Raw genomic sequence first — 269,987 nt, forward strand, 5'->3', positions numbered from 1 at the left:
CAGGTGTTATGAATTATTTAATACTTACAACCACCCTATGAAAGAGCTTCTGTTATTCCCATCATACACATGCAGCATAGGCTAAGAGCTTAAGAAATGTGTCTCATCTCGCATGGCCAGGATGCAGGGGACTCAGGCATCCATATTTTTTAAACTTACACTCCCGGTGATTCCCGTATGCAGCCATGATTGAGAATAACTGTGTGGCTTGTGAGGTCTTTTAGGACAAGGGGGCCATCCATGCTTCTGGACCTAGCACAGTGACTGAGACGCAGTAGGTGTTTGTGGAATGAATGGAGGTTTTATTTGATCCTCTACACCAGTGTAGGAGGCAGGGCCATTCAGAAATCGTAACTGCCTTGTTTTTAGATGTGCAAAGAGATCCAGAAAGTCGAGTGACTTTACAGTTCATAAATGGCAGTGCATGTTCCAGACTAGGAACATCTGACTCCCCTGGGCTCTTTTCACCATCGTAGCTTTTTCTGGGACAGCCTCCCAAAGAAAGATTTCCTTTTGATTCTTCCTAGAAAACTTTGGTGATAAGAGATTCATTTTCACCTCTGATCAGATTTAGAGCATCTGTAGTGCCAGAGTACAAAGGGACAGGGTAGGTTCTGCTGCCAGAAAGACAGAGAGGTTGCAACCTGAGCAATGTCGTTCTTTGATGTTTATCCTTAAAAGGAATTGCTTCAGTTACTGGAGTTCTCTCGAGATCATTCCAGGTCATCTGGAATATTATTCCAGGTGGTTCTGCTAAGCCTCTAGGTTGAAGGATTTTTAAGTGAAAGAGTAACATCAGAATTGGATTTACTGAACACACACACATACGCACACACACACACACACGCACACCACCAGCAACAGTGCAGGGGATGGGTTGTCAAGGGACAAAAGCAAACACAGGAAATGATGTCCATAGCAGGGTTGTTAATAACAACAAAAGGCTGGAAACAACCACCATGTCTAATGGCAAACAGAATGGTTCAATTGTGATGTTCACACAATAAATATTATACGTAAGTGGAAATGAATGAGTTATACCTTGTGTAAAACATGAGTAAATCTTGGAAGTATTACAGAATTACAGTCGTGTGAAGAAACAGCCAAAGAACGTAGGAAGAAAGCAGCCACCAAAAATGTAGGAATAAAAGATATTAGAGAGCATTCAGGCTCCTTATTTGTTAAACAAAAATGTGATATCCATGTATACACTTGCATACAATATATGCAATCTATTTCACAGATATTTGGATGTTTATAACTCACAATGCCGCTACAAGCACATGTATATGCATGCTATATAAGCACATTATACAACTGGTATACAATGGACTGTGAAACATGATTGATGGCACAAATGTTATTACTATGGAGGTGATTGCATCTTTAAAATAGAGTTTAGCAGTATGGAGCTTCCTCAAAAAATTAAAAACAGAACTACCACGTGATCCAGAAATCCCACTTCTGGGTATATAGCCAAAGGAAATGAAATTATTATCTCAAAGAGATATCTGCACCCCCCCCATGTTAATTGCAGTATTATTCACAATAGCCAAGATATGGAAACAGCGTAAGTGCCCATCAACGGATGGATAAAGCAAATATGGTACCTATATACCAGGGGATCTTATTCAGGCACCAAAAAGAAGGAAATCCTGCCATTTGTGACAACATGGATGAAACTGGCGGACATTATGCTAAGTGAAATAAGACAGAGGAAGAAAGATAAAAACTGTATGATCTCACTTATTACATGTGGAATCTAAAAAAGTCAAACTCAGACAGTCGAGTGGTGGTTTCCAGGAGCTGGGGAGGAGGTGGGAATGGGGAGAGGTTGGTCAAAGGGTACAAACTTTCATTTATGAGATGAATAAGTTCTGGGGATCTCACATACAGCATGGTGGTTCTACTTAATAATATTGTGTTGTATACTTGAAATTTGCTAAGAGAGTAGATCTTTACCGTTCTCACCACACCAAAAACAAAGAAAGAAAAAGATAACTATGTGAGGTGATGGATGTATGAGCAAATTTGTGGTAATCATTTCACAGTGTGTATATCAAACTATCATGTTGTACACCTTAAATATATACAATTTTTATTTGTTAATTATACTTTAATAAGTCTGGGGAAAATAGAATTTAAAATAAAAAATAAAATAGAGTTTAAAGATAAAATAGATCAAAAAGTGATGAGAATGACTAAGACTTAGTTAAATGAAATGGCCCCTTCTTTTTTCTAGCAATATTTCAATGATTTCTGTCAAACGAGTAAAAAAATAGCATTTCTTAGATTTGGGGGGAAAAAAACTGACATTAGGTAAAATAGTAAGTAAAATAGGGAGAAGTAAATAGGAAGTGAGCAGATGATATAACCTTATGTCTTTTGACATTTTCCAGCTGCTCCTTAGTGACAAAAGTTAAAATCTATATTTGTAACTGTAACAATATATACTATGCCAAAAAGCCTGAGTCATATGAAAAGTCCCCAAATAAAATTTCATTTGTAATATAAGACATTTTAACCATTCTTCTAAATGAAAAGAAACTTGATTTAATTAGAGATCAACTAATTAATATATTTGTTATCTAACTCCTAGGTAATTTCTAGGAGAAATTACCTAGGAGAAATTACCTAGGAGAAATTACGTAGGAGAATTACTCCTAGGTAATTTCTCTTACAAGTAAGAGAGAATTATTTTTCTCAAAATTCAAGGAAAATTGTGTCTCTCTTAACTTTCCTCTCAAATAACAAGAATTATGAAAAGGGTGACCCAGAGGGTAGCTTCTTTTAAAGTTTTGACTGAAATGAATGTTAAGTTTATAGATAAGCCATTATCTGAGTTTTGGTATTGCCAATATCCAGCACATTAAAGTTATTTATTATAAGCCTTCATGTTTCCAAAATAAAATGTCTGGCTTTTGCACACCACAGCAGGCATCCACACTGAGTGAAAAAAATAATAATAATAATGTTTCTCAGGCTGAAAAGCTCTGTTTATGAAGTTGGAAGCTGATATTTCTGTTTTATGTTCAGTGGAGCCACTTTGCCTACATTGCCTGTCTGCAGTTTTCTGGTTGAGGACCTCTTTCATGTAAAAAATTAATTCAAGGCAACACCCCTAACGATTTCAAAGCTTGCTGTGAAATATGGCATATATAGAACTACTTTCAAGATTTTCAATGAATCACCCATTACCTATCTGTGATAATGGAAAACTCTCTTACCAGGTGATTATGACATTTGGCTTCAGAAGCTGAATACATTTTATTGGTACCAATTAATTCTAACAATTAGGTTACAGTTTTCATAGCTTAGCTAGTATTGGCAGAATTGTCATCATGCTCCACATTTCCTTCCGTAGGATCATATAGATCCTTGTATACTGGGTCGCATATCATGCATTAAAAACAACTGAGATAGGCAGAGAAAATTATTCAGGGACGGCCAGTCAGCATTCCTAACAATGTATACATCAAGCGATTAGAATCAGTGGCAATCATGTAAAGCAGAAGTGTTACCTTGACCTCATGATTAAAATAAAGCCCCAAACTCTTAAGCATGTCATGGTAGCCATGAGAATGGGGCTTGAAGAACTCCATCTACAGGGAACCTAGACCGGAGCCCCAGCAGCTGCACTCTGAATTCTATCGCTGCATTTGTGCCGTGGATTCACACTTCCCTGGGCAACTTTGACACAAGGACTTCCCATTTGTCCAGCTGAACCTTTCTTAGACAGCACGGCAGTTGGGATGCTTTCACCCCACCTTACTTCCCTTTCTGCTTCACTGGAGTCAGACTTACACTGCAGTCTGATGGATCTCCCAGCCTCTCCTGCCTCCTTCCCAGTTTTCTTTCATAGCACTTCCTTATTCACATCCTTGTATGTTTAATTCCAACTTGTCATCTATTTCTTGGAAGACCTGGACATATGTCTAGAAATATCTGTTGGGTATTCAATTAAAAGTGTAATAGTGAAGAACATTTGTATTCTATTACAAGTTAATCACTAAAGGGATGTTGCCTATATGCTTAAATTACACATCGTGACCCATATCTGGGAACCCTGCCTCCCAGGTAATGAGCATTAAGCTAAAATACCTTTGTTTAGCTCACAGGAAACATCGTGACCAGGCCCACCTGTGAATGACTGCAGGGAGGAAGAACTAAACACATCACATGTGGAGGCTGCTGGGAACCAGGAAATGTTTGACTTTACGCCCTCCCCTTTTGGTATAAAAGATGCCCGAATTCTAACGCAGGCAAGATGGTTCTTTGAGACGTGACTGGGTCTGCTAGCTGTCTGATGAAAGTTGCTATATTCCTTTGCCTCAAAAAGGAATAATGTCGGGCTTCCCTGGTGGCGCAGTGGTTGAGACTCCGCCTGCCGATGCAGGGGACACGGTTTCGTGCCCCGGTCCGGGAGGATCCCACATGCCGCGGAGCAGCTGGGCCCGTGAGCCATGGCTGCTGGACCTGCGCGTCCGGAGCCTGTGCTCCGCAACGGGAGAGGCCACAACAGTGAGAGGCCCGCGTACCGCAAAAAAAAAAAAAAAAAGGAATAATGTCAACTCGTCTCTCAATTTATTGGCCTGTCCTGTGGCAAGCAGTACCAGCTTGGACTTGGTAACAAATGTTGGTAAAGCCAGCTAGAAGCCTTGCTACTCAGGGCCAGACAGCCCCAGTTAGGGAATTTTGGGGTAAGGCCCAAGCAGCTCCCAGGACCACTTGTCCTGTGGTTCTTCCCTTCAAAATTCCCCAAAGTGCCACCGGCTGCCCCAGCACTTGGCAGTGGGAGCAAAGAGTTGTCATCTGGGAGCTGACGAGTTCCATACAGTAGGGTAAGTTACTCCAGTGTGTACAACCAGAAACTTTGTGTCCTCTCCATTTGGGTTTTTTTCTCCAGAATAAGCCAATTTTTCCCTAATTTCAGCAGGTTACCCTGTTACAGAGAGGAAATAGTTGCTGGACTTTTACCCAGTTTGTGTACCAGTTTGTTTGTTTCTTTGGATGCTAGCATTTGTGTGTGCCTTTTTGTTTGTTCGTTTGTCCTGTATTTGTGTCTTTAAAAAATGGGGAATGTTTCAACTATCCCTGAAGAAAGTCCTTTGAGGCCCATTTTGGATAAGTGATCTGATTACAGCTACGAACTGATGAGTGAGAGGAAGATGATGTTTTATTGTAAGATTGTGTGGCCACAGTACTTGTTAGGGTCTCCACAAGAGGTTTAGGCAGGGTTATCTGGGGACCCTGTGCACCGTGTACCGTCAGCCTTGCTGTGTTAATTACGTCATCTGTGGCTTCCTGTGTCGTTTGTATATGTAAAACCCCAAGACCAAACTTGAGGATTTATTTAGGGTTTCCTGTTTGTCCTTTGGGTATTTTGTTCCATTTTGTTTTGGACCATTTCTCCAGTTACAGCCAAGTCAGTTTTATGATGTTTAAAACTTCTACTGATGTCAAATGGAGGAAAGGAACAGGGCAAAAACAAAAAACAAAAAAACAACCCAAAAAACCTGTCCTTGTTTGTTTCTTTTCCCAGGGAGAAAAGAAAGATTCCGCTAGGCTCCTAAGATCAATAAAAGCCCCATCCCAGAATTCAGCCCGGTTTGTTGATGGCAAGGCAAAAAGGCACACTTCGAATAGTTAGAGATGACCAGTTGCTATTTGTGGTTTTCCAGTGGCTTTTGAATGGCTCTATAGCTATTCTGTGAAGAGGTGGAGAAGAATGATGAAATCCTTTATGTGCGAGCTTTTGTGCCGTTACATCAGGGAAAATAAGAAAGGGAAGGGAATGAGAGTGAGGATATATTGCTTCAGACCTTAACTCCTCCAGCCGAGCTGACTGTCTCAGCTGCTCTGGCCGCTGTGCCAATATATCTACCCCTTGCACCACCTCCCCTTCCTATCCAGCCCCAATTCCTGATACTGGGGCTCAGGACTCCACTCTCCTTCTAGGGAACAATTAGAAAAGCCTGTGTTAATTTCTGGGGCACAGGGACCTGATCTGGTATTGCCACCATCTAAGATCCAACAGGACACCCAGTTTAGGCCAGGAGCCACTCCCAAAGCAGGCCAATTTCCCTTACACTGTTATCTCCTAGGGGGCTTAATGTAAATGGGCAGCTGGCTGGTTTTCTCAGGCTTCTTTAATTGGGAGAGTTGCAACACTCCTTATAGACAGGATCCTCTACACCTGAAGCTCACTTGGCAGTACACACAGCTGAACCAAATTGGGACCTCAGGGAGGGAACAATGCCCTTATTAGAGCCTTACTTGTTAGTTGGCAGGGCTTTGAAAGGGGGAACCAAAGCAAAAGAGTTTGAAAAAAATTCAAGGAATTCAGCAAAAAAAAATGAAAACCCCTCTGAATTTTTGGAAAAGATCTATCATGTCTAGACATTATACTAGTGCAGATCCTGAGGCCCCTGAACATACTAAAATGGTAAATTTGACCTTTTTGGAGGGCAAAGCGCCTCAGATATCAGGAAAAAGTTGCAACAATTAGATGCTGCTTTTGGAATGAACCCTTATCAGTTGGTAGATGCTGCTTTTAAAGTGTTCAACAGAGAACAACAACAGAATAAAGAAGATGTCAAATGAAAGGACACTTTTCTGGCAGCATCATTGGATTCCTGGAAGGCAAGTAACCCATTGGGGAGGGAACACTGTAAGGAAGAAGGGAATTGGAAAAAAGATCTCCCTAGGCTAAAACATAAGAAGAAACAAAAAGAGAAAGACAAGAGCCTCTCATTCTGATGAATGAACAGACCCAGGGGCTTCCTTGGGCTTGAGGTGCCCAATTTCAATTTCCCCACAGGAGCCCCCAGTAAAATTGACAGTGGGGAATGAGATGATTAACTTTCTGATAGACATCACCCTGAAACATAGTTTCTCCTTTTTTTTTTTTTTTTTTTTTGCGGTACGCGGGCCTCTCACTGTTGTGGCCTCTCCCGTTGTGGAGCGCAGGCTCAGCGGCCATGGCTCACGGGCCCAGCAGCTCCGCGGCATGTGGGATCTTCCCGGACCGGGGCACGAACCCGTGTCCCCTGCATCGGCAGGTGGACTCTCAACCACTGCGCCACCCGGGAAGCCCTGTCCAGTTTTTTTTGTTGTTGTTTTGGGTTGTTTTTTTTTGCGGTACGCGGGCCTCTCACTGTTGTGGCCTCTCGCGTTGCGGAGCACAGGCTCCGGACGCGCAGGCTCAGCGGCCATGGTTCACGGGCCCAGCCGCTCCGCGGCATGTGGGATCTTCCCGGACCGGGGCATGAACCCGCGTCCCCTGCATCGGCAGGAGGACTCTCAACCACTGCGCCACCAGGGAAGCCCCATAGTTTCTTATATATGCCAGAATGTCCAATCCCTCTTTTGGGCCAAGATCTCCTTTGTAAATTAAATGCTCAAGTAACTGAATGCTCAAGTAATAGAATACACAGGTTCTTCCCTATTACAGTTCCCCACTGTCAGTGATCCACTCCACAAGTCTGTGGGAAGGGGGATGAAGGCCCTACTCTGGCTACTTCCTGTTGAAAGGGGGCAACAAATATTCCTTAGAATCTTTAGTCAATAGTACAATCCTTTTTCTTTTTTTATCTACAACTACTTTAACCTGATGAAATCCCTGAGCATTTTGTTGTCTAGTTTCTAATCTCGGGGTTTGGGTTCCAGTTCCCAATACATATACTAAATTCCTGTGCTATTTATTTGGACAAAATTAAATAGGTCGACCCTTCTCCAGCTACAGTGAAATTACCATCTCAGTATGTTTAAGAGCAACCTTAAGTCTTAATAGGTTCACAAGCCCATTTTTCCCCAGGCCTCTCGGGAGTTGAGTCATTTTCTGATGATGGTGGTGCTGCTTTAGTCCATGGCTTCAACCCAGCTAACTTGACAGATGAGAGCATGGTAAGTAATACCACATGTGGTCCTGTCCACCTCGCAGTCAGCTGATGTTCAGGCCCTTTTTCTCTCCCGGTTTTCAGGAGGACTCAGTCTCCAGGTCGGAAAGGATGTAAGGCTGCTTCAGTTGGATAGGCAGATCTGCTGGAGGCAAACTCATGAACAGAGATTGGTATAGTGTCCAGAGTTTTAACATAATTGGCAACTGCTAGGTCTTTTGAAGACTTTATAGATTCTCCTGCCCAGGCAGACACCTGGAATGGCCTACCATACAATATTTCAAAGAGGCTTAATTTAAGCCTGCTTCTGGGAGCCACTCTGATCCATAGCAGGGCAACTGGCAAGGCCTTATCCCAAGTTAAATTAGTCTCTTGACATATTTTAGCAATGCTCCTTTTTATTTTTATATAAAGTTATTTATTTTTGGCTGTGTTGGGTCTTCGTTGCTGGGCGTGGGCTTTGTCTAGTTGCAGCGAGCGGGGGCTATTCTTCGTCGCAGTGCATGGACTTCTCATTGCGGTGACGTCTTATTGCGGAGCATGGGCTCTAGGCACGTGGGCTTCAGTAGTTGTGGCATGCAGGCTCAGTAGTTGTGGCACATGGGCTTAGTTGCTCCGCGGCATGTGGGATCTTCCCAGACCAGGGATCAAACCCATGTACCCTGCATTGGCAGGTGGGCTCTCAACCACTGCACCACCAGGGAAGTCCAGCAATGCTCCTGTTTAATGTATGATTCATTTTCTCAGTTTTTCCTGTGGAATGCGGTCTCCAGGATGAATGTAGTTTCAATGCCTTAATGCAAATCAGGGGATAATTTCCTTAAGGAAGAGCTTTAGCCTCTTCAGAGACTTTCTGTCTGGTGGCATATGCTTCCACCCATCCTGAAAAAGTGTCCCTATATCAGGCATTTGAGTAAAGTCTATTTGCCAGTCGTTGGTGGGGCAGGTTGCTTTGTGTTGAGTCCCCCTCTGGGGAGGTCTGATGGCAGTCTTTGGGTTATTTTAGCCCTAGAGTTTGAATTTATCACCAGTTGTTCTTTCATGAACATACAATTTGAAATGTTTCTTTAAATCTGGCAGTCCCCAAACCAGGGCCCAGGCTAATTTTGTTTTTATTGTTTCAAAAGGTGTTTGGTGTTCTTTAGCTCAAGTAAGGGACTCAAGATCATGTCCCTTTTAAAGCCTTATAGAGGGGCTTTACCATGAGCCCATATTTCAGGATCCAAATCCGACAGAATCCTGCCATTCCCAGAAACCCGCTCAGTTGTCTGTGGGTCTTGGGTGTTCCCAAGCCCGCAATCTCCTTTTTTCTGTCAGGCAAAATATCCCACTGTCCCTGGCACAGGACAAAGCCCAGATATGTGACTTGTTGCTTATGTATCTGGATCCTTTTCTGGGAGACCTTATATTCATGATAGTTCAGGGTTCTGATGGTATTTTGTAGACATTTATCATATGTAGGACTCAGAATCCTTCATTCAATATGAAATTTCTAAGGTCCCTAGCCAACACTTCCCAAACACGGTAGGGGAATTCTTAAATCCTTGAGGCAGGACTGTCCAACAATACTGTTGGGCTACCAGTGTTTCTGGGTCCTGCCATGCAAAAGCAAACAGCTGCTGGGATTCTTCTGCAGTAGGAATGCAGAAAAAAACATCTTTCAAGTCCAGAACTGAGAACCAGCTGCACTCTCCTGTAATAGTTGTGAGCACAGTATACAGATTAGGTACCACAGGTGCAAGTCTTGGACGACTTCATTAATAACCCTCAAGTCTTGGACAAAATGATACTCTACTGAGTTTGGCTTTTTGTGTTGCACAGGGACCTCCATTGTTTAATCAGTCCTGTTTTCAAAAACTTTAAGAATTGGCTGAATTCCCTTTTGGGCCTCTTGCCTCGGAGGCTGTTGTTTTAGATCAGGTGTCCCAGTGTCCCTTTATTTATCTATCTATCTATGTATTTATTTATTTTTGCGGTACGCAGGCCTCTCATCGTTATGGCCTCTCCCATTGCGGAGCACAGGCTCCGGACGCGCAGGCTCAGTGGCCATGGCTCACGGGCCCAGCCACTCCACGGCATGTGGGATCTTCCCGGACTGGGGCACTAACCCACATCGCCTGCATTGGCAGGCGGACTCCCAACCACTGTGCCACCAGGGAAGCCCCCAGTGTCCCTTTTTAAATGCGATCCGTGTTGGCCTTCCTTGGAGTGCTGTCACCACACACTTCTGGACTTAACATTTCCTAGGCCTTGGGGTTGGAGGGGGGGGAAGATATGTATATATCTGTCTCCTTTTCTGGGGATTTCATGGGCACCATCTGTAGGCTTACCTCATGCTCTAGTGGACTCTGATGTCAAGCTGTACTGGTGAGCAGTACCAGCTTGGATTTGGTAACAAGAGTAAAGTGATTGGGCTTCCCTGGTGGCGCAGTGGTTGAGAATCCGCCTGCCGATGCAGGGGACACGGGTTCGTGCCCCGGTCCGGGAAGATCCCACATGCCGCAGAGCAGCGGGCCCGTGAGCCATGGCCGCTGAGCCTGCGCGTCCGCAGCCTGTGCTCCGCAACGGGAGAGGCCACAACAGTGAGAGGCCCGCGTACCGCAAAAAAAAAAAAAAAAAAAAAGAGAGAGAGAGAGTAAAGTGATCTATGCCAGACTGGTGAAGTTTGTTAAATCCTAGTTATCAGAAAATGATTATGGGTAGTCCAAAAAGGTCTTTGTGGTGGTCTGTATACTGGCCTTTTATAATAAGACCCAACCTTAGGCAGAATTGCCTTTAGAACCAATATTATAAATCATATATGGAAATCACTCATTAATCCAGTCAATTCATTTGGTGGGGGGGGTGCAAATTACTTAATATCTGGGTGTTTAGTTTCTCCTAATTTAACATAGGAATAATAATTGTACCTACCTCACAGCTGTGCATTCTAAATGAACTAATATATATATAAATAATGTATATTGACCCAAGGGTTTAATCGCCACATGTTAACCATCATTATTAATAGCAGCATGAGCTTGGCACTTGAGAACATGTAGTTTGCAAAGACAGCTAGGATAGAAAATTTACACTTAAGTGAACAAAGAGTCAGAAAAGAAATGGTCAGAGTGTTTAGAAAAGCTAAAATTGTTTATTCAATGGCATATCTGAAAAGGGGGAGGAGAAACTTGTTCCATTTGCTCCAAGTTTTACACTATTTTTATGTAGCAAACTTTATTGTAGCTTGGTGTCCAGTGAAATAACTAATATCGCTTATTTTGTAAAACAATATGGCTACTCTGACCACTATGAGAACTTATTAGCATTCAATTGGTTCCTTAATAGTAGTAAGAGAAATATATTCCAGATGATCTTTCAAGTGGTCTTAGTAAGTGAGGGGACTGGTTAAGGTTAAAGAGGAAATAGGTTGCCATGGGGATTAGCAAAATTAGTGACTCATCTGAAAAAACAAAACTGGGGCCTCAGAGTCTTTAGGATACAGCTGTAACCAGGAGCAAAGTGGGCATTTATGTTCATTATTTCTCTGGGATAAATATGGCCTCCATGGTTTAATAGGGGTGCCCTTATATTATGAGAACACCAGAAAGTTTGATGAAATTATTTGTTTCACAAGTCTTTGGGTGTGGGAGTTTCAGCTGAGTATATGAAGTCCTTTTCATATGACTTTTAAGATTTTGCTTAAAGATTTCACATTAAGTGAAGTTACAGGTTAACTTTTAGATTTTGTCCAGTAGAGTTAAATATCATTTCTGTTCAATGGAAAACAGAACTACAAAGTTGTGGTATTGCTCTGTTAAACATTAACCAGTTTTGTATCTAACCCAGCAATTTTATTTTCCTGTGAGTGGGCCATATTTTCTTACTTTTCATGCCTCAATTTTTGTTGAAAATTGGACATTTTGAATATTCTAATCTAGTAACTGGAAATCAGATTCTTCCCCCCAGCTCCCGGGGTTTTTTGTTTCTGTTTGTTGAATGTCATAGTTGTTTGTTTAGTTAGTTTTTTAAACTATTTTTGTAAAGACTGTATTCTTTGTCATGTGTGGCCACCGAAATCTCCGTTCCATTAATTTAGGGGTCAGCTATTGATCTGACAGATTTTCTTAAACAATTAGGGCCCTCACTCTCCCCCACAAGATGTACCTCCCAGATTAGCTTTGTGTTGGGACATGGACTCATGATTTAGGCAGCCTGTTCACAATTCTGCCATAGCCTTTACTTTCTGTTGTGAGGAGCCTAAAGGTCAGACACAGGTGAAAGTTTAGCATCTTCTCAGGTCCTCTCTGAGCATGCGTGTGGCCCTGGCATGCATATTGCCTCCTAGACCATCTAGTATACATAGAAGTTTTTCAAAGCCTTTATTCTCCCATGTATTATCTTCCTTCCAAGCTTTTCAGTCTGCCTGCTGCTTACCCCATCTGTTCTGCCTTGCTTCAGGCAGCTGTGGTTAGTACATTTTTCTTTAAATCCTTTTGACAAACGCCACCCAGGGGGCCACTTCAGCCCTGCGAAAGTTCAGAGGTAGCTGAAACAAAGGCAAGCCCCTGACCTGATCCTTCCAGGAGCCACTAGACCAGTCAAAACACACAACTGCAATTTTTTTAGACACCACATTACAGGGGCCCTCTCAGTGAGCCCTGAGGGAACTCAGGATGGAAACAAAGAATGCCTGCCATCTAGCAGTCAACTGCTGCAGCCACCCCAGATGGCGTATCCTGAGGTGACTCAGGATGAGAAAACACATGATACTGGCCCCAGATAGCTGAGATGCATGTAGAAGGAATGATTTCAGTGAGGCCAGACTCTTGCATCTTCTGATGCATAAGATATCTGGTTTTGTTTTACTAACAGTAATCTTTTGATGTTCCGACTACCTGGTCTTTTGTTGCAAAAACTCCTATATATCCAGGCTCCCCCCTTGTCTCTTCCGAGCAGTCTCTCAGAGTTATCTGAGATGCAGTGTCCAGGGCTTAAGTCCTCAATTTTGTCCACTGAATAACACATAACTTAACTTTTAGGTTGTGCATTTTTTTTTGGTCAAAGGTTTTGGTGACTAATTATGAAGGGACTCAGAGAGGACTTCTCCCCTTTGCCTGAACTCTATGGGGATCTGGAGCCTTGGTACCAGCAGAGGCCTCTTGTGCCCATCCACCTCCTTAGAGGTGAGTTCGTGTGAGTTTGTCCTGGTTCTAGCATCTCCCATTATTGGTTGGTAATCCTAAGTTTTATTTGGTGGTGTTAAACTCCTCTCTGGAGGAGTAGGTTATCCTTGAAACTTAGTTTCAAGAAGAGGTACCTGGGTTATCCTCAGTGAAAGGCACTGGGAAGATTTCACTCAGTTTAGACACTGAGTGGTTTATCCTCAGTTGAAGGACTGGGAACACTTTGCTCAGTTAAACACTGAGTAGGGTTGGACTGAGTTATTAGAGGGAAGACGGGCCTCTTCTTTTTCCTTGAATTGACTACACTAGCGATTTTATTTTGACAAACCAACCTCTGAATGGGGAATAAAACTTTCAAAACAAAAGAAAAAGGAGCGACATATTGCCAGCCTCCAATTAATACCCCAGCCAAATTTATGTATGTACAAAACCTTCGAGTACTGGGCTTCCCTGGTGGTGCAGTGGTTGAGAGTTCGCCTGCCGATGGAGGGGACACGGGTTCATGCCCCGGTCCGGGAGGATCCCACATGCCGCGGAGCGGCTGGGCCCGTGAGCCATGGCTGCTGAGCCTGCGCATCCGGAGCCTGTGCTCCACAACGGGAGAGGCCACAACAGTGAGAGGCCCGCGTACCGCAAAAAACAAAAAACACCCAAACTTTCGAGTACTTACTTAATTGGAAATTAAAGGAAATCTCACTCTGAAAATAAGGGAGCTCTTTTATTGCATATACAGTTAAATTTAGAAAGCCAGCTTGATAAAAATATCTTTTCACATTTCTGACCTTAAACAAAAGCCTTGTAGGGGGACCTTGCCTTTCTCCTCCTGTGTCTTTGAGATGTAAATGTTCTACCTGATCTTGTGTGCGCGCGTGCGCGTGTGTGTGTGTGTATTGAAACCTCGACCTCTGCCATATTATTTTTGGGAGTAAACTTTCTGGGTCTTATTTAGGTGGTATCCTCCCCACTGTCTTATGGGGAAGCCTCTTGCATCCTATTGGTTTGAATCACTATGAATATATGTCTCATTAATAGCCAAATGATGGATCCTTTAAATTGGAGAAACTTATAAATTTGTAAATTTTTAAAGTGCTCTCATTATAAACAGCAGCTTTATTGGTACCTATAAAAAATCAAATTAAAGGTGGAAAAAAGAAATCTAATGGTTAACCTAAGAATTTCCTTAGTTTAACACAAATTTAAAAAAACTGGTTTGGGAAGCTTTACTTGCAGTCTTTGCTTTCCCTCAATGGGTATTACAGATGCTAATAAAAACATTAAAATAATTAATGTTAACAGGAAAAAAAAAAGTAAGGAGGGCTTCCCTGGTGGCGCAGTGGTTGAGAGTCCGCCTGCCGATGCAGGGGACACGGGTTCGTGCCCCGGTCTGGGAAGATCCCACATGCCGCAAAGCGGCTGGGCCTGTGAGCCATGGCCGCTGAGCCTGCGCGTCCGGAGCCTGTGCTCCGCAACGGGAGAGGCCACAACAGTGAGAGGCCTGCGTACCGCAAAAAAAAAAAAAAAAAAAGTAAGGAAAGCCTAGATATTTTTTTCCCAACAATGTAGAAATTTTAAAAAGATTTATCCCAAACAGATAAAGAAATCTTTAGATGGTTATTTGAAATGGGATAAATAAAATGAACATTTATGGGATTAAAAAACCAAGGTTTTGATACTACAGCACCTAAGGGTAAATGAGCCAAAAGGGATCCCCTACTGGTCCCCAACATTAAAGGCCAAACAAGTCTGCTCTATTTACCCCAGTTTAATATATAAAATTCTTATAAGTAAATTAAATGCAAATAAGAAGAGCTTTTGGGTGAACTCTTTCAAAATAATTATGTTTTAAAAATGTCTACTTAAAATGATCTCTCCAGATACTTGGTAACTTAAAATTCTAGAGTTACACTAATTTAAGTTAAATGATGGAAGTTTATTGAACAGCTAGATCATTTCCCCAAAATATAAAATACTGAGACATCAGTTACTAAACAGAGAAACTAAAGGTATTTCAGACTACTAATGAATATGTTTGGTGCTATACTGAGGTGTTCTCTATAAGAAAGCAAATGTTTTTAGAAATTGTCACTGGTATTATGTTCACAATCTACAGAATGCTAACGTAAAAGAGTTAATAATTGCTTGCTTCTTAGTTTTCACTAGAAATTAAGGTTTGTAAGAGTTGAAGATTCTAATTTAAACATGTAATTAAAGCTAATAGAAATAATAAGGAAACATTTCAGTACACAGTAGGAAAGTAGGATGTGTGTCTTCAGTATAGAAGGTATGAGGAACAGAATTGCATTTTATTAAGGGAAAAGAAAGTAAGTTTAGACCTGTTTGTTTTTGAATGGAAAAATAAGGGACAAACTAATGGTTACAGAAAATGATGGAAGGTTGTGGAAAGGGACCCTGAGAAAGTTTTAAGCATGGTCAGGATTAGCTAAATTTAGATTGAATTTAAATTAGTAAATGGATCTTGTTAAAGGTAAGCTAGTAAAAGACTGGTATTTGATTTCTCTCTTGTTTAGGAGAACAAAGTTTCTTGAGTGTTCCTATTTGATAACAGATTGAGCTTCCATGCCCTTAAGTGATTTGTATTTGATTTTTGAAATCTTTTTATTATTTTGGTTAAATGAATAAGTATTGTTTCACAGTGTCCTATGATCCTATTGTGTTTTAAAACTTTTTAAACAAAACTTCCCAAATATCAAATTCTAACTAAAGTTCTTTTAGCCTCCAACTTAACTCTAGGATGCTTTGAAGGAACCCTGAGACATCTCAGAGAGGAATGTTAAATTAAATAGGCTTATTTGATATGTTAAATTACTTGAAAAACATTGCCAAGTGATTGGAGGTGAATCTTAGTTTATAGTGTATGGATAAATGTCATTAATATAGATATTCCAAAATTTATATGGAACTCCTAAAATCTCATATATCTTGAAATAATGTAATCTTAAAATGTTGTATGTCACAGAAATAGCCAAGTTTCTTGCCAATTTTATTGTAGTCAAATCTTTAACTATGCCATTTTAAGGTTTGACCTTTATAGACAATCATTATTTTACACTGATGCTTTAAAAAATGAAGATCTTCAAGAAGACTCATAAAAGCGCTTTTAAACAAATATAAGTTTCTGATAGCCTTTAGATAATACCACTGAACTAAATAACAAATGACAAAACTCTAAGGGAAAACCTGATGACTTCATTCAGATACATAGGAATTAATTACATGGGACTAAATGAACTGATAAATATGATTTGTAACTTTGTGACTCTTGAGAAATACACTAGTTTTTAATCTCTGATTTTCAGAAAAAACTTTCTTCTTCTGCTATGACCTACAACAAGTTGATAAAGTATACCTTTGTAAACAAAGATGGAACGTTTATCTTTTTCTCTCTACCTGATCCTTCCAGAATTTGGATTCTCCAGCTGGCTCTCCTGTGGGCTTCATGGCTTATTGCAACTGGATTACAACTAGTTATATTAATCATTGTTTTAATTTTTTCTTTGTTTTCAAATTGTTTATGCTTTGTGTCTCCCAGCCTCACTATGATTTTATTTAATGTTACTAGCGGTATTACTTATATCTTATTTTATAAGGTTATCTCTTACATTACACAATGTGTAAATAGGCCTCCAACAAAATTAATGATGGCTAAACATCTTGAGGAAATAGATCATATGTATGACTCATAAAATAATCATAATAGTGTGATTCTAGGTATGGGAAGAAGCGACAGGGGAAAATATTTCCTGGATAACAATATACTAGTAAGACAGGAACCAGAGAATTTTTTTTATTGGAGTATAGTTGATTTACAATGTTGTTAGTTTCTGCTGTGCAGTAAAGTGAGTCAGTTATACATACACATATATCCACTTTTTTTTAGATTCTATTCCTATATAGGTCATTACAGAGTATTGAATAGAGTTCCCTGTGCTATTCAGTAGGTTCTTTTAATTATCTATTCTATATATAGTACTGTGTATATGTCAATCCCAATCTCCCAATTTATCCTTCCCTCCTCCTTCCCCCCGCCCTGTAACCATAAGTTTGTTTTCTAGGTCTGTGACACAATTTCTATTTTGTAAATAGGTTCATTTGTACAATTTCTTTCAATCTCTAGGTCCATCCATGTCACTGCAAATGACATGATTTCATTCTTTTTATGGCTGAGTAATAGTCCATTGTATATATGTATCACATTTTCTTTATCCATTCCTCTGTTGATGGACATTTAGGTTGCTTTCAAGTCCTGGCTATTGTAAATAGTGCTGCAGTGAACATTGGGGTGCATGTATCTTTTTGAAATTATGGTTTTCTCCAGATACATGCCCAAGAATGGGATTGCTGGATCATATGGCAGCTCTATTTTTAGTTTTAAAAGGAATCTCCATACTGTTCTCCATAATGGCTGTACCAGTTTACATTCCCACCACTGTCCAGGAGAGTTCCCTTTTCTCTACATCTTCTCTGGCATTTATTGTTTGTAGACTTTTTGATGATGGCCATTCTAACTGGTTGAGGTGATACTGCATTGTAGTTTTGATTTGTATTTCTCTAATTATTAGTGATGTTGAGCATGTTTTCATGTGCCTCTTGGCCATCTGTATGTCTTCTTTGGAGAAATGTTTATTTAGAACTTCTGCCCATTTTTTGATTGGGTTATTTTTTCTTTTGATATTGAGCTGCATGAGCTGTTTGAATATTTTGGAGATTAATCCCTTGTCGGTCGCTTCATTCGCAAATATTTTCTCCCATTCTGTGGATTTTCTTTTCATTTTGTTGATGGTTTCCTTTGCTATGCAAAAGCTACTAAGTTTAATTAGATCCCGTTTGTTTATTTTTGTTTTATTTTCATTACTCTAGGAGGTGGATCAAAAAAGATCTCACTGTGATTTTTATCAGAGAGTGTTCTGCTTATGTTTTCCTCTAAGAGTTTTATAGTATCCAGTCTTACATTTAGGTCTTTAACCCATTCTGAGCTTATTTTTGTGTATGGTGTTAGAGAATGTTCTAATTCATTCTTTTACATGTAGCTGTTCAGTTTTCCCAGCACCACTTATTGAAGAAACTGTCTTTTACCCATTGTATATTCTTGCCTCCTTTGTCATAGACTAGGTAATCATAGGTGCATGGGTTTATCTCTGGGCTTTCTATCCTGTTCCATTGATCTATACTTCTGTTTTTGTGCCAGTACCATACTGTTTTGACTACTGTAGCTTTGTAATATAGTCTGAAATCAGGGAGCCTGATTCCTCCAGCTCCATTTTTCTTAAGATTGCCTTGGGTATTCAGGGTCCTTTGTATTTCCATACAAATTGTAAATTTTTTTTGTTCTAGTTCTGTGAAAAATGCTATTGGTAATTTGATAGGGATTGCATTGTATCTGTAGATTACTCTAGGTAGTATAATCATTTTCACAATATTGATTCTTCCAATCCAAGAACACGGTATATCTCTCCAACTGTTGTGTCATCTTTTATTTCTTTCACCACCATCTTATAGCTTTCTGAGTATAGGTCTTTTGCATCCTTAGGTAGATTTATTCCTAGGTATTTTATTCTTTTTATTGTGGTGGTAAATAGGATTGTTTCCTTAATTTCTATTTCTGATCTTTCATTGTTAGTGTATAGGAATGCAAGATATTTTTGTGTACTGATTTTGTATCCTGCAACTTTACTGAATTCATTGATGAGCTCTAGTCGTTTTCTGGTAGCATCTTTAGGGTTTTCTATGTATAGTATCATGTCATCTGCAAACAGTGACGGTTTTACTTCTTCTTTTCCAATTTGGATTCCTTTTATTTGTTTTTCTTCTCTACTATGTTGAATAAAAGACGAGAGGGTGGATATCCTTGTTGTTCCTGATCTTAGAGGAAATGCTTTCCGTTTTTCACCATTGAGAATGATGTTTGCTGTGGGTTTGTCATATATGGCCTTTATTATGTTGAGGTGTGTTCCCTCTATGCCCACTTTCTGGAGAATTTTTATCATAAATGGATGTTGAATTTTGTCAAAAGCTTTTTCTGCATCTAATTGAGATGATCATGTGGTTTTTATTCTTCAGTTTGTTAATGTGGTGTATCATATTGATTGATTTATGTATGTTGAAGAATTCTTGCATCCCTGGGATAAATCCCACTTGATCATGGTGTATGATCCTTTTAATGTGCTGTTGGATTCAGTTTGCTAGTATTTTGTTGAGGATTTTTGCATCTATGTTCATCAGTGATATTGTCCTGTACTTTTCTTTTTTTGAGATATATTTGTCTGGTTTTGGCATCAGGGTTATGGTAGCCTCATAGAATGAGCTTGAGAGTGTTCCTTCCTCTGTAATTTTTTGGAATTTTTTGAGAAGGATGGGTGTTAGCTCTTCTCTAAATGTTTGGTAGAATTATGTGAAGCCATCTGGGCCTGGGCTTTTGTTTGCTGGCAGTTTTTTTAATCACAGTTTCAATAGCAGTACTTCTGATTTGACTCTCCATATTTTCTATTTCTTCCTGAAATAGAAAAGAAACCCTCCTGAAACGTTGAACCTTTCTAAGAATTTGTCCATTTCTTTCAGGTTGTCCATTTTATTGGCATGTAGTTGCTTGTAGTAGTCTCTTATGATCCTTTGTATTTCTGTGGTGTCAATTGTAACTTCTCCTTTTTCATTTCTAATTTTATTGATTTGAGTCCTCTCCCTTTTTTTCTTGATGAGTCTGGATAAAGGTTTATCAATTTTGTTGATCTTCTCAAAGAACCAGCTTTTAGTTTCATTAGTCTTTGCTATTGTTTTCTTTGTCTCTATTTCAATTTATTTCTGCTCTGATATTTATGATTTCTTTCCTTCTACTAACTTTAGGTTTTGTTTGTTCTTCTTTCTCTAGTTGCTTTAGGTGTAAGGTTAGGTTGTTTATTTGATATTTTTCTTGTTTTCTGAGGTAAAATGGTATTGCTATAAAATTCCCTCTTAGAACTGATTTTGCTGCATCACATACGTTTTGGGTTGTCGTGTTTTTGTTGTCATTTGTCTCTAGATATTTTTTGATTTCCTCTTTGATTTCTTCAGTGATCCATTGGTTGTTTAATAACATATTGTTTAGCTTCCATGTGTTTGTGGTTTTTTACAGTTTTTTTCCCCTGTAATTGATTTCTAATCTCATAGCATTGTGGTTGGAAAAGATGCTTGATATGATTTCAATTTTCTTAAATTTACCAAGGCTTGATTTTTGGCCCAAGATGTGATCTATCCTGGAGAATATTCCATGTGCACTTGATAAGAAAGTGTACTCTGCTGCTTTTGGATGGAATGTCCTATAAATATCAATTAAGTCTATCTGGTCTAATATGTCATTTAAGGCTTGTGTTTCCTTATGAATTTTCTGTCTGGATGATCTGTCCATTGGTGCAAGTGCTGTAAAGTCCCCCACTCTTATTGTGTTACTGTCGATTTCCCTTTTTATGGCTGTTAGCGTTTGCCTTATATATTGAGATGCTCCTATGTTGGGAGCATATATATTTATAATTGTTATATCTTCCTTTTGGATTGATCCCTTGATCATTACATAGTGTCCTTCCTTGTTCTTGTAACTGTCTTTATTTTAAAGTCTATTTTGTCTGATATGAGAATTGCTACTCCAGCTTTCTTTTGATTTCCATTTGCATGGAATATATTTTTCCATCCCCTCACTTTCAGTATGTATGTGTTCCTAGATCTGAAGTGGGTCTCTTTTAGACAGCATATATATGGGTCGTCTTTTTGTATCCATTCAGTGAGTCTATGTCTTTTGGTGGGAGCATTTAATCCATTTACATTTAAGGTAATTATCGATATGTATGTTTCTATTGCCATTTTCTTAATCGTTTTGGGTTTGTTTTTGTAAGTCATTTTTCTTCCCTTCCTCTTTTGTTCTCTTTTCTTGTGGTTTGATGACCATTTTTAGTGTTGTGTTTGTGTTGCTTTTACTTTTTTGTGTGTATCTATTGTAGTTTTTGGGTTTGCTGTTCCCAAGAGGTTTTGATTTAGCAGTCTATATGTATACAGAAGTGTTTTAAGTTGCTGGTCTCTTTCCCACCTAGAGAAGTTTCTTTAGCATTTGTTGTGAAGTTGGTTTGGTGGTGCTGAATTCTGTTAGCTTTTGGTTGTCTGTAAAGTTTTTGATTTCTCCACCAAATCTGAATAAGAGCCTTGCTGGGTATTCTTGGTTGTAGGTTTTCCCCTTTCATCACTTGAAATATATTGTGACATTCCCTTCTCACCTGCAGAGTTTCTGCTGAAAACTCAGTTGATAACATTATGGAGATTTCCTTGGATGTTATTTGTTGCTTTTCCCTTGTTGCTTTTATATTTTAAATTTATTTATTATTTATTTGGCTGCACCACATGGTATGTGGCATCTTAGTTCTCCAACCAGGGATTGAACTCATGCAGTGGAAGCACAGAGTCCCAACAACTGGACCACCAGGGAAGTCCCCCCTTGTTGCTTTTACTATTTTTTCTTTGTCTTTAATTTTGGTCAGTTTGATTAATATGTATATTGACATGTTCTTCCTTGGGTTCATGCTGTGTGGGATTCTCTGCTCTTTCTGGACTTGAGTGTTTCCTTTCTCATGTTAGGGACGTTTTCTTTATTATATCTTCAAATATTTTCTCAGGACTTTTCTCTTTCTCTTCTCCTTCTGGGATCTCTATAATGCAAATGTTGATGCGTTTAATATTGTCTGAGAGGTCTCTGAGACTGTTTCCATTTCTTTTCATTCTTTTTTCTTTATTCTGTTGTGTGGCAGTGATTTCCATCACTCTGTCTTCCAGTTCACTTATTCGTTCTTCTGCCTCAGTTATTCTGCTGTTGATTCTTTCCAGTGTATTTCATTTCATTTATTGTATTGTTCATCTCTGTTCTCTAAATCTTCTAGCTCCTTGTTAAACATTTCTTGTACTTTCTCGATCTGTGCCTCCACTCTTTTTCCGAGACTTTGGATCATCTTTATTATCATTACTCTGAATTCTTTTTCAGGTAGATTGCCTATCTCCTCTTCATTTAGTTGTTCTTGTGAGTTTTTATCTTTTTCCTTCATTTGTAACATATTTCTTTTTGTCTCACTTTCTGCGTTTGTGGTCTCCTTTCCACAGGCTGCAGGCTTGTAGTTCTTGCTTCTGGTGTCTGCTCCCTGGTGGGCAAGGTTGGTCCAGGGGCTTGTGTAGGCTTCCTGGTGGGAGGGACAGGTGCCTGCCCTCTCGTGGGTTAAGCTGGGTCTTGTCCCTCTAATGGGCAGGGCCTTGTCAAGGGGTGTGTTTTGAGATGGCTGTGAGCTCAGTATGACTTTAGGCAGCCTGTCTTCTGATACTTGGGGTTTGCAGCGAGAAGAGGTACAGGAAGAAGCCCAGCACCCAGACACTGTGCAGACAGTAGGTCCTCATGTCTCCACTACCCAGAGAATTTTAAATTATCAACCGGGCCTAATCCAGAAATTAGCCCCTGGAATGGCATATCAACAAAATCTTCGGGGACCTCCCCAGCGGTCCAGTGGTTAAGATTCCACCTTCCAATGCAGGGGGCCTGGGTTCGATCCTTGGTTGGGGAACTAAGATCCCACATGGATCTAAGATCCCATGTGCCGCATAGTGCGGAAAAAAAAAATCTTTGCCTGATCTGGGATGAATTTCTCAGTGCCATGGGACAAAAATTGTTCATGAAATGCCTCCCAAACATTGGTTGATTTTATGATCATGAGGGAGCACTGTGAACTAAGAATGCCACCTGCCATATCAGTAAACAAAGGCAGCCATTAAGCCACCACATTACAGCTGCCCTGGCAGTGAGCCCTGAGGGAACTCAGGATGGAGGCAGCATGCCCCCCCATCTAGCAGTCGACTGCTGCAGCCACCCCGATGGTGTACCCTGAGGAGACTCAGGGTGAGAAAGCACAGGATCCTGGCCCCAGATAGCTGAGATGCATATCAAAGGAATGATTTCAGAGAGCCCAGACTCTTGCATCTTCCCATACGTAGAAAAGCACTAAATTCTGAAACTTGCGATGTCTGGTTTTCTTTAATCTTTTGATGCTCTGACTACCTGGTTTTTGTTGCAAAAACTCCTATATATTCTGGCTCCTCCCTTACCTCTTCTGAGCAGTTTCTCAGCTGAGATCCTGTGTCCTAGGCTTAAGTCCTCAGTTTTGTCCACTGAACAGAACACCGTTCTCAACTTTTAGGTTGTGCTTTTTATTTTTTTTCAGTTGACAGCGTTTATGTTTGACTTGTTACTGACTAAAGTTGTAGAAATGAAGCTATAAGATCTGTGTTTCTGTCTGTAACCAACCAAAGCCTCTACTCTCTTAAGTATGAAATAGTTTCCTACTACCAGAAAGTATTAATAAATTGAACTGAAGCATCTCTTAAAGGACTTCAAAGGAGCTCTCTTCTGATTGGTTTATAAAGATAAATGTGTTTTTATAAACAATATTTCCCAAATTCACAGAAAATAGAGAAACTAAATTTCTAGTATTTTAAGTAAGAGACATTAAAAAGTCTTACAGAAGCAACAAGCTCACAAATATTTTAAGAATTTCAATTATATAATTAAGATGAATCTTTGGACAAATTAAACTTATTTAATAACTTTGGTTTTAAAAAAATGGCTGTCTTTTCTATATAAATATGGAGTATAATGCAAGAATATTTTGCTTTTTTTTTTTTTTTTCCAGTATGCAGGCCTCTCACTGTTGTGGCCTCTCCCGTTGCAGAGCACAGGCTCCGGACGCGCAGGCTCAGCGGCCATGGCTCACGGGCCCAGCCGCTCTGTGGCATGTGGGATCTTCCCGGACTGGGGCACGAACCCGTGTCCCCGCATCGGCAGGCGGACTCTCAACCACTGCGCCACCAGGGAAGCCCTATTTTGCTTTTTTTAAAAATGAAAACTGGGTCTGCTATCTCAAGAAGAGACAAGTTAATCTGAAGCCCCTGAATTTCTCATGCTGGTCTACTGACTAGATAAGCTAACACTACTCTTACATAATATTTGGAAGAGCTAAAAACATAAAATATGTGTTCAAATTAATTGAATCATAATTCTGACAAATGTTTTTGTAACAGTAATTATGTTCTGTAGTATGTCAGCTTGAACGTAATTTCCAAGATCTTCAGGTAACTTAAAACTTTGGACTAATATTAAACGGAATTAATGGTTAATCATTGGGTACCTATTTAATTATAAAATTCAATACTGAAATATTGCTAAGCATAATTTCAAGTTTATATACTTCTGCTTATATTTATATACTATGGAGTGGCTATATTTGGGTCATGTATTTAATGAACATGTTTATTTTTGCAATTTTAATATTTAGAAGTTATGTGTATTCATGAGTTTGTTATTCTACAAAAATGCTTGCACCTGACAGTTTTCAAATTACTTCCCTTCCAATTTTCTCTGAAATCGAATTTAGTTACTTTGGTTGAAATTTGTAATTCATGTAGGTAGTTGAGACCAAGAACAAATAGTGACAGAGAAATAAAACTGAATATCAGGATAATGGAATGAGTTTTTCTAGGACAAAGAGTTTTGTCCTGAAGTGTCTATTTGTTCCAAAATATGAAAAACAAGTATGTACAAGTAGCAGAGAGAATTAAGAGCCTGAAAAGAAACTATAAAGTGCGTTAAAAATTTGACAGTTACCCTCCCTTTGATGCACTTATTCAGGTGAAGAGGGGGAGGGAAGAGCTTGTAAAACCTTTATTTCTAAGTATTATGTCAATACCAAAGTAGAATTTGGTTTTCTGTTACAATAATCTTGTTTTCAAAGAGCTTGAAAGAAGACTGAGTTGCTCTTTAACTTCTAAATAATCTGCTCAGATTCCCCATATCTCATCAGAGTAATTTGCTTTGCTTTGACTTTATGTCCTTTTTATTAAAACAAAGGCCAAAACAAGGAACAAACGTTTTCCACTTGCCAAAGATCTAAGTTTTCTTAAAATAGTTCTGCCTTCTATATTTAAATATTTTATTTCATTTTTAATTAAATGGGAAACCAACTATTATTCTCAGGCACCCATGATTAAATTTTCTCAAACTCTTTTGGCTTTGCTTTCCCAAGACTGGACCTTAAATAAAAATTTCAGGATGTGTTTTACACTAAAACTATCCTTGAGATTCTTTAGAGGGCCCTTGGGAAAATCACAAACTTTAGTACTTTTTATTACCAGTAAACAAATATTTCAACTCAACTCACAATTTATAGTGTGTTGCAACAGCACAGTTGTAACTAAGGGTTCAGAAGATCTCATAACTACAATCAGGTCATGGCCACAAGGCACAGGTTGCCTGAAAGCTACACATTAAATGGTATATTTTCTTTAGGGACTAAATAGAAAAGCCAAGATTGAGTCATGAGTGAAGACAATATACACATGAGAAATAATCATAAATCATTTGAATTGAATTGGACATTGCAGATTAATCAATTTTTTTTAACTTTACAGATGAGGAAAGTGAAACTCAGAGATGAAATGACAACTCCACAACCCCAGTTCATCCCGTTACACTGTGTTGTCAACATGTCTAATATATTAGACAGAAAGGTACTAAATCTTTTCCACTATTTTTTCCCCAAACAAAACCAAAAAGAATAATCTATATATGGTAAAACATGTTAAATGCAAAAAGATTACAAATACAAGGTATTCTATTGCAAAAACAGACATTTTGAGCTTTGGCTTTTAATCTTATTGTTCTCAAATAATGGAAACGCTTAGCCTAGAAGATAAAGTTGATGTTATTACAAAAGAGAAACTAGTAAAAAGTGGTTGCTAAAAATAATTTTTTTCTTTGCTGGTTCTCCTAAGTATAAACTAGGTATTAGTATCAGCATACTTTAGAAAGAAAAAAGGTACCTGGGAATGCTTACCTGCTTTCCTCAACTTAGAAATTTATTTTATACAAAGTCATTTAAACAAATTTCTTAAGGAGAAATGATCACTAATAGCTACAAATTCACAAATTATCTCATGTGCTTAATTGGAGTTTTCATTTATCGTAGCCTTATGCACTCTTTATACTAAAATTGAGATTCTCAGGATGTCAATAAAAATGTATACCAATCTGAACAAATTTCTAGAAAAACAGCAATAGCCTTATGAATCTCATTTTGTGTAACTGCGTAACAAATGAAACGTTTTCATCGTTCTTCCATTTAATTTTCCCAGAAATTTCACTTCACACTTTTGAGAAAATACTTATGTAAACTGTTTCTTTGAAATATATCTTAGAGAAGTCTGAATATTGAAGTATTATACCCAGTACAGTAACTTATGCATAGCAGCAAATCAATATAGTTTTAAGTGTACACATTGAAAAGCAAATGACATTTTTAACCTTTGGTTATTTTGGAATTAAGTTACATTAGGGTACCCACAATCCTTTAATTAGCTAATGTATTTCAACATTTTGCCAAGTAGACACTAATGTACCACCATTTACATAATACCTCTTGAAATTATGTACTTAGTGCTTTATGTGTTACCAAAAAACATAAAGAAATCATGAGGCTCTACAAAATAGCTTAGAAAAACAAGTTTTCTATTTATTTAAAAATAAGTTTGTAGTTACTACATTGCAGGGACAGGAATTCTTACACATACATTCTAGTTTGTATAAAAGGATTCAAAGAATTATGCTTCAAAACTAACATAGAAAGTGTCCACCTAACAGTAAAGAAAGGTCCAATCAATATGTACAAAAACAAAGGGCACTGCTATTCTGGTGTGAGACTGCCGTTTATAACATGATACTCCAGGTTTCCAGAAAGAAAAAAACCAAAAACCTCAATAAAGCTAAATAATTAATTTGTTTTTAAACTCTGTTACTTATTACATACAACAGATTTGCTTGTGTTTAACATTGTTTTCTGTACAAAATAAGCATTTTAATTTGCAAATGTGTCAGTTTCAACATTAACTCTCTAGGTCAGTTACTTTTTAAAATTGAGCTACATTCTACACGTCTAAATATCGTGTGACAGGATTTAACAGTTTTCTAAAAGATCTTTAAATAAGACCCCATCTTCTTGCAGTTTTAATATGGTCCAAAAATGTAACTTTGTATTTTGTCGCAATTTGTAGCCTTTCAATCAACACGCACAATCTTAACGGTAACAAGCGTGTGTGCATCTGCCTCATAGGTGTGTGTACTATATATCGTCTCAAACCTATTTTCTTAGCTCCTTAAATGTAGAAACTCATAGCCACCCACTATTATGTATTTGGTTTGTGCCATATAAGGTTAATTTCCTGATGATTTTATCTGCATTAAAAAAGTATTTCAACACAGAGCTATCAAAACTAAAAATAATATATATTTATAGCTCATAATATTTTCTAATTGTTTTATTACAGTGTGTACAAGGTTTCTATCTGGAGCGTCAAAAGCGGTACTTACAGTCTTCTGACTCAATGTGACCTCTTCTTGGGTATTGTACATAGTACAAAATGACCTTCCATCTGGAGTCCTTAGCTCAGTATAATTAAGAACAAAAATAGCTTCTTAGTAAATGTAATATTTAGTTCAAATCACTTGGAAATTTGGGAAATGAGGGGAACTGCAAGGAGGGAAGTGAGGAAAAGGTATATTTTCCGACTTTAGTAGGAAAATAAATTGTCGCCTAAGTTTAACTAAACCACTTCTCAACCTGTTTAAAAACAAAACCAAAAAAAACAACTAAATACGGGTGTAATTCACAGAACATAAAAGTACTTCCCCTATTATGACTTTTAAAATCATATGTTTCCTGCATATGAGAACAATTATAGCCCTTTTAAACACTCAAGTATCTTGGTCCTTTCAACCTACTCAACAGTAAATTTCAGGTGGACAAAAACATTCAGAATAACAATTTGTTTTCATTAGGTAGAAAACAGTCAAAATTGCTTCCAGTTGACATCTGAGAGAGAGGTATGTTTGCATGTATAAAATGGAATGCTAGAATTAAACGCTATAAACTGGAGAAACTAATTTATATTACAAATCATATTTCAAAACATGTAAATGTTGCTAATATATAAGGTAAAAATGTTATTTGAATACTTTTGTTAAAATGTCTGATTAATCTACTGCACTGCAGATAAGGGACAGTTCTAGATGTTAACATACATGCTGCACAAGGATCTTTTTGCTGATCAGTGTATATTACATCATTTCCAAGTGATACTAGATTCAACCAAACTTCGTGTCTCAGATGTGACCTAAACATGCTCACAAATATTCTATACAATTATTCTACTTAAGGAGGAAGATCGTTGTTACAATGCTACCAAATAGTCTTCAAATTTGTGACGTTGTACAATAATAAAAACAATGAAAGCAAGGCCAAATCTTTAGTTCATGAATATATGCAGAGAACAGTCCAATGCCAAAATAGCAGATTGCAAAGAATAAAATTTTTAAGAAGTATGTCTACTGCCCAGAGTTACGAGATTGTAATTAGACTGACTGTTTAATCTGCTGATTTGCAACATTTTGTAATTTTATAAGATTTGATTGGGACTTGAGAATGTTGGGGTGGAGGGAGAGAATATTAGGGTTAGGTACTTAAAAATACATAAACTGATTTACATTTTCTACGAATGTAATAAGTTATATTTCTGAAACTTTCAGGAAACTTAAATTCTTTTATTGCTCACCTAAAACAACTGCCAACATTTCCTTTTGACCTATAAACAGTATATATATGGTGTTACTGTCTCAAAGAAGGTATTTTCCAAGTGGTAGAACAAAACTATGTTGATGACTTAAATTTCTCAATGCAACTTTTGCAACGTATAGAAGCTAAATTATAAAAAAATAAAATCTAGATATATCTGGTTATTACTAATACATTTTTAAGTGTTTCAATTATAAAGAATCTGATCCAAGTCATTTCTGCCTTACTAAGTAACCAGTGTCTAATAATATCCAAATAAGGTCATAAATATATAGTGTCTTTAGAACAGGAACAATACATTTACTTGTTGCAGGTAAGATGGTAAATACTCATTTTTTTGCTCATGAGTTAGAATTAATACACCCTACTAGCGGTATATTTCACTCTTAAGACTGTGTACGCTCTTCCTTTTCCTGTACACACCTTAAAACTGTACACATACTTTTTTTTTTTACAAAAATGGATTTTATAGTCTTATTTTCTAACACAATGCAGATAACATCAGGAAATTACATGTTTCAAATAGACTGCCTTCAAAAGCAACATATTAATGACTTAAATTTCAAACATACACACTATTATTTTCAATACTGGTGTAGCTGAGAGACTCATTTTACTATACAACCAAGCCATCCATTTCTGCATTATGAAGAGTTTAACTACTGAATTTTAATTATATAGTTAAATATATTTGTTAGAAAAAAATAAATATACAAAAAACCTGAAAAATTTGAAATTATTTTCAACTGCAAAATCACAGCAATCCAGTTAAGATCTGGAAAATGGTTTACTTAATTCCATAGGAGGATTTCTGTACAAATTTAGTTACAAACAATCTAAAAAGCCCAAATGCATCACTTTCCATCCTTTTTCAAGACAATCAGATGACAGCTAACATTTATCCCTACCAGAAATATTATAGAAATAATTATGTAATGTATTTTGCCAAGGTTCAATTAAAGACTTTATTTTTCTATATCAGGGTCATGCTGATACATATATTCCCCAGCCTCGCTTTTTAAAAATGTAGTATCCGAAAATTTTGGCTACATTTTTGTACCATACCAGTCCTCACAAAATACTACATTCTTTAAACTTTAAAAAAAAATGGACAATAATCTTTAAACAATAGAAATGGTATTTATGTTGGTTTTTAAGGTATAAAATAACTAACTGTACCATAAACAAATAAATAACTGCTTTCCTTTTCCACAGCAGTACATATAGCAATACATTCTCCTAAGTCATATAGTTATCATTTACAATAGACAACTTAATTTTACTAATGATGCAAAAAATAATAGAATACAAGGCACAATCATTAAATGGAATTTTCCTTTAGGGTGTATACTGACATACCAGCGTGATAAGGATACCGTAAAAAGTGCAGAAAAAACACAATGTGCAATGAGACCACTGTATAAAACATGATTGCATAAAAAGTGATTTGGCCTATTTTTAAACCTTTAATAATTGAAAATAACCAATCTTCCCCTTAAAATTAAACTATAAAGTATGACATTTTAAAATTATTTTTATTCTACCACTATCTAAAAAATCCTGAAAAAAGAATTTATACCTGGGTAATAGTATATAAGTATGTGTTTGTATATATATTTAATTATACCCATTTATCAATATATACACATACACACACAGACACATTTCTTTGTAAGTCATTTTAGCCTATTAGATATGTCTAAAGTTTAGAAATGACATTAATCCGGATTAACAAGTAAACATCAAATCCCATACCTTTTTCCTGTATTTTCCTTGAATCCTTTAACCACTTAAACATTTTCTCTAAAACATCTCTGTCAAAGGACCCACCAGTGCATTATTTTCTACTATTAGTACCAAAAAAAGATACACCTCAGCATAACTCTTTAATAACTTGCTCTTTAGAATAATATATAGCCTTTCCAATATTGAAAAAGTGTATGCTGTCCTGACAGTCAAAAACAGGCTTTCCACTGCACTGATTCTCAGTCTTTGGCACAATAAACAGAGATTGAGTGATTGACATAAGAATCAAGGTCTGAAAAATTAGACAGTCAAATGTTTTCCAATGTGGATATGTTTCCTTTGCATCAGTACATTTTCTCTTAAGTTTGGCAGAAATGGAATACAGCAAAAGCCTCCTCTAGATTCTTTGTAGATGAACATTCTATAATTAAAATTAAACTTTTCAGGGTATCAAATGGTGGGAATTTTATATTTACCTTTAGAGGAAACACATTTCTTAATTTACTGCTACTCTGGTAACATCTGTTCTCCTAGGGACAAGACTTCTGTATCAACAGAAATGTACCTGGCTTGGTCAAAAATAATTCATTTTAACATAAAATGCTCTATCACTAGGAATATTATGCTCCTTAAGAGTATAGCAGAACTGTCTTCTTCAGAAATAAATTGGGAATTCATTATAGAGCCTCAATTTCCTTTGTTTTGAACAGTAAATGAAATGAATGTTGAAATGCATAACCTATCTAAGGGCAATAAATAGCAAACATTTAAAATATATATGTATATATTTATATATATATATATATTCATTTAAAGAAGTGAAGTGTCTTGTAAGTTTGTTTATTTTTTTTGCAAATCAAATCATAACATTCCCTAATCCGTCATAGCAGCAAGGAAGCAGAAGCCATAGTTCTACATACTCCTTAACTGTACCTGCTTTATAGATTTTGAAGTAAAATATTTTGGTGCAAGTTACCAACCAATTAAGTTAGCTTTTGCTTTTTCAGTCAACTTTCGGACTCGTCCTCTACTAGAAGTTCCAAAAGTCAAAGAAGTGTCTTCAAACAACAGCTGCCTTTGCTCCTCTTCAGAGTCATCCTCGTTATAGAAGGCTGTCCTTCGACCTTGGTTTCTAGTTCTCATGTGAGGTTCAGAGCCTTTAAGTTCCTCAAACTCTTCTTCCTCATCCAGGGGATCGTCTGTCTTTTTTCGGTTACTTCTCCTTAGCATTTTAACACTTGTAGGAACTATGAGATCTGAGTCTAGTTTTTGTGTCTTCATCTTCCTTTTGGGTTTTCTGCCTCCACGACTCTTTTTCTGTAACAAATCCTCCTTTACAATATTAGTTTCAGAAAGAAAATTGCAGGTTGAAGAAGGAACTACTTCATCTCTGATGGGATGCATGCTATTTTGCTCCGAATCTTCGGGCTTTGCATACTGTAGCTTTTTGGGCTTCCTACCCCTCTTCTTGTGTGTAACTTCACCACTGCTGGTATTAACATCCACCTTAGGTTTCCTTCCAGGTCCTCTCTTCACAAGCTTGGACGGCTGCCCTCCGTGGCCATTTACTTGAATGCTTCCGGGTACAAGAGCATTGTTTTTACAATCTGCTGAAAGGGAACAACAGTGCACTTAATATATGGAACTGCTTTTTTATTTGACCCTCAAACCAATCAATAAGTCCACTGCTATACTTATACGTAATGACATAATCCTAATTTTTTTTTTTTTTTTTTTTTTGGCGGTATGCTGGCCTCTCACTGCCGTGGCCTCCCCCGCCGCGGAGCACAGGCTCCGGACGCGCAGGCCCAGCAGACATGGCTCACAGGCCCAGTTGCTTTGCGGCATGTGGGATCCTCCCGGACCGGGGCATGAACCCGTGTCCCCTGCATCGGCAGGCGGACTCCCAACCACTGCGCCACCAAGGAAGCCCATAATCCTAATTGTTTTTTAACTAATATGAGAAAAAGAACTGACAAAAGGCTAACGGTTTAATGATATTATTTATCTTCTATTTAAAACTCACAGAGGAGAAGCATCCTTAATGAAGTCACTGATGACTTGACAGGAGGGAAATGAAACTCAGAGCAAATAAATTACTTGTCTAAGTTAATACCGTAAATTATGACAGAGCTGGGATTAGCCAAGGTTTCTTATTCCTACTACCTTTACTACACATTCTAATGTACGAGCATTGTTTTCATTACACAAAATGACCCTGTTTACTCGTATGGAACTTCACCACCACAAAGCACTTTGTTTCCCTCATTAACACAGAATTTTTCTGTCTTCCTACCTTCAAGCAGCTCCATCATGGAAAATAATCTTAGCATAAAATCCATGACCTTTAAACTTGGTAATCGGAATAAATAAGCATTATCATCCCCCTCTACTTTCCTCTAATCATTTTTTTCTATTACAGATGGAGGAAATAGGGACTATCAAGACTGGAATGATTCTAACTCTTATTTAATCCTCTCTTGGATGTGATGATGATCATGACCTTTCTGATATCAGAGAAGAATTTATAGTCTAAATATTTCCTTATGTTCCTCAGAAGTAAAAAGGATCTCCTTTCCTACTAACTCCTATGCAAGGGGTTTGGAAGTACATCTACTGGAATAATTTATAACAGTTGTTCTCCATAAACACTACCATGGCTTTGATATTCTTCATCTATCATTTTTACAAGAGTAGAAATAAATAAGTTACTCTTGGTCACAGAATTTTTAAAAAAGGGTTAAAATAAAAAAGCAACTAAATGGCAGTTTTCTTCACAGGCTCTTTTTGGAACAGTCCTATCTCCTTATGTAACTGAATGGCAAATGACTGATTTATAATCATAAGCAATACTGACTGCACATATCAATCAAATCCACTATGTGTGCAACTATTATCAGGATTAAAATCCCATTATAACAAACTCCACGATAAAGACCATTATGCTTTATTAAAAAATAAAAAAATTCTGAAGATTAAATTCCAAATCTGTACAATCTGGACATCATGATGAACTGCCTTTCTATGGTTTAAAAAAAAAAAAAGCCATTACCCTTTCAGATGACGAAAAAGATGACAAACACGCATTACCACTAACTTTTTTTTTTTTTTTTTTTTTGCGGTGCACGGGCCTCTCACTGCTGTGGCCTCCCCTGTTGCAGAGCACAGGCTCTGGACGCACAGGCTCAGCGGCCATGGCTCACGGGTCTAGCCGCTCCGCGGCACGTGGGATCTTCCCGGACCGGGGCATGAACCTGTGTCCCCTGCATCGGCAGGCGGACTCTCAATCACTGCGCCACCAGGGAAGCCCACCACTAACTTTTTCCTCCAAAATTCTGAAGTTTTTTGTTTTGGTTGTGATGGGAGATCTGCAATGCAGTATTTTACAGGAAATCCATAAAGAGATGGAAAGTGCTGTTAAAGAGAATGCTTCTCAGAGAAGGAGTCTCTGAGCCAATAGCAGAGGAAGAAGGCAAAGCCCTCATTTCCTGACCCCACAGTACAAATGACTTTCTTCAGATTAGTGGTTTTGAATAATGACGAGGGGAGGGGTGCAGGGGAGAAACATGTCTGTGCATAAAGTAGTAAAAGTATTTTCTAACAAACAAGTACCCTTAACCTGCCTGAGGATTCTGTAAGATTCTGTATATCTTTTAATTTGTTTTACATTAAGACTACTGGCAAATAAACATCCAGTTCATATACCCTACAAAAGTTCCACAGACTGGCTTCAAGGACTCCAGGAGCTCCTTGAAATGGTCCAAAGTTTGTGTGGATATGCCTACGTGCATTTTTTTAGGGGAAAAAAACTACAGGGTTGGCCAACTTTACAAAGCAATATATAACCTAAAAAGGTTCAGAACTAATGCAGTTCTTTTAAAAAGGAATTCGAGTTAAAAAGAAGTTTTAAAAATCACTCATCTGGACCTGTACTATCCAATGAGGCCACTACTAACCACATGACCACTGAGCACCTGAAATGTAACTAAGCGATTGAGGAATTCAAGTTTTAATTAAGTTTAAATTTGAATATGAAGCAGTGTACATTTTGAAACACTGATGACACACTGAAATAATATTTTGGATATAAAGGAGTAAATAAAATACAGTATTAAAACTGATAATTTCACCTGTTTGCTGTTACGACATGTAGCTACTAGAACATATGTCACTTGTATTATATTTCAATTGCACAGCACTGCTCGTTTCTGATAGTTAATTCAAGTGCCAATATTTATATGATAAGTCATCATTAATGGGTTACATAGTAGCTTATTATATTTCTATACTGTACTGGTATTCCTATGTATTTGTAATACTCAAAAACTATGAATCAAATTGGCTATTGGACCTCCCCTATCATAATGCCAGAACCAATTCTCTATATACATTTGATTTCTCTAGGATTCAGGACTAACAGAAGCAAGGCCAATATATCATTCAAAACTTTGAATTCAGTTCAGAAAGGAAGCAAATGTAAAACACTCACATACAAAATTATTTACTTATTTATTCAAACACTGATTGTCCACTATATACTAAGTATAGGCAATTAAAAAATGAGCATGGGCAAGCACAAGAGCTCAGATTCTACTGGAGATAGACAACATAAAAAAAGAATAGTTCTATCAACATTATAAGGGCCACAAAAGGCAATGAACAGGAAACTATTAAACTAGTAGGAAAAAAGAAATTCCAAAGAAGGAAGAAAGGACAACAATATTTAGGGACTTCCAAGTGGTTCAGGATGGCTGGGACATCAAAGGGAGACAGAAAAGTAAGGACAGCTGAATGTTAGACAACAGCCAAGCAATGAAGAGTCTTGTATAACAGGCAAAAACATTCAACTCTGATTCCACGTATGATTCAAAGGCAGGGAAGGATCTTAATTCTCTCTGTGTGTTTGTCTGTGTGCACGTGATCAGAAAGGTCACTTTGACTTAAATGTGGAAGATGGACTGAATAAAGTAGAGTTGAGAACTGAGGCAGGGAGACCAGTTAGGAGAGTGCGACAGTCCATGGAAGTGAGAATGGAGAGGAGGAAATGGATCTCAGAGATGTTAAGGAGGCAGAAAGAAATAAGTAGATTTGGATGATGATTTTAAACTTATAGAGGTGGGAAGATCCCAATATCATTAATCAAAATGAGGTCATTTCAGTAGAAAAATTAAATTGTGAGAGGTTTCTGGGGGGAATACTGAAAAGGAAATGGTCTAGACACTCTGGAAGTCATGACGAAAAATGCTTATTCTTGAGCTGTCTGCTGTCAAGAAGCCATAATTATTTTAACATGTCGTAGGGTGTATTTCATCAGTTACTTGCTTCATCTTTCAAACAGAAAACTTTTACAATGAAAATGTGAAGACAAAAGAACTTTGGAAGCATAACTCTAAGGGGTCAAAAGTTGTATGCTAGAATAGATATCTGGCTATAGACAATCCTAATTATTATTTAAAGGTCAGTGTGTTGAATTTTGTGATATAAAAACAACTCAAAAATTTTTCTAAAGAAGTGCTATACTGCGTTAAAACTAAATTCAACTTTATTTAAACTTCTTGGATATACTTTTCTAGGTTTTGTAATACTGAAGTTAAAAACTACTAAATTTATATCATAAAAGCCTCTGATTTTAGAATATGCTTTTATTTTTCATAGGACAGAAAATGCTTTTATTTTTCATAGGGCAAGTTTTTCTTGGCTTCTAAAATTTAGTAACAATACAGTTTGCTTTTGGCACAAAGCTGCGTATCAAAAGATGTCTCAGTAAATATATCAACTAATACAGAATGTGTGACTTTTAAATGAGCAACCTAAAAAGTGGATATAAATATTATTTCCAATAGAACCACCATTTGTTAAGATCTACGGTACCTTGCTCGATGACAGCTGATGACTTTGAGAGAGCGGATGTCTTTGAGAGCACAGACGATTTCATTTTACGTTTGGCTGGCTTTTCCTTTTCCATGTTTTCTTTTGTAGAATTATTCCTAGTGGCATGACTAAAATTGGACTGACCAGGACTTGAAAGAGTACTCAAGGTTTTGGAATGTTTCATGGAATTCTCTAGAACTAAAACACACATACGAAAGATTAAAAGCTAGGAGTTAAATTATTTAACCTTAAAACAAGCAAGAAGGTTGGGATTACTTCTAAAGTGAATTGTTTGAATTAGCCAACAGGATAAAACCTGGGGCGATGCTTAAAGCTTCCGTAAGAAATCTACTTTCAAAAAGGAAAAAGGCGTACATAATAGTTTCAGACCTTTCAGAAGCTGTCCAGTCACTGCAAGATTATGAAGGGAAGTGCTGGCAAACTGCTAGCAAGTCTGGGTTCTACGATTTAAATTTAGGCAGTTTGGATCAGAGTTGCCATTTTTGAGCATTATCCTATACTGACATTCCTAAACCTCAATATTCTTTTCCTTATCAAAAAAAATTAAAAGAAAAACGGGCAAAAACAATAAAGAAAAGCAAAACCAACAGTGTCTGATGGAATTTACTAAATCTAATATATTCCATTTGGCAAAGTAAATGCTTAAATTACAAAAGTCATTATATATATTTCAATTTAGAAACTGTAGCTGATTCTTACTTGTTTTCCCTGGCACTGCAGATGTGTTAGCTTTCGAAATAAAAGTCTTCGCTGCTGAAGAAGTGGATGGTTGCTCACTGGTAACTAGATCCACAGCCACTCGATTGCTTCTGGTTCGAACTACAGAACTGGATTCCGTTTTACCATTTATCTGAGCAGCACTGTGCCTTGGTGGTATTGATCGTGTAGGTGCAGAGAATGGAGAGGTAGCAATATCTGACTTTAACTGGGGTTTTAAGATCCTTTTTTTCCGTTCAGGGCTGAAAATAAAATAGTATCATTAGTCATTCTTTTAGCTCTATGTGGATGAATAAAACAGTCTTATAATACTGTTGGATTCAATATTTGTACTGTTATGAAATATGTTAAAATATGAGATTTGTAGTGGATTTCATATGGTTGTGAGCCTTTGAAAAGTGAATATTTAGTGAAGGATCGCTGTAAATGCTATAGTTATATGACAGAAAGCATGATGCCATCACTATCCTAAAAATGCTGTTTTACTGTACAGATTTAGCAGTTTGAATTTAAGCACTTACACTAGTATAGCTTTAGTTAAAAGATTAAAAATCCTCCACATCATAGGAACTTGCATGTCAAATATATCATTCTGCAATATAGGGAATAGTAAAGGAAGTATTAAAAAACACCAAGTTCTATCATTTAGATGACAAACTTATAGATCAGTTGATGATATTTAAAAGAAATCAAATACCTTGATGCAGCACTACTGGAAACAGAGCTGCTTCTATTTCTTTTCCTCCTCCGTTTGGTTATTGTACTTCTTTTATGAAAACGAAGGGCAGATTTATAATCTGATAAAACTGAACTAATGTGTTCTTCAAAGAAAGCGGACAAGCGCAAACTCATGCTGTAAATCTATGGAAAGAAAAAAAACTGTTCAAAGATTCCTGAAAGGAAATGCCTGTTCCTTTGAGATAATAATTTAAATATTTTTCTAACAAAAAGTTTTTAGAATTTAAAACATTGCTTTTTCTCAATCTCTTTTGACAAAGACTAAAACTGAAATATTATTACAATTAAATTATTTTTGTATTTCTTGGACAAAGAAAGGTAAATGATATTTATAGTTTTACTCATTTTTATGACTCGTATGAGCATTATATGGAAAAAAATGCTCCTTTCCACTAATGCAGAAAACAGCTGGAAAAGTTAAGCACACGTACCTCTAACACATATCAGGACAATGTGTACGTGATGTCTATTCAACTACACTACCTTCAAGAAAAGTAACCATTCCTAAACATTAGTGACATTAGTGTTTTTTCATAGAAGGAATAAAACAGAAAGATGTGAATTCCTTTTTCCACTAGAATACCATTAAGAACCTAATAGAAAGTTTATCAATTTTGTTTTAAATTTTAAGTAAAAGCAGCATTTAGTTACTCGACATACTTTTCTACTAATTTCATTTCATTTAAACAGAAAAGAAAGCAATTCAATTATATACCCTTGATCTTTTGCTTGGTGTATATGCTTTGGAATTACTAAAAATAAGTCTGACATCTTTACATAATTCCATTGGTGACTCATAATTCCCAGCCTCTAAAGTCTCTCTAACGGTAGCAAAATCCATTGGAGTGTCAATGATGTCTCTGTAGTCCTAAGAGAGGGAAAACAGGTCATATTAATAATATAATAATAATAGTGCATTACTTCTCATAACAGGGATTCACATTCAATTTCTGTGATGACTGCAAGTCCTAGAACTATTAATAATCATTCCTCGTTTCCCTCATCAAGGCTCCCTTTATTCCCGAAGTCATTTTTATTATTTTCATGTCCTCTACCTTTTACTGCAATCAACACAGGATTTCTCTCATTCAGGAACCTATAAATTCTGCTTTTTTTTCCTTCAGAAAGAGGTAAAGGGTAGAGTTGTGTTTGAAAAAGGAGATTAAAAGAATATCGAAAAAACTCAGTTCCACAACTACAAGTTTGATATAAAAAACCCAAAACTTTATACTACCCATGAACTCTAAAGGCTGCTAATTCATTGAAACATAATTGTACCTTTAAAATTAAGAGATAAAAACAATAAAAATATGTTAACATCCCATGTACGTGAAGGTCTGAATTCTAGTAACCTCAACTGCAGTACTACAATTACTATAATTGGGAACTTTGTAGTAATCAAGAATTATGAATGTAAGTATCTGTCACAAAGCCTTTGCAGTTCATTCCACGGAGGAAAAGTGCAGTCACCCAAAGTCTCCACCTAATCAATTGTATATTGTATATACAATTGTATAAGATAAAGCAATAAAAACAGGCAAATGAAAGGAGAAAAAAGCAACAGAATAGGATAAAATGATCCAAATATGGTATCTTTAAAGGAGTAAATAATACTATACCTTTTCCATAGCCCCAGAGTATGTAACTGTATTTTTCGAAATACAATAACTTGACTTTGCCCCATCAAGTTTAAATTATGATCAAATATGTTTGACCATAAAGCAAACAGTATTACTGCCTTTGACAAATAGGGACAGTTTTATTTCTTCCATAACAATCTGCAATGCCCTTTATTTCCTTTTCTTGTCTTGCTGCACTGGCTAGAATTTGCAGTACTATGTTAAATAGCAGCTGTGAGGATGGACATTTTTGCTCCACTCCCAATCTTAGGGGGAAAGCATTCAGTTTTTCATGATTAAGCATGATGTTAGCTATAGGTTTTTAAACAGATGTTCTTTATCAAGTTACAGAAGATCCCCTTTATTCCTAGTTTTCTTAAGTCTGTTTTTATTATTAGTGGTGTTCTGTTTTCTTAGATTATGTATTTGTCTTTTTGGCATCCACTCAGCACAGGGCCAACTATATTAATTTTCTTATTTTTGTATTCTTGATACTGTGGCATTTTGGGGACCAAACAGACCTAAGGAGAGACTGCCCCCTTCCAAGGGCTTAGGCAATTCTTAGAGATGGCAAAGGGTTGTACTGGGAATACAGCTTTCATATGTAAACCAACCATGCCCTTAAGCAACCCTCACACACCAAGCCAGTATTTCCTCTGCCATGAATCATCCCAGGGTCAGGTATCAGACAACCAGAGACCACCCCTATGCCCCAAAACCAACTGGAGTAATTCAAAGTAGCCAGTCTTAAGCTGTTGACTATGCCCTGCCTTGCCTTTCTCATGGAAACCTCAGTAAAGGCTCTGGCCCAAGCTTGTCCTTTGCCCCTGTGTTTTTTGGCTGTGTTGGGTCTTCGTTGCTGTGCGAGGGTTTTCTCTAGTTGTGGTGAGCGGGGGCTACTCTTCGTTGCGGTGCGCGGGCTTCACTGTGGTGGCTTCTCTTGTCGTGAAGCACGGGCTCTAGATGCGCGGGCTTCAGTAGTTGTGGCTTGCGAGCTCTAGAGTGCAGGCTCAGTAGCTGCGGCACACAGGCTAGTTGCTCCGCGGCATGTGGGATCTTCCCGGACCAGGGATCAGACCTGTGTCCCCTGCTTTGGTATGCTGATTCTTAACCACTGCGCCACCAGGGAAGCCCCCGCCCCTGTCTTCTGCAACGTAACTAAGACCCTGTGCTTTCCCCTGTGGCCCTAAGTGGTATTTGGTGAACCCCTCTCTGGGACCTTAAGTGTAATACATTTCTTTCTTCCAAGACTCATTCTCGTTTCCTCCTGTGGCCACAATGATTACCACACCATACCCAACATGTACATTCTTTAAAGAAATGAGTACTGAATTCTGTCAAATGCCTTTTCTGCACTGATATGATCATGTGATTTTTCTTCTTTAGTAATGAATTATTGACATATTGACTGATTTCTGAATACTGAACCAGCCTTATATCCCTGGGAAAAAACCCACTTGGTCAGGGTACAAAATCATTTTCATATATTGCTGAATTCTATTTGCTGATATTAAGAATTTTTGCACTTTCTTCTTTTGTACTGTTTTGTCTGGTTTTGACATCAGGGTAACACTGGCTTCATAGAATCAGTGTAGAAGCATTCTTTATCTTGAGGAAGAGACTGTGTAGAATTTGTGTTAGTTCTTTAAACATCTGGTAGAAGTTTCCAGTGAAGACTCCTGGGCTTAGAGATTAAAAAATACATACTTGGGCTTGCAAGAAACAAAAGGAAATCCACACGTTTCAAAAACAAAGAGAAATGAAAACCAGAGCACTTTAGCATTAGCTCAGTTCTTGTAAGAGGTTTTTTGGATGGTAGGGTTTGAATTAGTCCTGTTTATCACACTGCTGGAATTAAACATTTATCTTCTACATTTAAGATTACATGTTTCTTGATTTTTAAAATGACAAGTCATTTATGATATTGATCTATTGATGAAATTTCTCTATTTTCATCATTGCAAATTAGAACACATACATAAAAAAACAGATAATAAAAACTTTGGTGATACCACATCCAGGTCATGATCTCTTATAAAACGTTTAATTTTAATTTCAAACCATGAATGTTATCTGATATACAATCTTTAGTAACTGAAAAAAGGAATAAAAAAAAATCACTTGAAGTGAAATTTAGATTGCTAAGACTGCACGCAAAAATAAATACTTGTAACATGTTTACTCAAACTTTTTACCACGAATTCCATAAAGATCATAAATTGGCATAACCTACATATATAGTAGTGCCACCTTACATTTATATATAGTGCTTCAGTGTAAAAACTATTTTAATGTTGAATAAATAACTAGTAATATTCTCATTCCACTTCTATAACCCTGTAAGGAAGGTTAGAGACAGGTATAATTATTCTTGCTTCCCAAATAATTTCCATAGTAAATTCACTGAATTAGTGTGGAAAAGAAAATAGTAAATATATACTCAGATATAAAAACTAAATAACTTGCTCGAAACTGCAGAACTGGTAAGAGGCAGAGCTGGGACAATAACCCAATTCTTTGGAGTCTTAGTTCAGGGTTACTTCTTTTTTACCACACTGTTCAATTTAGATGCTCTATGTAGCCAAATGGATAATGAGAAGGTGTATGAAATAAAAAGAAATAAACTATAATCATAAAAATAAATAGTAAACTGTCATGTATAAGAGATGTATATGTATTTATATATATATATCAAAATCAAACTGACAAATAAAGTATTTTCAAAAATACTTACTGGGGGACTTCCCTGGTGGCACAGTGGTTAAGAATGCGCCTGCCAATGCAGGGGACATGGGTTCTCGAGCCCTGGACTGGGAAGATCCCACACGCTGAGGAGCAACTAAGCCCGTGTGCCACAACTACTGAGCCTGCGCTCTAGAGCCTGTGCGCCACAACTACTGAGCCTGCGCTCTAGAGCCTGTACTCCACAACCAGTGAGCCTGCACTCTAGAGCCCGTGAGCCACAACTACTGAGACTGCGCTCTAGAGCCCGTGAGCCACAACTACTGAGCCTGCGCTCTAGAGCCCGTGAGCCACAACTACTGAGCCCGCACACCTAGAGCTGGTGCTTCACAACAAGCGAATGAGAAACCTGCACCTTGCAACGAAGAGTAGTCCCTGCCTGCCGCAACTAGAGAAAGCCTGCACGCAGCAACGAAGACCCAACGTAGCCAAAAATAAATAAATAAATTTTAAAAAAAATCTATGTGCAAACACATTAAAAAAAAAATACTTACTGGATATTCAAGAAGATCTACTGGCTGGCGGAAAGGCTCAGAATCTTCACACTGAAATATGAGATTTAACAATTCTTGACACTGTTTCTTCCATGCTTGAATATCATAAGACTGTGCTCTGTTACGTAATCTTCTTCTAGGCTGATGGTCCTAAAATTAAAATGTTCAAATAATATTAATAATACATATAATAAAATTTTTATTTTTAATCTTGGATAATTAGGTAATATACAGTGATTCAAATAAAAGAAAACATCATTCACCTAGTTCTGAAAACCATGCATTGTTGTGATGGAAACTGATTTGGAAGTTAATACTTAATCTGTCTTTAAAAATAGTAAGAGCAAAAAAAAATGCTCAATACATTTTAATTCATATAAGGCACTTCTGTTAAAACAAAGAACTTAGTACCTTCCTCTTCCGGGTAGAAGTTCCTGGCACATCAGTGTCTTCTTTTTCTTCTTCCTTTGAAGAAAGAATTTATCAGATTCATAAAATATTCTAGGTTTCACTATATTCTATAGTTTTTTAATACCAATTATCTCCTTTACATTTTGGAAAACCCATAGTATATATGATGCTGGAACACTTTACTGACTCATTAAAAAGTCTCCCTCCACCCACCGTTTAAAAAAAATTATAACAATTCTGAATCATTTTTTTTTAAAAAGTTAGCAACAGCATTAGGCAAAAATAATTTTCATAACAGCATTCACCTGAAAACTACTGTGTGTAAATTTCTTTTTATATATGGAACATAACCAATGTAGTAATAATCATAATGAAATATTAAATACCTCAGAGTCAGACAAAACTTTCTTCTTCATTGAATTGTAGAGTGGAATTATGTTATAACAAGTCTGATCCCTAAATAACAAAGAAATGTTAGTATACAAGACTGGAGTCATGAGATTTTTGTCCTTTAAACCTGTTAGTAAAACAAGATTTTAAGATAAAACTTGAAGCTGAAGGCTTCTTCATCAGTTGACTCCAAAACCCTATGGCACACACATCTGCCCCTGCCCCGCCACTCTATGTGAAGCCTCCACTCTGGCCTATTTCATTACACCAAGCCCAATTCCCATCTCCCAGGTTTTGCTCAGTTCACTACTGGGCCTGGAATGCCTTCCTTCATTCTTCAGTCTACAAGGAATAGCCAGTATACCTCCTGTCTTCTAATTCCTTCTTCCTTTTATTCTTAAATGTAGGCATTCCCTAAAATTTTGTCTTTAGCCATCTTCTATACCTTTTGACCAGATAATCTTATATATCTGCAGTTTATCTGTGTTAGTGAACTCCAAATTCCTATAATTTGGTCTGACTCTTCTCCTGAGATTCCTGACACCATCTAAAATTCTGCATGTCTAAACCTAACTGTTGTTTTCCACTTTCTCCCTTTTCTTTTTAACTTTTTTTTTCAACCATTCTTACAGTAATGCATGGTTTTTCACTATTCCTTCCCTTGCCTCCTCCTTATAAACCCAATCATTGGACAAGTTCTGTGATTCTACCTTCAAAATCTCTTGGCATCTGCCTCTTTCTCACTTCCATAAAGTAAGCCTCCATCACCTCTTACTTGGTCAGCTGTAGAAGTCAATCTGCAGTCAGTTTAATATTTTTAGGGCAATTTGCATCATGTTATTCTCATGTTAAAAACATTTCAACAGTCCCTTGCCTTTTGTCTCCTCCCTATCTGTTAACATTAGACACTGCAGTCAAATTAATATTTTTAAGGCATAGCAAGCACCATGCTATTCTCAGGTACAAATATTTTCAATAGCTCCTTGCTCCCTGTGCTCATATTTTAAGTATAGTTCCTCAGATCAGCATTCGAGGTCCTCCACGATATGGTCCAAACTCGAGTTTAGCACACTGTATCCCTATTACTTCAGCTCATGTACTCTCTACTTCACCTGATTTCAGTTACTCGATTCCCTTAACAAATATTTACCTTCCTCCATCATGCCATTCCTCATCCCTGAACTGCTTTCCTTTCATCTAACTTCTGAATCAGTATCTACCTTGTCCAGAACATCTTAACATACTTCTCCCTGTACCTGAAATCCCACCCTTATAGCCAGAAGTGACCCTATCCCTCATCTAAGCATTCATACAAACTCCTTTTACTTTTTTCTTATATTATAGTTACAGATTTATCTACCCTACAAAACTGTATTAAGAGGATAATTATGCATTTCTTTCTATCTCCAAGTATCTATTACAACACTTTGAATATAACTATTGCTTGAAATTTGGCCAAATAACTCAATTAAAAAGTACCATTACCAAAATTTCAAGATATACTAGACATCTTGAAAAGTAACACTAGCTAAAAATGGTCCTTAACAAATTGTATACCTCTAAAAAATGCCAGGGATTTACTTTTAGATATATACAATGTAAATGTTTTATTATTTTAATCGGTTCTTATAAGGCATTTCAAAGTAACTATTTGAAAGAAATACAATTTCACAGATTATTCCAAATGTAAAAATAATTGTTTCATCTAAATTATTTCACTAAAATATGAATTTACTCTATCATGTGATTCTATTGATTCCTATCTCTTTGGAAAAACAGATGTACATAACATATATAAAACACAAAATTACAGATTAAAAACTTTATAGTTAAGATACTATAAACTTTTACAACCAAGTATATAAATAGTTTTCTGAGGATAACTAATTTTTATTATCTTATTAATTCTTGATTATCAATTTTACTGAAAAGCAGCAAAAGCTTAGCAATAACAGCCCCGAAACCAGTTGGAAGGCAACAGTTTTCTTTAGAGAAATAAGGTCGAGGAAGGGCATAAAGTTGATCTTACGAATTTTCTTTGGTTGTTTATTTATATTGCAATTACCTGCATTCCTTAGCAAAACAAACAAACAAAAACAAACTCACCTAATACCAAGAAAGGGGACCCTATGATTATGCTGAGTAATGAGAATGAAGCTGGAGGTGTTTAAAAAAAAAAGCCTCAATAATCCCTTCATGTAAAAATGAAAGCTGAAAATAGGTGAATACTTAAATTATAAAATACCCAATTCTCTTAATGAGAAAAAATTATCCAATATAAATAAACTTCGTATGAATTCAGAGCTGTATTTCGTAGAAAATATACGTATGATTCATTCCTCTGGCTTCAATTTAGAAGACTCAATTCATTCTATGAATGCATAAAATCCTAAGACAAGGAAGTAAAAGTCCTGCTGTCTTAAGAAGTTGTAGTTATCATCACTCTTGGTATGGGATTAATGAATGAGGAAGTAAACTTGACTTTGAAGAAGAAAAACCTTGAAAGTTAAATTCATTTTCCTGCTGATGTATTTGAATACTTGTTCCAAAACTTGATAGGGGCAATACAATGTTAAGATGAAAGGTTCTCAAATCAAATGGCAGACACTCATTTACTGTGAAAATTAAACAAGTTAACCTCTAAAAGATTCAATTTCCTTAACTGTAAATTCCAGATAATGATCTCTCCCACCTGTAAGATTTTTATCTGACTTAGAAGAGCTAATTTAGGTAAAACATTATACATTCAGTAAAAGCTTGCTATTATTATTATTATCGAACATTGGATTTAGAGAAAGATCCCTATTTTCTTACTTGAATTGCAGAACACAACTGTAACACAATCTCTTTGACTCTGTAATTATTATCAGCCAGTGAACTAAACGCTGCTTCTTTAGACAGACATACGCTTCCTATTTTGAGTGGAACTATGCTTATAGCACAGCACGTGACATGATGTATAATAAAAAATGATTGTACTCTACGTTTTGGCATTTTACATTTTAAAATACTGCCATTAATTATTACAGTAATATAATTAAGTGTGGAAAAATACTCACTTTATAAAATGTAGAAGAAGATCAGTCACAAATTTAGCAGATTTCACAATAGGGCTTCCAGGCTCATTAAACGTTCGTGTATTATGCTCTATATACCGAACTTCCCACATTAAGGAAGAAACCCGCCTTTAAACAAACAAAATGCATAAGTCTTATTAATCTCTTTATACTTAGAAACACACACACACATTTTAAAACCAAGACATTTTTAATTGCAGTCTTAAATCAATTACAAAACTCACACCTTAAAAAGCTGTTTTCAAAAAAACAGAACGTCATTTGTGTTGGGCGGGTGGAAAAGAGTAGTAACATTATGTACTGGCATAGAAAATGTCTGGATTTGACACATTAGTCTATCAACAGGGCCTTCTTTTAGGGAGAAAGACTATAAGGAGAGTAGCAGGAGGAGAGAAACAGTGGAGTTTTAGCTTTACATAGTCCTTTCATGTATGGTGTAATTTTTTGGTAATAAGCATATCTGACTTTTACTTAAAAAAGGAAACCAAGCAATTTCAATCTAATTCTATTACTGGTAATCAAATGACATTTAAAAATGAAAAGCTAACAGCTTGCTTATGAGATACAAAAATATACAAATATGGTGAACATGTTAGTTTACTAAGAAACCTAACGAAATGAAAATTAATTTTTTTTTTACACTAAATAGACAATGCAGTTGATCCTTGAACAATGGGGGAGTTAGGGGCACTGGCCCTCCTTGAAGTCTAAAATCCGAATACAACTTTAGAGTTGGCTCTCCGTATCCAAGGTTCCGCATCCATGGATTTAATCAACCATGGATCATGTAGTACTACAGGTACGTATTTATTGAAAAAACAATCCGTGTATAAGTGGACCCGTGCAGTTCAAACCCATGCTGTTCAAGAGTCAACTGTACTAAAATTCTGGTGTTTTATTATTTTATTTCAGTAACTAAAGAAAAATCCAAAGGCAGATTCTAGAATATCATCCAACTTAAAATGATAAGGAAGAAAATACTCAGGAAATGTTACTGATTTTTGAACAGAAAACAATTATATGGAATTTTTAAAGAATTATATATAATTGTGGATACAGAAGCATACAGAAAAGCTTCTGTGCATTTCCAATAGCATTCACAAGGCTCATTCTAATAAAAGAATCACAGGCCATTTTCAGAGTACCCTATAGAAACTGTGTGTAAGATAAGGCATGAGGATTTAATATCAGTAGGGCAAACTGACAGTGGTTTAAGACTGAACTACAAGTATCAAAGAGGAAAACTACAAACTGTAAGAAGCCTGAAGCCAATGAGCAGAGGAGAAGCAAAAAAGCTCGAAACAGTGAAATAGCACATGCAGGCATCATTATTATGAAATAAGAACATAACTCAGGTCTACAACTACATTATTTAGTTAAAAATCAGGCAGTTTCTAATTTATAAGGAGTCTGTTCCAAAAGATTTTTTTCCTAAGTTGGTTAAGTTGGCTAAGCTAGGCTAATGCCAAAAAGCCTAATTAAGCTGTAATGTATATTGAAATACAGTACACCTTAGCAATTCTCATGTTGAGCAGTATTTCTATGAGAAAGTATATTTTTAACAATGGTGAGAGATGGCAGAAGTTTATCTTTCTAGATGTAGTCCAACTATTAGTGTGTAGAAAACAGTTCTTTCTCTCCCTTTTACTCTCCCACGTCTTGTTCCATCTCTGAAGCCCGGGGTGTAACTCCTAAGGTTTAACAACTTAGGAGCTTAGAGAGAAATAAGGATATAGTTAAGAATTTCTTCTCCATTTCCTGTCTTAAAACCTTTAACGTTGAAAATGATTTACTTAAAGAAGTGTGCTTCGAGAGGAAGATGGCTGGGAGGCACAAATCACAGGTGATTTCCTCCTCATCTCAATGCTTTTGACAAATATTAATGAAGCAGCAGCAGAAATACCTAACGAGATCAGAACGTAAAGTCCAATGCCTTAGTTTTCTTTATTCCAAGTGTTTCTCGGTGAAGTGACTCCGCCCAGCAGGAGACATTTGGCAGTGTCTAGAGACATTTTTGGTTTTTACAACTAGGGGCTGCTATTGGCACTTAAGGGTAGAGGCAAAGGATAGCCCCTCATAATGAAGAATTTTCCAGCCCTAAATGTCCGTAATGCTTTTGTTGAGAAACACTACCTTAGTCAGTAAGGAATAACAAATGGTGTTTTCAGCACCAGGCACACACAGTATCAAATTAGAATTACAATCTAAGTATTAAAAAGAACTAAAGGCACATTTTACACAGAAAAATATGAATACAAAATATGATTAAAAACTTCCCTAAGGGGCTTCCCTGGTGGCGCAGTGGTTAAGAGTCTGCCTGCCGATGCAGGGGACACGGGTTCGTGCCCCGGTCCGGGAAGGTCCCACATGCTGCGGAGCGGCTGGGCCTGTGAGCCATGGCCGCTGAGCCTGCGCGTCCGGAGCCTGTGCTCCGCAACGGGAGAGGCCACAACAGTGAGAGGCCCGTGTACCGCAAACAAACAAACAAACAAACAAAACCTTCCCTAAGTTAAAATAAATAGTAATGTAAAGAACTGCAGTACTATAAAACTGATCACAAAAATAAAGTTTTAATGCAATTATTATTTAAGTTAAAATGTTGTTGGCCTGCTAATAAGCAAAAGTCATAAGAAATGTGAAAGCTAAAAGTCTGATTTCATTACGTGAAAACAATGGACTTAACCTCACTTTTTGATAAGACATTTTAGGCAATAAACCTACAAAGCCTGCCCAACATTAGAACTCAATGTTTACAAAAATTGTTAACCAGCATACGCAAATTAACTGAAATTGCATCTTTTTAAAACTCTAGTTATATTTCAAACTAAGCTACAACTATAAAAAGTACCCAAAATTTTCTTAATTTCATTCTTCAGAAGTATTCATAAGCTAAATAAATAAGAGAACACACAATTTTTAATATTATTCTATGAAAAAATCCATGAACAAATATTTCAATGGGATATCTAGGAGAAAATAAAATATGTTGGATTGTTTCATAAAATATAATACAAAGACAGTGACCATCAATTCGTATTTGTCTCTAAGTGTGGTCTATAGACCAGCAGCACCAGCATCACTGGGAACTTGTGAGAAACGCAATCTCAGGTCCTACTCTAAACCTACTACCAGATTCTACATTTTAACAAGATGCCCAAGGTGATTTGCATGCACACTGAAGTTTGAGAAACACGGCTAGAGAGGATCAGTAAAAGGGTGAAAGAATCACTTAGCTTTCTTTTGTTAGTAGCTACAGCAAATGGTTCTAACCTGTAAAACCTGTTTTCCAGTCTTTGTTTAATTGTACTTAAATCCGTTGGATATGCCACTACAGTGCAATACATGGGATAGGCTTGCAGATCCACAGGAGCCACAAATGCTGAAGCAATATCTGAGATAAACAAACAAATACGTTTATAAATTTATTTTTGTATTGCTTAAAATATTTCAAAATTCTGCTTGAATTAAGCCTTAAGTTCTAATCCACATAACCATTAGTCTACCACTATCTTCTGATAGAAAATACATACAGTTTAGCTAACACATAGTCTCACTTTTTATTATGTCTACATTTATACTGCAAAATTCTAGGAGTATTTATTTATGGACTCCTTAGAAGAAAAGAGATGACAGACAATATATAAAACTGACTTATTAAAGAACATCTACATGTATTTCTATAATTAAAACCAGGCCATTCCTGAATCTATGTTATGTGTTTGACAGTAATTGTTTTGACATAATTACTAAAATTACCTAAGATAGTATCTGAGACAATAATTAAGTGTTGCCCATATTTTAAAAGACTTCAGATGAAAATATCATCCAACATGTGTCTCCAATATCTTCAGCTCTTATTCATGTTAATTTCTCCCTTAGACTCTTTAAATCTCATTCCTTACTGAAAGTCTAGGTTAATACAAACCACCACACTAGTTTAGAGTTATTTTGGGCACCAAAAGTTCAGATAATCATGCTTTGTGGTCATTGTTCTTTTTCTGTTTTTTTTAAATAAAGCAAAGCAGTTCATATACCTTCTCCCTTCCCTTTACAAATATTCTATTGTGTATACGTATATCAAGTTAAGAGGAAAACTGGTACAGTTACCCATATAATTCAGCTTTCAGCCCTCCTCTTTCAAGTCGCATCATGTCAGCGTGAGTATGTGAAGGATTTTAAAATTAGGTTCTGGAGGATCTAGGTTTTTCAACGGTACCCCTGGTGTTTCTGGGGTCCCTTACTCTGAAATTCAGCTAGAGCAACCTCATTTATAACTGTTTTAGATATTTAAGCCCTGCGTAAAATCGCATTGAAAAAAAAAATACCAGTTAAAAATGTTTGAAAACAATGACATGGTATTATGGAAAAAAGTTTTGCTTGAATAATAGTATTTTTCCTTTGCTTTCTGGCAACATCTTCTATCTATATTCATGTGTTACTATTATTTACCTAGTGTCATCAACTGGTTTATTCCTGTAACAATTCTTTCACATTCTTCATCCCTGGGATTGGAACCCCATTCACCATCAAGAGGCTTATAAATCAATGATCTGCATTCAACATCAGTTAAAGGAACACTGGTACCTAGTTCTTCAGGAAATACAGCTGAAATACAAAGAAAGAAAGCAGATTTAGTGAAAATATGTGGTAATTTACTAATATTTAGGTTACCTTTAGAAATCAGAGTTAATATTGTTATAAAGTATAATTTTGTAAATGGTAAGTATATTCTTTATTTTCATTAAAGGAAAGTATGTTTCAAGGGTCAATAAAATTTATTCTTTAAAACATTAATTTCATAATTCTCTAGATAAGCATATAATTACTTCTCCAAAATTATACCTGACAACTTGCTCTATTATCAGTTACAGGTGAAGGAGAAAGTATTCCTATAAAATGATGCAAATTTAAAAGTTTTCTGAATCATTTCATAATGTATAATCTCCATGTTTACTTTGATAAAACACACAGGTGAAACTGAGCAAAAGTGGTATTCTTTCAGAAATGCTTCAATCAAAGGCTCAGTTTTTTAAAATGTGGGAACAGAGAGAATTATGAATACTGACAGATGATTCTTACACTTTTTGCTCTTAAATGATGAAGGTATGCTTTCTGCATGCCTGAATCTTTAACAGAATCATTAGGGGGTCGTGGTGACATAAAATCTACAAATCTGCCAAGCAATTTTTTCTTTGAACTAGACTTCATGAGAGAAACATTTTGAAATATGCTATTATTTGTTTACAAAATTTCTCCTCCTCCCAAAATGTAATTAAACTCTATAAGTGCCTATGTACGTGTATCCAAATAGAACAAAAACAACAAAAATCACCCCCTCCACATAGCAATATATTCAGGTAGGAGACAAGTAGTATATTACTGTCACTAATTCATTTCAAGAAATACCCCAGGCATTACAACATCGATTAGCTTCATTTCTCTCATATTCACAATAGTCTGATGTGACTTCAAATTCAAACCTTCACAAAGGAGAGAACTAAAACCAGACGAAAAGCCATGTAACACATTTACAAGTTGATTAAGATATTTTAAACAGCTCTAATTTAGCAATGAGATGAAAAAGACATTATTGGTATTGGTATCTCAAAGTGATAATTTCTAGAAAGTACTAGTTTTGAACAAAATCAGCATGACCATTTTCTCATTTCTAAGATTTACCAGACTGGGCTTAGTTTTCCCACATTGTCTTTTCTCTGCTTTTTTAGAATACAATAACTAGTGAGGAACTCCATTTATAAATGACTATTTCTACTATGTTACAAGTCAGGCTTTTTTTCTTTTTGTTTTTTAAAATCTTTATTCTTACATGATAGTAAAAGTAACATACTATTAAAAAAATCAAACAATACAGAATAATGTAAAAGATAATTTGTGGAAGTCCTCATATCCCCACGCTTTATAAATGACCACTATTAATAATCTGGTATATATCCTTTTAAACCTTTTTAGGCATATACAATTGTGTGTGTTGTATTTTTTTAAAACTGAAACAAACATGGACAATGAAATAGAAAGAAAATGCAATCTCCAGGCTTCAGCCACATTGGTCTTTTCTCAGTTCCAGGAAGATGTCATATTCACTGCCTAAGGCTAACTCCCAAATCCTAAGGCAATGCATCAGGCCATATGCAAGATGATGGTTATTATTATTAATTATAATTACCTACTCATTGAACCCTTACATGTGTCAGGCTCTATAGTAAGTACTTTACACATATGATATCATTTAATCCTAATAGCAGCCCTATAAGGAAAGTATTAGTTTACATAGTTTCAAAAGCTGAATCCTAAGAATCTGGAGTTTTGAGATTTAAAGGAACTTGTCAAGATGGCATAGATAAAAGACAGCAGAGCTAGGATAGGAATCTAAGTCTTACTCAAAAGCCTGAACTCTAAGTATTACACTGTATTCTATGTATTCTGCTTGGAGTTACAAAAATATCTTTGATCCCAAGTGCTCATCTTCTAGAACAGCGGTCCCCAAACTTTTCGGCACCAGGGACCAGTTTCATAGAAGACAATTTTTCCACGGACGGGAGGTGGGGTTGGGGGGTTGGGGGGGGACTGGGATATGGCTCAGGCAGTGATGCGAGCGATGGGGAGCGGCAGATTAAGCTTTGGTCCTCGCCCGCCACTCACCTCCTGCTGTGCGGCCCGGTTCCTAACAGGCCACGGACCAGTAGCGGTCCGCTGCCCGGGGGTTGGGGACCCCTGTTCTAGAGTGAATAATAATTAACAAATCAGTATCATATTTTGCTGTAATTAATTTCAACCTTCCCTGTTAAATTACAAATTCCAAGTGGGCAAGGATTATGTCTAATTTTTTCACTGTTATGCCTCCCCTACCTCCAGGGTCAATAATAGGTAATAAATATTTGTGGAATGAATACTTTCTACTTGGTCTTCATTAAGAACTCTTTGTAGTTGCAAGTTAGCAAATCAGATTTTTATTTAAGAAACTAATTCCATAATACAGATGCAAAAAGCTTAACATACACTTACCATTGTTAGGTATAAGCTCCATATCCCAAGGACTCATCTTTTCTGTATCTCCATTGTCCCAGCTTAAAGGAAGGAAAACCTTTATATTAAAAAATCTAAATATTGCATTGCAATTTTAATAAAATCACCTTGTAAAAATAATTACTTCAGTGTTTAAAAGTAGTATCTTTATCATTTTATTAATAGGCGGGGAAAACATTCAAAACAAGTTAGGCTGAACAAAAATACAATACTTCCTTACCAAACATTATAACACTGAAACAAACTATCAGGGTACTCAGGCTGAAGAGGTTCCTGGCTTTCAATTGTTCCAAACCACCAGGCATCATCTATGACTGATCTGAAACGGTCACCTGGACAAGAATAAAAGCCATCTCATTACTCTGAAATGAAACACTGCTGTTGTTACTCCTCTTTCCTTTAAGATACTTAAATTGCCTGTATGATTTTAAAAGACCTACGAAAAATGACCTACACACTCCAAAATAAATAAGTAAATATATAAAATCAGCAATACTGAGGGAAAAAGTTATTTAATAAGCACACCTGAAGTGTGACTGACTTTTCAGCACCATTTTTCACATTTTATTATGGTAAGGAGAAATTCACCCTTATCTTAAACATTTTTATCAATCTAGCACATCATTAGGACTATGCACAAATTTTTCTTTCAAATAAAACCACAGATAATTTCTTCCCCCAAAATATTTATAGTCTATCTTGAATTCTTACTTTCTGTAGGGAAGTTCCTCTAACCAACAATTAAGAGTCCAGCCTAAAAACAAACCAAACAACAACAATCCAACCTGCTTTCCTTTGACTCAATCACCCTTAAGTTACTAACACTTATCTGTACACTCACTTTCCCTTTCCTATAGAAACAAATAAAAAAGAAACGAAAACAACTAATCTTTGTAATAGTTTTGATCCAAGACTGGTTGAATCTGTGGAGACAGAACCCATGGATACGGAGGGCCAACTATATAGCATAAAATGTATTTAAAAAAAGAAAAGAAATTTAATGACAGAAAGCTGGAGTCAGGCTAAATTAACAGAACACAACTGCATGTTGTTGAGTTATATATATGTGTATATATATACTCTGAGTGGGTATGCACTGGGATCAAATTTAGATTCAAATTCAAGCATTCTAACGGCCAATGTTAAGAGGGAAACATGATCTATTACTAGACTAAGAGTAATTGCTCCTCAGATGCATATTAGTGACACTACCCTTAGTGAGAAGCTAATACATAATTTAATAAACAGCATTACTGACACCTCCGACACCTTACAGTAAACATAATAATGAGTTTCATGAAGCTATTTCTTACAATCCTATTGTACCTAGACTGATGACAATACGCTGAAGAGGAAGAACTGGATAATGTGTGCCTGACCACAATGAACGATACTGCAGGCTAATGACAATAAAGTTAAGCAAGGAATAGAGTCTACCAGAGCAAGCCTTAAACATACCTGAGGACAAGCTGAAGTAATTATTATTGATGTAATTTTAAATGGCAGTTGGTAGATACATGTAAATATCTTCAGAAATAGAAGACTAACTAGTATTAACTTTAGAAGAAATAGTAATCTATAAATTTAGGGGAGAAAAATGATAAGATCCAAATGATAACATTCTGATGTACATCCATTTGAAATATCTCTCTGATTTGTCCAATACTTGCCGTATTTCTTTGCTTAGATTGTCAGTGCATTTCTAGAATGTTCTCCTGGACTCTGACTGCTAATATTTGTTCCGCCAATTTATTGGCGGATGCGTGTCCTCAAAAATAACAGATGAAATTGATCTTATCAACTAACACATGTAAATAATTTAAAAAATCATATGTACCAAAGGCTTACATCTAAAACCAAGAAGAACTTTTAACTCTTTCTTCTTGAATTTACTTACGGTTTTCTAAATACTGAGTATATAGCTATTTCTTCACTCATCAATTTTAGACATTAAGTATTGGTCTCTCTCCATATAATTGTATATAAAGGGTATGTGCATTTAATTTAATTTAATTTAATTCAGTTTTCCTCTGTCATGACTACACTGTATAAATATTGTTTGCTAATGAGCCAAATAGCACACAATTCCTTTCCTATATAATTTTGTATAACTGCTTCATTTTCTTATGGTTGCTTTTCTCTGAATTTATGATTATGTCTTCCCACATTCTCTAATAGCTCAAACTATAAAACACTCTTCAATATATAATTTCCCACAAAGTCAAACATCTTATACAATTTATCCAATTTCACTTTTTTTTCCCTGATGATTTCACTCTTAGAGGACAATGTTTTCTGGACTGTTTGTTTTACAGACTTGCTAAACAGATGCTATCCTGAGACTTCTGTTGACTGTTATTTGGGAATTCCTTTTGTTGCTTTCCTGTTCTGAATTTCCTGTCTCCTGCAGAGATTCCGTGTCTTTTTCTTTTCTCCCTTATTTGATGGAACACATCTTTCAAAGCTTCCAGAAAAACGGTACATGCGATGTAAATTTTTTTCTGTAACTTGCATGTCCCTAATTTTAATGACTTGCATTTCCATAATTTTTCTTTTTACAGCACACATGTAAATCTCTACGTTTACCAAGACCAAACAAGAGACAACAAATCACCACACAAAGGCCTTCCAATGGCACTGGAAGAGGGATGAAATGCCACGTCAACTGATGTGCTTTTTCAAACCAAATAAGCCATAGGGGCACCAGAGTCTACTCCAAGATGACACAGTGGTCCTGTCTGAAATTTTTAAAAGGAATACTCTAGAAAATAGCACATCCATCTGAACATAAATTAATGCACCTTAAATGCCTGGAGACTTCTAAGGATTTTAGAAGTTTTTCTGAGTCTTGATTACAATATTAGCTTTAATTTTAACAGAGTTAACCAATAAAAGAAAAATGTCAGTTCAGTTTTAGTCCCAGTCCAAATTATTAAACATTTTGAACTGGAAGACTACTTTTGCTTCAAGTTTGAATTCTGTCATTAATTCCTTTGGATAAGAATTTAATTCAGCACATAAAACAGCAGAAGGAATAGCTATAAACAATCTTATACATAGTTAAGAAATATAAGAGAGAAAATGTCTGGAATTTCAGCATCACCTAAATTAGAAGTATTTTCATTCTTAAAAATAAATAAATTCCTGACACAATATCTTACTTTCTTATTAACATCCCTGCAAATGGCAATATTTCTGATTATCTTTACCTAAATTATGAAAAATAGTAAGTCACTTATTAGATAAAGCAAACATTACAGCTTCTAAATAAATTACCCACCTATATTCCACCGCCTATATTTTGCATCGTCAAATTGTTGTCTCAAGACTAGGAAATCTATAACATCAGGCATATCATGGTACCTAAGTACAAACAGAAACACACTGATTAGGTCATATACTTACAAATATCTAAAAGGCATTCAAATTTATCTGGATCTTGAAAAATAATCTACAATACTAAGAAACTATTGCCTCTTTCAACAGTCCTTACTTCATGGTAAATGATCCACCGGTCAGTTTACCAGTATCAGGATCCAGAAAAGCAAGTTTAAGGCAGCAAAGGGTAGGCAATCCCACTTCATACTTTATGCCAACTATTTTCATCAGTTCTTGTTCCTGAGGAAGATACAGAAAATAAGAAACCATCTTCACAAAATAAACTGCTAAACATAATAAAAAAAGTTATCCATTTTAATATTGATCTAGGTGATTACTCTGTATGTATATGTAAAAATCCACTGAGCTGTGTACTTATCGGTGTACTTTATAGTATGCAAGTTATATGTCAATTTAAAAAAGAGAAAACAAAAGAAAGAGAAAAAAGAAAAAAGGAAAACTTTATCGAAATAAGAGTTTTCTAACACAGTTCCAAGGACATGGAAATAATTTTAAACTACTGCTGATAAACCTAGAAATACTTCCAAATTTACAAAGATGAAGTTTGCCTTAGATGTTAATGTTGTCCAGTTCTCACCATAATTACATTTTATTCCCAATTTATAAACTACTGGAATATATAAATTCAATCTTATGTTTCTTTAGAAATTAAACACCTTCTACTCCCCAGATTGTTCCAATTAGAAAAGGTATCTTCATGATACAGTTTCTTATAGTGAAAACAGTAACACTCAATACAATTTCCTCTATAATCGCATCTTTTTGGACTATTAAATTATAAACACCATACCCGTAGTTCCATTTTATGCCATGGCTGTTTTTTGGGATTGATACTATAAATTTTATTTTTCCGGGCCATTTCAACATACGCTTCATGTCCTTGTCGGAAATAATAAACCTAAAAAGTAAATAAAATCACAATTTTAAAACTTGTATGTGTTTCCTTTGACGCAAGATGCACGGTATCAGCTGAAACTGCAGAGGGAATTTAATGTCCCTTAAACTAAAAAAAATTCTAGTATTTTGATTTTTTTTTTTCCCTTCTTTTCCTCAAGCTGTCCTACTGTCACTTAATCATAACCATAGTGTTCTAAATAACATTAAGAGGTTAGGATAAGCAGTTATTTTTTGGCTTTTTGGTTTCACCATTTTATTTTTGGATTCAAAATAAGTTAATTTATGTTGCATAATAAAGTAAGTTGTAACTAGGGGTCATGTTTAGTTGATTATTCACCTACTTTTATAGCAAGCAGTTTGTACAAATGCAGGAAACTTTAAAATGAAAAATATATTTTCATATATATTTTCACATATATTTTGTCATTATAAAGAGAGCAAGGCATATATTTATCCTCATTTATGGAGGTCAAATTTAAGTGACTCCTGACTACCACGCTGGAGAACTGGTACGTGAATACAGCAGTCTGACCCCAAGTGTTCTTCCCATGACACTTCCCACGATAAATAGTTGAGCTTGTTAAAAAATGCTGCTGGAATTTCAAAAAATGCTATTAAGTTCTTAGCAATATTTTGCGATACCCATTAGCTTATACACATTCATTCTATTCATTAATATCATTATTGCTCCAGCTGCCTGGAACTTTAGAGTTATTTATTACTCTTGCATTAAAAAGGTTTTGTTTTCCTTTTTTTTTTAAAACTGTCAACTGCCACCTGTCACTTTCTACTGTTAGTGTGCTCTGCTAAAGAAGCCTCTATTTTAACTCCTAACTTATTACTATGAATCTACTGAACACCAGATAACCCTGCCTCTTAACATTTACGCATAAAACAAGGAGACATGAACTCCTGAGTGGAAAAGTTTGGTCTAATCTTACATTTTCATTTCAAATTCACAAGAACATAGTCCAAAATGATGGCCAACCACCATATTTTCTTAAAAATGAAATGATATTTCGAATATAATAGATTTTAAGATCTAAGGAACATATTATGAACATTATAGTTATTTAAATAAAATACTTCTATGAAATAAAATTAAAAATAAAGGGCTGAATTTTATTTTTCCTTTACCATATGAATATATTTTAGGAAAAAGAAAACTGGCCATAAAATCCTCTTATTAAAAAATACGTATTAGCTTTTAAAATGTCAACAAAACCTCTATTCTCTTACAATATTTAATTTGCTATTGCAATTTTTACAGTAGCCTCAAAAAAGATTATCAGTAAAGCTTTCCTCCTAATTTTCCTTTTTCCATATACAGCTACAAATATGTAAAATGAGATACTTTATAAAACTGCTGCAATTTTCTGGAGTTCTGTTTCAAGAGCTATAAAAAGTATTTAAAGTTACTTGAATGAAACAAAGGTATTTTTTAAAAGCTAAAAAATACCTCATCACCCATTTGTGGCACAAATGGACATCTTCGGGGGAGAGTATCTGTAATCCATGTTGAAGGTAACCATTCTTCTAATGTCAAACCATTTTCCGTTAGTTCTCCCACAGCCAATCTCTAAGTGTAAAACAATATAAAGTAATATTATCATGAAAGCATTAATCTATCAATCTGCCCTTTAAAATAACTACAAAGGTAGTTTGAAAAATAAAAGGGGAAGGGATCTTTGTACAAAAATGTGTATTAAGTATTAATAAGCTTACTCTGGGAAGATGGCAGCAGTGGCAGTATAGTTATATTCGATTTCTCCAAATCACTCCATAAAAAAAGAACTAGATAAACCAAAGCTCTACAGACAATATTCAAAACAAAACTAGGTGACAAGATATTCCCATAAACACCAAAGTATAAGCTCTGTCTCCTTTCTTTCCTCTCAAAATTCTAGCAGTTTCATCAACACTCCATGTAACAGACTGAAGCATATTCGATATTTTATTTTAAAAAATCCTAGTCATAAGCGTGTTAGTAAGAACTAACTAAGATATTCTCATATGGGCTGAGCAGTGCCAAGATACAGAAGGCTAACTGCTTCCATGGGCTGGGCATTATACTTCCCCATAGCCCAAGAACATTCCTTTACTCCTTTTAAAGTAGCCATTTCACACACAAGCTTCTAAAAAAATTTTTTTTTTTTCAAACAGAATGCTGTCAAGCCAGGTTTCTTACTTTTGTGAATAGGCCTTTGCGAAAAATTTAAAATTTTCCAGTCACCTACAGGTGGCCATCATAGCCTGGATATTGTTACCTTAGACTTTGGAAAAATGGACTTTGAGCTGAAACCTAACATATGTAAGTAGAGACAGAAACTTCATGCAGCTGATTAAAAATGTTTTGGTTCAGTGTTTGTAAACTAAGATTTCTAAATTTTATTCTCTTGCGTTTGTTTAAAAAAAAAAAAGGTGGTTATAAGGTAGTTATCACTGTGAGTTAATGAAAGTTCATGAAAAGGAAAAAGGTCATAATGGGTGTCGAGAACACCATCTGCAGCAGGTATGCTATAGTTGCTACTTAATACTCATTTTCCTATTAACTCTCCTTCCTATTAACCACCTTTGTATTTCTCAGTTAAGCACATCAGGAGAACTCTCTCTGGAGAGTAAGGGAGGAGTAAAGGACTTTGGCATTTACTATACGTGAGATGGATCCATTGGAGAATTTTAGGCAGAAGAGTGATAGGATCTGACATATTTTAAAAGGATCACTCTGGATGCATCACAGCAGGCATCTGCAAATTATGGCCCATGGTCCAAGTCCAGCCCACTATCTTCTTTTATAAATCAAATTTTACTAGAACAAAGCCATACCCATTCGTTTATGTATTGTCTGGGGCTGCTTTTAGGCTACAATGGTGGAGTAGCTGGCCCTCTACAGAAAAAGTTTGTTGATCCCTGCTTTAGAAAACAGAGGCTAGGGGGATGAGGGTAAAAGCAGGAAGAGAGATGGAAAGCTACTGCAGTAATACAAGTGAGAGTTCACCGTAGCTGACACTAGCATGATAGCAAAAGTGGTGAAAACAGTCAAGTGCTGAATGTATTTAGAAGACAGAGCCATGATAATAATTCCCTGATGGACTGAATGTGGAATGAGAGAAAAAGGAGAATTACAGGGTTTTGGTGTAAACAACTGGAGTTGTCACTGCTGAGATGAGGAAGGCTGAAGTGCAGCATGTTAGAGGGGAAAGCTTAGAAAATAAATTTTGCTATGTGTTAGATTTGAGATGTTAAGCCACATGACATGTGAACAGTTATTTTATCTACATGTAGTTACTGAGTAGCCACTACTGTTATGCACTGAGCACATCACAGAGTGAGATCCACAGATCATATCAGTCTTACATATGATGAGGTGTTCAGTTAAAGTGCTTGAAAAAGGTTTCCTTTGACTTAGTAAAAAAGGAAAAAAGGTAGGAAAAGTCTAAAAATTACTTATTCCAGCCTCAATATGAACTATTAATACACTAAGGCAAGCATTTCTTCCCAGAATGTCGATTAGGATAGCTAACAACTCTTACCTGAAGCCAGGTAAGTTGGATATTAAATAGAAGTAATCATATTTATAACTGTAAGACTGTGGCATAGACAAGAATCATTATGATAAACATTATGACAATTCCTCAACAATTCTTGGGGGACCTAGAAGTTTGGTTAAAGTAGATTTCTGTCAGTTAGTACTTACAACCACTTAGGGGATAAAATGCATTGACATGTCTCTAAATTTCCAGCCTCATGAATTGCGATTTCTTTAATTTTGGAGATACAGGTAACTGATTTATTTCCTTTCTATCCATGGATATTCTTCTAGGCCCATCTAAAATCTTATTTCTTCTGGAAAGCTTATGTGAAACTCTAAGATAAGATGGCCCCATTTGGTTTCTGAGTTATTATCTATAAAATTACTTTGCCAATCAAACATATTTTATCATGTGATATTTATTCCATTTTTTGGGGGGGGGGCGGGATTCAAATAACTTGTTAGTCACACATTGTTTCTGGAGCAAGTACTACGTCTTACACTTCTTTTTATCCACTGTATTGCTTTATAAACTGCAGGCACTAGATAAAAATTCATCGCTCTGATTTCCAGAGCTCCTAACAGCATAAGGGATATATGTCAGATAATATCTGAGATAACTTTACTGTATCTCTCGGGAATTCTATTTTTTAATAAGCATTTTCTATATTTGCCTAACTGGGTTGTTTCTTCTTTTTTTTTGCTTAATTCAAACAATCATATGGAAAATATTTTCATTTTTTTCATAGACGCAATAAATATCAACTAATTAATGATGTCTCAGTTACTTTTCAGCCCTACAACTCTATGCGTAAGAAGGGAAATATTGTGTTTACTTGAGATAAGACGACTAAGGAATAAGAACAATTCTATCTACTGTTAGATTCACTGATAGGCTGACAACAAACCATGTGAACAAAAACCAAATTACAGGGAGTAGCCTGTAACATCCTAACCTTATGCTTTTTAAAATCTGTCCCACATAAATTTAGTGGCAGACAGACCCTGGGGTAATACTTTAAGCAAAACAGTGAAATGAAAATATGCCAAACAGTAACAGTGGATCCAAATGTAGCATGTGTGAAGGAGCCTGAGGTATTAGTTTATGGATAATCATCAAATAAAAGGGGACCAGGTGAAGTAAACTGCACTCCTGGGATAAAAGAATTATGTGAGGCAGCACTGCAAACCTCAAAAGTTCATCAAAACTGTCGAGATGAAAAAAAAGTTTACCTCATTAGCCAGGTACATGACTAAATCGGTTTTACCTGTCTACTATGTAAAGTAATAGGTCAGCCTACATTTATCATCACTGACAAGGAAGAAGAGAAATATTGTGGCTAATGTGTGGTACTCTCTTTGGTAAATATCCCCTAGACAAAGGCAAAGGAGGTGACAAAAAGGATAGTAGGCTGAGGAATGCAGATTAAAGTAATCCATAATTATAAAGCTGAAACAAACAAGTGCTCAATGGATGCAGATAAAATAAACACTTAAGACAGAAGTAGTCCTAAAATTTTTCAAAGCTCTCTAAAGATAAAGACCCTACTGTCTCCCTAGTATAGTATTTAATTCTACAGATAACAACTTCTATTTGATTCTAAAAATGGCAGAGGTTTTAAAAAAATCTCCATTTGTTTAACCAAATGTGCCTCGAATTTATAATCTTCTGGGGAATACAAAACGTGTCCCTTGTATTTCATTTACTTTAGAGCAAAATTTAAACAGTTCTTGTTTTTAAAGAATTCCGACTCCGTAACAGCTAACAGATATTATTCCCATAACATTCATCTCTTGCTTTTTCTGATCTGTCTCAAAGTACCCAGACTAAAGACGTAGTAATCAAACCAGTACTACTGACCTAAGGACTAGTGATGGCTCACATGCTCTGTAAATTAATGAAGGCTTGTTACCACAGCAGTATGCAGTAACAGTTAGTAAGGATGGTTGAAAAGTAAAGGCAATTAAAAGACTAATAAACTGTGTGTTTTGTAGCATTATTTTTTTCACATAAATAAACAAATCCCACTGAAGTCTCAAGAAAAATATCTGCTCATGTTATACGATTAAGTGCTCAATATTTACAATATGGTAATTCTACAAGTAAATACTCTCACATGCTAAACATTTAAAAACCTGAGGAAACTAAAGAGATCTTAATATATTTTATTTTACTACTGCGTACTTCTGAGTTTTTTCTATTGCTCTTACACCTGAAAAATGTTTATGTTCATCAGCTGCACTTTTAAAATGCGTGCTTTGTTTTTATAGAAAACATATATATATATAAATCAACCTTTTGTTTTCTTTCTTTGGGCTTCTTTTTCTTTGGTGATACTGGTCCATCTTTTTCTTCATTTACTTTCTTTCTTTCCTTTTTAATCTGTTTTTGCTTCTGTTTTTCAGATTCTTCTTCTTCATCTGAACTGCTTTCTGCTTTCTTGGTTTTATGCTTAGGAATTTTCTTTGGTGGCTGCAGATTAATTCCTGCATCTGCTGTCCAGTCAGAATAATCACTGGAGTAGTCACTAGAAGGAAAGAAAAGATTTAAAAAATACACAGACAAGATACACTTTTAAGACTTTGTTGTATGAAAACGTAAAGAAAGATCATCATAAAAAGTAATGACAGAACAGTACATACTAAATGAACTAAAAATATTTCCTAACTTTCAACTCATCTTCTAAATAGTTTCTTAGAAGTCTGTAGGCTTAATTTACTTAAGTATCTCCAAAAATTTTTAAGATAAATAAGGTCGTAGTGCTAGTTAAACAATGAACTTAAGTACCTTCTATGATTTTAGCAAACATACAGATTTCTGAGTGCTGCACGTGTTCAAAATATTGTGGAGTATACAAAAATGAGGAGCACAGCATCACTTTCCTCAATTCTAGCAACAACAGAAAGATAGCCCTAGATAGCACAGGAGGTACTGTCACTGAGGAAGAAGCATAGGGATTCCTTTTTGAGGGGAGGTGGGCCCCCTGACACGGGAACGCCCATGGTAGAGCCCTGATGCCTTCATGGTAGCTAGATACCGAACTGACAGGGCCAGAAGTCCTCCTACCCAGCGGGAAGACTGATCCTGCCAACTTCGCACGGCATCTCCAGTGTACACCCTAAGTGTATCTTATGCCTCAAAGCAAAGTAAGATTCAGAAAAATACAGGCCTAATATTTTATGTATCACTACCAATCGTGTTTGCCATTGGCTGTATCTCACTGGAAACTCAAGCTTTCTTTTCAGTTCACCTTCAACAGACCTAAGTTTTACTAAACTGATGTTGCAAAAATAAAGAATCCAATTATGTTATCTTCTGTTTTAATTTTAGTACATGAGAATATTTCATTACTTGATTTTATAGTTTTATAAATGTAATTACCTTAATGGAATCTAAATTATACTGTGTTAAAATCAATAATCAGGTTGCCTAGATTTACTGATGTATATCCTCACTCCTCTAAACATATTGCTGATAACACTGAAGGCATATTTTTCTGGAGTTTTATTCTACTACCTTGTCCCTCTGGTCCAAGTGTCCTTTATGGGTAATTTACCCATTATCTCCCTAAGAATAATCATCACAGATAAGAATCAAATAATTAAGGTGTTTTCTAGTATGATTTCATGACTTCATTTTAAAACTTAAAATGATTTTGAAGAACTTAAATAAAAAATATTTCTGACACTACTCTGGATATGTGGGAACACATCTGCAGGGCAAATAGCCACCTAGGCTATCCTCAACTTAGGAGCATTTATTTACTCTAACCCCAGCCATGGTCACTGTAAATGGCACTCGCCAAATACTCACTGTTGTTACTCTCTGGAGCACTCAGCTCTTACAGAAAATCTGCTGCCACCAGCACGGACTACAAACCCCAGAGGTCTATGTACTTTACAACAATTTCGCCAACTGCTGAAGCCAACACTGCTTTTTCAAAACAAGAACCTCTATGTTGTTTCATGGTTTGAGATACAGGCATACCTTGTTTTTACTGTGCTTCATAGACACTGTGTTTTTTACAAATTGAAGGTTTGTGGCAACTCTGTGGCAACAAATCTATCGGTGCCACTTTCCCAATAGTATTATTTTCAGATTAATGCTGTTTTTAAATGTTTAATTATTTTATTTAGACGTAATGCCACTGCACACCTAACAGACTACAGTATAGTGTAAACATAACTTTTATATGCACTGGGAAAACAAAAATTCACATGACTTGCTTTACTGCAATATTCTCTTCATTGTGGTGGTCTGGAGTCAAACCTGAGATATCACCAATGTATGCCTATACTCTATTTCCACTGCTGAGCCAAAAGAAAGTGAGCTTTTCTTCTACTGTCTTCTTTCAAATACAGAAAACCACCAGACATAACAATGAACACTTGCATATCATTACTGGGAGCAACTACTGTGGAAATAGGGAAGTCCATGACAAAAAGAGGTAAAGAATTCTTAAATACAGGCTCTTGGTTTCTTTGGCAATGTTAAGAGCTAGTTCTGCCAGGGAATAACTATCAGGGGCTAAACATAATTACCATTCCCAAAGGCTCTACTTCTTGCTACTGAGACCTCGCCAAGGTCACCCAAGGCCATTAAGCCCTGTAACAATGTGAATCACCAGTAAGTAGAAGGAGCTGAAGGAATTCTCGCTTACGTGATCAAATGGGGTGGGAACAACAGGAATAAGGGAAAGTTTATTCTCATTGCTGGAAGAAAATATTATTAGCATTCAACAAATTCCATTAAAAAAAAGTTAACTCTACAAAATCTCATTACTTTCATAATTTAATGCATAAATATTTCTCAAAGCCAGTAATGAAGCAAGCTTGTGGTTCAGTATTACAAATATAACAGCATTCAGAAGATAAAATATCAACTAAGAAAAAGTTAAAAGCATCATTTTGTAGATCCAGTTACAATATCCAAAAATTTTTTTCTACTAGCGAAAACATGTCAAAGGAAATCTACATTTTGGACAACTACAAAAAAACTCTGAAGAAAGATCAACTTTAAAACCAAAGGGACTCTGAAATATGTTTCTGATAGAAAAGAATTTAACATTAAGAATCAAGGCAGCTTTCTAAAGAATTTACATTACATTTGGAAGAATAAAAATTCATTAAATTACCTAGAACTGCCATCACTATGCCATGCTCTCTCTTCCTCTTCGGACGTTCCACCACTGACAGCAACAACTTCACCTTCCTAAGAGATAGTTAATACATATTTTATTGTATAGCTTTACAGAATAACATTCTATGATTACAGAAAATATCAGTGATATCTAACAGTATGAATCATATTAGGATATTTATATTAAAACCTGATTTAAGTTAGTTGTAAAACACAGGGCTCATATTTCTATACAAAAATTATTGAATGTATCCAAATATTAAGTGTATCCAAAGATAAAATACTTACTAATACTGGATTCAGAGCAATCTCTTGGGTGGATTAACATTTTTTAAAAAAGCCTCATAACACATCTTCTAGACTGGGTGATACCAAATTAATATTTGATATCAACTTTACTTCTTGGGCTTTTTTTAAAATTTAAGTTTTCTTTTTCTATAGATGCATTGAGAAACTTAAATTCAGGAACTTTTATGTTTTTATTATTATTATTAAAATAGCTTTATCATATAAAAAAAGGATATTCCAACTCAGGTATTATTTTATACAAATGGAGAGGATTAAAAACTACCCAAACACTCTGATTTCTCTTTAGTAAATATTCACTGGTTAACACAGGATACTACCTGTGAAGCCATTTTCTTTATAAAAATTGGTTTTTTTTGGGGGGGGGGCACAAAATTTTGCTCCAATAAAAATACCAGCTCACATTAATTAAGCTTTTAGTATATGTCAGAAACTGTTCTAAGCACTTTGTATGTATCATCCCATTTGATCTAGACAAACAGTGCTGGTGATAAGAATCAGTCATTTAAATAAAAGAAACTAAAGCTTAAACAGGCTAAGAAATTTACTCAAGGCAGAACAATTAATAAGCAGCAAAGCCTATTTTGAACTCATGTCATTTTACTTCAAAGGTTAGATCCCACTCTACACAAGAACGGTTCAGTGTTACTAACTGCTGGGCACATCCAGATCATTTTTCACAAGGATAATGAAATGTATTTTTTTACTAATTAAATGTTATATCTTGGGGAGAAATTTTTTCCTGTTTTGATGGCTTAAAAATGAAGAATGTATTACATAACTATTCCACAGGGCTTTGAAAACTAGGCAAATATGAAAAGATCAAAATCCAGAGTAAATTTTATTTAGCAAATTTAATCTTTGCTCAATATAACTGAAAAAAAAATCTAAACAAGTGATCTGATTATTCCCACTCTTAGTATATTACTTCTTTAAAGGGGGAGAACAGAAACATAATTCTACATTCCAAATACAAAATAAAAAGGTACTATATGGAAGTACAAATTATTTGAACCAAAAACCCAGGATTCTTTCTTTTTTTTTTTTTTTTTTGCAGTACGCGGGCCTCTCACTGTTGTGGCCTCTCCCGTTGCAGAGCACAGGCTCCGGACGCGCAGGCTCAGCGGCCATGGCTCATGGGCCTAGCCGCTCCGCGGCATGTGGGATCTTCCCGGACCGGGGCACGAACCCATGTCCCCTGCATCAGCAGGCGGACTCTCAACCACTGCGCCACCAAGGAAGCCCGGATTCTTTCATTTTTAACTAATATATTGTGCCAAAGGTGATATTCTTTTCTTATTATTCTCCTCTACAAATTTAAGGCATAAACAAATTAGTTTTGAAGACAAATCAAAGAATTAGTAGAATTTTCTTACGTAACAGACGTACCTGGAAATACATTTTGAGCTGAATTAATATTTTTAAAATTTTATAGAAACTTAATATTTAAAAGAGTAATATTATAAATCTTTCAAAAATAAATATTTTATAATGCAAATAGATAGCACACATATATTTTACATTCTGTGGCATATCTAAATTGTTATGTGTCAAGTTTATATAATGAGTATATTTTATCTTTTTTTGCCAGATTGAATATATCGTTTTGTTCTGGCCATACAAGGATCTGAAAACACTGGAGACTTACTTTTAAATTATGGTTAGAATACTCTCGATTTGTGCTAATATTGCCCTGTCCATAGAGGATATATGTGGAGAATCCCCACACGTGTCTAACACTGCAAAACGTAACATGACTTCAAAAATGTGTAGCTGTCAACATCTCAGATCATAGAGTCTCTGACTTAACTGTGAGTGAAGGGGTAATAGGGAGAGTGCGACAGGGGAAGGAAGACCATTGTAATTGCTAAATAAGACTGATCTGTGACTGCAAATGGATTCCCTTCGCTGAAAGAATATATAATTTAGTAGGGACAATGATATTTATGGAAATAATTATACATAAGGAATATTTTAAAAATTTACATTGAGAAAGCTATAAATTGGTACAGAGATTAAAAACTAACCAAAATTGTCAAATGTCTATTGATCAGTTATAGTTACAGACTAGAGCTTCATGGTACCATTTCAAAAACTTGGTTTTGGAGTGAAAGGAACGTGCGTTTAATCCCTGCTCTACCATTTAATAGTTAGGTAAATGTGTAATCTAAACATCTTTGAACTTCAGAGCCCTCAAAATGGGAATAATTAATTCACATGCATTTGTTTTGTGGACTTGAGGTTATGAATATCTGTGCCATGCCCAGAACACACACTACGGTCCTACAACTATCACTATCATTTTAAGACCTAGACAAACCATGTTTGAGCTACATCTCTAAATATAACAATGAATGCAAAGAATAAAAGTTACATTAAAAAAAACAAGTAAAAATGGAAACAGAAATCTATGAGTGTGCTGAGCTCTCACATCTGAAGAACTAGTGCCATTTTCTATCTCTTCTGAAGGTCTGGGAGTCTCTTCCAATGCAGATCTCGTACGATAATTGTGTTGGTTTGCTTGCTGCTTTTTGGATTCTCCAAGATCCAGGAAATGTTCATGAGTATGATTCTGGAAAAAAGTAAATTAAATTTATCTGGAGTATGCTTAAAGAACACCTTTTACTTTAAAAGTTGTATTTTTTTTTTTTTTTTTTGCGATACGCAGGCCTCTCACTGTTGTGGCCTCTCCCATTGCGGAGCACAGGCTCCGGACACGCAGGCTCAGCGGCCATGGCTCACGGGCCCAGCCGCTCCGCAGCATATGGGATCTTCCCGGACCGGGGCACGAACCTGCGTCCCCTGCATCAGCAGGCGGACTCTCAACCACTGCGCCACCAGGGAAGCCCTAAAAGTCGTATTTTTTAATGATAAAAAACCCATTCATATTTAAGATATCCCATAAGTAGACTAAACTATAGTACCAGCTCAAATATCTTAACATTAAGTTAAAACACAGGTTTATGATATGTTGAAATTCACTTGCTGATTGACAGGTTATAAAAACTTTTTTTTTCTGATGAGGATTCATAATAACAGACTAAGCCTAACACTGAACTCTCCTGTACCTACGCCAAACCTATAGAACAGATATAAGAAAGAGGACCACAGACTGGGAGGCATACATAATAAGGCAGAGGCAAACTAGAAAACAAAATGGTGATCACAAAGCTAACCAATCACTATGAGACTTGGATACCAGGTGACTAGCTCTCTTCTGCTGCAGGCAAATGGGAGAAAAAAGTCTTCTTCAGCAGATGAGAAAACAACTAAGACTGATCAAAATAACTGAAAGTCCAACATGGTTACATGATGGAAAAAACTAAACAAAAAGAAGAATTTACACCTGAAAAAAAAAACCCAACTTGTGAATATAAAAAAATAGAAGGAAAATACTAAAAATTACTTTTGAAAAAAGAGACTGACATCAGACTTATATATACAAGATATCATGCAATAAATCATACAATAAGAAAAAGGAACACTATCTTTGAAGTGTGGACAGAAAATAATTTTGAACCTATTAGTTATATCCTCAGTCCTTTGAACCTATAGTTATATCCTCACTTTTTTTTTCTCTCTCTTCTCATTAACTTTGTTTTAATGGATCTCAAAATTCTGTGACAGATTTCTGGTCAAGTTGTTTCCATTAAAAAGTACTGATTTAAAAACTAGTAAGTTAAAACTGCCACATACAGAAAAACAAATGGTCCACAAAACATTCTCTGCTTCTTCAAGGTTTTATGATGCATTGTTATCAATCAGTCTTTTACTATTCAGCTTAAATGGCTGATCGAGACAAACAGTCCTGAGACAGTTCTTCCACCACTGGTTAAGACTGGGGTGCCCGGTACTGGCGATAATATTCATTTAGCCTTCTGAGCTTTCTGGGCAGACGTGGTGACCTTGCCAGCTCCAGCTGCCTTCTTGTCCACTGATCTGACGACACCGATAGCAACTGCCTGTCTCATGTCACGAACAGCAAAGCGACAGTCAGAGGAGCTCTCAACACACAAGGGGGCTTGCCAGGAACCTATCAACAGCAGGCAGCACCACCACCTTTCAAGAATTTGAGGCCATCTTCCAGAAGCCCCTTCCCAGAACAGTGACCAATCTTCTCCTTCAGGTCAGCAACCTTGCAAGCTGTGTGAGCTGAGCTGTGGTACAATCCAGAACGGGTGCACAGCCAGCACTGACTTAGCTTGGATGGCTCAGGATAATCATTTGAGCTGTGAAGCTGGCTGCTTCCATCATTCATGGGTTATTTTTGCTGTCAAGAACCACAAAGCTATTATGGCTAGCAGCTCTGACAGACACGTTCTTGACACTGAGGTCTACATTGTCTCAGAAGAGCTTCACCCAAGGCTTCACGTGCACTTCAACAGACTGTTTTTTTTTTTAAACTTCAGCTGCAATGACGACTGAAGCAAAGGTGATCACATGCCAGATTTGAGAACCCCAATCTGCAACTGGCCCACAGGGACAGTACCAATACTACCCGGAGGGGCAGGCACCAAGGGCTTGTCCATTAGACAAGTCGGTGGCAGGATGCCATTCAGAGTTTTAAAGCAGCATGGTTCCACTGGCAGTGCCATCCTTACGGGTGACTTTCCATCCCTTGAACCCCGCACGTTAGCACTTGGCTCCAGCACGTTGTCACCATTCCAGTAAGAAATCAGCAAAAACATGACTGTGTTGGGGTTGCAGACGATTTTCCTAATGTGGGTGTTGATTCTTTAATTTCCTCTTAACTCTTCTGGCTGTAGGGTGCTCAGTGGAATCCATTTTGTTAACAACAAACAAAAAGTGTAATATCAGTCAAATTAAAGTTCATGTGGTTCCCTTTTTCCCTCCAGAAACTTTCAGAATACTCTGTGTTTTAGATATCTCCAAATCTTCCTATAATGTGCTTAGCTGGGGTTTTAATTCTTTTTTTCCTTATTCTAAGTTGGCACGCTACGCATTTGCTCAGCTAGAGATTAATTCTAGGAAATTCTGGATCATTTTTCCAACTCTTCTCTCCCTCTGTATATTTTTTCTTCTTTGAAGACTCTTACCAAATAAAGCTTTTTTTTTTTTTACTATGTACTTCTAATCTCTCTGTGTATACAACATACACATTACATAAACATACACATATGTTTTTCACATTTCCCTCATTCTCTCCATCAATTTATCCCTTGTTGATGCATTCTGAAGAGTTCTTCAACTTGACATTCCAGCTTGTTAACTTATTTCTCAGTGTTTTGTATTCCTCTATTCAACCCATCCATTGAGTTCTCCATTTCAAAGACAAGATGTTTCATCCCAATTTCTCCAACAGAACCCTCTCCAAAACAGCTTGCTGCTACATCATGTTTCCAATATCCTCTCTTATCTCTCTCAGAATAATATGCTGTGTTGAATATCTGAGTATGTTTGGCTCTGGTTTCACAAGTGTATTGGGTGGCACTTGGGAAGGGAGGGAAAAAGAAAAAATCTAGGTATTGCCCTGTCTCCTAAAAAAGATTCTGTATGTGTATGGGGGGATGGGGCTGTGTACCTCAAGACCTATAATACTGCAAACCTGAGTTCAACCAGTCTCTGTCTCTCCATCACCTCCACTCTCCAGTTCCCTCCCCACAGTCTTGTCACTTCTTCCCTGCACTTTACCTCTACTCTTGCTGGGGCTGTTAACTTGTAAAAGCCAACTGAAATAAAAGACATTTTCACATACAAGGATACAAGATTTACTCCACACAGATTCTCTCTAAAAGAATTACTGAAGGGTTCTGTAATTTTGCAAAAATTTGGGAAAATATGTAAAAAAGGAAATAATATTCAACTATAATCTCATAAGCTTTGAGTAATTTATTGTTAAGAATGTAATGGATCTTGCTTCTTTCATTTAAATATTATTTATCTACACAAATCTATTTCATTAAAAATTGCTTTTTTTCCATTTTGTAAAGCTTTATCCACAATTTTGCATTTCATTAGAATAAATTCCAAGTCAAAGAACATGTTTTTAATGCCTTAATATATAATGTGTAAGAAAACGCTGGTTGTCAACCAACATCTGTTCCCCGCTTCTTGCACAGAAAATGAAATTTTCATTGTCAGAATTTCATGTGACTAAATTCTGGTCAATGGGATATCTGGCACAATGTTGCAGAACAACTTCAAAAAACCTTCCTCAGGAGAGCATATGTATGTACCCTCTGCACCTTCCTCACTGATATGATCTTCCATCTTGCAGCCTTATATGAAAATGCTGACATCTTGAGGCATGAAGTCAAATTCAAACATAAGAAAATCAGAAATATTTAAAGAGCTTCAGTTCTCAACACAGAGGGCATCAAACCAGATCTTGACCACCTACCGAGGCTTTTAAATCTGAGAGAAATACATTTCCCTCAAGGGGAATAAATAAATATTTAAGAGAAATTAAGTAAATTTAAGGCACTGTAATTTGGGGACCAAACCTATTATCAAAAATCAACTTTATAATTGCTTTCTAACCAGTTTTTTTAATATTAATTTATACAACCCCCCTGCACAGTTAGTACCCTCTACTATTAGAGGAAAAAAAATAATGCAAGGTAGCATCTCATAACTTGTACATCTGTGATTATCAACAGGAGGTGCTTTCAAACCTTTCTCCAGTCTCATAAAATTTGAAAAACAAATGTTTTTTGTATGTTATAAACACTACTGTCCCACTTGCTTTTTTTCACTTAACAAATACATCATGAACATTTCTCCAAGGCAACGGAGTGAGCTCTAACTCATTTCTTTAAAAAGCTGTAGAGTATTCCATGGGTATATATATGTCATGACATCCTACCTTTCGTCCAGCAATAAACACTGAAGTTATTCCAGTTTTTGCCACCAGAGACACTATAAATATCTGCATGCACACACACGTATATACATTCACATCAATTCTTTTCTTTCTAAAAAAATATTCTTCGAAGTACCACTACTGGATTAAAAGATAAGCACATCCTTTTAATTTTTACAGATATTACCATATTCCATCCATAAAAGTGGCAGCCAATAGAAGCTCACAATCATTATATGAATTATGTCCCCACATCCTTGGATTCAGAGCAAAAGATACCAAAAAAAGGGTATGCTTTCCAGCCACCATGGAAAAAACCACCACCAACAACAACAACAAAAACCTAAAAATGAAAAGATTATTTCAGATTATACTAACAGAAACTGTAGCAGTGTAGGGTCCTACTGATGCCAAGGTATGATACCCTTAGTAAAGGAAAACATAAAATAATTGCAAAGGACTACTTGAGTCCTTTGAAGAGTCACAAAACAGAAAAGGTAGCTGTAATAAAGGAAACTACTTTAGAAGGTCTGAGGAACTCAAATAAGAGGAAGGAGCACAAAGCTGGGTCTAGAGACCCGTCAACCCTTGACACTCAAGAAGGTTAAGTACATATCTCTCCCAGATTAGGGCATAACCAGTTGAAATCCACTGGACTGAAAAGTTTTTCCAGAGTAGGATGACAGACAAACCAACAGGGCAAACTAGTAGGGACAATTTACCTATCTTAATGGAGAAAATGAGAACTATTATTTATAGCAGCACAGCTGTCTTAATTACCTGCAATAACAAGTAGGTGCAAAACAGTAAAAAAAAAAAAAAAAAAAAAAAAGTGTAGGACAAAAAAAAAACCAGAACACTGTTTTACAGTGTGCCACCAATGGCAGAACTAAAAAAAAGATCTTGCTTAGGCTTAAGGTGTAATTTATTAGATTTAACAGGCATATTACAATTGGCATTTGGGGAAAAGGTATGCTAGAAAGTAGGAAATGTAATATTAAAGATTTAAAGATAATCCAAAGATAATCGAGAATTAGCTATGTTAACTTTATTTCATTAGTTAAATATCCTGTCTATAATATTAACATGTTTAATTACAAACAGGCCTTTAATTACAAAATAGTCACTGTACTTATGAAGCAAATATTAAACATCAAAGTAATTACTATTTACCTTGGAGACAGTGGGCATTTTATTCTCTTTTGGAACTGTGAAGTGTTTTCTTTTCTCTTCTGATCTGTAAGTCTTTATTTCTTCTTCTCCCTTCGCAGTTCTCCATTCTTCTTGCCTACTGAACGAGAATTAAAAGCCACATATAATCTGTAATGTTTATAACTGATTTCTCCCCAAAGGGAATGTTAGGTATCAGTGAGGGGATGTTACTCCTGATGCCTTCTTTTCAGATGAGGCATGTGATAAAGATTTCTGAGTTTAATTTCATAGATTGTGAGCTATGGACATTGAGCATTAAATGACTGGAACACTGGAAAGATAGACTCTGTCCACTTGAACTAGATACTACTGTTTCTACTATAGTCTTTGGCAAATAAAGTTTTAGGATCTGGGAACACGGTTACTCTTAAGGTAACTGCTCCAAGGATTAAAAACAGAATTTATTTATTCTTCAAAACTTATGTCAGTGTTGGGCTTATGCTGTGATAATCTTATGTGCAATACAGATAGCTGGAATTTAAAAAAAAAAAAAAAATAAGGCACAACAGACCCTTGAGGTAGAACTAACATTAACTCCCGAAGCCCTGAAAGAACTACATTCTCTCCAGTGAAAGGCAGGTCAGGCTTCAGCCACTGAAAAAACTTCAACTCTATCCAGGTATCAAGCTGAATTTGAGCAACAGAAGTTTTGAGGAACATTAACTGTGAACTTTAACTTCATGGAACCTGGACTCACAAGGACAAGAGAATTCTTTAAAAATTTTAATTCCTTAAAACTTTAAGGTTTTTGAACTGGAAGGGTATTTAATCTCTGAACTTTAATTTTTCCCTGGAGATATCACAGTTGGAAGGGAGTTAATATTCGAACCTGGAAGAGCTCTATAATGTTGACATTTTATTACTTGGGTATACTTGGGTCATTTTATACTTAATTGCAGAATCTCTAATGAGGCTGGTCAAGATTCTGAATGGAAATGAGTGAACCTGAATCTTGTGAAAAGAATGCCCTTGGATTTAATTTTGTTTGTTAATTTGTTTTTTTTTAATTAAATTTTTTTATTGAGATAACTGTAGGTTCACATACAGTTCTAAGAAATAATACAAAGAGGTTCCTTGTATCCTTTACCTAGCTTCCCCCAATGGTAATATCTTGCAAAACTATAGTACAACATCATAACCTGGATCTGGATATTGATACTACCCACTGATATTCAGAGCTCCCCAGTTTTACTTCCACTCGTGTGTGTGTTTGTATTTAGTTCTGTCCGAGTTTATCACATGTGTACGTTTGTGTATCCATTGGCCCAGTGATACAGAAAGAACATTTCCATTACCACAAAGGTCCCTTGCGGTGCCCTTTTAATGATCATAGCCACCTTCTTCTCCTCCTCAGCCCTTCCTCTTCACAATGTCTAGCAACCACTAATCTGTTCTCCATCTCTATACTTTTGTCATTTCAAGAGTAGTCCACAAATGGATTAATACATAACCTTTGAGACTGGTTGCTCACCGAAATTCCCTGAAGATTCAATCAAGTTGTGTATCAACAGGTTGTTCCTGTTTAATGCAGTCTTATTCTATGGTGTGGATATACCATAGTTTGTTTAATCATACACCCACTGAAGGACATCTGGGTTGTTTCTAGGTTTTGGCTATTACGAATAAAGCTGCTACACATTTGTGTACAGGTTTTTGTGTGAAAATAAGTTTAATTTCTTTGGGATAAATCCCCAAACAGTGCAATCAATGGATCATATGATAGTCCTATGTTTAGGTTTTTAAAAAAATGCCAAACTGTTTTCCGGAGTGGCTGCACCATTTTACATTCCCACCAGCAATGCATGAGGGATCCAGTTTCTCCACATCCTTCCCAGCATTTGGTGCGGTCATTGTATTTCAGCCATTCTGATAGGTACATAGATTATTTCACTGAAGTTTTAATTTGCGTTTCACTAATGGCTAATGATGTTGAGTATCTTTTCATGTGCTTATTTGCCATCTGTATATACTCTTTGATGAAATGTCTGTTCATAGCTTTTGCCCAATTTTCTAATTGGATTGCTTTGTTTTCTGCTGACTTTTGAGAGTTCTTTATATATAATAGATATTAATCCTTTGTTGGCTATGGGATTGGATTTAATTTTAATGCAAAGCTCCAGGAAGGCCGAATACCCTTTGAAGTAATGGCCACAGCCTCGCTGGACCATACGCTCAATGGTCAAGCTCAAAGAAAGAGAGATAAAAAGGTGACAAATATCTGGAGAGAAACAAATCTTCCCCACTGTTCCATGTGCAGGGACCTCCACCACCAACGAGCAACCCACTCCTGGACACTTTTCACCTCCTTACTCATTCTTGTCTAGGGGAGGAGGAGTGAACTAATTAATTAGGATGCTCTAGAAGGAAAATCCAGCTTAGCATGGCCCAGTTCTATGCCCTGTTTGCCATGTATACATTCTTCTCTGCACTTCAAAGAAGCAAACCAGCTGCCTCACATGGGGAGAAATACCGTGGCCCAGTGGTACCTTTCGTTGGGGTTCAGTATTAGGAAGCACACGTTCATGCAGATAAAAGTCACGTTCTTCACAGCCGTATGAATAATAAAATATGCTCATTTCCTGTCTTACTCTTTTGTGTTATTTTTTACTCCTTTAGAACTATTTTTAAAATGATGGGTATTATTTATTGCACCCTCTTCAAACCTTAACATTAGAATTAAAAAGTAGACAGGAACACAGCTAAAGAACATCTGGATATATTTGTCATCAGATAAAGTTATGGTTCAAATTCAAGCTTTAGGTGTATAATCCTAAAACCTAACACAAATTTGAGTGTTGTCCAATCAAAAAAGCATAATATATATAAACATTCAGATTACAAATATTTTTAATCATATAATTACTCTTATCTTTTAAGAACTAGGAAATCCTAAAATCAAATTTGATCTTCCTATGTTTTTTGTTATAGTACAGTATTATAATATATAGTCAGTATTAGTTGGGGCTCATATGGACCTCATCCATGAGTATTTCATTAATAAAGAATCAAAAGGAATTGGATATAAACGTCCCTCATAGCAATGACCTTTAGAATAGGATTACATAAAATCAATACTTTTTAATTTACATATGTATACTTTTAAGTATAAAAAAGATTTAAAATTCTTATATAATCTATTACCAATAAATAATGTATTTTCACTATGCCTCTGAATGATGCGGTATGAATGATTCGTAAAATCCACAGAAAAATAAATTATAACAAACTATGAATGTGTTTTAAGATACAGTTAAACAAGACAAACTAAGATTTAAATATGCTATTCAGTAAAATCTCATATTTGTTCAAGCCAAATTTATAATTCCCCCCCATTCACCTTAACACTCCCCCCATATCATTTACATGAATCATCCTAGAAAGGAACATATACTGAAATTTAACTTTTCTCCAGAGTCATGAATAGTTTAAAACATTAGCTCTGCAGATAAATTTAAAACAAATTAGAGCTAAAAAGGTACTCTGAAGACTGTAATTCAAAATGAATACAAACAACTGTGGTACATAAAAATTCATAATTCCCCTTCCTTACCTGGCTACACCAGCTGATAGCTCAGGTACTACCACCCTTCGACTCCAAGCTACAAGATCCCGCTCTGTGGCTATTTCACTTCTTGGTGCATTACTATGCATTTGCCGTACACCTTCGATTTGACCACTACGCCTTAGTCCTACATTAGGTGGTGAATGAACCTCTGAGGTAGAACTTGTAGAGCCTAAGTGAAAAAATTAATACAGTAAGTTCTATTTAGACACACTTCTCCATTAGCTTCTAAGAGGAAACACACACACACACACACACACACACACACACACACACACACACACACACACACACACACACACACACACACACACACACACACCCCCCCCCCCCCCCCAGGGAAAAAAATCCATACTGTCTTCCACATTAAACTTCATAGTGCTGTGGCAGATAATCACATCACCAAATTAGGAGCTAAACCACAAGCAAAAGCTTAATGAAAACAGAACATGGCTATTCAGTTGACTAGATAAGTTAATGAATCATGACTATGGACTGTTAAGCTCCAAAGATGTAAAACCTAATATTACTTAAAAAAAAATTGCCCACTGTGTATTTTTGGGAAAACTATATAAGAAGCAAAAACAGACACAAACCCAAGGACATTTATGGTTCATAAATTTTCTCTAAAGTTTAATAATATACAACATTAAGGATGGTGAGATGTTCGAGAATGTGGCTTTGAATGTATTCCATAAATTATTGAAAAAATTTATTTTTAACATTTTTCTAAATTATTCATATTTATTATAGGAGATTTGGAAGAATATATACATTAATAAACTCATTGTCCATAGTGTGAAACCTTATATTAAGAATATTTTTTTAGGTCATTAAATATTCTTCAAAACCATGATCATTTTGGCAGCCTACTATTTCACATAATGGATTTACCATATTTGTTTAATTGCTTCTCTACTGCTGTAGGTTTAGACTGCTTCAATTTTTTAAATATTTCACTTAAGAATCACTGCTTACCTCTACTTAAACGGCTGGTATTACTGATACCTGCTTCACCAGAACGTCTCAGGTCTTGCTCCTGTTGTAGTCTTTGAATCATACTGTCCAGTGGGCTGATCTCCTGGTTTGCTTGCTGACTTAAAACTTGGTTCAGTCCTATGTAAACCACAAAAATGCTAAGGATATGTCAAACCATGTTACTTACCAACCTCACTTTGAGTCCATAATTAAACATTAATTTTGCTTGAGTAAAAGACCTAAAATGAGCAACTGTGAATGACGGGAAAGAGAGAGAGAAAAAAAAAGGAAACATGCCCCCTTCAATCTTCATTAAAAATAACGATAATGATGATGACATAACTTTTACTTAGTGTTTACCATGATTCAGGTACTCATATAATCATTACAACACCACAATCCCATGGGTATTATTAATTCTATTTTATAGATAAGAAAATCAAAATAACTATTCAAAGTCATATATCTAGAAAATCAAAATAACTATTCAAAGTCATATATCTAGTAAGTGGCAAAAGAAGGATTTCATCTTAGATCTTCTTTTAAAAAAGGCAAATCTGATTACCCACTTTCTCAAAAAGCTTTACTGCTTTATTCAACAAATTCTTGAGTGTCCATTATGTATTAGGAACTACACCAAGAAACTGAGGATCCAGTGGTGAACAAGATACATCACGGTCCCTGACCATCAGGGAGCTAACATTCTAATGGGGAAACTGAATGATAAACCCATACACAAATGAAGATTGGGAAAAAATGTTGTCAACATAAAGAAGGTGATGAGATAGAGAAAATGGGGAAGGAGAGAAATGGGAACTACCTATGGTGAGTCAGAAAAGTCAAAAGAGCCCACTTTGAAAAGCATTTGAGTGAGACTTGAAGAAAAAAAAGAATTAGTCACCCATGTGAAGAGCTAGAAATACACTCTGGACAGAAGGTAACAGCTAATACAAAAGCTCTGAAGTAGGGAGGAACTTGGTGTATTTTAACCCATCCTGCTTTTCCAACATCAATTCTCACCCACACCAGTGATATGAGACTACCTGACTCTTTTACTCTCGTAATAGGATATACACCTTTATGCTTTGGAGCTTTTGACCACTTCAAGTACAAATGTGATAAATGCTAACATCCTTCAAGCACCAAGAGAAATGGCATCTCCATATTTCCTATGTGAAATCTTTCCAGACTACCCCTGAAACACCTAATACAATGCTATGTAATAGCAAATGCTATGTAAATAGTTCCCTGCAAGTAGCAAATTCAAGTTTAGCTTTTTGGAACTTTCTGGGGTTTTCTTCCCGAATATCTTCTATACGGGGTTGGTTGACTCCACAGATGCTGAATCCAGGAATACGGAGGACTGACTGTGTACATACCTTAGTACTCAGCCCAATATAGAAAGGAAGCCCACTACTTATTAGTTCTTCAAAAGCATGAATTTTCTTATCCATCTTAATATTCTAATCCTAAATCTAGAACAATGCTAGGCATATAAAGATGCTCAATCCTGCTGAACAAATAAGAAAATGTTATGTTATGAGATATATGAAAGGCATTGCCACAAGAGGAGAGAAAACAGCAATTAATATCGGGTGTGTGGGAATGTAAGCAAGGACTTGATGCGATCAGACTTTTAGAGTGGGTTAGTAAGATACAAAGTATATTCTGAAATGAAGTAGTAGTAGTATGAAGGTATAAGAAAAGAGGAAATTACATGTATTAAGCACATAAGGTTATTTCATTTTATAAGAGAAAACTAAAATTCAATGAGATAAAATAACTTGACCAAGGTCACAAAGCTACAAAGTGGTAAAAGTGAACAGAGGTAAAAATTAAAATGCCTATGGACGCCTCTTTCCTGGTATACTGGTGAGAAAACATCTCATGTTTGAATCTGACACAGCTCAAGTTTACAACTGAGAAAACATTTAAAGTGTATTGTTCAGTGTAGATATAACAAAACTGCACTCAAACCAACTTATTACAATATCCAACATGTATGTTTACCTAACTCTATTTCCCCAAATAAATTTTACTACAGATCCAGATTTGAAAATAGAAACATAATTAGAAATGATGCTAAAATTTTTTCAAAAAGTATTTTTCTTTTGTTCTATTTTTGTACCTGGCAAGTCTAAAATAACGAAGGAAATGATATTTACCCTGAATTCTGTGAGCTACTAGAACACTTAAAAATTCTGTGACTCACTGTGAAGCTATAATTATTGCTCTGGGTTCTCTTGTAGCCCAATACTATAACTGGTGTCTATTTCATTTTCAAGATCAAGTCCACTTGTTACTCTAAGGGCAGCTTGGCATGGAAGAAAGAACAATGGACTGGGAGTCAGAGCTGGATGTGAGTCTCTACGATTCCGTGTACTTTAACTCGAACAAGACATAATGTTGTTAAATTTTCATTTTCTCAATTTTTAGAATTGGGACACCACAGATAAAAGGATTAAATGAGTGTTATTTATGAAAGCCCTTTAAAAACTGTTAAATGAAGGGAAGAATAATCACGATAATTAAATAGCACTGATATTTTAATAAATGAGTCCTTTTCTTATTTCCCTGTGCCTGAAATCCCAGCCTAGGTACCTGACTAGACCTGGGAAAGATCTGATTCTTGCCAGTTCCCCACTAAGGGAATGAAGACATTTATCTTAATTTCAGTCCTATGACCAAGACTTCTCTAACAATTGTGAATTCTCTAATCTGAATGCCTGCCTAGATTTCTCAAATCCTGCCTTTTCTTGGATTGAGTTCATGCTGTGTCCACGTACTGAAACATTTTAGTTTCACATACTCTAGATTCTTTATTATAATTTCACATGCCCAACCCTTTAAGAAAATAAGAGATGATTGATTTTTCTGTGCTGCTTACAGATTCTAAATTCATTATTTAAAAGTTAACTCATTATATATTACATCCCATAATGTCCTTCATATCTACTTAGAAGTTTTGTCCATTTATGCTAGTTGAGAACCTAAACTGTTTTCATAAACATTTTTCTAGTCTAAAATATAACAAAGATTCATAATTGCAAAACTGGTTTAACTTTCTTTACAGTCCTTCCATTTATTTTCACTTAATAAATTAGTGCTGTTCTTCTTGCCAAAAGCAGGGAAGAAGCCTGTAGACCTTGTCTCCATTTCAACTCCCATTCGATTCTTCAACTAATTCAACTTTCACCCTCCATTACTTCACCCTCCAAAACAGCAACACTTTTCATTCCTATCTTAAATTTCTTAAACTTTTAAAAGTTGATCACTTCTTAAAACAATCGTTAACGTGAACAGGCTATCTAGTCTTTTATTTATTTTTAATATTTATTTATTTATTTGGCTGTGCCAGGTCTTAGTTGCGGCATGCAGGATGGGATCTTCGTTTGTCGCATGCAGGAGCTTTCAGTTGCCACATGCGAACTCTTAGTTGTGGCATGTGGGATCTAATTCCCTGACCAGGGATTGAACCCAGGCCCCCTGCATTGGGAACGCAGAGTCTTAGCCACTGGACCACCAGGGAAGTCCCCTAGGCTATCTAGTCTTATTCTCTCTCTCACATCATACTATTATTTGCTTTAATAATTATTCATAATTTTTAACTATGTATTTGTTTATAACTGTTTACTAATCTAACTCACTCCATGAGAGCAAGGATTGCATTTGTTTAGTTCACTGCTGAATACCACAGCTTAGCAAGTGTCAGTGATAGAGGAGATTCACAATGTATGTTACTGAATGAATAAATAAATGAACTGACTCATCTCATACCAAATATAGACTTACCCTATTAGTCCTCAGAAGGTTATAAATAGACATAGACCAAAATTATTGCTTTAAACCTCCAATGCTTCTTAACTGTCTTGCAATACTTAAGCATTATTCAAAGAACTTCAAAGAATTATAAAAATCATTTTACTTCTCATCTGTTCAAAACAATTAAAAACAAAGTTCTACCCAATTATCAATTTTATAAGATTTCAATAGGAAAAGGAAAATTTAGCATGGAATTAAAATGAGCATTTACCTGAGGAAGTTACCCCCATCTGAGGGATGAGTTGCTCCTCCCTGCAATTTTCACGACCAGGAACTAATCTCTGATATCTTGATGGATGAGGGTTACCATCGACATCAACCAAAAAAGGCGGCGGCATCAGATGAGGTGCTTGCTGTGTCTGTTCATCTAATACAAAATTGTTGGCATCACGGATAAGGGGCCGATAATCACTGTGAAAGAACATTTGATCTGCTATCTATAAAAAGAAAGGCCCATAGAAGAACGGACAAAGAAAAATTTATCATTATAGATTTCTAATGGAAGGCAAACATTTTAATATAAATCATGGTATTAAACAATAATATAAAAGAATATTATTTTCTTGAATTAACTGTAAATAAATCTTTGTATGTTCTACATTAAATTTTACGATTAGAAAAGTAGCTGCTTTGACTTGAGGATACAGGGTGGGGGAAGGGTAAACTGGGACAAAGTGAGAGAGTGGCATGGACATACATACACTACCAAATGTAAAATAGCTAGTGGGAAGCAGCCGCATAGCACAGGGAGATCACATAGAGGGGTGGGGTAGGGCGGGTGGGAGGGAGGGAGATGCAAGAGGGAAGAGATATGGGGATATATGTATATGTATAACTGATTCACTTTGTTATAAAGCAGAAACTAACACACCATTGTAAAGCAATTATACTCCAATAAAGATGTTAAAAAAAAAAAAAAGTAGCTGCTTTAAAGTTTCCCTGGAATAGAAAGAGACTGTATTCATAAAAAAAAATTAAAAATAAGTTACATAATTTCAAATTAAATGGTAAAATTAAATCTAGGCATAAATCTTTCAGCAGTACTTTTACTTTCCCAGGGCTATCATGCTTTATCTTATCTTTAAAATTACTAAATATGGTAATTATTTGTTTTAGCACTTTGCAACGAGAAATCAATTTATTCTCTGAATTAAACTCTTTAATGAAACCACTCATACAATTTAAGAAAATCCGTAAGTATACAGTAAGCATGGTTTATATAATAATATAAAAAATTAACGACATGATTTTCTAGGAGAATAAGCATTTTCTCTAAAATTTCTGAATATAAAAATTATTAACATGAACTCATACCTGACACATCTGTAACTTTAAATTTTATCATTTACTTTGGAATTTCTTAAACCTGAACGCTTCAGTTTTTACTATGATAACCTTTTAAACAACTCCACCACAGATAAACAATTTAAATCTTTTAGTCACTAATCTCAGATAGGGCCTTTAATATTTAAAAATATTAACTACCATCACAGTAGGTCATACATTTTTTACTTTTTTTTTTTTTCTTTTGCTGCAGTACACGGGCCTCTCACTGCTGTGGCCTCTCCCGTTGCAGAGCACAGGTTCCGGACGCACAGGCTCAGCGGCCATGGCTCATGCGCCAAGCCGCTCCACGGCATGTGGGATCTTCCCGGACCGGGGCACGAACCCATGTCCCCTGTATCGGCAGGAGGACTCTCAACCACTGCGCCACCAGGGAAGCCCAGGCCATACATTTTTTTGAGAACCACATAAAAGCCACAGAATTGTACCGCAGACAAATGCATATTCTCCATATAAGTAAAACATTTTACAGAATTTCAACAAATCCCTCTATGGACATCTCCAACACCCATCTTATATACCTCAACCTAAGAACTGCAATCTAGACCTTTCTAGCAGGCTAAGTAAAACGTTATTTCTTCTGAAATATAAAATTATCACTTCCCTCCCCAAAATACAACCCCTAAACATCTATGGATTTAAAAACAACAAACAAACAACTATAAGGAGTAGATATACAGTCATAGTACTCTACCTTGTCATATTTGCTACTGGAGCCAAAGCCAAAAATTAAAAGATGTCCATGAGAGTCTGTGCATGCAAAATGCTGCCCATCAGGAGAGCATTTGCAGTCAAATACTGCACCATGTCCTTGGCCTTCAATCTGAAATGTATTTAACCAACAATCAGAAAACTGCCATTAAAATATAAAGAACTGGCTGGTCACTATTGTTACTAAAATTCTATGATAAAAGATATGTAAGTATATATCCTAATGAAGTGAAGATATAACAAACACAGTATAGTAACAAAATTTGTGAATATTCATGAAAAGTGCCAGATTAAAAGCCTTGAAAAACAACGTATTATCTTTATCTATAGACCAGACACAAGTCAGGAAATAAAACACCACCATTCTCCCCCACCCATAGTTCTGCTTCATGTCTGTAACCCGGATTTAAAATGAAATTGCACCTTACAGTCCATCTCATCTGCATTTAATCAAGCCCTTTCAGCAAAGGCTGACAATGTGGAGTAACTGTAGCAATTTTTTGGTAACTCTTGAAGTAATAGCCAGAGATCACTGCTCACAAGACACTAAATTTTTCTTCTTGGTAATAAATTCCCTTGATGGTCTGACTCATTTTTTAAATGGTGAATTTCAAAGGTTAAAGAAAAGGTTTTTTTTACCTGATAATTGTTTTCTGTTTTCCAGTTCCATTAATCCAGAACGAATGGGTTTCTCCCTGCAACCTGTCAATCAAACAGAGGTGGCCAATCACCACTCTGAATTTTTTTGCTCTCAGTGCTTCTTCAGACTATGTTCCAGTTGAAAACTTCTTTAGCAGTGTTCTGAAAGAGGTAAAAATTCTACCCTATCTAAAGCACAACTAGGGACTGAATTTCAGAAAACAACTAAAATAGGGAGTTGACTCCCTAACAAATAACAACTAAGGATGATTTTCAACAAATGTGACTGGATTTCTGGATTAGCAGAATCGGAACACACACACATTATCAGGTAAGAAATACCTCCTCTCTGTTCCGGTATCCACTGATCTAGAACAAATTGGTTTTATTAGTAATATCCCAATATCCCAGTAAATGCTTGGAAAAGAGAGAAGTGGTAATTTTCTTTCTTTAGTGTTAAAAATATGGCACAGGGATGAATGTACAGTTCACCAAGTACAGAAGTGAAATTAAAATTTTGAAGAATAGTTGATTTTTCAAGGAAGGTTTGCATTTTGGTCAAAAGAGAAAATATTGTTCTAAAAGAAAGGGCTCTGCCTAAGAAGTTTATATAGTACCACAAATGGGATTACCTCAAAAAGAAAACTAATTTTTCCTTTGGCTTGTTGAAAAGAAGGAATGAGCACACAGGTGTTTATTAATGCTGTTTTGAACGGTGATAATAATGGAAAAGAAATAAGAATAAATTTCCTTAAAATTTAATCACATGAAAGAAAACTGGTGAAGTAATCTAACGTCTAATACACTAAAAGACATAACATAAAAGCAAGAAAATGAGTAAGTGAAACAGGATCATTTCTTGGTTGTGAAGAAAGTTGGAGGATACGATAACAGAGAAAGGGAACTGATTCGAAGTCTACTTTAAAACTGTTCAAAAATAAGAAAGAACTACTTCTCTAGATTAACCTAAGGGCATTACTAGCTATATAGCTTCGTATTTTCCAAAAACGAAAGAATATAAGCGAAATGTCAGGATTCACATCTCTATTTTTCAGTGTTGTCTAGGGAAATAAAAAGTTACATGAACTGTTATAATACCTAATCACACGAACAAAGTTTAGCTCTATATAGAATTTTACATAAAAAACTCAAGACCAAAGAATTAAAAGTGTCTTGGCCATGTGTTGTTAGATGTTTTATTTACCTCAATTCACTCAAAATTTCACAAAAGGCAGAGAAAAAAAAACAAAAAAACCCCAACTACTTTATAAATCTAATATAATAAATGCTCCCAGAACTGTAATACTATTCTAAGTTTACAATTCTAAGTATACGGTAGAACAGAGGAAGAGATCTGAGAGTCTGACTCAGCAATGCCAAAGTATGTCTGATGGATGTTCATAAGCATGGTATCCTTTATATAATGTTTAGACCGTCTTGCTCTACATTCTTCTTTTGGGGAGGTGGCGGGGGGGGGGAGTGGTGGTGAGGATTAATCAACCCTATACCCATGCTACCTACCAATGTTGCCACATTTACTGTTGGTAGAAGATCTCTGAGAGAATACTTGGGAGAGGCAGAACTTCTAAAGCTCTAAAAAAGCAAAGAAAAAATAGCAATCCTATTGAAGATCACTGTGTTGCTATACAATAACACATGCCACTGTGAGTATGGCAGGATGGTACAAATTCTCGTGGTATAAGCCATCTGTATAACTCCAGAGTGACTTTTATATGGAGAATATGAAAGTGTATTTCAAAACTACATTATTTGGATTAACTATTAAAGAAGACAATGGATCTGCTTTACTTACAAACCAACTAGAAAAGGTGCCCATAACCTTACTATGTAAAATGCCAAATTTATCTTCAGAAAAAGCTCCTCAGATAATAAACAGCCCTAACTACAAAATGCCATCTAGCCTTTCCAGTTGATCAAAGTAGGAAAATATTTTACTTTCCTATACAGCTAAATATACCCTAGCTATTTTTATGATTTATGCTATAATTAACTAAGCCAACCATTAAAAATAGTTAAATACTTCTCTCTGAAAGGGATTTCATCTTCTTAAACCAGGGTCAGAATATTTATGACTAAGAATTCTTAAAGAAAAAATTTAATAATGAAGGCACTATTTGAGTATGCATGTGTAACTAAAAAGCAATGAGGTTTACATTCAAAAACTAAAAGGAAGAAAACATCCTTTCTATTCATATTAAAGTTACATGAACGTATATATTATAAATCAACTACACTTCAATTAAAAATACATTTAGATAAAAAGGTATATGAACCTACCATAAAATTAAATGCTCAATAGAAAAAGTCAACATAAAATTTAACATTGTACATAACTTATGCTAGTACTTATAGCATGCTCTAGTAAGTTTAAAAACAGAAAGAAATGAATAATAACAAATTTTCAAAATCAGTGAATTTTAGATGAACTATTCCCCTAATAATATCAAGTATGCTTGCTAAACATTATTTGGGACATATGAAAACAAAGACCACATAATAAAACTCATACTTGCTAAACCACAGTAAGGAAAGCTGAGAAAATCCATGAGGTAATATTCACTAATAAGTGTAAAAATTTCAAGAAGAATAGGAGTTAAAAGAAAACAGAAAAATACATTCAGTGACTATGATAAGGTTATTTTGTTTTGTTTTTTAAAGTAAGGGATGAAAAGACCAGACAAGTTAAAATAATGACTCCTTTGTAGGAAAATTCTCATACTGACTAAAGAATTCTAGAAATATTTCCAAGAAATGAGCAGCACAATCTTGTTAGTTTAGAAGTTTACACTGAACTTGGAAAAAATTAAATCAATGCAAAAACTTATGAATTAAAGAGCTTTGATGATGACAGAATTGTCATACTTAATGAAGAATACTAGTACCCTTTTCAAGGCAGAATACAATCCACAACTTCTAATATAATTCTTGTGAAATAGAAAGATGAATAATTAAAGGAGACAGAAGACTGACGCCTAAGACTGAAGAGACCTCTCCTCTAGTAATGGGTAAATCACTTAATATCTCTGCTAAATGATAAAGGTCATTTAAATGATCACTAGAGTCCTACCCACTTCTAAAATCCTAACACCTAATATTCAGGAAGCCTTTTTTGGAAAAACTGGACAATCTGAAAATGAGGTATGCTAAAAGCACCAGAATACAGACTAAAATTATAGGGTCTAAATTACATCAATTGTGAGGAACACACAGAGATGAATATGAGAAGTATGTACTCCTAAAGGAACTCAACACAAATCAGGATGCTTAAAAAATTGGCTTTCTTAGGCAGAATCATCCTTTTATGGAATTATTCCAAGTCTATGACCACAGTCAATTTGGGGGTCTCATTCATTTTTTAAAATATACCATTGATTAGAAGGGAGTAAGTATCTCACCTAGAAAATACTCCACAATTTCAAATTAGGAACCTTTCAAAATATCCTAATAATTTTATGGGATAGATTCATATTCCAAGAATAAAAGAGCTGAGAAACTAAATTTATGCTAAGAATTACCCTTAGAAAGTCTTATGTATAAAGAACCTTTAAAGCTATCAACCTGGGGGAAAATAAACTTAATTAAGAATGTACCCTAGATACTGGAGATAGACATTGTCATACCTATGATTAAAATATGCTTAGGTCACCTTCTAATTACTACTATAGTAACAGTGTAAACCAAGAATATATCTTAAGGGAAGCTATCCACACTCCAACAGTCCAGGTGTCATCAAGTTACTTTAAAAGATTATTCCTAAATAAATGTTTACTTTAACATTGAAAATTCTTTAATTAATGGTAACATTATTACATATGAATTAAAGATAGCTATTTAAAATAAATGGTGCCAAGATAAATAAGTTTATATAAAAAAGGAAACTGTTGTAACTGACTTAATAAAACCAGTAGATATATTAAAGTGATTCTGAAGAATCAACTCTAATGTTCATCAAAAGAAAAATGTACTACTAAAATAAATAACTCATCTTCAAATTTAACACCATTTTGTTTACCCATATTCTGATTTCTCTGAGGGAAGTAATACTATTAATCAAGTCCTCCTTGAAACTGATTCTCCTCCTTTGGCCTCTCTGACATAGCATGGTGTCTTCCCAACACACTTTCTGGAGATTGTAATCTCCTCTCCATTCTGCTAAACATGACTAAGGTTGACCCTTAAATGATGAAGGAGGTTAGGAGCGCCAACCCTTTGCACAGTCAAAAATCCACATATAACTATATAGCCAGCCCTCCATATATACGCAGTTCCTCTGTATCGACAGTCTGCATCCCGTGGATTCAACCAACCGCGGACTGGGTAGTACTATAGTATTTACTATTGAAAAAATCCGCATGTAAGTGGACCTGCACAACTCAAGCCAATGTTGTTAGAGGGTCAACTGTATTTCTAAATGTTTAGTTTTAAGCCCTCTACACTGTCCTCTCTATCTCCATGACATCTTTCTACACAGAAGACTACACTTCTTTCTCTCTACAACTAGCCTCTCCAAGTAGTCTATCTCCAAGTGCTGGCTGTCCATTTCCACAAAAAGTCCAACACTACGTCACAATAAACATATTAAAAAAACCCGTTTTCTTTCACATCTCTCATATTTCCATTAAGAGTATCACTGTTGTCAAGCTCACCTAGGCTCAATACTCTTAACACATTTATTAAATTTTCTGTCACTCTCTAGCTCTAATCCTTCTATCATCACAGAACACCAAGTCCTACGTATGTTTTTCTTTCACAAATTTACTACCTGTTGCTACAATGTTTCATCATGACTTCACTGATGAAAGCAGATCTCCCCCACCTATCCAATTTCATACCTGAAACACTACCACTGGCAACCAAAATATTTTTCTCTTAAGTTTCTAGAATATAAAGTAATTCACCAAAACCCCCACTAGGTTAGCTATTCTTTATGTTTACAAGTAATTTGAGGGCACCAACAAGCCACTTCAATTTATGCTTTTCATTTTATCACCGATTTTTCAAAGTCTATTCCAGAAAAACTTTCCAAATTACTCTATGAACATGTCTTAACATTTCTTATTTGGCTATTTATATAATATTCCTCTTACTTATAAAATTATCTTCTGACACAACTGTTATTTATCTTTCAAGGCATAATTCCAATTCTTCCTCCTCTGACCATCCACCCTGAAGTTATCCTTACATTTTTAGATATACCAATTATCTTTTCTCATATGCCACACTACCACTTCAAACTATTTAGCCATACTTATCTTTTCAGGTATATTTTATCTCCCCAACTTAACTGCAAGCTGGATTAAAAACAAAAACAAAAGAAGGACCACGTCCTACTCTTCCCATATTCTGTGTTTATGTACAAAATCACTCAAGTGTCTGCTAATCAAAATGTTTTCACCTGCATGTTAACATTCTGTAATTTTACATACTTTCCCTTATAACTATCAAATCTCAAAATATCCTTGTGATAGCAACTCATGGAACATGTCAAAATTACTACATAAAAAAAAGTAATTCACCAAATATAATATAGTATGACAAGCTCACATTCATGGCAACAAATATTAAGATATGTTTTTGATATCAAGATACAGAATGAGAAAGAGACAGAATCTAAAGAACCCCAGAAACCTGAAAGAAAATGACAATAACTGAAGTTTATAATCAGAAGATTGAAGGTAATTTCTTATGCAGAGAGGCTGAAACAAAGAATGGAAGTATCAGAAAAATCCTTTTAACAAACAGAGTACAGGTATATGACATCCTGTTAGATGATGATAGATAGGTAATGAGATAAAAGGGAAGGAACAAAAGAGGGAAGGAAGGAGAAAAAGAAAGGAGAAAGAGAGATGGAGGAAGAGAGAGGAAGAGAAAGAAAGGTCTTGAAATCTTGATTCACAAGAGAACACGATATGAGATACACCTATTTCAAGCTTCTTTCTCCCTTTCCTAGATACATGCAGCTACAATTGTCCAAAACTAAACTAGAGGTCACACTGAGAACATGTTAATGTCAGAAGTATGCATGTGCAAAAATTCTGAGTGGTGGATTGGCAGCCTCTGCTTGTTTGGAACGTTGCAAGGAGAAATATATTGTTCTGGATTAGTGGACACTGGAACATTTTTTTAAAATCTCAAGTAAAAGAAAGGTTAACAATTATAAAAAATAAGGAAAATTTAATCAAATAAATGAAAACTGTTATTTGGAATTTACCCATGAAACAACAAAAGCAAAGCAAAAATCAAATTCAGTAAAATTGCTTTCTAGCCAGAGACACTGTACTCTTCAATTAAAATCAAAACCAGACAAAAGGCAACAAACTAGAGCTTTGAATAACATTACAGAAATAGAACGATATGGAGAGAAAGAGACAGACAGACAGACACAGCTAGAACAATAGAAATAGAGAAAAGAGAGCAGAAAAGATAAAGCAAAAGTGCCAGAGACATGAGGAAAGCTACAAATCCCCCTCCAAACATCTTTATTTTCTACCTAATAATAAAATGGCCTAGTACTAAGAAATTTCAAAGTCACTTTTCATATCTTTTCAAATTAAGTTAATACTCATTTCATTAAACTTGTAGTTAAAACTTAGCTGTACTATGATAAATTTAAAGGGAAAAAAGGCTATAAAAAACAACTTTGTATTTTAGGAACATTTATGGGTGTATTAAACTTCTAAATTTGCCTACCTCTTTTGGGGGAATGGGGAATATAATACAAAAACCCTCAACTTTAGTTCAGAGAGTTTGCACACATTTTCAAGTTATTCTGTGAAATAATTTATCTGCCTCTTAGCATTTAATAGGAGTTTACAGCCTTTTAACTAGAATTTAGAACAACTGTTATCAAAACAAGATGCCTCCTGTCACATCCAAAGACAGAACATGGGCTTGCTCAACTATACATCAATAGTTTGAAATATTCTTAATATACACTATCAGTCTTCAATAAAATATCCCAAAATACTCAACTTTTGCCCTGAATACTCAAGCTATATAGGATCTATTCAGCTGAAACATGAATAATTGACAGTCAGTAGACGAATGTAAGTAAGTATAGCTTATGGCCTAGAATTTAGGTTTTTTAAAGAATAAAGTTATCTTGTGTTCACAACGTTCTCTACAATATTCTCTTTAGCTTCTTTCTCTGGTTCATTAAAAAAGAGGAAAGAAAGGCTCGAGCCGTCCACCTTACATATTATGCTTTTCCAACAAATGCTTTTAGAAGTTTACATTATTTTATTTTTAGTTAAAGATGAAACAACAGAGGGGCAGGGGAGTGCAAGGAGCATGTATTGTCTATCCCATTTGATACCCTGAGTTATACCATATCATCATACACTTCTTACAAGTAACAAAAACAAACCCAGCACCCACCCCCAACTGCTTTTATCATTCAGATCCTCTATTAAGAGGAAAGCTAGCAATAAAAATGAGGAAAATAACCCCATCAGTTTGTCTAGACACCACCACCAGCAAGTTGAGAATTTATAAGATTTTGAAATGAAATGAATTAGGGGATTATGTAAGCATACAAGAAATTAAATATTTTTATCTCAACTCTCAATCTTAAATCTTTTAATCTGTTTACAGATTTAGGTGGTGCTAAAATATTTTAAAAACTGTACTTGATACAGGAAAAAGAAAAAAGGAATTAGAAAATTTATCTGAATGATGAATATCACGTGCCATACTACAATAAAATGTTAATGTTTCAAAATATTTTAAAATTTATTAACTTTATTAATAAATCTATTAAAATGCAATTACCATACGTCAAACATGGACTTTTAAAACATTCAACCTTTGAAACCACTGAAGATATATTTTTTATTCTAAAAATGTTTTAAAGATTTTTAACTTCTGTAATAGGTAAGAAAAGTGCAGTAAAATGCTGATTAACATAAAATAATTATTTGTTACATGGTTTCATTACTTTTCGCAAAGCATTATAAATTTCAAGTAGAAAATTCAATCATCATAAAAAGACTAATATTAAAGCAGTACTCTCAAAATACACTTGATAAAAACCTGCATTTTTAAGAATTTGTATATAGAATTTTTGCTCTTTTAAAGGTACAGTTTACATTCCTTATTTTCTGGCCATAGGTGTAATAGTGAATTTATTCAATACTTCTAAGCTTCAATCTAAAAACTCAAATGAAATATTACTTAATCTCAATACTTTGTGTAAACTTTTACAATTTCTAGTCTAGAAATGGGGTATATTCCACTAGAATTATTCATCTTTAAATCATCCAAGATACTATAACGAATCCCTCTACATGGTGATCAAAAGGTATTTATTAAATTGAACTTATGATTACTAGTACAATCTAATATCATGGATTGAATTTGTACTTGATCAACTTCTATGTTATTTTAGTAACTCAAAACCTTACTGATTAGCTACACACAACCAAATAGTTATAACTATAGCCAAAACTCAACATTCATGATAGCAGACAGTGAACACAAGCTTCTACTTCTCCCTCAAATGGTTCTTATTTTCTTAATAGCAATGCTGGATGCCTTATCTTCTATCTGCCTATAGATTAAAAAAAAAAATGAAGTGAACAAAGGAGTGAAGAGCAAAAAGTAGGGCACTTAGGCAACTTGTAAATTAAGAGACAGAAAAATCATCAAGCTACATAATAAGATCTCAAAAGATCTACTCAAAGTTACTATCACTATGAAAACATTTCCCCCCTGGACATATCACTAACTGGACACAGCTGGGGAATTAGCTATGTAATGACCAACCACAACTAGAGATAGCATTAAGAATACATTAGCAGGGGACAAAAATCATGGGTTTAAACCCCAAATGCCCGTATGATAGCTTTGTGATTTACGTAAACCAGGGCAAATCACTTCATCTCTGTACGGTTTCTGCATTCATAAAACCAGTAACAATAAAATCTACCCTAATTATATTACAAGGTTTTCATGAGACCCAAATGAGGTATTAAGTATTTTCGAAGTAGAAGAATTTTGGAAGCTATTAAAAAGCATGCAAAAAATTAAAGTATCTATATTTTAATGTGATGAGGGGTAGCTTATGTTCCAGCTTTTTAAATGCAAGATATATTTTTAATCCTTTTTAGTCTATGTTTTGTTTTTCTCAGTTTGAAGATTCAATAGATACCCATCCAGTTCTACTATTACAAAAATTGGTTTCTTCCACCCTTTAGAGGCTTTTCCCTCTCTTATTCATAGAAAGAACAGGAAAATAGCTTTATCTAAAACTCTTATTAAGCAAATAATACTTTTTGAGGCAGTAATGTAACTAATTCCTTACCTAATTTCAAAGAGCATACAACATAATATGGCTGACTTCTACTCCTGGTTATATCACTAATTTTTATTGGTCTAAGAGCAAGTCACTTCAATCTCAAGGTGCTGCAATTTTTATATCTACTGATATGTGGAATATTAGTGTGATCAACTTACCTGATGAGGAAAAATTCACCTTTATAACTTAAAGGTGAAAGCAATATTCAAGTATGAGAGAACACTTTCCCTCCAAACACTCTACTAATACATCAATGACTTTTGAAAATATGAAACTAACATGTATAGCCCACAATTTGTGTTCTTTTGAAGCTATAAAGGCAAACTGAGATATGACTTATTTTCTTATTCAGCAGAGATGTTCCAAAAAGAAGCAAATCAGAAACACAAGGACAGAGGAGGAGAAAAGAAAAAATTCTTTACGAGCATATTTAAAGATTCGTTTTTTAAAAATTCTTCTCTATACAAATAATCACTAAGGAAATCCATCTATCACTAACACTTGTACCCCAAATAATTAACACTGTCTTTTTAGAAAAATAAGAATTTGACCAATTGTATCTTACCTTATGTACACTAAGGCATATCCACAACAGCTAAAGTTAATTTCTTCACTAATAAAAATTCCTTTTATATTCTGCTTGCTTACTACATAAAAGTCACTTTATTATGATTATCAATCAAGTAGTGTCACTTTTATGAAATTTTTCACAAGCCATTACATTTTACAAATGACTTTTTTGTCTAATAGTTTTTTTGCAAAATAATTCTGGCCACACACTATTAATTGTATTGTTTTATGATTTATTGCTAGAGGTTTTTATAATTGATTTTTAATTTAAAAATGCTGAAATAGTAGAAACACATGCCTTCCTTTTTGTTTTCTTTGTTGAAAGGCAGCCCTGATATACAGGAAGTAGACAAAAAAAGTATGCCTAGATACACAACAGCAGCATTTGAGGAGCGGAGCGCTTTTGCCTTCATACACTAGTTAGAGGAGTGGAAACTGCATGAGTTGTGTGTGATATTAAACCATTGCAATTCAAATACTCAGCAAAATATGCTAAATATCTATACAAGAAACAAAATGTGGAGGGAAAAGGGCTTAACCCAAATAAATACCTAATGTACCATAACTTGATAAAAGTCAAGAATATCTGTTGTTTTGGCTTTAATTTTAAAATGGATATATTTGAAGCAAATTCTGTTGCACTGGAGGACTGCTGACGAAATACAATAACACAATATAAATATTTATTTATAATTTCTTCACATGGTTTTCCAAACATTTTTCTTCTCTATATTGTCTTTTCATACTTGTGAGTTTCTCATAAAAGTTTCACTATTAGAAGTATTTTAAAAACTAAACTAGTTATCACAATATACAGGTATTGAAATACACATATCAATTTTCTTTTAAATTTAGTATCTCAATAGAAGTATGGAATAAATAATAACTCTTTTTTAAAACTTAAAGTGGAAACAATGTCTGAACCGTTTCTTCAATGGATTTCCTTTGTGATATGCAGGGGACCTGTGTCAAGAACTCCCCAGGTCTTTAACAGCCATAAAATGAAGAGACTGATAATTACCATATTGAAATAAGATCGAATTTTGACGCCTCTTGCCAGATCCCACACTATCACGTTTCCATCATGACCAGCAGAAAAGAGAACTCTTGGATCGAACGGGTGTGGCTCAAGAACAAATACCTCATCTTCATGACCCTGAAATATTTTTTAAGTGGCAAAGCATTACAAATATTAAAAGATAAAAAGAAAACTCAAACACCAACAGGACAACATTTCTAAAATATGAGTTTTAAGAATTATTAAAGTGGTAAAAATCTTCAAATTTATCGATGTATAATAACAAAGCTGAGCTAGTATCACTGTCCAGGGATTTGCTATCATTTGGTGAAACCTGAGAATATTATTTACTGATCCAGCCCTACATACTAAAAAAACAGCAAGATGTATATTTCTAAGGCAAACCTGTTTAAGTGCATTTTAAGATTATTTCCATTCTCCCACAAAGACCTGTTACCCAGCCAACAAGAGATCTCAGATAATACAAAAGACTTTATTTCTTAATGAAAATATTCTATTCTACAATCAGCTTCAGTTTATACCAAATAAAAATTAGTCTTTTTTCCTCACCATCAGGACATGAATTAGTTGACCGGTGTAAGAATTCCAAACTTTCAGAGTCATGTTATTAACTGCAGTTATAACTGTATTGTCATGCCGATCCCATGCTACCATAGTTACTTTCATTTTTGTGATTTTATCTTCTATCCCTTGAAGGTTTTGGCTGAAAGTGATGGAGGCAGTATTTGTTTACACTGATATTATTTATTAAAATACCAATATGACAAAAACCTAAATGTATTTTCTTATAGGTTACATTTATTAACATGGATAACTAACTACTGTTTAACATGGTAATTAAGAATAGTTTGAACCAACAAAGAACGATGGCAAAAATCACTGCACGGAGTCAGCAAAATCAGGATTCCAGCACTCCTAAGTCCTTAGTAATAGATGACCTTGAGTAAATATTACTGGCTTTAACTCTTTCTGGATCCAGGAACTCTGAGCCATGCTGCTCACTCACCATCTTTTACTGTTGCTGTCATGCCCTGCTAACTACTTTGCTCTCCCTTCCAGGACTACTACACACAAATACAAACAGAAAAATTATAAAATATTAAAACCAAAATAACAGTTACAACATGTAGTATAATTTCTCTTGGCTGGAGACAACCAGTGGATATAGCACATCATCCCTGTATCAGACGGAACATTATATGTTCTGCTTTCTGAAAAAAACTAGTAAAACTTGCAGCTATTCTTACAGTACTATCATCCTCCTCTTAACAAAACTGAACTGAAAGAAATCATTAATGCAGCAGGTCTTCTCAAACAGGGCAAAAATTCATTTTATAAAAATCAACATCTTCATCTCCAAAAGCACCTCTAGTTGTTACAGAAAAGTAATCATTTTAACATGGTTTATGATACATACTCTTACAGGCTGAGAGTCACACCAACCTGTAATATAGCTTTACAACTTTAAATGTTCTAGCTATATCTACGTAATATTTCAAATTTCATCTCTTACCCTGCTGGACGAGTAGCCATATCCAGCAAAATACTCTTCCATTCTCTTCGTTTAAATTGCCAAATACGTGCTGTCCCATCACGACTGCCACTTACAAACCTGCAAAGGAGCCCACCCCCCAAATAAAAAAATCATATGTGCTCTACCAAAGTGCACTTTCCAACAGAGTTATGTTTTTGAAAATGCTAAAAAAGACAGCATTCATCTTTACTTATACAGCATTCTAATATAATAGAAATTACTCTATCTGATACTCTCTGCAAATCTAAGAATTTCTGAAACTTCATGGGCTTTAAATATTTTAAATACATATACACATTCTAATGTGCACAGCTAGGTCTCACAAATAACATTCAAAAGTGATTCAAGGCCACTATTTATTACCTTAGAAAGAGAATTGATATTTTCCAATGGAAAAACACAGATTTTCCTTTCAACATTAAAGAACCTGACTCATCCTAATCAGGCGTAGAAATATCTTTTTAAAATTTAAAACAAGAACATGAGAAAACTTATACAATGTCATCTAAGCTTATCATCCATAAACAGTTCTGCCTCAAATACTACATTATGATACATTTCCAATCTCTACTAAGTTTCTTTACACTGATATGTATAGAAAATATGTAGGATGGATAAAAGTCCCTATTATTAAAAAAACAGTGGCCAAATAAACCAACATTATTACAGATAAAACATAAAGCCGTGTTCACAGGCATGTGAAGGCTATACTGACTTTTCATTATAACTAGTCAAGATCTTTATTTTAGGTGGCTAATTAATATACAAATCTAACTAAAACCTGACCATAAGAATTGTCTTTATTTCATAATTTAAAAACTGGAATTAAATTTGACAAACAAAAATAATTATTTTACCTGTTACTAGTGTTGGAAAACTGGATACTGTCAACTTTGTCCTATATATAAACAGATGAACAAAAAAGAGGATCCTGAATATAAACCGTTAGATTCATTTAAATTGTACTCATCTAACTCTTTTCAGCAATACTTACAGTATGAAACTCCAATTCTGATATTTTCTCGGGCTGACCTGATCCAAAAAAATAAACCCTAATAATATGATCTGTGCTCCCTGTGGCCAGAAACATTCCACCTGAGGAATAACACCAAACATTTATGAGTGAGACACAATGTCAGAATCTCTGGGAATTAAATAATAAATGCAAGCAACATTATCATAATATATGTTGAATGACTAATATTTCATTCTAAAACTATTCATACTTATCCTAATGTATATAATACATCTAACCTGAAATTAAGAAAGTTTGCTAACATAAGCTTTGCCTGGGAAGAATTTTTCAATATTTATAGAAGCTTTCTTGTAACAAATGATTTCACCAAGTAACTACATAATCATGTTAAAATTATCAGTCACCATTACTAGAAAACATGTCTTTTACTTCTGCTGAAATCCCTCTCTCGCCTCATTTCCCATCTGTTAAAATCCTATCAAATTTTTAGGGCCCAGCACCTTCACTACAGGCTTTACAGACTTGCAATCAAATACGCCTGCTCTCCTCTGAACTCTCACTCAGACTTTGTCCTGTAGCAAATACATTCTACTCTGCATTACAGTTATTTGTATATGCAATTTACTCTCTCTTGGAATCAATACCCTCCCATAGTGCTGAAGACAGTGCTATATATAATTGCATCTAGAGTATTCTGAAGCATATGTAGTGCCTATAATTATGTTACTACTAGAAGTAAAACTGTCTTCATGGCAGTAGCAGTGGAAATCTAGAAGCTAGTAATTAAAGATGTTTAGATATTAGTATGGCAAAAATAGATTCATGTCCTCAGTTTGCAATCTCTTATCTCAGGTACTACTGCTCTCCACAATTATGAAAGGAAAAGAAAAGGTAAAACCGGAAATAAACGTGGAAGGAACTGGTATTAGGAACATTAATTCGTGTTTCATTTTCTCATCAATTCGCTTAAAATCTCCGGATCATAATTTGTTTAAAAAGACTCTAATATCCATTCAAAATGCTGCTACATAAACTCAAAACATAATTGGAATCTTAGCATTGCTATACTGCTACTTTTTAAAGAGCGAATAAGAATAATCTGGAGCAAAGTAATTAATAAAGATGTACAAATATCTATCAACCTATTTTACTTCGCTATGTGTGACTCCAAAATCCATAAAAATATAAAACAGATTTAAAAATACTTTTCTTTCAAAGAGATAACTATTCAAAGATTTATTCTTTAACAGTCAATTTTGAAACTATTTTATCCCTCCTACCAAAGAATTATGGTCTTCTTAAAGAAAAATCTTAATCATTTATACACTCAACCAAATGAGTATATAAGCTAAACTTGAGCAAAGTTCAAATACTTATAAACTAATTTACGATCATCCCCTGGTATGCGCATGAGAATATGATTTATATTACAACAGCAAGTATTTTCCAAAATTTTATGTGTTCCACTAGAACCCTTTAAGTGGAGAATACAACTTATACAACTTTAAGTGGAGAATTAGGAAGAAAAAAAATCTTACCAGCACTAAAAGAAGAACAGATCATTTGAACTCCAGGCCGAGGGCGCTCTGTAAATTTTGCAGGTCTCGGACTGTAATACAAAAAATAACCAATTAAAAATATCTCAAAGGGACCAGCAACACCAGAACTCAGCTGTCTCCAAAAATAACTACAAAAGGACAAAATTAAATAAGAAGCAACAGAGGGCTCCCTTCCTAAAAACAAGTTCAAAATCATTATATGTCATGATCAGCAGGATCTTGTGGAAACTTTAGATACAGGTTTTGCAGAAGCTCCTGATTATACAACAATCCACACATGAAACAAAGCCACTGTCACACCTGGCATGTAGTTATTGGTTACACTCACTTCTAATCATCTAATCCAATTTAACAGGTTCTCAGTTTTACACAGCAGAATAGCAATGCACAAATATATAAGGAAATACAGGTCATTTGTAAACATGAACAAACTAGCAAAATAGGTGCTGTCTCATTGGCATATATACACCATCAATCAATAAACTTTTTCAATATTAGTGTTAATTAAACATCTCCCTCTGTTTACTTTCTATAAAATATGCCCTTTAAGACTCCAAAAATTAAGAATCTTACATTCTAGTGAAAATCTGAAGACTATTTGACTCTCACATCAACTATAATGCTCATTTAAAATAGTGATCTATAGGGCTACCCTGGTGGCACAATGGTTGAGAGTCCACCTGCTGATGTAGGGGACACGGGTTCGTGCCCCGGTCCGGGAAGATCCCACAGACCGCAGAGCGGCTGGGCTCGTGAGCCATGTCCGCTGGGCCTGCGCGTCTGGAGCCTGTGCTCCGCAACGGGAGAGGCCACAACAGTGAGAAGCCCGTGTAACACAAAAAAAAAAAAAAAAAAAGTGATCTATAGAAAATAGGTCACACTCAACTATACTTACATTAATTGTATAATTATATTACAGATTATATGTTTTATATTAATGCTATTGACATTAATGCTTAGTGCCAACTATACTAAAGAAAATTAAATTACAGATTTTACCCATACCAGCTCCAATATATGTACAATGTATACGTAATGTTCCAATACAGTGATCATATTTAAAGCCCTTCTTAACATATATTTTGACCAAGTTTTTCCTCAGAATATTAGGAGAGAGAACTAAAAAATAATTAGAGCCTTCAACCAGAGTGCACTGCATAACTTTCACAATCCACAACTACTGAACACAGAACGGTTTCCGTCTTGTGGTCATTTAGGGAAAAAAAGTACAAAATACTTCTGATCTATCAATTATATATTCTGAACAACAGAACACAACAAAAACTATTTTCTAAAATTTTAAAAAATAAATTTGTAAATTTTCTTAATATTCACAGGCTCTGATACAGCTGAGCATAACTGATATGGAGAAAGAGAAACTTACTAAAACACTTAAAACCTAAACATTTATTCAGATGAAAATTAACTCTAAGTAAATTTATCTGAAACTATAAAGGCAACTAAATGCACTACTTCCATTAGTACCTTGTAGACTGTGGAGCTGCATTTTTATTAAGTTTTGGCACAACTGCTCATACATGTGCCAAACAACCAGTTAGTTAGCACTCATAACCAGAACATGCAAATAATCATACAGATTGTCATTTCAAACGAATGTTAATATTTTTAAAGAGAAAAAAACAGATAAGCAGGTACACATAATTTTTAAATGTACATTTGAGGAAATATTTTGAGACAAGGCCTAGAACTCAAGATTCTCTGAGTTCAGTTCCCAGTTTTGCCACTTATTTGTGTGACCTTAGGCAAGTTAACGTTTCTGTACCTCAGTCTTCTAATCTGTAAAATGGGGGGTAAATATGAGAACATATCTCAGAGTCCCAGAGAGAATTAGATGAGTTTAATGCACATAAAGTGCTTAGTTCTGTGCCCAGCACACTCAGTAAATTATTATTAGCATTATTAGTATTTTAGTAGGTTCAACCAGTTCAAGATGGTCCATCAAGAAATAACTGCTATTTGGTTTGGCCTAGTGGTTAAGAGGAGGTCCTGACAGTGCACTTCCAGTATTTGCCTCCGTTTTCTCTCCTATCTGTCCTGAAGATAATAATTATACCTTCCTCATAGGGGTGTCATAAGAATTAATGAGATAACAGTTATAGAGTGCCTAATACTAGGCTTGACAGACTAAGTGCTTAATAAAAATTTGTAATCATTATTATCATTTGCACATTTTAGGATTCCAATTCTTTTCTCACATCTGTCTAGGCTTGGACACCTTCCTCCTACTCAGAGATCTCTTGAGCCAGTTTTCGAGTCAACCAGCCACTCAAATTACTCATCTAAGAAGCAGCGTCTTTACTAGTGGGAGTTGTTACCATACACATAAACCCTATATAAAAGTGAATTTATTAAGAGATTTGGGTTTCCAAAACAGATTTCATTTACTGATAGAACTGATTCTTTCAATTAATGCAGACTGGGTTGCTGAAGTCACTTACCCCAAAGATTATTCAAAAGCATTACCGTTCAATACGATTTTTGCCTCTGATTAGTAATTAAGACCACATTTTTTGGCAGTTATCAACCATGTACACATAAAGAAAGGAAAACAGGCATCTCAAAGTCTGCATGTGAGGAAAATTACTCTTACTTTTATGCCTGAACTCAAGCTAAAAGTTTTCATGGGACAATTATAATAACAAATAGAAAAGAATATTACTTATAAGTAACTAGAAAAAACTTTTATGTCCAAAAATAGGAAAATCACTAAGCAAAGTATGGAACAGCTCAATGGAATATAATGCAGCTATTAAAATTATGTGAAAAAAATTGTTAGGGTAGTGGGTTTATGGGTGAATCTACATAAAGGTTCTGAAAAAAATCATTTATATGGAATACATCACTTCTCACTTCCAAATAAATATTACTGTACTTAGCAATGTAATCCTCCAGAAGCACAAAGTGAGAGCTTAATTTTGTAAACACATTTTTTCTTCCTATGTTGATTCGAAAATTGCTGATCACTTTTTCTTCAAAAACAAGACAGGACAAGACGAAGGTATCAAAATCAGATCATAAGGAGGTAAAGAATACTCAAAGGAGAAAACAATTAACTACTGCTATTGTCCATACTCGAGTGAAACATTTCAACTTTTATCTAAATGCCTACAGAAAGCCTTTACTATTCTAAATATTAAGAATGCAACTAAAGTGAAATCAGCCTGCTTTCTCCCAAGAGCCAAGTCTTTGATCACAATCCTTTCTGCAAAAGAAGTATAGTTTGCTGTATTATGCTACCCATGCTGCCACAGCCCCCTAAATGCCCTGTCATAAGAGGCACTATTCAGGAATGTTCACACATATGAGGTTTATCTAAACGTTACTGTTTCGAAATAACAAAGACATACACAAATTATTTTATTAAATAACTCAATTTGGGTTGATAGTTTATAAACAGATGTCAGAAACAATTATTGAGATATATCTAATCTAAATGACTTTTTACCTTGAGAGCTCAGAGATGGTCATTTCAACACTATGGAAGCACTGTATGTACTACCTCCCCATTCACAGATTTCCATGGGGTAAATACAGCATTTCTCCCACTATATCCACTTAAGAGGTGGCATGACACAGCACAGAACCAGAGGGCAGGGAACTGTTACAGTCCTGGCCTTGCCATTTTTAAAAACTTTTAACTGTGGGAAAGTTGTTTTAACTTTTCTTTGCCTCAGTGTCCTTAATCTAAACATAATATTGTGCAGACAACTTATTTTGATAAACCAAGATATTATTATAGGTGAAAGCACAAATGCAAAATGCTATTATGGGGCAGAGGGAAGGGTGCATCTATCTACCTTGATGTAGTTTAGTGAAAATTTAATGATTGCATTTTCCTAAATTTCCCTAGATCTACAATAAAATCCAGTCTATAGATGCGATAACAGAAATAATTACAATTCTTCTATAGAACTAGGACTCTGAAGATTATGTTCTCAGTACCAAAAGGAGTTACTGATATGTAACTGCAGCATACAAAACAGAAGTGGTAATAAGACAGGTATATTCTGAAAGAGCTAGGGCTAGGAAGAAAGATAAGAGAAAAAAGAAATAAACATGTTAACAAAAATCTTTCTTTAAAGCATGAAAACAAAAAGGAAAGCATAAAAATGAAAGAGGTCAGTGAAGAGACAAAATGAATTTGTTACTTACTCAAGGAGAAAAAAAGTAAAATTATTCCTATTGTTGACTACTTCATACTTTTGTGATTTCAACCATTAAATTATACCCATTTATTCTATGAAATAGAAGAGCAACTGACTTTATTTTAAGGGTTCCAGCATCCCACAGCCAAAAACAAATAGTGCCATCTGCCCCAGTAGAAGACAGATATCTCTTTGAGCCACTGCACAATGGTGAGAACTGAAAAACAAAGAAAAAAAATTTTTACAAGAAGAGTAACACAGTCCAAATAATAAACCCATCTTGACCATACAAACAGCAACTAACACTAACAGTGAGAGAACACTCAGAATTGACGAAGGTCATGGCTACCATGTTATTTAAAGTCCATGTATTTATAAAGAAAAGAGAAATACTCCTTTTTTCATTTTAGTTGGCTTTATACAATGGATTATAAAAGTGACTTCTTAAAATTTACTTTAAATTATAACAAGGATTTTGCAGAGATTAAAATGATTACCTGTAGTGACGTTATAGATGCACTGTGGCCCTGAAGAACAGCCAAAGGCGCGCATGTTCGCAGACACCAGACTCGGATCATTTTATCACAACTTCCAGCTGCTATCATTGTATTCTCATAGTTTACAGCCATGTCTGATATTTCAGCAGCATGGCCTCTTAAAGTAGCTAATAATCTCCCATCATCTGTTGCCCAGATTTTCACAAGACAGTCATCAGAACCCTTAAAATAAAAATGGATATTAATAGAATTAACTCTAAATTTTAATTGGAATTCTTAACACAGATTAAAAAAAAATCATATCTGTTACATCCACTTCCCAACAATTATAATTTTAAGTACTAAAAAGTGTTAAATACTTGTGTTATGAATTTTCCTCTACATAAGATTACTTTATTAAATTATTCACTTATAAAGAATACTCGTGCCCATCATCTAACAGGAAAAGTAGGATGTTAGCAAGAGCTAACATTTACCTATGGTCCCCTACCCACTACCTATATGGTACCCTCTATATAGAACCTTGTAAAAGAATCTGAACATCTAAAATAACAAAATTATAACTGCAAAACAAATGTAATACACAACAGTGACTAATCCTATCTACGTTAATATAAAAATGAAAGGAAGCATATTTGAGGCTTTTTCTCCTAAGAAGCCAAAATCTATGATACATGAGTTTCCCATCACTGATCTTCAGCTAAATACATTACATATAAAATCACCCGTCAGTTATAAGAAAAAAATTAATTTTATCTGTATGAAGTCAATAAAAAAAAATATATATATATATTACTTGTTTGTTGCAGCAGCATAAGCTCAGGAAGAAAATGTAAAGAATACAGAGTTTCCTATGAATTCCTATATTTACAAATAAACATTTCAATTTCACTTAGCCAAAGCAGCAGTAAGACCTTTTAGACATTTTTTTTGTTCTCTAATTTTCCTTATTCATCCTATAGCTCAAAGTTTACTCTTTTACCAACCTCTATTTCCCCCTAGTTTTTATTGTTAAAAAGTTTTAAACATACAAAAAGTAGAGAATATTACCGTTAACCTCATATACCCATTCCCCAGATTCAAAATTTATCAAAAGATTGCAAAGATTGTAGTTTAGAATTCTTTACAATCTTCCAATCTAATTTATTAAAAAATACACACAATTTTATCTGATATTAGAAAGTACTTAGAGGATCTACAAAAGCAAGTGACACAGAGAAGTATCCGCTTCATACTGATGACAGACATAACATATAAACGATCACAAACACAGTATTAACAGCATATGTTAAATGCTGTACCTTAAACCACATTCTGCCAACACTACCTAGAGCACTCTCAATTAACTATAAAACCAGTTCTTCTGACTGACCTTTGAAGCAAATTAAATGGGTTACCAACCACGGAAGACTAGTAATAAAACTTAACTTTGGTGAATTATTCACATTAAAATCTGGTATTCCCATCACGTTCACTTAATCTCAAGCTCTTCATCTATAAAATAAGGAAGTTAAATTGGATGATCTCCAAGGTTCCTTTTTAAAATTCAGTGATTCATGCATTCATTTATCCATTTGCCTTGCGATTAAATATGTGCCAAACACTGGAGATTCAAGGGTGATGAATAAAGACGTAGTATTCCTGTCCTTATGAAGCAAGGCAGAAGAATATAAATGCAATAACATGTCCTAAGTCCTATACTGTTAATCAGTAGAGATCTAAAAGGAGAGCAGTCTGTTTTTCCTCAAACGTGGAGAGGTAGAATCTGGAAAGGAATCCAGAAGCAGTGATGCTTGGACAGTCAATACAATGTAGTAGCTTAAGAGCACAGACTCTAGAGGTCAAGAAAAAAAATGGTTAAAAGATCAATAAGAGAATTTAAAGTTACATCAAAAATGTCTCTCTGGGCTTCCCTGGTGGCACAGTGGTTGAGAGTCCGCCTGCCGATGCAGGGGACACGGGTTCGTGCCCCGGTCCGGGAAGATCCCACATGCCACGGAGCGGCTGGGCCCGTGAGCCATGGCCGCTGGGCCTGCGCGTCCGGAGCCTGTGCTCCGCAACGGGAGAGGCCACAACAGTGAGAGGCCCACGTACCGCAAAAACAAACAAACAAAACAAAAATGTCTCTCTAACACAAGTCAGTAAAAGAGAAGCAGAAGAACAAAAAAGAGATGGCACAAATAGAAACTATTAGTAAAAAGGCAGAAGTAAATCCAACCGTATCTAGAATTCCATTAAGTGAGAGAATGGGACCTGGTGCAACCACTTTCTACACGTTTGACCTCGGAAGAATTACATGTACCTTCTTTGCCTCATTCTTCTAATCTACACCTACCTCTCATAGGGTTGTCGCAAAAAAGAAATGAGTAAATGAAGGCGGAGCGCCTGGCATAGAGTAAAAGCTATATATATACATATTTTCATATATATGTGGACTATCTACTATTACTGCTTTTGTTGCTGGTAGTATTCTTATTCTTACTTTAATAATATTCTTATTATTTTAAAAAGAACAAATACTCCAGATGGCAACTAGAGAGAAAAGTATGATCAAAGGCATGAAAATGTGAGAAGTTCAGGGAACTGCAAGTAGTCTGTAAGCTAACAAAGTGTGAGGTGAAGGCGAGAGGATGAAGTCAGGGAAGAACTGTGCAGGCCCTTTTATGGGATACGAAGGCGTATGGTATGTAATGGGGATCACTTAAGGTGATCAAGCCGGTGAATATCAGGATCAGATTTGTTTTCCAAAGATCATCCTGGCATCAGTATGGATTAGGCAAGAAAGTAGGAGGCCAAATGAAAGTCGTTAAAATAGTACAGGCAGGAGAGAATGGTAATATTGTTATTATAGAAGAGAAGGATCAGAAGAGATGGCTACAATAGGTATTTGGGGGAACAAAAAGGATGAGGATTACATCCCTGCCAACTGTGGGAAATGAAGAAGGAGCCTGTGTGTAGACTGTGATTTCCAGAAAGCTGGTCTACAATACCACCTGGCATTGTAGAAAGAAGTGCACTAGGCACTTGTTGGACAACCAAAAAAGGCTTTAAAACATTCATTCAACCCTCAATTTCTCTAAATTCCACAAATTAAGTCAATTTATTCACCTCATTTGCTTACCTTCTAAAAACTAAGGCAATATTTGCCTCTGACCTACATTCACAACAAAAATAAAATTTTAAGCATGCTAATACAGGCAGAATATATGAAAAGAGTAAAATCATGTCATCTCATTATTTCTTATGTATCTGAATTAAGAGTCTGCTGTATATTCTACTATGGAAGGTGTATCACATATTTTCCATGTTAACAGAAAAAACAAACAAACAAAACCCACACATCTTTTTGACCAAAATGCCAGCTTTCAATGAAAAGGACAGGGGCAACCTGTTATCTAAACTCAGCTTCCAGTGACTTTTCACTAATTAAAATTGAACAAAAAGCTCCACTATATTCTTATTGAGTTTATTAAGTTCACTAATTTAATATTACTTTATAATTCTGCTTTATTTAGACAAGTACTAAAAAACCCCCACAAAACCAAAACTTTTGTTTTAAAAAAACCCACTGTACACAATTCCCCCTAGTGTGTAGTATCCCAACTAACCTTTCTTTTCTTCCATTAAATTGCAGGAGAGAAATTTTTCATCGTACTTTCACTCTCTTCACTATCCTCTTTTATGATATAAAGTAGTATACTGTCCCCAACCCTTATCCCTGCTCACAGAACTCCTGGCAGAATTTCAAACCAAACCCTAAAGCATCCTCAGGCAACTTCTATTTCATCATTCATTACTTGTGATCATTCATCTGTTTTTATGGAAATGTGAAACTAAATATGATTTGACAAAATTCAACTAAGTTCTTTTAAAACGACTATCAGAAATACAAGTACACATAAATAATTGTTTGAAAAGGACTGCAGACAAGAAGAAAAATCAAATTTACTGGGAAAACATTTTTTAAAGCACCATAAATGTGTTTAAGTTGAATGTGGAAGGATGAACTAAACTTTGATAAAACTACTCTTTTTAAAAGACCAAAATGCAGAGAATTTGAACAAATGATCTTTCTTCCCAGAAGCCTACCTCAAATGTTAGTAAAGTCAATAATAAACCGAAGAGTAGGACATTATAAGTTTTCAATCAAAACTTTAAAGACAGTATGGACATTAAAGCAAAAGTAGTGTTATTTAAATGGTGAAAAGAAAGAGATGGACAACACAGGCACAGGGGTCAGCCTTGGTAGGAGGGACACATAGACTCCTAGGCTTCACGAAGGGGGAAGAGGTATGGTGGAGATAGCAATTTTAAAGCAAGCAGCAAAGAAATTAGATGATTCTAACCTTAGCAAGTAAGATAAATATCTGAAGATTATTTCCTTCAAGTGGAGAAGGGGGAAACAAAGAAGGAACCAAAAAAAGGTGAGCAAAGTTTGGAAATGTGGTGGAATTTTAAGAGCAATAAGAAAAAGGGAAAAAACCTGGAAGCAACAGTGAACTTCCTGCTAAAATTAGATAGCATGATTTTAGAAAAATATCTCAACTGACAAGTTTTTTAAGCAAAGTTCTAATGCCTAGGGGAAAATGAAGTATTCATTTATTTTCAGTAACATCTAGATGTTGCTGCTAGGACTGGGAATTTGGCAAGGTGAGAAAAGTTGGGAGTACGAAGTGTAAGTGGGAAACTAGAAACAAAAATTAAGCTGGAAAGGTTTTATCTGAGGAAGGTAATAGAAGGAAGGGGTTTTAAATGCCTGTTAGGGAGTTTGAATTTAACCTGGTGAGGAAGCTACTGAAGAATTTTAAGCAGACAAGGCATAGTCACTATAATATTTTAACCACGATAAGTTTTAAGAAATACACGAACTGGTGAAAATTGAAGATGCTTTTATGGAATTCATTTTTTAATCAAATTATAATATTAAGCTAGTGGTTAATGCCAAGCAAATATAAGACAGTAGTGGATCATTAATGTCACTTTTCAATAATGTAAAATTGTCATAATTACCATGAAAGAGTACTCATTAATGTTATCATTTGTCTGTTTACATCAAACCTAGTATAAAGATAACAAAAAGAACAAGTAGCTTTGGCTTACATAAATCCCCAAACAAATGAGATATACCAAATTTACATTGCTTTCTCTTAAATGTCAAGACATCTCATCAATGCAAAGATAAAGCCAAGAAAGCTGAAAGAGCACCTTATCTCTATCCTGAATAAACAACAATGTAGATATTATTTGTGAAAAGGCTTGATAAAGGGTGGAACTTAAACAAAATTTAGATTTGCCTAAACTTACGAATTTAAAGTACCCTATAAATTTTCTTATTCCACAGCCACACCTAAAGCCACACACACAAAATGATTAAGGCAAGTGCCTTTAAAACTGTCAACATACTCTGTAGCTTAGGACAAGAGGAAGGAAACGGAATCAGACATTTACTCTGAAATCATTATTTCTTTAATACTTTTAAGTAGACTGTTGGCACTAATGACCCTTCCAGCGTACAACTAGATCTCTTACACTGCAGGTAATTCTCATTTTATGTCTATCTAAAAGAGGTTCCTATTTTGTGAATCCCTTTTGGAAACTCAAAGTTTCTTCAAAATAAAAAGTGTGAGAGGCAAATTTCAGATAAATAAAAACAAACGCTGACATTCTCTATAGTTAAGCCCAGGCAATAAATGTATTGTACACATTTGCTTTTGGTATTCTGGTAAAGGAAAAGGAAGTTCGACAGGTCTCTGTGATGTGGCTTTCTACTTTGTCATGCGCTTGGGTATTAAAATGCTCCTTAAAATCTACAAAAAATGTCCTACCTATTGATATGAAAATTTTATGAAACAACTTCAGACACAGGGCCTTCTTCAATCACTTAAATTCTATGTAAAAACTAAAGCAGAACCTAAGGTCAAATTTAAAGTTTCTGGAAGACAAGTTTTAAAGAGCTTAATTGAACTATTTATGTATATATGTATTTATTTATTTAAACTAAAGCTAGAAGATTAGAGGTAATAACTATGTGAACCATTCAATGATGAAGAAAACTACTTTACAGGATGGAACAGTAAGTGACAAAGAATTGTGGACTTCTGTGAGCAGAAAACCGCACACATTTGGAAACAGTACAGCAGGTTGATTCTGCTCAGACGACCTTAAAATTAAAAAGTAGATCTGTAAACCTTTCCCTGCTAAAAGAGAAGCATCAATTGAAGAGATCAACCAAAGATTACTACTTTGACATAAAGATAAATTAGGTGATTTTTAATCTTATAGTGTCTTGGAGAACTTGGCAGTCCTTGGCAGAACCAACAAAGAGAATTCTCATTTCTTGCTACTGCTGCACAGCTTATGAGTCAGATTTCACCTCTTGATGTCATTAGAACAAACAGAATTAAATGTTAAAACACCGTGTATATGGTTATGCATACTATAATGTCATTTTCTTTTCAAGCTAAAAAGTAGCCTATTCAGGCAGCTAAAAGTGCTTGTAATTTAAATTTAGTTTTTTTAGTTAGTTTTTTTTGAAAAGAGGCTATTGATTTTCTTTCTTACCCATCTATCAGACCCCTGTTTCATTTCCCTTACAAATTACCCTAAACTTCAGTGTCAATCATTTCAACACACCAAATTTTCTCACTCCCTTGTCCACCTAAACCACCAATGACTAACCCTGTATCAATGTAATCATCACTTGTTCTTATCCTGCTCCCAGATGCCAAGTACCATTATGGAAAAGAAGACAAGGACACTAAATCTGCAACGCTGCAAATTCATAACTCCTGTTTGTTTGGAAGGCTAAGGTTAATCAGCAATCCTTTTCCCCCATTCATCACTCTTTCCTTATCACCAGGTTTGATCACTCATCTCTAGAACCCAGTCCCACTCCCTAACCAAGACTCTTATCAGGTAAAATATTTCACTTTGAAAAGCAGAATCTGTTCATTGTAACCCTAATTATCTATCTTTCTAAGCAGTCCAAATAGACTGCTCTGTATCTATTTCTTCATTTACCTACCCTCCATAAAGACCACTGTACATCAAGTACCTCCTCTTATATCTGTGCTCCTAGTTCCTTACCCTTGACCCAGTTTTTCAAAAATTTACCTTCCTATAAATTACTGTACTCTAGCTCTCCTTTCCATTACTACCAAACTTACTGAATATACAGTATCATCCCTACGCTACCTCCCACATACTTTTAAAAAGTAATTTTGCATTTCAAACTTACAAAAGTTTCAAGAGCAGTACCAATGTCTTCCATCACTCAGATTCATCAACTATTAACAATCCACTGCATCAGCTCCATCACCACCTTTCTTTCCTTTCTCTCCATATAACACACACACACACACACACACACACACACACACCCATTAGTCTTTTTCTGCACCAATTAATAGTAGGCTGCAGACCTGACGCCCCGTCACTTCTAAATATCCCAGTGTGCCTTCCTCTAAAACAAAGACACACGTCTACCTAAGTTGGGAAATCAATATTGATAAAACTGCCATCCAATCCACAGGCCCCATTCAAATTCTGTCAACTATCCCGATAATGTTCCCTTTTCCTTTTTGGCCTAGGACCCCATACAGCAACATGTTAAATTTTAGTTGTATTGTCACTTAAGTCTCTTCAATCTGGAGTATTTCCCTGAGGCTTTCTCTGTGTTTCATGTCTTCAGAAGTTCATAAAGAATACAGACCTTACATCTATAGGATGACCCGGAACCTCAGTCTGTCTAATGTTCATTAATGACCAGACCCAGATCATACTGTCTTAGTAGGAATCCCACAGACAAGATGCTGTGTTTTCCTCAGTGTACCACTTCAGAGGATACACAATGTCAACCCATCCCACCACTAGTAAAGTTAATAACTTTGTCTTGTTAATGTTTCCCATGTTTCTCCCCTGGAAAGTTGCACTTTTTCCCCTTTTAATTAATTAACTTGGTATCTTGGGGGAACATATACAAGATTACGGTAAGATCTTCAAACCAGCATCTACCAGTCTTAGCCTCCCGCAATGACACACAAATGAATCAACCACCACTATGACAGTCGCCAAACCACCATTCTTTCTACAATTATCAGTTGGCATTCCACTGTAAATAGGAGTTTTCCCTTCTTTCTCACTTATTTATTTACTTATTTACATCAGTATAACCCACGGATGCCTACTTTAATCAGTGGTCATAAACAACTCAGTCAAGGTCCTATCCGTCCTCATGGAGCTTATTAATAAGAAAATACAATAAAAGCTCATTTAAAAAAATAAGTTTCACACAGTGACAGATATTATAAGAAAAATATAGTAAGGTAATGTGATAGACAATGATGGAATATGAGGAAGGAAGGTAGTCAGGGAAAAGTCGCTAAGAAAGCAGTGTTTGAACAGAACTGCTAAAAAAGGAATCAGCACAGGAATATTTTGGAGAAGACAATTCCAGGCAAAGGGAATAGCCAGTACAAAGGCTCTAGGCCATAAATCGGCTTTGTGAGTTTGAAACACAGAAAAAGACCAGTGTAAATGAAGCACAGTAGAAGAAGGGAATTTGTCTTACAGACATTTTTGTATATATCTTCCCTAACAGAAGTTTCTTACAAGAAAGGACATTATTCACTTCTGTATCTCTAACTGACTGGTTCATTCATTCATCTTTTTGTTGTTTGCCTACTGTATGCACCAGATACTCTGTAAAGCACTGCAGACCTAAAAATGTTTAAGGAAAAGGCTTTGTTGTTAGGAAGCTCACAACTTAATAGAGACAGACGTCTAAACAAATTCACTGCAACACAGAGGACAATACAATACAATAAAAGTATGTTCAGTGGTAATACACCACATTCAGAAAATTGCCTATTTTTTTTAGTTGTCAAGTTTTGAAAGATTAATCTATACCGTCTCTAATTCTTCAATTCCCAAACCTTCCTTTGTGCAGTGCATTGCAATCTCACTTCTACCCCTAAAACTAAAATAAAACATTTTTTCTTAAGTTCATTAATAGCCTTGCCAAATCCAAAAGATGCCTTTCAGTTCTAATTTTACTTTAGGTTTTTCTACCTTTCGTGAAATACTAATCCTTTGGCTTTTAAGACACCACTTCTTTTTCTATTTTTCTCCCGGCCTCTTAGGCAGCTCTTTCTCAGTCTTAATTATTGACTCCTCTCCTCTTCTTTAGTTTGCTTTAAAGTTGAAGTTTCAGCCTTTGTACATTACACATGAGGTAAAAAAATCAATTTCCATATTCAACGATTCCCCAGTTCAATCTTCTAGCCTAGATCTCTCTCCTGAGCTCTCACAACCTGTTGAGCATTTCTATTTAGCAATCTATATAAGTATCTCAAATTCAACATGTCCCAACCTTCACAAACTTCTCCACTTAAATCCTTACCACATTAAGTGACACGACTTTCTAACCAGTCACACAAGTTAAAAAACATGTCATTCCATACTATTCCCTCTCAATTCCTCCCTACATTCAAACGAACCTTTTAAATCCTAGAGATTCTATTTTTAATCTGTTAATTCCATCCCTACTTCCACTGTGAATCTTTCATGGATCACTGCTACAACCTTTTCACCAATACCTCCGTATAAAGACTTAGTTTCAATCCATCCTCTACAATAATGCCAAAGAGATCATTAAAAAGAGAAATTCTGCTCACTCCTCTGTCTAAATCCATCACTTTTGCTCCATGCCCTCAGGAAAGACATCCCTTCATGTCACAAAAGAAACTTAATGATTTTGTCCTCCAACAACATCTCTAGCTCTTGCTTAGCAGTGGTCCATATTTATTCTTTGCCATGTCCAATAATACACAATTGCATGTTAACGTTCTCCCAATGACTGTAAATGCCTTTCCCTAACTCTGGAATACCTAGCTCAGTTGAGGTGTCACTTCTCTAGGAATTTTCTCTTACCATCTCCTACCACACACTGAATTAGGTACCTCTCTCCTATAGTACACCCCAGCATCTTGTGCTGCCTCTAGCAAGCTTATCACATTGTATCAATATTGTGTGTTGACTCTCTGTGAACTCTCCAGTGGCAGATACTATGTCTGTCATTTCTATATCCTAAGCTTTTAGAACAGTCCGCCTCCTAAAAGACTGAAGTTCATTAAAGGAGTGCATAAACTCAGTCTTTATAAATTATTGAATTTATATAACCAGTTTATGCTCTTTTGCCTTAATCTGAAGAGGTACATTTTATGTTTCTGAAAAAAGAGGGGAAATCTTTTTGTATGGTCTTCAACATACTTTTATGAGTGAATGGCTTACTACTGAGAGAATTCATTAACTCTGCTTTTCTTTGGCAAATATTATTTGACGCAATGATTCTGAAATCAAGTAAAAAAATTTTAGAAAACTAAGAAAGAGAGAGAATTAGGGAGTAGTCTGACTTGCTAATTATGCTACCTTCCTCCCTGGGTTCTTCTCATTATTCTACTGGGAAATGTCCATTACTAAAATATTCTACTACAAAATACTGGAAATTTTTCCTAACACAGAATTTCACTTATCAATCACAATGATTTCAATCTTGTACAGCATTTATAAATAAGATTTTAGTTAGGTAAGAAAATAAAGTGGAACAAATTCATTTAAATGCATCTATAAAATTAAAAGCAGCAAGTGAAACTTAGTAACTGCTTCCTGTATATCTTGTTCTATACTAACTGCATGCATCATTTCATGCAATCCCACAAAAATCCAGTGGGATTGGTACTACTATTATCTATTTCCCTTCTTTTTTTAACAGCTGAGAACACTGTAGATTAAAAGGGTGAGGTAATCTTTGTAAGCTGCACTGCTAGGAAGTGGTAAAGCTGTGAGTTGAACTAAAAGCCCCCTAATGCCAGAGCTGATGCTGTTAACCACAGGACTATACTGCCTCTAGCTGTGCCTACCCAGAAAGGACTCAAAAGTCCCTTGGAATGAGTCCCTTGGAAAAAGCTTTCAAATATATCTAACACTAGGACTTAATAATAATTGTATAATGTCTTCAGATACTGAATACATAAAAAGGAAATATTGAGCTGTCCATTACTGAATTGTTATTCCAATAAATAACAACAGTGTGTCACTCTCTCACAGGAATCTTTCATTGTTCAGTCATAATCTACTATCCTAAAGTCTTATCCTATCAGTTTTCAAGACTGGTTTTCAAAGCATTAGTTAGTGGCTAATGTGTTCCCAGTGGAATAAAATAACATGAATAGTAAACACATATGTACTCTAACTCGAGGTGATAATCATAAAAATACAAAGAAATTTTAAGTAACAGTGATCTCATATCTTTGCATTTCTTGTCACAAGGCAACATTTTGGAATTTGTAACTGCAAATCACCAGTAAAAAATTACAAATGAGAATATAAGTTTGGCACAATTAGCAGATTATATCACATACATAAAACATCAACATTTTTAGACTCTTGATAAGACCACATAAAATAGTACAGTGATAATTTTCTGCCTTTATTTATGTATCTTCAACTAAAGGAAAACAATCAGAAAATTGCTTCCCTCTTCACATATCATTCAATGCTCTTAAAAAAGTAGGAATTAAATATCTAGAACAAGGGCTGCAATTTTTTTCTGTACAGGACCAGATAACAATTATCTTAGGTTTTGCAGGCCATACAGTCTCTGTCGTAATTACTCAACTCTGCTGTTGTGGTACAAAAGCAACCACTGAGCGTGCCTGTGTTTGAATAAAATTTTATTTACAAAAAAAAGGTGGCAAGCTGGATTTGACCCACAAGCAGTAGTTTACTAACCCCTGGTTCAGAGTGCTCACCCAACTCTATGCCTATTACTCTACTAAATTCATGAGCCAGCAACAGTGTATTGTCTCACTGCATTTTTTCCCTCAAAAAGTTGTAGGAGATTATGTGTCTAATTCAAATCAACACATACACAGTGCTTCATAAAGTACGACAATCAAATGCTTACCATTCCTCTCATTTTCAAAGAAAGAATTCCCACAAGGTACTTTACAGACATCAAAAATTAAGTAAGAACTTATATATTTTTTATAATCTCAGTGCAACGGCATAACTTAATACTCACCAAAATGAAGTATAAACACAATGTAATGTGTCTTTCTCATTCTTCCAATTTATTATTATTTTTGAAAGAATCCTTTTGAACATTAGAGATGCCAAAATTACTTTATGTTTTGAGAGCTAAATTTAAATGATAATATACTGAACTCAAAAAGGCTGTAAGTAATTTTCCATTACCATCTGAGAGCAAATTACTGTTGCAGGTATATGAAGGACTTTAGCCAATACAGGGATAACTATTCCCCACTCTAAAAACCATCACCCATCAGAAAATTTTTTAAATTTCAGTTTTATTCTGCTTCACAGAGAACAGCAGAGATAAAAGAGAAGGTGAAAGGGAGAATACTAATGCAGGAAATAATCTGCAAACGTCTGAAGTGGATTCTAGAACCGGGGAAAAGATATGTATGGAAATCCTTTCCCACACCCTGCCATTTAGCTGTTTTATAGAGGACTGGGTGAACGGGTAAAGGAGAGAAAGTAGACATAAATAAATCTCAGTTTACAAGCATATTTACTTAAAAGAGGAATCTATAATTGTTGTGACTGTATAAAATTCGCAGCTGCTCTCTTCGAAGACAGAGATAGAATTTCCATGTTAACTTCCATTTCCCATTTAAAATTAGGAATCCTGTGAATGAGTGTATACCTTCAGCAGAGTATTTAATATAAGTAGTATTTAATGGTAAGTACAACCATAATAGTGTAGTAAGTATTACCCTTAGTGGATATAATAGTTAAGGCACCTAAAAATAAATTGAAATATTTCCAAAAGGAATTTTCTCCCTTAAAGCTGAAAAGCTCTGTTTTCTCTGTTAATAAAAGAAACAGTAACAAACAAACCTAAGAGACTGAACACATGAGATACATTGAAGAATGAGGTGCTAAGGATAAAAGGTAAAAGGAGAAAATGTTACATATGCTCAGAATTTTTTTTTTTTTTTTTTTTTAACCAGAATTTTTTCTATCACTGCTTTAAGGGAAATTTCTCAGAGTCCCCTAATTTGCTTAACACACTTTGGGTGAAATGTCCTTGGTTTAGAATTAAAACTACTGTATGACATTTTTAAAAAGGTCACACTGCATTATTTCATATAATGTTGGAAATTACACTTATCCACGAGGACCATAATATAACTGTAACTGTGCTACAACATGTCTTTCAAGAATGTTCCAAACTTGAAGTCCAACCTTAAGTAAAACCTTCTGTTACAGTAAGCTAATTTACCTGAATTTCTGGTTTTTCATTAAAAGAAAAAACAAAGGTTTTATTTCTAAGTTCAACTTTAAGCAATGTTTCTGCAATTCCATATATGAATTAAGATAATACTTTAAAAACTACTTACAGTGGGCTTCCCTGGTGGCACAGTGGTTGGGAGTCCGCCTGCTGATGCAGGGGACACGGGTTCGTGCCCCGGTCCGGGAGGATCCCACATGCCACAGAGTGGCTGGGCCCATGAGCCATGGCTGCTGAGCCTGCGCGTCCAGAGCCTGTGCTCCGCGGCGGGAGAGGCCCCAACAGTGAGAGGCCCGAGTACCGCAAAAAAAAAAAAAAACTACTTACAGTAAATATCCGTCTGCCAGTTCGATCAAAAGTTACACAGTACACAGACGACAAGTGTCCAAGAATTCTTTTATGCATTTTCATGTGCTGATACACTGCAGTGGGAACCAGTCGCTCAAGCCTGTATTTTCCATTCAGCTTCCTTGAAAACAAAGTATCCGCTACCAAGAAAAGGGGGGGAAATAAGTATAATTCAGAAATTAATTTTCTTAATCATCCTCTTTTATGAATTCACATATTTCAGTTTCTCATATGTTGGTAAAAATAAAGATGCTTTCTAAGGTATACGGCTCCTAGTTAAAAGTCTTCAAAGTAGTCCATAAGAGCCCATTATTTCACCTGAAATAAGTCAGGCACTATTATCTTCACTTTACAAACAAGTAAATTCAGTTAAACGACCTGTCTGAAGTCACAAAGTAAGGCATGAAGCTAGGATTAAAACTCAGACTTCTATACTCTCTGGCTAGTGCTTTTTAAAAACCAGAATCACTTTATATGACATTATTTGTTTCAAAGGCCCCTATGAGATAGGTTTTCTTACAAAAGCAGTTAAAACTGGATCCAGTGATTTTTACTTTTCATCAACCAGCAATTCGTGAACACTCTAAATATGACACACTGAATGATGTTTTTAAAAACTCTGCAACAAATGAAGACAGAGGAATAATCTGTTGCATTATTTTAAAAAAATAATTAAACTGGGGATCTTGCCAAAGACCTGCATAATGATTCCTTTTCTAAAACCTAGAGCTCTCTTTTTTCACCTCACCCATTTCAACCATCTTTCAAGACATGACTGAAATTTATCTTCTGTCCCAAAGCCTGAGATGCTGACTCCAGCCCAAAATGTTCTTTTCCATCTAAATTACTACTGTACTTATTTTCTATACCAATAATTATAGACAAAGAAGGCACTCAATAAATACATGTTGACTGATCTGCAGCCACATTATTCACCTGTAGATTATCTTTAACTACAAGGCTTTCTTTCTGACTGTGACTGCCATCTACATTGGACAGAATAAACACTGGTTTCTCACTTAAATTTAGTCCCAAAGAAAATTAAATATATGTACAAAGTACTATTTAACCTAGGTTTAGAGCCTACAATTATGCCCTAAAGTTGATGAAATACGAATATCTCAGACGTATCATAAAGAATCTCAGTGCTTATTATTTTATTCACATACAATAAATGTTTGGCTTACACTACATTTGCAAGCAAAAAGGAAAATCTTGGGGACTGGTGAGGAGATACGTAGAAGAATACTTTGCAGGTTCTAAAGCAATAATAATTCAAGGAATAATTACATTATGCTTATATGTTCTGTTACTACATCAATCATTTTATATTCTGATAGAGTACATCTCTTGCTGTTAACAGCATACAAGTCCTATGATACAATCTATTTCAACATCTGCAATATCTAAGACAAATGTTGAAAGTTGTTAATTAGCATATTTAGGCTTAAACTAGTTATATAATAACAGTGATTCAATAAGTTTCTAATAAACCCTGATACATTTTTCCTTATGCATAGAAATGGCCTGGTGAAAGACATCCTCCTGTGCTTTGGCTCCAAACTGATTTGGAGCAAAGATCACACAAAACCACAGGCATCAACTGTCCTGCCAAACGAGAACTCAAATGATCTTATCCAAACACTAAGGATCAATGAATGACATCTCACTTATTGTCTGTTTTATAAGAAAGTAAGTGATGACATGTAACACAAATGTTGACAGTGCTGCATTACCAAGACGTACTTTAATTCCCTGCATACAAAATTTACAAAATTCTCAAAATATCAAATTTTTATAAAATATTTAACGCTGTTCAGGAATAAAAATGATTATTGGAGATAACCACAAAATCAAAACCATTATTTTAATGATGATCAGGCACTTTTACATATGTCAGATTTTTTTAGATGAATTTGTTATAAACACTATTTATAATTCAGAGTTGATAAAGCAAAAAATACTTCCTTCAAGAGAAAATGTTACTACTCTCTTAAACATAGTTTTTACTGAATCTTTACCTAAACTCAGATTAAATCTTTATTTTCATTTTAAGAATCGACTGAGAAAAAGAACATCCCTTTCGAAAAGTTACTTTACAGTCAACGTTTCAAGTAAAACTTTTCAGAAACAACATTAAGTGAAATACATTTATAGTTAAAACTATATTCCACGCTACCCTATATTTGGTTACCAATTAACTACTAGATATCTATACTATGACTGCATAATAAGGAAAAAGGTACCTAGCAGAGTCCTTGCTCTCAACCAATTTACAAACTTGTACAACAGTACCAAAAGATATGACATACAGTATGTAGAGTTCCCAGGTAATAAGTTGGTGGTTCAAACTTGATACAGGGATTTAGAGAAGAAAATGTAAGTATGGTTCAATAGTTGAAGTTCAACTGAGGAGACTGGATTTGAAGATGGCCTGACCAGGTCAAATAGGTAGAGAATTTTTATAAAGGAAGAGAGGAGGATGTTGTAGGACTCCCATTCAATGAACTCACATTTTCTTTTACTATACCATTTGCATAATGTCTTATCTCCCCTACCAGATCTTAAGTACCTTAAGGGCAGAAACTGTCTTCTTTGTATTTCCTACAACTGAGTGTAGAGCCTTTTAAATAAAAAAGTATATAAATGAATCTTAGTTAATAATAAGAAACACAAGATGGTTCAATTAAATTTACAGTTTTATGGCAGAAAGGCAAATGGCAATCATTTACTTTCAAAAGAAACTCTTAATAGACTAATTGGATTTTTGAGTGAAAAGGAAATGTCTCTTGGATTATAGGAACTCCTTAAATTTTATTAAACTAGAACATCAATTTTTAAAACACGCATGGTTAAACAGATATAAGAGGTCATAAAGGAATAAGTTCTTTATATGACATTATTATACTTTTAACCTTAAATCAAGTAACATGTATGACTTTGGTTTAAAAGTACATTTATTTTCTTAAGTATGGTGATGTGAAATATTGTTAAATTAAGCCTGCCAAAGCAAATCTCTACCCTCTTCACTTAGCAAATTCTTTCTTACCCTCCAGGGCCAGTTTAAATGTCATCTCCTCTATTAAGGAGTGAATCTTAATTTTAAACTTAAAAATTTTAATTTTAAAAGCGACCTAACCGGTTGCCCTATAGTATCACTCCTGTGTTCAAAACTGCAATGTCCTTCACTTGATTCAGAATAAACACCAAATTCCTTATGCATCAGCCTACCAAGACCCTGCATAATCTTGTCCCCCATTACAACCTCTCTGACCCCTTTACTTGGTCTGCTCCAACCATTCTAATCTCCCCCATTCTTCCAACACATCAGGTATGCTCCTGACTTGGGGTCTTTGCACCCGCTGTTCCCCCCGGCCAGAAAACTCTTCCCACATAGAGCTAACTCCTTGACCTTCAAATCTGTCCTCAGATGTCTGTCACCTTCTCAATGAAGCAGAACCTGATCAGCCTCTTGAAAATTACAACCCACCCCCAACCACCACCCATTACTCCTGACCCCCCTCTATGTAGCTTAGTATTTGTTCTTTTTCCATCACTTATCACCTTTTATTTGCTAATTACGTTCACTGTTTATTTCCTGCCCCCTCCACTACAACGTAATAAACTCCACATGGGCAGGATTTTTTATCTGTTTTGTTCTTTGATTGGCCTAAAAGCTGACAATGGTGGCTGGCACTTCGTTGATAATATATAGTTGGTGGATTTAATAAATTAATTACACATCAATACAACAATTTGGTTTAGGAAATAAAACAAAAATGGATTTCTTTATTGGACAGATTATAGATTCAAAGTATATTGAAACAGTTCTTCATTTCAACTGCCCTGCTAAATTTACTTAATTTGGAGGCAAAGGGATAGGTAAAAATATTTACTCAATGTCTTCTGAGGGAACAGACCAGTAAAGTGAAATAAAACTTCCAGAAATCACTGTTATCCATTTGAAGTATTATTCTCTCTGAAGCGAGAAAAGGAGCAAAATTGTGAACAGTGTCATTTGTAGCAAATCACTCAGAACAGTCTTTGAAACAAAGTCTATGTGCACAAGTCTATAGAACTAATTACTGAAGATAAACAAAAGGCCCACGATTTCTTAAAGTCAGGTGTAACTACTGTATATAACTAGATATATCTAGCCAGTAGGGTCTTAGCTGTTACTTCTGTGGATACATTCTAGGTAATAAAATGATAAATAAAATTCCCCCACAAGCCATTTCTTCCTAGTTCACACCAAATTATTTTTCAAGAATTGATTTATTTCTTTAATCATAATACTAATAAATACTCAATGTAGAAAATAAGAACATAAAGTCTACATCACTCTACCACCTAAAGCAATCACATAAAATTTTGCAGAGACTTCCCTCATAAACAGCATTTTAATAGCTACTCCATATTCCTTAATGAAATAAAAGCTAGGCTTTAAGTTTGACAGACTTGTATTTAAATTTGACACTGTGGAGATTTTAAGCAAGTTATTCTCTCTCTACTTCGACTTCTCAAGTTATACTTCCAGAAACATTTTCCACAAATATACTTGGTTTTCATATTATGCTATTCTGTGACATCTCACGATTTCACACTTACATAGCCAATTCTATCAATATTTTTCTTTTCTTCTGTAACTTGTTCTAGTACTTTAATATGAAGGTTCTTCTATCAGCCAATGGTACAATAAATACCCATTTACTTTTACTTTTATGTGGTTTAAATTTCTCACTTAACTACTTAATGTATTTGGAGTTTTAGTATGTTACTAGGTGAGTCTCTAAAGATTCCCCTAATCAACTATTTGTTCCAGTCTTTTCACTAACTAATCCTTCTCTATTCTATTAAATTATCTTATATACATTTCTGTGCTAGGTTGCTGATGACGTCTATTTATATGCCACTGCCAAAATTTTTAATTTATAATTAATGGCATTTTAGCTTTTATCTGGCTATTCTTCTTCATGTGTCCTTTTAAAAAAATCTTACTCCTGATTTATTATTATCTAATTTGAAGATGACTGAAAAGTTTAAAAAAAAACTAATTTGTTGGAAATATAAGTTTAATTTCATTCACTTATAAACAACTGACATCTGTTTATCCAGGAATACGGTACTTTGGTCCTATAGCTGGGCCGAAATTTTCAATGCAGATGATTTTAGAAAAAGATAAACATAAGCAGATTTACTTCAGTTTTCCTCATTATACAAATCTGTATCATTTGAACCAAGTTTCACGGGGGAAAAAATGGGTAGCTGCCAGAAAAGAGCATCTGCAATAACCTTAGTGACTACATTTCTGAGCATATTAGAAAAATATGTGACAAAATCTCTACAAATAAGAAAGAACTAAAGCAGAAATACTATCACCTCCCTCCAAAAGGTTTCCTCCTTCTGACAGGTACTTTTTTTTCTTCCATTTTTTAAAGTTGAAGTATACTTGTTATGCAATATTATATGTCACAGGTGTACAATACAGTGATTCACAATTTTTAAAGGCTATACTCCAGTTAACAGTTATCATAAATATTGGCTATATTCCCTGTGTTGTACAATATATCCTATAACTTACTTTATGCATAAGCTTGTACCTCTTAATTCCTTACCCCTACATTGCCCCTCCCCCTCCCTCTCCCCACTGGTAACCACTAGTTTATTCTATCTGTGAGTCTACTTTTTTTTTGTTATATTCACTAGTTTGTTGAATTATTTTAGATTCCACATATAAGTGACATGATACAGTATCTGTCTTTCTCTGATTTACTTCACTTAGCATAATACCCTCCAAGACCATCCTGCTAAGTACTTTAAAAAATGGAGGAGTTCCCTGGTGGCCCAGTGATTAGGACTCCAATCTCTCACTGCTGAGGGCCCAGGTTCAATCCCTGGTCGGGGAACTAAAATCCCACAAGCCGCATGGCGTGGCCAATCAATCAATCAATAAACAAAAATTGACAAGGGCACATGGTGCAACTGTAATAAATTACCCAAGATCAAAATTAGTCATTGTTAAAAAAGATGAATTGGGAAAAAATACTAAAATTACTATGAATTAACAAAAATGCACAAGTTAGGGTTTTTTGCTGTTGTTGTTTTAACTCTTATGAACAACATAACATGCTATACAATATCTAGACCAGTAGAAAAGCTGTTCCGCCTTAACAATCAGAACTGGAGGGCCCAGGACTAGTGCCTACAACTTTTGCCAGCACATGAAAGCAGAGCCCAGCTGGCAGCATAATGAATGCAAGGAGAGGCATGTGGCTGTAGACGCCAAAACCTGGAGAATTAATGTTTGTGGCAGTAGAAGAATCAAATGAGGAGGCAAAAAGAAAGAGTATGTAATTTCAGAAGGTGCAACCTCGACCCTTTTCTGATAACAGAAAAAAGGGTACTCAGATAGGAAACATCAGAGTATTTTACTAGAAGATTTTAATTTTTTTTAAAAAAATTTTATTAGATTCATTTTTGTACTATATTTTGGCCAATTTTATTCTCTGATTCTGGTTAAAGAAAACACCTGGAAAGCTCCCAGAGTTTCTGTAAATAAAATGCAAAAGTAGTTGTAACTTGTAATTAATAACCATATAAACAGTTCCTAAATTAAAGTACAAAAGAGAATGGGGCTTCCCTGGTGGCGCAGTGGTTGAGGGTCCGCCTGTCGATGCAGGGGACGCAGGTTCGTGCCCCGGTCCAGGAAGATCCCACATGCCGCGGAGCGGCTGGGCCCGTGAGCCATGGCCGCTGAGCCTGCGCTCCACAACGGGAGAAGGCCACAACAGTGAGAGACCCGCGTACCAGCAAAAAAAAAAAAAAAAAAGAGTGGATTCTGGATAATCAGTACTTAGATTTTATTTTAATCTCCACAATCTGTGTTAATAAAGGCTCTCCAAACTTTGGAAATCTACAGAACTAAAGTGAACTACAAACATTTTACTGTGCTTTGCTTTATTGCACTTTGCAGATACTGCTGCGTTTTATTTCTGTTTACAAATTGAAGGTTTGTGGCAACCCTGCATTGAGCAAGTCTACTGGCACCATTTTTCCAACAGCATTATTTTCTAAGACGTCAACATTTTTTTTCAGACATAATGCTATTGCACAATTAATAGACTACAGTACAGAGTAAACATAACTTTTATATGCATTGGGAAAACAAAAAATTTGTGTGACTTGCTTTACTGTGATATTCACTTTATCACGGTGGTCTAGAACCCAACCCGTAATATCTCTGAAGTATGCCTGTACAAAAATAATGATAAACAGGTAAGCAAGACCATGTGAAAACAAATTCTAAAATGATTTACCTCTTTAGACAATAATTAGTTTTCCCAACAAAATAATGCTACATATAACCATGATCAGGCACTCAGAGGGCAATTTCATAGAAATAACCTTCCAAATTCACTATGAGTCCAAAAAGTTGTCTCTACATGGTGTTGGTGATTTCCATTAAATAAAGTATTGTGTGGTATAAGGTATTTGCTAACGCGTGAAATTACGTAACATTTTATTTTTGTTAAAGAATCACAAAAATGTTGGAATGAAAAGGAGATGATGCAACCGTGCAGATCACAAAAAAACAGCTATATAATTTTCTAAAAAAGAAGTTATGCTAAAGCCAAGAATCACCTATCTTGAGAAAACGCATATAAAGGAAGACAAAAGTCACCAGGGACTGAAGCTAGAGAGAGAGGTTCTTACTGGGACTTCAAGAATCTGATAGAAAAGAAGTCTTATCTGCTGTGCTTGTGGTGGGGAGAAAAAAAAGCTGTGGAAAACTATTATGATGTGTAGCAGATCTGGAAAATAATAGCTAATATTTACTGAGTACTTTACTACATGCCAGGCAGTGTTCAAGGAACTTTACATATATTCTCATTTAATCCTCACACATCTTTTAACATGGCTACTACTATTACCTCCTTACTGGGGATATTCCTTACCAATAACAGAACTGAAGGACAAAACGTAACTTTCCCAGAGGTGAAGCCCAGGTTTGAATTCAGGCTGTTTGGTTCCAAAGAGTGCACTCTTACCATGCTGGCTAGGTAGACAAATATTAGAAAAAAAGACTGAGAGGAAACATGCAAAAGTATTAATAACAGACAACCAGTGAGACTGGTTAATTTTTGAGCTGTTCTATTTTCCAAGTTTTCTCTATTGAGCATATATACATCCTGATTAATTTTTTATTAAATAAAGTATAGCTCAATCTACCTCGAGGAGGTCAAAAGAGCAATATGAAAAATATGAACTATCTAAGGAGATTAACTTAAATTCAAGACTGATAAAAACAGGTCCAGGGATAAAGATGCAAGGAATTCAAACTCATTTAATCATAAAAAAAAAAAGACTAAGTATATTAAAGTATTTGAAAGTATACTACACTACAGAGAATAACCATTGCCTATTTGACCATGGACTGAATGACATGCTACAAAGAATTCACATCTAGTCTGATTCGAAAGCCATAAAATACAAAGGGCCATCAATTTTGTTTATAAGTTTTGTTTCTAAAATCTTTCCCATTAAGTTTTTTTTTTTTTTTTTTTTTTTTTTGCAGTATGCGGGCCTCTCACTGTTGTGGCCTCTCCCGTTGCAGAGCACAGGCTCCGGAAGCACAGGCTCAGCGGCCATGGCTCACAGGCCTAGCCGCTCCGCGGCATGTGGGATCCTCCCGGACCGGGGCACGAACCCATGTCCCCTGCATCAGCAGGCAGACTCTCAACCACTGCACCACCAGGGAAGCCCTCCCATTAAGTTTTTAAAGTAAAAGATGTCAAAGGTAGTTTAGGTTCAATTTTATTTGGGAAGGAATCGTATAAGGAGGAACTTCTAACATTTAATTCTCTTTAGAGCCACAACTGAAAAGTTCGCCACAATAATTCTTCTGGGGTTACTAATATAGATATTAGTAGGAAATTACAACCAAATATTCATAATTTGAGGGCCAGAGATAACCTGGGAAATAATTCAATACAGGTTGGTTAATTTCTACAGCACCATCTGGTCTCTTTATCATACTACACCAGTAACTAGTAAGGAAGCAACATATGAACAAGACAAATAAAATGCTGAAACAGTAACTATAATGAACAAAAAGTCCCAACTTTAAAGTACAAGGGATTGCAACATTTGAAGGAAAATCCTGTAATTAGCTTTTCTGTCCACAAAATAAGGGGGGGGGGAGGCAAGAGAGAATGCAAGAGTAAAGGGAAATAATTACCTGGGTGACATAACGCCCAAGAGAGCCTCTCTCCTTATTCTACAACTGTATCTAAAATAATTAGTATGCACAGTAGCTGCCCTCTAAATCTCTACATATTCAATTCAATGTTTAGCTGTAACTCCCATTTGAAAGACACCGTGTTTCTTAAGATTTAGCGGGTATCACAAATAAGAATAATGTCTGAAAAGGAGAACTCAAATAGCAACTGAAATAAAATACAGAAAGTGAAAAAATGATTTCAAGAGTTAAGCAAAAAATATCATAAACCAAATACCAAAATAAGCACTAAAAAAAAACCAAACAAAAAACCAGACATTACAATTACTAGGATGGTAATTTACTAGAATTTTACAATTGCTTGATTTGTATTATTCTTCCTCCTCATTTCTTTCCTGGAAACTAGTGTGATGATACAGAAAATACTACAATGGTATAATATTTTCAGTTTTAAATATTTTAAAATATTTTAATAGTTATTTCAATAAAAATTCATTTTTTAAAAAGTTAGTTTTGTTTTTTTCTCCCCAAACATTTTAATCATTCAATTTTGAGTCAACGAACATTTATAGAGCACCTACATGGGCCAAGTATGAGCTAAAGGATATAACAGAAAAAGACAGAACTTACCATCATGGAGATTGCAGTTTAGCAGGGAAGAAAGACATGAAACAAGGACTTATAACAATGATAAGTGTCATCAAATAGAAGGTACAGGGAAATCCTGAAATATACAGCAGAGGGTCCTAAACATATAGGGCAGGAGGATATCAGGGAGTCAGGGTAGACTTCTCTAAAACACTGACATTTAAACTAAGACCTGAAAAATGAACAGCCAGAGAATGTTGGTGGGAGGGGAGAATATTCTACCTAGGTGGAGGGAAGAGCATGTGCAATGGTCCGAGGCTGCAAAGAGCATAACATTCAAGCTACATAAAGAAGTCGGGTGTGACAAGCCCACGGAGCACAAAGGGGCAAGCGTCAAAGAGAGACCTTCTTGGAGAGACCAAGAAGGTCGAAGGCAGACTGCAAAGTGCTTTCTAAGCTATGCGAGGCATTTTGGGCTATTTCCCGAGGACAGTAAGTTGAAGTTTTTTAGGGAGAAAGAAGTGGGAGTAATATAGTAAAAGATTTGCTTTGGGATAACTGCAGTTTTATCTCTTGACTACAAAAAGAAAAGATCAGAAGGTATATAACTAAAAGCAAAAGGTGATTTTACAAAAGAAATCAGAGGGTTCCAAAAACAAAATTTCATTTTAGAAAAACTTAAATCAGTGCGCCAACAAGATTACAAAGGTTTTCTCACGGAACTATTTTCTCTCAAATTTAAGTATTTATCTGGCAAGATATAAACTTGAGAGAACACACCATGTTTTATTGTTTCTAGAGTTCTTATACTGGGGCATAATTCAAAAGGCTCCTATCCCAAATCAACAAATGGACACAGGTGGTAACAAGACTAATGGATAAAGAATTTCACAGGGCTTCCCTGGTGGCGCAGTGGTTGAGAGTCCGCCTGCCGATGCAGGGGACACGGGTTCGTGCCCTGGTCTGGGAAGGTCCCACATGCCGCGGAGCGGCTGGGCCCGTGAGCCATGGCCGCTGAGCCTGCGTGTCCAGAGCCTATGCTCCGCAACGGGAGAGACCACAACAGTGAGAGGCCCGCGTACCGCAAAAAAAAAAAGAATTTCACAGAACAGGTAAAAAGGTGCTATATAAATGTGATATAAAGTTCAATGCATAAGAAGATCAGAAACAAAATAACCAGGGATATAACTCAGTTAGTTACTACCTCTCTTAAGTTTCAGTTTTCTCATTAATAAAGTAGGGGTATCTTGCAGAGTTACTATGAAAAGCAAATAAAACAAAACGTTTTGTAAACTCAAAGGTACTATGTACTAACATCTATATTTACTGTCCTTAAACAGTCAAATCGTCAGATGTTATAAATGCAAATTTTATTGAACAGTTTTTCTTTTATTTTAAAGACTTTTGTGGGAGATCATTTTTCCCCTACATCTCCCTTAAGGAGATGAACAAATTGCTGCTGTTTATGTAAGTATCTACTCAGCCTAATCATGGACTTCCCAGTTTTCAAGATGTCTAGGAAGATGTTTAATCCTTAACTTCAAAGGTTCCCTGAAGGAATTCAAAATAAACAGAGACTTTATGAAGAAAATATAATAACTTGCTTCACTTACAAACCCAATAATCAATCTAGAAAAATATATGATGCAAACTAAAAAAGGCAATGGCCAGTGCTTCCTAATTACTACTGAAATTACTTGCCAGACACATCAAAAGGGGGGGAGGGGGGAGGGGGGGAGGGGGAGAAGACCTCTCATCACATCTATAACCTAGAAACAAATTTCATCTTATGACTTACAAAAGAAAATAAAACACAGCTACAAGAGCAACAATTTAAACTCACCCAAGGAAACTGTCATTCTTCAAAGTGCCTTCCCTTTTTTGGTCAATCATAATTTGAAAAGAAATTTAAGCAAAAGAAAAAAATGTAAATAATAATGTCTATTTTATATATTTGGTATTTTGGCATAATAAACATTAGCTTTATTTCCCTTAAAAACCAAAAATGCAAATACATTTTAGTCGTCTCTCACAGCTACCTGTTCTTAGGAAGCAAAGAAAAGAAGAGGTGGGCAGAGGAGGGGGTAGGGAGAAGAGAGTTAACAAAACAAAAACCTGTGACAAGTGAAAACCTGAATGTCATTAACTTTTCTCGTTCCACCCCAGTTCATCAATTACAGCAATTACATACTGCCTCTTTATTTTTTACTAATGCTGATGAGCTGGGTCTATAAAGAACAATAAAATGTAACCTCTACCCTCCAGACCCTAAAAGTAGTCAGGAAAACAAATGTAAATAAATGCGTATCATACAGGGGACAGATTAAAAAACAAAAACCAAGACCCTCTCCCACCCCCCAAAAAATATATATATATACATATATAGCTAAATCAGAAATTGTTAAAAAACAACACAAATTATAAAACTATATAACTAGAAAAGCAGAAGACTAAAATCGCAGAAGAAAATGAGTTCTGGAAGAAAAAATGATTACTGAGAAAATAACAGATTGAAAAAAATATATTCAAATAAGTGATGAGTAGAACACCTAACTAAGGATTAACGTATGGATCGTGCAGAAGGCAGGAAAAGGAACAAGACTGAATAGGAAATATTAGGGAAAGAATAAATGAACAGGAAAGAGGCCACAGATTATTAGAATCTTATGCTTTACTGAATTATATGCCAAATATTAAATTAGACATTATATGCTGAAGCTCAAAGGTTTATAATAACATAAAACAATCTTTCTAATAGTTTTGTAAGAAATATAGTCACATAAGTAAAAAATTAACCCTGCAACTCCAGATCCTAGCTCAGTGCCAGATATGTTAAGAAATTAGCAGTTGCAGAGTTAAGTCAAATACAATATTGGAAATATGGCAAAATATAACAGTGAAAATGAGAAGGGAAAAGAACCTTCTCTTTAAAAATGTACTCAAGCTTTATCAGCAAAATAATTCATTTTGCTAAATGATAATTACAGAAAGAAAGGGCAGAAAGTAACATTTATTGTTACCTGCTTTGTGCCTCACTTTGCTAACTCATTTAAGCCTCCAAATAACTGGATATGGTAGATATTATCTCCGTTTTACAGATGAGAAGGTTGAGAGGCTGAAAAGTTAAACAATTTGCCTAAGGCCACACATGTTGAACACAGTCAAGATTCATACCTAATTTTAAGTGAATATTTGCTGCCTTTGTTCAAACTACTTTCCTCAGAGAAAACCAGAAATGTGGACAAGCTTTAAAACTCCTTTTAAGGTACAGTACTCCCCCCCTTATTCATGGTTTCTCTTTCCATGGTTTTAGTTACCTGTAGTCAATCATGGTCCGAAAATATTAAATGGAAAATTCCTGAAATAAACAATTCCTAAGTTTTAAATTGCACACCACTTTGAGTAGCATGATGAAAAACTTTTCGCCCTCCAGGTCCATGCTACCCAGGATGTAATCATCCCTTTACCCAGTATCCTGGCCATTTAGTCACTTAGTAACCATTTGAGTTATCAGATCCTGTGGGCTATCAGATTGACTGTCCCTGGTATTGCAGTGCTTATGTTCAAGTATCCCTTATTTTACTACTAATGGCTTAAAGCGCAAGAGTAGTAATGCAGGCAATTCGGATAAGCCAAAGAGAAGCTGTAAAGTGCTTCCTTTAAGTGAAAAGGTGAAAATTCTCAAGTGAGTAAGGAAAGAAAAACAAAAAAATCCTGGGAATTCCCTGGCAGTCCAGTGGTTAGGACTCGGTGCTCTCACTGCCGGGGCCTGGCTAAGATCCTGCAAACCCAAGTGGCATGGGCAAAAAAAAAAAAAAAAAGAAAGAAAGAAAAAATCCTATGCTGAGGTTGCTAAAATCTACAGTAACAATATTCTATCCGTGAAATCGTGAAGAAGGAAAAAGAAATTTGTGCTAGTTTTGCTGTTGCACTTCAAACCACAAAAATTATAGCCACACTGTGTGATAAGTGCTTGGTTGAGGTTAAAAAAAAAAGGCATTAAATTTGTACAATAAGATATTTTGAGAAAGAGAGACCACATTCACAAAACTCATTACATTATAGGTGACCACTGAACAACATGGATTCACTTATATTAGGATTTTTTCAACAAATATTTACTATAGTATTACGTAATTGCAGGGGATGGAGGTGCCAGAGCCCCTAAGCCCTGCACTGTTCAAGGGTCAACTGTATATTGTTGTAACTGTTCTATTTTATCATTAGTTATTGTTGCTAATCTCTTACTGTGCCTAATTTATAAATTAAACTTTATCAGGTATGTATGTATAGGAAAAAACATAGTATATATAGGGATCGGTACTATCTGAGGTTTCATGTAACCACTGGAGGGTTTAGAACATATCCACCATGGATAAAGGGGAACTACTGTATAGGCTTTTTAGCATTAATTGGATGTTTGTGTAGTAAAGCTGTTTTTCAAGGCAAAGCTGTTTCCTCACACGCATACATTTTTAAGAAGCAGGTTCCCTAATACTCCTTATTTCCACTCACCAAGACTGCAACCGTGCTGCAGAAGCAACAAGTAAAATAACAAACATATGGAAGTACCTAGGCAAAACAACATAAAAGATGAAAACTGGAAAATCTAGAGAGAAAAAGTTTACTTTGCTAACATGGTAAACCTAAGAAAAGTGCAAACAAGGCAATTAGCAAATGACTGCTTTAATTTAATACAATCCTTTCCACAAGATAAACATGCATTAAATGAATCTCCACATTTAACTTTAAAAACAGACTTAATGTATCTAGGTATCTCCTTTCCTATTTTCTCCCCCCACCATGTCACTTACTATTGAAGTAGGGTTGTTTATCACAGGCAAATAAATACAGAATAAACTATATCTGAAAACAGGCATAATATGGGTAAGGATGTAAGAAAGGACAGTACCAGAGATCTGTTAGTACCTTTGAAAATAAACGTGGCCATGCCAAGTACACATTCACAAATCTTCCATAGAAAATTGAAACTAGTGATAACAATGGACTAGTAGTATCTTTTGGTTTTCTTGCTTTCGAAAACATTATTAAAGGAGGTTGTAAAGGGCTGGAAAGGAGCCAACCACTTTGGTTCTCCTGCCCTGAGACTGAATTCCAGTTCAATTTTCACAATTTACATCAAATAATAGGAGGTACAAAGTAGTCAGGATTTATAAACAGGTAACAAAATACAACAGGATAAGAAAGCACTGAGATAAACTCAAGAGTTGGTTTTGAAATTATACAGGTATGGGTTTTAATATTCCAAGTGTAATGAATCGATAACCCAGTTCACTAATAAACCTTGATTTCCTAAAAATCAGTGTCTGGGGGTTTTGCTTACCTCAAAGGTATCCTTGGACCAAGTCTCTCTTCTTCCAACCACCTATTCTGTTTTTTACCTCCTACCACTTCTGAACTTTTCTTGTCCCACTGCAGTTCACCAATTACATCAATTACCTATTGCCTCTTCATTTAATACTAATGCTGAGGAGTTGGGTGTACACAGAGCACTAAAACGTAATTTCCAACCTCCAGAAACTAACAGTATAGTAGGAAAAAAAAGGTAAATAGCCATGACTACGTGATAAAAGCTACAGTAGAGATTTGTATAAGCACTTAATCCTACCTGGTTACATTTAGGTTTTAAAGGATGAATAGATAAATGTTCATAGAATGAGGGACATTGCAGAGAGAAAGGGATCAAGACAAATGGCTGATTTTAAGAACTGCCCAATAGTTATACAAAGCTATAGCACAAAGTATAGGTGAGGAAAAGGTGGGAAAAGGTCAGTTTTGTGAGCCACATTACAGAGTTGAGACTATTCAAAGTCACTGGGGAAAAGGAGGCATGACATGATCACATTTGCATTTTAGAAAGTTCAGGGCAGTGGTTCTCAACTGGAGGCAATTTTACCCCAGGGTCATTTGGGAATGTGTGGAGACATTTTTGCTTGTCAAGATTTCAGGAAAGGAATTGCTACTAGCATTTAATGGATACAGGCAGGGATGCTGATAAACATCCTACAATGCACAAGACAGCCGATTACAAAAAAGAGTATGTGGCCCAAAATGTAAACAGTGCTGAGGTTAAGAAACCCTGGTTTAGAGCTAAGTCCTAGGGTAGAGGAACAAGACTGGAGGCAGTAGATCAGGTAACCTGTAAGTTCTAGGAAAGCAGAGCCCATGTTCTTCTTTATCCTGCAACTCCAGATCTAACCCAGTATCAGATATAATGTAGGGACTCAATATTTACTTGCTAAGTGAATGAATGACGTAGAGCTCCAAGCAAAAAGTACCAAGGCCCAACAATGTGGCTATGGCAATGGTAATGGAAAACAGATTCAAAAGACTGGAACAGAATATATAGGCCTTACAGGAAAAAAAATCTAAGAAAGGAAAATCCAATTTACCATCACCCTGAACTTAAATGATCTTCTGAGTTACAGCAAAAAGTTCAATTTAAAAAACTGAGCAAACCCTAAGTGCAGTATGGTATTCTGGACTGGATCCTGGAACAAAAAAAGGTAATTAGTGGAAAAATGTGATGAGATATGAATAAGGTCTGGCGTTTAGTTAATAATAACGTACCAATGTTGGTGGAGTAGTTTTAAGAAATATCAGGTAATATAGATCTATAACATTAGGGAAAACTGCATAAGGGGTATACAGGAGCTCTTTGTGCAACGTTTCAGCAACTAATTTCTTATTTCAAAATTAAAAGTTTGTTAAACAAAACCCTATTTCCCAAATGTATCAAAACTTAAATATCTGAATCTACATTAAACATTTCAACCCATATTTTATGAAAAACTACAAAGCTAAAGTTTTTTTCTTATTTACATTGATCCTTGGTAATACTACATTGGCCAAGGAAAGAGCAAGGAAAATTTTTAGAGGTAGCCAGACAGAAAATGGCAGAGCAATCAACAAAATAAGATACGAACGTTCATATTAAAAAAGAAAAATCTTCTGACTCATACTCTGTGATAACTTGAAACGATACACTGTATCACTATGCAGGCAAACTATTCTGCCAAAAAGCCTACTGAATTTTTCTTTCCATTACCATCTAGTCAAACTTTTATAGCAATGACAGGACATCCAAGATTGTCACCAAGGTGAACTGACGAGACATGACACTAAACAATGACTATTAATAAGTAGAGTCGTTTTGATTAGTCCAGCTTCTCTTTAGAGATGTCAAAAACTATGTGTGAGTATAAAACAAGAAAGCAGGTAAAACTCGCATTCTAGTACAGGTGTTTTTTTAAATATAAAGAACACTTTCCTGAAAATTTGAATGGGAAGAAAATTTATCATAAACTTTAAAAATGAAATAAAACTCTTTCAGAAAGGTACAATTACCTGCCTGGTAATTAATTCTACTACCTCAATATATTACCTCAATATACCAGTTGTGTCACTCTGATGTGACACAAAACTCAAGATATTTTTGCCATATTTACATCCCCTACATCCATGTCAGCAATATTTACTCATCTGACTATAAATGACCTGGCCTAAAATTTTTTATCTGACTTTATAAATATTTGGTATCTTTTTCCAAAAAGTGACTAATACCAACTTTCTTGAGTAGCCAAGTATTACTATTAGCTAACTGAGAATAAGGCATAGCATGATGGGAGTCACTGTGGCTTCACGACTCACTAAATGTGTAACCTTGGTCAAGTCACCAAACCCTTTCATGCCTCAATTTCCTTCTCTGTAAAGTAAGAATATTTCCTACCTACAGACCATTTAAGGTTTTAAAAAAGAAAATAAATGGAAAATGGTTAGAATAGTGACTAGAACAGAGTAATTACTCACATAGCAAATGTTAAGAGGGAAGTTATTTACTATCAACCATTTTTGCACTTTCATTGCCTACCACAGGGCTGCTTGACAATGTGTTGAAAGAACAACGTAACATATTCCCCTTATTATATGCATTTTTTCAAAAAGAGGATAAACTTTTCCCTAGAGGGGAAGTTCCTATTAAATTTACCTTCCCCTTCTTTCAAGAAAACTGTTCAACCTCCTAGCATAATGTTCCAAGTGAAAATAAACTCTAGTGTCTCAAATCCTTTGTTGTTTTAATAGTTGTTCGTTATAGTAAGACTATACAGAAATCATTATTTAACCAGGACAATTGTATGTTGAAAAAAAAACATCATCCATGATTACCCACCATACAAACATAGCATACCTTTGGAAAACAGGTTAAAGAAAACTATCCAGAATGCATCAGAGAAAAAGATGTAAATCGTAAAAGAGAGGGTAAGAGAGAAGAAAAAGTGGGAAAGTCTAGCATCTGTTTAACTGGAGTCCCAGAGGAGAGAACAGAGAATGAAGCAGACATGATATTTTAAAAGATAATGGCTGACAATTTTCCAATGCCAACAAAAGACATTACAGATTCTAGAAGCCTAATAAATCTCAAGCCTGATAAATAGAAAAAACTGACACTAAGACACAGCACAGTCAAACTGCAGAAAACCAACGAGAGACAGAAAATCTTAAAAGCAGCCAGAGAAAAAGAGATCATCTTCCCAGCAACAGTTAGATTTAAACCCAAATATATCAATAATTGCAATATGAAGGACAAAATGTCCCAGGTGAAACACAAAATTTGTCATATTGTATTTTTAAAAAACAACTTCTACGCTATTTTTTAAGATATGGAAAATAAAAGGATACAAAAGGGTTGAAAATAAAACAACAGAAAAAGATATTCTATATAAACATTAAATGAAAGTTATACAAAACTGTAATACTGATGAATTATAAAACAGTAATACTGACTGTAATTATCCAGATAAGGAAGAAATAAGTATAATTTGGATAGGTGGAAGAAAGAGGGAGAATAACATTTCTGGCTAGGCAGGAGGGTAGGGATAGGAGAGGAGGCTATGATTAAAACATGAAGGTCTCTGAAAGTCAGAAGTATAGACTTGGTGGTAGAGGAACTGCAACACCATTAAAATAGCATAAGCTACCTCATATACCACCTTGAGCAGAAGAGTGACATATTAAATAAGATTAAAATTACAGTGTTATGCAGTATGACCTGAAAGGGAGAGAGGGAGAAGACACCGGAAGCAATACTAGTTTGAATGATGCTATAGTAATTCGGGAAAGACAAGGGCCTTTTCATAGTAGAGGTAAAAGGGATGAATCTAGAGGCCATTTCAAGAGGAAGACCTATCTGCATCAGTTTTCCTCCTTTGAAATTTTAAAGCCAAAAAAAAAAACATGACTACTCATAAAAATAACAAAACTATTTTTGTTTTCCATCAGTACAACTAATCTGTATTATGGTAACAGTTGCCCATTAAATCAGCCTAATGATATACATCTTAATAAACAATTTTTTGTAAAAATACCAATGAACTAATTAGCTTAGATAGGTACAATATATACAATCCATAATTACACATTATTATGACTTCTTCACTATAGATTACTATCATAAGAAAAAAATTCTGAGAGCTTTTTCCTCTTTGAACGCTAACGTACATAATATGAAATTCTCTGACTTCGCAGCAAGTAAAAACATTTTTATTTTCAAAAGCTCTTTACCGAGAGGATATCAACTTGGTAATGAACTCAAACAACTCACCAATGCTGGGTGGGCTACCATAGTTAATTGGTGACTCTGGTGGTCTTCCACAATGCAATGCCGCCAGAGCAGATCCTTTCCACACAACATGCTTGCAGCCTATTAAACACATACATTTTTAATGGATACAAAAATAAGACACAAAGACGAAAAGTGAGGAAAAAAAATCTAAATTCTAATAGAAATTTTTCATACTTTTATTTGTGCGTAGCAAGGACTGTCTTCCAGCTCCTAATAAAGTTTGTACTCCAGGAACACTTTGTGGAATTTCTTGCTCAAGAAGAGGTCCTAGTCGATGACATATTTGCAGCAAGTGATCAGGTGCTAAATGTCTGTAATACTTCACCTATTATGTGAAAGACATATAAAATATTTGCTAAATAAAGTGATACAATTCTTTACAGTAAATAAACTTTAAAAAATATGGTAATTATTTCTGGCTAGTCAACATTTCATTTTACTTGGGGGAAAAGTTCACATTTATTCTGTGAAACCACTTGACTCACAGAATAAAACAGCTACCCAACCATGATTTGCCCCACTGAGGAGGAAAAATGCTAAAGAATTAATGTTACCTAAATACAGCAAGTTATAAATTAACAGATGCTAGTCAAAGCAAATACTGAACAATGAAAAAACCTACAGCATTATACCCTAAAATGGTATGTTTCAGTTTAACAATTTTCAAAAACTTCAAACAACAAAAAATCACCTAACTACAAATATAATAAACGTTTTGTATTTTCGACATTATTTTTTAAAAATCTCCAGAATAGTTCAGGATTAAAGAAACTTGATAGTTCATGTTCTCATTATAAAATCTAAAAACACTTACATGATTTCTATGCTGAATTTTATAATTTATTTATACCAAAAACCTCACAGAAAGGCCAAATTCCAACTGTTAAATGAAACAAGTTTTGACTATAAATCTACCGACTACAAAGTTTGAGCGCTTTTTGGAACAACTTCAAAGTACTGCTTAATTTATGCTAACATTCAAAACCAAGATATAAAATGCTATATTTTTATTATCCATCCTGGAAGTCTTTAGTAAATAGACAATATTTGCATAATAATGTAAAGAGAATTACATCAGAAAAAAAAGTACACTATTTTTTCACTTATATTTAGGCTATCAAGTTACAAAAAATTTCTCAGTGTAGCACCGAAATATTCCAGTTCAGCCGTTTTCAAAGTGTGTTCTGTGGACCCCTAGGGATTTTTCAGGTAAAAATTATGAATAGGGACTTCCCTGGCAGTCCAGCGGTTAAGATTCCGCACTTCCACTGCAGGGGACATGGGTTCAATCCCTGGTCGGGGGCACTAAGATCCTGCATGCCACGCGGTGCGGCCAAAAAATTTAAAAAAAAATTATGAATAATATGAAGACGTTATTTGCTTTTTCACTCTCATTTTCTCATGAGTGTACTGTGAGTTTTTCAGAGGCCACATGACATGTGATGTTCCAACAGACTGAATGTAGATGTGGATGTAAGAATCTGCCTTCTATTAAACCAGACGCTAAACATCCCCAAAAGTGTAAAACAATACCACTCTTCTCACAAATTTGGTTTGTTTAGGAACATAATTATGTTATAAAAAAATTTTACTTATATGGAATGAGTTTATTATATTTAAATGAATAAAAATATTTTAAAATTTGTTTTAATTTTTAAATGTTAAATATGAATAGATTAGAACCCACATAAACAAAGAGACTGCAATAATTTTTACTAATGTGAAGAGGTGCTGAGGTGAAGAAGTTTGAGAATTGCTACTCAAATTCACTTAGATTCTTTTTTAAAAAATAACTGGAAGCTTGTACCTTTTGACTCCCTTTACACATTTCGTCCACTCCCATGGATGAAGGGAGTTAAAAGGTACAAAACTTCCCAGTTATAAAACATTCAAGCCACCATGAAGAGCACGGCGATTATAGGTAATAATAGTGTATTGCATAATTGAAAGTTGCTAAGAGAGAAGATCTTAAAAGTTCTCATGACGAGAAAAAAATGCTTGAAGTATATATGGTGACAGACATTAACTAGTGTGGTGGTGATCATTTCACAATATATACAAATATCAAATCATTATGTTGTGCACCTGAAACTAAAATAATGTTGTATGTCAATTTCACCTCAATTAAAAATAAATAAATAAATAACAAGGAAAGTCTGAGAAAATTTCATAGCCAAGAATAGCCTAAAAAAGACACGACAACTTAAAAGAAAAGTCCACTTAGTAATGGCAATTTTAGTATGAATTCCTTATGGTAAGACAGATTTGGGGGGAAGTGAGGGATTAAATCATTCCATCTTGCAGTATCTGTTATACTCTAACTGCAAAAGACTGTGAATGATATTTTTTTAAAGAATTAGCTGATATTCATTCTAATAAGCTCAAGCCAATTAAGAGGAACCTACCTTACTTTTTATCATAATATACTATCACAGAGACAATATGTAGCCATATTGCCACACTTCGAAAAGATAATTTAAAATAATAGTCTCACACATAGCAGATGGTCAATAATTACTGGTAGAATGAATACTTCTGGAAAAGAAGTTCTAATACAAATTATACATACTACGTCTCTTTGGAGAACGCTTCTCTTTGGAGAAGCTTTGGAGAGTCACAAAAGCACAATGACATTAAAGCCTCTGAAAAATCTTGATATATCTTTTCAATTTTGTTTATTTCACAAACTCCTTTAGTTACAGAATCCCTTTTTCCCTAATATTATCATCTTGAATCAAAACATACTTTTTCAAACACTAGTATGATTAAACAGAAAAAGCATTCAGAAGAAAATACAGCAGAATATAAAATTTTACAATTGTATTTATACTGTAATCTTCCCTAAAATAATTTACTTAAAAATTTAAAGTAAAAGTCTACAATATTTATAGGGTCCCTTCGACTTTCAAACTTGTACATGATAATTATTCTAATGTGACTTTTTTAAATTGATTGGAATTCTTTTTAAAGTGTTTAACGAGAAAGTTCATTACTTGTTAACTTTAGTTTTGTGATGATCCTGTTTTAGGGTCTTCTTGCAAAATACAATTCAGGTAGTGAACCTGAAAATCTTCACTGCAGAACTGTATCTTTTTAATAAAATATTATGAATCCACTTTTTCCAACTAAATCTTTCCTTGATTATCTAGTATATTTCAATTGTTCAAAATCAACTTTCATTTTAAAGTTAGGAGAGAATTTTATGCTTTCTGGCTTTGAGACCTTGTGCAAACTGACCCCTCTGCTAGAAATTTTTACCCTGCAGCTCCACACCTCACTCTCCTTCATGTCAGTCTATGCCTCACTGTCTTCCATGACCTGCCTCTGCCTCTTCTTTGGGGACATTCTATCTTTGTGTTTCCACAGCACATTAAACTCCTTCCCAAACATTCCTTTACCCCACTCCCCGGAACTCTGTAGTACTTATCATACCATATTAAGTGTTCTTAATATATTTTGATACCTAGACCTCAGGAGGAATCTAATGATAGCTATGATGCCCTTCCCCTCCCCCTCAAAACACATATAGGCCCTACCACTACTATGCCCTGTTTTGGGGTTCATAAGACCCTGCACTATACTAAAATTGCCAATTTACTTTATCCATGTCCTACCTAAGAACACACGGGATTAGAACTTGTTTACCTGTCTACCCAGTACCTAACATAGTACTTACAGGTAAGTGCTTAATTATTAGATAAATGAATATATGAAAATATGCAGAAAAAAACTGACTTCTCTATCTAGCCATTAAAGGGTGAGGTTCTTTAAGGTCTGAGATCCAAGAGCCCAGTTCCAGACCCTCTCTTATTCTCACTCTACACTCTCTCCCTGAACAATCTTTATGCAAAGCTTCCCAAATTTTATCTATAGCCTAGGCTTGCACATCAGATTTTCTTAAAAGACTCCCCTCCTTGGCGTCCCAAAGCCTCCTCAACTCAACATATCCAAAAGTAAACTCATGATGCTCATGCCAACCCACCACCACCAAAAAAGTTCCCTACGGTGGTGACTGGCAACACCATCTAACCAACCTAAAATCAAGAAGTCACGTTTTTCACACTGTTCATTCCTCCCTCCCACCTCATTCCAAATATCCAAGCAGTCACCAACTCCAAATGAATTTTTCCTTCCTAGCCTTAAACCCATCTACCCGTTTCTATCTCCATAATAACAATCCAAGTTCAAATCATCTTTGCTATAAACTCTCATCTTTCCCACATCCACTCATGCCTTCTACAACCTCATTCAAATCTATACTCTATATTGCAATTAGAATGCTCTTTCCAAAACAGAGATCTGGTCAGGTCACCTCTACCTAAAGCACTCCAGAGGCTTTCCTTGCTCTCTGGAGATCCAAATCCTTAACATGGTCTACAAGCCCTGAAGTACATGTATAGTCCATTACTATTTCTCTGCCTCATCTGGCACATTCCCAGCCCTACACTCTCCAGACCCCACTTCTTTCCACATTTAGACACACTGGCTTTCTTTCAGGTTCTTTACCTGCACTCTCTCCTGTCAGGCTTTTCCATGTGGTATATACTCTCAGCATTTCCCCACGTCCCCTTGCCCAGATAACTCTTCTATTTGCTTCAGATCTTCCCTTCAATGAACTTCCTTTGTTTTCCTTCACCCTATTCAGTTTAGGTACATTATCTTAGGTGAACAGTCTTTGGTGACTTTTCCTTAATTCATGTACCAGTTCGTGATTATACCTTTAACAATGTAATGATTTAATGTTTTTCTTCTCCACTTTACCGTAAACTACATGAGAACAGGGACCATCAGCTTTCATTCCTAGATGCATCATATATATACACACATCCCCAATACATAATTTAAAAAATGAATAAAAATTATTTTTTGGTACTATCTTTTTCTCAACATTATTCTTCATGAATATTAATCCATGTATTTATGGTCAATATTTAAAATGTAAAAACAAAAACAAATTTTAAAAAATTAAAATAGCTCATTCATGGCTATACATATGTGATTTTTAATTTTCAAATTATTAAGAACCCTGTATCTTTAATATTAACTTAAGCTTTTTAGTCTGAATGAACTTTTAATTTACTAGGAAATAATTAAAAGGTAAAGTCAAAACAATATTGTAATAAAATCCCTTATCCAAAAATGTCTATATCTGGATTTTCAGTAATTGTCCATACACTATTATTAAGGAAAAACAAAACAAAACTTGACATTCTCAATTCTAATATGTCCATTACTTTTCAGGACCAGAGCTGCTTTCAAGCTCTTAAAGATATTCAACACAAAAAAGTATGACCAAATGGTAAAGTGTGATGAATATTAATAATACTAACATAGCTAACACATACTGGCTGCACACTAAATGCTAGGCCTTGTGGTAATTGTTGTTTTACATGAAAAAGCTGAGTTAATGATTTTAATATCCGTAAGAGGTATGTTCTATTATTATTCCCATTAATAAAGAAATGATGGCACAAAAAGATAAAAGAACCCTCCCAAGGTCACACACATTTAGTGGATGGCAGAGATGAGACAAACCAAGGCAATCTAACTCCAGAGCCACAATCATACAGCCCGTCCCCTACCTCCCCTCCAAAGTACCTATTGCCTCAAATATATGTATATATCAATGTGCAAGCAAGCTATAAATTAGACATTTTGAATAGTTTTCAACATATGCATTAAAGTGAGCCAGAAAGAAATGTTTTAGAAGTTGACCTTTCATGTTGAAAAAAAATCCTTCTAGACCTAAACAGAGAAAAAAAACCTGGATATCTTTTTAAGGACCTTTTAAAAGTGAGCTTAGATCAATATATTCATTCCAACTACTTGATTTACCGGTGAGACCTAGAAATGCCAGTCCTTCCTCTAGGATGTAATTAAGAAGTCCTAATGAAAATAAGATCCACCTAATGTTTGGCACCAAAACGATCTGATTTGACCAGGCTCTTTACTTTATCCCTAGGTCCCAAACACCTGACTGGTTCTAAAACAGTTTTTCAGATCTCCCACATCTGTTTTCTCACAATTTTTTTCAGATTTGATAGGCTAGTTGCTTCTGCTTCCTACTATGGTTCTGAGCTCTAAAAGGTCAGCTTCATGGAATATAGTTCTTATTTTTAGGTCTATTCTAGCATATAAACAAAATCATAAAATTTTAAAAACACTATTCACTGTTTAATCACTCTATAAGGCCTATTACTAAAATCCAGTCCCTAAAATTCTCAAAACTTCTAAACTTACAATTTATAAATCTGTTACCATTATTACAAAGTGCAGGTTAAATTATATCTACACTTTTTAAAACAAGTTTACATTTTCTGAGCATTTTTTAAAAACTGTAATAGTTTTTCCACATAGGAAAAAAATATGGAATACTTACTCTGTGCCAAGTATGCTCAAAATTTATTTATCTTCACAAGCAAATAAGGTTAAGTATTTTCCTCATTTCACAGGTAAAGAAAACTGAGGCCCAAAGGTTAAGGTCACACATTTAGAAAGTAGGAGAAACAGTAATCAAACCGAGGTCTTCTGATTCCGAGTTTAGTGTTATTTCTATAACACTATAGTTTCCTTCTCTCAACTTTAGTTTCCCCCACACTGTCAAACAGGCTCTATGATTACCAAACTTAAATAAAACCCATGTAACCATTTTTCAAGTCAAATCTTCTAAGCTGGGTAACAATTCTTAGGACTCTTACAAGCTTATGACTTATTTGTACTTAGAGTATAATAAAATTAATATAGAATCTTACTAAGTCTCAAAATTAATCTTGGTGGTCTATTTACTCTTAATAACTATGAATAAACATGCTCAAAGGACTGTCTTATATTCAGAATTTGGTCAACCACCTAAGAATTCATTTAGATAATAATTCAGTTAGAATTATCAATGCAATTATCAATACATATTTGTCAAATAAATAAAATGCAATATTGCTCTTCCAAATTTTATTCATTACAATTTGACTATATTTGTTTAAAAAAAAACCCAAAACTCTATCCAGAATTAAGGTTTCCACAAACCACAAAGTAAAGATGCTCTATAAAAAATAATTTAAAACACAACAAAATGACAAAGTTTAACTTTATAAAATAACATTTTGAAGTTCTGTTTTTAAATCAAGTCAAATTTGCTAAGCAAAATCTGTGCAATAAGAAATCTTCTTTAAAACATTATTTTACTTAAAGTATAATTTAAAACTTAAACCTATGATTCTGTTGAAAAAGTTATTGTCTATTAATTTTAAGATTAAAAATTCTTAAACTGTTTATTCTTAAAACGCCAATATAAATAATCTTAAGAGAACAATCAGTTTCATTTTTAGTAATGTTTCAGTTTCAAACACCATACTCAAAATAACTAACATCACACATATAACGGCAGTGTAAAGTTGTTTCAGAAAATGCATATTTCTCCAAGTTGACTAGAATTTAGTACTTCCACACCCCAAAACTAAACCAGAATCAAGTGACACAAATAAAGGTAAGTATTTTTTGCATTTATACTATAACCTCTGGCAAGACAGGCTATGTGCCTGTTCTTTATCCAGACAGAGACCAAACGGGTCATGCTACGGTGACCACAGCCATCTGGAGCCCAGAATAAACGGATTCCTTATGTGCTTCCTTTGCAGCAGGCTGCTATCACCCATGTTGCCATGAATAACTTAAGCCTTATACTACAAATCTCTCTCCTCTTACAATTTAAATGAGTTTTAACTAAAGCAGAAACTGCATTACACCAATGTTGCTACCCCAATTTTCCTAATATCAAAAACTTCTCATCCAACCATCCTTTTCATTATCTGTGATCCCTGAGCTTAAATAAGGCCGCTTTTGTGTATGTGCATATACGTGTGTACATGTGTGTGAGGCAAATAACTAAAGGTGGACCGGCTTCACATCTAATGTCTCCCTGCTCCGTAGTGACCAAAGGTTCTCAAACTTTTGTATTTCAATACCACAATTTTTTATTTTTAGTACCCTGAATTCTCAAATGCCATAATGAAAAAAAAATTTTCATTTTCCCTAACCTGTTATAAAATGCTTACCCTCCTCTATATTCCATATACTCAACAACGTATTTATTAATTCCAAAATAATTTGTTTTCACAAATTACTCATATGTCAACAACAGAGGTTCTCACAAACAAGACAGAAACTTTACACATTTAAAACTTCCAGAATTTTCAATTTGGTTCCTATTATATAATAGTCTTTATCACTTTTAAGTACAATTACAAAAGCAACTGAAGTATTCTAAACAAATTTGCTGTTAAAATCTTTTCCTCTAATACACTCATTTTAATGCTTGACTTTCTTTCCTGAAAGGGAAGTACATTAAAATACGAAATTATTCTAAATGTATATACTTAGTACTCTGTTAACTAATGGCCACTTTGCTTAGTACTAGGGATATTTTTCTATGAATTCTAAAACTTCTATGTGGAAACTACTAGTAAGAATGAAATTCACCTACCTGGTATTGTCCAAAATAAGTTGGGTAAAATACAATTTTATTTGCTATAATTCTGTAGTGATATGATAGATAACCACAAAATCGAGGAAAAAGAAGAATGGCTGCAAGAGGTGAGAAAAGTTTCTAGACAAAAGAAACAAAAAACTCGTCTATCTGACAAAGAAATTCTGTATGGACTAAAAGACTGACATTCATAGGATTTATTTAACCAAATACTCACTTAAGAATAAATTCAAAACGGTCCTTTTAAAACTCTGCTTAAAACAAATACCTTTAAGCCACATTACAAAACAAAGTATCTCCTCCTATTTCCAAAACTACAAACTATTGTGATGATTTTAAATTACAAAAATCTCTGTACAGAAGGAACCAGATGCAACAGCCAAGCTCCCTTCACATATTCCTAAGTGCCATCTGATCATGACCAAAAGAAAGAGCTTCATATATCCTCTAATCAATTCTGCATATTTCAACCACCCAAACATTTCTTAATGTTAACTGTTCCACAAATACAGTCATAGTTAGAATCACTATACAGACCAACAAAATTTTTCTAGAAATCTACCCACAATGTTTTAAAAATGATTTATTTTTAATATTTACTATACTTTTTTCTTTGTATCTTAGGCTTAATTATTTTGTACTTGCATCTACAAAGTAACTATACTACCAGTACCTTCTAAAGTTTTAAGCAGCCGGTTTTATATGGCAACTACTATATTCAGAAAGTTATGCATACTTGTTTCTGAAATAAAAATGTTTTTTCTTTAATTTTTATAAAATGTTAGAAAGCTATAGTAGGAACAACCTTTCTACTACTACTAAAGTTCTGATAATAGCAAACACAAACCCTTACATAGTATTTGATTTGTACCAGTCAGTTTTTACTCTCATAATCTTACAAAGTAGGAGCTATTATTAACCCATTGTACAGATCGGGAAACAGACTCCAACAGTACTTTTCTGCCTCATAACAATCATAAAACACCACTGTGCAGTTTGGGAGGGGATAATCCAACTCCCCCTTTATATTCATGCCACTTTACAATTATTCAGGAGTATTAAGAATTTAACAGGTATTTATTTTAAAATTTTTGTAAATGCCTCAAACTCTTTAAAATAATGGTATAAGTATCAATAGAATAATTGCATGTATAAGAAAGGATGAAGATTTGCCTACTTCAGCCCATCAATATGTACTATTCCCTTCACGCCTAACATTTTTTCTTCATTATAATGATTATGAGACACGAAAACCGTGTTATGGAGACTACCAAGCAAAGCTTACTATTTCACTGATACTCTATTAAAAAAGGAAATGATAAGTCTACTACACATTTAATTCATTATATGCCACCCCCCTCCAAAATTGATACTGGTTAAATTTTGACAGTACTATGTTATCTTTAATGGGAATGGGAATCCCTGATTCAAAAACATTTAATATGTTATCTTTTTTTTTTCTAAAACTGGTCTCCTAGGTTTTATACCTTAACTTTCACATTAATCAGCATACTCTAAATAAACACTTAAGAAAATCCTATTTATGGTTCCTATTCATCTCTGAATTTAAGACGGCCAATAATTTATGAAAACCAGTACTTAAACCATGGTGAAAACATATTAATTATAAAGAGGTAGTCTACAAAGTGGTTGTGTCTCAAAAATCTTCCTCTTTTCAAGGAGAAATGATTCTACAAACTAAGAACAGCACTACAAAAAGCATTTATACAATTTACTAAAATGCATGATTTGTCTAAGTCTACTTTTCTGTGTTTTAGATAATGAAACTCCAAAATGAAAAAGTTGAGCTCTTAGAAACAATGCATTGCGACTTCTAGTCAAAAATCAGATTTCAATTCGCTTATCTGACAAGAAAGAGATAACAGGGGCCCAGAGAAATTCCTGACTTGCCAGAGGTTAACCTGCAGGCTAACTGTAGGCAGGGCTAAGATCACAACCCGCAGTCTCCTGATTCCCAATCCTTTCCCTTGAATACAAAGATTTCTAATAAAGTGCAATCATTTTTTAAAAAGCAAACACCACTACAAAAAATAATAATTATTATATCATAACAGATTAGCAAAACAAGAACACAGTTTTGGAAAATAATGCCTCGTAGGCAAGAAATGTAATCAGAGTCCCAAATCTGGCAAAAAACGCTTATAAATTCCGCCTCAAGATCTCATAAATATGCAACTTAAATTATGTCGCCACTACTTAAGGTGACAACTAGAGAGCGAAACTTAATAAACCAACTAATTTCACTATTCAAACTAAGAAATAAATAAATGACAAAGCTTTCTTTGTCCAAAAATTAGTTGTTTTCTTATTCTGTAAAGTTGCCTCCTTACGCTTGACTCCTTTTAAAAAAATAAGAGTTCTAATGAAAGCTTAAAAAATGCCCTTTTACTTTAAAAGCAACCTCATACTTTTTAAAAATAGAAAATCTGATTAAACATATACCACTGAGCCAAAAGAAATTTTTAAACCCTTTAACTTCCTATCAAATTCCATCCACTTTTAAAAATGTTTTAAGTCTTAAGATAGACAGCAATAACCATAATCCTGTTTAACAATACCTTTACCAATGACACTTAAAAAAATAATAATACGTTTATTTCAACTCTGTAAACTTTTAAACTGCTCTTAAAACTCCACTTTCTGCTTGGTCAAAACTCAACCACTGTGATTTTATCTGCAGCCTGACTGCAGATGCTGATCTATGCGTGTTTTAAGCTCACAAATACAAATATTATACCCCATCCTAAATAGCTGTAATTTGAGGTTCTCTAAAAATTTCAATTTGACATACAAATTCTCCCATTTAAAACCATTTAAAATATTACCCAATTTATCGGTTAACGTCAGCAACAAAATTTCCAGGTAGAGGTAAACACTACTGAAACTACAAACAATAGTTATTACTTTGGCTTCACTCACCAAAATAATCTTCAAACTTTGGCTTCACTCACCAAAATAATCTTCAAACCAACATTATGTAAATTAAATTTAATAGGACACAAAATAAAACTTTTTTTCAGTCTCAGGAATAAATTAAGACAACAGAGAATGATGTACAAGAGACTTTGCATGTGCTCACCTAGCTCACCATAAAATTTCAAAATCCTACTATTAAACAAAAACGTACTTAAATACCTAGTGTTCTAAAATATCTTTAGGGCTAACTAAATGTCAACCAAAAGTCAAACAAAATTAAACCAAATACCACACACCTCGATATATAGTTCGATGGGTATGAAAGTACCTCAAATGGTGCCTCGGATCCAGCTGATACAGAGTGAGTAATATGCTGAACGAACGAAATGAGAAAATGAGCCAGAGAACCCTGAAGTCTAATGAGAATTCTTAACTATCTCATGAGCGTGCCAACATGACTGCTCTGGTAAAAAGGTCTGAAAACACTCTAAGCAAGAAAAGACACTTCCATACAAAATAGGTGGATTTTGATAAATAACACACTGATAAAGACACTGCTTATGGTATCCTAAGTCAAGTCTGATAAAGAGACTAGGAATATAAACTCATTTTACTAATATTTGAGAGGTAAGAAACTCGCTCAAAAAAAGCTGAAAAACACTGGTAACCCTGTTTTTATTGGAAAACAAAATGATATTCCTACAAGGACTAGACATTTTCATAATTTGGCCAGATACCATTGGCCGCTTCATTTAAAAGACATAAAAATAGCGTTACCAATAGTCTCCACATTAAAAAGAACACAGCAACCTTTAGTGACTTGGGGTTTGTGGGGTTTTATAAAACGCAAAGATGGGTGTGGTTAAAAGAGAGGCAAAGATAAGTTCTGTCTGTCCAGTTCTTAAAAATGGAATATTATCTTTATGATAATTCTTTAAATAACAAGAAATACATGGAAATCCACTTAAGATTTTGTCAAGTATTTACAAACCTAAAAATTAAACATTGCTGTTATTGAATCTTGGAGTTTGCTTCAAACTCCATTCATTTTAGCCAAGTACTGAATAAGACTAGTTGAAATCACTACGTACTTGAAAAACTAACAGTATGGAAATGAATGCGCTGTTAACTCTCTATTCATTTAACTAAACCTAAGTACGCTTGCTTATTTCAATAGCTGTGAGCACTTACCAACAACCTATACTAAATCATAACACATTTAGACACAAAAGTTAGATGTTCTATATGCAAATGAAACAGGAGCCATCAAAAATCATGTCATGCCTTCCTCAATCTCGCTGAAGGCGTTCAAAGCTAGCTGAAACTTCCTGATGCTTTCAGAAGCCCTCTTGAAGTAACATTATAACTATCTTAAAACATCAGCTGCAAACATGTCTCCGAAAAATCAATGCACTGCATAAATTTCAAAGGCTCGATGTGCCCCAGTGACTGCTTTAACACACACATCACACACATACGCATACAACCTAAATCAGAGGAGGAGGAGAAATTAACACGAAAAGCAGAACTCCCGAATACAAATACCCCACTGTTCCATTCACAACACTCAAGGGGTCAGGACCACTTTTAGAAATCAATTTTCAGAAATGACTAAAATACTCAATTCGGAAACCCACAAAATTAAGAGAGGTATTTTTCAAGCGACTAACAAAATACATCCCGCTGTAAAACTGAAAAACTTTTACTTGCCAATCGCCACTCCACAGTAAGTGTACGTGTAAAAAAATCAACACTCTTCAGGGGCCTCCAATAGCAGCTTTTAATTTAACGAGGGGCCTAACGCGAAAATTAGCAAAATGAAAAAAAGCCTGTTAAACTTCTGGCTTTAGGGTGTTACACGCTTTACACTTCTGCGAAAAAAGCTTCCGTAGATGCAAGATGCGCCCGCTGGCCAACGACCATCAGCCGGCCGAACCCCTCCGACCGAAAAAAAAAAAAAAAAAAAAAAAAACCTAGCTCTGAAGGTAAAGGAAAGCCACAGAAACGGAAGAGGAAAAAAAATAACGTCTTGCCACGGTTCCGCAGCGGCTGAATAGGCGGCTTGTGAAATGCTAATGCCACTTCGGAGCAGTTAGTCACCAGCTATTGTGTGCGGCAGGAGAAAGCCGAGCCGAGCGCGCGTGCAGAGCGAGCAGGCGAGCGAGCGCGCCCTCCTTCCTCGCGCCGCCGCCGCCGCCGCCGCCGCCGCCTCGCGCGCGCCCCCGCGCCCGCACGGACGCGCGCGCCGGCCCCTCCTCCTCCGGCCTTGCACTGCACAACACTCATGACGTATCTTTATTTCTAGCACATTAACAAAATATCACAAATAAATTGTCGGCAGCCCCTGCGGCCCCGGGGTGCGGGTCTCCCCGGCCACTGCCCCCCGCAACCCCCGCGCCAGCCTCCCAACCCTCCCCGTGGCCTTCGGAGCTTTCAGGTTCTGGGGCCAAGTTTTTGTCTCTGTAAAAAAATTGCGGGAAATTCAATTTTTATTCGACTCGGGGAAAAGTTTCTTTGCTCCGCGACGTGAATGTCTCACCAGATTCTGGTAGGTCCTGGGATGCTCCTTCCCGGTCCAGTCGGTGCGCCGGGGCAGCAGCTGCGGGGAGAGGACGCCCCGTGAGCCCGGCCCCCGGCCCCGGCCCGCCCGCGCCCCTCCCCCGCCCTCCCCGCGCCCCGCCTGGGACCCCGAGCCCCGCGCCCCGCGCCCCGGCGGCGGCGGCGGCGGCGGCGCAGCGGCCCAGGGGCGGCCGCGCGGCGGCGGGACGCGGCGGGCCGCCGCCGCCCTTACCTCCTTCTCGGCCACCTCACGGATCAGCACCTGCAACAACAAAGCGGGGAGAGCTGAGCCCCGCGCCCCGGGCCGCGGCCCCGCCGCCGCCGCCGCCGCCAACGCCGCCGCCGCCGCCCTCCCCCACGCCCGCGAGCGGCGAGCGCCGGCCCGGCCCGCGCCGCGCGCCGCCGTACCTGAGCCGCCTGCTGACAGGGTCCATCTTCCAGGAACCGGGCGATGAGGAAGTAGAGCTCTGCGCGGGAGAGAGGGACGGGGAGACACACAGGCTGAGCGGCCGGGCGGCGGGGGGCGGGGGACCGCGGGCGGCATCGCCCGGTGCCAGCGGCCCCGGCAGCCCCCCGACTTACCCGATCGCAGCTCCGAGAGGCCTTTCCTCTCACAAGACATGTTTATGGGTCACTTCGGGGCCGCCGGCGGGACACCCCGCCGCCGAGTGGAAGCGGGGATGGTGCCGCCGCCTGCCCTATAGCTGTCACTGTGTGTTCACGAGCCGAGCCTCGGCTCCACCATTCAAGCAACGGCGGCGGAGGCGGAGGAGGAGGAGGAGGAAACAACAACTCTCAGGCAGCGGCTACAGGCGCCGCCGCCGCCTCCGCCGCGGATCCCTCCGCCGCAGAAAGGAGTCCGCCGCCTTCGCGGCCCCGGGCTCGGCCTGTCCTCGGCCCGCGCCCGCGCCCCCGCCCCCGCCCCCGGCGCAGAAAAAGGAGTGCCTCCGACCCCACGGCCCCGGCGCCCCCGCAGCCAGCGCGGCGAGACCCCCGCCCGCGGCTCCCCGACCGAAGGTGCGATTTATTTATTTATTTCCAGTCGAAGATGTCGGAGCCGGAGCCACCGGTTGGCTGGAAGGCGCTTTCTCTGTGGAGGCCGACCTCGGGAGGGAGGGGGCCGGGGACGGCTCCGCGGAGGGATCTGACGCACACGGAGCCGCAGCACAGGCTCTATTCAGCGGCGCTGGCTGGGGCTGAGATGGAAGTTAGTTTCTATGTAGCAGAAATAGGAAACAAATGAAGCAAAACTGCCCAAAGAGGGGAAATGCCCCGAGGATGGGTCTCACTCTCACGCGCGCGCACAGACACACACGCAGAGAGCACTCTCACGCTGGGCAAACTCGGGATCGCGCTACCCTGCCCGAGTTGAATGATAGTGTTTGGTTTCTCTCTTGCCATGTGCATGTGTATAAATGCTGCGGATTGGCATCTGTGTAAGTCTTGTCCTGCGTTATTTCTGCAGCCTATGCAAAGTGTTGTGTAATTTATTGGAGTGCTGTATATTGCAATAGAGGTTCAGGCGCTTTTTGTTGAGCACTTGCGTTTGCAAGCCCGTTATTTGCTGAAGCCACCTCTTCGTGTCTTTTATTACTGCCATTGCCTTAAGCGTACATTTTAAAAATGTTTTTCATTGTTATATGGGCAAAGCGAACTCCTGATCTGTACTTCAGATACTCTTTTTCCTCGTTACAAAAAGGCTAGTAATAGCTAATTAGGGATTTGGGATTAAAGAACCTTAAAGCTTTTCTAAGTGTTTACAAGAAGGAATAATGTAAACCTGAGCGAAAGGAAAGAACGTTAATATTTATCTCTAACTGATCTAGAGGTAATATACTGACAGATCAATAACGTACCGAAGGATAACGAAAGAGTATAGTACGCTTTTAGCCAAGGTGATTGGTGATTAAATAATTTAAATTATCTGTGTATATTGCAGTTGACTTCGTCATGCTAATTAATGGCTTCTAATTTGAGGTGTAAACCATTCCTGTTTACAGTTGATCACGGGAAGACTTCTTGGAGACTGACGAAAAGAGAAAAAAATTAATCTTTCATAAATTAGTATGTAATTACCGGTTTTATATGCTAAATCATACATCTGTCTTTTGCTGATGAGGATAAGGGCCTTGTTTTTTAAAAAACGAATATGGGTGAAATTAATGGAAACAATGGAAAAAGCCATTTGTTAGGAAACAAGGACACCAAGTGATATTTATCTCCAGAGGATTTAAGCACTTTTCAAAAAGACTTGAGAGTTGATTTTTTTTTTAAGGATTGCATTTTAAAGGGAACTAGGATAGTCGTTCTTTTGTTAACATTTAACAAAAGAGTCTCCTTAAAAAATTTAGATAATAAACTGCATTTTATGGACGTGGTCTAAAAAGGTTATTTATGGGGAAAGGACCAACAAGCTGCATTGTGGTTTTCTAGATTGCTTCCTCAACCCTTGTACCCTCCTAGCTCCTTACATTCCTAGTGGGAAATACTTGCTGCAACTGCCTTGGGCTGCATTGCAAGACTGCACCGGTGTGATGCCTTGTACTGAAACAGCCAGAAACCACCGTACATGTGAGAAAGAGGAAAAAAACACCTAAACCTATTTGGAGTAATAGGATGTAAAAATTGCCTTTTATAACAATCTTAACCAAATTTTTTTAAAAAGGGAAGTTACCATGACTTGTCCTATTGCTGTAGGGTTATCAGAGTCATTGTTATTTATTGAAATGGCTATCCTTCAAGTACTAAAAATATTTGCATTTTTAAAGACATTAGTTCTATTGTAACTATGATAGGTAAAGTAGCTTGCTTCTAGATGGTTAGGTTTGAAAAGATGGACATTTAATATGCCTTTTTGCAATTCTGTTTATTTCCGTGACACATGCTTTCTATTTTATCTTAACTTTTAAAAAAGTATCATATTCTTCAAATAATTGTGATGTTTTTACATTACGATGTTCTTCAAATAAACAGATTTTTTAGGAACTAAACATTATAGTTAGAATTTTGTGATTTTTAAAATGTTTGCATTAGTCTGATTCTTACTAATAGATGTTTATCCTTGCTAAGGAAAAGAAACCAAATTATGACATGGAATATAATATTACTCTGGGTAAAGTTTTCTATATATATCTTGTGAGTAGTATGGAAATATGGAAAGCTAGTATGAATATCTCATGTATGCTTTTCATTTAGAAGCTTTTCCTAAGTATGCTACTAGTACTTAGCTCCTAAAAAATTTTTAAGGAAAAATTTCCTTCTAAATTTTCTGAATATGATGTTCCTGTCATTTTGACTAACCTTTGACAATGTTTATAGTTTCTTTTTCAAAGACCTAATTTGAAGATAGTTGTGAGCCTGCCTTTGAACTAATTTATAGCTATCAGTCTGTTATAAGAAAATGTAGGTTACCTGCTAAAAATTAAAACTTCTTTTCAGCCAAATAAATTATTTGTTTTTAACCATAGATGTTAATTTGAATTCTACTTAGTTCTTCAAATGTGACAAATACTCCTTTATAACATTTTAATTTCTTTAAACATAAAACATTTCTGGAATCTGACATCATCAGTTAACTATAGGGTTTATTATGTCATGTATTGTGCATGTGTACACAAAAAGTCAGCACATATCAAATAGGAAGAAAATCTTACTTTGAAGTCCTAAATTTTAGTTCCCAGGGCAGTGGCATTCTCAGCTAACTTTTGCACATAAGGATAGTTCAAATTTCATCTATATCCATTTCTATTTGTTTATTTTAACTTTTTCATGGACTTCAAAAATAAAATGTCAATTTTAAAAGATTTTCATACCTTTTTTTTTTATAAGAAGGCTAAAAAAATAGTAAAAGTTTGGAAAGCCAACAACTACTGTTTTTGTATAATACAGTGTCTAGGAGATTACAAACTTCGTGAAATGTAAAAGCTCCTGTGCAATTCATTGCTTCACTTGGCAACACATGAAACAAGATAAACATTTAACAGAAAGTCTGTCTTGATTGTGATAAGTTACTATTCTAATGAAATAATCAAATGCTGCCATTCAAGTTCTTTCTGGAACAAGATGGGATAGTTTATAAATAAAAAGATTCAACCACATTTATGAAATTTAGTTTGCTCCCACTAGTATGGTGAACTCAAAAAAACTTTACAATTACAACTTTTAAGATTATATATTAAATCTTTTGTGTGTGTGATATTATGCTTTTTTTTTAATAGCAAAGGCTTTGTCCTATAAAGTGTAGAAATGGAAAAGTAGAAAACACTCTTCTTCAAAAACCACATTCTTTTTTAATCCTCATCTGCCCTAACAACAAAATACAATTGTCAAAAGAGTGTTGTTTTACACACCACTTTCCTCCTTCTGGATTGCTCCCCAATATTGGTTTTGTCCATGTTGGTCTGACTTTCTCCCTCTCAACACACATATTCTTCTTCCTTCACAAAGCTTGAATATATATCAGATTTGAACCATGTAAGTAGATATACTATTTGGCTGCTACAGAAAGAATAGAGAGAACCAACTTCAGTAAGCCAACTCATTATTTAACACTTTGTATTGTCTCCCTTATATCTCACTGAGAAACCTTTTAATCTGTAACAAAGATTAGCTGGTTATCAACAATCATATAATCCCTTACTTATTTAAATGTTATTAGTAATTTACCACTCAACTTTTTTTCCTCCAAATTAAATTATTCTAGTAGCTTAGATTTTTAAATGTCTTAGTTTGCATGATAAGGAGAAATACATATCTTCGTTGAAAAAAAAACATGTATATATAGACACACACATACACACCCATCACTTCATGAGTTCACAGTACGGCTACAAAGATTAAAGGAGAAAAACAATTTTAGAACACATTCCCCCAAGATTTGGAGCAACACGGTGGATGAAGTAGAAAGAGCTGTTCCGGATGGCAGGAAACTTAAAGGAGAAGTCTGTAGGCATGTTCTATTATATGATGATGTCTAATGGATTGAGAGTGGGCTTTATCGAACAGGGAACAGTGGAAGAAGTGAAGGTAGACTCAGGAGAAGGGATGCAGAGACTTGAAAAGTTGCTAGTGGTGGTGTATTAAATAAAGCATATATGATCAATGTGATTCTAAGATGGAATTTGAGGACAGAAAGTGTAGCCACTTGCATTCATATGTACCTGAATTCATAAACTTTGAGAACCCCCAAGAAGAAAAATTACTTTATTCATGGAAAGGGAGAAGTTTGTCTGTCGAGTTAGTGAGGAACTTCTACATAATCAGAATCAAGGACACCAAAGCAGACACTGTTGGTGAAGAAAGAGAATGGTTGTTTAAAAGAATAAGATCTGACCACCAGAGTGCCCACAAGGCTGCCTTGAGATTCAAATATGAGAATAAGACGTACAAAAAGTAAGATCCAACTCAAAATTGAGAATGAAGCCAATTTAGATTTAAGCTGACTTTGTAATCAAAAATGGTGTTTCCATTTTCTAAATTCCTATAGAAAGGCATGTCTCATTATACCACCTTATTTGTAAATTGCCTTCATTTATATATATATATGTATATACGTATACGTATATATGCATATATACACACATACTTGGCAAAGATCCCCTTGACTCATGCATCTGTTGCTTTATTTCCTTCAATGGATATAATCATACCTATTTGTTGAAATGGTGATTAGCTAACTAGCCCAAAGAATGAGTTCTGTTACACATTTATAAAATTAAAAATAATATTGATACCAAGTAGATCTTTCAAATGAGATGTGTGTGTTAAAAATTTAAGAGAAAAAAGAGAACCTTTGAATATGATTTTGAGATTACACCTACAAATTCCATTGCATTCAAAGTTTTCATGCTTACATTTGAACACGTACAAATAAAGGTGCATATTAAGTGGTTATAGTGGAATTTTTCATGCTTATCCAAACTTCCAACTGACAGTGATTTATAGAAAAACTAATACAGCCTTTAAATGGAATCTCCTGGTAAGAACATATGTATTATTTCCTCTCAACAGTTATTAGAAGTGTTGTCACTGAATATCATTAAGAAACATCTTTCCTAAGAATATTGAGTAAGTGGTATCATATGAGAACGAAGAAATATGTTGCCTTTTTGTCTTACCGTCCTCACCTCTCTGGTTTGCACATGTTACACTTTATACTTGTTTTGTCATTCATTGTTTTGGGGTTTGGGGTAAGTGTATGTATAAGAGTTTCACCTTTCCCTGCTTCCTCACCTTTTCAGTTTTTTCAGCATCTCTATAAAATTTTCCTTCTCTTCCATCATTGAAACTTTCGTTCTAATGGTAAACCAAATATAGGAATTAAGATATATAATTAATTTGGATATACCCTAAAAGCTCTAAAAATATGAAGATGAATCTATTCTTCATTTCTTATAGTTGAAACTGTTGCACACTAAAATCTTCCACCTCTCTTATTTTCAGCCTCCTGGTTATTTTACAAAAGACTAGAGAAACAATTTACACACCTGGTGTGAAAAGGAGGGAAGAAAAAGCCTGCCTTTACTTTTTCATAAGGAAAGAAACAAAGTGCCAAGCAGTAAGCATTTTCTGTTTGTGAAGTATATATACAATTTTGTGTTACAAAATTTTTCCTATTTCTGTATTTTTTGCCAAAGTCAAGGTAAGTGTGGCCTCTTTAGACATTAGATTTTCTGAGTTAGAGGAATTACTAATTTTTTTAGAAGTTATTTTTGAAGTAATTAATGCATCTTTCTGACTCTAGCTTGTGAAGTTTCCAGTCTAATAGTGACTGAAGAGGACTGCCATTGACTCGAAGCACTCTCTGGTGCTGCATAACTTCACCTCTTTGAAATATTTAGGTCAGAAATTCACTTCATTTTCAGAGCCAGATCCCATCATGCCCATAAAAATGTTCGAAAAAGAAATCCGGGATGAACACACAATGGCAAATTTCCATGGCACAACAACGGTAAGATATTTTTCCCTAATGCCTGTGAATATTGCATTCTTTTATTAGGATAATAATTACAAAGGTCATTTCCCCTTTCAATCAGCCAGTTTCTCATGTGGCCTCTTCTTTTTCTTTTTATTACTAAGAGAATATTTTAATAGAAATTTATTTTTTTAAATATGAAAAAGAAACAGGAACTTCAGTCACAAGTTCCAGTGACCTGTACTACTTCTGTGAAGCCATCTTCCTGTTCCCTGGGCAAAAATTTTTGAGTTGACGTAAGGACCCAAAGTCTACCTTTAATATCTCTCCCTTGTCTCCATGTGCCATTTCTACTGCTATAGTATCCTCATTGCAGCATTCTGTGCATCAGCTGAAGAATCATCATTTAAACACTGGCTTACAGCTTGACCCTCATTGTGTACTTTTAGTCCAACACATGGAGATGCCCTGTTCACTAGAGGCTGACAGTAGAGATGAGAGCTAATCTGAAGCAGCTGAGACCCCCACTGATGGCTACACCTGGAAAGCAGAGGTTTCTGTGATAGTCTGGCCAATCTCCAGATATTATCAGTTATTAAAACCTGACTTTATTTAGCAGCAATAACAATTTATTGAATGGACTACAAGAGATATGAATCAATGGCTATACATACCATTCAGATTTTAACTACAAGGAATTCACATTCCTGAAATAAAAACGAACAGCACTTATAGACTGTTTTTGTGTTTTAACCTAATTGCTTTTAGTATAAAAGATTCATATTTGATGAATACTAGCAGGATTAAATTCCACTGTTATTTTTAGTAATACAAAGTAACATAAAATTTTGTGAAATAATCAAGGGTGATATAGATTAATGTGAAAGCATTTTTGGAAACACCTTTTGAAATGAGTGTATGATTTCCATCTTTTTTAAAAGTTTAACTAATTTCTGACAGATTAGTTTCAGTTCTACAATATAAACTATGGAGAGATTTGAGTCAAGAAGATCTCAAGTCAAAATTAGATTGAAAATTTACAAACCTAGGGTCAAGAATTGCACTGATGCCAAAAATCTGTATAGTGCTGCAGGATACATACATATATTATCATTCTTTAAAAATTTGATTCTTTTTAACTAATGTATTTATGTATCAACACATTAATGTTTGAAGTCTAGAAATCAAGTCTCCTTAACTCGGGAGAAGTTTTTAAACCTCTTTGTGGTGGAAAAATATCAAACATTCCAAAAAAGTAAAGAAAATGGCAGTATGATCCCCAGGTACCAGATTCCCAGCATTCATAATTATCCACATTTGGACAATCCTCTACTATCTATCCTCCAGCCACCCCCTTTCCTGCTTTAAAGTAAATGCCATCATTACCCCTGTAAATAATTTGGTATGTAGTCTAGAAACAAATTCTGACTAGCTTAATTCTTTCATTGATTGATTCATTCATTTATTTACCACCTCATATTTTAAACATTTGTAGAACATCTACCATATTCTAGATGCCATATTAAGCCCTGGAAATTGATTGGCTGGATATGGTCATTTGGGACCATTTCTAAGAAGTTCTCTTATAACTGGAAATGTATGCTGTTAAGAAATCAGATCATACCATTCAACTGCTTAAACCCCATCCAACGATGTATCATGAACTCCTGGACAACCCTTAACATGACATGTGTGATCTCTCATAATCTAACCCCCTCAACCTGTCCACACTCACCTTTACCCACTGGACCAGGAATACTCTAAACTCCTGTATGAAAATATTTTCCCCAATATGCCTTTCTTTCATTTTCTTGTACATGCTGGTCCCTCTTTCTGGAATCTTGATCTCAAAATGAGACCAATTGTGACGCAGTTTTCAAGACACCCCCAATCATCACTTCTTTGAGTAACCCTGTATACCTCTCCTCCAAGAAAACAAACCTCTAGGTGTTCATCCTCTATTGTAGCACAGAACGTCTTCTGTGTGTCGCTATTGTAGCACAGCTTTCAGGTATATCATAGTTTTATGTTGCTCTGACTAGACTAAGAATTTTTAGGACAGGCTCTGAATTTTGGATTTCTGTATCCCCATTATATGCAACAATCAGAATATACAACAGGTACTTAATAAATTCAGTGGTTTTTTTCTTGGAATGTGTTTATCAGATAAACAAACTATGGTCATTTCTGGAGGTATATTAAGATGGATCCCAACAATGACCCCAGTTCACCATGACTTCACAGGGCTAGCAGAGGCCCATGGAACCACTGATAGTTTTCCCACTGAAAGGAAGCAAACAAAATAGGTGCTGTATTTAAAGAAACACCAGAATATCATGTGATATTTGGATATCAGCTCTGCCCTTTCAGAATGTTTAGTACAGTATTACTTGAATGTAAAATGAAGGGATAAAATGGTCACTAAAAGAAGGTCACACAATATGAAAATAATGACAAAAAGAAAAAAGAAAACGAAAGCCTAACCTAAAGTGAATGACTTTAGGTCATTCCCCTCCTTGCCACTTAACTTTAAGTTGTCTTTTTTAGTACATTTTTCTTACGTATCTTTTGTCTCCATCTTATATCTTGTGCCCTAAAGAATCAGATGGAAAACAAACATACATGTAAATAAGATATCAAATAAATGGAATAGTGCCTCAGCAGGGCCCCTATAGCAAATGGAAAAGAGGGTCTGTGTTACTACATCCATAATTATGGCAATGCCATATGTAGGATCACTGAATTTTAGAGCTGGAAGAACCCTAGAGATTATCTAGTCCAAATACCTTTTCAAAGATTAAATGATTTATCCAAACTCACACCTCCTTTTCAAATTTCAGTCAGCCTTGCAATCTTTCTGAGGTTATTGGTGAAAGGGTAGGATAACTGAATAGCGAAAAGAGAATAATTTAGCATGGAGGAGTCAACATGATTTCTGCACTAGAAATGATGTTTGTTGGTTTTACTAGAGTTGTTTGAGGGGATAAATAAGCGTGACTAAGGAGATTTAAAGAGAAAATTTATATTTAAACTTTCAAAAAGCCTTGTGACAAGTTCCTATATCAGACTATTTAAACAACCCCCATAAGAAATTGGCTTGGAGAGAAATAAGGAGAAATTTGAGAGTTAATATCATTGATAAAGAATCAAGTCCTATTTCTGGCTTTTACTGAGTGTTGTTGGCAAATTATTTTGCCTCACTTATCATCATTTTCCCACAAATAATATAAGAAAAGTGATTTCACTTAACTCACTGAGCTACTGTGAGGATTGAATGAGATAATAATACTGTTTATAACAAAAGCTAACATATATTAAGTACAATTTCTTAAGTAATAACAAATTTTATTTCACTTAGCCCTCACAAGGAAAGTACCGTTGTTATCTTATCACTTTAAAGATGAGAGAACTGAGGCACAGAGTAAAGATGGTGACCATTTTATCCCTTCATTTTACATTCAAGTAATACTGTACTAAACATTGTCCTGAGTCCTGAAGCTAATTATTGGTAAAGCCAGGAATTGAACCCAGGAAGGCTGGTTCTAGAGCGCTTACTCTTAGCCAGTCTCCTGCCTCTTGTGCTATTAGTATGCACAAATCCCTTTTCACGCACAGCCTAGGTACGTAATAAGGGCTTAGTAAGTTTAGTTATTACTATTTTTATACTTTATCAGACGGAAGAAGAAAAGGAGGCCTAATATTGACTGAAGACCTACTTTAAGTGTAATGCATTCTCTTTACAACCAGCCTGGGAGGCCATAGATGCCCTTAGAGGTATCATGGTTCAACCAGTCAGAACTGGGATTCGGGGGGACGTTGGTCTTGTTCCAAAGCCCATGTTCTTTTTACTACATTCCAGCCTGTACTGTTACTTGTTATTCCTCTTGTACCAAAAACACACTTAGGTGTATGGGTAGGTATGTACCCAAGATGTAAGGCACATATACACATAAAATCAATGTTTTATTTGACTTACAGGTGAGTAAATTTTAGTAAGGAAGAAACAAAGAGTAGCAAAGGAAGAATTTAGTAAGTTTCTGAAGAGCAGACCTAATGGCTGCTGTCCCCAGAGTCAACACTGGAGCTAGTCAAGTTTTATTTTTAGAGTGTGATGGGGCATACAAATACACATAAAAATTGATTAATTTTCAGTTGATAGTAAGCTTTTATGGGGAGAAAAGGGCCAAGCCAATGATATCAAATGGCAGGATCCTAAAATGGACTGCTAGACAGGGGATCTATTGTCATTTTAGGTTATTCCCTGTAAAACATTGTCCAAAAGAGCTTTTGTACCAAACACTCATGCAAAGTGCTGCAAGGAAGAGTATCAGAAAGCATTATCCATGGTACTGCATGTCGGCATTAGAAATATTGTGTGGTTCTAGTCGCCATACCTCAAGGAAGACATAAGGCCATAAGGTTAGAAACCATCTAAAGAAAGATAATTAAAATGACATAAAGATACAGAAAATTTGCTGCGAGAAAATCGACTAAAAATATTAATACCTTTGAAAACTGAAAAGGGACATAATATAATAAAGTCAGGATGAAAATGAGTAGTATGAACACAAACTTATTCAACAATTCTAGAATTCCAGAACCAGCAAGTACCTTGTTGCTGTTGTTAACCCCTGAATTCTTCAGAATGAATCTCCCAAGTGAAAGGAAATCTCCTGCAGGATCACATGTATTAATCGCACTTAGGAAATTTAACATTAGTACTATAATATAGCATAATACACACACATATCCAGATTTCTCCAATTGTCCCAATAATCTTCTTTATAGCTTGCCCGTCTTCCCTCCCTGCCTCCCTTTCTTCCTTCCTTTCTCTTTTTTTTTTGATCTAGAGTCCAATCATATCTCACATTGCATTTATGTAATGTAACTCTCAACTCTCCTCTAATCTGGAACAGTCACTAATGCCATTACCCCCAACCCCTGGCAACCACTGATCTTTTTACTGCCTCCATAGTTTTGACTGTCCTAGACTGTCATATAGTCAGAAGCATACAGTATGTAGCTTTTACAGGTTGGCTTCTTTCACTTAGTAAATATGTACTTAAGGTTCCTGCATGTCTTTTTGTGGCTTGATATTTCATTTTTTAAAAACACTGAATAATAGTCTATTAACTGGATGTACCACAATTTATTTATCTATTCACCTACTGAAGGACATCTTGGTTGCTTCCAAGTTTTGACAATTATGAATAAAGCTGCTACAAACATCTGTGTGCCTACTTTTGTGTGAAAATAGGTTTTCAAATTTTTTGATTAATTTTGAGTGCAATGACAGGATCATATAATAAGAGTATATTTAGTTTTGTAAGACACCTTCAAACTGTCTTCCAAAGTGGCTGTACCATTTTGCATTCTCAGTATCAATGAATGAGAGTTCCTGTTTCCCCACATCCTCACCAGCATTTGGCGTTCTTAGTGTTCTGGATTTTGGCCATGCTAATAGATTTATAGTGGTATCTCATTGTTGTTCTAATTTTCATCTACTTGATGACTTATAATGTTGAGCATTTTTCATATGCTTATCTGTCATCTATATATCTTCTTTGGCGAGGTGTCCGTTAAGGTCTTTGGCCCTTTAATTGGGTTGTGTGTTTTTTTTTATTGAGTTTTAAGAGTTCTTTGTATATTTTGGGTAACAATCCTTTATCAGATTGTGTTTTGTAAATATTTTCTCCCAGCCCATGGCTTGTCTTTTCATTCTCTTAACATTGTCTTCCATGGAGCAAACTTCCATGGAGCAAACACATTGTAATTGTAAAGAAGTCCAGCTTATCAATTATTTCTTTCATGAATCGTGCCTTTGGTGTTGTATCTAAGAAGTCATCTCCATACTCAAGGTTATCTAGACTTCCTCCTACGTTATCTTCTAAGATTTTTAGGTTTTATAATTTACATTTAGGTCTATGATCCATTTTGATTAATTTAGTAAAGGATGTAAGATCTGTGTCTAGATTCAATTTTTTGCATGTGGAAGTTCAGTTGTTCCAGCAACATTTGTTGAAAAGACTTTGCTCCACTGGATTGCTTTTGCTCCTTTGTCAAAGATCAGTTGACTATGTTTGTGAGGGCTGTGTAGGAGAAGGGTGGTTCTGAGCTCTCCATTCTGTTCCATCCATCTATTTGTCTATTCTTTCACCAATACTATACTGTTTTAATTACTGTTGCTTTATGGTAAGTATTGAAGGTGGGTAGTGTCAATTTCTTGGCCTTCATTATTGTGTTGGCTATTCTGGGTCCTTTGCCTCTTTGTATAAACTTTAGAATCAGTTTGTCAATATTCACAAATAACTGTTGGGATTTCAACTGGGATTGCATTGAATTTATAGATCAAGTTGGGAAGGACAGACAGCTTGACAATATTGAGTCTTTCTGTCCATAAACATGGAATGTCTCTCCATTTCCTTAGTTCTTTGATTTTTTTCATTAGAATTTTGTAGTTTTCCTCATTAGATCATGTACATATTTTATTAATTTACACCTACATATTTTGTGTTTTGGGGCGCTATATAAATTGTATTGTGTTTTTAATCTCAAATTCCACTTGTTCATTATTGGTACATAGGAAATAATATTTTGATAGAGATCTTTTCATCTATGTTCATTAAGGATACTGGTCTGTCATTTTCTTACAATGTCTGGTTTTGGTAAAGGGTAATGTTGGCCTCATATTTTAAGTTAGGAAGTATTTTCTCTGCTTCTTGGAAGAGATTGCAGACCAGTGGCATAATTTCTTCCTTAAATGTTTGGTAGAGTTCACCAGTGAAGGCTGGTGTTTTCTGTTTTGGAAAGTTATCAATTATGGATTCAATTTCTTTACTAGATATAGGCCTAGTCAGATTGTCTATTTCTTGTATGAGTTTTGGCAAATTTTCTTTCAAGGAATTGGTCCATTTCATCTAGTTTGTCAAATTCATGAGCATAGAGTTACTCATAGTATTCCTCTATTATCCTTTTAATGTCTATAGGATCTATAGTGATGTCCTCTCTTGCATTTCTTATATTAGTGATTTATGTCCTATCTTTTTCAAAGAACCAGCTTTTGATTTTGTTGACTTTCTCTACTGAACTCCTGTTTTCAGTTTCCTTGATTTCTGCTCTAATTCTTATTATTTCTTTTCTTCTGCTTACTTTGGATTTAATTTGCTCTTCTTTTTCTAGTTTCCTAAGGTGAAAACTTAGGTTATTGATTTTAGCTCTTTTTTTATTGTCTAATACCTGCACTCAATATCATAAATTTCCCTCTAAGCACTACTTCCACTGCACCTCACAATTTTTAAGTTATGTGTTTCATTTTCCTTTAGTTCAAAATATTTTAAAATTTCTCCTGAGATTTCTTCTTTGACTCCTATGTTATTTACGTTGTTTAATCTTCACATATTTTGGGAATTTCCAGTTATATTTCAGTTATTGATTTCTAGTTTAATTTCATTGTGGTCTGAGAGCAGACATTGTTTGATTTCTATTGTTTTAAATTAGGGTATGTTTTATGGCTCATAATATGAACTCTTTTGGTGAATGTTCCATGTGAGCTTGAGAAGAATGTGTAGTGTGCTGTTGTTGGATGAAGCAGTATATAGGTGTCAGTTATACACAGTTGATTTTTGGTGTTGTTGAGTTCAACTATATCCTTCTGATTTTCTGCCTGCTGATATGTCCACTTCTGATAGAGGGCTGTTCAAATCTCCAACTGTGATAGTGAATGGATCTATTTCTCCTTGAAGTTCTGTCAATTTTGCCTCATGTATTAATACTTTGACACTATGCTGTTAGGTAAATACACATTAAGGATTTTGGTTTTTGAGAATTGACTCCTTTATCATCATGTAATGCCCATCTTTATCTCTGATAACTTTCCATGCTTTGAAGTCTGCTCTGAAATTAATGCAGCTGCTCCTATTTTCTTTTTTTAAATAAATTTATTTATTTATTTATTTATTTTTGGCTGTGTTGGGCTCTAGGCACGTGGGCTTCAGTAATTATGGCATGTGGGCTCAGTAGTTGTGGCTCACGGGCTCTAGAGCGAAGGCTCAGTAGTTGTGGCGCACGGGCTTAGTTGCTCCGCGGCATGTGGGATCTTCCTAGACCAGGGCTCGAACCTGTGTCCTCTGCATTGGCAGGTGGATTCTTAACCACTGCGCCACTAGGGAAGTCCCTTCTATTTTCTTTTGATTCGCGTTAGCATGGTATATTTTTCTCCATCCATTTACTTTTAATCTATGTGTATCTTTATATTGAAAGTGGGTTTCTTGTGTACATTATATAGTTAGGTCTTATTTCTTGATCTACTCTATCTCTGTCTTTTAATTGGTGCATTTAGACCATTGATATTCAAAGTGATTGTTGATATAGTTGGATTAATGTCTACTATATTTGTTGTTGTCTTCTATTTGTTGCCCTTGTTCTTTGTTCCTCTTTTTTTCTTCCACTCTTTTTCTGCCTTTTGTGGTTCTAACTGAACATTTTATATGATTCCATTTTCTCTCCTTTCTTTATGCATATCAATTATACATCTTTTTAATTTTTTTTAGTGGTTGCCCTGAAGTTTGAAATATACATTTTCAACTAATCCAAGTCCAAATAACTACACTACTTCATGGGTAGTGTGAATACCTTTTAATAACAAAATAATCCTAATAATCCTAATTCCTCCCTCTTGTCCCTTGTATCATTACTAACATTCATTTCACTCATATATTAGCATAAAAAAAGGCAGGTCTACTGGCAACAAATATCCTCAATATCAGTTTATTTGAGAAAGTTTTTATTTCTCCTTCACTTTTGAAAGACAATTTCACAGGGTACCGAACTCTGGGTTGATGGTTTTTTTCTCTTTATACTTTAAATATTGTACTGTACTCTGTTCTTGCTTGGTTTCTGAGGAGAGGTCAGATGTAATTATAATCCCTTTTCCTTTATAGGTAAGGTTTTTTTTTCCTCTGATTTCTTGTGGCATCTTTCCTTTATCTTTGATTGCTGTAGTTTCAAAATGATATGCCTAACTTTAGTTTTTTTTTTTTTTAATTGTTTGTTTCAGTTGCTCCACATTCTCAACAAAACTTGGTATGGTCATTATTTTTAATTTTAACCTTTTGAATAGGCACAGAGTGGTATCTTATAGTTTTAATTTGCATTTCCCTAAAGACTAATGACATTGAGCACCATTCATGTATTTATTTTCTATCCTTGTATCTTTTTTGGTGGAGGGTCTATTGAAATCTTTCAGCCATTTAAAAAATTGTGTTATTTGTTTTCTTATTAATGAGACCTGAGAGATGTTTTTCTAAATATCTGGATATAAATTTTTATGAGATATATATAATGATTACTTGCAAATATTTTTTCCTAATCTGTGGCTCGTCTCTTCATTCTCTTAACAGTGTCTTCTGAAGAGCAATTTTGAATTTTGATGAAGCTCAATTTTTTCTTTCATGGACCATGCTTTTGGAATCATATCTATAAAACCTTTGCCTAACTTAAGATTTTCTAGTCTGTTTTTTCTAGAAGTTGTACAGTTTTAGATTTTATTAAGTACTCTGATCCATTTTGAATTAATTTTTGTGTATGATGTGAGATGCTGATCAAATTTACTTTTTGCACATGCATATCCAAATTTTCTATTATCATTTGTTGAAAAGATAATCCTTTCTCCACTGAATTGCCTTTGCTTCTTTGTCAAAATTTTTTCAATTTTTAATTTTTCATTGCTAGCATACAGAAAAACAGTTGAATTTTGTATAATGATCTTGTATGCTTCAAACTCACTAAGCTCTAGTAGTTCTAAAACATTTTATGTGATTCCATAAAATTTTCCTGATAGGAAAGTCATGTTGCCTATGAATTAAGGCAGTTTTACTTTATTTTTAAACTCCAAACGTTTTATTTCTTTTGCTTACCCTAGCCTCCAATGAAATGTTGAATAGAGATATTGAGAGCTAACATACTTGCCTTGTTGTTGACATTATGGGACAAGCATTCAGTCTTTCACCAATAAGTCTGATGTTAGCTGTGGGCTTTTCATAAATGCCCTTTATTGGATTAAGGAAGTTTCCTTTTTTCCGAGTTTGTGGAGAGGTTTTGTTTTGTTTTTTTAAATCAGGAATGGATGTGGATTTTGTTCAATGCTTTTCTGCACCAGCTGAGATGATCATGTGGTTTTCCTTTTTAGTCTGTTAATGTGATGAATTACATTGATAGATTTTTAAATGTTAAGCCAACCTTGCATTCCTGAGGGGAAAAAAACCCACTTGGAACCCACTTTTTGCTTCAAATTACTAAAATTTTATTGAGAATTTTTGCATCTATGTTATGAGAAATATTAGTCTGTAGTTTTCTTCCTGTAAAGTCTTGGTCTGGTTTTCATATCTGAGTAAAGCTGGTCTCATAGAATAAGTTGGAAAGTATTTTTTTTTTCTTTTTACTTTTCTGAGAGAGCTTTTGTAAGATTGTTATCTTTTAAAAAATATTTGGGTAGAATTCACCAATAGAGCCATCTGGACTTGGGGTTTTCTCTATAAAAATTCCATATCTTTAATAGATAGATGACCATTAAAATGATCTATTTCTTCTTGAGTGAGCTTTGTTAGTATGTGTAGGATATCTCCGTTTATAAAGTTCTCTCCTCTGTGCCCTGCAAACTCTAGCAGCCTTGGCCTCCCTGGACTCCAACTATGCTTTCTGAACTCAGAGAGACTACCCAGTATCCACCTGAATTCTTCCAATCTGTGCCACGATCTAGAAACTGTTTGTAGGCAATAAACTGAGACCATCTTCGTGCTCATCTCATTTGTTTCCTGTTTTTTAGAATCACTATCACTCATTTCATGATGTCCAGTTTCTTAAAAACCAATGATGCATATGTTTTATTCAGTTTTTCATTTGTTTCGGTCAGGAAAGTAAATCTAGTCCCTACTATTCCATCTTGGCTGAAAGCAGAAGTCCATTCTTCAACTTTTAAAATATTTAACTCACCCAAATTTGACTAACTTATCTCTCTTACTTTATGCTAATTTTTAAGTAATATTTTAAAACTTTGACGCTGTAAAAAACGTGACTTTTCCCCAAGGGGGAGAAAAACTTTTCACTTTTGTATTCATCTTGGTGCTTGACTTATATAATTTTCACCCATCAGTTTCATAAAAGGTGTTCAGTGTAAGCTATTGGGATCAATTTGACAGTAAGACTTTGTATGATGAGTGCATCCTCTAATTGTGAAAAAAAAAAATCTAAGCAAGAGATTTAACTGCTGTGGCTAATTCTTCTTCATCACTGCACTGTTCTTTGCAGAAAAGCTTGGAAACCAGCCATACTCTTTTTTGTGTCCTTTTTTTTTGCCCCTAGGGTTAGTTAGTTGTTGGAATGTCATAAAGACATATTTTTTTAACCATTTAAAAGAAGAAAAATATAAATTATTCTACAGTTACTTATATAAAGCATACGTTTGTCTATCAAATCTACCATAAAATCAAGAGCTAAACTTTGAGCCTTAGACAAATTTGAGGTTTGACTTCTTTGGGGCTGTCAGTGACGACAGACTGTCTAATATTTAAAGCTTGTTCATTCCTTTTGTATACTGGTGTGCACCCCTCTGGAGTTTACTACTGTTAGACAAAGCTCCTCTTCTTTGCTGTTCTATTCTCGAGCAAGCATTTTACCTACTGGCAGGCGAGACTATCATATTATGGAAGTTATATAGACTTCAGTGGCAGAGGAAAGGCTGTGCTTACAGCAAGTTCATAGCATACGTGACATTGCAAAATAGTTTCTTAACCTGGAATCAGGTACACAGAGCTTTGGAATCTGTGAACATCTTGTAACTGTGTGCACATGTTTGTATATGTGTTCATATTTTCTGTACATGGAATCTGTAACTTATATTTGATACACAGAGAGTTTTTAAATGAGTCCTCCATGTACTTGCATAGCAGAGTAGAACAGAACAATCAGACCCGTTGTAAAAGCACAGGAGAAAGATATCCCCATAAAATTATCCTCTGAGGATAACTTAGGAATCTAGATCACTCAGGCCTCAGAGTGGGCCTCAGGCCTCACATCATTCTTTCTCACAGTAAACCATTTCTTTGCTACTTTCCTCTTTTCAGTCAAGCAACACTAGGTCTCAGGATGTAGACTAGTCATTTTAATCATTCTAGAATAATTCACTCTATCTTGATTTATATATAGGGGAAGTGTAATTATTTCTATGTCATTTCTAACAATCCAGAACCTCCAAAACAGATTATGTTCATGAGAAAGTCCATTTCCTTACTTTTTAATTATGCTTATTAAGCACCATCTTTTGATCTAAAGCTCCATTGAGTTTCATTTTTCATACCTAGGAATGTTCCTCTGGTGAAAAGAATCATTAACAATGAAGTCATACTTTAAAAATATTTTCCATCATCCGTTCACCTTTTTATTTTCCTGTCATGTCTCAGACTCAACTTATACTCAGTTCTCCCTTTGTCAGTTTCTCATTCTGGTTTCTTCAATTCAAGAATTAAGCAGTGTATATCTAAAAAGCAGTTCACCCATAACAACAGAGTCAGTAATATACCAAAATAAAATTTATTTAAAGAGGGAAGTGCTTTCTTTGATCACTGAAGCGTCTTCTGCATTAATATTTGAGGCTATATCTAACTTGCCAATTATCCAATATAATAAATAGAGCTATATATTCTGAGTTTTTCTACTAAGTCTTTCTCTTTTTTTTTTTTTTGGTAAGAACTACATTTAAAAAAATTTTTTTAATATAATGAGTAACTATTGATTTTTTTAAAAATACAAGTCTTTTTTTGTAAATGAAAACCCACCTTTCATAGATGTTCTTTCTATGGTTATTAATTTAAATCATTATTTAAGTTTGTCCACTGTACCCATTGTGTTGGATAAAGTATTTTTCTCCCTGAAAGGAAATGATCATTTACCTATGCAATACTGATATAAAATGTGGCAGCTGAAGAGCAGCTAAATCTAATACAAGCAGTTGTAATCTCAAAGGTAATATATGATTGTAGGAAATGCTTTGAATGTATTCTCTTAACTTATGGACTATAATAACAATGATAAAGATCATGAAGTCTGGTCATGCCTGCACGTGGCTTCCCTCGAACAATGGTGGGCAGTTGGTGGCACAGGTGGAAAAAGCGACAAGTTTTTTAAAGCAGTATCTTAGCATGATATGGAGACTATTTCAAGATCCATGCCTGTGGAAATCCAAGCCGATCAAAGGCACTGAATCTGATCTGTTAGTATCAAGCGACAATAATCCACACTGCTTTTTACTAGGGCCCTGATAAACAAAGGTATTCAATTACTTAAAAAAAAAATTAAACATCTTTACATAATGAAATTTGCTTTACAAAAGGGCATATTAACATTAACACATCAGACACATATTCATAAAACAAGAATATGAAAGATCTAAGAAAGCTATGTATTCTGGACATAGACCACAGATTCTAGATAGGCTATAGAATTCAATTAAGTGAGAGAGTCTACAATAAAAAGTCTCAACACTTTTGCAACTCTGAGCTAAAGATCACTTAAATATTCTGTCAGGTCCATTGATACTGAAAGAAAAGCAAGGGTATATAAGACTCAGTGCATGGCCAGCTATATTTACTATTTGCCTTACTAATGCTCACTCCATCTCAGTTATCACTAGGCTCAAAGTAAGTATACAGTTTTCTATTTTCTTTCAGAGCCAGGTCATTCAAATGTTTTGAGGCTGGAGATCAATTCTTGTTTCAATCCCAATTAATTGCAATCTCTGTGAGAGTTTAAAAAGAATTCCTAAAGTAGCAATGAAACATTTAATCATCACCAATTGTTTTCAGTAAACTTCCTGGTGAAAACCTCTCATAAAAAATTTTCCAACTTTTTCTAAAAAAGATAATTTAAAAAATATGGTAATAGAAACTTACAAAACCTTCAAGCTTCAGTGTATATTAACTAATGATGTCCTGAAAGTTTTAGAAGATGAAGAGATTAAAATTATTTGTTAAGCTATATTAACTATATAATTAACTATATAATAATTAACTATATATAATTAACTATATAATAATATAGTTAACTATAATTAACTATATTAAATAAAAATAGTTTATTTTAACTTGCCAATAATATCATTCTTTTATCCACATATTTACATGTTTTCCTTCAGCAGCAAATCAGAATTTGAGAGTAAATCTTCTGCATGGCTGACATCTAAGAGGTCTGCATTGGTGACCCACTACATTTCATGGTTCGTGCTCAAACCTTTACCTCTTTAACATCTTAAGACTTGACAGGAGAATTTATAGGCATGTTGAGGAATACCAGTGTTTTTCCTGCACTTTCTATTTCAGTAAAATCACAGGGTTTTTATGTAAATGAAAAGTTACCTCTCTTAGAAGCCAGCTGGGAGCTTTTGACAGATAAATGTCCAATGCTTTAGTGAAAGGCTTTCACTTCACAAAAAGAAGATCCCCATTTAACTTAAAATGCAATAGTAAATAACAAGTTGAACAGATTCCTTCGAAACACACGTTTGCACATAACGCAGACAATGACAAGACAACGTACTTTTTCTTTTTTTCTTCCCTGATGACTGGCGGGTTTTAAGAAATTATCACTGTAAAATACATTCCAACTCTAGACACATTAAATGTGAAGAGAGAAAAGACTAGAACTGAGAAAATATGGTATGTTTCAACTTCTTTCTTTTCTACTTTGTATGTCAGTCTGAGTCCTCATACCTTCTATTTTCCTGTCACACTTTTTAATATTAGCTATGGCAGCACATTGAAACAGTTAAAGACTTGAAGCAAAGCTAAAGTGAGCAACAATTACAACACAGTCAATGGCAACTGTATAATAATATCTCACAGTGTCTATAAAAGCAGAGACAGTTATCAGACAGTTCACTTGATGGTTCTTTCAATACTATGTTGGTGATGCCCTGACTGTGTACTCTTTAATACTCACTAGGTAAAGTTTTTACATGTTCCCATGCTGCGTGATTTTTTCTTTGTTGCCAGCTTAATGTTACTTTCTATTCTACATATTTCCACATGACCAGCTCAGCTCAGCATCCCATCTGACAGACAGCACCTCAACCATGTAAACATTAGTTGTAGCAGATATTAGTTGGATGGTGAAAGAGGTATCAGTTTTTACCACATTAAGACAAAAGAAAAAATAAACTGGCTCATGTAATCCAAGGAAGTATTGAATAACCGAATCATAAGTAAGTCAGTAATCACTGACTCTGGAAACTTTGGAAACATGGACAGAGGCCCTGGACCAATTAATTATGTGGATGAAAAGAGGGACTTTTCTAGAAGTGGAGTGTTAATCAGATACTTCCAGAAATTCCCTACATAGCAAGAAATAAAGTTTACTCATTGTTTATAATTGTGAAGACTTTGTGACACTCTAGTTGGGAAAATCTGGTGTATAACTACTACAATTCTGTTCAATAAAGTATTGCAATAGTGGATCATTGACACGTTCTGAGGTTTTGCTCTCCAACACTAACTTTTAAAGGTTTAGAGTCATCAGACTCGCATAAGTTACATGATATTAATTATTTTTCCCTCAATGCCTGTGGTCATTTGCTCCCTCTTTTACTGCTTCAAAACCCACAAATATAAAGGAGCACAAATATCTATTGCTTTTCATTTTTTGTCCATAGTCAATTAATATTTTGAGGCTGATTGTGTAATCTAAGGAAGGACAAAAGTGTCAGAGTGAATGTGTTTCTTATTTCCCAATTTTGTCAATAAATATCTAAAATACAAGAGGAGCAAGGGAATGTTGCTCCAGGTGCAAACGGAAGAAAAACCAAACAACTGATAACATCAAAAGACCATATTTTCAAGAAGAATTAAACTGGTGATGTGGGAACAGAGAAGAAAAGGAAAATTACCTTGGAATAACTTCTTAAAAGGAAGAAAAGGAAAGTTATTTTGGAATAGCTTCTTAAAGCAGATGTATTCAAATCATCAGAACAAAGAAAACATGAAAAATCAAAGTTTAGAGACTTCCTTGTGGCACAGTGGTTAAGAATCTGTCTGCCAGTGCAGGGGACACAGTTTTGATCCCTGGTCCGGGAAGATCCCACATGCCGCAGAGCAACTAAGCCCGTGCGCCACAACTACTGAGCCTGCACTCTAGAGCCCACGAGCCACAACTACTGAGCCCGCATGCCACAATTACTGAAGCCCACGCGCCTTGAGCCTATGCTCCACAAGAGAAGCCACCACAATGAGAAGCCTGCACACCGCAACGAAGAGTAGCCCCCGCTAGCCGCAACTAGAGAAAAGCCCGCGTGCAACGATGAAGACCCAATGCAGCCAAAAATAAACAAATACATAAATTTATAAAACCAAACAAACAGAAAGTTTATAGAGTGCACCTTAACCATAATGTTCACATCAACCCTATTATTATCCCTGTCTGGTCACACCATTGCCAGTGGCAGAGCTGGAGTCTCAATCCAAGTCCTCTGGCAACAAATTAATGTTCTTTCTCTTGCTCTGTACTGCCTCCCATTCGAGCTCTTCACAGGCTTGAAATCAAGCTTGCTTCCTAGATGCTTAGAATCAGAAGTCCTACCTCCAACGCCTAAGAGCTCAGTGACCTCAGGCAAGTTACTTTAACCTCTTTGCACTTTACATTACTCATCTATGCAGTGAGAATCATGACATCTTTCCTGTCATTATAGAGTTGTTGGAAGACCAAATTAGACAGTTTGTAACAATAACATTTATACATGTAAGGAATTGTTATAATTAAAATGCATAAAGAAAAAGGTTGATGAGATCTCCCAGCCACTAGTTATTATCTTTAAGGACTCCTGGTAGCAATAGTTGGAAATAATTTCTCTCTCAATTAGTCACACATTGGGCCATTGTGGAGTTAGTATTGCATTCAGTTTATGTCTCCTTACCTTGACGGTGCTGTGAAGTGGAGAAGTTCGGAGTAGTTTAATAATATGATTAAAGTGGTGAATAAATAAGACCCAAGAGGACAGGTAGAAGGAGTTGAAATTAATTAGTCTGGAGACAATAATACCTCCTAATACATGAGGCATTATCATAAGGAAAATGTAGACCAACTTTTATCCATCTTCTCTGAGAACTAACTGGAAAGTAACTGTGAAAATACAGTACAGAGATAAGAAGGAATTTCCTGAGAGGGTTGTTTGTTAAATATTAAAACAGGCTATTAAAAGAAGATGTGGAGTCTCCTTTGTTGATGACTTTTCCAAAGAAGAATAGACACAAATCAATTTGGTATGGTCGGGCAATAGATATACTGGCAATCTGGGAACTAGAAAAGCTTTTACTGAGATCTTCTTTCAGCTCTCAAGAATTCTACAGCCCTCTGGCTAATTTTCCTGATTAATCATAAAATTGGTAGGTAGCAAGTTTTTCGAATTATCCTTGTCCAAATATGCAGACTATGTGAATTTGTTACCATCCTATGATGTGTATAGTTTTCTTTCTTGTCTTTTTTAGAGGAGGGGGGGATACATGCAGAGGGTGAATTAATCTTATTCTTTGGCTCACGGCACAGTATCATCATTGATTTAGTCAAGGCAAAAAAAAAGCAATTTTAAATGGATTTCCTCCTATTATCAAATTCCTCACTCCCATCCTCCCCTCCCCAACAGGTAACTGCTCTGATGTGTTTAATGTATACTCTTAAGTGTAAACGCATCTTTGGAAATATGTAGTGTCATTTTGTGTGTATGTACTTTAAACGTACATAAATATATCTCACTCTTTTTCTTCCATTTTCACCAAGCATTATGTTTCTACGAGCTACGCTGTTTCTTTTTTTTTTTTTTTCTTTTTTGACAACCCTCCACCCCATATTTTTTTTAATATATATTTCTTTCTTTGTAGAAACTGGATTATTTCTTCTAAATTATTTCCCACATTGTGTCTTTTGGCTGATTGTGTCCGTGAGGTATCATTTAAAATGTTTCTTGTTTAACCTAGTGGTTAGATTTAAAGGCTTGGTTTGATTCATTTGTTTGTTTTCTTGGTAAGAATACTTCATGAATAGTACCATGTATCTCCTAGTGTAACATAATGGGAGGCACACGATATTCCTTTGGTTAGATTAATCAGTGCATTCAGATGATGCTGGCCTGACTTGCTAATTATGATAAGTTCCTCATCCACCTCTCACCTCATGGTTTAGGGACCATTGATGATAGTTGTCTATAGATCTATTATTTCAGTGTAGGATGGAAAATAGAGATTTTATCATTCTTTTCTCCTATTGCATTTATTAATTGTGATTTTCTATAAAGAACTTTCTTTCACCAACTATTTGATTACCTTCAAATACAGTTTGTGCAGGAATGTCTAGATAAATGCTGGATTCTTTGCCTTTATAGCAAATTTAAGAATTATGAGTTGACACCCTAATAATCTCCAAAGAGATTTCTTTTGGGTGGGGAAGAGTGAAGGAGGCTTATCATTTCTAATCCATGTATTTCTTTACATCTTTATTAAGGTGTAATTGACAGAAAATAGACCGTACGTATCTAAAGTCTACAATTTGATAAGTTTGGGCATATGCATATACCCATGAAACCATCAACACAATCAAGATGCTGTTTCTAACTGCTGTGTCATCTTCAGGAACGTGCACCCACAGCTTTCTTCCTCTGGTGGTGGACAACAAGGTTGTTTCCAATTCCCTGCTTCCACAATGTTGTGAAAAACATATTCTCTTACGTGCTTTTTCTGGTAAGGATTCTCCCTTTTTTCCTTTAGCAGTGTGATTGGATAATCTTACATAATTGGTATATGTGCAACTACTGTGCCAGATTGTCCTCCAAAATGGCAGTGTTCAAGTGTGAAAGAATTCTTGTTTCCCCATCAACACTTAGCATTATAGAACTGGGCAATTTTCCCTTGTCTGATGGGTGTAAAGTAGTATCTCATTGATTTTCTTCTTTACTTACTGAGATAATATACTTGTTATTTATTCATATATATTTCCATCTCTCTAGGGTTTTCAGTCTTGTTGATTCTAGGAGTTCACTTTATACAATAGTATAGCTATAGCTATTATTTCTTTATCTATTCTTATGTCTATTCCATTAATCTATTTGTCTGTTACAACTGACATTTGGATTGGGACTGAGAGTAATTCAGGGAGAGTAGACAGTTTTACACTGTCAAGTCACTCCATCTATATGCATGGGTAGATCTCCATTTATTCAGATCTTTAATGCCATTTGGTAGAGTTTTAAATTTTCTCCTTTGAGGGCTAAGGCATTAATGATATCCCATTTAATATGTAGTTATCCCTCTACAAATTGGCATTATTAACTAATTTAATGTACATGTTCACTACTGGCCCTGTTTATGCCCTTTATGTCTGTAGTGTTTATAAACTCCTCAAGACAAAATCTGTTTAACTTCATCTGTGCAGTGTCTACACAGCTCCATGTAAAGATAGATATTGATATGTACTTTTTTAAAATATATTTTTAAATATATTTATTTATTTTTGGTTGTGTTGGGTCTTCACTGCTGTGCGCAGGCTTTCTCTAGTTGCGGTGAGCAGGGGATTCTTTTCGTTGTGATGCGCAGGCTTCTCATTGCTGTGGCTTCTCTTGTTTTGGAGCTTGGGCTCTAGGCGCACGGGCTTCAGTAGTTGCGGCATGTGGGCTCAGTAGTTGTGGCTTGCGGGCTCTAGAGTGCAGGCTCAGTAGTTGTGGCACACTCCGTGACACGTGGGATCTTCCCAGACGAGGGATCAAACCCGTGTCCCCTGCATTGGCAGGTGGATTCTTAACCACTGCGCCACCAGGGAAGTCCTTGATGGGTACTTTTGATTAAATGATTCCTTATTTTTTTCCCTTATAAAATACCTCAAAAATGATAAATTCTAAGGCCTAATTATTTTTAGAATAAAGAGTTGCTGAACCAATAATAATGGACACTAGTAGAATTATCGAGTCCCTCATTTATATTAAAAATTTTTATTAAAACTTCCTACCATTATGTGATCTGGTATCACGTGTTCTGCTGTGATCTGTGGATCCCTATGTCCCTGAGACCCTTCCAAGAGGTCTGTGAGATAAGATTATATTCATAACAATTCTAAGATTTATTTGCTTTTTGCACTCTGTTTACATTTACATGGATGGTACAAAAGCAATAGTGGGTAAAACTGCTGGAGTCTTAGCATGAATCAAGGCAGTAGCACAAAAGTGTGCACAGTCATTGTGTTCCTCACTCACATGCATTCATAGTGAAAAAACTAAAAAACACCAGTTATATTAAGAATCTCCTTGCTGAGGCAATAATATTATTAATTTTGTCAGATCTAACCCTTGAAGATATTTTTTAATATTTTGTGATAAAGTGGAAAGTATGCATACTGAAGTGCAATGGTCATCTTGAGGAAGAGGACTTTTGCTGTTATTTAAAAACTGAATTAGTTTTTTCATGGAACATCATTAATAATTGAAAAAATGGCTGACAAACTATGATGATCAGAATTGGGCATTTGGCAAATCTTTTCTCAAAAATGCGAAAAGTATTTCATTTGAAAAGAAGCAGTAGACGATACTAATAAAAAACTAAAACTTCCAAATAAAAATCAGAATTTTTATCCACCACCATGGGCTTGATGGCTCCCCAATATTTAAAGACTTTTCTGATGAGGTTAGAAAAAATGTGATTTTTTTTATATTGCCTAATAAAATGTGTCAACACTTGAAAAATCTGCATAAACTAGTTACCAAATGACAAATGCATGAAGTTACAAAACCATGCAAAGGCACTGATCCGTTCAACTTTCAAAATAGACCAATGAATTTCAGTGCACAGTGAAAAATTTAATTGATATGATTTCAGATTCCATGTTGCAACTAGCCTTTAAGGAACTTCTTTAAACATATACAGATGGTCCTCAACTTTTGATGGTTCAATTTACAATTTCTCAACTTTATGATGGTGCAAAGTGATACACAAGTAGAAACTGTACTTCGAATTTTGGATTTTTATCTTTTCCTGGGCCAGTGATATGCCCTATAATAACTCTCTAGATAGGCTGGGCAGCTGCAGCTCCTAGTCAGGCACACGATCACCAGGGCAAACAATCAATACATTTACAACCATTCTGTACCCAGACAACCATTCCATTTTTCACTTTCAGTACAGTATTCAATAAATTACATGAGGTATTCAAACTTTATTATAAAATAGGCTTTGTGTTAGATGATTATGCTCAACTGTGGGCTACTGTAAGTGTTCTGCCCACATCTAAGGTGGGCCAGGCTAAACTATGATGTTTGATAGGTCAGGTGTAGTAAATGCATCTTCGATTTACGATATTTTCAATTTACGATGGGTTCCTCGGGTCATAACCCCATTGTAAGCTGAGGAAGATCTGTACACAGGTATCTGAAAAGTCTGTAAAATATTCTTCCCTTTCCAATTACATGTCAGTGTAAGGACAGATTTTCTTCATATATCTCAACCAAAACAATGTATCACAACAGATTGAATGCAGAAAGAGATATGAGAATCCACTTTACTTTTCTTAAACCAGACATTAAAGATATTTGCAAAAATGAAGAATAATACCACTCTTCTCACTATTTTTTCTGTTCTAGGAAATAGAATTATAAAATGTTATTTTCATAAAAATGTTATTTGTGTTAACATGTAATAGATTTATTATTATTTATTTTTAACATCCTTATTGGAGTATAATTGCTTTACAATGGTGTGTTAGTTTCTGCTTTATAACAAAGTGAATCAGCTATACATATACATATATCCCCATATCTCCTCCCTCTTGTATTATTATTTTAAAATAAAGGAATAAAATACGTAAATATTTTCTAAATTTATCAGTTTTAATTTCTGGTATATAGTAGATAATAATAGATGTAAGTCACATATACTAAAGCTGCTCAGATTCCTGAATGCTTTTTTTTTTTTTTTTTTTTTTTGCGTTACGCGGGCCTCTCACTGTTGTGGCCTCTCCCGTTGCGGAGCACAGGCTCCAGAAGCACAGGCTCAGCGGCCATGGGTCATGGGCCCAGCCGCTCCGCGGCATGTGGGATCCTCCCGGACCGGGGCACGAACCCGCGTCCCCTGCATTGGCAGGCAGACCCTCAACCACTGCGCCACCAGGGAAGCCCCTGAATGCTTTTTAAGAGTGTAAATTCCCTGAGATGCATAAGTTTGAGAACCACTGCTCTAAGACTAGGCAGGAGAGTAAAGAGACAGAGTCCGCGACCTCATTCTAGTTGGGGTGTGCAGGTGAGCAAATGTATAAACATGATTTCAGATGTGTAAGGCTCTAAAACAAACGAGGTGATGTGATACATCATGGGTAAAAGAGCTTTTAATACGAAGCTCAGGGAAGTCTTCTCTGAGAAAGTTATAATTAGATCTGAGACTTGAAGAATGAGTAAAAGTGACCAATTAACGAGTCAGAGGAAGAGCATTTCAGGTAGAGTGAGAAATTTTCATCAATCTGAGACAAAAAGAGTGTGCATGTTTGAGGACCAGAGATGAGGCCAGTGTGGCTGGAATAGAGCAGTCATCAGAGAAAGCAGCTCTAGAAGAGGCTGGAGAACTGGGCAGGGGAGGAAAGACCCTGGTGGCCACCTTTGGATTAAAACAGAAGTCCAGTGGGAAGTCACTAAAGGCTGCAATAAGGGACTGTATAATCTGATGAAGATCTTAGAAGGTGACTCTGGCTGCCGTGTGGAGGATGGATTGCTGGGTAGTAAGAAATGAGGCAGGTAGACCAGTTAGACAGCCAAGACCCTGGCACCGAAAGGAGGCAAGTGGCTAAGCCAAGGTGCTGACCATGGGGATTGAGAAAAAGTGATAGATGCCAGTTATATACTGGAAGTAACAATAGGACCTGCTGACGGAATGGTTGTGGGGAATGAAAAAAGGGAAGAATCAAAGTTGACTCCTATGTCTTAGTATAGAAAAACCAAGTGATTAAGAGTGCATTTGCTGAGATGGCGCATCACTGTATAACCAGCACATTGCCACACCTTCAGCTCCGTTGCACCTCTCCATCAAATTTTCCTGGCAAAACCTCAAACCTGGTGAATATATCTCCATTGACTCTTCCTCTGCACCTGAGCAATGAAACATGGATGGAGAAAAAGCACGTGCACAAGCTGGCTGATCTCGCTTCAGGACCTCAAACTTCAAGTGGGCCTTTGTCCTGCCATGCAATCCTACTATAATTTCCTAGGTAATTCACCGTCCTGCTCTCCTCGGTAAATATTTTATACGTTCTTCTCTCTCCTTTAACCTCCATTACTTCTTTTTTTTTTAACATCTTTATTGGAGTATAATTGCTTTATAATGTTGTGTTCATTTCTGCTCTATAACACAGTGAATCAGGTATATGTATACATATATCCCCATATCCCCTCCCTCTTGCATCTCCCTCCCACCCTCCCTATCCCATGCCTCTAGGTGGTCACAAAGCACCGAGCTGGTCTCCCTGTGCTATGCAGCTGCTTCCCACTAGCTATCTATTTTACATTTGGTAGCGTATATATGTCAATGCTACTCTCTGACTTCGTCGCAGCTTACCCTTCCCCCTCCCCATGTCCTCAAGTCCATTTCCTATGTCTGCATCTTTATTCCTGTCCTGCCCTTAGGTTCATCAGAACCATTACTTTTTTTAGATTCCATATATATGTGTTAGCATATGGTATTTGTTTTTCTCTTTCTGACTTGCTTCACTCTGTATGACAGACTCTAGGTCCATCAACCTCACTACAAATAGTTCAATTTCGTTTCTTTTTATGGCTAATATTCCACTGTATATATGTGCCACATCTTTATCCAATCAGCTGTTGATGGACACTTAGGTTGCTTCCATGTCCTGGTTATTGTAAATAGAGCTGCAATGAACATTGTGGTACATGACTATTTTTGAATTATGGTTTTCTCAGGGTATATGCCCAGTAGTGGGATTGCTGGGTCATATGGTAGTTCTATTTTTAGTTTTTGAAGGAACCTCCATACTGTTCTCCATAGTGACTGTATCAATTTACATTCCCACCAGCAGTGCAAGAGGGTTCCCTTTTCTCCACACCCTCTCCAGCATTTATTGTTTGTAGATTTTTTGATGATGGCCATCTTGACCGGTGTGAGGTGATACCTCATTGTGGTTTTGATTTTCATTTCTCTAATGATTAGTGATGTTGAGCATCCTTTCATGTGTTTTCTGGCAATCTGTATATTGTCTTTGGAGAAATGTCTGTTTACGTCTTCTGCCTATTTTTGGATTGGTTTGTTTGTTTTTTTGATACTGAGCTGCATGAGCTGCTTGTATATTTTGCAAGAGATTTCTGTGCATTAATTTTGTATCCTGCTACTTTACGAAATTCATTCATTCATTAGCTCTAGTAGTTTTCTGGTAGAGTCTTTAGGATTCTCTATGTATAGTATCACGTCATCTGCAAACAGTGACAGTTTTACTTCTTCTCTTCCGATTTGGATTCCTTTTATTTCTTTTTCTTCTCTGATTGCTGTGGCTAAACTTCCAAAACTATGTTGAATAATAGTGGTGAGAGTGGACAACCTTGTCTTGTTCCTCATCTTAGAGGAAATGGTTTCAGTTTTTCACCATTGAGAATGATGTTTGCTGTGGGTTTGTCATATATGGCCTTTAATATGTTGAGGTAGGTTCCCGGTATGCCTACTTTCTGGAGAGTTTTTATCATAAATGGGTGTTGAATTTGTTGAAAGATTTTTCTGCATCTATTGAGATTATCATATGGTTTTTATCCTTCAATTTGTTAATATGGTTTGTCACATTGATTGATTTGCATATATTGAAGAATCCTTGCCTTCCTGGGATAAACCCCACTTGATCATGGTGTATGATCCTTTTAATGTGCTGTTGCATTCTGTTTGCTAGTATTTTTTTGAGGATTTTTGCATCTGTACTCATCAGTGATATTGGCCTGTAGTTTTCTTTTCTTGTGACATCTTTGTCTGGTTTTGGTATCAGGGTGATGGTGGCCTTCTAGAATGAGTTTGGGAATGTTCCTCCCTCTGCTATATTTTGGAAGAGTTTGAGAAGGATAGGTGTTAGCTCTTCTCTAAATGTTTGATAGAATTCGCCTGTGAAGCCATCTGGTCCTGGGCTTTTGTTTGTTGGAAGATTTTTAATCACAGTTTCAATTTCAGTGCTTGTGAGTAGTCTGTTTATATTTTCTATTTCTTCCTGGTTCAGTCTTGGAAGGTTGTGCTTTTCTAAGAATTTGTCCATTTCTTCCAGGTTATTCATTTTATTGGCATATAGTTGTTTGTAGTAACCTCTCATGATTCTTTGTATTTCTGCAGTGTCAGTTGTTACTTCTCCTTTTACATTTCTAATTTTGTTGATTTGAGTCTTCTCCCTTTTTTTCTTGATAAGTCTGGCTAATGGTTTAGCAATTCTGTTTATCTTCTCAAACAACCAGCTTTTAGTTTTATTGATCTTGCTATTGTTTCCTTCATTTCTTTTTCATGTATTTCTGATCTGATCTTTATGACTTCTTTCCTTCTGCTAACGTTGGGGTTTTTTGTTCTTCTTTCTCTAATTGCTGTAGGTGTAAGGTTGTTTATCTGAGATTTTTGTTGTTTCTTGAAGTAGGATTGTATTGTTATAAACTTCCCTCTTAGAACTGCTTTTGCTGCATCCCATAGGTTTTGGTTCACCGTGTTTTCATTGTCATTTGTTTCCCTTTGATTTCTTCAGTGATCTCTTGGTTATTGAGTAGCATATTGTTTAGCCTCCATGTGTTTGTATTTTTTACAGATTTTTTTCCTGTAATTGATAATCTAGTCTCATAGCGTTGTGGTCGGAAATGATACTTGATACGATTTCAATTTTCTTAAATTTACCAAGGCTTGACTTGTGACCCAAGATATGGTCTAACCTGGAGAATGTTCCATGAACACTTGGGAAGAAATTGTATTCTGTTGTTTTTGGATGGAATGTCCTATAAATATCTATTAAGTCCATCTTGTCTAATGTGTCATTTAAAGCTAGTGTTTATTTATTTTCATTTTGGATGATCTGTCCATTGGTGAAAGTGGGGTGTTCAAGTCCCATACTATTATTGTGTTACTGTCAATTTCCCCTTTTATGGCTGTTAGCATTTGCCTTAGGTATTGAGGTGCTCCTATGTTGGGTGCATAAATATTTACAATTGTTATATCTTCTTCTTTGATGGATCCCTTGATCATTATGTAGTGTCCTTCTTTGTCTCTTGTAATAATCTTTATTTTAAAGTCTATTTTGTCTGAGATAACAATTGCTACTCCAGCTTTCTTTTGATTTCCATTTGCATGGAATATCTTTTTCCATCCGCTCACTTTCAGTCTGTATGTGTCCCTAGGTCTGAAGTGGGTGTCTTGTAGACAGCATATATATAGGTCTTGTTTTTGTATCCATTCAGCCAGTCTATGTCTTTTGGTTGGAGCATTTAATCCAGTTACATTTAAGGTAATTATCGATATATATGTTCCTATTACCATTTTCTTAACTGTTTTGGTTTTGTTTTGTAGGTCTTTTCCTTCTCTTGTGTTTCCTGCCTATAAAAGTTCCTTTAGCATTTGTTGTAATGCTGGTTTGGTGGTGCTGAATTCTCTTTAACTTTTGCTTATCTGTAAAGGTTTTAATTTTTCCATCGAATCTGAATGAGATCGTTGCTGCATAGAGTAATCTTGGTTGCAGGTTTTCTCCTTCATCACTTTAAATATGTCCTGCCACTCTCTCTGGCTTGCAGAGTTTCTGCTGAAAGATCAGCTGTTAACTTTATGGGGATTCCCTTGTATGTTATTTGCTGCTTTTCCCTTGCTGCTTTCAATATGTTTTCTTTGTATTTAATTTTTGATAGTTTGATTAATATATGTCTTGGCATGTTTCTCCATAGATTTTTCCTATATGGGACTCCCTGTGCTTCCTGGACTTGACTATTTCCTTTCCCATGTTAGAGAAGTTATTAACAATAATCTCTTCAAATATTTTCTCAGTCCCTTTCTTTTTCTCTTCTTCTGGGACCCCTATAATTCAAATGTTGGTGTGTTTAATGTTGTCCCAGAGGTCTCTGAGACTGTCTTCAGTCCTTTTCATTCTTTTTTCTTTACTCTGCTCTGCGGTAGTTATTTCCACTTTTTTATCTTCCAGGTCACTTATCCGTTCTTCTGCCTCAGTTATTTTTCTATTGATTTCTTCTAGAATATTTTTAATTTCATTTATTGTGTTGTTCATCATTGTTTGTTTGCTCTTTAGTTCTTCTAGATCCTTGTTAAACGTTTCTTGTCTTTTCTCCATTCTATCTCCAAGAATTTGGATCATCTTTACTATCATTACTCTGAATTCTTTTTTAGCTAGACTGCCTATTTTGTCTTCATTTGTTAGGTCTGGTGGGTTTTTACCTTGCTCCTTCATCTGCTGCATATTTCTCTGTCTTCTCATTTTGTTTAACTTACTTTGTTTGGGGCCTCCTTTTTGCAGGCTGCAGGTTTATAGTTCCTATTGTTTTTGGTGTCTGCCCCCCAGTGGGTGAGGTTGGTTCAGTGGGTTGTGTAGGCTCCCTGGTGGAGGGGACTGGTGCCTGTGTTCTTGGGTGGGGCTGGATCTTATCATTCTGGTGGGCAGGACCGCGTCCGGTGGTGTGTTTTGGGGTGTCTGTGAACTTAGTATGACTTTAGACAGCCTCTCTGTTAATGGGTGGGGTTGTGTTCCTGTCTTGCTAGTTGTTTGGCATGGGGCGTCCAGCATTGGAGCTTGCTTGCCGTTGGGTGGAGCTCGGTCTTAGTGCTGAGACAGATCTCTGGGAGAGCTCTCGCCAGTTGATATTATGTGTGGCCGGGAGGTCTCTGGTGGTCCAATGTCCTGAATTCAGCCCTCCTACGTTAGAGGCTCAGGCCTGACACCAGGCCAGAGCACCAAGACCCTGTTAGCCACGCAGCCAGGTATGTGGAGATTTTCTTGCCTTTGGGAAAGTGTGAGGTCTTCTGCCAGCATTCAGTAAGTGTTCTGTAGGAGTTGTTCCACATGTAGATGTATTTTTGATATATTTGTGGGGAGGAAGGTGATCTCTATGTCTTACTCCTCCACCATCTTGAAGGTCCCTCTTTTGTTTTTTTCTTTTCCTTTGTGCTTTGTCTAGTTTCACTTGTTCACAGGGTGCTTCATGCAGAGGCCTCACACCCAGCACTTCAGATCAGAGTGCCCAGTGAGAAACGGCTGCACTGACACCTCAGCTCTGCAGGCCGGGCAGTGTCTAACCTCCATTAATTCTCCATTCTCTGTCTTCTCATCTAATCATGACCTTGCTTTCTAGTTCAATGAAAAGTGAGTTTTCATGCCTCTGGATACATCTGCCAACCTACTTAAAATGACCCTTTCTGCCCTTCCTCCAACTACCATGGATGAACTGTCTGGTCTTCCACCTAAGCCCACCATCTCCATTTAAACTCTGGATCCCGTCTTTCTTGCCTAATTATGAGCGTTGCTCCAAAAGGTAACACCTGTCTTTCCTGTGTCATCAGTCAGCATCTGCAGCACTCTACTTAAGCTTCCACTCCCTCAGTTCCACTGAAATTATCATTGTCAGGGTCATCAGTAACCTCCACACTGTTCATCAAATGATCATTTTTCAGACTTCATATTATTCAACTTCTTAGCAGATTTAACGGAGTCCACTACTTGCTTCTTGAAACACCTTCATTTCTCCTCCAGGCACCATCCTCTCTTCGTTCTCCTGTCTCACTGGCCGCTCTTCCCTCTGTCTCCTCAATGAGTTCTTGCTCACCTTCACAGTCAGTAAATATGGAACCCCTCCAATCTCAATCACTGAAGCTCTTCACTTTTTCTATCCATACTCCCTCCCTTGTTGATCTAATCAAGTCTTGTGGCTTTAAATACTATTCATACACTGATGAGCCTTAATCAGTATCTTCCACCTGACTGCTCCCTCAAACTCTATACTGGTATATCCAGCAGCCACCTGACATCACCATTTGGTTGTATAAGAGTTATCTCAAATTTATCATGTCCAACTGAGCTCCTGTCCCCCTGACCTCAACCCCCCAAATATTTTTTCCACCTATAGCCATCTCCATTTCAGTGACACTATAATTCCATTTGTTCATGTCAAAAACCTTGGAATATGCTTGAATCTTCTGTTGCCCAATCCAGCAGTAAAATTCTATTGGCTCTAACTTCAAAGCATATCCAGAATCCTACCACTTCTCACCACAAAAATGGCCAACATTCTAGCTCAAGTCATTATCATCTCTTGCCGATACACTCCTAATTGATGTCTGTTTCTGCCTTCATTTCCCCACAGGATATTGTACAGCAGCTACAGTGATTTATTTAAAACATAATTTAATATTGTCTGCTTAAAATCATCCAAGGCCTTCCCACTTCCTTCTGAATAAAATTCAGAATTCATACATGGCCTCCAATAAATGATCCGGCCCCTTGCCATCTCTCTAGCCTCCTTTGCTAATCGTCTTCCCTCTCCATCCTACCTCTCAATTCTGCTCCGGCAACAGTAGGTTCCTTGCTGTTCCTTGAGCACATTAAGCACACTCCCACGTTAGGACCTTTCTCACTTGCAACTGCCTCCATCTGGAATGCTCTTTTTTTAGATGGCTACATGGCTTACTTCCTCACTGCTTTCAGGTTTCGGCTTGAATATCATTTTCTCATAAATACATTCCCTTTACACTCTGAATCTTCTAAGTGAAGATGGAGGATTGAACACATGCATTTCCTTCAGCACTTTCTTCAAACTCCACTAAATAGCAGTTAATGACTGTATTTTAAGCCCATGGAGTCGCAAAGACAAAAAGAGCAAAAGAGACGACATTAATGACAACATTTTGGAAGCTGGAAAGAAGAGATAACAGAAAACACACACAAAGACCATCCATTCTGCTTGCATAGCTTTATTTTTCTCAATAGCACTTAACCTAGATAAATATAAGTAAATAGAAACACAAGATACATATTTACTTTAAATTTTTCTGTTGTCTCCTCCTCCTTCCTCCACGCCTGCAACCTGCATGATAGCATTCTTTTCAGTTTGGTTTAGTGTCGTATTCTCAGGCTTTGGAATCTATAGGTATTTAATACAAATTTTTGACTGAATATCTGGTGGCCTGGGCAAGGTGCAGTCTGCGGAGGGTGTGGGGTTGTGGCAATCAAGATCTTTGATTTGGATGTTAAATTTGAGGTACCTATTAGATATACAGCTGAGGATATTAAAAGGGCATCTGGATTTCTGGAGCTGAATGCAGAGGTCAAGGCTAAACATACACATTTTGGAGTCACTGACATTTGGACTAGGTAAGATCACCTGGGGGAGTAGGAACACAAAAAGAGGAAAATGCCAAGCTCTGAATCCTGGAGGACTCCAGCATTTAGAGGCCAATCAGAGCAGTGGTTTTCAAACTTTTATCTTATATCATTATCCGTAAGAAGAAGAAAAAATAATTGAAATTAAGCAATGAGACAGTAGATTTTTATTTATAAATTATATATGTATTATTGTACAAATATATTATGTGCATTACAAAAACCCCCACACATATAATACTAAAAAACAATGAGCTGAAGGACTTCCAGTGAAAGGGGAAGTATTGAACACATGCATTTTTCAGCTCCCTTCTTAAGACCACTACAGTGATGGTAAATGGATTTTTAAAAAGAAGCTATAAACCCACAAGGACAAAGAGAACAAGAGTAAAACAATAGCACCAGAATATGGGAAGCTGAAAGAAGACAGATGAATGGCAACTAACTTATTAGACCCAGGAGAGCTGAGGCTGCTGTGGGGAGAAGCCAAGAGGCAGCCTGATTTAGGAGGACTCAGAATCCCCCAGCGCCCCCCCCCCCACCCCGAAGGCACAGGAATTGGTGTCTGGCACCTCTGATAGAGGAGGTAAGTGCTGGGCAACAACAGACTGGCTGAGAGTCTGCTTGAGAGGCAGTTACACCCAGAGCATACTCACCACTCTGCACTGCAGGTGATTAACCTTCTCCTACCTGGCAACAGACTGGAGGCTTTATTTTCTGGAGAGGATTAAAGAGAGGGTCTTGACTGGAGAACAAGAGGCACCCTTGAAGATGAGAACTCCAACAGGTAGATTGTCAAAATTAACATCAGAATGCTTAAAGCTGAAGTATCAAGAAGGTGCTCTGCATGTTTCTTAGCGATACGGAGGCACATAACAAAAAGAACATTATTTTGATGTGTAGCAATGATTGCCAATGGCATTCGCCTACACAGAGGGAACTTCAAAAAATGAATGCTATATAAAATTTTCGTTACTCCTTAGAGCCATTTCAAATATTTATTTCTATTTCTTTTAAAGTGCATGGATTGTCTGAACATTATTTTGGTACATGAATGCAGACATTTTAAGTAATTGCATTTGTTGTATCCTGGATTGGAAGCAGGCATAAATATTGACTTTTTTTCTGTTCTATGTAAATAATGACACCGAGTCTACTTTGAGTACCATGGCATCACCAAAAGTTATTTATATATTTCATATGGCATATATGTCTAGAGAATCAATCCTTGAAGATACAATAATATCTTGCTTTTATATTACACTTGGATATTTATATACCTTGATTATCCAGCATATTCCTTTTTTTTAATTAATTAATTTATTTATTTTTGGCTGCGTTGGGTCTTCATTGCTGCACAAGGGCTTTCTCTAGTTGCAGTGAGCGGGGGCTACTCTTTGTTGTGGTGTATGGGCTTCTCATTGCGGTGGCTTCTCTTGTGGAGCACAGGCTCTAGGCGTGTGGGCTTCAGTAGTTGTGGCACGTGGGCTCAGTAGTTGTGGCACGCAGGCTCAGTAGTTGTGGTGCAAGGGCTTAGTTGCTCTGCGGCATGTGGGATCTTCCTGGACCAGGGCTCGAACCCATGTCCCCTGCATTGGCAGGTGGATTCTTAACCACTGCGCCACCCGGGAAGTCCCTATCCAGCATATTCTGCACTCATCCACAGTGATTTTCTTCCTGGAAATCACTATGCTTTGATTATTCTTTTCCTGCAATGTTCTTTCCTTCTTTATCTGCCTGAAAAACTTTCACCTACTATTTAAGAACTGCCTCAAATATACCTCTTCTTTAAGTTTTTCCTTGACTCCCTTCAGCTGTTTTTGCTCCATTGTTTATATAATACAGCACCTTGTTTGTACTTTCATTATGGCAGTTCCTGTATTGTTTTTATAGCTATATTTATAAGTCTGTTAACTCTTTTAGCCCAGGTACTATGTCTTGTTTATAATTTCAGTCTTTAACCTACCATAGTGCTGGGCATACAGTGTTATTCAATAAATGTTTAAATGGATGTTTGAAAACGATTTTGTGTTCATTATATCATTTGATTTTCCCAGATTCAACCAGTCACTACACCCCATTACTCTAAATAATTATTATATCCATCACTTCTTACACCTACCAATGTCTACTGCCAAGAATTCATACTCTTGCTGTCTGTTGTTTGGACTACTAGCATCTTAACCTGATTTGGTCCCTAGTCTCACTGTCCTCCAATTAACACTTTATTTGCCCACCAGAGTGACTTAACTATACATTTTCCCATGTTCTCTATGCCTTTAAGTTGGCTACATCCACTTCTAGACATGATAGAGCAAAAGAGTATATTAATTTCCACTTTAAACAATTAGAAACCGAAAAAACAATTTTTAGACATTTAGACAACAGGCAGTGCAGGACATTGATCCCTAAGAGAAGGCAGACTATTAAAGTGAGTCCTTTGATTGCCCCAGCTAACTGCCTAGAAAGAGTGAGAGACAGCCTGGCAGTCTTGCTCAGTTGAAGAGACACAGTTTAGAGTCCAGAGATGAAGGTGGCTAGAATTTGTGAAGAAAAATGCTAAAGAGATTGGAGAACTTTTTTGGTGGGGAGGTAGCTACAGAGATCTTTCAGGGGTTCCCCACAAGTCTTGAGGCTGAATACTGATCTGTGAATATATGAAAGGAACTGTCTGAGACTGAAGAAAAATACTCTAAGGAAGGAATAGGCTAAACAGTCCTTAAGCTCACACAGGCAGGCAATAGTTTGTGTTCTAACTAGCCAGAGTGAAACAACCTCCTAATATATGGGCATTAAGTAGAGTCCTCAGAAAGAAGATGCCTCAGTAATGGGAACACATTAGCCTAGACTGCTTCACAAAGCTAAAAAGCAAATCTTTAAAGGATCAATCTGACTTCAAGCAACAAAGTCCAGCAATATTTGAGTACTACAAAATTCAGCATCTAACAATGTAGAAATTAGCACTGTCAGCATCCAATCAAATATTTCCAAACATGCAAAGAAGCAGAAAATGCAACCCATAACCAGGAGAAAAATCAATCATAGATACAGACCCAGAGATGAGAAGATAGTAGAATTGACTGACAAGGATGTTTAAGCAGCTATTATGAACATATGCTATATGTTTAAGAAGGTAAAGAAAATATGAACATGAAGTTGAGAGATATGGAAGGTATTAAAGAAAAACAATTTGAATTTCTAGGTATGAAAAAATACATGATCTGAAATGAAAAGTAACTGAATGAGATTAATAGTATTTACACACTGCAGAAAAAAAGACTAGTGAACTTGACACAGCAAGAGAAACTATCTAAAATGAAATAAAGAGAAAGAAAAAATATTTTAATAAACATAAGATTAATGAGCCGTGTGACAATATCAAACAATCTAATAATATATGTATAATTGAAGTACCAGAAAGAAAGGGCAAAACAGAAAACATATTTTAGAAAACAATGGCCACAATTTCTCCAACTCTGATGAAAATTATACATCCAGAGATCCAGGAATCTCAATGAGCTTCAATTAGCACAAACATAAAGAAAAGTACATCAAGACACATTATAATCAAACTACTAAAAATCAGTGATAAGATAAATATTTCAAAAGCATCCAGAGATAAAGGATACATTGCATTCAAAGAAATGAAGATAAAAATGACAGCAGACTTCTAATCAGAAACCATGCAGGCCAGAAGATAATGGAGGAACTTCATCAAATAAATGAAACCAAAAGAAAACAAAAAATTTTAACCTATATTTCTTTTTTTTTTTTAATTATTTATTTATTTATTTTTGCTGTGTTGGGTCTTCATTTCTGTGCAAGGGCTTTCTCTAGTTGCGGCGAGCGGGGGCCACCCTTCATTACGGTGCGCAGGCCTCTCACTATCACAGCCTCTCTTGTTGCGGAGCACAGGCTCCAGACGCGCAGGCTCAGTAGTTGTGGCTCATGGGCCCAGTTGCTCCGCGGCATGTGGGATCTTCCCAGACCAGTGCTCGAACCCATGTCCCCTCCATTGGCAGGTGGATTCTCAAACACTGCACCACCAGGGAAGCCCTAACCTATATTTCTATACCCAGAAAAAGTCTTTTAATTTTTTATGTGGCTGGGAGCTACCTTACTGGACAGTGCAGTTCCAATTAACGACACATGTTGAAAGACAGAGATTTTTCTAATTAGATTAGAAAGCAAGACTTGACTAAATGCTATTTACAAGAAACCCACTTTAAATGTAAACACATAGGTAAGTTAAAACAAAAAAGGATGAAAAAAACCCTAGAAGAATGGAAAAATATACTATGAGAAAAACCGGTCAAAAGAAGCTGAATTTACTACGCTAGAATCTGTCATACAGAGTGAAGTAAGCCAGAAAGAGAAAAACAAATATCGTCTACTAACGCATATATGTGGCATCTAGAAAAATGGTACAGATGAACCTATTTGCAGGGCAGGAATAGAGATGTAGACATAGAGAATGGACATGTGGACATGGTGGGGAAGGGGAGGGTGGGACGAATTGGGAGATTAGGATTGACATACATACACTACCATGCGTAAAATAGATAGCTGGCGGGAACATGCTATAAAGCACAGGAAGCTCAGCTGGATGCTCTGTGATGACTTAGTAGGCTGGGATATGGTGGGGGAGGGAGGTCCAAGAGGGAGGGGATATAGGTATACATAGAGCTGATTCACATCATTGTACAGCAGAAATTAACACAACATTGTAAAGCAATTATACCCCAATTTTTAAAAAAAGCAAAGTAGACATTACATAATGATAAGGAGCCAGTTTACTAATAACAGCTTCAAATGCATAGAGCAAAAATTGATAGAATTGAAAGGGGAAACAGAGAAAATTGCAATTATAGTTAGACATTTAAACAATCTTTTCTCAGTAATTGATAGAAAAATTAGAGAGTGAATCACTCATGATATAGAAGACCTGAACGACACTACTAACCAACTTGACTTAATCAACATTTTTAGAGCACTCCATCCCAAAACAGCAGAACACAAACTCTTTTCAAGTGCACATGGAACATTCACCAAAATAGAGCATATTTTAGGTGATAAAACAGCCTCAGTATATTTAAAAGAATTGAAATCATGCAAAATATGATCTCTAACCACAATGAAATTAAGCTAAAAACCAGTAAAAAGAAAGCTATCTGGAAAATTCTCATGTACCTGAAACTTACACAGCATACTTATAAATATCAGTCAAAGAGAAAGTCACAAAGGGAATTAGCAAATACTTTGTACTGAATGTAAGTGAACATACAACATATCAAGATTTGTGGGACCTAGTGAAAGCAGTGTTTAAAGGGAAATTTATAGCATTAAATGTTCGTATTAGAAATGAGGTAAGTTCTTAAATCAATGATCTAAGCTTTCAACTTGAGAAAATAGCAAGAGAAGAGCGAATTTAACCCAAAGCAAGTAGAAGAAAGGAAATAATATACTTAACAGTATAAATTAATAAAATAGAAAACAGAAAAACAATTTAAGAAGTCAATGAAGGCAAAAGCTGATTCTTCGGGAAAATTAATAAAATTGATTAACTTCTCTAGCCAGGCTGATCAAGAAGAGAGAAAAGACAAAACTAACAATATCAAGAATATGAAAATGGACACCGTACAGATCCTACCTATATTAAAAGTATAATAAGTACCTATGAACAACTGTATGCCTATCAATTAGGGAACTTAAATGAAATGGACAAATTCCTTGAAAGACACAAAATATCTAAGCTTTCTCATGAAGATATAAATAACTGGAATAGCCAGTGTTTATTAAAGAAAATGAATTTATAGCTAAAAACCTGCACATAAAACTCCAGGTCCAGGTGACTTTACTGTCAATTTATATCAAGTATTGAAAGATGAAATCATACAAACTCTATACAAATTCTTCCGAAAAATGGAGAAGAGGGACCACTTTCTAACCTATTTTATAAGGCTAGCAGTATTATCCTGGTAACAAAATGTGACAAAGACATAACAAGGGGGAAAAATACACACCGGTATCTCTCAAGGATATAGATGCAAAAACTCCTCATCACAATATTAGCAAATTGAATACAGTTATATACATATATAAAAAGGCAATGCATCAGGACCAAGTGTAGTTTTTCTTAGGAATGCAAGGTTGGTTCAGCATTAGAAAATCAATCAATGTAATTCACTGTATTAAGAAACTAAAAAGAAAAATGATATGACCTTCTTAATAGATGAAGACAAAAGCATTTGACAAAATTAAACACCCAGTCATTATAAAGTTCCCCAAAAATTAGGAATTAAAGGAAATTTCCTCCATGTTATAAAGGGCAACTACAAAAAACCCTACAGCTAATAATACTTCATGGTGAAAGGCTACATGCTTTTTTCCCATTTGGAAACAAGACAAGGATATATACTCTTACTACTCCTATTATACATCCATATGAATCAGAAGTTTCACTCCTAGAGATTTACCCAAGAGAAATGAGCACACATGTTCATAAAGACTTGTATAAGACTGTTTATAGAAGTTTTATTCATAAGAGCCTCAAACTGGAAATAAACACCATCAGCTTGTGAATGAATGAACAGATTGTTATATATCTATATTTTGGATTACTACTCAACAATAAAGAGGCACAGTACTGATATATGCAACAACATCGATGATTCTATAAAGCATTACAGTTAGTGAAAGAAGTCACGCACAAAAAACTACCAACTTTATTATTCTATTGCATGAAATTCTAGAAAAGGCAAAACTATAGAGTCAGCAAAGTGATCAATATTTTTCAAGAGGTGGGGGGAAGGAATTAACCACAGAGGGAGCATGCAATAACTTTTCATGGTGATGGAAAGTTTGTTTTTTTTTTTTTTTTTTTTTTTTGCAGTATGCGGGCCTCTCACTGTCGTGGCCTCTCCCATTGCGGAGCACAGGCTCCAGACACGCAGGCTCAGTGGCCATGGCTCATGGGCCCAGCCTTTCCACAGCATGTGGGATCTTCCCGGACCGGGGCACGAACCCGTGTCCCCTGCATCGGCAGGCGGACTCTCAACCACTGCGCCACCAGGGAAGCCCAATGGAAAGTTTTATATCATAATTGTCGTTGTGATTACACTACTATATCCAACTGTCCAACCTCACTGAAGTATAGACTTGGTGGACTTTATTTACATAAATTGAACTTCAGTAAAACTAACAAAAATGTTTAACAGGAGAAAAAAAAGAGTGGGGAAAAACAGATATTTTAGTGACCCTACATTATTCACAGTAAAGATTGCTGAGTAAGTCACAGTAGCCATTTGAGTGTGGGTAAGAGAAGTGTTGCCCCATGGCAGAGGGTGTGGAACAAAGAGTAAATAAAGGGAGTTTCTGAAATGTACATAGAGAAGTGGCAAAAGGAATATAATAGGTTTGGCCATAGAGAAGGGGTGACCAAGGAACTGTTGAGGGAGAGCCATCTCGAACAAAACTCATTTTATTTACATGATCCTTCTTGAGCTGAGCCTTGCCTACCTCTCCACCTAACTCACCTACTCTCTCTCTTACTGTCTGTTTTTACTCTTATGTCTGTTAGCTCTTTCACAAATTCCTTTGTGTGCTTCTCAAAGGAGCATACTAGGCACCATCCTTTATTCACTCTATACCCTTTGTCCCTTCTCGGTGAATCATCCACTTCCATGACTTTAAATTATTATACCATTGATAGCAAAGCCAGGAAAAGCCATGGAGATTATTTCTTTTCTCCATACTGTCAAAATGTTATTCTTAGGCAACAAAACTAGCTACCTGAATTGGATTTGGAGGAAAAGGAGGCATTTATGGAAGGAAGCAAAGATGGGCAAACATGAGGGAAAGGAACAACATTTGTTGGTATGTCAAGATTATTATCCTTCCAGACTTAGCAGTATTCTATCCTAGCATCCTATACTTACTTCTTCTCTGAAGCACATAACACACTTGAAATCATTTGTTTAATATTGATCTTCCTGGCTAACCTTTCATCTCTTTGAGGGTCCTTCTCAGTCACTTCTGGAATCCCCCAAATTGAGCAAGGTGCTTGACGTTTAGTAAGCACCCAATAAGTTGCCTAACTAACTATTCTAACGTTTAAACTTGTTGTTTCTTCCAAGCTGAGCTTGTGCGCCACATCATTTCATGCCCCTGCACATTTATTTTAATGTTTCCTCTGCTGGATATGGAATGAATCCTCCTGATTTCTTCCTACCCACTCTCCAACCCTAACCCACCAGGCAGATTCTTACTTTTACTTCTAACTCCAGTTTAAATGTTTCCTCTAGGAAACCTCCCCGACTTCACTTAAGCAGATCTTTGTGCCACCCTGTACATCCTTCCCTTGTAGTTCACTCTGCATTGAAATGATGTTTTCTTTTCTGTTTTCCCTTCTTGATTCTGATTTCCCTTCCCAGGTTGATTCTCATCCTTCCACATCTGCCATAATAGTTGACGCACAGTAGACTCTTAATACATATTTGTTATGGAATGAGTTCTTTTCCCATTAATCATGTGATATATACAGAGAAGTATTATGCCTATATAATTATTAGGTTTGTGAAGCGAATGAGCCCATACTCCTTACATGGAAACGAGTTAAAAAGAGAGTGAATTGGTGGATGCCAAACCTCAGATCCTTGGAGAAAGTTGTTATTGGAACTTCTGACCACTGCTATAATGAGATTTAAATAGTAAAGCAACCCAATTTTTATCAGAAAGTTCTCCAAAGGGAAAAATAATAAATTTATGTCTACAATTCCTTTAAAATTAGAAGTTAGCTACACTAGCTTGGAAATAACTAAATGCAAAGTCCTGAAGAGATTATGCAAAGGAACTTTCCACATGGCCTAATTCAACCTTGTATGAGGCAAATAACTTAGTTAACTCAACTGATTTTTTTTAAGTATTATAACTGTGTTACCTACCTACTTTCAAGATTTAGAATTAAAATTGTCCTATATATGTATATATACACACATATATATGAAACACACATAAAAATGTGTAAGTAAGCAATATGATTATAAATTGCAATGAAGGAAACGATAGGGAATAAGAGAAAGCATGAGAAAGTGACTTATTTTACACATGAGTTTCAGGGAGAGTCTCTCCAGGAGGTGATATTTAAGTTGAAGTCTGAAGAATGAAAAGGAGATAGTGATGGTGTGTGTGTATGTGTGTGTGTGTGGGGGGGGGGTGTGGTCTGTGTGAATGCTCCAGATAGAGGAGAGATATGTATAAAGCCCTATGATGGGGAAAAAGCAAGGCAGATAAGTGTGAGAGGCTGAAGGAATGCCAGTAGATGATTAGGACAAGAGCTGACACTGGAGAGGCAGAGGTATGATCGTACAGGACTGTATGAAACAAAGTAATCAGTCTGGATTTTATTCTATTGACAAGGAAGCCATGGAGGGATTTTCAGCAAATAAGTTACATGATCCTATCTATACTGAAAAGAGTTGAGAACATGAGAGTAAAAGGAGCCAGGTTAGGTTGGCCTTCTCCCCTGATCTGGATTGTAAGAGTGACCAGATAATAGGTGCTGCCCCTTAGAGCCCAGCCCTGCGCACAGAGAAGGGATCCATGCACGCTGATTGAATGAATGAATGGAATATTTACATTTTATGATATAGTGTATTCTTCTATTTTAATAACATTTAAAATAGTAACTAAACAAAAGGTGAGTGCATTCAAAGACCTTGCATTATGAGACTTACACTTGTTTTATTTTTACATTCAGAATTGGGTAGAAAATGAAAACCACGTTCAGCCAGGCAAAGAAGACGAAGAGCAGAGAGAAGAGAGATGACAATTTTTTTCCTCTTGCCCACGATCCCATTTCCTACAACTCATCTCTCTGTGAATGTCTTTGGCTAATTTAAGGAACCTATTCTTGACTACAAGAACCATATGTTGTTTCTAAATGTTATGCCCTTAGAAACAGCTTAAGTTTTTTTTTCAGGTTACTCATACTTGATCTTTATAAAAAGCATCATTATAATAATAAATAATTTGAGTAGGAGTATGATATTTGAATGTTTCGTGGAAGTAGTAAAATATTTCACTTTCGCTTATTCATTAAAGCCATGAAATTCCACTATTAAATGTGGATGTACAATGTGATCTGGACTTTCACTCTGTGATAACGAAGTTCTGAATAATGGATCATTTGATTCAGCAATTATTTGGTTTACCTATGGAGGTTCACAGCCCTGGAAAGATCAGAAATATATTTCAAGCTGTCTTTTACATTTCTACTTTGGGTATGCTCACCTAGTCTAAATTATTAAAAAAAACAATGCCTAAGTTGGGTCTTAATATATTACAATCAAATCATTTGCCCATTATTTCTATTTAACTTGCTTTGACAATTTAAGAAAGTCTTCACTAGGTGAAATTGTTCTGTGGCCAAAATTATGCCCAGGTCAAAGCTGTGGGTTCTCGGGTTCTCTGTGAATATGTTCAGTTTGATAGTGGCTAAGAGTGGGAACGGGAGACAACCACGGCATCCTTGGGTCCCAGACTCAGCTCAGAGATCCCTACTCCTTCAGACAAACATGTGTGGATGCCCCAAAAGCTGGCCAATCATGTTTTCAGAATCAAGCACCTTGAGTACAAGTCAGTGAGAGTCATCACCCATCTGGGGTGGCCTCTACTTAGAAAGGTAGATCCTACAAAGCAAAATTCTCCAGCAAATTAGGGATATGAAAACTGTTGTGTTTGGAGAGTAACTTACAGTTACTTAGGAGTTTTCTAGTTTTGGAATCTGTTAACAGCATTATTGCTTCTGATAATTCTAATCCAAGATTGATACATAGCTTTTTAATAACAATAGTGTTAATAATTTATAATATGTTTGACTGATTACTATGTGCAAGCTGTGGGCTGAAAAGTTTTAAAATATCATTTCATTTACCCTATGAGCCAGATATTACCATTCCCACTTTACTGATGAGGAAATGGAAGCTTTGTGCTCTTAACCACTACTTCTTCATGCCTCTTACAGAAGTGCTTCTTTAGGGAGGAAATCAGTTGGAGTATACTGCTCTCCCTACTCTTGGAACAGACAGGCCAGTATCCTTGTCATCCTCACACTCACGTCAAATATCTTACCTCTGGACAACCTGGGATTGTGTACCAGGATCTGTGTTAAATTAATAATTCCATTTGACATTTGAAGAAACTGAAGCTGAGTAAATGTATACCTTGCCTGAGGTGAGAATCATAATTTTGGAGGCAGAGCTAGGTTTAACTTCTGATTCCACCATTCACTAGCATTGTTACCTTTACTAAACTTTAAAACCTCTCTGAGCCTCTGCTTGCATTTAAATCATGTTGATGGTAATGCCTATTTAATAGGATCCTGTCAGGATCCTACTGTGAAGATTTAAACAAGAGCCCATCAGTGCCTGCTCCAGAGTAGTGCCCAATGAAGGTAACTATCATGGTGACTTTCATTTGCCAGCCTCACACAAGAGAAGAGTGGATGCCCACTTCTCTCCAGGCATTCACAGACACCATCTGGGCTGTGTTTTCCTTGTTATCTAAGGAGGGATGATTTCATGAAGGCTCCACCATGCAAGAATTCTTGGCCCAAGTTTTCTCCTGGAAATGAATCTGAAACTTCATTTTGCCAGGGGAATAGTAATGGCAAGATATGACCATTAGTTGTGTAGATTTATGTGTTCTTTTCTTAACAGACCATCATCTTTTATAAGATAAACAAAATGGCAAAGAGTTGACTTGAATACTTTCCATTCATTCTTACTTAGTAGAGGATGAATGAATAAGTGAAATGGAATAGAGCATACAGAATGATTGACAAGTATTTGGTTACTGCCCTCCGGGGGGAAAAGTATGTATGTGTATATATAAACACATATATATTCCTCTTGTATATATAGACATATTCCTCTTGTAGGATGGAATTTGAAACAGTATATAGGGGGTAAAAGGCATCTATGAATTTTTAAACAATTCCTCAGTGTTAAAAAGAATTCTCAGTTCCATGCTTTTACCTTTGGAGTTTGAAATGTTAAGACCTTTGCACTTTTTCTTGGAGAGAAAGAAAATGTTTGTAAAAGTTGAAATGTCATAAGCCATTCTTCATGCCTTCAAGGACTGGGATCAAAACCCCAGGATGGGGGGATTAGGAATAAACAAAAGTAGAAGCAGAATGAGATGTCCAGAAGAATTCTAAACAAGCACTCTTGCTCTTTGAACTATCCTTCTGGTACTAATTCATTCCCAGCTAACTACTCTGCCCCCTCCTTGATTCTCTCTCTTACTGTGTTTTTTTTTTTTTTGCGGTACGCAGGCCTCTCACTGTTGTGGCCTCTCCCGTTGCGGAGCACAGGCTCCAGAAGCGCAGGCTCAGCGGCCACGGCTCACGGGCCCAGCTGCTCCGCGGCACTTCCCGGACCGGGGCACGAACCCGTGTGCCCCGCATCGGCAGGCGGACTCCCAACCACTGCGCCACCAGGGAAGCCCTTACTGTGTTTTTCACTCACCACCTTGGTTACCTAGACTCCTCTTGCTTGGTCTTTTTTTTTTCTTTTCTTTTCAATGTCTCTGTCTGCTAAGGCTCAGCTTGACTTTGATCCTTGGTTTCAGCTTCTCACTTTGAATCCTTTTGGTTTCTGACACCCATTTCAGGGCAAACCCTTGATAAATATTTGCATGCTTAGCCACCTGTCCTGACTGTTTCCTGGCTCTTTCCCAACTACCTCCAACCAGTTCCAGAGTCTGGACCAGGATGTGTTAACAAAAAAGGGGTGGCAGCGGGGGAAGCTTAATAATCAATAGTCTCCATTTTGGGGGACTGTGATGAACTTAATACATGAAAGAAACTTAGTTTTAAAAAGTATTTTCTAAGAAAAGCAAGGGCCACATTGGCTAAATTCTATATGGCATGACTTATGATAAGTGAATGAATAAAATGGTGTTTTAGGGCTTCCCTGGTGGCGTAGTGGTTAGGAATCCGCCTGCCAATGCAAGGGACACAGGTTCAAGCCCTGGTCCGGGAAGATCCCACATGCCACGGAGCAACTAAGCCTGTACGCCACAACTACTGAGCCTGTGCTCTAGAGCCCACGAGCCACACACACCCAAAAAAAGAAAACAAACAAACAAAACAAACAAAACAAACCCCCAGTGTTTTATTTGGCCCGGATCCCCTTGTCTATTTGCTTATAATTTAGGACAAAAGAAAGGGTCAGAAGATAATAATTTTTGTCCTGCAATTCAAACAAAGTGGTAGGATGTGATAATCAAGTGAATAAGCATTACAGAAATAATCAAAATTAATGGTTTGAATAATGTTCTAATATTTTAGCTTTATTCATAACCCAAGCCTTATCATCTATTTCAAATTTAAATTATAAGGACTAATAATTATAATTTTCCTCAGAATATTTAAAAAAGACCTTTCCTTAAACATTTGGTTAGCTTTATTATTATTATTAATTAATCAACTCTTTTCCAATATTAATATCATATCTTAGAGGGGACATGTTCATTTATAACATCTATACTTCATACAGGAGTAAAATTCACTTCTATATTACTCATGTTGTAAACATAATCACCAATTATGGGAGACATGCCAGAGCATCTCAGCCTTTATTGCAAGGCATTTTATCATAAATATCAAGACGTACTTTAACTCCTTGAAATGGATACTTTGTCTAGTCTGTAGTTTGTGTCATGCTATGTTTATTCAATGTTGCATAAATAATACATTATAATACTATTAGTAATTCTTTGCCTCATTCTACTTCTGCTATCAACTAATTTTTTAAAATAAATAATTATTATGTTGTCTGAAAAAATAAAACAATTCTAACATAAATAATACCTCAAAAATTGCAACATACACCCTCACTATCAGTTTTCAGAAATTTTACTATTCACTGATTTACTCAGCCATTTAAACATTTACTGAAAGCCTTCTATATGCCAGGTACCACTATGCAAGGTGCTGAGTATATGGGTAAATAAAATATGATTATTCTCACTATGATCTCATAGTTACAATGGAAGTTCAAGAAATCATGCAAATAACTATAATACACAATGATATAGGTTAAAACAGAGTTATTCATAAATTGCAGATATGAGGGCCTTCTTTCTGTCTACAGGACTTAGGGAAAGCTACAGAAAGATGATACAATTCAGGGTGGCTTTGAAGAATTAGCAGGGGTGCTGAAGAGGCAAGGGATGTAGAAAGCTCATTCCAGGAAGGAGCATCTATATGCATGGAAGCTGGAATCACACAGGAGAGACAAGGAGGCACGTGAATGCAGGGGGCATATGGGTAACATCAGGCAGTGCAGTGTGGCTGAAATGTGGGGAATACATCGGAGAAGGTATGCAGATGAAATGGTGGGTGGCCACTTCTCAAGGTGGTTTAGACTTGGTATTACTTGGGATAGAGGCAAAAGACTTAGCAAAATGAGAGAGAGAGATGAATACAAAAGGTAAAAGAAACAATTCTACATGGCCCTCAAATCTGTTTCATATTTTTCCTTCCTGTGCACAAGGAAAACTCCATTTCCAGCTCCCCTGCTGTTAGGCAAAGTCATATGAATAGTTCAGGCCAAAACATTGTAAACAAAATTTTAATGTTACTTCTGGGCTGAGATAGTGAAAAGCCCCTGTGTTATTTTCCAGTGTCTCTTCCTCTGTCATGGAAACCAAGGGGGGCCTTATGTTGATGTGAGGAACCACAAGATCATAACTGCCTGAATTCATGAGTCACCACATCAAAGACAATTGCCCTGGAGGGTTGCCTAGATCCACAGTAGATCTGGTGGAAGGAATACATTAAAAAAATTTTTTTATTAAGTCATTGAACTTAGGGGTTTTTGTTACTGCGGCATAGCATAGCTGATCCTGACCAAAACACAAATTTAAAAGTTAGTACTTAATGAGCATACAATTCAAAGGAGGCAGAGGATGGATTCAAGGTTATAAGAGGTCAGAGAGAAATGGGGCTACTTCTTCCTCTAAAACATGTAGGAAAGTTTAGGGAGGGATAAAATATAGAACAATCTGGAGATAGAAAAGAGGAAGTTAAAGAAGTTTATTCATGATGGCTACTACATTCCTCTGATATTGGAAATTAAGTCTTCTGCTGAGAAGGTGACTTGCAAGATTGAGGGAAATAAAATGATTGAGCAGTTGCTGAGGGGAAAATTACTATACAGAATGGGAAAGAGAATGGGGTAGATAGGAAAGAAATGCAGAGCAGAGGTAAATGCTCAGCTGGGTCTGTAGCTCATGAATTTATACTGGAGTCAGCTAACATGAGTTTGTCATTTTCTACAGCAATGATTGCCAGCCTGAGAGTAAAAGCAAATAATTATGCTCATATGGGGGCTTGGAAAATAAGTCATGGTATGAAGAGGAGATCTCTAAAAAAATTAGGGAGGCTTGGGAAGGTAGAGTTGAAGTGACTGACAATAGCATTTGATGCAAACAGGAAGAAAGTGAAGCCAGAAGGAAGCTGATAGAGAAAAAGACTACAAAAAAACTGTATGTTTTAGTGGGTTGAAGGGAAAGTTTATCAGGGTTATTGGTGTAGAAGTGGTTAAAAGACATGGAGTTATGCTTATCAAGATGGTAGTATAATGTGATTGTTAAGAGCAGGTTGTCTGGGTTTCAATAGCTGCTCTGCCCCTCACTAGTGATATATGCTATTAGCCAAGTTAGTCATGTTTTTTTTCTGTGCCTCAGTCTCCTCTTAGGATATATTAAGCTCCATTGAAGGATTTTTGTGTTGACTGAATGAGTCAATATATATAAAGCTCTTAGAATGGTGCTTGGCATAAAGTGCTCTATAAAGATAAATTGTTATAATGGTAGAGATTATACAGCCATGGAGATGGGTGCTGAGGTGTAAGGAGATGAGCATTGCTGATGGAAAGGGGTTAAGAAACTTAAGATGAGAGATTTGGTGAATCATAAATGTGGGCACTGCGTAGTCTCAAGATGCTGAGGACGAACAAAGGAAAGAAAATCATGAGCTAGTATGATGTCTTCAGTTGATGCCATGACATAATAAGATAATGACAATGAGGAGAGGAGAATGGCATAACTGTGGCGTGACCTTCAAGACTGGTAACTTAGTAGTCGAGGAAGGTTGTCCACCCCTACAACTTGTTGCTGAGATGGAGAGCATGAGAAAATGACAGCCTCTCCTTTCAAGAGTTTTCAGGAACTTTTGCTGGAGAGGATGTGGAGAAAAATGAACCCTCCTACACTGTTGATGGGAGTGTAAACTGGTGCAACCACTGTGGAGAACTGTATGGAGATGCCTTAAAAAACTAAAATACAGTTACCATATGATCCAGCAATCCCACTCCTGGGCATATATCTGAGGAAAACTCTAAGTCAAAAAGACACATGCACCCCAATGTTCATTGCAGCACTATTTACAATAGCCATGGAAGCAACCTAAATGTCTATCAACAGACAAATGGATAAAGAAGATGTGGCACATATATACACTGGAATATTACTCAGCCATAAAAAAGAATGAAATAATGCCATTTACAGCAACATGGATGGACCTAGAGATTAACATATGAAGTGAAGTAAGTCAGACACAGAAAGACAAATATCATATGATATTGCTTACATGTGGAATCTAAAAAAATGATATAAATGAACTTATTTACAAAACAGAAATAGACTCACAGACATAGAAAAGAAATTTATGATTACCAAAGGGGAAAGGGATAAATTAGGAGTTTGGGATTAAAATATATACACTACTATATATAAAATACGTAACCAACAAGGACCTACTGTATAGCACAGGGAACTATATTCAATATCTTGTAATAACCTATAATGGAAAAGAATCTGAAAATGAATAAATATATATATATATAATGTATGCATATGAAAATAAGAGTTTTCAGGAACTTTTATCAAGAAAAAGCCACATTTGAGACTTCCCTGGTGGTCCAGTGGTTAAGACTCCACAGTTCCACTACTGGGGGCACGGGTTCAATCCCTGGTCAGGAAACCTAGATCCCACATGCCATGTGGCACAGCCAAAGAAAAGAAAAGAAAAAGCCACATTTTAGTTGATGCAGTGAGGAGGAGAAGAAAAGGAGGTGCAACTAAGCAAAACCTGTGGATATTTATGAATCAAGAGTCCCAAAGTCACTTTGGAAAAGATATTTTTCTAAGCAAAATCAGTAAGAGTAGAATTGGAGAGAGAAAAGGTAAGAAGTTTTCAAGGGGAGTGAAAGTCTACACACCTTGAGCCATTATCATGGGGTAAGAGATGGGGAGTTAAGTTACTTTTTTTCTCTCTCTCACTCTTGTGGCCTCTCCCATTGCGGAGCACAGGCTCCGGACACGCAGGCTCAGCGGCCATGGCTCAGCGGCCCAGCCGCTCAGCGGCATGTGGGATCTTCCCGGACCGGGGCACGAACCCGTGTCCCCTGCATCGGCAGGCGGACTCTCAACCACTGCGCCACCAGGGAAGCCCAAGTTACTTTTCTGATGTTCATATAACTTAATTTAACATATCCATTTACTTTTCTACATCAACCATTTGTAATATTTTTAGAGTGTATTATTCTCAGGTGTAACCAATAGCTGACTGTGGGGCTCTTTTATTATGTAAACAAAAGATAAGTACATTTATTACGTTTAAAATTATTGAAGAATAAATAATTCCAATGTTATTTAAACCATTCCAAATCATAGAAAATGATATCAAGCTTGTTAATATATTTTCTGAAGCTGGCATAATGTTAACAATAAAGATAAATAATAATAAGAGAAAAAAAATAATAGTCCAATTATTCACTTAAGAATACAGATATAAAATTATTAATAAAAAACAAGCAAATAAAGTCCAGTAGTGCGTCAGTGGTGAACTAGTATAGTTTATTGCCAAAATGCAAAGATAGTTTCATGTCAGGAACTCTTTCAATATGAGAGTTCTTTTAATAGCATAACTTATTACAACAGTATATTAATGGATTAAAATGTTCCTAATAGATGCTGAAAAGGCATTTGATTAAATTCAGCAGCCATTTCTACTGAAACTCCAATCAAAATAAGAATAAAAGGAAACAATCTAAATATGATAAATACTACTTATGTAAAACCAAGAGCAAACATCATTCTAGATATTAACCCAAGAGACTATCTTAAAACTGTTATAAGGGAATTTAGTAACAAGCCTGTAGAAAAAATATCTATTTCAAAAGCAATAGTGGTTCTTTACTAGAAATAATCAGATAGAATTAGACATGGAAAAAATAAGCCACATATAATAATATAAAAAATTCAAAATATTTTGAAATAAATTTAACAAGAAAGGTACAAAGCCTATAAAAAAGAACTATAAAATCTTATTAAAGGGCTACATCAAGAGCTGAACAAATGGAAAAACATATCTGGTTCTTGCAAGGGAAGACTTAATTTTACAAATATGTTAGTTCTGCCCATATTGTGACACACTTAATGAATTTTCAGTTAAAATCACTATGGTCTTAGAAAATTGAATTATCTTACATTTTATATGGAAGAATAAATGTCCATGAGAAGCTAAGAAATGTACAAACATGAAAAATCATGATGAGATTCCTTGCCAGATATTAAAATGTTATAAAGTCAGCATAATCAAAAGGGCTATTATTAGCATAGGGATAGACCAATTGATTAGCAGAACAAAACAAAAATTGCAGAATACATGGAAGTACCATATAGGATAAGTGTGCTATTTCACTTCAAAAGGGAGAGAATGGTTTAGTAAATGAGTACATTTTATTTTTATATTAGTAAGTAGCATAATTAGCTATTCATTTGAAAAAAATTAAACCACTACCTCATATGATATATAAAAACATTGCATTAGCTTTTTTTGCATCAAAGATTTATTTACTCTTTTATATGTCGATAGTTCTCTTTTATATGTCAAATGTTATACCCACTTCTCACCTGAGCTCCAGACATATGTATTCAATTGTCCATTTTGCATTTTCACTAGGATATCAACTCCATGTGTCCAAAAACATAATTATGCTATCCATCAGCCACTTCCAAAACAGTCATGCTCCAATGCTAAGTGGGTGCTACCATCCAAATTGTTACATTAAAAATATCCTCGGGCTTCCCTGGTGGCTCAGTGGTTGAGAAGCTGCCTGCTAATGCAGGGGACACGGGTTCAAGCCCTGGTCTGGGAAGATCCCACATGCCGCGGAGCGGCTGGGCCCATGAGCCACAACTACTGAGCCTGTGCATCTGGAACCTGTACTCCGCAACGGGAGAGGCCACAACAGTGAGAGGCCCGCGCTCCGTGATGAAGAGTGGCCCCCGCTTGCCACAACTAGAGAAAGCCCTCGCACAGAAACGAAGACCCAACACAGCAAAAATAAATTAATTAATAAACTCCTACCCCCAACATCTTCTTAAAAAAAAAAAAACCTCAACAATTACTTCTCCCCTTTGACCACATTCCCAATCACTAAATCCTACTGATTTTACCTATTAGTAACCTTCAAACCAATTCATGTCTCATCTCCTTAACCATTTTCTTAGACAAACACAAGATATTTTACCTTGACCACTGCATTTACCTTTTAAGTATTATTTCTGTTTCCTGTTGTGTACTCTCCAACTCATTTGCAAAAAAAAAAAGAAAAGAAAAAGAAAAGAAAAGAAAGAAAGAAAAATGCATCCTGGATAAAGAAACTGTATGCAGAATATATAAAGAAATTTCAAAACTCAGTAATAAGAAAATGAACAACCTAATCTAAAAAGAGCAAACAATTTGAATACTTCATAATATAAGATATAAGCCTGGCAAATAAACACATGAAATGATGGTCGATATGACAATTCATCAGAAAAAATTCAAATCAAAATCACATATCACAACATACCCACCAGAATAAAGATAAAATATCTGATACATCTAGTGTTTACAAGAATGGGAAGCAATAGTAATTCTTATGTCTTGCTGTGGGAATGCAAAATGATACAGATACCAACTTCTGAAAACAGATTGGCAGTATTTCAGAAGATTAATAGTATATTTATTATAGAATCTAGCAATCCCACTTCTAGGTATTTTTCAAAGTGAAATATGCTCACACATGAACATACATCAGTGTTCACAGGGGCATTATTTCATAATGGCCACATCTACTGGAAGATGAATAAAGACATTGTGATATATTCATACTATGGAAAACTCTTCATCATTAAAAAGGAATAGGGCTTCCCTGGTGGCGCAGTGGTTGAGAGTCCGCCTGCCGATGCAGGGGACACGGGTTCGTGACCCGGTCTGGGAAGATCCCACATGCTGCTGAGCGGCTGGGCCCGTGAGCCATGGCCACTGAGCCTGCGCGTCCGGAGCCTGTGCTCCGCAGCGGGAGAGGCCACAATAGTGAGAGGCCCACGTACCGCAAAAAAAAAAAGGAATAAAATATGAATACAGCAACAACATGGATGAATCTCAAAAACATTATAAGTAAAAAGAGTCACATGGTACATACTGTGTGGTTCTCTTTATATAAAATTCAAGAAAGATCAAAGTTATACTATATGGATCATTGATTGCTTGGGCTTGAGGGTGAGAGTGGATATATTATTGACAGTTTGCTAGGGCTGCCATAACAAAGTACCACGGACTGGGAGGCTTAAACAAAAGAATTATTTTCTCACAGTTCTGGAGGCTAAAAGTCTGAGATCAAGACATCTTTGGCAGAGCCGATGTTATATAATATCTAAAGACGTTGCATTAGTCATAAAGGTTAAAAAATAAAAAATACATAAAATTTTAAAAAGATAAAATTTAGACTGTATATATATATAACCTGTATGTTGAGGATACTTTTTAAAGCAAGTTAGTAACCCAGAAATTATTCAGAAAATACATGATTGACCTTGTATAAATAAACTTTTTCTTAGGGCAAAATATACCTGTCTCAGTTAGGATGAATTCAGCTTCAAGTACCAAGAAATCAAACTCATACAAACAATAAGGGAATTTATAGGCTCGCATGCCGGGAAGTCCAGAGGTAGGGTGGCTCGACCCAGTGTCTTTATCAGAATCATGCTCTGTGATTCTCCCATCTTTACCCACTTTTTTGAATTGGCCTTCTCAAGGCTGGTATCAAGATGGCTACAGCAGTTTCTCTGGAAGCAGCATCTGTACTTGACAATGGCCAGGAGAAAAAGAGCCAATTTCTTCCAATGGTCCATTCTTAGAGTGAGGATAAAACCTTTCAGCAAGTTTCTTCTCACACCTCATTGGCCCCAACTGGCCACATTTCTGAATCCCCAGTGGGGAGGGATATGAATTGAAGGGCTTTGACCTAGGTGTGTATGCATACACATACAATCTGGTTTTCTCAGTGTGGGTGATTTTGTGTAATTTTTACTTTCTTCTTCAATATCAGATTGAATTTTTAGAAGTAAACATGTATTATTACTATAATCAGAAAAAAATGATATAGCTTTTTTTTTGTAGAAAAAGTGTATTTCGTAATAACAGAGAGCTGGGGAGTGTATGGACTTACATATATTTTCTTTTTGTCATTTCATTTCCATCTCTGTCCTGTCATGAAGTCTTTTTTTTTTTTTAAATGGAATCTTCCTTTTAAAATGGCCCCTAAAACATTATGTAGGCATGAGAAAAAAATTGCAATGAATTTAATTATGTTTTTTAAACGTTAGCGGTTCAATGAACACTTACTTCTCATCAAACTTCTCCACTTAGTTGGAACAACGGTATGGTGGACAGACAGGCCCGAATTACATTTCTACGATTACACTTGTTTTATGCCCTTGAAACAATGATAAGTTACGCCCCTCTCATCTGAGAAGAAGAAACACGCTAGTTCCTTTTGATCTGATCCGTCCCAGAGCGACCATGAACCAATTCCTACGGAAGTCTCAGCATCCCAGCAGTGGGTGCGGGGAGAGGTATAGGGTGTCCCCAGACTCGCTTCAGAATTTGATCATCTCATCTCACCAGTTGTTTTTACTCGGACTCTCCTACCCCAGGAAATGCCACCAGCGACATCACGCAGAGTGCGCTATTTTTAGCACCGGGCCTGCCTGGGGAAACTGGAGAACTTGAACACTCCCGGACGAGGAAGTGGAAGAGAGCAAAGGCTTAAAGAGAGAAAGATGAGATGCTTTATCTTTTCCTCCTGTGATTTTATTTGGCAGCCAGTCATCCAGTTTGCAAGGTCTAGGAGATAACAAAGATAAAGTGCTGAGTGGCGAGAGAAGGCTGGGGAAGGGAAGACAGCGCGCTGTGGGAAGGAGTGCGGAGCATTTTTATGTGGAAAGAAGGAAAAGCTATGGAATTGAGTTACTTAAACACAGAGGGAAAGTTAAGGGCACAGAGGCTGTTTTGGGAGAAGTCAGTCAAGACCTGAAGTGAAAAGCTTTAAAAGTTAGGAAGAAGTGGCTAATAAAATCAGATACGACTTAGGATAACTCTCCAGCCATGTGAATTTAGGCAAATTACTTATTAAATTTTGCCGTCCATAATGAGGCAATGCTCAAGATGGTTGTTATACTACATTATTTGGACACTGTCCACCTCTGTCTTGTAGTTTTTCAGCAAAGAGGGAAAACCTGAACTATCATGAACATGGATGGGTTAAGCGTGAAGGCAAACCAAAGTAAATCAATGTTATCTCCTTTAGACACTCTGTGCTAACTAAATGTAATAGATCCCAGGGGCAAAATTAAATAGAAGATAGGTAAAAGCATCAATATGAATGCAATTGAGGAATAAGAAAAAGCAATGTAGTGCATATAGCCTCAAGTTAATATTTAGCAAAGATTATTAAACTTCAAAACAAGAAAATATAAAATTAATATTATATTGGTGTATCCTAAGCAAAAGTTAAATAGCTCCCCGAAGATATACCCTCACCGGCCAGAACTTTACGGACTATGACTTCTAAGATCCTTCCAACTCTCAGGAAAAAAATAACATTATTATTCCTTTGCACCTAAAAACACAATGAATGTTGTCTCTTTTAGTCATACCTTTTCTTCAACTTGATTTTCTTCAGTTTTCCAGTGAAAAGCAGTTGACACTAAAAGTCCTGGCATATGGTATTTCCCAATCTGCATATATACATCAGCTCTACTCTTCAAGATGACTTAAGTTATTTTGGTTTTTAGAGAACTTGATAAGATTTTATAATTTGTACTTAAAAATTGTCAGCAACTTTCATTTACACTTCTTTCTTATTTTTAATTCTACAGGTTCTCCCAATATAGCTACATAAAATCCTCCTCAATGCAATCTAGGAAGAAGTAAATATGCAAAATTTTTTCTCCCTTACCTTTTCCCTCCCCTTGCAATAGTATCCCATTGACTGTATCCAAAACCTAAAATGAACAGAAATAAACTCTAGTTCTTTTCCCATGTGACTTGTTGGAGAGAAGATTCCAAACAACCTAAACTTCCCCCACCACTTTTAGGTGTTTGGAACTGAGAGATAGATGGATGAAAAAATATATATATGATGACAGATAGAAGGAGTCTAAAGGTGTCTGTTGCAGGATAAGTCCCCCAGGAAGTAGATTCTGAGATAGAGATTTACGTGCAGAAAATTTATGGGAACTGGTCTTGGGATTGACACCAATGGGGGAAGGGAAGGAGGCCAGATGGCGCGAAGAAGATGGGCTGTAATGCAGTCACAAGACTTCAGCCAACTCCTGGGATTAGGTTAGCAGAAGGGGCCCTTCTTTATACTGGATATGAGAGATCCAAGGGAAGAGGTTTGAACCTAGGCAAGGAAGCTCTCTACAGCTGAGGGCAATTCCCAGAGAAAGCTGCAAGCTGATAGCTGTCAGCAGGCAAAATTCCTGTCTCCCCAGTGAATAAGACCTTTCGTCATGGAGTGGGAATCTAGGCAGTGCAGCACAGGATCCAGAAATCATGGAGAACAGGTGTCATCTTTGGGGCAGGTGCTGGCTATGAATGTGAGGTGGACTGACAGTTGAGATAACATTTGATTGGTCCCCTCCCGCACATACACATTTCTATACCCCATACTTTTCTGCCATTGTCTCAGCAGAAGGATGAAACAGCAGAATGCAGAGAACAGAGGGATCAATTCTTTGCTTTTGAGTTTCAAAAACTTTGGCCTTGGCAAAGACGATATATTTGGAAGAAGGTAGAAAGTGTAAGAAGAGAAGTTTTCTCGACCCCTCCCAGACTAGATAAAGATTCCCTGGGCTTTGGTAGGGAAAGTATAGAGACTTAGAAGCCTGTAGATTCCTGGGGTACAACTTGGGGAGCTGAGAGCACAGGAGTGAAGAAAATAAGACCTCTGTATCTCAAAGAATTTACAGGGAAGATGCATTCAACAAATAAATGCGATAAAGTGAATTGATTATTATGATAGAACATACAGGAAGGGGACCTAGCCTGTCTTATGAATCTGGAAACAACTCACTAAAACAGGATATTAACTGGAAACCTGCAGCATAAGCAGATATTGTCGAGATGGAGAGAAAAAATTGTTTCAGGGAAAAGGATGATCTGTGGAAAAACGTGGAGGAAGAGAATGTGGCCTGTTTTAGAAGTCGAGAGAAGACGAGATGAGTACTGGAATGCAGAAGAAGAAGAATGGTAGGAAAGGTAGGCAAGCCTGTTAGGAATTTAGTGCTGTAATCAAGAAGGGAAGAGATGGTGGTTCATCTCTGTAGCATTCAGAGCTGGGCAGGAGTTGAGTTCTCTCTCCAACTCTCCACTGGAAATACTTTAGGTCAAAAATTGCTGAGATATGGATAATTCTATTAGAATAATAAAATACTGCAATTAACTTGCTCAGCCATTTGCTAGGTGTATGACTTGAGGTAAGTCATTTTTCTAGGCCTCAGTTTATTGCACATATAATGAAGCTAATTCATGAATGATAAGTAGAGGTGGATTTCTTAGGAAGCCTATGAAGCTTGGCTTCAAGGCCTCTTATTTGCTCAGATTCCCTTCCAAGGCCCTGTGAAGGGCCCTGGTAATTTTTCATTATTTTCCTCCCCCAATCATATAAACTTCAAACACCACCATACCTAGCTCTGCCTCTACTGATAGGATTTTATGAGAATGAAATAAATAATAAATGTAAAGTACTTAACCCAAGCCCTGGCAGCTACTGCTATCACCATTATTGTTAATAATAGTACTAATCATTTTTATAGAAATGACTGTAAAGACCTTAATCAAAATTTAAAAATCAAACTTCAAAAGCAATAAGAATGAATGAAAAATATACATTTTTCTGGTTTTTATAGGGTTTTGTTTTACAATATTAATAAAATTTTAAACACTTTCATATTTATTTTTTAATTATAAAGGTAGTGTACGCTTGTTATAAAAATCCAAACAATATAGTTAAAAATAAAAATCTTGAGTTAGAAGAGGGAGCAAGATGATGGAGTAGGAATATCCCGAGCTTACCTCTTCCAGCAGAGCAACTATCTCTGAGAACAACCTGAAATCTAGCAGAAAAGATTTCCCACAACTGAAGATATAAAGAAGGAACCACAATGAAATGAGTAGGAGCAGTGGAGATGTAATCTAGTCAGGACCCACCCTCCTGGTGTGGCAACCCATAAGTCGGAAGGCTATCCCGACCACAGAGGTCCTTCCCAAGAAGGGAGGGGTCTGAGCCCCATATCAGGCTCACCAGCTCAGGAGTCCTGAACTGGGAAGTTGAGTACCCAAATGTCTGACTTTGAGAACCAATGGAGCTTACATTCAGGAGAGCTGGAAGGCTGTAAGAAACTGAGATTCTGCTCTTAAAGGGCATACACAAAAACATTCGCTCCAAGTCCCAGCACAGAGGCACCAGTCTGAATGGCACCTGGGTCGGACCTACTTGCTGATCTTGGAGAGCCTCCCAGACAAGCAGGAGGCAGCTGGGAAACCTCCTGGGGACTGAGATGCTAGTGGCAACCATTTGGGGGGAATTTCATTCTACCACATTGATACCAGCGCTGGTGGGAGACATTTTGAAATGCTCCCTCTAGCCTATTAGTGCCAGGGGCCTGCCTCACCCACCAGTGTACCCATAGCAGTCAGATGTCATCGGGCCTTGCAGCTAGCTGGGCAGGGACCAGGCCCACCTATCAGCACACCTAGAGCATTCAGCCTCATTACAATAGAAGGGTGCACACAGTCCACATAGGAGACACCCCTGGAGCATGTGGCTATGGTGGCTAGAGGGTACCATGCTGCTGGACTCCATAGGACATCTCCTACGTAAGGCTACTTCTCTGAGATCAGGAGGCATAAAAGACCTACTTAGTACATAGAAATAAACACAGAGAATTAGGCAAAATGAGGACAGAGGAATACATTTCAAATGAACAAAAATGGCCAAAAAACTCAAAAAGAGCTAAACAAAATGGAGATAAGCAATCTACCCAATGCAGAGTTCAAAGTAATGATTATAATGGTGTTCACCAACCTTGGGAGAAGAATAGATGAATACAGTAAGAACTTCAACAAAGAATTAGAAAAAATTTATATATATAGCCAATCAGGATGCAATAACTGAAATGAAATATACACTAGAGAGAATCAGTGGTAGATTAGATGACAGAAAAGAGCAGATCAGTGATCTGGAAGACAGAGTAGTCAAAATTACACAAGCTGAAGAGAAAAAAAAAGACAAAGGAGTTTTTAAAAATGAGGATAGTTTAAGGAACATCAGGGACAACATAAAACATACTAACATTCACATTATGGGGGTTCCAGAAGAGAAAAGAGAGAAAGGGTAGAACACTTATTTTAAAAATCATGGTTGAAAACTTCCCTAATGTAGGGGAGCAAAGAGATATCCAGCTCCAGGAGACACAGAGAGTCCCAAACATGATGAACACAAAGAGGTCTACACCAAGACACATCATAATTAAAACGGCACAAGGTAAAGATAAAAAGAAAATTTTAAAGGCAGCAAGAGAAAAACAACTAGCACATACAAGGGAACCTCCATAAGTACATCAGCTGAATTTTTAGCAGAAACTTCACAGGCCAGAAGGGAGTGGCATGACACATTTAAAGTGCTAAAAGGAAAAAACCTACAACAAAAAATACTTTACCTGGCAAGGTTATCATTCAGAATTGAAGGAGAGATAAAATGTTTTACAGACAAGTAAAACCAAAAGAGTTTATTACCACTATTCTGGCCTTACAAGAAAATGTTAAACGTTTTCTTTAAGTGGAAAAGAAAAGATCATAACTAGAAATACAAAAATATACGAAAGAAATACTCTCACTGGTAAAGGTAAATATAAAGTAAAGGCAATAGATCAGCCACTTAAAAAACTATGATGAAGGTTAAAAGACAAACGTCGTGAAATCAACTACAACTACACTAAGCAGTTAAGGGACACACAAAGTAAAAAGATGTAATATATGATGTCAAAAACATAAAAGGTGGAGGAGAAGTAAAAATTTACTACTTTTGGAATGCATTCAAACTGAAGCAACTATCAGCTTAAAACTATCTAGTATATATAGGTCAATATACATAAACCTCATGGTAACCACAAACCAAAAACCTACGATAGATACACAAAAAATAAAAAGAAAGAAACCCAAACTCAACACTAAAGAAAATCATCAAATCACAAGGGAAGAGACTAAAAGAAGAAGAAAGGAGCAGAGAAGAACTACAAAAACAACTAGAAAACAGTTAACAAAATGGTAATAAGTACATACCTATCAATAATCACTTTAAATGGAAAAGGACTAAATGCTCCAATAAAGACAGAGTGGATAAAAGGATTAAAGAAAAAAACAAAAACAAGACCCATCTATATGCTGACTACAAGAGACTCACTTCAGATCTAAAGATATACACAGACTGAAAGTGAAAGGATGGAAAAATATAGTCCTTGTAAATAGAACAGAAAGAAAGCTGGAGTAGCTGTACTTACATCAGACAAAATAGACTTTAAAACAAAGACTGTAGCAAAAGACAAAGGGGGCATTACATAATGATAAAGGGGTCAATCCAAGAAGAGATATAACATTAATAAATATTGGTGTTGGGGTGCTGCTATGGCTTCCAGTGGGGCCGGCGTGATCGTTGCGTGCTCGGCAAATGAAGCTCCCGAAATCCCAGACAACGTGGCTTCGGGGCATCTACTGCTTCACCACCGATAGGAATGACTTCCGCAGGAACTTGATCCTCAATTTGGGACTCTTTGCTGCCGGAGTTTGGCTGGCCAGGAATTTGAGTGACATTGACCTAATGGCACCTCAGCCTGGAGTGTAGCCGTAAAGACACATGGAACCCCTGTGCTGTACTCGAACCTTCCAAAAACAGAGCCTCCGATCTGTGACCGTCACAAGACTTGCCCTGATGACGGCTGAAGTTTGATTCAGATGGGCACCTTTCCTTCCCTGCTTGATTTCCTTTTCTTTGCTGAGTCCACTCAGAACACCCTTCTCTGGTCAGCAGGTAGGGTTCAGCTAAAGGGTTGTCCTGTGTTCTGTAAAGTTCTGTATATAGTTCCAATGTTTCTGCAGGGGATGATCTTTGCTCTTGTCCTGAGGAATATTCTAATGGTATTTTAACAAATAAAGACTGTACACTAAATAAATAAAAATAAATAAATAAATAAATATTTATGCACCTAAGATAGGATCACCTAATATATAAAGCAAATACTAACAGACATAAAGGGAGAAATTGACAGTAATACAATAATAGTAGATAGATCATGGATAAATGGATAGATCAACCAGATAGAAAATCACTAAGGAAACATAGGCCTTAAACGACACATTAGATCAGAAGAACATAATAAATTTATACGGAACATTCCATCCAAAACGTAGAATACACATTCTTTTCAAATGCACATGGAACATTCTCCAAGATAGATCACATGCTAGGCCACAAAACAAGTCTCAATAAATTTTAAAAGACTGAATTCTTACCAAGCATCCTTTCCAACCACAACAATTTGAAACCAGAAATCAATTACAAGAAGAAAAATGGACAAAACACAAACACTTGGAGGCTAAAAAAAACCCAACATGCTACTAAACAACCAATTGGTCAACAAAAAAACCAAAGAGGAAATCAAAAAATACCTTGAGAAAAATGAAATTGAAATATAATGTACAAAAATCTAAAGGACACAGCAAAAGCAATTCTAAGAGGGAAGGCTACAGCAACAGAGGCCTACCTCAAAAAATAAGAAAAATCTCAAATAAACAATCTAACATTACACCTAAAGGAACTAGGAAAAGAAAAAACAAAGCTCAAAGTTAGTAGAAGGAAGGAAATAATAAAGATCAGAGCAGGAAGAAATGAAAAGGAGACTAAAAAAATTGAAAAGATCAATGAAACTAGGAGCTTGTTCTTTGAAAAGATACACAGAATTGATAAATCTCTAGCAGACTCATCAAGAAAAAAAAAAGTCCCAAATAAACAAAATCAGAAATGAAAGAGAAATTACTAATGACACTGCAGAATACAAATGATCATAAAAATTACTATGAACAATTGTATGCCAACAAATTGGACAACCTAAAAGAAATGAATAAGTTCCTAGAGATACACAATCTCTTAAGACTGAATCTGGAAGAATTAGAAAACCTGAACAGACCAATTATCAACAGTGAAACTGAATCAGTAATCAAAAGATTCCCAACAAAAAAAAGGCCAGAACCAAACAGCTTCACAGGTGAAGTCTACCAAACATTTAAAGAAGAGTTAATACTATTCCCCCTAAATTTCAAAAAAAAATTGAAAGGAAGGAACACTCCTAAATTGTTTCTATAAGTGCAGCATTACCCTGTTACCAAAACCAGACAAAGACACTACAAAAAAATTATAGGCCTATATCACTGATGAACATAGATGCAAAGATCTTCAGCAACATACTAGCAAACTGAATTCAACAATACACTAAAAGGATCATAAACCATGACCAAGTGGGATTTATCCCAGGGATGTAAGGATGGTTCAATATCCTTATATCAATCAGTGTGATATACCACACTAATAAGATGAAAGATAAAAATCATGTGATCATCTCAATAGATGCAGAAAAAACATGTGACAAAATACTATACTTCAATTTAAAAAAAGAAATGCAAAATGAAAAAGAAATTACTGAAAAACCAAAAAAAAGAAAAAATCTTGAGTTAAAAATAAAAATCTCCTTTCTTTTTCTCCCCTTCCTGACCATTGCTCTTTCCTTCCCTAAAACATTCTTCCACCAGTGTAACCATGAATTAATAGTTTGGTGGATATATTTTTCCCAAATCTTAAAGTATAGTTTACATATGTATGACTGATTCACTTTGTTATAAAGCAGAAACTAACACACCATTGTAAAGCAATTATACCCCAATAAAGATGTTAAAAAAAAAAAAAAAAAAAAAAAAAAAAAAAAAAAAAAAAGTATAGTTTACAGGGGCTTCCCTGGTGGTGCGGTGGTTAAGAATCTGCCTGCCAACACAGGGAACATGGGTTTGAGCCCTGGTCCAGGAAGATCTCACATGCCACGAAGCAACTAAGCCCATTTGCCACAACTACTGAGCCTGTGCTCTAGAGCTTGTGAGCCACAGCTATTGAGCCCACATGCCACAACTCCTGAAGCCTGTGCTCCACAACAAGAGAAGCCACTGCAATGAGAAGCCCGCACACTGCAGCGAAGAGTAGCCCCTGCTCGCCACAACTAGAGAAAGCCTGTGCACAGCAACAAATACCCAATGCAGCCAAAAATAAATAAATAAAAATAATTTTTATATATATATATATATATGTAGTTTACATTTAAAAGTAAAGATTTCTATCTCACAAACAATAGAAAATCTTTTGTTTTTTAAAGTTCCCTCTCAGTTGAAAACTGGCACAAAAGAGCAACACCAAACAGATAACTAAATGGGCACGCGCACACACAAACACACACACACACACACGTTTCTAGTAGTCTCCACAAATCACAAAGCACAGAATTTAAGGAAACCAGGACTGTCTTCTTAAAGATTTTGCCAACTCACCAAACCATTTTACTAAGTGTTACCATAGAACGTTTGCTAAACAACATTGCACGCATCACGTCAAAGTCAACCCTTGCTGTAGACCAGTGTTTCAGCCTGTTCTACAGGTCAGGGTGTGAAAGGCAATGGAAAGCAACCTTAAATAAGGGAAGGGAGATTGTATCAGCCTCATGTCTTTTTAATTTTTCTGCTTAGTTGTAAATATTATGTATGTGGTTCCTGTATTGAGGAAGAAATAAAAACTAGTGTTGCCTTGTATGCATTTTTAAAAATTCAGGAGTATGCCAAAAGAGGCTGATATATTAACTATTAGAAGAAGTTTTAGAATATGTGTATATGTATTATACAAAATGTGTATTACAGGCATTGTAAAGACTTTTTGGCAAATTTGTAGGTAATTTTTTGCTACCATTGTAAGTACTGCCTCAGAATTATTTCCAGTGCTTGATGTAAAATTCTGCCTGCAAAAAATACAGTCACCCAAGAGTTAAATAGATGACACCTCTTAAAACTTCGCAACCAAAAGGAGAGATGGTAAAAATTTCTGAATGTTATTTACTGAAGACCTTTGTGACACATTATTCCAAAAAAAATCATTTTTCAGAGAGAACATAGATGATTAATCTTGTAGGTTAATTCTTAGAAACTTTTCATAAATGCTTTTCTACATGAACACATTTTATGAACTTTCTAATTTAATTTATTAAGTGGAATTAAAAATTAAAGAACAGGGGACTTCCCTGGCAGTCCAATGGTTAAGACTCCATGCCTCCAATGCAGCAGGCACAGGTTTGATCCCTGGTCGGGGAACTAACATCCCAAATGCCTCACGGTGTGGCAAAAAAAAAAAAAAAAATTAAAGAACAGCTACAGTTCATAGTGAAATAATTAACATAGGATTTACACAGAATTTTGCATGTATCTATGTATTCATAAAGGGCAATGGATTTGTAGCTTAATGTAATAAATGTGAATAAATTAAGCTACAATTACATATTATTTTCTCTAATTTATGAATTTGATATCTTACTGTTTTACTATTATGTATATAAATAAAGCAGTTTATTTAAATATTAACTTGTAAGGGAAATATATCAGTTTACAAAGAACCTAAATTTAAAATGTATACTGTAGAGAGAAACCTGTAATATTGCATAATATGTTTTTATAAAAGAGTATGACTTAAGAAAATTGAAATCATCTCAAGTATCTTTTCTGACTGCAACACTATGAGACTAGATATCAATTACAGGAAAAAATCTGTAAAAGATACAAACACATGGAGGTTAAACAATACACTACTTAATAATCAAGAGATCACTGAAGAAATCAAAGAGGAAATCAAAAAATACCTAGAAACAAATGACAATGAAAACATGACGACCCAAAACCTATGGGATGCGGCAAAAGCAGTTCTAAGAGGGAAGTTTATAGCAATACAATCCTACCTTAAGAAACAAGAAACATCTCAAATGAACAACCTAACCTTACACCTAAAGCAATTAGAGAAAGAAGAACAAAAAACCCCCAAAGTTAGCAGAAGGAAAGAAATCATAAACATCAGATCAGAAATAAATGAAAAAGAAATGAAGGAAACAATAGCAAAGATCAATAAAACTAAAAGCTGGTTCTTTGACAAGATAAACAAAATTGCTAAACCATTAGCCAGACTCATCAAGAAAAAAAGGGAGAAGACTCAGATCAATAGAATTAGAAATGAAAAAGAAGTAACAACTGACACTGCAGAAATACAAAGGATCATGAGAGATAACTACAAGCAACTATATGTCAATAAAATGGACAACCTGGAAGAAATGGACACATTCTTAGAAATGCACAACCTTCTGAGAATGAACCAGGAAGAAATAGAAAATATGAACAGACCAATCACAAGCACTAAAATTGAAACTGTGATTTAAAATCTTCCAACAAACAATAGCCTAGGACCAGATGGCTTCATGGGCGAATTCTATCAAACATTTAGAGAAGAGCTAACACCTATCCTTCTCAAACTCTTCCAAAATATAGCAGAGGGAGGAACACTCCCAAACTCATTCTATGAGGCCACCATCACCCTGATACCAAAACCAGACAAAGATATCACAAAGAAAGAAAACTACAGGCCAATATCACTGATGAACATAGACGCAAAAATCCCCCCAAAAATACTAGCAAACAGAATCCAACAGCACATTAAAAGGATCATACACCACGATCAAGTGGGGTTTATCCCAGGAATGCAAGGATTCTTTAATATACGCAAATCAATCAATGTGATACACCATATTAACAAATTGAAGGAGAAAAACCATATGATCATCTCAATAGATGCACAGAAAGCTTTCAACAAAATTCAACATCGATTTATTATAAAAACCCTTCAGAAAGTAGGCAGAGAGGGAAATTTCCTCAACATAATAAAGGCCATATATGACAAACACACAGCCAACACCATCCTCAATGGTGAAAAACTGAAACCGTTTCCACTAAGATCAGGAAGAAGATAAGGTTGTCCACTCTCACCAGTATTATTCAACATATTTTTGGAAGTTTTAGCCACAGCAATCAGAGAAGAAAAAGAAATAAAAGGAATCCAATTGGAAAAGAAGAAGTAAAGTTGTCACTGTTTGCAGATGACATGATACTATACATAGAGAATCCTAAAGATACTACAAGAAAACTACTAGAGCTAATCAACGAATTTAGTCAAGTAGCAGGATACAAAATTAATGCACAGAAATCTTTTGCATTCCTATACACTAATGATGAAAACTCTGAAAGTGAAATTAAGAAAACACTACCATTTACCATTGCAACAAAAAGAATAAAATATCTAGGAATAAACCTACCTAAGGAGACAAAAGACCTGTATGCAGAAAATTATAAGACACTGATGAAAGAAATTAAAGATGATACAAATAGATGGAGAGATATACCATGTTCTTGGATGGGATGAATCAACGCTGTGAAAATGACTCTTCCAAAGCAGTCTACAGATTCAATGCAATCCCTATCAAACTACCACTGGTATTTTTCACAGAACTAGAACAAAAAATTGCACAATTTGTATGGAAATAAAAAAGACCCCGAATAGCCAAAGCGATCTTGAGAACGAAAAACGGAGCTGGAGGCATCAGGCTCCCTGACTTCAGACTCTACTACAAAGCTACAGTAATCAAGACAGTATGGTACTAGCACAAAAACAGAAATATAGATCAATGGAACAGGATAGAAAGCCCAGAGATAAAACCACACACATATGGTCACCTTATCTTTGATAAAGGAGGCAAGAATATACAGTGGAGAAAAGACAGCCTCTCTGATAAGTGGTGCTGGGAAAACTGGACAGCTACATGTAAAAGTATGAAATTAGAACACTCCCTAACACCATACACAAAAATAAGCTCAAAATGGATTAAAGACCTAAATGTAAGGCCAGAAACTATCAAACTCTTAGAGGAAAACATAGGCAGAACACTCTATGACATAAATCACAGCAAGATCCTTTTTGACCCACCTCCTAGAGAAATGGAAATAAAAACAAAAATAAAAAAATGGGACCTAATGAAACTTAAAAGCTTTTGCACAGCAAAGGAAACCATAAACAAGACCAAAAGACAAACCTCAGAATGGGAGGAAGTATTTGCAAATGAAGCAACTGACAAAGGATTAATCTCCAAAATTTACAAGCAGCTCATGCAGCTCAATATCAAAAAAACAAACGACCCAATCCAAAAATGGGCAGAAGACGTAAATATACATTTCTCCAGAGAAGATATACAGATTGCCAACAAACACATGAAAGAATGCTCAACATCATTAGAGAAATGCAAATCAAAACTACAATGAGATATCATCTCACACTGGTCAGAATGGCCATCGTCAAAAGATCTACAAACAATAAATGTTGGAGAGGATGTGAAGAAAAGGAAACCTTCTTGCACTGTTGGTGGGAATGTAAATTGAAACAGCCACTATGGAGCACAGTATGGAGCTTCCTTAAAAAACTACAAATAGAACTACCATATGACCCAGCAATCCCACTACTGGACATATACCCTGAGAAAACCATAATTCAAAAAGAGTCATGTACCAAAATGTTCATTTCAGCTCTATTTACAATAGCCAGGACATGGAAGCAACCTAAGTGTCCATCAACAGATGAATGGATAAAGAAGATGTGGCACATATATACAATGGAATATTAGTCATCCATAAAAAGAAACGAAATGGAGTTATTTGTAGTGAGGTGGATGGACCTAGAGTCTGTCATATAGAGTGAAGTAAGTCAGAAAGAGAGAAACAAATACCGTATGCTAACACATATATATGGAATCTACGAAAAGACAAAAGGTCATGAAGAACCTAGGGGCAAGACAGGAATAAAGACACAGACCTACTAGAGAATCGACTTGAAGATATGGGGAGGGGGAAGGGTAAGCTGTGACAAAGTGGGAGAGTGGCATGGACATATCTACCAAACATAAAATAGATAGCTAGTGGGAAGCAGCCGCATAGCACAGGGAGATCAGATTGGTGCTTTGTGACCACCTAGAGGGGTGGGATAGGGAGGGTGGGAGGGAGGGAGATGCAAGCGGGAAGAGATATGGGAACATATGTACATGTATAACTGATTCACTTTGTTATAAAGCAGAAACTAACACACCATTGTAAAGCAATTATACTCCAGTAAAGATGTTTAAAAAAAAAAAAAAAGAGTATGACAACTTTAAACATGCAAGGAAAGTTTTCATTTGAGTAATTAAAATTCAAGGTCATCTTAAGACAGATTTCCATGGTAAAATCATAGTTGACCTGTTTTCACTTTGTATATATAGTAGCACAAAGTCTGTTTTCTCTTGTGCAGTTATATACTTAGCAGAAAACACACACACACACACCTTTTCCACATTTATTTCTTTTTCTGCTTGTTTGGTTTGTACACAAACCAACTTTCAGTCCAACCACTAGTAGAGTTTGGTTGTAAGTAATGAAAAACAACTCTACCACTTCAACAGTAAAGAAATTTGTTGGAAGGATATCGGTTAGCTTCCAAAATCAAAGATAGAGCTGATGAGCCATCCTGGTAAGGAAAGATCCTAGAACAGTTCCAGGAATCTAGGTAGGAGGAATCCATGGACATCATCCTTAGAAAGCTTATTGGAATGAATCTGTGCTCGCCATTTTCTGTCTCAGAACCGCTCTGCTCAGGAACCAGATTCACAGGGAGAGAGTCTGATCTGCCTAACCAAGTTCACAAGGCCACACCTTGACTGGGGGGATCTGGATGTCTTCCCTGAAATTACCACAAAGAAGGCTGGCAGTTGGGAAGACATAGACCTCCAAAGGGAAATCGAGGTGTGGTTACCAGAAAGGGGACAAGATTCTGGGCAGGCAAAAGCAGTGCATGTTTTTAGATTCTAAAATGTAGGATACCATGACATTTATGTGTAATTGCTATATATGGCTTTGATCATTTGTAGTTAAAACATTCATGCGGGAGGATATTTTAACCAGCAAGGCTTTTTATTAAGAATAATGAGTACGAGGGGCCTCCCTGGTGGCGCAGTGGTTAAGAATCCACCTGCCAGTGCAGGGAATACGGGTTCGAGCCCTGGTCTGGGAAGATCCCACATGCCGGGGAGCAACTAAGCCTGTGCCCCACAGCTACTGAGCCTGCACTCTGGAGCCCACGAGCCACAGCTACTGAGCCCAAGTGCCACAACTACTGAAGCCCGTGTGCCTACAGCCCGTGCTTTGCAACGAGAGAAGCCACCGCAATGAGAAGCCCGCACACCGCAACGAAGAGTAGCCCCTGCTCGCCGCAACTAGAGAAAATCCTGCGTGCAGCAACAAAGACACAAGGTAGCCAAAAATAAAATAAATAAAATAAATTTATATTAAAAAAAGAATAATGAATAAGAAAAACAAGGACATTTCTTACTTATCCTATTTCCCTCCTCCATTCACTTGTTACTCCTCCGCTTTCAATGGAACATGCAAGCCTTATATGGAAAATCTCTTTGTGTGAATATGTATAGAGTACAAGCCAGGAGACCTAGACTGTATTTCCAGTTGTTTCTCTAATACACTAGGAGATCTTGGCTAGTTAAAACTTTTTTAGGTTTAATTTCTTCATTTGTGAAACAAAGGTATTAAGGTATAAGAAGTTCCAGAGACCATATTCATTCTGTGGTCAGACAGTGGCAGGCAGAGCTCTGTGCTACTGGTTCCTGCCACCCTTTCCCAGGGTCAGGCCACGCTACAGAGGAACCACGGGCCTGTGCTTACAATTCCTGGGGGTTGACAAGTGGTGGGAGACTCTCCAGCCTCTGCTGAGCAGTTGGGATGAGTCCACTCACTCATTCGTACCATCATTCAATCAATCAATCATTTGCCAAGCATCAGGCGATGCAGGTGAGAGCCACTACTCTAAGGAAGCTCACAGATTCTGGTTCAAAGAATTCCTAAGGAAGAAACAAGATCTTGTGAATCTGAAGAAACCTAAAGGAAAAAGAGAAAGAGTCATATACAGACCAACCAAGCCTAATTGTGCTAACTGTAGTAGTCGGGAGCACATAAGGGCTTATGGGAGCAAGGAGGGCTCCCTCTCCACTACAGGAGAGGGTTAGGGGCCAGGGGTTATTCTGAGGGGACTGATAAAAGAACTAGGAGTTTGGTTCATTCATCCATTCATTCATTCAATCTTTAGGAGCACCTTTGTGAAGTCACTGTGTTAGGCAATGAAAATGGCCATGAGAATGAAAGACAAACAGTCTAGGAGATGGGAATGAGGGTGGCGGGAGGAGAGGAAAGAAAAGGGGTTTTAGACAGAAAAGTCAAAAAACAGTATACCTGCAGCTGTCACTATATAAAAGCAAAACAATACGAAATGGCTGACACTTAGTGATTGCGCTTTGCTAGGTACAATTTTAATTGCTTGCCGTGTATCAATTTATCTTTGAAACAGGCACTGTTATTATTCCTGTTTTACAGTTGAGAAAACGACAGAGCTGAAGCAATCTGCCCAGGGTAATGTTCTAAAAATGCAGCAGGTTTGGGATTTGAAGCCAGACAAGTTGGATTCTAGGGTCTGGGGTCTGGGCATTTAACCCCCTATGCTATACCACCTCTCTGCACATACGTAACAGCTGAGCAATCATCCAATACAAATGTAGTAGGGTTTGTCTGTTTTGGACCAATTCTTAATACTGAGGCAGTTTAGAAGAATAAATTAGTACCCACAGCTATAATATTCTTCTTAAAATTACACTATCATTTCCTTTATATTGCTTCTTTTTTTTTTTACCCTAGGGCTAAATCTCCCCCAAATTCAGCCTTTATGACAGAATCTGTGGCCAGAAATGAACACTTGGCTAGAACGGAGAAAAATCTGATCTATTTGGATTTTCTTGGGTTAGCAAAAGGAAACTTCTTTTGAAAATTGAAAAGTGTGGTTATTTTGTTTGTATGAAAAATAGTGACTCTGGGTCATATGAATTCCTAAGTGAGAAACAAGATCTTGTGAACTTGAAGAAAACCTGAAGGAAAATACATCAATGTACAATTGTAGAACAACTGGTCACCTTTCCCCACTCAGATTTAAGCTGTACCATCATCATTAAGAGTTATATAATTTCGTATTCATTACAGGGTCTTTTGTTAGTACCACTTGTTTTTATAACAACTATGAATTTATATAAGTACATTATCTGGAGATACATAGTCATGTGACTAATTTTGTTTTGGGTTTTGTTGGTTTTTAATTGGTAACTGAAAGAATTTAAGGACTAAAATCATCAAGAATTAAACAGCATGGCATGTACAATACCACATTAGTCATACAACACAAACAAGTTTGAGGGTTCGTGTAGGAGATAACACTTTGGTCACAATAGAATAATGTTCCATTAAATAATGAAAATCTTCATTCTAAAGCCTGAACTTTTTCTCTCAGAATTCTTTCTAGACCCTCACAATCTGTAGATCTCTTTTCTTCCTCTGAACTTCAAAGATATTCACTCTCTCTCCAACCTATTTGGCCCTCATCGCACCCTGCCTGAATGGTAAATGACTGTTGTTTACATATACATTGTTATTATCTTGCTGGAGTATAAAGTCTCCCAAGACAGGGACAGTGGTTCACATTTCTCCGCATCCTCTAGAACAATTGAGCACGTAGTAGGCGCTCAGTAAGTATGTATTAATAAGATATCTGATTAACTAGAATGTTACACTGGATAATTCAGGCTAAAAAATTTCATTCAAGAACACTATTTAAACGGCCTGGCAGTCTACATTAAATCAAATGGGTGACTTCAAAATTCCATTTCACATTATACACACATATCTGAATAAATGCATCAGGAAAGTCAGATTTAAATCAAACAATTGTCTTAGCTGTAAAAACAATGTTGACATATGAGCCTTATCTTCTATTTCCCTCATTTATTTTTTCTCAGCATTAATTCTACTCCCAGGAAAAGCCCAATGAGTGCTGTGTGATTTTTGAATGCACTCCTACATGACTACAGCTTTGCAAATGTTCTGTTTTATCATTATTTCCAAAAATGTAATCTGATAGATTTCTACATCTCTTTTTCATACTCTATTTTTAAATAAATAATTTGAAACCAGAAAAAAAAAATCAATTGTCCCCAGCTAATGTAAGAAAGTAAAAACAAAATATCTCTTTCCTGGTAAGTAAGCCACATTTTCTATATGTCACTAAACCCCACCCCTTCTCTTTCTTTTGGGACTTTATCCTGGTTTCTAGAGTTGTATGAATACAGCTGGTGGATCTAGAAGATTAAGTTTTGCCAATGGTACAAAGTTGAACAATTTCAAAGTTTCTCTGACATTTGGATGAAACTCCAAATGGTATTTTCATGTCATGCTCATAATAGTAGTTGCCCACACTCACCTTTTCACAAGTGACAAACACACTGGCTTTGATACAGAGTTTTCACCCTCCGGCTCTTTGCCAAGCTATGCATATGTATGGCAGACAGGAACTCTGGATGCTTTAGATCTGGTAAACAGATTTCAAATGCTTAGTTTATGTCACAATCCCCTTGGAAGTTTTGTAACATTATGATAAAACAGAAACTCATACATGGCAAGACAATTGTCTTCTCAGGCATTTACATAAGGCAGCTCTCTGTCTAGCCCAACTATTCCACTTGCATCAAGTAAAAAACCCACAGTGAACACAGAGCTTGTTGTGCAGGGTTTTAGTAAGGGCCTGACCTTGTAGACACTGGGCTCACAGACAAGCAGCGTCAGCCTTGGGCAAAGGCAGTGATCGTGCCAGGCCTTGTTGTCAGGCAGAGCTCAAGGCTTGGAACCTGATCTTCAACCCACCTGGTTCTGTGAAGAGAAGAACAATGATTAGCATTTTAAAATCAAAAATACTTCCAGTGTATGTCAGCTTGCTGGGCTTAAGTCACAAGTTACTACACAGCTATAAATAAGGCCCCAGTCACACTGATCAAGGTTGTTCCGTGCTAGCAATTTCCCAATTTATTGACAATGAAAGACTCAAAATTTTGGTGCTCATGTATGCTTGGATGAAGGTACTCACTAAAGAAATAACCTCACATACATCTTAAACTTGCACAATGTTATATGCCAATTATATCTCAATACAAACATAAAAAAGAAACATTAAAAAATGAAATGACCTCACAAATTAATTGAATTCTGTAAGAAATGATTAAAATTTGATTTGTGGCTTGAAAAAAAACTATACCCAGGCTCCAATAACACTAATAAGAAATCAGAGAAATTAAAGCATTTTAATTGTAAGATTATAAAGAACAATATATAATTTAAAGTAAACATGCATTTTATAATTGTGTTAGAAAACATGTCATAGCAAAAGACCCCAACATTTTAAATCAGTAAACTGATTTCTTTTTTAATTACTAAGTACCTATTTAATATTACAGCTGATATTCCTAATTCCTACTTCAAATACACTCTGAAACTTTGTTTTTAAGATATACAATTTGAAAAATAAAGACCATTTTATTTTTTTGTTTTGGCGGTACGCGGGCCTTTCACTGTTGCGGCCTCTCCCGTTGCGGAGCACAGGCTCCGGACGCGCAGGCCCAGCGGCCATGGCTCACGGGCCCAGCCGCTCCGCGGCATGTGGGATCTTCCCGGACCGGGGCACGAACCCGCATCCCCTGCATCGGCAGGCGGACTCTCAACCACTGCGCCACCAGGGAAGCCCTAAAGACCATTTTAGACAGCTCTATCGAGGCAAAGAAAAGAATACGGCCAGTGTTTTTCAATAGTCAGGCATCTTAAATTATGGGGACCACTTTCAAATTTGCATCTCCATCTCATTTTAGAACCCCAGCCCCAAAGAGCCAACTGCTTCTCCAGGGTTCCACGTGGACTTCTCATGGGAATTTCAAACTCAGCAAGTCCCAGGTGAACTCCTTGTGCCTTCGCCCTACGCACCTGCTCGCAGTGTCTCAGGCGTAGCTTCTTCAGGTAAAAGGCACCACCAGCTGCTTAAGCCAGAAAACTGGACTGGTTCTGAGCTCCTCTTCATCTGTCTCGATGTCCACTCAGTCCCCAAAATCTGTCACCTGCACTCGCCAAATAGATCTTGCATCCATCCTCTTCCCCCGGCTCCCTTGGACTCCATCACCATCACCTTAGGGGCTCCGCTCACCTCTCCTGCCTCATCCCCCGCCGCTCCTTTGCGCGCCTTCTCAGGTGCAGCGCAAGCATGCGCAGAGCGTGCAGCGCAAGCATGCGCAGATCCCGCAGCGCGCAATCCTCTTCCCTTCCAGGCCTTAGCCCCGTGCTGTCCGCTTGTCCGGGAGCATCTTCACCCAGCCGCTGCTTACTCCTTCGGGTGTCAACTTAGATGTTACCATGAAGCCCCTCTGGCACCCCCCCCCATTCACTTCTGTGTTCTCCAGGACAACCTCCCACATTGCAGATCCTCCGTGAATATGTATTAAGGAGATGTTTGATCAACTAGACACACACTGGCAGGTTCAGGATAAAAACTACCATTCCCCTCCCCCCCGCCGCGCCCCGCCCTTCCTCTGCATTCCCATACCGCCCCCATTATGGTGCGTTTGTTTTAAAGGTCCATTGAGTTGTCTGTGTTCCTACGGATGGTTAGCAAGGGCCCCTTTATTACCTGACAAAGAACCTGGCACCTACCAGGTGCCGTAAATATGAACGAATTAACCCATTTATATTTATGGCACCTGGTCCTTCAGAATTCCTGAAGCAACTTTTTTTTTTTTTTTTTTTTGGCCAGGTTCTAGCAAAGGCTCTCTTTCCTCAATTTAAACTTTGAGAAAAATTTCTCACGAATGAATAATCCTGATCCCACTTAGATTTATGATTTATCCTTTTTGTATTTCTCTACCCTGGCAAGATGATTCTTTTTTTTTCTTCACGGAAAGGCATTTTCTTTTATTTAAAAAATATATATACTTTTTTTTTTTTTTTCCGGTACGCGGGCCTCTCACTGCTGTGGCCTCTCCTGTTGCGGAGCACAGGCTCCGGATGCGGAGGCTCAGAGGCCATGGCTCACGGGCCCAGCCGCTCTGCGGCATGTGGGATCTTCCCGGACCGGGGCACGAACCCGCGTCCCCTGCATCGGCAGGCGGACTCTCAACCACTGCGCCACCAGGGAAGCCCAGATGATTCTTAATTTTAATTCAAGGCTCTCCAGGCCACTAATAGTCACACCATGATTCTTAACTTTAATTCAAGGCTCTCCAGGCCACTAATAGTCACACTCAGGGCATACTTTCAGTGAAACTGCTTTTCTGCATCATACATGTAACTAAGGAAAACATCAGGTAGCCCTAGGCCAGTTGTCATTCCTGGAGACTGTACCTCCGAGTCCCCTCAGTAGGGAGGTCGTGCTCAGACCTGGTCCTCTGCTGCCACTTGGCTTCCCTTCAACAGCTTCTCAGCTGAATCTGCCACTCTCGACTCCTGCTTTCTTCTACCTGATTCCTTGTAATTGGCCTGAACTTGACTTCTTGTCTGCACTTGGCCTCCTGGCCCAGGGCTAAGTTGTGCCCGCTGCTTGTCTGGTCCTACCGGCGTGGCAGGGTCCACAGCTGCCTCCTCACCACCCGCAGTGCGTGCCCTCACTTTCCAAAGTCCTTCCTGACCACCGTCCCGCTTCATCCTCATAGCAGCCAGGGAAGGGTCGGCATTCAAATCCGTTTCTGTTTGCAGTGGAGTTGCAAATCCAATAACTTTCCCTGCCACCCCATCTCACCTACTGGATAGTATGTTTTATATTTACAGATTCACTGTAACTGAGTTATGGGTGGCTTACTCAGTCTCTTTTGGGAAGATGCTAATTATTTAAGATTTTTCTTTTCCCCTTCCTCAGCTCCAAGACACAGTCATGATGTCATGTAAGGGGTGTGTGGGTGTGTGGTGAGAAGGGGCTTTGGATTCAGACGGTGACCTCCGTGGACCCTCCCTGGTCCCTGCAGTTCAGTGTCTGGTCTGGTCCCTGGACTTGTGACTGCAGGGTGCTGATGGTCCCATTTGCCCTGTAAGCCACCATGTGGACACACACCAGTGGACCATTTGCCTCTTTGCCTCACCTCTGGATCTTGTCGGTCCACTGGGCCTTTTTGGATCTTTGCTTTCCCCACTAGGACACACAATTACTTCTGGACCCTCTGCTCACCACACATAGGCCAGGGGAGCCAGGAGACCAGACGCTTTGGTCTAGATAACTTCTCTCCACCAAGTGCCATTGCAGGGCCACTCACCCCATGTCTCCACTCTGTGTCCCACAGAAGGAGTAAAGCAAAGGCCCTCTGCCTTCAGGGTTCTCCAACGTTTTTAAGGCACCACCCCTTCCGGCGCGGCTCCTGCCTGCAAAGTGGTGGTCAGGAATGAGTCTTCCTTCCTGTCTCTGTCTCTCTCCTCTTGCTGCAGATCTTCCCTAGGACAAAAGACATAGCTCGACTTCTCCTTTCCCTTCTCTGTGAGCTTGCCAAGCTACAAGGTCTTCCCTCAGGTCTTATCCTGAAGCCCGTCTATCCCTGGCACTTGATAATTTCCGTGGACAAAGTCAACATGGGGCTAAAACAATTTGCAAAATTGCGGAGTCTTTTGACAAAGCCTGGATTTTAGGAATATTTTCTTATTGCAAATTCAAAACCCCTGCTTTGGATATGAAAAGCTGAATATTGAAACCCTCTTTATTTTTGCATTCCAGCTATAACATAACCCTAATGCCTTGGACAGAATGAGCAAAGGTCACACACTAAGAAATGCAAAAGAGAAAAACTCATTAATATATATTATATAAAAACATTTCCAGGCTTTCCTGGTGGCTCAGTGGTTGAGAGTCCGCCTGCCGATGCAGGGGACACGGGTTCGTGCCCCGGTCCGGGAAGATCCCACATGCCGCAGAGCGGCTGGGCCCGTGAGCCATGGCCGCTGAGCCTCCGCATCCGGAGCCTGTGCTCCGCAACGGGAGAGGCCACAGCAGTGAGAGGCCCGTGTAACGCAAAAAAAAAAAAAAAAAAAAAAATTTCCATTACAGTATTGATTTGGAGAAAGCATATTAATTAACTATGGCAAAATTCCACTAACTTGGACTGAATGGTAAAGTCAGTCTGAATTAACAAAATGTTTAAGTTATTGACTATTCCTAAAGAAAAGTAACCTTAAAGTATGTAGATAGAAAAGAAAAAACTATTAAAGATAAGAAAGGGACAACTGTTATTGAACATTTGGATGGGCTGGGATTTACATATTATGTGTATATACATGTAAATATATATAACATATATATGCTTATATATGTAGATATACGTGTATGTCACACATACATGTAGATATATATGTTAAGTACTTTACATATGTGAACCAATTTATCTTTACAACCAATTTTACAGAGGAGGAAACAACAGAAAGATTGACTTGCCCACTGTAGAATAGTTAGTAAGTTGTTTTGCTAGTGTAGCCTGGCTTTGGGACTCCTGATAACTTTTATAAACCTATCTTTAAAAAATAAATTATAGGGGCTTCCGTGGTGGCACAGTGGTTGAGAGTCCGCCTGCCGATGCAGGGGATGCGGGTTCGTGCCCTGGTCCGGGAAGATCCCACGTGCCGCGGAGCGGCTGGGCCCGTGAGCCATGGCCGCTGAGCCTGCGCGTCCCGAGCCTGTGCTCCGCAACGGGAGAGGCCACAGCAGTGAGAGGCCCGCGTACCGCAAAAAAAAAAAAAAAAAAAAAAATTATATGAAGAGACCTCTAACCAATAAATGGAAAAAATGTAATTAGTGTATTTTGTATAGAAATGATGCTCCTTGAAAATGTTTTCTTTTATTCTTCTAGTACTGGATACAAAAATTTCCATTGTTTATTTTCTTAAGAAACATTTCATAAATTTTACAGTGAAAATTTTAGCTACTGGTTTACCTAGCTATGCAGAAAAGTCCACCTTAGAAGGATCTGCCTACATGAATTTTTACTGGATGATTTTCACAGAACTAAACATATTCATTCCTTATGATATTTGCCTTTTTATCTACTTTCTCTAGGTACTTTGTAATTATAAGATGTCAAAATATTTAGTCAATTCACTAAAAATATTTTAAAAACAGTCAAAGGTCCTAGATACTTAGCTTCACTTAACCAAATAGCCACTTGAACTGATTGAATGGGCATAATGTAGAAAAACTCAAGTTTTCAGACTCTGAGTTTAATAGTAAGATATATAGAAACAAAATTGTGCAAATTTCTTGCTGAAAATAAAAGGCTTAATATTCAATATAGGCAGAAATGTTAGATTAAAAGTGAATTTTGCAAACTGGAACTATAAAACATCAAACTTTTATAATAATAAATTATAACAAAAATAATTCAAAGTTTCCAAAAAAGACAAAATGACAGCAAAAGAATGCTTTAAAAATATTTTATTAAATTTGGTGCCCAGATCTTTTATTCTCCAATAAAAGAAACCAGTGCTCCTTGGAGAAAAAGGGGACAGGGAATATACACAATGAGCCTGGGGTATCTTGTGTGCCAGAAAGTAAGGGAGGGCTTAAAATATACACCCACTTCTACACACACAATGTAGGGGTCTCTGATAAAGAGACATAGGAGTCAACTGAAAGAGCTCCCAAACACCAAAGCTGGAACATTTTGAGCAACAAAATAAATAACGTAGTTTTGGATTATAACCCAAAGTGTAAAATAAATAACCAGAAGTCCATACTGATATATACATGATTAAATAAATAGAAACATACACACATAGAAAAAAATATAGAAGAATTTTCCATAATGTATGTAGTTATTCCACCTAAAGGAGATGGAGAATAATTCTCTGCTATGTGAATAGGGGCTTCGCATAGAGCCTTCCTTCCAAATGGTACTATAGGGAAAGAGGAAAATAAAGAGTAGGTTTATAATGGAGAAGACTAACAAACACGACCTCAGCCGGGTAACCAAGGTGAGAAGTCATGTGTAGAGTATGTATCTTTGATGAAAATGGCATTTTGCTTCTGTGGTCTTCCTCCCCAAAGCCCTCAGACCCCAGTTGAATCATGAGAAAGACATCAGACAAATCCCAATTGGGGGACATTCTACAGAACACCTCACCGGTTGGCCTCAACACTGTAAAGGTCATCAAAAACAAGGAAAGTCTGATAAAATGTCACAGCTAAAAGGAGGCTAATGGGATATGACAACTAAATGGGATCCTGGAACAGAGAAAGACATTAGGCAAGAACTAAGGGCATCTGAATAAAGTATGGATATTAGGTAATCACAGTGTATCAATATTTATTAATCATAACAAGTATACCATACTAATTTCAGATGTTAATAACAGGGGAGACTGGGTGTACTGTCTGTGTTGTCTTCACATTTTTCTGTATATCAAACTATTTTAAAAAAAAAAGTTTATTTTAAAATAAAAAGTTTATTTTAAAATAAAATAAAAAGTTTATTTTAAAATAAAATAAAAAGTTTATTTTAAAATAAGTTTATTTTAAAATAAAAAGTTTATTTTAAAATAAAAAGTTTATTTTAAAGTAAAAAGTTTATTTTAAAATAAAAGATGTTACATGTGGATATCATATTTTCAACTACTAATATTCAGGAAACACATAGGACTGAAGAACATATTAAACTATACCACAGGATACACTCGGTGAAATCTAGGCTGTAGAAAAGGTCAGGACAAATGACCCAGTTTCTTCAGCAAATAAATTGCAAGGGGGAGAAAAAGAGAGAGTTGAAGATTAAAATAGAGTTAAGGGCTTCCCTGGTGGTTCAGTGGTTGAGAGTCCGCCTGCCAATGCAGAGGACACGGGTTCGTGCGCCGGTCCGGGAAGATCCCACATGCCGCGGAGCGGCTGGGCCCGTGAGCCATGGCCGCTGAGCCTGCGCGTCCGGAGCCTGTGCTCTGCCACGGGAGAGGCCACAACGGTGAGAGGCCCGCGTACCGCAAAAAAAAAAAAAAAAAAAGAGTTAAGAGGCATTTGGACAAATCGCAATGTGTGGCCCTTATTTGAAATACTAAATGAAACAAACTGCAAAAATTATAATATTATAAAATAGTTGGAAATTTGAACATACACTGAATATTTGATGATATTAAGGAGTTGCTGTTAATTTTATTTTGGGTGTGATAATGCTATAGTGGTTATTTTTTTTCAAAATCCTTATCTTTTAGAGGTACATACTGGAAAATTTAAGGATTAAATTATATGATTTCTTGAGGCTTGCTCCAAAATGATACGGGGTAGGTGAGGGTTTGTTGGGGGTAGAGGCGAAGCATGATTGACCATGAGTTGTTAATTGTTGAAGCTGGGTTAAGTCTATGGGGATTCTTACACGATATGCTTATGCACATGTTTAAAATTTTCCATAATAAAAAGTTAAATGAAATAAAACCTACAAAGTGAAAACAACTGTCTAATAAGCCTTACTGTATAGTACTCTATTTCTAAATAGTAAAGTGTTTTCCACCTACACATCACCAATTCTCAAAATAGCAGCTTGAAGATAGAGAGTGACATTTAAGCTGTGTCTACAGGAAGCCAAAAACCTACTGGTTGATTTGATTAATTCAGACAAAGAGCTAGTCAATTTATATAGAAGAGGAAAAAAATCAAACCACTCATTTTGCTGAGTTTACTGAATAGTACCTTGTATAGGTCAGTGAATTTAGCATGTTCTGGCACCTTTATGGACACACGATTTGGCTGTCAACAACCAATATAAGAGAACTCAGAAACTAAGGGAAAAGGCTAGCTCTAGGCAAAACTATGGAGAAGACAATGTTTATTTTCCAAATATTCATGTGTAATGAACATCACTGTAAATGTACACAGCCTAAGTTGATGACAAGACGCAGATCATGAAACTACCATTAGATTAAATTTTTGTAAAAGTCTGCCAATTGTTATAACAATATATATTTATGCTGAATTGGTATTTCACTGATTTATCTACTATTTAATATATTTTAAGCCTAATGTAAGGACCCTAATGTATAGGACCCTTTAAAATGTACAAAGCACTTTCATATTGCGGTGTATCATGTTACCTCATTTTGTGAATCAGACAAAAACAGGTAACATTATCTCTGTTTTTCAGGCCTAGGAAGCCTCCAAGCATTGTCAATGCCAGAACCAGAGGAATGGGGACTAGAACCCAGGTGTTCTGGCACCAGGTCCAGTGTTCTGTGTTACACTTAGCTCTTTCTCAAGGGGAAATACACAGTACATTCTTGTTGCTTCCACTTCCATTACAGTGGAAAGAAAGTTGGCGTGAATAAATATCTCTAATTTAGGAACACAAATAACGTTCTCTTTTTTCCAACCTCTAGTATTTAAATTGTATCAGTAAACTGGTGCTTCTTTTTAATGACTGTAATATTATAAATAGTCAATATTCTGGGCAAAGCAATGCTCCATTAATATTACATTCTGTTTGTTCAGCGATGCACAGCTGAAATCCAGAAATTAAGCTCTGTGAGGATGCTAAACACTCTTCTCAGCACTATTAGATCCTTTGATGTCGAAAAAGAATATGTATTAAGGTATATTAAAATATTATATAATAACTTTATAATGCCAATTGAATACAAAGCTCATCATTCTGGTCCATTAATTGGCAAATGGATTTATTCTTTCACAGTGTCTTTCTCCAGGGGGATTTCAGTTCCTCCTCAATAGTTAGCCCATTTATTTAACACACGTTCACTGCTGCTTGAATCCTTTTTCCAGCCTATTTTATATGCAAAGAAAACCATTCATAATAGCTTATGTGTGACTGTTTCTTACCTCCAGTCCATGACCATTTTCATTCAAACTATTTTAAACCGTGTTTTAGAATCAGCCCATTCCTTGCCTTTGCATATATTCTATATATTTTTTTAACTCTCCCAAATGGCTCACTTTTGTCTTTGTTTTTAATTAAAGTTTCCTCTATGGTTTCTTCCTGTGTATCCCCTTTGGAGCTAGACAGATAACTTGTTTTGCACAGCAGTTTGTCCAGCACAAAACAAAAATACAGAGATGCGTTGCCACAAGGTTTAAGTGGATTTAATCAGAATGCAGTTTAACAGTTCAAATATTTCAAGGACCACAAAAGAACTTAACATTCTCTGCTCTCTGTCTCAGCAATATGAACAAAACAAATCGTCAAACACTGTACCAGTAGAAAATGAACGTACTTCCAAAATCACTTCCCTGATCCACTACAAACAGCTTGATCACACAGAAGAATGTGACCCACGGGGTTGCCAAAGTGTATTTTCCCACTTTATCTCATGCAGAATAATCAAACTAAGAGGATCTGAAACGTCACTTCACAGACACAAACTGAGGAAACTGGAAGAGATAAACTAGAAGAGATTTCTGAGTTGGAAAAAATGCCTGGTGGTCCATGGCAGAGTGACAGTGTATGTACCTGGGAGATCCCAGAAACGTGGATGCTGGGGTTTGGGGGGGGGGTTTGAGCTTCCTGGAGCATTCACACCAGGTAATGAAGGGCACCATCTGTATGAGTCACTTCCCTGCTTCACCAAATGTATTCCTTTTTTATTCCTACAGTAACAACTTGCCACAAATTTCATGGCTTAAAGCAACACAAATGTATTATCTTACAGTTCTGTAGGTCAAAAGTGCAGTAAGGATCTCACTGGACTAAAATCACTGTGTCCGCAGGGCTGTGTTTGCTTTTAGAGGTCAGCACGGCAGGTCGAGTCTGACTCACAAGTCTCACTGACCCTTTGGTCATCACATCACTTTTCTCTGACCACAGATGGAAAAGGGTTTCTGCTTGGAAGGATTCATGTCATTAGATGGGGCCCATCTGGATATTCCGGAAAATTTCTTCCTTTCCAAGTCTATAACCTTAACCATATTTGCAAAGTACCTTACATATTCACAGGTTCTAGAGATTTGAACACGGATTTTGGGGGGGGATGCTATCTTGCCTACCGTACCAAGTGAAGAGTAGAATGATAAAGACTTGGGGTGCAGTCTTTCTGGCTTTCATCTTTCACCTTATCCTTAGGTCTTAATGTACTGATGGATCTGGGACTACCACTGTACACTCCAATATATTCCAGCCTTATTCTCTTCTTATTGTTTAGTTTTAACTCACCTGGCCTGAAAAACCATACCATTCCTTCATTATTCTCAACAATATCGGAGAGTGCAGAAAATTTATAAGAAATAAATTACTTTTTGTGTTGACTGAAAAAATACATCAATTAATTCTTAGTGAAAATCTTCCATCTCCACATCAGCTATCTTCCGGGGTCATCATAGGTCATAATATATTTAACAATGGCAGCCAATTTGGATTCTTTGAATAAATAAAAATGGGTTTCTTAAGACAAAGACCTCCAGGGAATTCCCACCTCCCTTTAAGTCTGTGACCTATGTGACCTCAGGAAGACAGAGATTATTTTATTGTGTTCTTAAGTCCAAATTAATAAATGACCATTTGCCTATTAAAAATTACAGTATTTTATTTTTAAAGAACTGTGTCAGTACAAGTTTTGAAGTGGGGGATATATATATTTTGCTACATTTTATTGATGAATGGAATTAGAGTTTTTACAGTATATAAACTGAAAGCAAAATCGAATTTACCTTGAAGATAATTAAACTTAAGCTTCAGGGGCTCTAATTATGAAATAGGAGTATTTGATCACATTTTCCTAAAGAGAATCACAAAAATTGCATATGTTTAAGCCCCATAAAACTTGAATCCACCACTGACTGGAGGAGTTTTCTGATGGAACTGCATAAGTGTTTAATAATCATAGTGTTTTCTTTAATATATATATATTTGGTCATATTATTTTGCTGTTTTCTACATTTTAGGTGTGATAGACTATTTGCTCACAATTTTTCATTCCTCTCCACTTTAGCCATGCTTCCTTGTAATGCAACATACTTTCTTGCCCTGCTGACTTTGTACTTGCTTTGGCCAACAGGAGGTGAGCAGACGGGAAATATGCTATGTCCCAGCAGAAAATTATGATGCCCTAGTGTGGTTTGGTTTGCCTCTATCTCTCAATGATGAGTATTGCGTGCTCCAAACAGTGACTGCTGCTTCTACCTGGGTCCGAGAATGAGAAGGCATATAGAGCACAGCCAAGTTCAGCACAGGTCCAGTTGACCTACAGCTCTCATGATATGTGAGCAAGATATAAATGTTTGTAGTTGCACTGAGATGTGGCCATTATTTGTTGTTGTAGCAAAAGCCAGAGTAATGGTCATTCTGCCTATTTTTTCATTTCACCATGTTTATCTATCTATCCATCTATCTACCTACCTAGCCAGCCAGCCACAGTAGTATCTTCCTGGATTTGCAACATGTATACTATACTCTTTAGTTGCCTTTCACTAGCATACTTATTGATGATTGCCAAGGACTGAATCATTAAACGCATACCTTCTCTTCCTTGGAGACCGCCTTTGTAAATGTTTTCCTCTTTTCTTTCTTAAAAAGTGTATTGGCAGGTTTGCACAAGGAAGGAAGCTCTCATCACTGGGGACTTCAGATCTCAAGCCTGTGCTACATGCTCACTGCTTTCTGAAAGTGCAAAATCCATCTCTGTCTGTTTTCTTGAAGTTATTTTATAAAATATGTGAGGTTTGTTTTCTAATTATTTTTAATTATGCCCCTATAGAATTAGTGCAAATTTCTCCCACTCATTTATCTGAAAACCCCTTATGTGAAGTGAAGCTATGTCCCCTGATGGGCACTATTTACATTTTAAAGCATCTAAGCACAAATCTCTTCTGAAGATCCTCCCCAACATGGCCAAATTAATGTCATTTCAATTTTTGCATTTCCACTAAATTTCCCTAATCAGTGATAACAGATGTTATTTGTGTGTGTGAGTTCATTAAACGTGTTATTTCCTTAAACACACAAGCTTATCAAGAAATCCATCCCTTCCCTAAAAGATGCTATGATTCTAAACTACGAACTTTTTGAATACATGAGATGTTTCACTCCTGAGGCATTGTAATATATATCTGTTGAACAACCCATCCTTGATAGAAGGACAAGGTATCTTTGAAAACACCATGATATTCTCTTTATTTCGCAATTGCTTCGATGGACCTGATTGAATGTGCACCCCAGACCTGTTTCAAACCACTCCTAAATCTAAATTGTAAAAAAAAAAGCTTTATTTAAAGAAAAAAAATTTTTAGAAGTAACCAGTTGCAGTTATGTAAAATCTTAACGCTATTTAAAACATCCCAAATTTAAGTAAAGTAAAAGAGTAAAAAAAAGTTAATACTCCATAAAGTAGATTAAAAAATAATCCAGGATATAGAAACTGCCAGAATATCTTTATGCCTTTTATTTCTGAGTTCAGCTGTATTCGTACACTAAAATAAAAATGTCCATAGTATGGGAAGAAGGATTTCAAGGGAGGTTGGACCATGCATTGTAGTAGGTACTCAACAAATGTTGAAAGAATAAATCAGACTGAGCTGAAGAAATGTGTCTTTTTTCAGGGGATAAGAAAATGGAAAAAGGCACTTTTGGAACGTTGCATGAATATGTAAATTTAGGTTAGTTTGATACCTATTTGGAATTGTGATAGAATACATTTAATTTGTTGCCTCTATTTTTTCTTATTTTAAGTGGAATGCTCTTTTAGCAAAGAGAACTTTTACTTCTTTTAGGCCAAGACCAGTGGCATGTACAAGGTCACCTGTGAACACTGCTGTCTGAGGTTACTTTTTTTTTTTTTTAATATTTATTTATTTGGCTGTGTCGGGTCTTAGTTGCAGCATGCAGGCTTCTCTCTAGTTGTGGAGTGCAGGCTCAGTAGTTGTGGAACACAGGCTCTCTAGTTGTGGCACGTGGGCTCTAGAGCATGCGGGCTTAGTTCCCCGATCAGGGATCGAACCCGTGTCACCTGCATTGGAAGGCAGATTCTCAACCACTGGACCACCAGGGAAGTCCCTGTCTGAGGCTACTTTTGCATTAGTGAGGACAGTGCTCTGTAACTGACCAGGCACAGGGCACAGCTGATCAACACTGCATCTAGGCGGCAGGAGCTTCAGGGTGAATCTTAGCTCTGGAAGGCGCCAGAACACTTTGGCCAAGTACTTATTCTTTCTAAATTTCAATTTATTCACGTATAAACAAGGGATAATGATGTCCCCATCACAAGATTGCTGGAAAATTAACACAATTCTGGAATAAAGTACAGTGGGCTGAATGGTGACTCTCCACCCCCCAAAGGGATCCATGTTCTAATCCCCAGAATCTGTAAATGTTACCTTATTTGGAAAAAGGGTCTTTGATATTTAGTTAAGGACTTTGAGACAAGGAGATCATGCTGGTTTGGCCAAGTGGGCCCTAAATCCAATGACAGGTGTCCTTATAAAAGAGTGAGATGACAGAAGAGGAGAAGGCCATTGGAGGCAGAGATTGGAGGAAAGCAGCCCAAATCGAGGAAGGCTGAGAGCTACCAGCAGCTGAAGGAGGCAGGGGATGCATCCTCCCCTAGAGCTTGTGGCGAGAACGCAGTCCCTCCAAAAGTTGGCACCTTAATTTCAGACGTCTGGCCTCCAGAACTGTGAGAGGATACATTTCGGTTGTTCTAAGCCACCCAGTTTGTGGTAATTTGTTACAGCAACCATAGGAAACTAATACATAAAGTTTGTGGTACCTAATATGTTTTTAATAAATATAAATTTTCTCCTTTTATTCTCAACCCATCATCACTGAAATGTACATTTTCCAAAAAATTTTTATTGGAGTACAGTTGATTTACAATGTTGTGTTAGTTTCTGCTGTACAGCAAAGAGCTACCATATGATCCAGCAATCCCACTCCTGGGCATATATCTGGAGAAAGCCATAATTTGAAAAGAAACATGCACCCTTATGTTCATTGCAGCGCTATTTACAATAGCCAGGGCATGGAAGCAACCTAAATGTCCATCAAGAGAGGAATGGATAAAGAAGATGTGGTACATATATACAGTGGAATATTACCGGCCATAAAAAAGAATGAAATGTACATTTTAAAAATGTATACAACATTCAGTAGTCTATATTTAGGGATGCTGAAGTTATCACTTATTGAATGTTCACAATTCTATGGTCCTTAATGGTTAAAGGAAGAGAATACAGGGTGGCCCTTGGAGTCTAGATATGTCAACACAAAAGTAGCCCAGTGTGTGGCAGTGGGAGAGATACTGACATTAGGAGCTGAAAAAATTATTTTAACAGAATAGTCTCAAGCCATGTGATGCCTCTAGTCTTTCTTGCCCCTGCCCACTAAGTGCCAGCAGTACCCTCCCAATCATTGTGACAACTCCAAATATCCCCCCCTTTCCAACTGCCCCCCAGCTGCTACACGAGCCTTACTGAGGCCATAGCTCTACACTTGAAGTCCAGTCAGGCCCTTCAGACTCGCTCTACATCTCCTCAGAAAAATCACTCGCAGCCTTGCCCCCAAGACCTTTGTCTAAAACCCCCTACTTGGTACAAGTAGAGGAAGCTACTCCACCCCAACCTGGCCCCCGGAACCCAGCCTTTAGCATTGGCTGTCTGGCACCCCAACAAGGAGGAGCAGGATTGGAAAGGAATGTAAGAGTCAACAAAAGAGCTCAACTTGGGCTTTCCTGGTGGCGCAGTGGTTGAGAGTCCGCCTGCTGATACAGGGGACGCGGGTTCGTGCCCCGGTCCGGGAAGATCCCACATGCCACGGAGCGGCTGGGCCTGAGCGTCCGGAGCCTGTGCTCCGCAACGGGAGAGGCCACAACAGTGAGAGGCCCGTGTACCGCAAAAAAAAAAAAAAAAAGAGCTCAACTTTATAAAAAAATATAATTCATATACTTGTGTATTTAAAGCTACGTATATGGTATATTTCATGCCATCTAAAAATGTGATATGTAATGTAAATTCTCAAAAGATAGATACAATGTATCCCAAATGTTACACGTTCAATTAATATTCTAAGTTATACTTTTACAAATTAGTATTACAAAAAGTCTTACTATTCATAATCTTTAACTCAGTGGTGCCACTTCTAGGAATCTATCATAAGTAAAAGAAATGTTAAATATGGCCAAAGAACTATACACAGAAATATACATTGGAATATTGTTCTTCATAATACAAATTTAAAACAATCTAAACGTCCAACAACAGAGGAATGAAGAATATTCATGTCAATTATGGTAGATCTAGATGACGGACTCATGTGTAGCAATTAAAAATAATGTTTATAAAATAGTTTTAATATTTGCTAGGCAGAGGAACTGAATAGACATTTTTTTCCAAAGTAGACATACAGAGCTTCCCTGGTGGCGCAGTGGTTGAGAGTCCGCCTGCCGATGCAGGGGATGCGGGTTCGTGCCCCGGTCCGGGAGGATCCCACATGCCGCGGAGCGGCTGGGCCATGGCTGCTGAGCCTGCACGTCCAGAGCCTGTGCTCTGCAATGGGAGAGGCCACAGCAGTGAGAGGCCCGCGTACCACCAAAAAAAAAAAAAAGAAGACATACAAATGACAAACAGATACATGAAAGGGAAAAGCACTAATCATCAGGGAAGTGCAAATCAAAATCACAGTGAGATTTCACATCACACCTGTTGGAATGGCTATTATAAAAAAGTTAAGAGATAACAAATGCTGGTGAGGATGTGGAGAAAAGGGAACACTGCATTGTCAGTGGGAATGCAAACTGGTGCAACTACTATGGAAAACACTATGAACATTTCCCCAAAATTAAAAAAAAGAACTACCACGTGATCTAGCAGTTCTACTTCTAGGTATATATCTGAATGAAATGAAATCACTATTTTGAAAAGATATCTGTACCTACATGTTCTTTGAAGAATTATTTACAATAGCTACAACATGGAAAAAAATATGTGTCCATCAATGGATGAATGAATAAAGAAAATGTGGTATAGATAAACAATGGAATATTATGCAGCCATAAAAAGGAAACCCTGCCCTCTGTGACAACATGGATTAATCTAGACAGTACTATGCTAAGTGAAATAAGCTACACAGACAAAGATTAATACTGTATGATCTCACTTATAAGTGAAGCCTAAAAGAAAAAAAACCTCATAGATACAGAGAATAGATTGGTGGTTGCCAGAGGCATGGGGTGGGGAGTGGGATAGATGGGTGAAGGTGGTCAAAGGTACAAACTTCCAGTTATAAGATAAATAACTTCTAGGGATGTATTGTACACCATGGTGACTATAGTTAACAATACTGTATTGTATGTTTTAAGGTTGCTAAGACACTTGATCTTTGAAGTTCTCATTACAAGAAAACAATTTGTAACTATGAGAGGGGATGGATGTTAACTGAACTTGTTGTGGCAATTATTTCACAATATATACATGTTTTAAATCATTAGATTGTACACCTAAAACAAATACAATTTTGTATGTCAATTATATCTCAAACAGGAAAACATTCTATTTAAAAAATTGTTTATTGCCTCCAAATCAGAAAAGAATAGAATTATCTCTGTTTGCAAATGACATGATCTCATATGTAGAAAAACCTAAAGAGTTCACCAAAAAAAAAAAAAAAAGTTAGAATAGTGAACAAATTCAGCAAAGTTTCCAGATACAAAAATCAACACACAAAAAATCAGTTGTATTTCTATACACAAGCAATGAACAATCTGAAAAGGAATTAAGAAAGCAATTCCATTTACAATAGAATCAAAAAGAATATAATGTTTAGGAATAGACCTAACCAAGGAGTTGAAGGACTTGTACAATGAAAACAATAAAGCATGGCTGAAAGAAATGAAAGAAGACATAAATAATTGAAAAGACATCCTGTAATCATGGATTGGAAGACTTAACATTGTTAAGATGTCAATACCACCCAAAGCAATCTACAGATTCAATGTAATCCCTATCAAAATCCCAATGACATTTTTTGGCAGAAATAAAAAAAAAATCCATCCTAAAATTTATATGGAATCTCAAATCATTTCAAATGGCTAAAACAATCTTGAAAAAGAAAAACAAAATTGGAAGTCTCAAACTTCTTGATTCCAAAACATATTACAAAGCTACAGTAATCAAAAGAGTGTGGTAGTGGCCTAAAGACAAACATATAAACCAGAGGAATAGAATAGAGAGCCCAGAAATAAACCCTCATGTACATGGTCAAATAAATAATCTCTGACAAGGATGCCCAGACCATTCAATGGGACAGAAAACTTTCTCTTCAACAAATAGTGCTGGGAAAACTGGATATCCACATGCAAATAATAAAGTTAAACCCGTATCTTACACCATATATGAAAATTAACTCAAAATGGATTAAAGACCTAAACATAAGACCCCAAACTGTAAAACTCCTAGAAGAAAATGTAGGGGAAAAGCTTCACAACGTTGGATTTGGCAGTGATTTCTTGGATATGACACCAAAACCACAGGCAACAAAAGCAAAAATAGACAAGTGGGACTGCACCAAACGTTAAAATTTCTGTGCATCAGAGGACACATGAACAGAGTGAAAAGGCAACTTATGAAATGACAGAAATTATTTGCAAGTCAAATATCTGATAAGGGGTTAATATCCAGAATGTATACAGAACTCCTATAGCTCAACAACAACACAAAAACAAATAACTCTCCCCAGAAATGGACAAAGCGCTGGAATAGTCATTTTTCTAAAAAGGGTATACAAATGGCCAACAAGGATACGAAAAAGTGCTCAACGTCACTAATCATTAGAGAAATGCAAATCAAAACCACAATGAGATATCACCTCATACCCATTAGGATGGTTATTACCCAAAAAATCTGAAAATATTTGGTTCCTGACCACTGAAATAAATCCATTATTGCAAAATATATCAGAAAATAGTGTGTGTTGGTGAGAATGTGGAGAAATCAGAACCCTTGTACACTGCTAATGTGATTGTAAAATGGTGCAATCACGAGGGAAAACAGTATGGTGGTTCGTCAAAAATTAAAAATAGAACTACCATATGATCCAACAATCCCAGTTCGGGCTACACATCCAAAAGAATTGAAAGCAGAGTCTCAGAGATATTTGCACATCCATGTTCAGAGCATCTTTATTCACAATAGCCAAGAAGTGGAAGCAACCCAATGTCCATCAACAGTGAATGGACAGGGACTTCCCTGACGGTCCAGTGGTTAAGACTCCATGCTTCCACTGCAGGGGGGAAGGATTTGATCCCTGGTTGGGGAACTAAGATACTGCATGCCATGATGCATGGCCCGAAAAAAAAAAAAAAAAAAAAGAATGGACAAACAAAATGTGACATATACATGTAATGAACACTATTCAGCTTTAAAAAGGAAGTAAACTCTGCAATGTGCTACAACATGGATGAACTTTGAGGACATTATGCTAAACAGAATAAGACAGTCACAAAAAGACAAATATTGTATCACTCTACTTACATGAGGCATCTAGAGTAGTCAAATTCATAGAAACAAAGTAGAATGGTGATTACCAGGGGGTAGAGGAAGGGGGTGTTGTTATTTAATGGGTCTAGAATTTCAGTTTTGCAAGATTACAATGTGAATATATTTAATACTAGTGAACTGTATCCTTGAAATGGTTATGTTGGAAAAACTATTTATTTTGGAAAGCCTTTAGAGTGTTTCATAGAAATGCATATAATAAAACAAGATTAAATATAGAAATAAGAGAACATGGAAAGTAGGACAGAAGAAATCTGAATAGAAAAGCATAAAATTAATCTAGAAGTGAGTTTTGTCTACAACATGAATGTTGTAAGATGTTTGATGCTAGGCTTTTTAGCAGTTACTGCCTATAAGGCGGCTAGTTATAAGATTTCTATAATCTACAAAAATGAATTTACAGTGTCCTCTCAACTGGGTAAAAAAAATTTTATATAGATATATATAGATATGTATACATATCTCTCTATATAAAAGTTATATATATATAACTTCAGAGAGAAACATGCCGAAATGTTATAAAAGTTTAGTACTAGGTAATTGTTGTATTTTCTTTATGCTTTTATATATTTTCTGAAATTTTCACAATTGACTGATGACATAATTAGGAGAATGCTGTTGTGTATCTTGATGCCTTTGGTAGAAATTTGTTAAATGCCTCAAAGGGGAAAAATGAAAAAGGGTCACATTTGCAGATCTAGTGCCAGGTAAAACTGGCTGCAGAGAGAAAAGGGGAAATTGTCAAGGAGGAGGATTGGCTTCAGTGTGGTTGAAGGCCACAGGCCTTATTCTCTGTATGGAAGGGATGTATGAAGCCCTGGGTCCTTTATGGGGACGGAGTATTAGGAGAAACAGCTTCTCCTGGACCACACTCTTGTCTCATACCCTCCTGCCATGAGTAAGGAACAGGGTGCAAGAGAAGACCTAATGCAAGTGGGGAGACAGGGCTGAGGTTCTAGCATTTTCTCCCAAGGCAAGACACACAGTTATTGTTTGCTTTTGTTTTTCTTTCTCCAGAACCCAACTTTACTCTCAGGCTGTAAGAGTCCATTAATTCAGACAAATTTGGGGTAAAGTCAAATGGAAAATTATGAAGTTCAATTTGTGATTCTGAAAAATGTTAACAGCTTTAGTGAGATAAAACTTATATACCATAAAAATTCACCCATTTAAGTGTACACTTAAATGCTTTTAATGTATACTATACAAAGTTGTGCAACAATCACCATTATCTTTCATCACTCCAAAAAGAAGTCTCATATCTGTTAACAGACACTCCCCATTCTCCTCCATCCCAGCCCCTGGTAACCACGAATATACTTTCTGTCTTGAAAGATTTGTACCTGATGCACATTTCAGATAAACTGAACCATATACTATATGGTCTTTTGTGACTGGCTTCTTTCACTAAGCATAATGTTTGTTTGAGGTTCATTCGTGTTGTAGTATATATCAGTATTTCATTCCTTTTATGGCTGAATAATATTCCATTGTATATCTATACCATATTTTATATATTATTCATGGACATTTGGATTATAGCCCTTTTGGGGCTAGATTCTTAAACTGATAATAATTCTTCCTACATGGAACTTCTTTCTTCCTTTTTTTTTTTTTTGGAACTTATTTCTTAAAAGTTGTTCTTTATGAAAGTTTTATTGGGTGATTAACCCATTTATATTAATCAAAGACATTAAATGACTGTTATTCAGAGTTTCTAAATAGCATGAGATAATTATTAATCATCCTCTGAGATAATCAATTATTGAACTAAGCTGATGTAGTCTCAGTCAAGAGACTGAAACTTGACAATTCAGACAGCTCATACAGCTTAAAGTTAAATTTCCCATTTCTGTAAGGTCTTTGAATATAATGAAAATAATGCACAGATTCCCATCATTATCTCTGAGGCCATCAAGGGGCCTGGAGACAGGACATGAGGTTGGGAGTCCCTGTTTCAAATTACAGAAGAGTATAACAGGCACTTAGCTTTATTGTTTTCAATTACATAAAGTAACAAGGTCTAATTTCCAAAGCATTGGCATAAAATGTCCCCGGGGATTTGGTTTAATGAACAGCTAAAAGTGATCTACAATAAACATATTTGCAATTGTATATAAATGGTGCTTTAAATGGCTTTAGAGTTTTCTTCTTAGGGAGGTGAAATCTGGTTCAGCCTATTCATATTTTTTCGTGCACAGAAGAGAATCCTCACCAGTGCAGTCTGTCCCAGTGATGGTCAGTGGTCCCCAGAACAGTGAACATGAGTCCTCTCTTTCCCTGCTGCCCTTCCACACTGCTTGCTTCCACCCCAGGCAGTCGGAGGAGGGCTGATTCCAGTGATCCGATTTCAGCACATGGAAGGGGCTACTTTTCCAGGGACGGAACTATCAAAGGAGTTTAAAGGTCCAGCAATTTCAGGTAGAGTCCCTTTTCTCTGACTCCTTTTTAGCTCCTTTTTTCCCCTTCTCCAGTACTGTGTCCAGCTTCACTGCCCTGGCCTGAGAAGCAGAAGAAAGCAAAGGGAACGGCAACTCTTGAATGAATTTTTGAAAAGAAGAGTCTGATGTTGATGAGTAGAAGGAAGGTAAAATGTCATGAAACTTAGCTATTCGAAGAGTAATGCCCTTTTTCATACTCCCCTACAAATCCAATTTGGCCTGCTTCTGTCCACAGGCTAGGTGTCCTTGATCTGGCTTTGCCTTTGTTAAGAAGACCTTTAGCAGGTTTCAGCTTGCTGTATTAGTCAGCCTAACTGCTCTAACAAACAGTACCATGCCTCAGTGGTTTAATCTGATACAAATGTATTGCTTGCTCCCATCACCCAGTCTAACGAGGTTGGTAATTATTCAGGAGGAGCTCAGGCTCCTTCTATCTTGTGACACCACCATTGTCAACACATATCCTGGTCATTGCAGAAGGTGTGGGCAGGCCTGTACATTACTACCTCTTAATTTCCACTGGCCAGATCTTGCATGGCCCCAGCCTAACTGTAAAGGGGCCCAAGAGGGAAGAAAGGAAGAAAGAAAGAGGGAAGAAAGTAAAATGGGCTTGGTAAAGACTTGGCAATGTCTCTGCCACACCAGCTCTTGGCTAAGTGGATGCAAGTTATTTCCTATTGCTCTCTGGAGGTCTGATTCTGATTGTCTCTGGAAGAGGTTCCTTATCACCTTTTAGTAGTAAATTCTGAGATTTGGATTTGGATTTAGTCATTAATGGGGCTTCATCTGAGGTTGGATCCCTAGATATTCCTTGTTCTGCAGGCTGAAACATCATCTCAATAACATCTAACAGTACCCAAATCAATAGAGATTCTGAATAAGTAAAATTCAAGAGCTTTTCTGGATATACATGTTTAAGTGGATTTTATTTCATATTGTAAAGGTGGAAAGAATCCACTACTTTACTAGGGGACTCAATTTACCTTGTTGGAAATTTTTAATCCTTTTTTAAAATTGAAATATAGTTGACCTACAATATTATGTTAGCTTAAAGTGTACAATATAGTGATTCAACATTTAAATATATTACAAAATGATCACCATAAGTCTAGTCACCATGTGTTCCCATACAAATTTACTACAGTACCACTGATGCTATTTCTTATGATGTATAATATCTCATAACATATATTTTCTAACTGGAAGTTTGTACCTCTTAATTCACTTCACCTCTTTTGCCCAGCCCCTCACCCTCTGGCAACCACCAGTTTGTTCTCTATATCTATGAGCTTGTTTTCATTTTCTTTTGCTTGTTTGTTTATGTTATTTTTAGATTCGACATGTAAGTCATGTCATATGGTGTTTGTCTTTCTCTGACTTATTTCACTTAGCATAATACCATATATATCCATCCATGTTGTTGCAAATGGAAAGATTTCATTCTTTTTATGGCTGAGTAATATTCCGTTGTGTGTGTGTGTGTGCGTGTGTGTGCGTGTGTGTGTGTGTGTGTGTGTATCACATCTTCTTTATCCATTCATCTATTGATGGACACTTAGGTTGCTTCAATAGCTTGGTCATTGTAAATAATACTGCAATGAACATAGGGGTGCATGTATCTTCTCAAATTAGTGGTTTTGTTTTCTTTGGGTAAATACCAAGAAGTGAAATTGCTGGATTATATGGTAGTTTTATTTTTAATTTTTGAGGAACCTCTATATGTGGAAATACTCTATATTTCCACAGTGGCTGTACCAACTTACCTTCCCACCAACAGTGCAAAAGGGTTCCCTTTTCTCCACAGCCACTCCAACACTTGTTATTTCTCGTCTTTTTGATAATAGCCATTCTGACAGGTGTGAGGTGATATCTCACTGTGGTTTTGATTTGCATTTCCCAGATGATTAAAGATGTTGAGCACCTTTTCCTGTGCCGGTTGGCCGCCTGTGTCTTCCTTGGAAAAATGTCTCTTCAGGCCCTCTGCCTGCTCTAGCAATATTTCACCCAGCAGCAAATAAAGTGGAACTTAGTTATACACAGTTAATTTCCCACATTCCCTTTTACACACTAATTCAGGAAAAGCTATTCGGCCTAGTACTTACCCCATTACATTGATAATTGCTGTTTCACCTGGTTCTAAAAGGGCACACTCCCAAATTACTCTTTAGCTCTTGGACTCTGTAAGGACATGGTTGATGGAGATACAAATGCATCAGGAACAGAGGTAATTTATTAAAACTCTCTCTTTTAAAATCAATCTATTTTATTTTGGTTGCCCGCTAAAGATGAATTACTGACTATTCTAAAACTAATGCTAATATAAAAGAAGAAAATTTGAAATAAAACAGTATGGTATGTTGTTTTATTACTCTGCGACTTCCTCTGAGATTTAAAAAGCCTAATTTAACATTCATTATTTCATCCTGAAGTTCATTCAGTAGCCCTCTCTTTTTTTAAATAAATTACTTTCTAATGTACGCTTTGCATCAAAGCTACAAGAGTTGTTTCCTTTTGCTGTTCTTCTTATTAAGCCCATATTTTGAATCCAAAGTGGTCACTGACTTGCCATGTTTGAGGAATTTTCACAACTCAATGTCATTAATAAAAGTTGGGTGGCTTTTTGGGGGAATGGCTAATGTTTGTTATCAATGACGATAATAACGAGGATGATGCTTTTCTCATAGAGCGTATTCAGCTAGCTTTTTCTGGACATTATCATCATTCATTTTCACATTGACAACCTTGCTGAATTTGACATGTTGACAACCTTGCATCCTTTCTCATCAAAGAAGAATTGCAGGATGCCACACAGAAGAGAGGAAGGATATATTTTAGAACCAGGTAGACTCTGATGAGATTCTTTCCACCAATTTTATGAACAACTTTGGGCAAGAATTATTCCTAAATTCCTTTTTCTTTATCTGTAAAACAAGAGCAAGCTTCTCCTTAGATTCATTATGAAGATTAAAGGTCAGAATGTATACAAAATGCTTAGCACAGTGGCTGGCACTGCAAATCTATAAGCTGCTCTGTGTGACCCCAGACAAGGTGTGTTAGTTTCCTCACTAAAACTTCTTTCCACAATATTAGGACAAAGTGTAGAACATGTATATAGCTATTATTCTTCGCAAATAGTCAACTTTTCTTGAACCAGAGTATTCGGCTAACATAGTACTTCTAAAATATGACAAATAACAAAGGATTACTGTATTTTTCATAAGTCTCTCAATGTTTCTCAATTACAAAAGATTAAAAGGGAACAAAACAAAGCTTAAATAAAAATGGCTATAGGCCTAAATGCCATAGAATCAGTTCATGAATTGCATTGTTGCATTAAAAAAAAAGAGAATTTTTTGTTGAGCACCTGTCTATTTTAATCACCAAAACATGGGAGATTAAATCTGTACACTTTGCTTCTGAGCCCAGAATCTAAATTTACTCCACTGATGGTTTTCATGATGTTTCTAGACAGGAAATACAAATTCTTCATAAAAGTATTAAATATTCTTACAGTTTTTCCTGGAATGTTTTATGTTTACAAATGTGATTTGAATTATAAGTGTCTAGGGCTTTGCAAAGCCTAAGGCAGAGGGCCATTGGTGGGAATTGTGCCATTGACATTTTGTGCAACAATCATTTGTAGATGCTCAGGTACTGTGTTTTCTTCTTGGTCTGCAAAGACGTTGGGAGCTGTGAAGAGTCAAGTGTTGAGAGCTGTGAGTGTACTAGTCCCTTTGGTTATCAAAGCCAAGACCCCTGTTCTGGTCCAAACAGCTGACTGTGTCTTGGAAGTCAAGGAGATAGTTTTCTTTCAAACAACCAGGGCCTCTTGTCCTGTTAGGATGCGACCCACCCAACCTCAGGGAATACGGATCCTAACCCCTCAGAACTGTCCTTGGTCTGTTTTTATTGTGACCAGGCTCATCAATGCTCTGCCAAATAAACAAGTCCTGCCCTCTTCTGACAGTGCTGAGGTTTATGACGCTGGCATCTCTCAACTTCAACTTCGGGTATGACCTAGAAATATCCCAGCCCAGGCTCTACCCCTCAAGGCTAGAGTATCTGACACAAAAGATTACACCATAGAAACTAAGAGTAGATGACGAGTAAAATCCTCTTTTTATGGAAAAAAATGATCTTTTATTGCTCTTTTGACATCCCCCAATTTTTAAAAAACTATTGAGATGTAATCTACATACCATGAAATATACTCATTTTAAGTGTACAATGATTTTGGGGGGCTGATTTACCAAGTTTTGTAACCATTGCTAAAATCCAGTTTTAGAACATTTTGGATTGTTTGTTGTTAGTATATAGAACTACAATTGATTTTTATACATTGATCTTGCATCCTAAGAGCTTATTGAGTTTATTTTTTCTCCTTAGTTCTAACAGTTTTGTGTGTGTGTTTGTTTGTTTCCCTTAGGATTTTCTACATAGAGGATCCTGTTGCCTGTGACTAAAGACAGTTTTATTTCTCCCTCAATTTTTAATCCAACCATAGATATCAAATCTGGTCTCTTCATGGGAAGGGGATGCTGGGAGGAGGTACCGGTCTTGGCCCATACAAGGGTGTGTGGCAAGTGATAAAAACCAAGAACCTAGGGCTTCCCTCATGGCACAGTGGTTGAGAGTCTGCCCCGTGCCCCGGTCTGGGAAGATCCCAGTGGAGCAGCTGGGCCCGTGAGCCATGGCCGCTGAGCCTGTGGGCCTGCGTACCAAAAAAAAAAACAAACAAACCAAGAACCTATTCTTTGGTTTCAGGAATAGGCTACCTCTTCACAGTTATTTATTGATAGCTGTGGTTATTTATCAAAGTTAATGAGGATGTTTTCCTCCTTAGGTTGAAAAAGAAAGGAAATGCAAGACTGGCAATTCAGATACCTTTCAGTGGCATTTATGGATATAACCTGTCTGGTATGGATATAACCTGTATGTTATGTAGTAGAATTTCTGCTGGGTGTTCATCACCATTACTTCTTACCCAACTGGATAGTGAAAGAATCACTCACCCCCCACAAAACCGTCTCCTTTCTTTTCCTTCATAATTTCTCAATAGCACTTGAAAACTTCATCAACTCCCTTTAATTTCATGTCCATTACTAATTTATTGCTAAATCTCACTCCTTCTTTCTCACCACATTGCCACTAAGCTTATCACGTTCAATTGTTCCTCTCCGTCTTTCTCCTTGACCACCTAGAAAGCCAACGATATTTTCTCCATTATTAAAGCTACTCAATATTCTTCCAGATAAAATAACCATCCATACATTTAACATTTCCCACCTCGATTAATGTAAACTTCTCCAGTTGGCCTTACTTATAAATCACTCCCATTCACCAAAAATTATTTTCCGTCTTTGTTCTTATAAGAACATAACCTTTACCGGCCCCCTCTTTTGTTAATTCCACTCCCATGATCTTCATTATCTTGTGAATCTAGTTTGGCACGTGTGTCTCTTGCAATCTGACTTGGCTAATGTTTTAAGTTTTCAGGCGCAAAGGAGCCAAATCTGAGAGGACGTTGCTCTCTGTGTAGCTATCCTGAAATCGTTGCTCCTCTGTCCATTTCAGAGAGTAGCATCACACATTCACGAATTTACCAAACCCGAGGCTTGGAAGCCAGGGGATGTGTTCTGTCCTGGTCGTCTGTGTACCCGGGCGCTTAGCACAGGTGCCGGTACAGAGATGCCACACCTTCCACCTGATGACCTGCTGGGGTCTGGGGACAGAAAGAGGAGGGAGAAGCTGCCTAGGGCAGTGTGAAAAGGACAACTAATGGGTCACTGTGTTGAGTGCCAAGATGGAAGCACCAACAAACTCCCGGGGAAGCTCAGAGAAAAGACCTGCCTGGGAGGGTTAGCAAAGGTTTCAGGAAGAACGCGCCGTGGGAATGGGGCCTTAAAGGAGTTTTTGCCAGAAGGGGATCTAAGCAGAATAGTCCCCTCAGCTCTCGAAGCAAATTTAAAAACAGCAGCCTAATAAGAGCGAACATTCTGGGGTCTAGGCCTGTCTCTGGTATTTTACAGTCATGTGATCTTGGGCATGTCACTTACGTGTGTTCCAATTTCCTATCTTTTAAATGAGAATGACCCTAATGACATCCCTCTCAAAACTTCTGCAAGCATCATATGAACCCATGCTTGTGCAAACTCACTTGTAAATTCTAAAACACTATATGGAAATTGCTTAAGTGTGATTTTTGGCTGCACCAAAAATCACACATGGGACCCTAGTTCCCCGACCAGGGATTGAACCCAGACCCCCTGCGTTTGAAGCGCAGCGTCTTAACCACTGGACCACTAGGGAATTCCCCTGCTGTACATATGGTGTGAAAGCTTCTTTTCCCTGTTTGAAAGCCAACAGATAATAGTTATGGTTACAAATGATTTTAATAATTTACAATGTATATTATTATATACTGTATGTAATTAAGATGATCATGATTTAAAAAATCAAACTGCAGGGGGAGAAAAGCACATTATTTAGAATTATGGAAGCAAATATGAGAGGAAATACCTGAGACTATATGCCTTTGGGGAGAGGGCTTTGGGTAATGTGTAGCAGGGAGCTGTTAAGACTACTCGTCTTATCAGACAGAGAAAGACAAATATATGATATCACTTTTATATGGAATCTAAAAAAAATGATACAAACGGACTTATTTACAAAACAGAAATAGACTCATAGATGTAGAAAACAAACTTGTGTTTACCAGAGGGGACATCAGTGTTAGGGGGTTGGGGGGATGGGGAGGGATAAATTAGGAGTTTGGACTTAACATACACACTACTGTATATAAAATAGATAAACAACAAGGACCTGCTGTAGAGCACAGGGAACTCTACTCACTATCTTGTAATAACTTATAACGGAAAAGAATCTGAAAAAGAATATGTATATGTTTATATATATATATATATAAATATATACATATATATGTAGAGCTGAATCACTCTGCTGTACACCTGAAACTAACACAACATTGTAAATTATACTTCAATAAAAAAATCTATTATTTTAAAAAAAGCGACTGTTTGACTTTTAAAACATTTGATTAAAAACAATAAAGTAAATTAAAATTTAAAAGTTAGAGTGGAGAAACATACAGAAGGAAGTTTATCTGTGATCTCAAGCCTGCCATTCCATCCTAACCCCAAAGAAGAACACAGACTCCACCCCTTGGGGCCTGACCTCACACCCAGACTCCCACCCTGACTTCACAGGGGCGGTGACCGAGGCCCTAGCATGGTATTTCTCAGTGTTGGCTGTACTCTGCTCTCAGAGGGTATGGAGTCATTATTAGTTGTCACAATGACCAGAGTGGGGAGTGGGGGGAGGGGGGGCGGTCCAGAGGGATGACTGGCATTTTCTGGGCAGGAACCAGGGATGACAGACATCCTGCAATGTGTGACAGTCCCGCACAACATAGCATCGTCCTGCATCTCTCACGATGTGCACATGTCCGCCTGGACATTCATGTAGATTAAAAAAAAAATCCTGTTTATAAGTTCTAAGCCTAGAACCTAACTGTTTTAACATATGCACAATGAGTATTCTGAATACTTTTTGCACGATTTTAAACACTGTCCTTAGCTTGAAACTTTAACAAGCATTGTGCGCCATTTCAGGAAATCACATGGCCAACAGCAACGCCATTTATAGTGCCTGAGTCTCCAATGCAAATGCAGCTGTTGCCTCACTGTGGTTCCATGCTCCCATATATTTATCTCCCATTTTAAAGTCTCAAATGTAAAGGAAATATGTTAACTCACTGAATATGTCTTACGTTTCTTAGACCTGAACTTATTTTATGCATCTACCTGTCTTCTTGTGAAGTCACTCCCAAACATTTACATACTGAAATACATAGTTTATTATAAATTGCTTTGATTTAAATTCTTTATTTTATGGTTAGAGCAGTCTATTGAGGTTTTTTAAAACTGAGGTATAACTGACATACAGTATTAGTTTCAGGTGCACAACATAACAATTCTATATTTGTATTCATTGCGACATGGTCACCACAATAAGTCTAGTTAATGTCCTTCACCATATACACAGTCACGGACATGTTTTTTTTTTTTTCCTTGTGATGAGGACTTTTAAGATCTACCCTCTTAGAAACTTTGAAATATGCAATATACTATAATTAACTATAGTCACAATACTGTACACAATATTCCCATGATTTACTTTTTAATAGCTGGCTGGAAGACTATACATTTTGACCCCTTGGCCCATACACACACACACACACACACACACACACACACTGCAACCACCAATCTGTTCTGTTCTCTGTATCTATGACCTTGGTTTTTCTTCTTGTTGTTGCTTGTTTTTTAGATTCCACATATAAGTGAGATCATATGGTATCCGTCTTTCTCCGTCTGACTTATTTCACTTAGCATAATACCCTCCAAGTCCATCCACGCTGTCACAAATGGCAAGATTTCATTCTTTTTATGGCTGACTAGTATTCCATTCCAATATACCACATCTTCTTTATCCATTCATCCATCAATGGACACTTATCTTAGCTATTGTAAATAATGCTGCAGTGAACATGATAATGATGCATGTATCTTTTCAAGATATTGTTTTTGTTTCCTTCAGATAAATACCTAGAAGTAGAAATGCGGGAACACGTAGTAGTTCAATTTTTAATTTTATTTTATTTTATTTTATTGTTTTTGCGGTACGCGGGCCTCTCACTGTTGTGGCCTCTCCCGTCGCGGAGCACAGGCTCCGGACGCGCAGTCCCAGGGGCCATGGCCCACGGGCCCAGCCGCTCCGAGGCACGCGGGATCCTCCCAGACCGGGGCACGAACCCGCGTCCCCTGCATCGGCAGGCGGACTCCCAACCACTGCGTCACCAGGGAAGCCCTCAATTTTTAATTTTTTGAGGAACCTCCATACTGTTCTCCATAGTGGCTGCACCAATTTACATTCCCACCAACGATGTTAATCTTTGAATGCCTGTAGGCATGTTATATAGTCTAGGAGCTTTAGTTTGGTAAAAGGAATGTTAAAAAATATTTGTTATACAAAGTGGGTGGGTCTGATAGGGTTGAATACAACTATTCAACTGAAGGCCTGAAAGTTCTTTGTGTTAGACCTGGGTCCCTCCTGCCACGGCTTAATGCCATTTTCCATTTTCAGTCTTCTTTCCTCTCCCTTTGGAGCTGGAAAAGAACTCCTGAAAATGACCCTAACATTTTCTTTCTTTTTTTATGTCCCAAAGTGTAAATGATGTAATATCTTATGCTCACTAGGTTCGGCATTACAAAGCCTTTTTGGGTATAAATATAATTTCACATGGCTCAAAGTTCAAAATCCACATTCCTGTGGAATCAGCCAAAAGATGGCAGCAGTTTTTCTTCGGTCTTTTCACTGCAGCCTGTCTTGAGTGTCCCTGACCAGCGGCAGGAGGGTTCCTGCTTCGTGATCTGGGGGGCCTCATGAGTCTCCACCCCCAGAGCTGGGCCGGCTACACTGCGCATTCTGCCCTTCGCACTGCTAATTCACCAAGCTAATTAGGCTAGTTAAGGGTCCATAAAGGCAGAAATCTGGTGGAGTTTAGTCTCATTCATTTCTTTCAGAAAAATTTGCAAGGAAGCTCCTGTCAGCTTTTGGAACGGGAACAGGATCTCACAGGCTTGGCATGAGAAACAGTTGAAGGCGCCAACCTTCCAGGCCAAAGATTCTAGTCACAAAGAGTCCCAATTCAACTTTTTCCCTTGAGGCGAACTTCAAAGTATGCAGGAATCAAAAACTCATATAATGAAAATAAACCCAGGGATAACACACTTAGCTAAGACTTGCTGGAAACACATTTCTCTCACTGTACCTCAATTCTCTCTGCCTACAGAACTGCCTCCTGGCACCTAATTACTTATAAGAAAGACAAAGGCAGCTTTTCTGATGGTCACTCACTTTATTCCACTCGCGCCTGCAAAGTTTCTTGTGTTTAAAATTTTTTATTAAATGACGTTATATAGCTTACTACGTGCCTGGCACTGTTCTGAGCACTTGAAAGATATTAATTAATTTAATCCTCATAACAGCCCAATGAGATTGACACTTTTATTATTCTTATTATATAGATGAGGAAACCTGTATACACCATTTCCTATTTTCCTTTGGTGGTTGTGTTTTCTTTCTTTCTTTCTTTTTGTGGTGGTGGGGGGGGTGGTTTCTTCTTTATCCTGCATAAGGTTTTAGGACTATGCCTAATTATGTTCTGGAATCAATTTTTTATAATCATTGAAAAAAATTGGAAAATGAGGATAGTACAGATCAGAGCAAAGCATTATCTCAAAACACAATGTTTGAAGTTGTGGGGGTGTTTTTTTTGGTTTTTTTCTGTTTTTTTAGGTGAAATATAAGCCACGTAAGGAATTCCACAGAAGAGCCCAAACTAAAACGTCTTAGAGATTCTTTCGGCCACTAGGCTCACGTTAGCAGAATAAAGCAGCACCAGAGGTTTAATCTCTTGGATTTCTCTTGTTTTTATGTGCTCTTGGCATTGCCCAATTTTCCTCCCACTAGTGAATCACTTACCTCCAGGCTTTTTGGGGGGATGGCCAGGGAAGAATAGCACCGTCACAACCTGTGTCAGGGCATTGCTCACACATCAACGCACATATTCAAAGAGCAAATGCCCAACTTCATGACTACTGCAGAGGGTCATTCACACTTTTTGCTTGCCTCTATATAGTACCATCTATCTGGAAGCTTTTGTGATGATTTGATTAAAATGAATGCACATTCAGCTAGCTGGTTTACAAGATTACCAACATGCTTGCAAAGTCTTGACATTTGTGGCCTGTTAAAATTAAACCTTTCCTATTGAAGTGTTTTGAATTCTGCAAAAGAAGAGTATTCAGAGCTTGTTGGATAGATCTTCTTCTCTCATATAATTTCTTTAGGTTATTGAAATTTTTACCATCCTGATTTTTGAATTCTGAAGCACATGCCATTTTGATTTGGATTATTGTCAACCAGCAATTAGTAGAGAGAGGTACGGGACTGCTCTCTCTTTTAAAGCATTTTTTCCATGCCACTGACATTTTATAGCAAGCCTCCTATTAACTGGGATGGTTAGAGAATGTGGAGGTCTTGTTACTTGGACAACGGAAAAGTTTATGAGAAAGCCCATTCTGTTAGAACTCTTTACAAAATTAATTAGTCCACTTAATGACCTTAGAAAACAAAGTGTGTAGTATCAAACACCACTGAATCTTTCTTTCAGGGGTTGGTGTCTTGTTTTGCCTCAGGGTCTTCATTCTGAAGGTCCATTATTATTGTACAGAACTGCAGTTAGAGAATGGAGGAGACAGGACCCAACTTGGACCTACCGACTTGGGAATTCTTTTCAGAATTCTGGAATTATATCCCTGAGATAATAAGCTTGTTTCCTTATCAGCAAGATGCACAAACTCTGGTTCAGCCTGGCAAGGATTAAATGCTTAGTTTCACCATTTACTCACTGTGTAACCTTGGGCAAGAGAGTTATCTGTTCCTAAGTTTTTCTAATCTATAAAATAGGCAAATGGTTGTGCCCATCACAACTCATTCATGCTCATGTTAGGAGTAATAAATATTCACACAAAAATACAAAGGAGAACGCCTGTGCCCTAGGCAGCCAAACTGCAAGGTCTAAGGGCACGGTCCCCAGGACTATCTCTACTTCTGACACCAACCTCACCTCCGAACAACTGCGGGTTCAGGGGGTTCTCAAAGCCAACCCCAGGTTTGGTAATGGGACAGACTTCACTTAAGTCAATTATACTCATGGTTACAGTTTATGACAGGAAAGGGTTACAAATCAGAACCTGCTAAAGGAAGAGCCACATATGGAAGAGTCTAGGAGGGTTCCAAAGGCAAAGCTTTCATTGTTCTCAGGAAGCACTGAAGTCCCGGTACTGAGGTCTGACAATACACAGGGAGTATTACTAGCCTGAGGTGTTCACCAGGGCTTTGGTGTACAGAGTTCTTATTGGGGCTTCATTATATAGGCATGTTTGATGGACTGATTGCCCATGTGCTGGGACTTGGTCTCCAGTCTCCCCACCCCCAGTTTGGACCGAAACCACATGGCCCAGGGGCCCACCCTGAATAACAAAGATACTCCTACCACTTGGGAAATTTCAAGGGTTTAAAGGTTCCACCTCAGGAGCTGGAGACAAAGGCCAAATTCTTTACTGCACAGTCTGGCAGAGAGTAAGTACTCTCTGAATATGTATGATTACTATTACAATATAAGGAACACCTGTATTCCCACCACTAGATCCAATAATTAACATTTTGCCATATTTGTAGTATCTGTGTAGATAAATATATGTGTACAAATGGATGTATATACATGTATTATATATACATTATATATGTTAAATATACATTATTATGTATACATATACATTATATGTATAATAGATACACTATATATAATACTTATCTTTAAACAATTCAGATCTAGATCTAGATATATTTCTAGATCTGAATTGTTTGAAAATAAGTTGTAGCTCTTACAAACCTTCATCCCTAAAGAAAAACTTTAGTACACATTTTCTAAGAGTAACTGCAATACCATATTTCACCTTAGAAAACGAACTATAGTTCCCTCTGCAACATCCAGCCTACATTCTACTTAAAGGGAAAATATGAGTGAGGTGAGGAATCCAGTTAGTCGTCAGGCGTTTTTTTCCCTGAACTGCACCCTCATTCTGTCTTGCCCCTGTGGAAGACTCTCTGGTGGCTCTGTGTTTCAAGGCTAAGCACTGGTGACCACCATGCAAGGCCTCTCTGACCGTGTGGACGTCACATTCCCAGCCTACAATAGCACATTCCCACAAACACTGACATAACGTTTCCCGAGTGCCTAATGTGTACCAGGCCCCGCCCAGTTCCCGCTGCTTCCCACCAGCCACCCTCCTCTCCAGTCATGGTGTCTTCCCATCTTCCCACACATACTGCGCACATTAATAGCTGAGAGGAGCCAACCTCTCACCGAGGCCTTGAGAAGTCCCTTGGTGCACTAGTCTTCAAATTGTGTCCCATGGGTTCAGCCAACGAGCCTTAGGAGCTGCCCAAAGAGGCGAGGTGATGGCCACGAGGGTGGGTCATACCTCTCTTGCAGTTGCCTCCACCACCATCAAAAAAGAATTATTGGTATCCTATTGCTTTGAAAAATGGTTTAAAAAGCCATCAATCAAATCTGACCTATCATTTTACAGAAGAAATGGAAGCAGGAGACAGTGAATCTATTTGCTCAGGTATCCAAAACATGGTTTTGGGAGATGAATCTACTCCAGGTATATCTGACCACACATACTTCCCTCTAGCCTTTAAAAAGGTTGTTCCCTGTCTGACAAGTCCTCCTGCTACTCTTGGACTCATCCAGACCTCCTTCAAATATTGGGAGCATATGTGCTTTCTCCACTATAATCCTTCCACAGATGCTCAAAATGGTTCCCTGCTCTGGTCTCCTAGAGCCTTGTTAGACTGAACTGCACACGTTTAATACTTGATTTTTTACTCTGGAGTCTTTTCTTTTATGCATTTTAGTTTTGCTTCCCTTCAAAGTCAGTAGTACTTTCACAGAGTTGGCTAAACAACTTGGACTTTTCATTTAGTTCACCTAAACATGTAATAAACATTCATTGAGTAACTCCTATGCACCAGGCACAAGAATATAAGAATGCTTTGGAGAATAGATGAAGGACTTGCCTCTAGAGGCTCAAATTCTACTTGAAGAAACAGACAAGGCAACATGATATTACAGTACCAGACAGAATGGAATCAGTATAAAATACAGGTCAAGAAGGTGCTCTAAGAATGCAAGAGGCAAAGCAACTCATTGTGACAGAAAAGATCAGTCAAATGTCCATTTGTTTCTCTCCATCATGGGTACAGTATAGCCACTCACTAGCTATGGATTAACTGAGGATTTTATACAATTTGATGAATCAGTATTCAATTCACTGTAAAAAAAAAAAAAGAACCAAAAACCAAAAAAACAACCTAGAAGTTCATATGGCCAAAGGCCTGTCTGGAATCATAAGAATGAAGGCCCAAATTACATCTCTTCTTGGGATTGTTATCAATTCTTTAGCAAAGTACTAGAACACAGGAGCTGCTCAACAGTCACTGGTTAAATGCAGTTCATGGGGGCTTTGTATATGCTAAGTAAACCAGTTTTTAAGAGTATCGTTCATTATCAATTACTCAAGTTGAGTTCCACCAGAAAGAATGAATGCAGGGACCTCCTTGGTGATGCAGTGGTTAAGAATCTGCCTTCCAATGCAGGAGACATGGGTTCGATCCCTGGTCCGGGAAGATCCCACATGCCGCGGAGCAACTAAGCCTGTGTGCCACAACTACTGAGCCTGCACTCTAGGGCCCACGAGCCACAACTACTAAGCCCGAGTGCCACAACTACTGAAGCCCGCGTGCCTGGAGCCCGTGCTCTGCAACAAGAGAAGCCACCACAATGAGAAGCCCGCACACCACAACGAAGAATAGCCCCTGCTCACTCCAACTAGAGAAAGCCCAAACGAGCAACCAAGACCCAATGCAGCCAAAATTAAAAAAAAAAAAAAAAAATTAAATTAAAAAAATCAATGTACTTAATAGGAGCAACAAAGAAAAAATTTAAAAAACAAACAAAACAAAACAAAAAGAATGAATGCACATTGTAAAATTTTATCTTATCCTGATTTAGATCCTACTATGAGAAGACCTTAAAAATTTCACAGGAAAAAAAAAGCAATTCTTCTGGAATTCAAAGGAGACTTGGCTCTAAGAACAAAACTACATAAGATACCTATAAAGGTCAGTCCCGTCTCTGAGGCTTCCTTCCTCCCATCCTCCACTCTCCCCAAATTCTGTTTTACCTTTCAAGTCACTCCAATTCCACAGGTCATTTGTGTGACAGACTGGAGTCTTCTAGTCCTAAAAGACATCAGTGGAAGAGCCACAGGAAGTACTCAAGACCAATTATTTCCTGGAAGTACAACTAAACATTTATGCCAAGTCCAAAGAGTCACTTTTCACAGGCATTCTATAGCAACCAGGTAAATAATATTTAAAAGATGCTATTTAATAAGTTAACTTACTTAGTTTTATGTGTTTGTGGCTAAAATCTGTTCTCAACATGAAATCCATTAGAGTAATTATATGCAGGTTTTACTGTGGAAAATGTTAGGGTTTGGTAATGGCTCTTATAAATACACATTTATTTGTGTTACTAAGTAACTAATAATGTTGGCTTCCCTGCTAGACTCTAAGCTCCGTAAGAGCAGGACACTGACCTTCTCACCACTGCATCCCCAATGCCTTGCAAAATGCCCAGCATTTAGATGTTCAGGATATTTTTGATGAATACATGAATGTGGAAGACAGACTTTGGTGCAATCCTGAAGTGTTCTTTGCCCTGCAAACATAGTTATTACGGGTCAGGATGAACACACAGAAGATACACTAATCAAATTTTCACAAGGGGGAAAAACTAAGGATAAGGATTGGTTGAACCATGTGAAACTGCTGTTTTTGAAGGTCCAAAGAGAAAATAAGATAGGCATTTCACATAGTTCAGCATAATTGATTGTTCTGAAACTCTTCTCTCATTTCTCAACCAGTCTGAATTTATGAGACTAATTTAAATACATTACATTTTTAAAAGAGCTCTATGTCTTATCTTTATAGATGAGTTTGAGAAACCAAGGTGTTTCCAAGGGGATGTGACAGATGTCTTCAAACGTTTGAAGGATCACTAGATGAAGAATCAGTTCTATACGTGCCCGATCCCAGGAGACCTGGCGTCAACAGTTGGCAGCTACAAGGATACAGTTCTCAGCTCAAAAATAAGAAAGTACTTTGTAACTCTCAGGGCTGTTTGGGTGATAACTTCATGACTGGAGGAATTCAATAAGTCTGAGAAACTGTTTGTGCTGTTGTAAAGGGGAATCTAAACTCCCTCTGAGGGCAACAAGATGACCTCAGGGGTTCTTCCATCTTCAGAGTTGATGACTTGGCTTCAGGGAACTCAGTGAGACCCGTCAACCTAGGTCCAGGTGTATTTATCTCTAAATGAATATTCCCTGTTCAATTATTAAGTAATTTGTGATCTAGAAAGAAAGGTATTATAGAACAAGGTGTAATTTTTCTAGAAAGGTGAAGTTGGGTCTAAATTAAAAGTAAATACTTGCGTACACAGGTCGAACTAGTATTGTCCTAAGAATAGTACCACAACCAACAGAAAGATGTTCTTAAAATGATGGTATTGGTGTTTTAAAAGGCTTTAGCTTTAAATACAAACTAAACGAAATAAAGATGGTTTAATTTTTGCATTAATTCCAAGGAATACGAGCGTGAATTGCGATTTGTTTGGGTTACACTGTCCAATTAGCTTAATTTGGAGACAAATAGAGCAATGGTATAGCCCTGAGCTTGGTTCTTCCCTGTTTATTGAAGACCATACTCAGTTCAACAAATACTTATTGTGTCTCTACTATGTATCACAGAGGTGAATGAGACGATGCTCCCTGCCCTCTAGGGGCTAACATCTCACCTGCTCCATGGTTTGACTCAATACTTCCTGAACACTTATTTTGCACCGTTTAACACTTTTAACACCCCATAAAGTAAGTACTGTTTTTATTCTCATTTACAGATGGGAACTCTAAGATATGCAGAGTATAGGCTAAGTAATCTGTCCATGGTCATATAGCCAGTAAGAAACAAAGAAAGGATTTGAACCTAGGCAGCATGGTTTCAGTTTACAAGCTTAACCATTATATTATATTGCCTTTGACATGAAGCACAATCTTTCTTTTGCACAAAGGAGACTCACTGACCCAAGACTGACTGCCTATGACAGACATACATGATCTATACGCAAGGCCTACAAGGCCTGTTTGTATTCATCCAATTTCAATTCACCTGGCATTTATGGAAAACCTACTGCACTTGAGGCACGACACTACGTGATTCCACAGTGACTATCTCATTCAACCCTAACAGCTTTGTCAAACAGATATTATCTCTATTTTAATGATGAGAAACAGAGGCAGAAGTTAAATGACCTTACTGGGTTCACACAATTAGTGACAAATGGGGCTGAGATGTAAACCCAGGCCTCCTGATTCTAAGTCCTGTGCTTTCAGTAGCTTTGTAAATGTCATTTTTAAAAGTGTACAAGTCAGTGGTTTTTAGTATAGTTACAAGGATGTACAACCATCGCCAATAATTCCAGAACCTTTTCATTATCCCCCCAGAAGAAACTCAGTTCCCAGTAAGTCACTTCCCACTCTCCCCTCCCCCTACCTACTGGCCTCCATGAATCTACTTTCTGCCATGATGAATTTGCCAATTTTGGACATTATCTATGCAGGTAATCATATAATAAGTGGCTTTTGTGACTGCCTTCTTTTACTTAGCATGTTCTCAAAGTTCATCCTTGTGGTATGAATATACATAGGTATGTTCATCCTATCTGTCAGTACTTCATTCTTTTTTACGTCTGAATAATATTCCACTGTGATGTACTACATTTTGTTTATCCATTCATCAATGAATGGACATCTGGACTGTTTCCACTTTTGGGAAAATAAAAAATACTGCTGTAAACATTCATGCACAAGTTTTTGGGTGAATACGTTTTCAATTCTCTTGGGTATATACCTAGGAGTAGAATTGCTGGTTCATTTGGTAACTGTTTAACTTTTTGAGGAGTTTCCAAACTGTTCTCCAAAGATGCTGCACCATTTTCTCACCAGCAATAAGTGAAGGCTTCCATTTCTCCATGTCCTCTCCAACACACTTATTTTCCATTTTTTTAAAACAACAGTCATCGTAACGAGTGTAAAGTGTTGTCTCTTTATGGGTTGGATTTGCATTTCCCTAATGACTAATAATTTTCAGCATCCTTTCATTTGTATGTTGACTATTGCTATATGTTTCTGGAGAAAAGCCTATTCAAATCCTTTGCCCATTTAAAATTTTTAATTGTTTATTGTTGGATTGTAAGAGTTCCTTATATGTTCTGGATACTAGGCCCTTATCAGAGTTTGCAAGTATTTTCCCCCATTCTGCGGACTGTCCCTTTACTTTCTTGAAGTTTTTAATCTGATGTCCAATTTATCTATTTTTTATTTGGTTGCTTGCGTTTTTGGTGTCACACCTAAGAAACCACTGCCTAATTCAAGGTCATGAAGTTCTAAAACTGGGCTTTCGCTTTCTTCTCTCTCACAAGGGAGAGATATATAATCACAAGTTCCCTTTGCAGTTTTAAAAGAGCCTGACCCTCTATTTGGCATTGGAAAAACAGGCTTATTTTTACCGAGACATAGGAACATTAGATTAAAATAATTACAGAATTCACAAATTTTCTCCCAAATTAATTTATGAAAAGTGACATTAAATAAATTGTGCCTATTTATTATTATCTTA

General features: G+C 36.5%; 1 protein-coding gene, 1 long non-coding RNA gene and 1 pseudogene across 5 annotated transcripts; 2 read left to right on the forward strand and 1 right to left on the reverse strand.

The window, feature by feature from the left end:
- Window positions 1-26,615: 26,615 nt before the first annotated feature.
- PHIP (pleckstrin homology domain interacting protein) lies at window positions 26,616-153,549 on the reverse strand. Of its 4 annotated transcripts, none has more exons than XM_060283974.2 (40): window positions 153,340-153,546; window positions 153,166-153,224; window positions 152,990-153,019; window positions 152,738-152,797; window positions 138,954-139,104; window positions 138,759-138,857; window positions 119,290-119,450; window positions 105,648-105,869; window positions 105,267-105,367; window positions 100,964-101,034; window positions 99,444-99,544; window positions 99,307-99,347; window positions 98,429-98,527; window positions 97,465-97,618; window positions 96,898-97,032; window positions 85,335-85,463; window positions 83,508-83,733; window positions 79,475-79,612; window positions 78,485-78,668; window positions 74,896-75,010; window positions 69,331-69,471; window positions 66,589-66,665; window positions 63,750-63,981; window positions 59,381-59,500; window positions 57,815-57,922; window positions 57,119-57,243; window positions 56,906-56,988; window positions 53,846-53,957; window positions 53,605-53,666; window positions 51,031-51,186; window positions 49,852-49,972; window positions 46,564-46,689; window positions 43,501-43,570; window positions 43,115-43,168; window positions 42,704-42,853; window positions 38,564-38,716; window positions 37,808-37,971; window positions 37,093-37,352; window positions 36,373-36,570; window positions 26,616-32,111 (listed from the first exon to the last, which is right to left on the reverse strand). In XM_060283974.2, exons 1-40 carry the CDS (start codon window positions 153,377-153,379, stop codon window positions 31,474-31,476), a joined length of 5,466 nt encoding a protein of 1,821 aa, XP_060139957.1. In that variant the 5' UTR covers window positions 153,380-153,546; the 3' UTR covers window positions 26,616-31,473. The 4 variants fall into 4 exon arrangements, with proteins under 4 accessions (XP_060139957.1, XP_060139956.1, XP_060139958.1 ...); XM_060283973.2 differs by having other exon boundaries at window positions 74,896-75,013; XM_060283975.2 differs by having other exon boundaries at window positions 26,616-32,108; window positions 74,896-75,013; window positions 153,340-153,545.
- Window positions 153,550-153,816: 267 nt separating this feature from the next.
- Window positions 153,817-202,448, forward strand: LOC138842320 (uncharacterized). The gene is made up of 7 exons (XR_011376707.1): window positions 153,817-154,193; window positions 159,199-159,397; window positions 159,500-159,706; window positions 173,856-173,936; window positions 178,205-178,440; window positions 182,739-182,963; window positions 199,824-202,448. It is a non-coding gene; the product is annotated as an uncharacterized lncRNA (long non-coding RNA).
- Window positions 202,449-218,156: 15,708 nt separating this feature from the next.
- Window positions 218,157-218,687, forward strand: LOC115854873 (mitochondrial import receptor subunit TOM6 homolog pseudogene; annotated as a pseudogene).
- Window positions 218,688-269,987: the final 51,300 nt, after the last annotated feature.

This window comes from Globicephala melas, chromosome 14 (assembly GCF_963455315.2).
Source record: "Globicephala melas chromosome 14, mGloMel1.2, whole genome shotgun sequence".
Taxonomy (NCBI): Eukaryota; Metazoa; Chordata; class Mammalia; order Artiodactyla; family Delphinidae; genus Globicephala; species Globicephala melas.

Bases quoted from the DNA above. Each gene is read 5' to 3' on its own strand.
- PHIP (XM_060283973.2), bottom strand. From the start codon at position 153,379: ATGTCTTGTGAGAGGAAAGGCCTCTCGGAGCTGCGATCGG. The intron at 97,619-98,428 runs GTAAGAGATGAA...CATCACTTTCAG, and splicing joins ATGGCTACTCGTCCAGCAGG to CCAAAACCTTCAAGGGATAG. The intron at 46,690-49,851 runs GTTAGAACCATT...GTTTGTTTAAAG, and splicing joins CTGGAAAACAGGTTTTACAG to GCGGGTTTCTTCCTTAATGT.